This window comes from Dromaius novaehollandiae, chromosome 16 (assembly GCF_036370855.1).
Source record: "Dromaius novaehollandiae isolate bDroNov1 chromosome 16, bDroNov1.hap1, whole genome shotgun sequence".
Classification (NCBI taxonomy): Eukaryota; Metazoa; Chordata; class Aves; order Casuariiformes; family Dromaiidae; genus Dromaius; species Dromaius novaehollandiae.
Genome location: NC_088113.1, coordinates 5,541,258 through 5,824,528, shown reverse-complemented (window position 1 = coordinate 5,824,528; position 283,271 = coordinate 5,541,258). Strand labels below are relative to the sequence as shown.

The window sequence follows — 283,271 nt, the reverse complement described above, 5'->3', positions numbered from 1 at the left end:
CAGGAGCGTGCCTTACCCTGCTCTGCCCACCTCCACGTTGGTCGACTGCTTCTCTTGTGATTCGTTCCCGCATCAGCTCCAGGCAGTCCAGCCCTGGATTGTACGGCAGCTGTCTAGACAAAACCCTTCTGAATTGGCAGAAATTAAGCAAGCCGTATGTGAGACAGGGAGCTTGGACGAAGCATGAAATGGCTATGTCCCTCCCTAGCAGTTAATTTCTAGATTGTCAGAGCTGTTTACAGATGTTTTTATGCTTCAGCCTTTTGGTCAAGGAATATGATAGTAGCCAAAAAAGTGATGAATAATAAAACTGAGGGCTTTTATCCATTAACTGTGTCCGTTGGGCACATGCTCACATAGACAGTACAGCAATCTCATGATACTTGATAGGTAAAAGGCTGCAACATTAGCAAATCTCTGGGTATGTTGACAAGAAGGTGAATCACTAGCTAGACAGATTCAGGCAGACAGCTGCCAGGCAGGCACATGGCTAGATAAACAGAGAAGGAAATAGGTACAGTAGCTGATCAGTAGGTGGAAAAGCATTAGAGATCCTTTCATGGTTCATCTGTAGTGCAATAAATAAGACTCTCACTAAGAGGGAGAGAGCGCATGTCTCTGTGGTCTGCAGGAGGGTGAGTGATGTATCCTTGGCATGATCTGTGTGGAGGGCTGATATAGTCCCTGATTAATAAAGGCAATGTCTTTTGTCTCCTAAGCTTCCAAACCTGATCTTACTGAACTGGGAGCTGAGATGCGCAAAAAATGGAGGATCTCAGCTCTGCAGAGCCAAAAATTTTGGTTGCTGGTACACTGTTTTCTACTTCCAAAATTTCTTTGTTCTTAAAATGGGCCTTTCCCTCAAGATTCACAAAATGGATATTTCCATGCTGAGAACATCCCAAATCACACTTATATTAAAAAAGAATACTTTCCTCAGTAAATAAAAATAGGCCATTTTTAATGAAAATATTTGCAATATTTTGCAAATCTGTTGTGAAAACAGAATGATTCTTGCATTCATAATTGAAGGCTGAGGAGACTGACAGGGAGCATGTCACCATTTCCTTGCATGTTGGTCACTCTTCGAGTAGAAACAAGAGATATATACACATTCAAAAGACAGAAGGGAAAGAAATCTGTAGAAAAAGAGCACTTTGTGGATGGACAGATGAGGGACAGGAGAAGGGAGGAGTGGGATGGAATTTGGGCTAAGTGTATGTAAAAATAATGGTGAACCTGGATAGAGAAGTATGAGGACAGAGGGCAAACTGAGCATCAGCAGAAGTCCTATTTGTTGAACATCTTCATTGCATCTGAGAGTTCATCTTGGTCCATTCTAGGACAGATCACAATCTATCTGCTGTGCCTGACTGCCTCAGTATAGGATGTGTCTCAGAGGTAATAGAAGGTAAGAGAAGCAGGTTTATAGGACTTGCAGAACTTACTCCAAAGAACGCAAGGAGCACATGAGGTCATGCATGGATCATCAGCTGCCTCAGCATAACTGACCACAGGCTTTGGCTGGCAGACTGTATTTGACCACAAATCACCAAACAAGTCAGAAGCTGATGTGGATTTGAAATACCAGCCTTGTCATGTCCCTCCTGGATTTTGCATGGGGTTGGAAGTGAAAGATTTGCAGGCAATCAGGCCATTTGTCTTAAGTGTTTTGCAGAAGGGCAAGCAGAGCTCAGCTCCCTCGTCTGAATTGCACTAGGGGCTGTACAAGCACTCTGCCTCAAAAGCTCTTAATAAGTTTAGAGGCAGATAGGCAACATTTGAACCCAGCCACCACAAAATTCTGCTGACTTTTGATTTTTTTTTTCATATTCAAACTTCCACTTAGGAAACATTTACATTCAAAATTATTTTTGATTGCAAGATCATAATTCTAATTTTCAGTTTTGCATTACTATTTTTATTTTAACATAGTGGTCCAGTATACAGATCACATCATCAAAAGCCACATCACGGTGTGTACAACCACTGCTGATGTATCCTAATAGAATTGTTTTGTAGTGAAATGTTTTGACACTTTGAACAAGATAGGAAGACAAGCACACAGCGTACTAATTAGAGGACCAGCAGTTTTCAATATATTAAATAATGATTTTAAACTAACACAAAGCTATTGTGTCAAAGTATTTCATTAAAACACAAAGAAACACTTTGATATAGAAAATAAGATGTTTTAATCAATGCTAAGTAAAAGCTATTCAGTATGACGTAAAACAAATACAGTAATCTGAATAAAATAATTGAATTGTAGGAATCCTATGCCCCAGTGTGTGTCTGATGCATGTTACACAGTACTGCCGTTGACACATCCTGAATGATGTGAATGTAAAGAAATACAATTTATATCCCTGGGAAAAAACAAGATGAAATTTTGTTTTGAAACACAATTTGCACTTTCATCTTCCAAATTGTATTTGTTCCAGAACTGCCCATTTCAGAGGACAGTTTTCTCTTGAGCTAGGATTAAAGCAGGTTTCAAAATGTGACAATTTCTTATTAAGTGCAGTTTCCAAGTTTTGGCCACTGATCAGTTTGGCTTGTTCGACATTGTTTTACTGTCTCTTGCCTGCCCACAGCTGGAGAAGGCAGCTAGAGACCTTTCTTCCTGCAGCACAGCTCCGGGATCCACAAGTGGAGGCTTTCCTGGCTAGCATGGGGCCATGTTGGTTTTATAAAGCAGACTGACATGATCCTGGAGTGCAGACGCCCTCCTGTCACCCCCCCTCCCAAACTGTTGTAGATGGGCTGAAAAATGTGCTCCCTTCTCTCCATCAAGGTTGATGCTCTGTGCCAGGGTCGCAGGCTTGTAAGGCCAGAGCAGATGCTGGGGACATCTGCCTCCTGCCTCCTCAGACACCTGCCTCCTTGTAGCTGGGAGCGGTGGTCCATACTGCGGCTAGGCAGCTGCTGCCGAGACACAGTGCCTGGGGTGGCAGGATTCTGTAAGGAAAGCTTCAATCCTGTGCAACCTGAGGGTCTCACTAGAGAAAACAACCTCTCTGGGAGTAACACTCAGCCTCTGATTCTCTCATACGGTACTGGAGCCTAATTCTGTTCCTTCAACACACAAGCAGTCTGGCTCCCTCAGGAGGCTTGGTGCTATTCTGAATGCACGCTGGGGTGACTGAGAGCAGATCTGAATCCCTCAGTCTATCATTGCTAACACTGTTATTGTGCTAATTAGCAGAGCCATTTTCCACTCCATGCACCATAGACTGATTGGGGTGAGCTGTGTGGCATTAATTCAGTCTTGGCTGCTCCGGTGGCTCATGAAGACCCAGAGAGTTTCCTCCCTGGGTTATAATGTCACAGCATCACCACAGTTATTTCCTCCCATCCCCAAGCAGCGACTCTGTTATTATTCCCACGCCAAGTGATGCTGCGGACACCAGCTCCCATCCAAAGCCCTGCAGTGCCATCAGGACAGAGGTCTTACTGCTGGGCCGTGCACCCAGCTGTCTGAAGAGAGCTCCCCACAGCAGCCGGGTGTCCCACTGCACAGCCTCCTTGGCCAGGAGGCAAGCCTGACATTTTCTTTTCAGCTGGGTTTTTCACATACATGCTAAGCAGATAATCCTGGCCAGAAGACATAGCCCATTCATCTTGCCTCAGCTTGGGATCCATACATTTCTTTCTCCTATTCTGCAGAGTTGTGCCAGAACTTGCTGGCAGTACCTGGAGTTGGAAAAATGCCAAGATGCTACAAATCTTGTCAGGGGCTCAGCATAAATTTCTTGATTACAAACACAGGTAGGCAGCACGGAGTTTCTCAGACACATGCACAGCCAGCCACATTTGCCTCACACACATGCCAGCCTGAAAGAGGTAGATAGACAGGTTGACCAGACTACTCTTGCCCCTGCTCTAACGCAGGCACGCACCCACTGGACAGTCACATCTGACAGACTGACCTCACATAGGCTTCAGAGCAGAGCACCCAGCTTTTCTGCAGCCCACCTCTGCATGCCAGAGACCAGGAGCTCCAAAAGAGGCTAATGAATGCCATGGTACAAAACCTCAGCAGGGTCCATACAACCGCTTTGGAGCAGGAATGCTCTGTACAACCACTTCCAGTTGCTGCATTTAATATATTAAAATAATGAAGTCACTATTTTCAACCCAGGTGAGAGTTGCTGTGGGATCCACTGTCGCAGTGCATGGATAATTGCCCCTGTGACTGGCAAGAGGATCATTTCTGACTTTAACTGCAGCAGTACAAAAGGTACCCGCCAGAAGCTCCAGATGAACCATCCAGCTAAAGCCACTGCATCACAGCTTGGTCTGGTGGCCTTGGCTCTGAGGAAGTGCTACATAATTGCCTTGGCATCCTCAGAGGACCAAGAAGACTGATTGCTGCAAGCTGCACCCGAGGCCAGTGTCTCATCAAGCGCTGTTCCTGCTTGGATGCCTGGGTGTAGCAGAGTGCTGTTTGGCTCAACCTGTCCCTGAGACGCTGCCTGAGGACACTAAGTACAGGGCAAGGCAAGCCCATGTACAGGGCGTACACCCAGATATAAGCAGCTGTCATGAGGCTACTTTCACAGTCACAAAGGCAAATCCTTCATCTCTCCAAAGGACAGCTCTCCTTCACATCACAGAGCAGCCAGCATGAGCCAGACCTTTCCAAGGAACACAGAGCCCAGGCAGGGCCAGGCTTGGTAGCGAGCTTTGGGGTTACCCAGGCCAGTCTGACCCCTTGCAAAGCCCGGCACCGAGACGGTCCCTACACCGGGAGACTGCATTTGTCCCACCACAGCAAGAGGTGCGTGCTGGCAGCTAATGCCCGCAGGACACTGCCTCTCCAGGGTCACTCCTGCCTTGCTGGTTGACTGGAGGCTTTGATCACACCCCCTGGAACCTCTGGAAGTGTGAGTGGGCTTTGGACCAGGCATTGCTCCTCTGTAAGGAGCTCAGGAGGGGATTTCAGCTGTGATGATGGATTCTGCTGGAGCACAGAACACAGCTGAGCTGCTACCTTTAATCTAGCCAATCCCACAAAGGTAGCAGCAGCTGTCAGGAAATATATAGATTGTCAGTAAAGGGGAAAAATGGCTGTCAGTGAAAAAAATTTATATGTCAGTAAAAATGGCAAGATAATTTAGAAAAATCTGCTTTTCTTTCTTTGGTTTTGGTCTCTGGTTGGTGTCAATGCCTTGAAAACAGAGTGTAGATTTAAGGACTTCGTGTTTTGAAGATTCGAAATGATGCATTTGGTACAAAGGGGAGCGTACCTCTCATGAAGTGGCGCCTGGACTGTTCTCTCCTTGCTGCAGGTCTGTCCCACACATCCCAGTCTATGGGCAGGGCTCTCCCTCTGCGCTTCAAGGGCAAGGCGATGTGGCCAGGACTACCCTAGTGTTCCCTGGTGGTGGCTCAAGCAGGGCTGGGAGCTGCCCAAGCGCTCCCACGCAATTGCTTGCTGCTTACCATATGGAGGTTCCCACGTCCCTCGAGTACCCACCGGGCCTGGGTGCCTATTGTCCATTGGCTCCCTGACAGTCCGTCCCTCTGAGGTATGGGCTGGTGTCTACATTGCCTGTGTTGTTCAAGGGTGAATGGGAGGGTCTGCCTTTTAACAAGTGCCTGGTGTCAGCACCTTTTCTACAGAGAGAGAACAAGATGACTGGCTGCTTCTTTCCTGCTGAATATGGCATTTTGCAGTGGCAGCATGTAGTAGGTATCCCTCAGGCCACATCCTTATTCAGAGATTTACTCTGCAATAATGCACATGTAAGATGTCCCTCCCCATGGCCTGCAGTGTTCATGGCACAGGGCAGGGAGACCTGTTATGCTACCTGTTATGTGTTTGAGGGAGATGCACACGCCATGCTAGGAACCTTCTATCCTTCTACCTGGCCGGCCTCTTGGCCAGCCCAGGGATGCTGGAGACCCCTGCTAACTTCTCCTCCTCAAACAGGTCCAGGGTATCAGTTAGACTCATGGTCCACAGTGACATGAATTCAGTAATCTGCCTTTCTGCCTTCTTTTCCTTCTGCAAGGAAAGCCAAATCAGGGGCTCCCCTGCTGCTTTACTATATGTCTCTTCACATCCCTTTCTCCTCCCTATTCTGCAACTTTTTGCAGAACCAGAGAAGTCTGGCATCAGTGAAGAAAGCACTCCAGCTTGCACCAAACATACCTCACAAAGATCAGTTTGTGCGGGACTAGTCAGCAGTTCCCCCTGTCTGCAGCTGGCCGCCTGCACAGCCCTGGCTGCACAGGACTCCTGCATGCTTAAAATGCAGTCACAAGCAATCTCTGCCATCAGTGCGGGTGTGCACTGGCAAATCAGTTCCTCCTTTGGGAATGGCAGGAGAATCATCTCATCTCTTAAATCCCAGTGAGGGCTGCATGCCACCCTGGAGAGCCCTTCTTGCACCTGAGGCTGCCCTGTTTGCAGGGCATTGAGCAATGCCTGCCAGGGGGAGCAGCTCCCCTTCTCTGCCTGGCTCTTGATGGTGCCAGTCCTCACAGTGCCTTCTGCTGCCCAGGCCCTGGGATTGCTGAAACTCATCTTTGCTCATGCTCTGACAATCCGGCTGTAGAATTTTTGGAGCTGGTGTCTCCATGAATGCCGCTAGGCTGCATCTGCCTGGTCTTCCCACATGGGAGCTGAGCAAAAAGTGTGTACACATGTTAAGTGAATGGGTTCAGTCCTTGCACTCTCCCGTTGGTCAACCCTTTCTAGTCAAAAGACTCTTCTGCTACGTACAGCATTGTCAAGGCTGATACCAGGCTTCGGAGACATCCATTGTACATAGACCTTGAGCTACATTCTGCAGCTGGTGTTCAACAGGTGGGCAAATCACACTGGCTTTGCTGGCCCTTTTCTCCTTAGCCTGACTTCTGTGGGACCAGACGCCTGAAATGGGCACAACTTCACCAACTCCACTGCCTCCTCTGGGTTGCAGCTCCTTCTTAGATATGATTTGCCTTGTGCTTGCCAGCCAGCCAGTTCCATGATCTTTTGCTCCCCACTAGGAGAATGCTGCAGGGTTTGAGTTTGCAGTTGCTCAGGGAAATGGTTCTTCCGCCTTTGTTTTTCACCCACTGGTGCTGCCCAAAACATCCTGCCTAGCCTTTCTCCTGAGTGACCATTCATCTCCAGAGTGCACCAACACCTGTGACATTGTGCCCTCTCCAGCAGGACCAAGTGCACTATGTTTGTGTGCCCACAGAACGAAATGAAGTGTTTGCTGATGTTTTCACTGTTTCTCTTTGCCCCAGCCAAGGAAATGGAGCTGGGGACATCGCCAGGAGAGGCTTGTGGTGCCTCATGTTGCTGTGGCATGGCAGATGGGAGCAGTTAAAGCTAAATCCAGCCTCAAGCCCTTTAACTGCAGGAATCTTGGGGCAGACACTGTAGCTAACGCTGCCCAAAGGCACGGCACTGCCCATGAATGTGAAGTCAAAAAGGCAGTAGTGACCTATGTGCCCAGGCCATGCATCATCTGAAGGAACAGGGAGACCTTCAGCTCCTGAGATATCACAGGCTTCTCTTCATGTTACCATGGTCTTTTTATTTGGTCTCTAAAATGGGCCTTGTGTGCTTTCTGGGTCTTAAAAAAAGGGGGGAAAAAAGTGGCATCTCCACACTGCAGGGAGACAATTAAGACTAATAATGATCCGCGTTGTAAGTGATTTTAAAAACAAAGCACAGCTATTTCTATTTCTATTAGGCTTTTATAAAGCTTTTATAGGCCTTTATGAATCTAAGAGTTGGCTTTCTTAGAGAATTAACTGCTGGCCCGAGGCTAAGGGATGCTGATGTTGCACCTTCAAACCAGCCTTATTCTCCCACCATGCACCAAACAACCCTAGTCAGGAGACATCTCTCCATTCATTTAACAAAATACCTCCTAACATTTTCTGATTTTCCTCCACATTGGTATTAAGCTAATTGCTCTGTGATAGCTCAGTGATCCCACTTGCTGTTGTGCTTGCTGCTTCTCAGTCCCTGAGAATCCTGCTTTACTTGAGGGAACTCATAAATCTGACACATAATCTGGAGGCTGCATTTCTCTTGTCTCAAAGTAAAAGCTAATTCTTTCCACATCTGCATTTTCCCAAGGAAATACCCTGCAAAAGAGGAAGCAAAACTGTTCTTTGTCTTTGCTTTGGCCAGGAATGTCTGATGGTATCTGAAGATGTTAGCAAGGTCAAAAGAGACTGAAGAACAAGAGTGGAGCAAACTCAGGACGTGGCCATAGGAATGTGCTAGAGGTGTGAAGCAGTACCACCTCCCATGCTCTCAGGGCTGTGTGCCAGCCAGCAGGCACTGCCTGCGCAGTGTGGCACAGCAACAGCAAGTGAGAGCACCTCTTGATGGCTTCAGACAGCCTCTGGCAGTGGATGTTTGCATTAGCAGCTTAGTTTGCCTTGGGAGTGCAAATCTCCTGGTCACCACTGCTCGACATTCTGCAGACTAGACCTCTCAGGCCACTGCTTGCTAGTGAGATGCAGCTAATGAAGGAGGTTTCTGCTGATATGCAGCTGCTACATTATTTGTAAAGCAGTTGTGTATTTGAACCAGGAAAAGGGAAGGGATTTTACTCACTCTGTAGTAACTAGGTTTGAACCATTGAGTAGCACTTGGGAGAAAAAAAGGGAGAAAAAATGTTAACCATTGGGTATTTTTGCTTCCCTACTTAAAGTCATTGATTTTATGGCACACACAATAGAATATCCTTAGTCCCTTCAGGAAAAGAAAAGGAGAGATGTAATTTTGGATGTATCTATGAGAAGAAACATCTTCTAGGTAGGTTGCCTACTCCATCCAAAGGAGGCAAAGCCCTTCTTTTAAGAACATCCTTTACAAGGTAACTGGAAAAGTTAAAAGAAAATGTGTTAGGTATGACTTGCCAATCAAATGTCTTATAAGATCAGATGAATATAGCATGAAGAGAAGTAGGGAACATGATGAAAAAGATTAGCCTAGTACTGAGGCCTATTCGTCATGGTAAAACATCCCCAGAATAACGAGAGCCTCTGCCCCAGGCTGTCAGCAGGTGTTCACTGAGTCTCGCTTCCAAATCAAGTTGTCATTCTGCAAACACTGGCTTGGTTAGAGGTGAGAGTGGTGGGAAATGGCTTTACTGTCTCATGACAAGCTTTCAGATTTGGAAAGATTTCTCCAGACTGAACCGGCAAATAAAACCCTGCAGCCATAAACATGGCTGCACATGTCTGCCCACCTTTGCTTTGCTTCATGGATAGCAAAGTTTCATCATTTCTAAGCATTTTGGTTTGATTTCAGTCAGGCTGTAAAAATATTCATTTAATCCCTAGCTCAGACTTCAAAATCAAATGTCAGTTAGAAGCAGAAAAACAGAATTATTCTGTGAGAAAATGCTAAAAAGAGGTTCTTCAAACTTTTGCCCAAAAATAAAACACAATTTCAACTTGGGCAATTTGCTCCTGCAAATTCCTGTGCTCCAGCAGCTCTGTAGCAGCACTGGTTCTGCTCAGGTGGGCCACAACACAATCCAGCGCTGCCGGTGGTGCAGGTCCTTGGAGGTACAGGATGCAGCCCCTGTGACAACCTGGCCTTCCTTCCAGGCTTGCTTTCCTAGGGTCTTTCGAGCATCAGTATACTAAACTGTTTCCTGAGTGCCTTTCTATCACTGTTTCAGCTCAGGATTTTACTGTGACTCTCAGAATAGTTTTTGTTTTTGTCTTCCTTTTGCAGTCTGAGGTCCTAGACTCCTGCTATGGGTGGCAGTCTCGGCACCTTTCCCTCCTTTCCTTTCTCCATGCCTTTTGCATTATTCACATGTAGAGAGAGCTTAAAAATACAAACTCTAAGGGTTTATATACCAGAACACAAATACAAATGCCAACAATTATTATTTTTAACCTCTTCAAATTTGTAATCAAATCACATGGATTTAAAAAACAGTAATTTAATGTATTGTACTTTTCAGTGAGGCTGATTTTTTTTTTCATACTTACACTTCACAACTGAGTTAACTTCTGGTTCTACCAGGGAACTGGTGTCACAGAGGTCTGTTTTTTTGTGTATCCTGCCCAAGCAGCACAAAGAACCAGGCTGGGTGAGAGCAAGGCTACCTTGGGCTTCTCAGCTCATCTTTAAACACAGCTTCATGCTGTTGAAAACATCGGTTCCCATAAGGGAGCCTCATTTTCGGCAATCACTGACCGGTTGCCAGTGCAGGATCCTGGCCCCAGGGGAAGGTACAGACACCCAGGGGAGAGGAGCACTGTCTATCTGGCACTAGGTACAGACTCTGTCTGTGAGCCTGTCAGCTACTCTGTACAGGTGATCCTCAGGCCCAGGCACTGGCATTTACATCTCATGTGAGAGAGTGGCATCATACTGCAATCATTTCTGTGGTTAGCACGCTGGCTTTGCTCCAGTTGTTACGTGCTCCAGTGAAGCCTTTTTCATTTCTATTTTTGGGTCACATGCTCAATCTCCCTTCTTACCGGATTGCATCTATTTTATTAATTGAATGCACTTCTGTTTATGGTGCACATATCTCACCTGCATCCTCCCTGGCAGAAATGTGGCTTGTTTCTGGAAGTTCACATGCTGAGAGCTATTACCATGCCCACTGCAGCTGAGAGCAGTGTATAAAAATACTTGGTTTCAGGGAGGATGTGTGGATTTTGGGTGCATGGTTTTAATTAGAAATTGACATTTCTAAGCCTTTGGCTGCCAAGCAACAAGCGTCTAGAAAATGATCTCAGTTGTGATATGTAGGTACCCAGCGTCCATCCGGTACTTGCTGCTGTATTTAAAGCTTCAGAAAGGGCCACCTCACTGTTCATCACACAGGCAGTCGTCCTTGGTTGTCAGCAATTAAACTGAATGGAAACCGATGCAGAGTGGCTGACCCTAGGCCCTTTCGCCCCACAGTGCTGCTGGAGCAGCAGAGAGTGAATGCAAAATGAAGTGTGGTTGAAATTTGGTCTAAGAGCCAGCAGGATGCTCTCAAACTAGACTTTGAGCCCTGGCTGAATAGAGCTCTGGCTGCTGTCTGTGGGTCAAATCCAGGACTTTCCACACTATAACCCGAGGACTTGGCCGCTTGTTTTGCAGGTAAGCAAGAGCAGGTTGCCACAGCCCAGGAACCCATAAGCACGAAACGCAGTGGGTGCAGAGGGGACACAGGCGGCGTAAAGAGACACCTGCTCTGTACTGCTGCCACTGCCCTCTTGCCTCTCTGGCCTCATCCTTACGGCACAAGCATCTTCCACCTTATCCTTCCTTCTTGGAAGAGATTCTCCCCTCGAATTAGCTAACTGACTGACAGCACTCTTCTCAAAACACTTTTTGTCCTTTCTTGCTTGTACTGCCTCCCCTAGAGCTCTTCAGCCGGGCTGGCAGCAGTGGAGAGCACCAAGAGATAGCCTCTAGGCACAAAGCCCTGCAGAGAAACATCCAGCAATTGGCAGCTCAGCCAGTCCTGCAGGTTGCAGGTGCGGCCAGGCACAGCATGCTTCTACCTGCACAAGCCCTCATACGTATTTGCAGAACTGCCCTTGTGCCTCGTCTTCCCTGTTTGGGTTGGCAGGGGGAAAGGACTGTAACTGCAGCCACTCCAGCTGGAGCTAAATATACCGGTACCTCCCAGGGAGGAGCCACACAGCATCACAAAATGTTTCCTAGTGCCCAAGCCATGGTTTCCTGCTCTAGAAACACACTGGAGCAGACTGATGGTCCATTCTGATCTGGCACTATATCTCCGTGGCTTATGGCAAATGCTCCCAAGAAAGTCATCACACCCTCATAACGTGCTTAATTGTGCAGTCCCAATGTAGGGGAGATTCCACCGATGCTGGCTGGCCAGCAGCTCATGTTCTGCAGCACGAGGTCAGCTATCTCTTGTTCTCTCTCTGGCGTAGTATGACTGCTCCTCTTCTTTGTTAGCGTCTAAGTTTTTTTCTGAATCTTATTAAGTTCTTTCCTTCAGTTTTATCCCATTACTCCTCATCCTTCCTCCCCAGTGTCCCTTCAAATAACTAGATATGGCTTTGCGCTCTCAGCCCTACTGTGCTCATTGCTTGTCTCATCACGTTTTGAATTGAATTTGGTGCATTGCAAAAGTGAGGGTAAGAGTGTGACTGAGTTTAGTTCAGTTAATTATTTCACCTTCTTGGGTTCTCAGTCCTTGATGTGCCCTCTTTTGCATGCTCTTTGAGGTAGGTTCTTTTCCCAGTGGAAAGCTACAGGTCTGTCTGTTGCATCTTGTCTATGTCAGCCATGTCTCTCCTCAGATATGCTGAAGCTCTCTGGCTTGTTCAGGAAGGGTAAGAGACCTATAATCTGGTTGTAGGTGTCCATAAAATAACTCCCCCATCTTTCCTTGGAGAGAATGTGAACTACAAGCATCCACTGATGCCACATTGTGTGGAGGAAAGGACCACTACCTGGTTAGGAGGGGCTTCAGTGAATAACAAAGAGTAGCAGAGGCTTGTTTGATGGACCATTCCTCTTCGATGAAACGGGCTTTGATATGAACAGCAGCTGAAGACCAAGGCAGGGTCAGAAGGAGACACTTCCATGAGCAGGGCCCAGAGGGCACAGAAAGACTGGGGCAGAGATTTTGAGCATACTCTGCATGCTCTGTATAATGCTGCCTTGCTTTCTTTGTAGCTAAGTTAAAAGGACATTCATGTTGGACTTTCCAAAATCCCCAGCTATGAGAGCAGCACTAGTGGATGCTAGTTTCACACTCTCTTATTTTGTTTCCTGTCTCCTAAAAGATAGATATCTGGTTTTACCTGGAGACTCCTCAAATCCAGGCTCCCTTGAGGCTGAGCAATGAGGGGCTGGCCCAGGAGACCTCCTGGACTCATTTCTAGTTTTTGTGTTGTCTTGGTTGATTCTGGCTCTCAGTTTTAGGGATACTGTGGATGGGCTGTTACTCATCAGCCTTTGATTTCAGCAAGGAGCAGGGAGGAGAGGAATTAGCTTCTGAATAGTTCACTGAGCAGAAGGTCAAAGCAAACCAGGCCTGCCTTCTGTCTAGCTGGGAGGTACAGTAGGTGTGCATCATGTGCTTTTGAGCTGTGCATGTGCCTCTGATTTTTTACAGTCTGCTGTAGCTCTCCTGGCCTTGGCTTTTCCTCCTTTTAGCCCTCAGTGGTCACTGAGGTATCAGGAGGTATCTGCACCACGAACGTGCAGGGGGTTGTAGGCTCTCACTGGAAGAGCCACGCTACTCTCCATGAGCCTTGGGGATGCCAAGGCTGTGTTCAGTGCATCTTCCCTCTTCTGTTCTTTCCGTGTGTCTGAGTGTGCTGGGGTCTGGACCCCACATATGAACTGCTGCTTCCCTGCAGTGCCCTTGTCTGGGTTCACTACATCTCTCTTCTTCATTCACCTCAGGTCCTGAGTCAGTCATGATTATTCTCAGGATCCTACAGACTCAACAGCTCCAACATTGCTCAGCACCACATCCATTATTCTACCCTGCCACCTCACTTAATCCTCCTCTGATCTTCTTCTGAGGATGCCCCCAGGTCCCTCCCCAGCCTTGGTTGCTTACCATGCAGAACCAAACTGGGTCATTTCTCCTATTGGCAGTGAATGCTTTTTCCAGTATGACTGAAATGTCCAGTGGCATCTTTGACAAATTATAACCCCCTTGGATACTTGGGTAATACAGTGCCAGAGGAATTGTTTCTGCTTAACAGAAGTGAGTCACAAGCTACATTCAAAACTGCCATGTGGATCACAAAGTAATTTACTATCTGAACTTCTTGGACAGTAAAATCTTAGATAGAAAGACTTTGGTGTGACCAGAATGACCTTCATTCTCACACACTCTATCCTTGGGAAAAGTGCAAGTACCCATTGCTCACACAGTGCCGTGGTGCAAGTCTCAAAAGCAAGTTGACTGCCTCACTCTAAATCGCTTCCCTTTGTCTTTGATTCTGCCTTCTCCTTCACTAAATGACTCTGTTTCTTTTAGTGAATTGACTGTTGCTGCATTGTTGCTGTCTCTATCTTGCTCCTTAGGCTTCTCCCACACAGCAGCTTGCCACTGTCTTCCATAAGGGATGTAAGTGATAGTGACGTGATATCCCTCCTCCTCTTCTGCTGCTCTATGAAGGTACATCCTCTGGTCCTTGGTGGGACTCTCCCTGAATTTCTCTGTTCTTCCTTAGGATCCTGTCCCCTCCTGTGGGGACAGCTTCTCCCCACACCCCCTCTCTATTCTCTGTTCTGCTTTCTCCCTAACCTCTTGCTTTGCTATGGCCCCTCATGCTCACAGTGCAAACATCTCAAAGTCTTAAGAAACCCCCTCAGAGTGCTACACCTTCTCCCTCAGGCCTTGTCCTCCTTCCCCTTGATATTCACCGTGTCTCTGCTCTGCCTTCTGTCTCACTTGCTCAGTACAGATTCCTATGTCCAGATTTCTTATGATGGTTTCAAAGCTGTTCTCCATCCTCATCCTTGATCTTTCTCCTGGTCTCCACACATTCAGCCATGCTGGCTCAGAAAGCTGGTCCTCCTTAGATTCTCTGATGTCCATTCCTGATTTCTGCCTGCCTTTCTCGTCTCTGCATCTCTGCCTCTTCCTCATGTCTGCCTCCCTCTTTCTGCAAGATTCCCACAGCATCCTGTCCTTCAGCCCTTTCTGTTGTCCTTCCACACATTATCTCTGGGTAATCTCCACTACACACTAACTCATACACAATCTCTGTGGTGACCCTCAGATCTACCGTGCTGTGCCAGACTTGTCTCTTCCTTTCCAAACAGAGATCAGACAGCCTGGCTGATGCTTTCTGGTGGAGGTCTCACCCATCAGCCCAACCTCAGCATAGTGAAAACAGAGTTCATCATCTCTCACTGATGCCTTCCTCCATCTCTCCTAAGCAGACAAGACTTCTATTCTGTGTACTGCTCCACTCTGATTTGAGCTCAGCTCCCCCATACATCTTCCATCCCAGCTATGTCTGAGTCCCACACGTTCTCTCTATATAATGCTTTCAGATAAAGCTTTCCTATTAATTCCTCCAGATAAAATACTTGTCTGGCTCTAGCACATTGCAATTTGACTACTACTGCACTCCTTTCTTGGTCTGACAACAGCAGTCTTGTTAATGGATGTTCATCAGACGGGCTCCTATAAAGATTACTTCTCCATTGCCTTGAATGTGTCACCCCTTACTACGCCCCTCTTCATGCTTGCTTCTTTATCATGTCAAATATAAAACATTTGCCTTCATGTGGAAAGGTCTCCATGGCCTTCCATGGCTTTTCTGTCAGTGTCTAAGTCCCCACTTGACTCATACACCTGGGAAGCCAAGCTTTGGGCTGTTTTCCAAACAAACTTCTTCTGCCTCCTCATCTACCCTTCATTCCTCATCTCCCTCCTTATCCTATCATCTCTTTCCTCCACATGGGCTTTGCTGGGTCATTAACTAAAAATGTAACAGGGGAGCATGCCAGCCTGCCATGGCTGCTGTCTGCTACTTTGGGCACTGCATCAGGCTGTAAACTTCTTAGTGCACCAAGTGGCTTTCTTTGGGGAGCAAACATAAACTCATGGTAATACCAGTAATAAATAGCATTACTGAGGCCTTTATCTTCTTTTCCTCTTGGCCAGCTGGGGCTGACATGAGGCTCAGCAGGGTTATAGAATGGGAAGCATGATGGAAAAGACATTGCCTCCACATAGCCAAAAGTTTCAAGATTGACCAGTCCCACTTCTGGATCTGGGAGCCTTCTTGTCTCTGAAGGAGACAAAATGCATTTTGTGTCTGCAGCAGCATGGTGCCTTTTGAAGCAAGCCTCAGCTTCTGCTCTCTTTCATCCCCATGCTTCTGGGCTCCAATTTCCATTATTGACAAATAACATGCCAAATTTGAGTTTAAAAAGAAAAGCCATTTTGAACTGATAGGCATTTAGAGAGGTATTTTGAAAGCACATAGGTAGCTTTCATGCCTGCAAGCACGGCAAAAGGAGTGAGGCCCCCCTGAAGCTTGGAGGAGGAAATTTTTCTGGGTTGGGAAAGTCTTTAGAGGGTGTACAGAGCACTGTGGGGCTCGTTGTTCATTTCTACTTGGTCTTTTCCCCTTAGGGCTGTACTGAATGGTCAATTCTGTATTCAAGTCTGTGAAGACAGCTGCACTTTTGCTGAATTTGCTACAGGAAGGAAAAAAAATCTGTATATTTCCATTTTACTTAGAGAATGAGCCTTTTCCCCAGAAAGCCACGCTCTCCATTTGCAAAAACATTAGGGTGAAGTGATGAGAAAATAACCATGATAGCTGCTCACAGCATCTCGTATTCATGCTATCCCTCAGGCATGACTCTGAAGCCTTTGAGTAGGGAAATTGAGGTGCACAGTGGTTAAGGTGTTAGTTTTCAGACGTGACCACTACTTGGCTCTCTTAACTCCTCAGTTTCACATGGAGCAGCCCAAGTAAAGCCTCCCAAACTGCCAGCACTCCTGAGTTAGCAATCACCGTCAAAAGCACATAGCTATGTGAGTTGCCCAAGGCCAGGATGTGAATCTATCATGTCAGAGGGAAGTGGTCCAAGATGTCTTCCTCTAAGTCCCTCTCTTTAGCACAAGTCAAATTACCCTTAATCTGCCTCAGATCCAGCTCCTCAGTGTATTCAAGAGCTCATTTCTTCTGCAGCTCAAAAGGATCCTATGCACTCTAGGCCAAATGATTGTGTGATCGAAGGGATCCACATGAATCAGGACATTGGCATCAATCTTGGTTTAGGCAGAAAGATGTGTCTGTTCCACACACCCTTGGCTAAAGAGAGATGCTGCTTCCATCCTTGGAGCCTGCAGGAATCATGTCTTTCCTGAAGGTTACCTTCAGCATAAAAAACATTTTGCGGAAGGATCTGCTCTGGCCATTCGGGGAAGGAGCTGCTCTGGCACAGTGAGGAGAGTTTAAGATGACAGGCATGAACATATGAGCACACATCTCAAAGGGACTACACAAGCTTGGGATGTTGTTCCCCCAAACAGGTCTCACTGCAGTCCCTAGAGGAGAGGGCTGCACCTGGAACAGGCAGGCTGGTCGGGGGGAACATATCCCACCTTGTGAGGGGCAAAACACACCTGCAAAGAAGACGGGGGCAGGCAGGCTGGTCAGGGGGAACATGTCCCACTTTGTTAGGGGCAAAGCATACCTGCAAAGAAGACCAGAGAAAATGTGGGGAGCAGGGACTCTTGCCCACAGCCCACGGCCAGCTGCCAAACCTGACAAGGCCACTCCCAGCCTCATGGCAAGCTTATGCCTAGAAAGACACACACACAAAGGAGTCATCAAAGCCACAGGTGAAAGAGGAGAAATAAGTGAGCAGTTGAGCCTAATTTGTGTGAGGTTGTAAATGAAAATCACTGTGGCAGATGGTCAGTGGATTATTTTCCAGAGAGTTAAGCAGGCCACAGATTAGGAAAGACGTAGAAACTTTGATGTAGTATGCAGGACATTGCTCTGGGGCTCCAGACATGCAGACCCCAGTCACCTATGAAGGGTTCCTTGCTCTGTACTAGGGTGGAGAAGCCCTGGTAGAAGATAGCAAAGCTGGGAGTCTGCAAGGGCAGATGCAAGGCCATGCATCCATTCTCCCTAGCTGTCAGCTTACTGGACTGGCAACATGGGCAAAACGGTGCCTCTGAGCTTTACAAGTAGTTAAGCCAAGCTTCTGGCTGGGGTGGCTGGTCACTCCCAACCAATGTCAGCCCTGTCTAAGAGGGGGACATTTCAGTTCTACAGGGAAGCCCCAACACTGGTCTACTCCTGCACAGGCCTACATTCCCCTTCCCCTTTTGCTTGCGCTTGCCACACTCACTGCCAGCAGCCCTTCATGCTGTGCTGGGGTGCTGTTCTGAGCTAGCTAGAGGGGTCTGCGCTGGCCCAGCTCTGCTCTCTGCCCTAATTTCTGTGTGGAAATCCCAGAGTCTTCTTCAGATCCAGCTCTGGTTTTGGGGGCAGCCATCTCTCTCTCTCTCTCTCTCTCTCTCTCTCTCTCTCCCTTTCCTCTTCCCTCCTTCTGCTCTCCTTCCTCCTCCTCTCCCTCCCTCCTCTCCGCACTGTACTCTCCGGGGGCTCTGGGTACCGCTGCAGCATCACTAGCCACCTCCATCCAGGAGGCTGGGAGTGCGGGGCGGAAGGGGAGGGCTGCGGGGGACAAGCTGAATGAATGGGCATCGCCTCGGTGCTGCTGGAGCCTCCGCATAGGGGCGAGGCTGCCGGACCGCGCCGCGGGCAAGGGGGCAGCGCCGGCCGGCCAGCGGCCGGGGCCGGGGCCGGGGCCGGGGCCGGGGCCGGGCCGAGCCGAGCCGGGCCCCCCGCCGGGCCCGCCGCCGCCGGGGCGCTGCGAGGAGCGGGCGCTGCCCCGCCGCGGGACCGCTCCGGCCCGGGCGCTGCGTCCTGCCGCCGCGGATCGAGGTGAGCGGGCGGGCCGGGGGCAGCGGGGCTGGCGGGTGCGAGGCGGCGGCGGCGGCGAGTCCCTGCAGCCCCGGGGGCGGGGGCCGCGGGGTGCGGCGGGTCCGGCCCCGCTCCCGCGGCCCCCCCGGGCTGGCCGCGCTCCCCGGAGCGGCGCCGCCGCCGGCCCGACGGGGCGGGCTGCGGGACCCCGGGCGCTGCGGCCGCCCCGACGCAGCGGGGGGCCGCGGCGTGCGGGGCCGGGGGTGCCGGGGCCGGCCCGACGGGGCGGGGTGCGGAGCCCGGGGGCACTAGGGCCGGCCGGGGGTGCGGGGCGACGGTCTGGCCCAGCGGTGCAGGGTGCGGAGCCTGGTGGTGCGGTGCGGGGCCCGGCTGGGCCGAGCTGGGCTGATCAAAGGCTGGGCTGGACAGGGCAGGGCACAGGGCTGGTCGCTGCTGGGGCCGGGCTGGCCGGTGCGGAGCAGGGCTGGATGGTGCGAGACTAGGCTGGGCTGTGCTGAGGCCAGGCTGGACGGTGCTGGGTTCGGGCAACAAGGAGTTAAGTGGCTGCAGAGCGACTGGTGTCTGTGTGTGTGTGTGTGTGTGTGTGAGAGAACCACTATGCACTCCTGCAGGGGTGCATGGCCCATCACACCCCCAGGACTGTTTGTGTGCCGGATGAGCACAGGGCAGGTGGGAAGCCAGGAGCACAAGGGGTGCTGGGTGCAGCCTGTCAGGGAGCCAAGCTCCATGGCTCTGCAGGGGTGCGTGTGAGAGCCACAGCAAAGCATGTCCCCGTTGCTGTGTCCATGAGAGCCACACTGCGCCTGTGTGTGTGTGAGAACACCCAGACTGAGCGTTTCTGTGTGTGTGTTTGTGTGCGCGTGCACGTGAGATCCACTGCAGAGCCAGCGTGTGTGTTTGTGCATGGGTGTGAGATCCACAACAAGCCTGAATGTGTGTGAGATGCACAGCTGAGCATGTCCCTGTTTCTGCGCGCATGCAAGTCGCATTGAGCCTGTGTGGGGGAGAAGCCCCAGCCAGAGCATTTGTGTGCGTGTGCACACAAGTCGGTGCATGTGTGTGCGTTTGTCTGTTTTTGTGTAGTGTATGGAGGTGCGTGTATTGGTGGGTGATGTCTGCCAGCGTGTGTGTTGAGGAGGGGGTATGCTGTGCAGGGTGCATGTGTGTATTTGTGTCTGGGCGTGTTGGGGGCTGTGGATGTGTGCTGGGGAACACACAAGCATCATGGAGAGAGCAGGGAAAGCAGCGGAGGTGCGTGGAGCCCGAGTGTGTGAGCACCTGTGTGCGAGGGCTGCCTCCTTCCTTGGAGGGCTGGATGGAGGGTGCAGGCAGGGAAGTCGGTGAATGAAGGGAGCTCCTGTTCCGTGCTGATGGGGCTGCCTCCTGGGACCTCTGAGGAAGGGGACTGGTGGCTGAGTTTCTGTCCCCGCATCTTGCCAAGTGGTTGTTGGCATGGAGCTCAGGCCCGAGGCCTGTGTCTGGCTGTGTATTTCTGGAGAAGGACCTCAGCTCCCCCTTCCCTTCCCTCTTGGTCCTGACTGTCCCCCTCTGCTTTTCCTGGGTCTGGGATGGGGCGTGGGCACCTGCCTGCTGTTCTCTGAGAGCTTGTGTGTAGTACCGTCCGGCAAAGCCCTCTCCCCACCATGGCTCAGACACTTCACTGCCCTGCCAACACAGGGTGCCCAGCCTGAACCTAACCCTCAGCTGCGTGATAGGTTTTGCTTGTGTGAGTAAAGGTCCCCCTGCTTTGAATTTCTGCTACCCATGCTAGCTAAAACAGACACCGAGGAGCTTCAGGGAAGCCAACTGCTAGTGAGCAGTGCTGTCCATTCCCATATGCATGTGGCCAGCACACAGACTCCCTGTATTCCTTCAGCTATAGCAATGGTATGCACCAGCCCTGTAGCAGTGGCAAGGTCGTTACGTTATCATTAGCTGTATTTTCAGACAGACAAGGCTCCCCCCACGTGCCAGCCCACTTTGGAGAGAAAGTCCATGGGACTCTTTCTCCTATAGGCCTTCACCGTGATACAGTTAGGAAACCCCAGGATGAGGCTCAGGCAAAAGCAGGAGGAGGCCTTGTTACCATGATTTCAATTGAAGTTTGGCACCAAAATGCCTTCAAGGAGCTGAGCCTTAGTGACTTTTCCAATGCCATGCCACCATCCCGGTGTGTGGCTGGTACATTCCTCACCATGTGCAAATGTGTCCGTTGTGGCGAGCAGGGGCTGGCAGCCATCAGGGAATGCCGTCAGGACCTGGGCATCTTGCATCCTGCAAAATGGACTCTTGGAGGCTTGTGAATCCACCCCCAAACTGCTTCTCCTCCAGTGAAGCAGAAAGCAGAGCCAACACACAGGCTTTCTGCAGGAAGCTAATACCTGGTCTGAGCAGCCACTCCTGCTTCTGAGACATTGGTCTGTTTCTTTCGCTGACAGAAATATGGGTTTTTTCCAAATCTGGGCTCAGCAGCTGGTGTATGCGAGCCCAGTTCTGATCTCCACAGAAGCTCTGCTCCCTTGCTCCTCTTTGTGTACTTGACGTACCTATACAGTCTGAAGCACAGCTTTTTAAGTGGCAAAAGAATAGAGAAATTCAAGAGAAATGTGCCACTCTGCAGCAGGAGACTTTTGCGCCTCCTTACGGTCTCACGCCAGTCCCTTGGTGCTGGGCAGGATTTCACCCTCAGAGAATAAACATCTGGCAAGCCAGAAAGAATATGAATCAAATAAACATCAGTAGTAATTGGAGACCTGTTTTGAAATTGGTTTGATACCTGCATGCCTCCCAGGCAAGCTTTTCTCATGTTAACCATTGTGCATCTTTGCATGAAAAATGAGGCTTTATTTTCAGTCTCGGTAATAGCAGCGCAGCATGGATAAGACTGAACACACTGTGTCCCCTCTAATCTGTCCACAATCAGGCTTCTCCCAAGCACTGGTTTGATACTGCTGTCGTCACAGATGAATAGTACTGGATCCAGATGGCAGGCTGCTTTCCTTGGTGCCCACAACTTCCCTTTGCCATCCACGGAAGAGGGGACAAGCCTGTGAGAGTGTCCCTGGGAGGAACCTTTTCCCACAGCGTGGGGCTGGAGCTGTGTGTGTTTCTGGTTTTACTACCCATGGCCAATGCCAAAGTCATCAGCTTGAGCTTAACAGCAGGCGCAGGCAAGATAGCACCTGTTTTCCAGAAGCCGTACTGACTTTGTTTGCTCTTCGGAGTGATTCAAGGTGCTAATTTTGAGCTCTGAGTTCCACACGTCTTCTTCTAACCATCTTTTAGCCTGGACCTGTAACACCCGTGGTTGAAGCTGCAGCTGGCGGGACTGCTTTGGCCAACTGTGCCTAGGGCTGGAGGCAGTGGGTTGCCCTTTACTCAGGCTCTGTAGCCCTGGGCAGCTTTTTTGGCCTCCTAGACATGTGAGGCTGAATCACGCTTGGCCAGCCTGAGATGTCACCTACCTTTCCTATGCGGAGGCTATTTTTGATGAGATGACCCTAATCTGTGTTCTACTGGAAGCAAAGGGGTTGCAAGCAGACCACAGACTATTGCTGGAGGAAGCTGGGATAATCTTAGGGAGTTATTCTGAGCAGGGTGTCTGCTTGATGATTCTTAATTTTGCAGTGTGTTTTTAGGTTTAGGAACTAATTAAACTGAGGATTTAGCTACTCTGTAAATCACTGTGTAGGGTTGGGAGCGTGGAGGATTCTGGAGAAGTCTTCAGCACAAGCAGTTGTTCAAGGTACTGTATGTTGCTGAAAGGGGGTTATATGATAGTAAAGCTTTGTTGAAACTGCACTCCCCAAGTTGGCTCTGGGAGTGTCTTTCAGTTTGACCAGTTGATCTGTGGGTCCCACTGGCTGTTGCATACAAGTGATAGGTTTTTCAGGACATATCTGCGTTTCACACTTCGTAACTGCTCTCCATGTCTCATTTGGGAACTTAGCTGGGTTCCTCTGTGGACACTCACTCTGGCTACAAGAACCATGCCAGGGTTTCCAGCAGATACCTTATGTGACCTTGCTTTATGGTTTTGTGTGTACAAGCGAAAGTGAAAACCAAGCACTTTCTTGTTTGCCAAGGCATTGCATAGGGAAAGTTCCCATGAGGCCAAACTCTAATGCACCGGCTCTGCCAGCTCAAGCAGGCTCCCGTGGACATCAGCTTTCCCCAGCTCTAAAGGGTGTCTGGTAGGTCTGGACTATGGGCTGTCAGGAAATTTGCCTTTCTTGAGAGTTTCCCTGAATGAGGTCTGGCTCACTGCAGCCCTTTGCAAAGCTTTCCAACTGCTCGGAGGAAGCACATTACAACTTCCAGAGCTGTCATAGTCATCTCAGTGTCTCAGGGTTTCCTAAAGCTTTAGGTCCTCTGGGGACAGAGGTGCTATGTGACAAGTAGCCACAAACCTATGCTCTGCTGGCTCATTTATGCATCTCTCACAAATGTGGCTTTTGCATTCTCTGGAGTATAGGGTCCCTTTGGCACATCTCTTGGTCAGATGAGGTCATATTGAGGAACCAAATTCCCTCAGGCCTTTGGGTTTGATGTCCCCTTTTTTCTCCCATGCTGCCCATAAACAAATTGTTGAGGATTTGAGAGAACGCTCTGATGGAGGGATCCAAGAGCTCTGAAGAACAGTCTTGGCACGCTTGCAAATGGGCAGAGATCTGGCCTGTGAGCAGTGAAGATAGTTAACAGCCCCTTTTCTGTGTATACATAAAAAATGTACAAGTGAAGAGTATTAAAGCTACTTGGTACTGGCTTAACTCTGCCTTCAGGTGGAGTAGTATGAGACCCCTGCTGAGTGTCATGAAAGTCCCCTTACATCAAGTATTTAATATCTAAATCGCTCAGCCATTTGTCTCAATGTGTCTTGGCAGGACAGGGGCCACCCACACAATTTCCTTTGCAAGATGACAAATGCCTGACAGCACTGCTGGCTCCAGTCATTCCCTTCTCTCTGCATAGCTCTGCGATGGTGGTCAGCTCGCATAGCTGGAGTGCCTGGCCCCTCTCCTGACTTGTTCTGCTCCTTTCACAGTCCCACTGAGACATGGCAGGGTAAATTCTCTAGCTGTGTCATCTCAGGGCCTTGCTACAGGAGCCGGCACTGGAGGCTCATTCTTGATTTGTCACATTTGGTGCCCAGGCTGGCCCAGATGATATCGGAGGCTTGGCAGAGAGCAACTTCCTTCTGCACCATGTGGGCTGGGAATAATGTGCGGCAAGTGCCCCAGAATACTTTAGGAGATCTGCTTGTGCCCTGAGGAGCCTTAGGTGGTACACCCTCTCATGTAAGAAATCCCCTGCTCTGTGGCCTGAGGGGTGGACAGGGAAGGATTGAATGTGTTTGTTAGACTGGCTTGGGTCGACCAAAGCCCTTGGCTTCAGAGGTAGGGAGCCTAGCTGTTTGCTTTCAAAACATCCTCTGGTTGCTGATACTTTCCACCATCTTACCTCCATCCTCCCTCTCAGCACAGATCTGGTGCCTCCCTGGGGTTGCACAGCCCATGCCGTCAGCTCTTGGCCTGTTCCTGTTGGCCCACAGTTCCCTTCCACCCCCTAACTCTCCTCTGTGGCTGCATGTGGGATGTTCCCAGCTATGCCTGAGACAGTTGTGCCGTAGCTTCTCCTTCTTTTGGGGGCAGAGCAGAGTAGTCGATGGCTCAGGTGATTGCTGCACGTATCTAGTGGCTTCTTCGCACCCACGGCAGGCACCTGTGATAGGCAAGGGCTAGGCTCTGCTGCTCTATCAGCAGCACCCCACAAGATATTTATAGGCTCAGTAATGTTATTCCCCTGCCAAACTATTACTGAAATAGGATCAGTGTGTGTCATAGGATAGAGGATTTTAATGGCACAGTTTCTTCAGTGCAGGAATGGAGTTGACATTCCCTCACTGTTTCTTTCCTCCGATTAATCTTTCCCGTGGTGGAGAGGCTGTGAGGAGATGGCTGGTCCAGTCTGATCAAGCACTTGTCTGACAGACTGGAGTTCAATTCCTTCTTTTGCCACAGCTGGCTTTTGTGAACGTGGGCAAGTCACTGAGATGGACAAGTCAGGCAGATGTACTCCCTGCCCCATGCCCCCGGGGAGCCACTGGCTGGGCCTCGGGCCCCAAGCAAGGAAGGCCAGCTGCCACCTGACAGGGTTTGGCCTTGTGCCTGGATCAAAAGTGCAGGAGTGATGATTACTCTTGGTGGCTCCTAACAAGAACTTGGGGAGTACCAAGCCTGGCTGGGCACAGCCCCAGGCTCCCTGACCCCCGCCGCACCCCCACTCCTAGGACTGTTCTGCCAAGGTGCAGCTAGGGCCTCCCCATCCAATGTGTCAGGCTTCATATTGGGGTTGAGTGGTAACTGTTTAGGGGAAAAGGTTCCTTTCTGGTGACTTTCATGTTCTTAACAGTAAGGAAAATTTTCAGATGATCAAAAAGGGTCAGTTTGGCATTTTCCAAATAAAATACCCTCCTTTTCTCTCAGCTTCTGTTGGTTTTGGAAGAGGTAGAAGTCAATCATTTTAGCAATGTCACAAGGAAGTGTTTCAGCTGGCTGAAGCAAAAAGGATTTTTCGGCCTGTCAGTTCGCAAGTGTTTCCCTCTCCAGCCGCAGTTTGCTGTTGGTAAAAGTCTCTGGGGTGGGAAAACCATTTCTCTGTCAGGTCTAAGTTTGGGGTCAGGCTTTCTGGGCAGCATTCTGGATGCCTTTGAGACTGAAGGTGGGCAGAAAGACAGATCTGCCACAGCACGGTGGCCAGTGCCTTCTCCCGTAGCTGTAACATGGGAGAATGGCGCCTTCCTTCTCCTGTTGGGAGTCAAGCAGGTTTCAAGGGACCAGTCCCTGTCACCGGTGATGGTGACGCTCACTGAAGATTTACGTGCCCTCCACAATGGGATGTACGGGAGCAGACTCGTCAGGAATAGGGCTGCCGAGTAACACAGGATCCATTGAGCTCATGAGGCATTTCCTGGGACTGCCTGGGTATGGGAATCCTTATACGGCTATCCTGGGCCCAGAAGGTCAGACCGGTCTGACTGTGTAGGGTTTGAGTCCTAAAGGGACTGTGCCGAGGAGAGAGCAGCCTGCTGCAGTGCAGCCCTCCTGCTGCCTAGCAGATCTCCCATGTGTTGTGCTCCAGCACAGGGAGCAGGAGGGGCTGCACCTGCCTTGAGGATGTGGGGTTTGAGCCATGGGGAGACAGTTCCCCCACAGGGACTGTGTGACATTAGGTCTTTCCCCAGCATTGTCCTGGGAATGAGAAGCTGCTGCAAACCATGGCTCCTTGAGGCTTGGAAGCAATCCCCATCTGGGTCACAAAGGATGAAGGAGAGGTGAGGCTTTGGAGCTGCAGCACCAGCTATCTTTGTGGAGCTGCTGACCATGCAGTCCTCCATCCTTGGGATCCTGATCACTCCTGCTCTGCTTGAAGCTAAGAGTTGTGGAAGGGAAACCTTCTCCTCCCCTTGCTGCTTGTCTCTGGCAGCCTCTGGCACTGCCCATGTGTGACACAGCCACCCCTCTGCTCATCGGGCCTCCATACCATCTGCCCACCAGGCGAGCTGGCCAGGGGCTTGCGGCCAGTGGCTCATGGCCAGCAGCTGCTGAGCACTGGGCCTGCTCAACCCTGCCAGTCCTGCAGTGCTGCTGACAAACACAGCAACCAGGCCCTCGGGGAGACAGATTGGAGACTGAGAACCAACATGGTAGAGAAAATGTCCTTCCCACACAGCCCAGCCTGTCTTCCTCCCTCAGCTGGTGCTTCTGTTTGTGAACTGCATGCTGCACACTCAGTGGGAGTGAGCGAAGCCAACAGTGCCACGTGGGGATGGAGACACCCAAGGGCAAGAGTAGGGAGTGTAGATGGAGCTGGTAGCCTTGGGAAAGCTTTCCCTGTGATGCGTTGGATGTCTTCTGGGAGAACATGCCTGTGGGAGCCCTCCCCTCCTGCCTGGAGCTCTGCAGGCTTCCCTTTGCCTCCTGCTGGCTCAGCAAGCTGCGCTTCAGTAGAGGTTTCTGTGGATGGCAGCTGTATGGCCCTGGGGAGAAGGCTGTGCCGCTCCAGGACCTGCAGCTATTGGAGGCAGGGACGTGCAGTTTGTCCATGTTCCACCTCTTCGCTCTGCTTTTTGTGGCCCTCATCTCTGTGGGCTGCATCCCTTCCCACCCTCCTCCTGCTTGCATTTCCTTGGCTTGCACCTTTGCTCCCAGCCCTCCTGTGCAGGCTGCCCAGCCAGCTGGCCCCGTCATCCTTTCATCCTCCAGTTATTTTCCTGACAGTTGTTCCTCTCCCTCTGGCGGCTGCATATCCTGCGATCAAGTGCCGAATGCTCTCCTCCTCCTCCTTGTTGTACTGTCCCTTAGGACAGACCATTCAGCTTGCTCCTCCTCCTCCTTTTCCACTTCATTAATGAGTCTCTTTGCACTAAGAAGTCCTGATAGCTGCCAGGGGATGCAGAAGGACAGCCTGCACTGTGGAGAGCAGTGGGGAGGCCACTGCTACAGTTCAGAGCAGTCCAGGGCTTGGGGTGCTGGGTTCTGTGTTTAGGATACTGCTGAGGTTACCTTGGTGTGGTGGCTGAGCCCCCCTGGGCACTGGGTGTGCAGGGCATGGCCGTCAGGTGTTTTGTACTCCTCACTGGCAGAGGCAGGAAATGGTGAGTCTGGTATCATCTAGCTCTAAGGTGCTCGGCTGTGGTTGGCCCCTCCTCAAGCCAGGTGGGCATCATCTCTGCTGTGCCTAGCTCCCCTTATACTGCTTATCTCACTTCAGGGCTTCTCCTTTAGTGCTCTGCTGGGCAGTGGGTCTGGAGCCCAAGGTGGCCTCCTAACTCCATCCTTCTTGCAAAGCTTTTTGGCACTGAAACTCCTGCAAAGGCCAGTGCATTTTACAGGAGTCTTTCTACTGACCCTGGTGGGCTTTAAATCAAGTGGGCTGTCTGAGGCAGTGAGGGCAGAGAGGGTCTGGGGCAGCCTCTGGCCCTCACCCAGCAGCTGATCCCCTGGCTCAGCATGTGCTGGTTAACATCAGAGGGGTTTAGTGTGGCAGCTACCTGTGGTTTAGAGCCTTACTAATGAAAACTGGATTTTCAGAAAACATTCTGTGGGCACTGCTTTAACTTCCCCATGTCTCAACACTCCCTCAAAGCTGAGAAACTGAGATGGTTTCTTCTTGGCAGGGGGTGGAGGGGACTCTTGTTGTCTCTCTTTCACACATGCATGCACACACACACACTCTGCTTTTTCTCTCTTCCTTCCCACTTTACTCCTCCAAAGGACTCCAAGCACTTTTGAAAACATTATTATTTCCAAAACTGTTGCCTTTATGCAGTGCTCCTCCAGAGCAGCTGGCTTTCACTGGGCTGTGCTCTTGAAATGCATGGTTATAGCCCCTCCACACGTGGCAACGTTAGCGACATCTCTGAGGCTGGTGTGGCTGAGCCTGCAGAAGTGGGGAAGGTGCTTAGGTGGCTGTGCTGGGGATGTCAGCAGGTGTTATGCTGGCCCATGGAGCTAACAGCAAACGTCTCTTTGCTTTAAGTGGAGCTATTCTGCTCTCTTGATGCAATGACAAAATAAAGCAAAACCTCCTGCTGACATCCAGCTTTGCTCACCAGGATACTGTGGAGTCCTGTTCACCAGAAGCACATTTTAGGATCCCTGCAGCCCTGTAGCCACAGGCTGCTGGCTGCAGGCTGCCCTACTTCCTCCAGAAGGGCCTCTCCATGAGTATGCTGTGCTGCTTCCGAGGTGCGGTGGCAGGAGTCCTGCTCTCCCTGCAGAGCCTCGGCAATGCGCTGCCTGTGCAAGTGTCCTGCAAGCAGGACAGGGCCCAGTGACGGGCTGGAGGTGGATCAGAGTTGAAAAACCCTTTGTTGTCTTGTATGAAGGGGACTGACTCATTGCTCTCCCGTGCTGTCATAAGCAGATGGATGATTTAATCACCTAGCAACCAAAATAACGTCAGGTGAGGAGTGCTTCCTCAACCGTTCTCAGCCCACAGCCCCTCTGTCACACTGGTGGCAGGGACCAGGCAGACCCCAAACCATTTCCCAGCTCCTTGGCTGCCCCTCACCACTGCCTGGAATGAAGCTGAGGGGAGGCCCTTTCCTGTCTGCCCCACCTGAAAGCAACATGGGGCTGCCCCATGGCACCACGCATGCATCCAGCAGCCCAACAGAAGAGTTTCCCAGAGCCATGACTGAGGTGGAGTGCACAGTGCCATGCAGGGGGTGAAGAGAATCCCCTGAGGCCAGCTCCTGGGAAGGTCAAAGGGGGCATCTCCAAGCATCTTCGTGGCGTATACAAGGGGGCAAGGGCTCCAGCACAATTTAGGAAGTTTGCTGACCATCTGGAGGACTCAGAGTCTGCTGTGAGAAGAGTGCCCTGTGTCCAGGACCTCCAGAGAGGTGAATCCAGAGGACTTTGTATGGGATCTAACAACCTGCTGGGACCCTCCTCTGTATGCACAGCCACTGTGCCAGCCCTGAGCACCTTCAACTCCTGCCCAGTCCTCTTGCCTGACACCCCTCAGAGGGGTAGAATAACCCCAGGAGTCAGCATTTTCATTCAGTTTCTCCTCCAGTGAAGAAAAAGGTGTTTGCCTCACCTGCCTGTGCTCTTGGTGTGAGAAGAGGGGTGCCAGCCCTTGCCCAGGTGCTGGCACTCTTGTGCTGTCCTTCTGAGACAGCACAGTTGCTTCCTGACTGATCCCCACTGAAACGCTCTCTGACCCCTAAGAGGCAGAAAACCAGGCACAGCCATCCTCCCAAAGGCTGCTGGCGTGGGCCACCACACTATGGCCCATCCCGGCTTAGCCGAGTCTGCAGCAGTGAGTGTCCCTGAAGCAGGGTCTGAGCTGAGAGGGAAAGCAAGCCCCAGGCAGGAAAGGGGCTGCCTCAGCCTAGCCCTCTGGAGCACAGAGTAGGAGTATGTGAGGACAATTTCAGTCAGACCTTGCCTTAAATGTGTGTTGATGCCACCCATGTGGAGCTGTAGTGAGTGGTTCATTACAGACACATGGCTCCTGGCATCAGCATGTGTGCAATGCTGTGCAGTGAGGACACATCTTCCCAGGCCATGAGCTCTGGCTCCCTTGTGCATTCTCACTGCAGGACTGCCGGAGACAGGCCTCTCCTCGCAGAGCGCCCTAGCTGACTGTCAGACCTCTGTTGTGACCTGAAATCACTCCCAACCCTCCTGGCAACATGTGAAGCCCATATTAGCCAGTCCAGGGGCTACAAGCTGGGACAGAGTGAGACTGCTGGACCATGGGGTGCTGACCATGCAACTGCCTTCCTCCCCAAAACTAGCCAGCAAACATCCAGTCCCGGACAGTGGGTTGTGCCTGATGGGCCTCGCTGCTGCCTCTGAAATGCGGAGGTGCAGGTAGTGGGGAGCAACTAGTCCCCTCCTCAGGCCAGTGAGGCTGATGCCAGGCTGTCACGGTATTTGAGTGAGGCACAGGCTGGTGCAAGCACTGCTGCTGAGGCTGTCAGGGATCAGGGAGAAGTGCCATATAAATAGGGCACCCCGTCTCCAAGCTCCTCTTTGTGGGCCGGGAAGCTGATATAATTAGACAATACACTCTGTTCTGTACAGTGCACTGAGAAAGCCTCTGTGCCGCTGTGGCCCGGAGGGAGCAAGGGAGCCCTACTTCAGCTGCCTGCTTGTCCCAGCAAAGGTGAGCGATTTCCAGGCAATGAGCTCCTGGCAGCTCGCTCTCTCATTCCTTGCAACTGCTCCGAGAAGCATGGCAGGACTGGAGGCAAGATGAATGGGGCACACTGGGGGCAAGCACCATGTTCCCAGTGTGACAGGAGGCTAAACAGGCCATGCACATGGTCTTCAAAGCAACATTGCTTTGGGGGAACTGGGCTGGCTGCCACAGAGGCTTCATCCCCAGACAAAGCTGCAGGCAAACATGGCTGCTGCAGGCCTGTCCTCGGAGTTGTGCCAGACAGCAGTTAGCCACCAACCAGCCTACTCCAGCCGTGAAGTAATGGGGATGTGGAGCAAAAGGGGGAGGTTTGTGTACTGGCTGGTCTCCTCACTAGAAGACCATCTCCTCTCTCCTCCACTTTGGGATTCGGTGGTTCTTGTGGACTCTGCTAACTTTCAGGAGAGAGGTTGGTGAAGTGATGCTGGCAGGAACTGAGCAGCAGTTGAGCATCTGCAGCCCTGTGCATCTGTGGAAGAGGGGATCAAGCTCAGTGCTTACAAAAGCAAGTCGAGTGGCCCACTTCGGCCAAAGCAGAAGGACACCAGGCTGCTCTCTGTAAATTGAAGCCCCATGGGCGTTCTGGGAGGTGGGGAGGCCAGCCTCTGAGTCAGACTTATATGTGGATATCCCAAACTGCATCTGTGTTGCCCCTGGAGTGCCTTGCCACTCATAATATCCATCAAAGCATCCCTCTGGGGTGGGTCTAGCAGTGCAGAGGCTCCTGGTAGCGTGCAAGGTCCTAGTACTCCTGGTGGTTTGTGCCGCTCTGGTATCCACGTACAGCTCCCTGGTACTCCTGGTATTGTGCAGCTTCCTGGTGTTCATGGTAGTATGTGGTTTCCGGGGAGAAGGAAAGCCAGGGCCTGCTCTGGCTTGGCCTGGTTCATTTCTGCTCAGTGCCATGACTCTTCTTTAAATGCATTGTGGTTTCTGACTGCTAACATGTCGATTGATTAATGACCACAACCTAGGCACTAAGTGGCCAGGTATTGATTTCTGCCCCGGGGCATTCTGCACATCCCCATTTGGATGAGTTGTCCCTCCTGGTCATGCCAAAAAAGATGATCTTTAGCTATCTGGGAACTCCTCCTTTGAGGTTCTGACTTCCAAGCCATGAAATCCCACTGTTTTTGCCCGCTATCAGCAGCCAGGATGGTGTCTGACTCCCCGTAGCACAGCCACCTTTAATCAGGTCTAGTTCATCCACAGGGTTGGGCTCAAACCAAGCAGATCAGGGTGCCCTCTTACAAAGCTCCCATCCAAGTCTGGTTTGGATCTGTGAGTGCTCCCTGCAGAGTTTAGTCTGGGAGCAGCCCTCATATTAACTGTGACACAGTCTGCTGCAGAAACACACGTTATTTCTAGGAATCAGGCAAATTTTAGAGACAGAAAATGAGAAAACGGTTTTGAACTCTATTTTCACAAAGATGTGTTTACACTGCTCTGGAGATGTACAGCTGCTTTAATCTCCCTTTCTCAGGGAGGTGTATAGGGGTATTTGTGTACTTCAGACTCAGGGCTCAGATCTACAGGCTGTTCTTCCCCAAGAGCCAGGGGAAAGCCCTTCTGAAGAGATATTTATTAATTCACTGGCTCAGAAACTGTACCTCAGCACCCACATGGCACCACTGTGTGCTCCTCTGGCAGGTCAGCCACAGCTCCTGGCTTGTTTAGTTTGGAGCACTTGAGAACTACTACCCTTAACCATCATCCCTCACTCTTGCATACACAGAGAATGTGCTGACCTACAGCGTTCCCATGCAGGACTGCCTTGACATTGTCTGCTGCCTCTGGGGTGCTGGCTTGGAGCTGTGGAAGTATTCAGGGTCTGGGATGGAGACAGTCAGGACCTTGGCTGAGGGTTTGGGAACAGAGTTAGAGACTGACTCTACTCTCTGCAGCCTTTAGCATCCTCCCAGGTGGAAGTGTATTGGCTGTGTTAGGGCTTTTCCTTTGGCAGGATCATAAAGGTCTCTGTCCACACGTGTTCCATATGACTGTGACTGTCTCAAGCAGGGCTTCCTCCCCTCCTTCCCGTAGGATTACCCTTGACTCACTTTGATGTCTTGACTCAGGCCTGGTGGGAGAAAAACAGTACCATCACCAAAAGCCATAGCAGACAAGTCATGGATGATATGGACCACATGCCCATGGTTGCCATGAGGCCCCCTCCAAGGCAGAGGTGACATAATCAACATGAGAGAAGAGGGGTGAAAGAGGCAGCTGCTTTGACATTTCCCACCCTGGACAGGTAAATGACCCCACCATTGGTTATATGGGACTGTGGGCCAGACTGGGACGTTTTCATGCACATGTACATTATACAGGGAACTTTTGGCTAGTGAAAGGAGGAGCCCTGGCTCACCCTGGCCTCTGCCCCTGGGCAGTACCCTGAGGAGTGCAATGCAAACAGGATGCATTGGCTCAGCCAGGTAAGCCAGCCTAGGGGTGCAGGCAGGGGAGACCTTCTGCATCTATGCCAGTATAGGGACATGTCTGAGCATGGCTTGTAGTAGTCCGTGTTGAGGCTCTGGAGTTGGAAGGTCATTAAGAATCCCCCACATTTTCCCCAGTCCCACCAGATGCCAGGCTTGGATAGAGTGGCTGGCAATAGGGAGAGCAAAGCAGGGGTGAGAGCAGGATAGGCTGCTGGCAGCTCCTGTGGCAAGTGGTCTGGGAATGTACTGCCATTGGCAATGCTGATGGAAGATGGCAAGGGCTGGAGGGAGAAGGCCATTTTTGTGGGAAAGCCAAAATGGTTGGGGACTGAACCATTTCTGTAGCTGATGAGGGCTCATCTCTGCTCTGAACCCAGCCTGGGCACCCCCTGAAGGGGGTCCCCATGGCTCTGCAGCACCCAGGCAGCAGCTTTGTGAAGACTAGCCGGGGAGAGCCCTCTGGTCCTGCCCCTCTCCCTGCTGCTCAGTGTACCTGCCAGCCCAGCACAAAACCCCTCAGAGGCCCAACCTCCCTTGCCTAGATGAAAAAGGCTGTCATTTTCCTTGAGACATTTTAATTTTTAGTGCCATTCCTGGTCTTTCCTCTGCTTCACACATGAGGGGGTGGCTTTCTAGTCAGCTTGATATATTTGTTTAGAGTTTGGCCTTTCCTCCATGCTGAGGAGGGCCAACCCAGCCAAGGCATAGCCTGAGTCTCCTGGGAGCCCTGGTGTCCCCCCCGCACCTTGACCCCAGCTGGCTCTGCTCAGAAGGGGGAATTTTGCAGGATCTACAGGGAAGATGGAGGAGAAAGTCCAAAACTGGATTTTAGTGGGATTATCCCAAGTTTGAAGTAGGCTCTGACTCTTCTGGTTACCCCTGATGGGAAAGAACAAGCCTTTTCACTTCTCCCTGGAGCAGGAACCACTGTCCTAGCAGCCATCCAGCCCCAGGGATGTGTGAAGCCTGACTCTTTCAGGTTCACTGGCATTGTCATCCTCTGTCTCAATGATTTCCAGTCACCACAGTGCCCCGGAGGGACCCTCACCAGTGGCCTCACCTCCTCTTTAGCGCCACTCAGCCCTATGCACACTGGACCTTCCTCATCCTTCACTGCTGGGAGAGGCTGTGTGTTTTGATGGAGCCATTCTGCACTGGCTCCTTTGCAGTTAAAGCTGCTGTTCCTCACAGGCAGGCACTGAACTGCACTTGTGGCCAGCTCATGTCTACATGGGGATGCTAAGGATCAATTCACTGCAGGAATTGAAAGTGATCAGTGTTAAGGGCATCATGTCTGAATGGTCTTGCTGTAGCTTTCATGTGGTTTCTCCTAAATTGCTTTGGGAAGGAAACAGTAAATCAAACCCAGGCCACTTGGACCCTCCAAGAATAAGTGGAGACATCAAAGAAATGAACCTCTGCCGACAAAGCAGACAAGGGCCTCCGTACTCTTACCATGGTCAGATGCACTCCTTGGCTGACACACAGAAAGCCCTGAAGCCAGCCAGTCCTCCTTGGTTACTGTTCAAGGACGCTGGGGGCTGGAGACCAGTCAGACACCAGATATGGTAGGGAGGTGCTTCATTCCCTGATCAAATCTGACTGAGATCATCACGACTTCAATGAAAAAGATATGACCTGAAGACTTGGCAAACTATCCCTGCCACACCAAGCAGGAGCAAGGCATGCTCTACCCGGGGCACAGGGCCAGCAGCATGGCAGGACGAGGAACAGCAAAGACACCACCTGCAAGAGAGCATGGCAGGGAGCTGGATGGGGCACAACGGTAGCAAAGCTCTTCATTATTGTGAGAAAAGACAGAGATTAGCTGCCCATGGCAGTGGGGAGGACAAAAGCTAGTGCACCGCCAGTCTGAGCAGGAAAGGATGCTTTGAATCAGGGAAGATATCTCTGAGGAAAGACATATCACCGCGAGGTAGACTTGCTTGGGGATGTGTCCCAAGCGTCCCTGGACTGGAGTGCTCTGCGAGGGCTGGGCAAAGTTAGGCTTTGGAGGGGAGGCCTGGAAGATGCAGGCAGTCTGTGGTCACCCTACAACCCTGCGGGAGTACATGGCTACAATCAAGCTCAGCCAAAGACAACAAGGTTGCAAGTTCCCCAAAAAGCTGTAGCCACGGTCATCAGGAGGGTAGAGTAATGGAGACGAAGCAGATAGGGCTTATGCGAAGGAAGGTGCAGCCAGTGCCCAGAGAGCTTGGCCGAAGGCAATAGTGCCCATGCAGGGAGGACATGGACAGGACAAGCACAGAAACTGGATGGCAAAGCCTTTCCCTGGCCACATGGCACCTTTTTTTCCAACCCAGCTGCTTCTGCAAGAATATTGCCAGCAGACTGGCCTTTAGACACGACATAAAAGAGGAGAGAGGGAGGAGGAGACCCTAGCAGGCCTGATTTTCCTGTGACAATGATTTATATCCTTGTGAAACTCTATTGGATCTGAGGATTTAGTCATCATTTAAATGAGTTGGAAATCAGGCTTTCTGGCTACGTGCACCATCTTTTTCCCAATGTAAAAAAGAGGAATATATTTTTACATAGAAGTTTGGGGGGGGGGTTAACCTTTAGCTTAACAGGAATATGAAACCTTGCCTCCCCTAGAAGTCTATGCAACTGGGGCAAGAGGGCATGCCATTTTTAACAGATATTTCAGGAAGCTGCATTTTTGACAAGGAGTGCTTTTCTCCCAGCTGTTGTGCTGGCATTGCTGTTAAATAGGTGTCTGCAAAACCACATACAAATGTTGTAAAAATGTGTCTGAAAGTCCTTTTCTCTCTTAGATCATGTTTATGGGCATAAAGAGCTTTTATAGACAGATTAGCGTAATTAAAATTGAGAACCCTCATGAATACCACTGTAACTCAATCTAATAATACGTTAAGCTGGCTGGGTTCATCTCTGAAATAAAGCTGCTTCCCTGTGGGTGTCAGAGAAGTAGGGTGGGGGTCTAGGGCAGTGGAGGTTATCTAAAGCACCTCTTGAGCCAGGAACAGGCCTGTGTGAATGCCATTTCACTGTGTTGTTGTTCATGAAATTCTGGTCATAGGATGTCTGTGACCATAGAAATGGCCAGGGGAAAATAAAGGGCCAAGATATGAAATGACAGTGCAAAAAATACACAGAGGGTGGAATGGAGGAGTAAAAAATAGCAATGAAAAATAAAAGGAAGGAAATGAAGCCAGATGTGAAAGAAAAGCCATTTGGGGTCTTATGTGCCCCAGGTAAAGGAAGGGGAAGATGAAATGTATAAATTGCTTTTCCCTCTGCAGCTGTGGGTAACAGTGAGTGACTTGCCCATGGCCAAAAGCGCAAAGGGTGAGAGCACACCAAATCCCTCCATGCTCCCCACGCAGAGCCCAAAATGGCTCTCCACCAGACTGGCCTCTCTTCCTGGCTCATCCAGCCCTGGGATGGTGAGGGAGCGAGACAGAGCCTGAGTGCCTCCGACTGCTGGCAGCAAGAAGATCATCTCAAAGTGCAGGCATGGTCATTCTCTTGCTGGGTTAGGCAGAGGCACGGCTCCAGTGTACGGCTCAGCCTGTCCTATCGTGTCCCTGGGGCTTCCCATTGCCTTGCTCTCCCTTCACATCAAGTCAGTGTTTTTGTGCTGGGTGACACTGGGAACTGGAGCTGTGCCAGAAGGCCGCTCAGTGCTGAGGGTCGGAAGGTAATGCCTGGAGCAGGGAACAGGCTGTGCAAGGCGGGACACACCTTCCCAGGGTACTGCTAGACTGAGCCTGAGGGACGTCAAGTCCCATCCGAGTAGCACTAGGGGCTGAGCACAGTGTTATTTCTGACCTTGTGTGCTGAGCATGTGGCTCCTATACTTTCGAGCCCTGGCTCTTCATTTTGTCCTGCAGAAAGTCTCTGCCTATAGCTTGGAGCATTTCTGGCAGCAGCAGAGTTCCTGGGATTTGCTTACCTGTCAGCAGGCTGGATTTTAGGGAAGGTTGGATGCTGGGAATGGTGCTCAGCATTGCAGGGTACGCAAGCCTTGGGACAACTCTTGGGAAGGCAAAACTTGTAGAGCAGCTCCTGAGATGATCCTAGACCCATCTGATCTGTTTGTTCTGGAGCCAGGTTCTCACCCAGGAGAAAGGAACCCAGTCCCATAATAAGCAACATGGGAAAGGAGGACTGAAAGGAGGCCCTGACTAGGGAAAGCAAGAGTTCACATGGGTCCAAGGCTTGTTCTCCTGTCCTTCCTTGGCTGGGAGCAGCGTCTGGTCTGTGGGCACTGGCTGGAGAGGCACTCAGGGAAGTCTGCACACATCTTTCAGTCTGTGGGTATCACCCAGCACATGTGCATGTGGGCTGCCTACCCCTGTGTCCTGACCGTGTCCTCTGGTCTGGGATTGTTGTTTCTGTTGTGTAGCTGGGCCTGGTCCCTGGCTGCATGCACAGATACCGTGTCACTCTCTAGCTCTGCAGGAGTCCCAGCAAAGTGCACAAGTGCCAGACCGGGCTTTCTTCTTGAAGTCCTTCCCTAACCAGAGCCATGTCCCTGCCATCAAAGGCCATGTGGGGAATGAGGCAAGGGGGGAAGCCCAGAAGGAAATGGCCATGAGGAATCTAGGGCACTTCCTCTGCTGCTGTGTGCAGATGCCAAGTCACCCAGCAGAAATTGCCAGCAGCAGAGAGGGAGGATTCACATCCTCCTAGAGACAGTGCAAGTGGCCTCTAGCCCGGCGCCAGACTACCCTTTTCTGGAAGCAGCACGAAGATTCAATTTGTCTCCCCTGCCTTAGATTGGCCCCACTAAGCAGGTTTTAATTTTGTTAAATAAATATGAAGTAATGGCAGTGGGGATAGGAGCCAAATTGCCTGGAGACATTCTTGAGAGCCAGACCAGCTCTGCAGAAAGGCAAGACTGCCCTGCAAATCTGTCGGCAGCAGGGAACTGCATGAGCTTGGGAGAGTGTCCGGCAGAGCCTCACAGGGAAAGAGGAAGCCGGCAGTGCTGGGGCCAGTGGGGTGGGCCTGGGCTTGCTGGCGTGAAGCAGATGTAGCTCCACGCTGCTGTGTGCTCACAGCACCTCGCTGCCTTCAGAACAATTTCTAAATGGCTGCTAAATATCACTGTCAGAATTGCACTCATCTTCCCTTCCTAATTAGTGGATCAGACAGTAGTTTGTAATCCTTTTGAATAGGAAGATCTTAGTGTCTAGCAGTGGAGACTGAGCAGGTCACAGGAGACAGCAGAATGCAGCAGTGGCCAGGAAGGCTTATAAAGGGGGATAAAGCAGAAGGGCTTTTTGCAGACTCCCTCAGTCTCCACAAGAATTGCTTTGTCCTGTCTCTATATTCCAGTGCACCTTCCTCTTCCCTGTCCAGAGTTTTGGCATTTTTCATTTCTCTTCATGATACCATGTGTAAAATCGTAAGCATGGCAGCCCCTGGCAGCAGGCCAGCTCTCTGACTCTAGTCAGCCTTTGCTTATCACCAAGTCCAGTGCTTGCTGCACGCTCCCGGTGCTGGGCCGCAGGGTGGTATGCCAGGCAGGAGCCGGATACATCTGCACTGATTGTGAACCACCCAGGCATGGTCACTCTGAGGGGCAGAGAACAGCTGGAGGGAGGTTCAGGACCCACAGCTCCCCTGGGCAAACCTGTCTTAGTGTGGGGCAGAAGCAGGTCTGGCCTTTCACAGAATCACAAAATCACAGACTGATTGAGGCTGGAAAGGACCTTTAAAGATCATCTAGTCCAAAACACCTGCTCAAGCACGGTCACCTAGAGCACCTTGCCAAGGACTCTCTTCAGGTGGCTTTTGAATATCTCCAAGGATGGAGACTGCACAGCCTCTCTGGACAACTTGTTTTGGTGCTTAGTCACCCTCACAGTAAAGAAGTTTGTCCTTATGTTCAGATGGAACCTCCTGTGTTTCAGTTTGTGCCCATTGCCTCTCGTCCTGTCACTGGGCACCACTGAGGAGAGTCTGCCCCCATCCTCTCTACACCCTCCCTTCAGATATTTATAAGCATATCCCCCCCCCCCCCGCCCCGAGTCTTCTCCTCTCCAGGCTGAAGAGTCCCAGCTCTCTCAGCCTTTCCTCGTACAAGAGGTGCTCCAGTCCCTTCATCACCTTAGTAGCCCTCCACTGGACTCACTCCAGTAGCTCCATGTCTCTCTTGTATTGGGGAGCCCAGAGCTGGACACAGTGCTCCCGGTGTGACCTCACCAGGGCTGCGTAGAGGGGGACGATCACCTCCCTTGACCTGCTGGCAATGCTCTGCCTCCTAATGCACCCCGGGATACCACTGGCCTTCTTGGCCACAAGGGCCAGAAGGAGGAAAAAAACCAACAAGGTGAAAAATGAAACAGACAGGAGTTGCATTTTCAGGGGCTTGAGAAAGGGAATGAGGGCAGGAGATGCACAGAGGGCAGTGTGGTCAGCCAGGGCCAGGTGGGAGAACACTCCCATGCTGAGCAAACAGGAACAGCAGCAGGAACAAATGCCTGTTAGATGGGCAGGAAGGCAGAAGGCCCTGGCTGGCGTGGAGTTGGGCTGGACTGGGAGTAGGTAAGCACAGTGTATAAAGTAGAGGTTCGGTGTGCTGGCCACAGTTGATCTCCAAGTGCTGGGGCTCCACATTGCCCTTGGACAGAGGGAGTCCTTCTCTAGGGAGCGAGACAGGTTCGACCGGGGTGGGAGGCTCACAGAGGACTTACAGTGGTTCCTGTGCATGCATGAAAGCAGGGGAGAGGAGAGCGTTTGTGGTGGGGAGTGGGGCTGAGACAGGAGAGGGGCAGCAGGCAGAGCTTCAGGCAAAGGGGGATGGCTGGTGAGAGCTCAGTGAGAGCTCAGGAATTATTTAACAGCTCTGACAGGCAGGAACGACACTTTGGCAGACTAAGTGAAGCCAAGAAGTAGTATTAGCATGCTGGGAGGGGGTCATGTAGCCCTGACCATGTTACAGATGGCACTAAGACACACGCTGGCTGGTGTCTTTAGCATCAATTAATCTGGGAAAAGCATATCTGTCCCGCATGCATTAACCTTTATAAATGACTTAACACTAGGTGCAGCCGCAAACCATGGGAAGGCTTGGGGAAGTTTTGTAGACACGGCTCCTGTTGTCACCCAAGGCACAGAGGGCACGAAGAGCCCAGCCCCAGGGTCCACAGCCCTGGGGGAGCGGGTGCCTGCAGGGGCGGGTGAGGGGGAGCAGAGCAGTCTGAGGTCACACAGCAGTGATCTTGATGTAGAGTCAGCTACTACCAGTGACTTCAAGGAACACTACTTTCCTGCTGCATTTCTACAGCCTTTAAATGAAAGTATTTATAATAGCATCAGTGACTCACTGAGATCTCTTTACTCACCAGTTAATGATTGAGCATGGTTCCAGAGCTCTTAGTGACTTTGGCTTAAATAAACTCAACCTTTCTCCCAGCTTCCCATTAATATGGGAGAGTGGTCTGGGTCACTAAGAGAGAGCAGGTGGCAAGCTGCATGGGGAAGGTGGGTATCTTTTTACCCCAGCTTACAGTCTCTTCCCCCACCCCCCACCCCCCAGTCCCCTGACTTCAAGGGTCTGCATTAGAGCTAGAGGAAAAAGGAGAAAGGAAGGGAAATGACAGGAAGGCTGGACAGTCAAGTATGTAAAGGCTGCAGAAATCATATGCTCCATTTCAGGTGCTGCCACTCCTTGCAAACAGGTTCTCCCAGTCCCCCCAGATGTCCCCCATGCAGCTGCACTCAGAGGCAGCTGCCAACATGTCCATAGAAACGGTGATTAGAGCCACCTCCCAGACCCTGCACAGCACATTCCTTCCAGGCAGCAGCCTGGCTAGGACACTGGCTCTGCACAACTTCCTTTGCATTTCCTTTGGAGAAGAACACAGGAACTTTGGAGTAGACATGCAGTTCCTGGAGGAGCTGGGAACACAGTAGAGTGTGTCCTTTGGGCCATGGAAAGGAAGGAGCACTGGGGCTGGAGCAGGGAGCTGGGGAGCACCAGGAGCAGCCTGGCCTTACACAAAGGGATGAGTCTGTATGGTTCAGGCAGCTTTGAAGACAAGCAGGAAGTTCCAGAAAGACTAGTTTTAAGCCAGGCCTGGCTGTTAGTGGCCATTGCCATTAGTGGTTTGCAAGGATCAGGGCACTGGGACAGGGTCACCATGCAAAGTAGGACCCCTGTGCATCAGCAGAGCCTGGATCTGGAGTAGGATGGGCTCTGGCTTTCTGGAAGAGAATGTTTGTCTCCCTGAGATGCCTGAGACCCCTTCACTGGTTGTGCCCCAAAGGAGCTGTTGGCATGGGTAAAATGTGCCTATCACTGTGTGCTAATTGCAGGAGATCCCAGCCTGACCCACAGCCTGGACTGCTGGCGCAGGCCAGTGCCTGATGCTCTCCAAACAGTGGAGCGAGGGGAGAGGAACCTGTCTGCTGAGTCCTGGCCAGCTCACTGCCTGTGAGCTTCTTGGGGATGTGACTGCTGGCTATGGCTTGTCACTAGCCTTGCGCCCACCCGCTCCACCTTGTACTGCTGGGCTCTTGCCCCAGCCTGCTATTCTACTACCAAAGCAGTGAATCATGAAGCTAGGGTAAGCGAATATTTGCAGGTAATTGCAAGACTGTCATCACCATCATAGGCTTCATCCTCCAACCTGCCATCCTTGACATGCTCACCAGAGAGGGCTTGGTTTCCCCAGTTACATGCTGCAGTGGATTGACTGGTTTAGGCAACATAGAGTCAAACCCTCCGTGGATCCTCCAGCTGTAGGGAGCAGGCTTGAGCTGACTCTTTGAGTAGCTCTGAATCAAGCCACTCTACCTGAAAAGCTTTGGCACTGGTTTAGATAAACCATTGCCACATGTTGGTGTTCATAGAATGTAAACACATTTCCTTTGTGTGTCAGCAGCACGTGCAGGTCAGAGGCAGTGCTTAGGGTGTTTGCTAAGGCTTTAGAGGACTTAGGTTCAGATCTCTGCTCTGCGAGAGACTCACTGCGTGACCATGTCCATGCAGGCTTGGACTTGTGTATGAGAACCCTGGGATGGCTGTAAATGTTTTTTTCCCCTGCCAGGCACAACCTTGGAAGGTTGTGAAGCCATTGCAGGCATAGGATATGAAGATGAGAAAGAAACTGATGCTGGAGTGACAGTTAAGCCATCTGTAGGGCTGGGGAGGGGACCCTTGGGAAAGGAGATTGGAAGGTGATCTCTGTCTGCTATGTCTTACAGCCACTGGGCTCTGCCATTCCTTCCTGCACAGCCTTGCTGTGGGGTCTGGAGAGGTGCGGCTGCAGGCTGCTCTGGTTTCTCGGGCTGAAGTGAACTACACAGCCAGGGCCTCCCTGGCAGGCAAGAAGGCTGCGACAGAGCTCTGTTTGGCTTGCCACATTCAGACTGTGCCTCGGCTGCAATTAAATGTGTCCATGCTGGTATAGAGACCAAGGGCCAAGGAGAGGCCCCTGTCTCTGAGAATAAACTTTCTTGTTCTCTAGCACAGAGTGGCTGCTTCCAAAATGCCTCCTGGGAACAGTTCCTGCCCATGCTACCTCCAAAACCATGTTGTGAATCAGGCCAAAGACTATGCTAATGACTGAATGAATCGACATTTGATGCCTGGGGCTGCGGCTGTTTTCCGGAGGGGGAACAGGCTGTGCTCTGGAGAATAATCTGGGGCTGCATGTTGGGCAATGTGTGCTAGGGTGAGGAGCAGAGGCCTAGAGAAAGCTCAGGACTGAGGAAGAGAAAACAGTGGAAAGTTTGTGAGGGCTCTGCAAAACCCTTTGTTCACCTGCTCTGCCACAAGCAGGGAGCCAGAGGAGCATCCAAGTGCCTGCCCTGGGAGATCATCACTGGAAGGGGCCCTGACTGCAAGCTGAGCATTGCTCTTGCTCAGGTCCCTGCTGAGATTCAGCTTGCCTTGGGGAGTGCCATGGTGCCTGGGGATCTAGGGGCTCTGTGGAAGCCAGGTCCGTGGCCCTGGCACACACAGAGCCCAGGGCTTCAAGCGGGTGGACAAGGCATTTCTGCAGAGCCAGTTTCGAAATTGCTTTTGACAAAAGAGTAGGCTGCATTTGAGTTGCTTGTTTTGCTGTAACAAGATAGTTTGTGTGCCTTATAACTTAACCAGGCTGTGAGGTGCTGTGTTCTCGGGGACACAGAGGCCTGCTGGGGGCAGGCCAGGATGTGACCCCCAGATGCTCTGCGGAAGGGATCGACAGGGCATCTCTCCTGCCACAGCAGCCCAGAAAGGAGCTAACTTGTACGTCCCCTGGCTCACCATGGGCCCTGGATGCGCTGGGTTACCTGGCGTATCGGATACCTGCGATGCCAGCGGACTGCTTGGATCTGCCCTGTCCCAAGAGCACGAGGTGGCACAGCCCTGCAGAGCAGGGAGCAGGAGCTGGGTGTGTCTGTGTCTGGATAGGGGAACCCATCCGAAACCATTGCACCAGGAAAGGAACAATCAGAGGTGTTTATAGGATAAATAAATGGATTGAAGAATTCATTTTAAGATTAATTTTTTTCTAGCTTTTCCTTTTTCTCCCTAAATTACAAATCTGGGACAAAGAGCTGGCTGTTTGTATTTGTTACGCGCGCGCACACACACACACACACACACACACAAAATGTTACATCTATACATTATCTTGACATCAAAGGGACTGTGTGTGACATTTCTTTTGCTGTGCAGGCGAGAAAGGACACTGCCTGCTTTTGGGAGAGAAGAGATTATTATCAAAGGGTTACAGACAGCTCCTGGAAAGGAGAATGAGAAATAAGGACAGAGAGTGCAGAACTGGAAATGACAGTGATGAGGTGCAAAAGCAAATCTTCTCCTGGTCTTTTCATCTCCACTCTTTATTAAAGCAGGGTGAGAGAGAACCTCTCATTGCATGGAGTTATTATTTTAAAGAAAAAGAACAAATGTGAGAGTTGGAGAAAGCTGGGGGTTTTGTGTGGTGAGGAGACTAAAGAAAACCTGTCTGCAGACAAAGCTTTACTGCAGTGAGGCTCAAGGTTAAGGCAGTGCAGCTGAGGTACCCCAGCAGGCTGAGCCCAGGATGGTGCTGGAGCTCCTGGATTGCCCTGGTGCTTTCTGCAGGCGGGCTTTGGGCAAGTCACAGAGGCCAACCTGTCCCAGGGTGACTTCAGCATCTGAATGCTTCGTTTCGTCTGATGCCTGAGTTCAGATTCCTGGGCTGGACTTCCCAGGAACCAGCATTCAGAGGCCTGGCTGCTTTCAAACGAAAGAGTAGAAAAATCACCTTAAACCTTTTTCCTGGTTTGGTTCATCTTTTCTGTGAACCTTTTTGAGCTCCATGAAACTTGGACCAAGCTGGACCCATGGCTAAAACTAGACTCTAGGCTCAGCCTCCAAAGGTATTCAAGCATCTCACCCCCCATTGAGCTAAAATGCCTAAATAGGTTGGCAGATACAGACCCTAATAGGGTGCTTGTCTCCGAGGAAGTGTTGCAAGGGCTGATTAGCTGGTGTGTGAAGACAAGGTGCTAATGACAAACACTTACCCAGCTGCAGTGGGGGGGGGACCCAAAAAAACCAGTTTCAGCATAAATCCCGGATGCCATGTGCAGCCATGTGTTTAGTACAGCAAAAATCCCAGCAGGGCTCCCTTGGATTTCTGCTGCTTTCCCCTGGGTACCTGTTACCCAAAGCTCTCCTCTCATCACGCTATTGTTGAGAAGGGCACAAGTATTTAAAAACCAAAAAGCTTTGAATAGGGGGAAAGGGATTCCTGTCAGAGCCAGGACACCAAGCTGAAAGGTGTAAGAGCCAGGAAAAAAGGTCTGGCTGCCACTGCAAAGCACCATATAAGTGGCAGAGTGCTGTGCAAAGCCCAGGCTTGCATATACCTCCCTCAAAGTACTGCTGGTCTCTGCGGAAACCCTCTTTCGGCTGATGGCCAGAGGGAGCCACAAGCTTCTGCCCTATGCTTGGCGGCTGCTGTCGGGTCTGCCTGGCCAGCAGTGAGAGGTGGGGGTCATTTGCATGCTGCCAGTGCCAGGGTGGGGATCTGGCCTGGCACAGGAGGGTTTGGCATGGTGAGCAGGTGCTGGTGGGCTGTGAGCGCTGGTGTGTGGCCTGGGGTGGTGAGGACAAGGTGGACAGGGACTCCCTTTTCCACAGCAGCTCACACTGCTAGGAATGGCTCTAGGTGCTGTTATTTTAAAGTCAAATTAGGCAGTGGAAAAAGTACTGGGGCCCACCAGGCCTGGCTTCTCCTCTGTCCCTGTGTTGCCCACCCACACCTCCGCGTAGCTGTGCACACCAGTGCATGGCCAGTGGCCAGCTGCTGCCAGGGTTGGGGGAGCGGAGCAGCTCCCCAGCCAGCATCACCCTCCTCGCTGCGGGCTGGGAGGAACCATAAGGAAGTACTTTGAAATGTTACAAATCCCATCAGCTGGGGACATGAGCAGTCACTTTAAATTGCATATGAAGGATGGGAGATGTTCCTCTCCTAGGAACAAACTCTCCGTTTCTATGGCAATCCTGGGAGCTTTGATGTGTCAGCTGGAGCCGCGGCGCTTCTTGCGTGTAGGTTTCATGACGGCATGGAAATCCCTGACTTCAGAGGCCCAGGCCAGGCCAGCTCCAGGAATTCACGTGTTTGAGCTGGCCTCGGGGATGGGGCCCTAGTTAAGCTCTGCTTCTGCTGGGGGACCACAGGTGCAAGTGGAGGCAGAGGGACAGCATCCTGCCCAGCACTGCTCACCCCTGCCCCGGGCTGGCCTCATACCGACTGATCTGCGTGTGCACGCACATATGTGTGCATGTGCCCGTGTGTGTGTGAGTCTGGGGAGGTGCATGCATGTGTGTGTGGGCCTGCATGTTTGTGTGACGGGGTGGGGTGTGCAGATCTGTGCTCACGTCGGGGTGTTGAGGCTGCTTCTGTGCGCATGTAAATCTGGGTGGGGGCTGTGTATGTGCACGTCTGTGTATGTGAGGAGGTGTGTCTGTGTGACGGGGGCGTGGGGGTGTATCTGTCTGTCTGTGAGTCTGGGGGGAGCTGTGTGTGTGTGTGTCAAGCAGTGTGTGTGGGGGGGGAGGCTGTGTGTCTATGTGACAGGTGGTGTGTCTTTGTGTGTATGTGTGGGGAGGGGTGTGTGCAAGGCTGTGCATTTGCTTTGCCAAAGCACTGGAGTTAGAAAAAACAAAGTGCAGGCATTCCCTGAAGTCCCACATGAGCTTGTGATGCTACTGAGCCTTTGAGCCTATCCAGTCTACTCTCCATCACCTCCTGCCTTCCTGCCCTGCTCTGGAGGATCTGCTCCTGCCTACCCTCCCTCTGTACTGTCCCGGCTCCACGCATGGGCAGGAGGCCTCTGCCCTCTGCCACTGGTGGGGAGCTGCTGGAGCCTTCCCCACTTTCCTCTCCTCCACCTGTGCGAGCTGCCAACCATCTCGTCCTCTTGCATGCTCCAGCAGCGCCAGTGACTTGCAGCTGAGCCTTCTTCTTGCATGGAGTCGTCCCCTCTGGGGGCCAGCTGGGCAGCCCAGCAGAGCCAGCTGAGCTGCTGCCAGGCAGCTGGGCGGCCAGGAGGGAGCTTGCCATGCCTCCAGCTTCTCAGCTGTTGCCTGGGCAGCCCCCACAGTTTGCCAGATAGCAGCTTTCCTTCCGCCCCAAGGGGTGTCCCAGCCACAGAGCTCCTGGGTCCCAAAGCTCAGGGTTTGTTGGCAGCAACCTGGCTCCCGGGACAAGCTCTGTGCCTGCCAGCTCTGATGGTAAAAGGTAGGATGGTCCCCAACCCCTGCCACTCTTGGTGCTCTCTGCTCTTGGAGCAGCCACCAACGGGAGGACCTTTTCTGAAGCAGTCCCTCTCTCGCATGAGCTATCATTTCTGTTGTGGAGAGCCGAAGACAGCATCTTCTGCTAGGCCTTCTTCTTTCTGCTCCATCTCTCTCCTGGGGCTAGAGACCATGGTTCAGGCACCAGGGAGAAAGCTCTGCATCCACCACACAGCAGGGACAGTGGCAGCAAGGCATCCCAGCCAGTTTTGACTGTGCTGGCTAGATTGTTTCCTGAAGAACTCCAGTTTTAACTCTTGTTCTCCGCTGAAGCTCTTGATACCAAAGCAGCACATCCGAGCTCTCTTCTCCTCCTGTCCACACTCTGTGGGAATTCAGACAAACCATTTTAGGGCTTTCTTGACTTCTGCAATGAAATACCTCCATGAAAAACCCAGGTGGGAAAAGGAGAAAGACTTCCAAGCCTTTGGCTGGGGGTAAGTCCTGGTGGGGCATTTTTGGAAGGGATCAGTCCAAGGGGAGTCCTACTAGAAGGTGACTTGCCCCAGGGCACTGCTACAGCAAGATCAGGGTGGGCCAGCTTCCACTGGCTAGTGGACACATCCAGCCACGTGCCAGAGAGCTGGCAGAGCTGATGTAAAGGAACTCACGACTGGAGAGCAGTAAACCATGAGGACTGGAATTTGTGTACATGTCATTCCTTCCACTGAGGCTTTCTTGTGTGACTCTGAGGATGCCTGAAAGGCAAAAAGGCTCCTGCTCTTCTTGGAGCGGCCAAGGTCATTTCTGGGAGCCAGTACAGATGCCTGCTGCCATGTGGTTCATGCCCATAGCACCTCTGTGTAATTAGCTGAAAAGAAGGTCAAGTGACATGGGAGGTGGACAAAGAAAGGAACGGAAATAGCAAAGCTGTGCCCTGAGGAAGCTGTTCTCTCCAGAGGAGGCTCTCACTGAGCTCCAGTTTTCAGATCCTAGAGAGCTAGGCAGACTTTGTGCAAGTATGTTTGTGGTAAGAGGGATGGGAGCATGTGCTTACTACCAAAACAGTTTCTGGATTCTGCATCAGAGTACTGCAAACTCCCCACGGTCCCCCTGATATGCCCCCAGACATCTTTCCCTGGCCTTCCATGGACAGATTGTGTTTGTTTCAGCTCAGTGTGCTCATTAGATTAAAGTGAAAGAGTCGATCTGATCAAACTTGGAAATACAAAAATAGGCATGCTGGGTTCAGCAGATGGAGGGAACAGCCTGGCAAATCAGGCAAGTAACAGGCAGTGCCCCACAGCCAGTGCTCACAACAGCTGCTTTGCAGCAGCCCTCTTGGACATAACTTGCTCTCTGCTACATGGGGCGCACCTGCCTTGCAGGCATGGCGTTACGGGCACAGCAAGGCTGGGACCTCTCTCTGTTTTGTGGCCTTGGGGATGTGCTATGGAAGATGGGGAGCACACTGGGGGCTGGCTCTGTGCCTGGTGCTCGCATGTGGTTTTTCCCTCCAGCGCTCACAGTCGAGTGTCGTGTGAGACTGTGGCTCAGGCCCTTGTTGTGTCCCTGCTGCTCTCCCACTGCTTTGCTTCCCCCAAGCCTCCATGGCACTGAGCATCAAGAGCTGCTCCCACTGCCTCGGGGCAGCCTGGAATGGGAGGTCCCAAGATTCTCCCAATCAATGGCATTTACTGGGGCTGTGGATTTGCTGGATGCTTCCATTTTAAACCACAGCATTAAGAATGCTCATTCCTCATCTCAAAGGAATGTCTTTGGAATAGAGATGAATGACCCTGTGCACTATAGTATAGCTGCCAGATGAACATTTTACAGGCTGTTTACTTTGCACTGTGATGCTGAAGTACCTCTGGAGTTCGAGCACCACTGAAATACATCTCCCCCGTCTATTCCATCTCATTAACACCCCAAAATCAGCCAGGCCTGTGAAAGGATCAGCAATGCTTCCCTTATGGGGGACCTTATGTCCTCTGCATCAGCAGGGAAAGCCACCCCCACCAAGGGCAGAGAAGTCTTAGGAAAGCCTTGCCCTCGGGCTTTTCCCTTGTCCTTCCCCAGAGGGGCCCTTTCATCTGCAGGTTAGTGGCACTAACAGCCTTCCTCCTCGAGCGCTGAGGGGAGGAAATCTGTGGTTGATCCACGGCGAGCTGGTTCAGCCAGCCAAAAGGAAGCTGATTCTCTCTGCTAGGGACATCTCTAATTTGTCCCTACTCATACATTGCTACTGCTCCTCCAGGTTCTGAGTGTCAGGACTCCTCCCAACACAGCAGGGGCTAGGTATGTTGGACCTTTTCCTTATTTAAATCCCTAATGAGTTTTTTCATTTGTTTTAATTACAAAGCAATGGTAAGTTGAAAAAACCTGGCCAGAGGGAGACTTACATTGATCAGAAGTGCTCTTTGGTGTGCATCCATGATCTTTGTCACTTGTTTCATTTGTTCATGTGGAAGTGAGGGTGAGGTTGTCTCTGCAGGCTGACAAAGGTGCTCTGTGGGACTGACCAGGAAACCCAGGCCAGCCCCATCCAGTAGCAATGTCAGCAATGTCATGCCTTGGGATGTCAACCTGATCCAAACCAAGATGTGAGGGCCTAAACATCTGGCTGGTAGGAAATGTGGAAAGCTTTGCTTTCAAAAGCACTTTCTTTTCTGGTGCAGCCTAGCCTGTGGTCTCCCTCTTGCTCTGCATCTGGCTGAGGGAACAAGCCTTAATGGTGGCATACACTGACATGCACCTGCCCAATAAATAGTGGGAGCCACTGGTGCCTGGGGGAGGATGTGCGGGCACTGGTGACCATGCAGAGTGACTGCTGGGCTGGCTGAGCACAGATAGCCACTTCCATGTTGATGCTTCTGAGTGGGGAGGCTGGTTGGGTACTGATCTGGGGGGCTTCACTGCCGTGTAACTTTGGGTAATAGGGGTAATAGGTATATCTCCTGCTGGGCTTAATGGGAGATGTGCCCCAAGAAAGAAGGAGCTGACTGCTCAGACCCTGGCATGAGAACCCCAGAGTAGAGGTCCTGCTGCACTTGCATGCTACAGGACTGGACCCTGGCATTAATATTTCAGCATGGACCTTAAGTCTTTTGTCTGTGGTTTCAGATATTAGGGGATATATCCTGGCCATAGCAATCCCAGCAGCTCTGCTCAGTGGATGGATCGTGGCATGTTAGTTCTCTGTTGCATGATCCTGCTGCCCAAAATGTGGTGCTGATGAAACATGGTGTTTCTTCAGGGAGATGGTGCTGCACAGACCAGCTTTACCCAGAATTCTCAACCCTCTGAGATGGATGCTCTTGGGGTTGCTCTGAGTCCCAGGCCATTGATTCTCAGTGTGCTGGAAAAGAGGCTATGAGTCTGGGGTATGGGAGATGCAAGCTCCACTCCTGGGTCTTCTATTCGCTCCCTATGATCTCTTGGGCAAGCTCTGTTACCACCCTCTGCCTCATGCTACCTGTCCACAAAACCAACATAGGGCTCATCGGACACATGGCGAAGGTCTCTGTACTGGTGCCTTGCAGTGGTGGGAGCTGAGGCATGGCAGAGCATTTACAGCAAGGGCAATACAACCCCTTTCTGTAGTGTGTGGGGAAACCCTGGGCCAGTCTCATGCCACTGTTTCCATCCCACTGAGAAATGATGGGTCTGGGCTGAATCTTTTTACTCTGGAGAGAAGGGACACTCTTGTACTTCTGTGTCTGTGCAACCTTCTTCTAATGGCAAATACTTCTGGGTTTGAACTGCTCTCAGTGGCTTGCAAATACCTGAGGTTGTCCTGGTCACTGAAACAAACTGATATTTAAAGAAGGCCAAGAGTGCAGGCAGTCCTATGCCTTGCTGTGTAGCAGGTGGCCTGCTTAGGTCCAGGCAATCACCCTTCCTTTCCCTGCCCCAGCAGGATTATAGAATCAGGATAAAACTGACTTGGGAGGGAGCTGGGATGGAAGAGCTCTGGTTAGTGTTTGGTACTGAGGTAGCAAGAATTGAAACCCCTTAGAGACTGTCTTAGTCCTGATGAAAAAAGCAGTGAATAACGGGGAGTCCTGTCTCTGGGCTGTGTCAGGGAGGTGTGAGTAGGTGGTATGGAGGGGGAGCCTGATGCCAGACAGGGATGATAGTATGGCAGTTTGCCCTGTCTGATAGCAAATAACTCCAGTGATGATATAAGGATGTGGAAAGTCGCAGGGGAGGGATGTTGAGTTTGGAAAGGCTGTGACCTCCCCTTGTCTCCTTAGCAGTGTAGGGAGAGCCCCTTGCTCTGTTTGAGAATTCTGACCACTTGTCAGTTTGCCTATGCAGCAATCATTGTACACTGGCTCTTCTGCTGGCTTTTCTGCTCTCCTGGCATCATGGATGTGTCTTACACTGAGGCTCTGGAAGAGCCTGTCTCGTGGTCAGAGCCCCTCGTTTTGCAGGGGTGGCCTATGTTAGCTTGTGGCTTGAGCAAAGAGAGGAATTTTGAACTCTCTTCTGTCTTAAGAACTCGGATTTTTTTCCATCCAAATGTTTTTTCCCCCCTTTATGAAGAAAGCTGCCTGATTAGCAGCAATTAACAAAGCAAACGGCAGTAATAAACTTTATAGTATGTTCTGTGCAGCCTCTCTGAATGCCCTGAAGGAGAATGAGCCAGATGTTTGGGACTTCTGCTCCGCAACACAGAGTCAGGATAGGACAAAGTGCAGCGGGAGGTGTGCAGGAGGGGTTGTGCTGAGCAGGCAATAATGGTCACTGATCTCTCTGGGCCTCATTCTGCTGAACTTCAGCTGGGCAGACTCCCATGTGCAGAGCATCTGCAAGCACTGCTTCTAATGCTGGTCAGAAGACCAGCCCTGGGATGCAGGACCCAGCACCAATTGTAGAGCCTGTCAAGGCTATGCCACTTGGAGCCTAGCAGCTGATATGCTTCTTGCACTGTATTAGACTCTGAAAACTCCTAGCATCCCCTGGCTCACCTAGTTCTTTCAGTCAGTGAGTGGCTTGATCTCAGCTTTCGCTGTCTTGCTGCTGTGCAACAGTGCATCCAGGAGAACACTGGATTCAGGTACTGCTTTCCCATCCATCATCGATAATTCTCTTTTCAGCTGCTTCTTGGGCTTCACCTTTTTAATCCAACTGTCTCCTGATTTATGAATATTCTTTCCTCAATTACTTATACTAAGCTGCAGGGCTGTTTCCATTCATCTCAGGAGCACAATGGGAGTCTGAAGCTGTGCGTTCAGCTGGGGCTTCACAAAATACAGCTGAGTGCACAAGAACTTGCACCAACACAGCCCTTGTTGCCCCATGCAGTGTTAGTCTCCACTTACGCCTAAGGGATTCCGTTGGTATGAGAGGTGGCTTCTCCCTCAAGTTTCACCACTGAGCACATCTCAGATCTGACACATGGGTCCTTCAGGCACAGCTTAGTACGTGAGCAGATCAGCCTCCTCAGACTCCATCAGAGGATGAAGGTTGGTTCTTCTGTCTTATTTCCTCCCTCCCATCTGGTGCAGGTGTGGGGATTACATCTCAAAAGACATGAGGAAAAGGTGCCTGGGTTTCTTAGAACAGTAAGTTTGAGAACAAGCAGCCTCTGTTTGCTCCTGCTGCAGCAGCTGCTGTGCTCCTGTTTGGCCCATGGAGCATAGATTGGGGTTAGAAGAGGTCACCCAGGTGATGATGACTCTCGGTGAATGCCCTTGCAAGGCACAACACTGGAGAGAAGAGCAGAGTCCTCTGCAAAGCAGACCTTACAAGAAGGGAAACCAGTGCTGCCTCTGATTCCACATTCAGAAGGCAAAAGAAGGACTTCCCAGAGTGGATGAATGAAGTCCCAGCCTTGAAATGAAGTGAAATCAGAGCTGGGAGGTGCCAGATCCCCTCACTGGAAAAAGGGGCTACGGGGAGGGTCCTGCGATATGGGGAGAGCCTACCCTGCACCAAGAGCTCACAATGGGAAAAGTGCCATCCTTGTTTAGACCTGGGATTTCAGCCTTCCAGTTTGAAAGATGAGCTTCTGGAGCAATCCTCTCTCTCCTGCAGCCTGCCCTTCCCAGAGCTCCCCCATCTCCTGCACTGAAGGGGCTGCAGGCATAGAAAGATGTGTGATGCTTGCAGGGGCGTGCTGCACTCCTCTCCCAAGACAGAGCACCCCACAGACAGCTCCACTGAGCTGCTTCCCAAGCTAGGAACCAGCTCAGGCTATCCCTGCACCAAGGCTGTTTTATCTCCACTTCTTAATACTCTTATCTTGAAGGCTCCCCTCAGATTAAAGCACAGGCAGGCAGTCCCCTCCCTGGATTTATTGCAATGCAGTTTTCTTCCTCTAATCTGATCAGGATGTAAGCTGCTCTTTTCAAAGAGCACAGGGAGGATGGATGTGCATGACACTGGTGCTGTGAGCTAGGTTGACTGGAAGCAGTGGGAAGTTGTCCTGTTCTCTAGTTTGGCGGCTGCTTTCATGGCTTGAACCTCATTTCTCCTCTGGGCCTCAGGGAACATCTAGGTAAAGTACCAAGTACAGCAACAGTCATAAGGCGAAAGGTTTGCTTTTGGGCAGGATGTGTTGTTCTCCAGCGTACTGGAATCTGTTGGTCTTCCTGGACACACTCATCAAGCTGAAGTCCAGTCTTTGGTCTCTGACAGCCACAGGGACCCCGGAGTCAGAGGAACAGGACTGTCCATCTCAGCAGGACCTTGAGGGTGGAAATCTCAGCAGAGGTTCAGGCAACATCTGAGGATTTGGCCTTTGCACTGTGACTGCCACCCAGCCATAGTGGATTGGTTGTTTCTGGTTAGCTCATGAATCAGTAGTTACACCTGAAGCAGGGCTGGAGAAGCCAGAGATGGTATTGAATCCCTGCCAAGTTCCTTCTTTGCCTCTGTCTCCTGCTCTGCTGAGGGACCAGAGGGCTGAGATTACTTCTCTTTACATGGCTGTATCTCTGCAAGATGTGTCTTGGTCCATCTGATGAATGCCTTATGTGGGCACCCTCAGCGTGGCTATGGAGGACAGAGTGTTAGGTACTAATGCTCTTGGGCAGCCGGGACACTGTGACTTCCTGCTTGATTGGCTGGACTGGCCTTGGATGAAGCACCTTCCCCACCAGCCCTTCTTGCATTGAATTTGCATGGAGCATGAGGGAGGGCAAAACCGGCAGTGACTGTGCCAGGCTGTGGCACTGGGAGGAGTACGAGCAGCAAAGCATATCCCAGTGCCACCACAGCGCAAGCCAACATGATAACCAGTACTTGTGCAGCCCTGCTTGGTGTGTTCTCAGAAACAGCAGTGATATGAGGGCTCATGGAGAACAGTGTCTGTGGGAGATGCAGGGTACACAAGTGTGCTCCAAGCCTGATGGGCAGTGACATATCTGGGATCCACTCCCTCACTGTGTAGGCCTGAAGGGACACAGGGTGGGGAAAGAAGATGATTCTTCTGCAATGGGGGAAGGGACTGAGGTTGTTTTATGTCTCTCTGAACTCACCCTTTTCTTTGCCCTTCTCAGCCCAAGGAGACTGGTGAGCACGGTCACAAGGTCACTGACTGGCCGTGCCCACCCTGCAGCCAGTGCACGGACAAGCAACGTTCCCCAGCTCACGAATGAAAGCAGCGTCCTGGCAAAAGAGGTGCAACCTGCAGAGGAGCATTCAGACTGTGAGTGCTCGGGGCACCGTGGTGGGTGCAGGGCCTGGCGCAGGAGCAGAGGAAGGGGTAGGGGGGTCCCATTCATGCTTCTGGTGGGCTTCTTGGGGTGAAAAGCAAAAGGAACTGGTGGGTCTTGGAAAATTCTCATGTTCTCCTTTCTCGTGTCGCTGTTGCTCTACAAGGCAAAAAGAGAGCCTAAGTGCAGAAGTGGCAGTGAGGGAGGAGAGGTACTGCTGGCAGTGTAGCAGAAGATGAAGGGCACCATTCAGGGATGCATATGAGATGCTGGCACGGCCTCAGTTTCCTGGGGAGGCAGATGGCTTGGGCACAGGGCAGCTTGGAGGCTCTGTTACTGGTGTGTCTGGGAGTCAGAGCGCGCTGCGTTGGTGTGTGATAGTGTCTCCTCTGGGTGATGCCCATTCAGCTGGAGAGTAGGTGGAAAATGCAGCAAGAGCAGTGGAGCCTCCAGGGCTATTTGTAGCCTGGAGGAGGTTCTGCCTGGGACCTTCTGGGCAGAGCCAGCAGAGGCCAGGCTAGTCACTAGTCAAGCGGCAAGTAAACTCGGGAGACCTCTACATCCCCCACATGTAGGCCTGGTGGGAGCTGTGGAGCTGGCCCTCGCTGTAGCAGTGCCATGGTTTGCTTTCTGCTTTCTACTAGATGCTCAACTCTGTTAGCTCTTGTTCTGTTTCCAGCCTATGGCAGTGAGTTCAGCCATACGCAGTGTGACTGACTGTCTGTGGGCCCCAAGATCCAGTCCCCATTTGAAGCATGTCTATCAGAGCTGGGGGACAGAGGGACGTGTGTGGTGGCCTCTGCTAGATGGGCAGGAGGAGTACACAGCCACTTGATCTCCTCCAGTGAGGCAGAGAAGGAGGCTTCTGCAGAATATGGCTAAGATTGCCTCCAAGCCACTGCTTTGCCATCAGGCATATCCTTGGCATGCCTGTGCATGGGACAGATATTGAGTACTGCTGTGTATTTTCCAAGTGGGGTCATCCAATTCTGCGGCCATCTTAAACATGTGGAAAGCCTGTGTTTTTTCCCCCAAAGAGAGGGAAGGTGAACTTCTGTTCACCCAAGGACAGGGCTCTGGATTCAAGAAGTGTTGTCACAGCTGCTAAGGTCCCTGGGGAAGTAACTTGACCTGAAAGTAACAAACACTTGAGAGATGGTAAACAGGCAGGGTAAACCTATGGAAGAAAAATCACATGCTTCCCCCACACCAGGAGTGAGCCCCTGCCATGCCGTGGGATGTACCGCTGGCTCCATCAGCAGCTCAGCCAAGCCCAAACATTCAAAAGGTTTTGATTTGCCCTCCTAAAAGGTGGAAGATGGGCAAAAAATTCAGAAAGCACCAAAGAGCATGTTAGAGGTGTGTCTGGATTTTCTTCCACAGCCCTGGGGACTTGGCTCTGCCACCCAGAATAACAGCAAGCAGCTGGGGAGCCCCAAAGGATGGTGGCGTGGGAGAGAGTGTAGGGTCTGGCATGGGGACCCAGTCTGGGCCCTGCTTCCATTTGTAGGCAAATAACCACTTCTGCCAAAGAGCACAGACTACCTGAGAGCTCATGATCCTCATGGCATGCTGCTTTCTCAACAGTTACAGCAGCTGCTAAAAACTTTCTCTGAGCTGTTTTCACAGGAAAATGTGTGATGTTTTTATAATTTAGTTGGGTTTTTTGCCCATCATCTGAGCCAATAAAAGAGCATCTTTGTAGCCTTCTGCAGTTATTTAGAAAGAAGAGATGCGTGGCTTTCTGGAGACCCAGGGCTGACATACAGGGAAAATTCTTTTTAACGTCAAGTCTCCAGCTGGCAGGGCAGAGATCCGCAAGGAGATTTGGCGATGGGACAGAGACTGTGTGTGTATGTGTGCGCAGAGGGGTGGACTGTGCACCAAGGATGGATGCTGTATTGGATTGAATAACAGGTCATGCACAACCCAAACCTCATCCCCTTCCACCCTCCAGAAAAAACCTTCTCTAACCTTCCTCCAGAACAGCATATACACAAACAAAACACATTCAGCAAACCCTACCAAAACAAACTGAGCATGTGGTTTGGTCATGATTGAGACACAGGAAGCTCTCACACACTATAGCGCTGAGGACAGTGAAGAGGCCAGAAGGAAACAAAATCAGATGGGCTTGGTTTTTTTCTGGCCATTATAGCTGCAGCAAGATGGGTGAGACAGAGCTTGCTGTCTGCTGTGGAAAGGGAACTGGCAAACCCATACTTGTGACAAAGTGACTCTGCACCTGATTCCTGCCAAATTCCCCCTGGTGCTCTATCATGTCCCACACCTTCCAGCCCCTTGGAAGGGACATGGGTCTCTTCTATCTTGTGTGACTTTAAATGGAGGGGAAACACCAATGAAGAAAAAAAGTAAGTCAGTCCCCCAGAGACCTGAGAGCAAAGTGATCACAGTTCCTATGGAACACAAAGGTGGATGGGTACATGGAGGAGAAATATGTTCTTAGGGTAGGAGTAATCACTGAGATCTCCCCTGGATGTGGGGATGCCTCCACACTGTGCACACACATGTGACTGCCCCTCTCCCAAGGGAATCACATGGCACAGTGTGAGCAGCCTTTTGCAGCCAGCCCCAGATCCTCTCGCCATGAGAGTGTTGGACTATGGGAGCAGGGGCCTCACTGGCTGGTTATTCCTGCTTCTCCACTCCCTGGTAATTGCCTATCATCTCTTTCCCTTAATTTCAATTGCTTGATTCCTCTCACTATTTTTTCTTTTTTTTTAATGTAGGTGACACATGTTTGGTTCAAAGCACTTAATTACCTCTTGGGATGCGTTTCATTTATTCATTAAGACCAAAATTGGAGTTGCCAGGTTTGCTTTATTTTGCTTTTTTTAATTTTCCTCTTTTGTTCCCCTTCTCTATTTTGTAAGGGGAGGACAAGGGAAAAAAAAAAAAAACAGATACTTCCATCATGTGCGTGACCAGCCTCTCTCCAGGTCCCACAGTCTGCCATAGCTCCTAAAAGGAGGAGCATTGGTGGGGAGGAATGAGCCTCTCCAGCAGGGCAGGAAAGTGACGGTCTGTTGGCACGCCACAACTCCTTGGGAATTGGAAGGTGAACTGCACTGCTGGTGCCAAGCCCAGCTCCCACACTACTGGCATGGAAGCTGCAGGAAGATGAGAGCCATGTGCCAAATGTTCTGGCTCAGGGCTGAAGTGCTTGAGGGGGAGGCCTGTGCCCTGTCCCTCACCATGCCCAGGACCCTGCAGTCCTTCTTGCAATGGGCTGCCAAGTGGGTAGGGAAGAACAAGCCATACATCATGCTGCCTGGTGCTCTCCACCCCTGCCTGGTGCTTGGGAAGCTGCATCAGGCAGTGGAAGGGGACAGAGACAGGCCTGATTCCTCCTCTCACTGCCCTGGCAGTGTGAGAGAAGAAAAGTCCTGTGGATGTCTTTGCTCATAATGCTGTGAACGTTGAGGGTCAGGGCCAAGGATTTGTGCACAGGACATGTACTCTTTCCTGCCTGGCCTCCTCCTGTATGGCTGGAAGATACTCACTGACTTGGCATGGCAGTGGACCTCCCCTGTGGCATTAGGAGTTGCTGTGGCTTCAAGGCATGTTGGCCTGCTGGTGAAGGTGCTGGCGTAGCAGCCGACGTAGTGGGTGACTTACCAGGAAGCCAGTGAAGTGGACTGAGAACTGTCTGAATGGCAGAGCTCAGAGGGTTGTGACCAGCGGCACAAAGTCTAGTAGGAGGCCTGTAGCTAGCGGTGTCTCCCAGGGGTCAGTGCTGGGTCCAGTATTGTTCAACTTCCTCATCAGTGACCCGGATGAAGGGACAGAGGGCAGGCACCCTCAGCAAGGTTGCTGGTGATACCAAACTGGGAGGAGTGGCTGATAGCCCATGTGCTGCCATTCAGAGAGACCTGGACGGGCTGGAGAGCTGGGCAGAGGGGAAGCTCATGAAGTTCAATAAAGGGAAGTGCAGAGTCTTGCACCTAGGGAGGAATAACCCCAGGCACCAGTACAGGCTGGGGGCTGACCAGCTGCTGGACAGCAGCTCTGCAGAGAAGGACACGGGAGTCCTGGTGGAGAACAAGCTGACCATGAGCCAGGCACATTCCTGTGCCCTTGTGGCCAAGAAGGCCAGTGGTATCCCGGGGTGCATTAGGAGGCAGAGCATTGCCAGCAGGTCAAGGGAGGTGATCCTCCCCCTCTACGCAGCCCTGGTGAGGTCACACCGGGAGCACTGTGTCCAGCTCTGGGCTCCCCAATACAAGAGAGACATGGAGCTACTGGAGTGAGTCCAGTGGAGGGCTACTAAGGCGATGAAGGGACTGGAGCACCTCTCGCACGAGGAAAGGCTGAGAGAGCTGGGACTCTTCAGCCTGAAGGAGAGAAGACTCAGGGGGAATCTTATCAATGCATATAAGTATCTGAAGGGAGGATGTAAAGAGGATGGGGGCAGACTCTCCTCAGTGGTACCCAGTGACAGGATGAGAGGCAATGGGCACAAACTGAAACACAGGAGGTTCCATCTGAACATAAGGACAAACTTCTTTACTGTGAGAGTGACTAAGCACCAAAACAAGTTGTCCAGAGTGGTTGTGCAGTCTTCATCCTTATGGAGATATTCAAAAGTCAGATGGACAGGGCCCTGAACGAGCTACTCTAGGTGACTGTGCTTGAGCAGGTGTTTTGGACCAGATGATCTTGAGAGGTGCCTTCCAACCTCAACCATTCTGTGATTCTGTGACTCTGTGATTAAAGATCCCAAAGCTCTGAAAGGAGAGAACTGAGTCCTTCCTGCTCCTAATGTCTTTCTTTAGTATGTCCAGGAGAAAGACTTAATCTAAGGCTCTGGTGTTGCTGATCAATGTATGCTCCAGACAGAATCAGTAAAGGAGTGCTCTGTTCCTCCACTGACACCAGGGCTTGGTCCAAAGTTAGGATCTGGCCTGTTTGGGACTGAGGGGGATTAAAGGCCTGCAATCCTACAAAGTCTTGCTTCCTTGAATACAGTAGAAGGTGGATGGAAGAGGATAGGATGACATTTATTCACTCCGTTCGGCCCAGCACTTTGCCCAGATATACTCTCTAGATTTCCTCTTGAGAACGGAACATATTTTTTCCTGTGTATGTCTGTAAGCAAGTGTGGTGTGGCTGAGAACCTATGTGTTCCTAGAGGGTTTGGCACAGCCCAGAGCAGTATTATTTCTGTAGTGGTGAGAGCCTGCTGGGGAGGGGGTACTCTGAGCTAGTTTCAGCATGGAGGAATGCCAGCATAGGACAATGTGAATAAAGTGGAGCAGTGAAATCTAGCATCTGACTTGCAGGCTCCAGCCTGAAGTGGGTAATTCTTGTAAAGAAAAGAGGTCTGGGTCCTGGGCTGCTGGTGGAGTCAGTTTCCATATTGTACATTATGAGTTTGTGGAGTTATTTTGTTGTTTGCACTCTGAAGGCCACTGCTTAGAAACATCATTACTTCTTCTGGGACTTCACTTGCTTAAAGACTGCATAAAAGCAAAAGAAGGACTTCAAGGCCTGGTGTCCATTGCCCCAGGCCACGTGTTTTCAAAGCGGTATTGTTGTCTTGTGGCAGTACTCAGCCTAGATGTCTGCACATCCCATCCTCTAGCTGACACAAAAGTGAAGTACACTTTCTTCCCTGTAGAGAAACCAAAAGAAACTTATTGGAAGTGATAAATGGAGATCCTAATAGTTGCCTGTCTGCCTTGCTTGTTACATAGCAGTCCAGACATCTGATGGATTTGGGGTGTATATAGAAAAGGGGAAAAACATGAATGGATAGATGGATGGATGAATGCTTTGTTCTAAAGAGATGAGCCAAAAAAATTATAAGTGAACAGGTAGATGGCTACGATGGGGAGGATGGGACCCAATGGCTGGAGAGGCAGATTTGCATGGCTAGCTTGGCTAAGGAAAAATATATTTTGCAGAGGCTCCAGACCCTCAGTTCATGGTTATACTTCTTGTCAAAAGCCTTTGGTCCAGGACTAGGCCATCAGTTCCCCTTCCTGACAGTGAAGTAATATGCCATTACCAGGGAGCTGAGGAAAGCATCTGCCTTGCATTGGCTACATTTGAAGATAGTATTCTCACTCGGTCTGCTGGCACTACCCCAGTGAGATCCCACAGGGCCACCCTTGAGGTCTCTGCCACAGTGATGGCTTTCTGCTGCCGGGGACTGCTGCCCTGCTTGTTTTCAGAGCTTTCTATTTTTATTCTTTCCTTTCTACTCCTAAGCACTTATCAGCACAGACAGTCCTATTAGGAGACAAGTGGGCTGGACCAAGAATGCAAGCAGTTTAGGTCCTCTGGTGAAAGCCCGCTTGTGAGCACTGCCTCCCTCACTCCACCCCCTTTTCTTGATTTCTAGAGAGGCGGGAGGGAGAAAGAGTCATGTTTTTTGGAGGCAGCATGCCTTCCTTGTGAGGAGGTTCCTGGTCCAAATGGTGTATCTTCGTATAAAACCCTCTGCATATTTACTGAATCTCAGTTCCATAGCACTGCTCTCTCCTTAGTCACCCAGGGGCATACTCTCCACCTTCTCTCCCCTCCCCAACCCCCCCTCAAAAGCTCCTTTCCTGTAAAGGATGGTGCTGGTATTTTTCCTGGACTTCCAGACTCTCTCAGTCCTTGAGCACCTGTGGCAGGGAGCACAAAGGCAATCCCTCTCCCTTGCATAGTGGTGGCAAATGTTGAGTCAAGTGGCTCCCAAAACTTGGTTACGGGAAATTTCTGCACTAGCAAACACAGAGGCACTCCAGATTCCCTGAAGATCTTCACAGCCAGGTAGTGCTGTGTATCCAGCATGGGAATTTGCTGCTGAGTGTGCAATGTGGGTGCTGGGCATTGGAGAAGATGTGCACTTCCATGCATCTGGGTGGGGACTGTAGGTCTGTTCTTTGTTATTCTATGTAATATGAATTGGAATGGCTGGCAACATATGAGCACCAGTCCAATTCCTTCCCAGCTGTGGTCCTCCAACTGGTCTGGCATCGGGGCTGCACAGAATGGGTTGGGGGACACTGCTGCATGCCACCTCTCGGGCCATGCATTTGCATGGCATTAACACCTTCCTGGAAGTACTCTAGGCCATGCTGCAAAGAGGGTGCAGCTACACTCCGTGAGCGTTTTGCCATGTAGCTCCCACTGTTTCTCACATCTCTCACTCTGCTGCCAGTCAGCCTCCGCAGACCTGGAAGTGTTCTCTCTGCCTTCTCCTCCTCTCCTCCTAGTTTCCAAGTTTGAGCAGAGATCCCAGCTGGGGGTCTCTGTGCCAGAAGCAAACACAGGAAAATGGGAATGGATAGTTCCTGATCCCAGACAGGCTGTCTGCTAGGGAAGCTTTAGTATTATCTACAGAGCCAGGCTCTCTTGTTGCCAGTTCCAGGACCTGCATTGGGCAGGAGAAGGTGCTAGTGCTATTCAGGACCTCTTTGCTCTCTGGAGAGGTTGTTTTCCTTCCAAGCAGCACTGCAGTATCAGATCAAATAGGAAGGGATTTGCAATGCAGAGAAAAACCTCCTACCCGCCACTCAGCAGCGTGTGGGCTGAGAGCAGAGCTAGGAGCAGCTGTGCCACTTTGCTTTAGCTGCTTGGGCTCAACAGTCCTCCTGCTTGTGCCCTCTGGGCTCTGCCACATTACAGCATGTTCTGGGTTGGTTCCTGGCTCTGAGACCCTGAGCCTGCCAGGTGGGCTTGTGACTCTCCTTCTGAGGCCCTCTCTGAGGCCCTAGAGGGTCAAGCACTACCCTGAGATGGTGGAGGAGATGATGCTCTGCTCTCAGCTGGTTTGTAGCTTGCTGCTTCTTTGCAACATATTTTATTTTCCTAATCTGCTGAACAGGGGCAATACCACTGGATTCACTTTGTGCCTTTCTTAGAGGCCTGGGCATGAAAAGCAATATAGAAGAGATAGAAGCAAATATTAGACAATAAGATTTTGTCTCCATGATCCAGCAGATCAGTGTGTTACTACTGAAAGAGGGTGGATGCTTTGGCAATGGGAGGCTAGAGAAAGGGCCAGGAGGATTCAGAGAGTTTGCAGGTTAGTCCTGAGTCAGAAGGGAAAGCACCGGTCCTGGTCCGCTCAGGTCTGGGCATGCTTTGTTTTCCTGCTGGGAAAATGAGTTTGGCTCAGTGGATGCTGATGCTGAAGAGACAATGTGTGCTTGGTCTTGGCTGTTCCACACACTGGACTGGCAGAATTTGAGCAGGCCAAGTGGAAGAGGGCCCAGTGACTAGACTTGGAAAAGCCGGTGCTGGCCACACATCCTCTCCTCGGAGGGCCAGCCTGCTCTCTGTCTGCCTTGGGAAGCTTAATTGTTATCTTTTGAGAGAAGGAAACTCCCTGCCAGGGAGCTATTTGTCCCCTTCTCAGTCTCTCAGTGGGACAGGGAAGGTTTGGGTGATCCCAAGAACTTCCCTTCACTGTGTCTGTGATGAGGGATAGCACGGTGGTGCTGCTTTGAATTTTGGGCTGCTTACCCTGTTGGCAGCCTGGACAAAATGGGCAGTAGTGGCTTACATTGCTTTCCCTCAAGATGAGGGTGAACCTGGGGGGGTCATCTGCAGGTAAAGTACTCTAGTTGCTTGGCTCAAGGTGCCCCCAGCCTGGCATCATTCCTGCAGAACTAAATAATGAGCCCTGGGGAGCTGCCCCATCTCTCCTCCTGTTCTATATACCATGTTTCCTGGCTGCATGCAAGGCCTGAATCCCGGCTCTGGGCAGTGGGAACAGCAGAAGCACTTCCCTTCCCCAAGTGGTCCTGCTGCACTGTGATCTCGAAGAGTCAGTGCTTGGCCTTGGGTCCTTTGCAGTCCATGTGCACTGCAAGCAGCTGAGAGCACTAGAAGCCCAGCTGCTGAAGACACTGAAGGAAGCAAGTGGTAGTGTGAAAGCCCAGGGCTTATCTTCCAGGAGCTAAAGGGGCTTTCACTGCTCCTCTCTTGGTTTGTGAGTGACTGCTGAGTTGCTTTTGCCTGTCTCTATCAGGATGCGGTGGATTTCTGGGGGACCTGGGAAGAGGGCAGCTGATGTTCCCCTGCCCAGAGATGCATGGGATGTGGTGGCTCAGCATGCCAGGGTCTGGCACCATGCTGTGAATGGTCGCAGATATGGCCATCACTGGGTACTGTTAGTGGGATGCTGTATGGACCCCAGCAGGGAGATAGTCCCTCCTGGAGGGGGTCTGCCCTGGACAGGCAGGTGTGTCACTGGAGATGAGAGGGGACAGACTGAGATCAGTGCTGCTTTTCACCAGAGTAAAAGAGCAAAGTAAACTCTGCTCACCCTAGGGTAGGTGTCAGAGGAGAAGCAAAGTTCCTCTTTCTTGCAAGGGTAGGCAGGAGACCTCCCCGGCCTCTTGAGAGCTGGGGCCACCTGGGACCTCACTGGAGGGATGTGTTTTCTTGCTCAGGTACACCTGTCAGTGGAAAAGTCTCAGCACAGACTTCAGTGCTCAGAAACATTGTGGGCTGGGACATTCTGGGGAAGATTTTTAGCTGCAGTAAAGAAATTTGGCAGCTTGGAAGTGATCTAATCATCCTCCTCCCATATGCTTGGTTCTATTTAAAAGGGAGCATGTACCCAATTCCTTCCGACCAGCACGGTGACATTTCCAGAGTGCATTTGGAAATAAATTTGGCATCCGCTGTCAAAATCTCAGATTGAGCCCAGCGCGGCTAATTTAGGTTCTGAATGCCTTGCCTCTGCAGAGTACCTTTCCTCATTGACGGATTCTAAACACTGCAATGGCAGGCTTTGCTTCCTGGAGCTGGGGTGCCACGGGTACTGGCCAGGCTTGGAGAACTGAAAGGGACATGCCCTTCCTCCAGGAAGAAGGGCAAAGTTTGCAGCATAGTCCTGGTTCAGGGGGGAAAACACAGTATCTGCAACCACTAGAATCACTTTCTGTGCCTCAGAGGGCTCCTGGATGTGTGCAGAGCTTTCCCCAGCCTGCCTGCATGAAGTCCAAGGTCATCTCAGTTTCAGGAGGATTTAGGGTCTCAGGTGGCTTTCGGACACATAGATACTGTTTTTCATGAAGTCTCCATTGCCTTCCCAAGCAATTTTGTTACTGCCTGATGGCTCAAGGCCCTCTTCAACATCCACTAACGCTGAAGAGGCCTTTCCCTGGATAGGCTCTTGGCTTTCCTGAGCTGCTCTCTTCCTGTCATGGAGGCAGAAGGTGCTGTGGGAGGCACAGGCTCATCCTGCTAGCCTCTCAGGTGTATTTTGTGGGAGACATTAGACAGTCTCCTTCCCTTTGGTCACTGACCCAACACCTGTCCTTCTCCATACTGTCAGGAAACCTTACTGAAAACAGTACTTCCTCCCTCCCTTCCAACTCACTGCCAGCAGAGGTTAACCCTGCATCCATCCCACCTGGTCTTGGCTGTGAGGGAGGCAGACAGAGAGCTGAACTGGGGTGATGGGCCATTCAAGACTTGCATTTGGGGTCTTTCTCACTTACCCTCTCCGATTACACACTGGCCATCTGAAGGTCTGAAATGACAATCTGATAGCAAAGCAGGGGTAAGAGCTATCTTATGCATGGCAGCATTGCCAGCACACTGTGCTAGGTGCTGTACACAGACATAAGGAAGCCCATCTCCAGCTGTCTGCAGTTTAAAACTGGCAGAAAAGCAGAGGCAGCTCATGCCTTGCTTATGGGAAGCATGCCTTGGGTACCCCAGCCACGCTGACTGTGGATTCCTGCTGGGCAAAGCTCTCACATTGCTGCCAGGAGCCAACCATCTCCTCGCATGTTTGTCTCTTCAGGTGGCTGGCTTACAGCAAGGACAGTGCCAGACAGCAGGTGTGACATGGTCCAGCAGGCATGGGCAGCCAACATCCATTTTGTGGCAATAGAAATGATCCCAAAATACCATCATCTTTCTTCCTCCCCGACTCTCTGTGGGGAAGTTCCTTGGGTATCAGTCCTTCCTGATCAGCTTCATGGCAGTTGCCCATCTGCTGTCCACCCAGTAAGAGGGTGCACACAGTGATGGGAAGGGCAGAAGAGGACTGGTGGGTCTGCTGTTACCAGGTGGGAAAAGGGATTTGCAGAGGCTATCTCCTTCCTGCGTCTGTCTCTCTGCAGCTAGGTGTGCTATGATCTTTAGATCCCAGTCTTTGCCCTCTCCCTGCAGCAGGCCCCCTTGCTCTCTTGCCTTTCAGACCATGGGTGAGATGGAGACCAGCTGGTGCTCCCAACGAGATCCTGTTGCTCTGGGGCTGGACTGCACCCCTGATGAGTGTCACTGGTGGGGTACAGCTTACTTACCTGCTGTGCAGGTGACATTAAGGGGCAGTGCTAGACGGGTGGATGCTCAGAGGGGAGTGTTAGTGAGAATACTGCACTCACAGGTTTGGTATCACATTAACCTATCTAAACTATTTAGGTTGGGATAAATGGACTCTATCTAGAAATGAGACTAGATGCCAAAATTTTGACCAGTGGCTCTTACCTCTCAGCTCTGAAAATCTCCATTCAGTTCCCCCATCTGTCCGGCCTGGCCAAGCCCCTGCCCTGCCCGGCTGTTCCCACGGCTCTGGCCCAAACCGCTACTGGCTGATGGTGCACATAGATGCAAGCACGTGCGGCCACCTGTCCATGGGGACAATCTTCCTCTCGCACACTTTTTTCTAGCTGGTTTTCCCCTCTCCCATGCTGCAAAAGGACATTGGGGTGAGGGTAGAAGGGTAAAGCGGGTGGAAAGCATATGGTTGGATTAATGCTTTATCTCTGCCTCCTAGCTATACATGTGTTCCTTCTCTGCCTATGCCATTAGCTTCGTTAGCACCACTGGAGTGGTGGATTAAATCCAGTGAGCTGTGCAATGAACCTCATTGCTTGAGTCAGTTTTAAGGATTATGGCGAATTATGTAGATCAGAATCAGACAGCAATCCTGGCATGGCCTGATGTCTCAAGGGGAGAAAAGGCTGTAACTTTGCCATTCAGGAGGTTTGCTGTGATCTAATTAGATATTCAAACAGAGCCTCCCAGCCACAGCTCTGCAAATGCCTGTCCGTGTTTACCACTCTCCTCTGTGCTCAACTTTGCTCAGCCCCTGTAAACAGCAATGCCTGGGCCAGACTTGGGGACTGAAAGGGGCCAGGATGCGTCAGTGCCCAGCTGGCAGAGGGTCCTGGAGCCAGGGAGAGAGTAAAGGAAAGGAAATAAATTTAGGAAATGAACAAATCCCTATTGGCACTTGGTGGGAAATGGGACCTGATGTCTCCCCCTGCCCAGGCTGAGCAGCACAGGATGGCGGGGATGTGCCTAGGTACAAGCTGCACGCTGGTCTCCACGGTGCAGCCATGCAGCAGGATGGCAGGGATGTGTCACTGCAGATGTGCCAGATCGGCGCCACTCCCACTGCACAGGGGGAAATGCTCCTTGCTTTCTGCTCCCTGATCTCATGATGTAAGCTTGCACTGTCTCAGAGGAGCATCTCAGGGTGAAAAAGGCATGATCCCTCTCTGCAAGGAAGAGGTGGAGCTTGTTCCTTCATCCGGATCTAGATCAACTGACTGGCACAGTCCTTCTGGGCAGTCCTGGTCCAGTTCAGACATGCTGGCTGCTGTCTCTGCATCTCCACATGACTTGTTTCCCACTGATCAACGCAGGATGGTGGGGCAGACAAACATGATATTTTTTCCTTGGCTCTGTCCTCCATCCCTATTTGCCTCCTCCAGTGCTCTGCAGTGATACAAAGTGCTCTGTGTCCTGGCAGCAAAAGCCCAGTAGGAGCCTCACTCCCAGCAGTGACCTGACCAAAGCCCCATGGCTCTGAGGACAGGTGGACATCCTGTGCTGGTCCAAGGGGAAGGCTCTCCTGTGGCCTGCACCCTCTTGCCAGTACCCTCTTGCCATCCCTCCTCGGCATGCTTAGTGGAGAGATAACTTGTGAAGGAGTCCAGAGTGGGCAGGAGCCGATGCTGAAAGGCTCTTCCCAGGGCTGGGGCTGCTATAGGTAACCAGTGCCATTGAGCCACATCCCAGTGAAGGAAGGGAGAATGAGGTTTCTGATCTTGGCCAGCTTTGGATTTCTTCGGCTGCACCTGCCAGGTGAACATCACATGGCCTTCTGCTGCATGCACTGAAGGATTCTTACTTGAAGTGTGCCTCCGGACAGGCTTGAGGGCTGGAGATCAGTTGAAATATTATTGATCCAGGAGATACCTGGGCATAGCCCTGTTTCTCAAGGCTAATTTCTGCTGCGGAAGCCTGGGCAGACTGCCCTGCAGAAGGGATGTTGCTTTGGGCCCCTGGAAGGGGACCTTTGACTGCTTTGGCCCTGCATTGGGTCTAACATCTCTTTTTCCGATCCAAAGGGGATGTGTTTCTGCCTCCACTGTAGTAAAGATCCTCCAAACACCCTGCTGCAGAACCGTCCTACCTCACCACTGACACAACCCCGCCTGCCTGCTGTTGTCCCTGCCCCCTTCGTCTTACAAGGCCTCCAGCTCCTGCCTGTTGTCAGTATGCCTGTTCCACTCCTCACAGCCCGGACTTCCCAGTCTCTGTTCCGGTAGGGCCTCCCTTTCTCAGTACTCCTTTTGCTGGCCTGGCCAGCTGTTGGAAACACAATGCACTCTGCTTATGTGGCCAATCTAGAGACACCCAAAGCCCTTCAGCCCTGCTCCCTGCAGCCTCTGGGACAGAAAAAAGGCTTTGCAGGTCATCTGTAGCCACTCCCCCCCCCTTTTTATTTTAACTGAAAAATCTAAAATCAAAGTAGTGGTGCACGAGTCTGGCAGGAGGTGAGGAATTAAGGACTTGCACAAGGAATTCCCCTCTCCTTGGCACCATGGCATGGCCATGGACCTTCCAGAAGCACTGTAATAGCTTTCCCCAGAGGAGCTCTGCTCTCAGGCTTGGCAGTAAGGACAATAAGTGGAAGCAGTTGCTCAGTCATAAAACCAAAGGTGTCTGAGGATGGCCCAGAGAAACATATACATGTTCATGGCCCACTTTATCCACTGCTTTGTCACAGTAGATATATTAGGATTAAATGAAGAGTGAAACTTTCCCTGGTATCTGTTTGTTGTTACTGTTGTTCTTTTTAGTATTGGAGTATAAATTCTCTTCTTTGCCTGGGCATTGAAATGTTCTCTCCTTTCCCTGACTGCTGGAAATAGAGTCACCCTAAGGCTGCTGTTTAGCAGTACACAGAGTACACTACCTCATAGCATCTCCCATACCAGGGTTTCAAAGGCCATACAGAGATGGGCGGAGTGAGCTTTACAGTCCTCCTGCAACCCAGTTCAGCAGTGCAAAAGGGAAACTGAGGCATACTGAGAAAAATGGGGAGAGCTGAGGGGGACTCAGGTTCACAGAGCAAGGTAGTGGCATAAGCCATGCAAAGGACACTGGCCTTCTAACTCCCACCCCTCAGTGCAGGATACTGGGCTTCCTTTGCCTTGTTAGGTTGCTAATGTTAAAAGATGCCACAAATCCAACCTCTGTATTCCCCAGCAGCATAGTCACTTTCCAGTAAGCGTGTATGTGTGCGCATGTGGACAGCACTGCCAGATCTCAGCCTCCCAAACCTGCTCTTTTCTGTGACTGTGACGACCACACTTGCACCCCAAGCAAACTAATGCTCTGTGAGTGCTGCTCTGTCCTCATGAGAGCAGAAAGCACAGTGCTGGAGAAGTCGAACCCCCTCCCATGCTCTCCTTACTCTGGTTTGTGTCCAAATGACAGGGCCAGGATAGCAAAGAGACCAAGCAATTCTTCTAACTCTATGCCAGAAAATTAGGAGGCTGAATCCTGCAAGGCAGGCCCATAGCAATGAAAAGAGCATTTCCTGAATTGCCAGGGACTCCTGAACTGAGTATCCCTGCTAATCTGTAGCAGCCCTGCCTCTTTGCTTCCCCGGTGATCCCTCATTTCAGTGAGGATCCTGCCAGAGGATCCTGCACCACAGATGTGGCATGGCAGAGGAGGACCTGGTGCTCCTCCCATACAGTGACCATCATATGAACTCTTGAATGGGGGAAGGGATTAGTCTAGCCCAGAAAAACTTTGGTGTCAGCTGCAGCAATGCTGGGCATGAATCCACTCCTGATTATAGCGATGGAAATCCAGAATAGCTGCTGGTGTTAATCAGGATAACTTGAGCATGGGACATCTCTGCTCCTGGGCCAATACCAGCTCCTGCTTCAAGTTCATAAGGGTCAAAATACTTTCCAGGCACAAAGCCCCTGCTCCAGCCCAAGGCTGGAAGGGAGGAGGGCTGGCTCATACAGACCCTAGTGGCTCCAGCCAGCCAGGGTCTCGGTGGCCTGGCCGAGGGCTGCAAAGGGCCTGCCTGGCAGCAGCTCTGGCTGTTGCGGAATAACGCACTTTTCGGCACAAAAGGAAAGAGGGGAGAGCAAAATCTGGGATAGTCACAAACCAAAAAAGAAAAGGTCTCATTAGTCTGGGTTATTTAAAAGGCCTGTGAACAAATGGGTGACAGATGTAGTCTCCATGACAACCCACAGCTGGCTAGGAATTAAAGGGCACTGTGCTTCAGTGGAGTGTCAGGGGCCCAGATTCATCTACTACTAGTAACTTGGGTAACTACAGATGCACTTGAAAATGTGCAGATCCAAACATGTTCTCATTTTAAGCCCTTTGGAGGTAAACAAATACAAGCACAATCACCCAGAAGGCTTATCTTCTGCTAGGGCCCCTACCTCCCTTCATTTTGCCTCCATGGTCACTCCCTTTGCATTTTGAGCAGTGGATGTGAGTGGTGAAACCTCATCTGTATGTTCTTTAACAGGCTTGCTGGAGGAGGAGGAAGTTGCTGGTGCCAGTATGCAGAGCTTTTACGTTTTGCCTTGCGTTGTTTGGTAAACTGGTGGTTTGCAAAGAATGCTCCGGGCTCAGCTCCAAGCAAATTAACTGTAATAGGTAGAGAGCAATTCATGGCAGGTTTAACTGAACACCATCTTACAAAGGCTCTGAGCAATGGCATGGGCCTCCCTCATCTTGAGGACCTGAGTCTGAGGGCTTTTTTATGTTGGAGAAGTATGAATGGCAATGTTTGGCTTTAAACAGTGGCAACTGAGAGCAGAATATGGACCATTTAATATTGTAAATGGACTTTAGCAATGTAAAAATAAACAAATGGAGATCAGCCTCTGCTCTGAAAAATCTTTTGCCTGTTATTACTATAATAAGTCTCGAAGTCATGTGTCTGAAAGGGCTGAAGGGAAAAATCTATTTTTCTCTCTGTTTTTTTAGGCTGCTGCCTGTGTGACAGTGTGTTCTGCAGTTGCTGTTCTGGGTTCTGCGTAGAGGTAGCCAGTTTTTCCTGTTGTTTGTGTGGGTTTTTCACATGGCAACGGCAGAGAGAAATTTTTTTTGAAGAAGAAGCAAATGTGATTGTAAAAAGCAACTCGAATTTGCAGGGAAGACAGGGGAAAGGCGCAGGAACACAGACGTCAATATACCTTAATCCTTTCTCCATTTTGGGAGCACTGTATGGGTTGTGCTCTTTTCAAAAGCCAGGCATGACGGTGCTGTCTGTATCGTTCCCTCCAAGGACATGCGAAAAGAGCCCCCAACCCGAGGCTGCCCAGGTAGAATTTGGGAGGAAGGCTATGGGAGTACTATGCTAGAGGAAGGCTATGGGAGTACTATGCTAGAAAGCATTTTGGGTTTGGGTGCCTTGGTCGTCTGGGATCCTTCAGAAAACTCAGATAACAAAGCAACGGGAAGGGGGCCTGCCCCTGCCTTTCCACAGGGAGCAGTGTGGGAGCTCTGTGCTGCTGAGTGAACCGTAAGGAAAAGTGCCCGCACTAATAAGCCCTGTGCTAACACAGCTCCTGTGTGCTTGGTTGCCAGCTGGTATCTGCAGCAGGGTGGGTAGGCAAACCCCATGCCAGCCCATCTCCTCCCTGCAGCGTGGCCATGCGCATCCCATGGCATAGAGTGCACAGGCCACAAACACTTCACCTCTGCTGCTCGTACCAGGACGGCTGCTCCTTCCCAATCCTCCTTGCTCTGATCCCAGCCACTGCTACTTACCACGTGAGGGCTTCAGGCACACTGCTCTGCTCTCTGCCCACTGGTCTACAACGGCCTGCCATGCTCCGTTGGGAAATTGTTCCCTTCCTCAGTCCATCGCATCACTCCCGCGGCTGGTGCATGCGCCACTTTTTTTCCCCTTCTTCATACGACTGCCCTTTAGATATTTATATAGTGTTATCGTGTTCCCCCTCAGGCATCATCTTTCTAGGCTATACAAATTAAATTCCCTTAGTCTCTGCCCATAAGTCATCCTCTCTAGTCCTTGTATCAATTTGGCTGCTGTACTTGGAATGTTTTCTTACCATTTCTGTGTGTGATGTCTCTCTCTCTCTATAAAAGCCACACTGGGTATTGCAGGGCACATTTACTACCACAGTTTAAAAATAGGATTAGGACCTGTCTTGTCCAGCGAGTGATCCATCTGCACTCACACCTGTGAACAAGTGTTGCCTTTCAGAAGCCTGGCAGCTCAGCACTGCATCCCCATCCAGGCACTTGCAAATCTCCAGTCTTCGATTGCTCTGCAACTAACAGTCCATCCATCTCTCCCCCAACCAGAGACTGTCCACACAGCATATTCTCCTTCCCCGGTCAAAGGATCTTGGTGTAAATGCTTAGTGACAGCTCCTGCAAAAGCGCCTCATTGCCATGTCAAGGGCTGAGCTGACTGAGAGCTAGGGTTGCCCATACCTCTTTGAAAGGGAAATTCTGCCTGGATCTCCCTGGATACCCTCTTGGCTGGAGTGACCACCTATATGCTCCTATGCCCCCTTGGCTTGTGGTAGCTCCTCAGCAGAGCACTCACACCACTCGTGTGCCTAGTGCCCACCACTGCAAGTCGTTTGGCAGTACCCATTGTCCAAACGAGACCTGGTGAACATCCCACACTGGGCAAAGTGGAGGCTTCTTGACTCTGCTGGACACACCCAGCTTGGTGACCAAGGGGGCAATTTGAGGAGACTGGGAGAAGAAGGGCTGATCGGTCCAACAGCTGCAATTTCTGATCAAAGCATAGTAGTCTGCATTCCCTATGGGAACACCTATGTGTGTCAGACAAAGGCCCCTAAATACTGCCCCACGTGCCAGCATTTCCCAAAGTGTGGAGCATTTCTCCCGTATCCCCAGGACTCTTTTCTGAGGGAAGGGAATTGTTGGCTTGTCCCTGGGAGGATGAGGAGAACCCAATGGAGAGAGGGGCATGGAAGACTTTTAAGGTAAGGTGCAGATGCATAGCTGGGGCAGGTGTGCATTTTGAAGGTGTAAAAGAGGGAAGCAATCTGCTTGCAACCACTCAGGGAAGGTGGCTTGCAACAGTTCCCATGGAGACATGACCAAGAGATGCCAAGAGTGCATTGGTTTGTCCTTTGCCTGTAAAAGAATCAGTTACTGAAAATGACTGTGATTAAAATACTTGCACTTTCTACCTTGGACATCTGTAAGCCTTCAGTTACGGTGGCAGGACTTGCTGCTATTTTGTTCTGCTGACACTTGGCTGGTGGCAGAAAAATGGACAGGAAGGAAAACGTATTAACATTGCTTACTCTCTACAGCATGACAGAGGCCACACTGGAGAAATAACAAGTGCTTGACAGAGGATAAACTTATATGCACAGCAGCTACATTCTGTTTTATTCATATTTTCTCCCAGAAAATTAGATTTCATCCCCAGCTGTTGCTGCTTTTTCACATCCAATATAAAGTTAACTTAGTAATGTGTGCTAATGGGGTACCCTGAAGTGGTGCTGGCAGGTTTTTGCACCTGCCTAGTAGAGTCTGACTATCACTGCCTCTTCCAGTCTGCAGTGGTGTCCACAAGAGGCCCCAGGAAGGTCTTTTGGGAGAAATTATTGTAAATTTGGGAGTGTCCATTAACCCAAAGGGTTTCTCTAATGCTTGCTGCCATGTTTAGAGTTTCTCCTTATGTTTCTTTGGACTCCATATTCACCCAGATCTAAAACATGAGCACATGTAAGAAAACAGGGACACACGGGAGAAAAATTGGGCACATGTACACAGATGCACAGGAAATTTGTCCACACAAAGAAACGTGCGTAGCCAGAAGATGGGGAAGTGCCAGTGTTTGGCCTGTGCACATCTGCCAGGGAGTACAGAGATCACAAGGTGTCCATATCCTTACAGAAATGTACATGGCAGGCAGGCAGACACCCTTTCTTTCTCCCTTTCTTTCAGTGCTGTGCAAACACAGCCAAAATGCTGCCCTTCCTCAAACTGCTGTAACACTGAGTAAATTACAGCTGAAGAGGGCTCAGCAACTGAGGAAGGCGAGTGGGCTCAGATGCTACCTGACCTCTCCTTCCACATGCCAGCCTGGGCTTCTCTGTTATAGGCTGTCGCACATGGGATGCCTTCTGGTATGGTGGAGGCCAGGATCTGTGTAAAGACTGGGGAGCATCGCTCCATCCTGTATATCATTCATGCCTCCCTTTATCTGTGTTGTTTACTGGTGATTAAAATCTCCCCTCTGAGGGTGGGTGGGTTATTGATAAGGTATCATAGACCTCCGGCTGTGCCACCTGGACCTGGCACTGGGTGGGTGCTGGAAGCTACAGTCACCCATGTTGCCCAGGGACAGCAAGACAAGACCTGGCTTTAGCATGTGTTGTAGGAGCTGGAAAAATAGTCTTGACTTCACACTTCCCAGCTCTGATTAGGACCCACCTTGATTTTCTGAGGATTCCACAGCTCACACAAGGTAGGGAGGTCTCACCCAGCACTCAGTTCCCATCATGTCTCCCATTTCAGTGCCTCTGCTCTGAAAAGTCTTGTACGGCCAATCTCAAAAACCAGACATCCTGCCTGCATCTCCCTGCCTGCAGCCCAGTGGGGATGTCTGTGGACCATGCACCTGCCCAGAGGAAGGGACTGGTTTCCACAGTCCTGAGCACTGTGCTGAGCCCCTGGCCCTCACAGCCATCCCTCCCCACTGTGCCATGCCCCCTCCAGCCTTTGCCAGCCTGATGGTAATTGCAGGCATTCAAAGAGTGGCTTGAAACACCACCATGTTACAATCTTTTTTTCATCCCTGGCATCTCCATCATCTTGGAAGGCTTGATATTACGAAGTATCTCATGAGACATGATGAGAGCATTATAGAGGTTGAGTTAATAATGCATTTTACTTTGCAGCTTCCCTTTAAGCAAGACTGGCTGGGGTGAGCTGCCTAAACAGGTGGTGAGCCATGAACGACAACATATAGACCAACTTGTATGACTTGTAGAGTTTTTCAGGGCATTAAGGCTAATTAAGTGATAATTAATTGAAACACTCTTGAAGTATCACTGTCATAGCAACCTTGTGTATCAAGGCCTGTCTGATTTATATTCACATAAGTCACATTTTACAGCAAGGCAGCTTGTTTTACGGATACACTTCAGCTTCATGTTGCATATCTATCTTGTGTGTTGGCTGATTATGTTGTATAGGAATATGGCCATGATTCAGGAAGGGAGCTGAGCATGTATTTATAATTTGAACCTTGTATTGCTCTGAATGGAATTTAAGCATGTGTTACTGGAACACGTGGAAGGGGGATGCAAACCCATTTGCCAAACTGATGCCATGGGACAGCCATGTCCCAGGGGAGCCTGCAAGGGTCTATTCCTGGCCACATCAGCTCTCCTCCGAGAGGTAAGTACATCACATCTCCCCTCAGTGTCTCTTGTTTAAGCCAGTACTGACCCTCTGGGGCCAGTAAGAAGCACTGGTGTTTGCTGGTAAAGCAGCTCCAAATGCCTCTGATTGATAGGAAATGTGCAGCAGACATGATCTGGGCAGCGAGTGCCTTGCTGAGGGCCTGTTAGCCACAGAGCTCTACCTTGCGTTTACACTGTGGCATCCTACATTTTCATGACTGCTCGAATCTCTTTGCTTTCATCCTCTTTTCCCTTGAAGGGGAAGATCTCCATGGGATTTGTCCTCTTTTAAATCTGCTGCAGCAGCATCCTGAGTCTCCGCTTTGCCTCAGTGCTTCTCTGAGTTCCACTCGCTGTCTGGTCACATTTAATTTGACAGTTTCTTTTGATGACTCTTTTTAATTCAGTCAGGTGACACCAGAGAGGCTTTTTGCCTGCTGGAAAACAAAGAGTTACCTCTTTAATGTCTGTGGAAGCCTTTGGGAAGAGTGGAGTTGAGGAGATTAATCCTGAAATGAAAAACCTGCTGTTTGCATTGTAAAAGTAGGCTAAAAAAAGGCAACCATTAAATTACTGGAAAGGCAGCCACTCTGTGGAAGGCAGAGTTAGGGTAGCACATGTAGGTCTGTGAACATAAGAGTTAGTGGAGGAGCAGAGAATAGCAAGGAAGAGATATGCTATGTTTTAAAACTCATGGGACTGATTCTGATCTCAATTACATGACTTTTTTTTGGAAGTAAGACTGCTGGGTTATTCCTGACATGCCAGAACTGAATCCAGCCCACTGGACTTCAAGTTTGCAGTTCAACTTGTCTATATTTTTTCCTTGGAAATTGTGAGTTTGCACCCCAGGGATAAGAGCAAAGTGAAATCTTGTTTCACGAGCTATTGCAAAGCTGTCAGCATCGATGGGAAAAGTACAGGGCAAGGGACAGAGGCCAGGAGAGCTCGGTTCATCCCTGTGCTGAGTGCTGAAACATACAAGCAGGGCAAACTGAGCCAAAGATGTCCTCAGAATACAGCCGGGCAAGTAGAACATTAGCAAAACTGCTGCCTGAAGGAAAAAATCCCTGATCAGGACAATTGGTCTCCCCTTTTAATAGCACATTTTCACCATCTTTTGGTTTTACTCGAACATGAAGGATTGCATGAAAAAGGAAGTAAGAGGGAGCATATTGCTAAGCATCCATGAGAGAGAGAACAGATTTTCTGCAAGACTGGCAAAGGATAATTAGCGGTTTAGCCAGTATAATCTGATACATGGCCCTCCCTCCCCCCCCCCCCCCCAGTGTGTATAGTAGCTGTGGGTGAATATCGCTTTTCTCCTTACCATGTATGCACATGCACTGTCCTGATGTGCTTTGTCTTCTAGCTGTCTGGAGGATGGTCTGAAGGGAGAGCTGAGATTCATACCATGGCATGATGATGGGTCCTTCATGGGTCACAGGCACTGTGCAGCATCATGATGCCATAGCTCTGCCGTGGCGCCATTTCCCCCATCCCAGCACAGCCTGCCATGCCAACATCCTGTTCTGAGCACCTTCTAGGAGGGCAGCTTGGGCATAAGGAGTGTGAAGGATAGCCCATGGTACAGACCTTTGCATACCCTGACATGGGACCTTCAGGGATTTACCCTGCAGCACCTGTGCTCTGTATTTATCTTAGTCTCAGCCAGTACCAGCCATGGGCTCAGGAGCTGCAGGGCAGTTTCTGCTCAGTGTCCTTTCTGGCTATACCTCTTCCACCATTCAAAACCTTCCTGTGTTTTTCTGTGACAGCCTATGACACTGTGCCAAAGCAGCAGGAAAAGATGCGGTAGACTGGCCTTGGAAGCGGGGTTGGAAGGGTTGTATGAGGGAAGCTCATCTGTACATATCCACGGGCAGCTTGTTCAAGGACTCCACTAAGGCAAGGGCTGAGCCAGACTCAGACTTGGACAACGACTGGATTTAAGGTGGTAATGGGGACTAGAAGATGGCAGTTTGTTGGCTGTCACAAAGTGAAGGCTGCAAAAAACTCCTTAAATACACCAAGATGAGCAAAAGGAAAAGAAAGAACAGCCCAAGTTGAGAAAGGACAATGTTGGCACTGAAACAGGTGGCTCTTGAGCAACTGTTGGGGATTAGAGGACAGCTATGGAGCAGACCTCCCACTACCAGAGACATGCTGGAGCCAGCCGCAAGTCAGGGCAAAATTTGAACCGCTTTTTGGCTGGATCTTGCTAAACACACTTGGCTCACCGGGCAGAACAAGCCCTCCTATCCTGTGTCCCTGCAAAACTCAGAGAAGTTAGAGGCATCTACCAGGACCAGGTTCTTTCAGAGCTGTGTATTGAGGAGCTGAAGGATCTGCCACATAGATCAAGTGACAGGATCAGAGACAGAGATGGAGTTTGCAGCTAAATCTGAATCCCCGACCTGCTGAAGGCAGACACCAGATCCCAGCATGACCAGTCAATGCTGACCGCCTTCTCCCAAGCAGATCTCTCATCTCCAATACCAGTCCATATCACAGTTTCCAAGTTCTTTAGGACATTGTAAAAGCACTGTTTCTCTACCTGCAACATTGATTGCCTGATCTAAGGTAGTTAGTGCTGGCAGACCTAGGAAGGGAGCCTGGTGGCATAGGGGCACCAACCTGGGTTGGTCCCTGGGCAACACTGAGGACACTGGAAAGAGACAGCTCTCCTAAGGTCAGTCTGGCACTGGTCAGAGAAGCCTTTTCATTTTTCAGAGACACAAACTATCCTATGCTAACACCAATTAAATTTTACAGGCATCTAAAAATTTAATCTGAGTTTAGTCTCCTTTGCCAAAGCCATGAGTCCATGATAAATATTTTATTTCCCTCTAACTAAAGAGGCTTTGGAATAATTAAAGGGAATAACGACTCGTTCACTCCACTTGAGCCCAAGCAGAGGCATGTGCCTTCAGGCCAAGGCTCTCTCCCCCAGCTCTCATGCTCCCCAGTGTGCTGAGCTGCATGTCCAGCCAAACACAGGCCAGCCAGACACTTTCTGCACTCTGTGTGCCTTATTGAGCAATTTGTGGAAACTGCTTCTGTAGATAATGAGAGAGTTTTGCTGGCTGCAACAACATTTGAAGAAGGAAGAGAGAAAGGCATATGAGAAGGTCATTGCTTTCTCTTTGGAGGGTTCATTTTCCCTTGATGAAAGAAGCTACTGCTTTCCTGGTCATTTGGAGATTTTACTTGCTGTATGGCGGCATGCTGTGTTCAGCGTGCTTCATCGACACTTTCTGCTCTCCTCAGAGTGGGGAAATTGTAGAAAGCATTTTTTCCAAAACCCATTACAGTTTATGGGAAATGCAGCAGCAATTAGGGATGCCATAGGTGGGAGTTTAGATAGGGAAAGAACTTCCCACCTTGCTAAGGCACAGAAGAGTTTTCTGTGGATTCATAGCCAGGGCTTCTTACGTGATAAATGAGCAAAAATAGCTCCAGGAAGATGAATGTAAAGGAACTGGGCTTTCAAAAGAGGGTGAGCACAGTTCCATGGTGCCTTTGCTCAATGTAGCTTGGAAGTGTTATAATGGCTTTGTCATGGAGCAAATGGCCTCACAGAGAAATGATGTTGCTGCAAAATCTCAACAGAGGGAGTCCATGAGAGTCTTCTCTGTGTACTGGGAAGCAAAGTGCATGAGCTAGTATAAACCTGCTCACTAGCCAGGAGAGCAAAAGGCTGACAGTGTTTGCGCTGGTGGAGAGCGAGCCAGTAGGAGTCTGGAGGAAATAAGCTGGGCCATTACCTTTTTTTCCAATGAAGTAATTCAACTCGCCTGTGTTTCTGAGGTCTGCTGACTGCCCCGAAGAATCATGTAAGAGTCTACTCCATCATACCCACTGTGGGGGAAACCATTTCCACCAGGACCCTCCAGAGTCAGGCATAGCTGAACTGGAAAGGCACTGTAACTGCTCGGCATAGGGGGACACTTCTGGTGGCAGGCTGGATTGGGGCTCTGCTTATGCACCTGACACATCAGAAGAAAAGGAAATGCCTCGCCCCTTCATCAGGTTGTTTGACAGAGGATGTGAAAGCAGGCAGTTGTGGATGACAGGGAGGGACCTCAAGGAAGTTTCCCTCCATCATCACCTCCCCACTCACCAGCCAAACTCAACAGCATGCAGAGCAAGCAAGGCAGCTTGGTTGGCCTCAACAGGAGCCAAGGGGTGAAACAAACCCCTGCCAACAGTCCCCAACTTGGCAGCATCATTTCTTTCTCCTCACTCCCCATGCATCCAGTTTGCTCCCTTTCTATCTCAAGCCAAATGATGCTCCTAGAGCCTGTGTCATAGCCCAGCTCTCGGTCACGGCAGCAGTGCCAGTATCAGACCTGTGAGATAAAAGGCAGGGTCATTCGTGGGCTGCCATTCTCCCAGATGCTCATGGGTCACACTCCAAGCCAATCCAAGACTCAGTTTCTTAGTTCAACCCATCCACCTGCAGGCGGCAAACCAGCCAGGTAGCGAGGCTTAGTGTAATAGAAATGTCGCCCAGGTCCATAGGCTGTGCAGAGTCAGGTCACTGCAACGCCTGCGCCTGCATCGCTCCACAGCTGAGGCAGGCGACAGTGCATTACTCCCCACTGTGATGCCCTGTGGGGAGGAAAATTGGCAGGTGCATTAAGCTTTGTGCACTGTTATGATATTTTTTTCTTGTAACTCTTATTTTTTGGGTCTCTAGGATGGTGCTTATGAAGACAGCCATAAAGAAGTTAAAAAGCAATGTGCTAGCTCAGAGGAGTCATTCAATATCCTTATTAAAGATCTGCAGTACTGGAGCCATAATAGTACTTGGCACTCAGAGGGCACCTTTCATCTCTTGAGTTCAAGTCACTTTACAAGCACTAATGAATTAAGCTTCGTAACAGCCTTGCATGCAGTCTAGCAAATGAACTATTCATCTGTTCTCGCAATATAAGGATTAAATAATAATAATAAGCTGGTTAATTCTGCCTCTTCTCCAGTGTGGGGATTGTCTCTGAGCTGATATCAATTCCCTAAAATTTATCCAGCGTTAGTGGTCAGTATTTCTAATACTTAGGATCACGCAAGCAGGGTTCTGCAGGCATATTTGATAGTCAGCCTGGGTTTGGGTCAGAGCAGCCATATGCTGGTGTTTCTCCTCTTGACTGGTGATCCACTTCAGCCAAGCGCGGAGACTTGGATCCTGCCAAGGGCCAAGCACTCACCCTGGCCCAGCAGAGCTCTTAACCACAGCCTTAACTAAGTTCATGAGTAGCCTGGTTAACGTCTGGGGAAATGCTAACCTTCCAGCAAATTAAACATGTACTATAAGGTTTTTCCCGTTGGAGATTAAGTTAGCCAGTGCTTCAGAAGATGAATCCAGAAACAGGCAGTAAACACTGTGCTTATGAAGAGATACAGCGGTAATACTGAAATGGTTTAAATGCTTAAAATTAAACACATTCAGAAGGACCCTGTTCAATCAGAGTTTGGATGAGCATTCAGCTGATGGCAGATGTTACCACTGGAAAGTTTCTAAGAAGATTAATGGATGGAAGGGAGGAAAGAGGAGAGAAAGAGCAAAAGAGGGAAGTAGGAAAGGAAGGAAAGAAGAAAGAAGGAAGGGAGAGAGGGACATTTGCTGAATGGGAATCAAACAGGGAAAGGTTAGAAACAGATGAAGATGGGTGCAGGATTTTGTGGGGACTGCCTCATGGATGGGTGGATGACAGGGAGGGACCTCAGGGAAATGTCCCTCCACCATCACCTCCCCACTCACCAGCCAAACTCGACAGCATGCAGAGCAAGCAAGGCAGCTTGCTTGGCCTTGACAGGAGCCAAGGACTGAAAGAAAACCCTGCCAGCAGTCCCCAACTTCTGCAGCAACATTTCCTTCTCCCCACTCCCCATAGTCTTAGGCCAAATGATGCTTCTAGAGCCCGTTTCACAGCCCAACTCTCACATGCTTTCAGCTTAGCCTGAAAGGCTAAGAGGAATTTGGTTTGGTTTGAACCAAAACAGAAAATAGTCAGACTTCCCCCACAAAATCGCAACTAGCTCAACACCCTGCCTGTGCTGGAAACTGCAATGGCCGAGCCACATAGCTGCTCTGGGGGTGGGGGGGGAGTGGGGGGGGGGGTTGCTGGGGCACTCCTTCTTACCTGCCAACATGGGCTGGCCAGGGAGAAGTGCAGAAAACTGCCCTTGTGAAAAGGTGCTCTCAGAGCAGCTCTGGAGAAAGCAGGACATGAACAGGCAATGAGCCAGAGCTGTCTGTGAAGCGACTGAGAGGCAGAGAAGACCTCTCACATCCTGGGCAAGGCTCCAGCTGTCTCCTCAGGGAGTCTCTCGCAGCCCCTGGACAATAAAGACGGATATGCAGGTGTCATTTGGTGAGGGGCTGTGAAGAGCCCTCTCTTGGTACTGCCTGCCTTGTGGGGGCCACAGGGAAATGTCACTGAGCTGTCCCTTCTCTGTCCCTCACTGCCTTGGCCTCAGGGGGTCAGCAAGAAGTGTGGCTGGGGGATGGCAGGTGCACCCCTTGTTTTGATCTCTTGCTTTTGCTGTCCTACCAGGCTCTGTTGACCCCAGAAGTAGTAATGATGACTATATGGGAATGCCACAGGCATGGGCATGCTAGCCCCTTCCTAGAAGGAGTTCACAGCCCATGTTGATGCCTGAACATTATGGGAGAGGCCTTCTGCAGTGCTGGGCTGGGTCCCTATAGCAAACTAGGTCCACATGGTGCTGCCTCTGAGGGCAGTGGAGATATTCCCTCCCATTCATACCTGCAGATCCCTTTTATCCTGGTTTCCATGGTGTTTATTTGGGCAGTAATAAAAGGATGCTGCAGATGAGCTCTTTGCTATGTTCATTTGTCTGAATGCTGAGGTCACCATCTTCACACTAGCAATAATTATTGCAATGAACACATGCTAAAATAAATCTCCAGTTGAAGCCCAAGTCTAAAAGAAAAAAAAACCAAACAGTAGCTGTCTCTCCTGCAAGGATGTGAGATAAAGAGATGCTCATTGCCAAGGAGCTGTCTTGCTACCATTTTCTCCAAGGAGCATACAAGCATCAAATGTGCCCCTGAATGGTGTCCGAGGGGAATGGTACAATGGTTTAAATTAGCCAGGGATTCACACTGCCAAAGTCAGATGGAAAACAGATCTCAGAGGAGGGATGTCAGCCCTGCCTGGAAGTGGGGCGTCATCGGAGAGCAGCCCTGTTGGTGCTGAAAGCTTTGTCTGTGCTGGATGTGCCCAGGCACGCTGCAGAAGTGCTGAGTCATAAAAATAATAGCAACAAGGAGTCAGAGCAAAAAGGCAAGCAGATACGCGAGAGGGGTTATCAATGGCTTCCTGCCTCCAGCTCCTAAAAGCTCTTACTAGGAATCACAGATCTCACTAGATCAGACAACTTCGTCATTTGCCAAATGACCTTGGACAAAGTAATCTTTCTTCTGGCATCTGCTTCCTCACTGGCATCCAGAACAAGGATGGTCCCCCACATTTTTAATCCTCTTCAAGAGATAAAAACCCTCAGAGTTTTTTTTGTCACTGGATGCTGGACTGTCTGCAGGTGTTGGAGTTGAGGTTGGTGGTCTGTTAGGATGGCTATGGGAGGAACGGAACGTGTGCCTTGGTATGGCAAGCTGAAAGACACTTGTGTGCAGTTGTCCACCGTGGGTGTGCAGGTGAGCACCGCGGGCCATGTAAGGCAGCCTGTGCATGGATCAGCATGTTTGGCACGGTGAGACGGGGTGGGCTGCACACCACTCTGCGGGGTTCATCAGTGCTCAAGCTTGGAACTGCTTCTTTCTTTCCTTGACGTGCCAAAGGAGTCCGATGGTCTGGGGCAGCTCAGGCAGAAGGAGATGTCCAAAGAGCCCTGGGGAAGTCAGCAACACCAAGTGCAAGGGCTGGTACCTGCAGCTAGTGTCAAACAGGCTGTGCCAGTCTGACAGGAAGGCTGGATGTGGTGAGGCCAGGTGCACTGGTGGAGCTGCCAAGGTGTTGTAGCCATGAACAGGACAAACACTGTCCCAAAAGTGAGCAGCTGAGGGATTTCTGGGGCAAGAGGGCACTAAGACCTTGAAGCTCTGGCAATCTGTGTTAAGGAAAGATGAAATGATGCTGGAAGAGACAGAGTTAAGGGCAGCAAGGCTGAGCAGGGCAACAGAGGCCGCGATGTGCAGGAAGCATGCAGAAGCGATTGCCTGGGTTAGCCTAGCAAACACAGACTGAGGGGCTGTGATTGCTGGCTATAAATCCTCTGGGAGTAAGCCCCAGGGAGGGCGAGGAGCTGTTAAGCTAACAGACTGTGTTGTCACAAGAATAAACAGCAAGGAATAAATTTAGGCTGGAATTAGGGAGGATGTTCCCAGCCACCAGAGTAGGGGGAGGGTTGGAGGAATGATGCTGGTAGCGGAAAAGCAAACACATTTAAACCAGAGCCAGAGGGACCTCTGAAGGGAGGGAGGTGAGAGGAGGCTTGCACTGGGAAGCGTGTCCCTCCATGTCTGTGTGCAGATGTCTGTGCATGGATGTCTGTGTGAGAGGCAGTGTTTGGCTGCGAGGCAGGCATGCACATGGCTGCAAGGGCATGTGCATGTCAGGGCACTGAGGGGTGTGTGTGAAGGCACAGCAGAGCATGACATGGGGGGGATGTGGGGTGCTGGGGGGTTAGGGGAGGCATGTGAGCATGTGTCTTGGTGTGATGGCAGTGCAAGGCCTCTGGCTGAGGTGGTTGGTGTAAGGTCAGGCATGTTCAAACCAGCTTGTGCATGTGCGGTACTGCACAAGCAATACACTGCTGGCCCGCAGTCACTGCTGGACGGGAAATGGAGGTTGGAGCACCTTTGCTTTGCTCCGTGGAAGCAAAAGGCAGTATTTAAGGAGTGTTGGAGAGCGAAGCCTGTGAATCACAGTTTGATCCTGCCTGATCATTTCCGTGTCAGTGACCAGAAATCAAAATAATTTCTCTATCATTCTGAGTATAAAAAAGCAGATAGGAATTGGGATCTGCATGTCAGCAGAGGGATATGTGTGTGTGAAAATAGCGTAAGATTAATTACAGGAGGAACAACTATGATTGTTGATAAATCAGCTCCAGTTAGCAGAGTACCCGTGGTCCTGTAAGTATCTACCATTCTCAAGCTGAGATGAATGAACTAGCTAATTGTTTGCTGTGCTGAAAAGCAATCTTCAGGGAGCAGCACATTACATTAAATGAGTCAGCTCCATGCTGGCAGGACTATTATCAAATATTATAATATTTAACTGGACGATTTTTACTCAAGCTCAGTGTCGACAGAGAAGAGTGTTGTTTTCGTCAATGTATAAAGAAAGAAAGACATTAGATACTGTTTGTTTCCTGATGATAGGAGATCTGGCAAAAAATGGGATCATTTCACTTATTAGTGCACTTTTGAAATGAGTCATGTGTATTTCAGTGCTGTTCCCAGAAACTTAATTGAAAGTTCTGGTGTCTGTTGTTGTAAGGGGAGAACCATATGCTATGGAAAGACATGACTTGTTTTTTATAGTCCAGAAAGATTATAACAGCATCAAATCCCAACTGTTGTGGCAATGCATTCAGAGAGCAGGAATAAATCTAGGCATTTCTACTGTAAGAAGATCAAAAAACCTGACAACAACAAAAAGGGAGAGACTGTTGATGAAACTGCAGCTTCATTGTGCTGTTCGCTATTGTAGATAATCATCATTGGCTGATCTACTTAGGGGCAAATGGCTGCAGGATTGTCTCCCTCTCCAGCGGAGAACAGGATGTGTGATACGAATCAGTTGTTTGTGAGGTGCTTGTGGTGCTGGCAATCCAGATTTTTGGCCCATCTTTGAAAATCCTGGTTAATCATCCCATGCTATTCCATTCATCCTTTCTTATTTTTATTTGCAAAGCTCTCTTGGCTGGAAAATAGAGTCAATGAATAACATGCTGAGAAACAAATATGCCTCGTGATGCCAATCTCCAGCAGCGTCAGGAGCTGAGCCGTGAATCCGAGGAGCACTGTGGTGAGAACAGTGCTCCTGAGATCCTCATGGAAGAGCTTTCTGGAGAAGCGCTGGAGTCCCTCTGTGACCATCTCATCAAAGACTGCATGCAATTGTACTAAAGAGGGCTTGCTAAGACATCGTCTGCAAAATGATTAAGTGAAAGCAAAAAGCCTGAAACGATAACACTGAGAGTGTAAGTCACATTGTCTAAGGAGAACAAAGTGCGTAGTTGAGGATATTTGTGCGGTTTTATACCAGAGAGGCTAAGCCCTCTTTCATCTGTTCGAGATGTCCACAAGGACATGCTTTGCCAAGCATGAGTGTCACAAGTTAGAAAAAGCTCAATTTATCTGGCAATGAAATTGCAGAGTATTAGCAGTTGGGTTATTGACTTTTGCTCTTTGAGTTTAGTTGGGATTTGTATTTAGATAGATCGTTAGCAGCCCTGTCGTTTACATGCCTCCTCCACCCACTATTTCACATTTAGTCCCTTCCTTCTGCAGGTTGTCTTCAACAAAGCACTTAAACATGTGCGTAATTTTAGGTGAGGCCTTAAATCCCATAGACTTTAATACAAATTGAGTACCTGCTTAAAGTTAAACACATGCTTAGTGTTTTGTGTGCTGGGGATGAAAGGGACTGTTTCCCAAGTAGGGCTGTGTGAGCCAGACTGGCACATCATAGACAGGAATTGGCTGGAGCAGGAATGGCATTTGACATATGTTTGCATCATGTGGCAAAGAAGAGAGTCCTTTCAAGGTCCTGCCATAGGTGGGGCTGCATTAGATACAGTAATGAAATAATAACAGCTCCATCAGAAGTGGTAACATGCAGGAACTCAGCCTTTTCCTAATTCTGCATTTCCCCCATTTATACATATGCTATATGCTACAGTGGCATCTGTAAGAAGATACATTACATGTGGCAGAATAATATATTGTGTATAACTTCAATACAGGCTTCCTATCTTTGATAGATTTCTTCTTTCTTTTTCTTTCTTTCTCTTTCTTTTCCTCCTTTTTGTTTATCGTTTCAAAAAACCTTACTTCCCACAAAAATGGCCAAGAAGCTTGTAGGGCTGTTCACTGAAAATTTATCCAATGATCTATGAAAATGAATAAAATTAAAGATTAAAATGGGGAGACTCAGCTGAAGTATTTCAACTTCAAAATACGATGCTAAAATTGAATCTAAGTTGCTCCTTTTAGTGGGCACAGATGATAGCCTGGAGATATTAACCCAAAGGTAGAAATGTGCAGCCATGCCACTGAGATACTTTATGGTGGGAGGATGTTTCTGATGGCCTCCCAGGCTTGGTTCCTGAAGCAAGGGTACTGAGGTCACTTCAGCCACAGTTAATCCCTCTTCTTAAAGGGTCCCTATGAGACCTAATGGGATCAAAAAGGCTGTTGTTATTTCCAGTGCTCTCATGGGGGACACAACTAAAAGGAAAAAGGGTTTTTTCCACATTTTTTTTCCTCAGGCACAGGAGCAAAAATCACCTACATGACACTGGGTTCCCTGTGCTCAGTGAAGTCAGCGGGGTCTCAGGACCTTCTGAGGTGTACTCAGCAGCTTGAGTGACAATGCAAGTAAAATGAAGGTTCACATAAAGCAACTGAAGCCTAGTCTGACAGGGACAGTGCTGCAATCCAGCAAGCTCCTCTCAAGGCCTCAGAAGTTCAGCTGTCTATTAACCTGTAAATAAAGTGGCTGCTCTAGAATGCAGGTGCTTGCTCATAATGCAGACAACATATGAAGATACCTTAGACGAACTCAGAGAGTGAGGAAGGACATGTCTCAGAGCACTTACCTCCTGGAATGGTGCTAAGCCATAAAAACTATGCTGAAGTCCCACAGTGGTGACCCCAAAACTGTTAATGGCAAGTCAGGTCAGAATGGAGGCTGAGATAACAGGCTGTTGCCCCATCCTGATGCTGATCTGCAAGGCTGTGTCTTGGGGTGGTGATGGGGTGGGGGTGAGACATCACATTCTCTCCTACAGCCAGAGATGGCAGAGGGCCAGGTACCGCAGTGAAAGGTGTGTCGCGTGCATTTGGTCAGCAGGCCTCTGTAGCAATCCTCCCTTTCATCTCACCCAAATCCCCTGCAGCAGCCATCCCTGGAAGTGCCCTGGATACTGAGCTGTCCTCCAGGCTATTAAAGATCTTCAAGAATCCATCATTCTTCTTGGAAATCACACTCTTCTTCCTCCAGTGTTGGCAAAGCAGGGCTGGGAGAGTGCTTCTGCTCCCTGCTGCACACATGAGAGTGGCAGGAGCACTAGCCAACTTGGGGCCATGCAGGAAAAGCAGATTTTGAATGACTTGATGGGTCTTTGATTCCAAATTTATATATAGAAATATATATAGCATCATGAGTCATGACAGTGCTCTGGGAGAGCATCATTATAATAATGCACAGGAGGACAGCAGAAAGTGTCCCTGACCATTAGCTAATTTTAAGATATCCCCTGTGCCAGATGCTCACTGGTGCTGAGACACCACTGACCTAATGGATTTCAGGGATTTTAGGGAACTCAGCAGCTTCCAGGAGTCAGCCTTGTCACTGTACTAATCAAGCAGCAGCTTGAAAAAGTCCCCAAATGCCTCGTCCATGCTAGGCACTAAAGACTGCCCCATTGCCTTCCCTGATAAAGCACCACATCGATTTTAAGCTGCAGATATGGAAAATAACATTTCTGAAATGACCAAGTATCTATTCCCTCCTTATTTTCTCCATAGAAGAAATTTACACATTGCAGGAGGCTCACACAAGGGCCATGTCTCTCTCTCATCTCATGTAAGACCACTTCCTTGTAGAGTTTTGACAAAACAGCAATGGCTGTGGTAACCGTTACTGTGGGCCAACCAGTAGGTATTCCTCGTTCCCCTGTGACTTGAAAGCCCAAACGGCCTGGCAAGGCCAGGACTGGCTGTATTCTTGCACATGTGAATTACAGAAATGTTAGAGAAAATAGACAGGAGGAAGGCACACTGATTTGTGCTCCCCTGGAAACACACAAAGAAGTAGGACCTCTCAAGGAGATGTCTGCAGGTGGCTGAATTTAAACTCCTCGTGACTAGGACAAGCAAACAGATCTTGGGAGGTATGTTTTAGAAACTTCCCTTGTATACAGAGGCAGAGCCAACTGCAAAAAGTGCAAATTGCAAAATTTGCAAAGCCAAATAAGCCAAATTCTGCCTTCAGTTAGACAGGTGTACACCTGGAGTAAGGCTATCTCAGGAGGAGGCAGGTTTAAATCCAAGCCTAAGATGTTGCCCTTTGCCTGCCAAATTTCAGTCCACAGCCAGCTGCTTTAATGGGCCCAAAAGCTGCAACGTGCCACACAGCATGCTGGGAGTGTTGTGAGGCAGGCACAGGAAACTTTGGTTTCCACATGCCACACTGTGTCTCCTCGCTTCTGCCAGCATCTGCAGCAGCTTTCTGGAAATTATTGACAGAACATTTCTTGCAGTGCGGAGGGTTGTTTTCCATCCTGATGGAGACCCTGCCACAGCAGCTGCAGGGCTCAGAGCCACTTGGTACAGTGCAAGGCAGTGTGTGGGGAGATCTGGGGATGCTGATGCCTCTGGGAGCACTCTAGAGGAGGTGCTGATAGCCCCTTTGCTCCCACTGAAGGGCAAAATAGTGAAGTGGCAAAGCTCAGCTGCTCACAGGCTACTGCAGGACAGTGCTCAGCATGGTTAGAAAAAGTAGTTAGAAATGTTTGCTTGAAAAAAACAATTTGCTCATGTTGCCAGGTCTCTTTCTCCCACTTCTCAGTTAGTGCATATGTTTTATATTGTGCAAAAAGGAAGCATGAGGTCAAACTTGTCAAGAAACTGCTGATTAAAAAGGTCTTGTGAAGGTCATAGGTGATGCTTTCCTTTAATATTTACTGGTTGTGTATCTCCCCAAGAGCTTCCAGATGATGCCCTTTTCCTCTGTCTTCTTTCAGGTAGGGAAATGGTCCAAGCAAGCACAAGCCATGATAGCTCCTTTCTCCTTATTCAGTTGTGTCCCTTGCTGCAACTGATATTTACATAGTCCAGGGTGAAGGTTTAGTGGCCCGTTGTAGGAGGATCTATGGCCAGAACGATCCCCAGGTCCCACAGAGGTGATTGCTAGGCAGGTTCCTGTAAGAAACCTGAGGAGGCAAAGTCTCTGGGAAACCACGTGGAAATAAATTACTACCATTAATATATTCCATATAGTGAGATGAAAACAGGGCATTTTCTGACTTGTTGAAACAGGAGTTGATTAGCTGTGTAATATAATGCTGTTTAGTAATCTACAATGGCACACCCCATTTATTCTAACACAGCAGAATATTGTCCTAATGGCAGCAATAACAAATACAGCACACTGCACATTATCCTCACCACCTTCAGCAGGGTAAGCAGACTGCAGTGCCCACAGCACTTTTACCCCAGACACATCTTTGCACTTGAATTCTCAGACATCCAGAAGGCTGAGGTCCATGCACTTCTGGGACCTGGTGCTGTGGGATAAGCTGACTCTTGAAAATAACTGACCCTTGCCCTGCCTCTAGCATAGGAAAGGCCTGACAAAAGGCTCTCCTACATGATAGTTTCCCCTGGTTTGTCTGCGGTGTTATTGCATAGAGCCCAAGGATTGTGCTGTTAGCTGGGGTCTCAAGAGGAAGATCTAGCCAGGGACTGAGAAAAGATTTGGTGTCTCTTACCCATGAGGCACTCCAGGAATGAGCGGTCGGGTGCCAGTCACCGTTATGGAAGAACAGAGGAGGCCCGGTTATTACTAATGGCGTTGACAGGCTGGTCTGTTTCTGCCTTGTTGTCTTGCTAGCTGTTGGCATGAACGTTACCCAAGCTTCCTGGACAGCAGGGGCTAGTGGAGCTTGTATCTTGTACAGGCACTTCAAAGGCGTTTCTTCACAAACAAGACAAGAGGGTTCTGTGAGGACCTCCAGGCTCCACTGCTTAATCTTCATTACTGGGTATTTATACCTGTTTGCCATCTCCTCTTCAGTCCCTTTGATTGTGTAAGCAATTAGCAGGTGTGGCGCTAGGAAAACGTGTTGGGGTATGCACTGTGGGACAGGGGCAGGGATTATTTTTAGGCATGTACAGTTGCAATCGCAGCACCCCTGCACTGCACTGCTACCCAAAACAGCACTCTCCTGCCCAGCAGGATACAGCTCTGTCAACAGGGCAGAGGACCAAGCTGGCAACCCCACAACCACTGAGCCATTCCCTGCTTGCTAGCACCCCTATCATGCCATGCAGCTGAAGTGTCACACACACAGTGCCATGCTCACTTCTTTTTGCACTAAAACTAGTAGGAAGGTGGACTTCTAATGGAACAAGGTCCAATGGAGCAAGGTCACTGGAAAAATGCATGTTCATAGACAAGGCACTGGAAAAATGCATGTTCATAGACAAGGAGCAAGTTGATTTTTTGGTCACAGCTGGGACTATAGAAAAACTACAGCTAAAATAGCTCCTCCCCATTTGCAAAAATAAACAGAATTCTCTGAGCTCCGTGTTGCAAACTCTACGCAGATTTAGACCTCATGCATCTGAGCCCATGGTTCTGAATATCAGTACATGTCCCTGAAGCTGCTCCTGGTGTAGGATCTTTGAAAAGCCTGCCAGCAGCTCTTGCTCCTGAAGCTGCAGAGTGCATGCCTTCTCAGTTCAGTGTGGTCCAATCGTGTCTCAGGAAGGTGAGTCTGAAAATGCCTTGATCCATGGAGCTGGCAGGACGAGTTTGGCATCCTGGGGATGGTTCAGCAAACAGGACCCTCAAGCGTGAAGTTGGATACAGTCCCAAATGCAATCAGGCAGTGTGCTGAAGCTCACAGCTTTCTGCAGGGTCTGGGGAGCAAAGGAACCCCTCAGTCATGCAGAGCAATTGCCATCATCCCCTATGGCTTTGGGAGACTCCCAGAGCAGCTTTGTCAAACTGTGGAAATAATCCACAAGCAATGCCTTGACCTCCCCTCAGGCTGCTATGTGCGATGTGGCATGCTATGTTCTGCTCCCAGGAGCATTTTGACTTAAGCTGCCTTTGCCCTGACCGCTGAAACTCAGGCAGAAAAGGGGAAAAGATAAAACCTGCCTTATAGGGCCGGCTGGAGAGCTCTGAAGATCCAGGACAGAAGTCCCTGTAGGCATAGTGTGAGTCTTTCCAATATCCATGGAGTAGTTATGGTAGAGACAGATGAGCCTTGCTGGGAGCTAGCTCCATCGCTATCTTCCCAATAACCTGGATGCCATCTCTAAACACATGAAGGATAAGAAGGTGATCAGGAGCAGTCAGCATGGATTCACAAAGGGGAAATCATGCTTAACCAACCTGAGAGCCTTCTACGATGGTATAACTGGCTGGGCAGATGAAGGGAGAGCAGTGGACGTTGCCTTCCTTGACTTCAGCAAGGCTTTGACACTGTCTCCCCTAACATCCCCGTAGGCAAGCTGATGGAGTACGGGCTAGATGAGTGGCCAGTGAAGTGGACTGAGAACTGGCTGAATGGCAGAGCTCAGAGGGTTGTGACCAGTGGTGCAAAGTCTAGTAGGAGGCCTGTAGCTAGTGGTGTCTCCCAGGGGTCAGTGCTGGGTCCAGTATTGTTCAACTTCTTCATCAGTGACCCGGATGAAGGGACAGAGGGCAGGCACCCTCAGCAAGGTTGCTGGTGATACCAAACTGGGAGGAGTGGCTGATAGCCCATGTGCTGCCATTCAGAGGGACCTGGACGGGCTGGAGAGCTGGGCAGAGGGGAAGCTCATGAAGTTCATTAAAGGGAAGTGCAGAGTCTTGCACCTAGGGAGGAATAACCCCAGGCACCAGTACAGGCTGGGGGCTGACCAGCTGCTGGACAGCAGCTCTGCAGAGAAGGACACGGGAGTCCTGGTGGAGAACAAGCTGACCATGAGCCAGGCACATTCCTGTGCCCTTGTGGCCAAGAAGGCCAGTGGTATCCCGGGGTGCATTAGGAGGCAGAGCATTGCCAGCAGGTCAAGGGAGGTGATCCTCCCCCTCTACGCAGCCCTGGTGAGGTCACACCGGGAGCACTGTGTCCAGCTCTGGGCTCCCCAATACAAGAGAGACATGGAGCTACTGGAGTGAGTCCAGTGGAGGGCTACTAAGGTGATGAAGGGACTGGAGCACCTCTCACACGAGGAAAGGCTGAGAGAGCTGGGACTCTTCAGCCTGAAGGAGAGAAGACTCAGGGGGAATCTTATCAATATGTGTAAGTATCTGAAGGGAGGATGTAAAGAGGATGGGGGCAGAGTCTTTTCAGTGGTGCTCAGTGACAGGACGAGAGGCAATGGGCACAAACGGAAACACAGGAGGTTCCATCTGAACATGAGGAAAAACTTCTTTACTTGAGGGTGACTGAGCTCTGGAACAGGTTGCCCAGAGCGGTTGTGCAGTCTCCATCCTTATGGAGATATTCAAAACTCGCCTGGACAGGGTTCTGTGCAATGTGCTCTAGGTGACTGTGCTTGATCAGCGGCTTTGGTTTAGATGATCTTGAGAGGTGCCTTCCAACCTCAACTATTCTGTGATTCTGTGAATAAAGAGCAAGAGTGGCCCAAATATTGTAGATTTCCTTTTTCCAGACAGGGAATCAGGTCAGGGGAGACACAGATCACAACCAATATTTATTAGAACACCTTTTATTAATTAAGCTTTTATTGCTAATAGAATCAAGCTGTTGATAGCAGATTACTCTTCACAAAACAGATCCACCAACTCACACACTCACTGTTCCCTGGCAGGAACCGCAGCAGGGAGACTTACTCAGGCTATATACTCCAAAGTAGAGTGTGTAGTGATGTACAAGTGCCTTTTAGGTTCAGAAGGTCATTCAGGGAGTCTCATGTTTCAGCAGATGTGTATATAAACTGTAGTCTTGGTCTGCATTTAGCAGTCACTGCCTTCTTGGATGTGGTCCAAATTATACAACCCGCTGTTGATGGCAATGTGTGCTTTTGCCTTGTAGAGGTTTGGCAGGCTCTTGGCGTCCTGAAGTCAGTTCTTGTGGTTTCAACAACACTGTCAGTCTCTGGACCATATCCCTGTTTGGAAGGCTTTCACATACCTACCTCTCCACATACACTATCCCTTTCTTTGGCCTTCTGTTCTCTGGTATCTATCTCCATCGAAACCCATAGGTGGGAGCTTACATAGAGCCCATTCATGCACACTCACCCCATATGGCACGAAGAGCCATGCTGTGCTCCTTGTGCACTGCTGGCAGCATCCAAAGGGGCAGGGAGACATCCCAAGGTGGCTCTGGCAGCAGCAGGAGGAACAAACCATGAGTTTTTCCTCTGCACAAGTCATCCCAATGCCACCAAGAGACAGGAGGCAGAGGCAGGGAATCAGAAGGTGAGTCTGAGTAAGCAGAGGATGCAAACAATTCAGGCCAGACTCAGTGCAGAGTGACTGGGCCACATGAGCAAAGCCACATTTGACAAGGGAGGAAAGAGTTTCTACTGTAGGACTGTCAGAGATGATGGCCAGAGGCTCCCAAGAGTGGGTTCTTCATCACTGGCAGCAAAGGGATGAACAAAACCTACTACATGGAAGGTTGTTGGGGTGAAGAAACAGTAATCAGGTGGCATGCTCCAAACAAAAGGGATCTGGGCTTGGGGCCTACTGGCCTAGAGGAGAAGGGCGGCAGCATATCTCATAGTGGGTGCCCTGTTCCCACAGGAATACCTAAGGAAGGGAAATGCCTACCTCCTCATGGTCCATTTGCCCTTCAGCACAATGATCCCTCAAGGGTGCCCCAAAGAGGAGGCTGGCAGCTCAGGCTTGGCTTATGGTTGTCATGCTCCAGAGTGGCAGTGCAAGCCACGGTACCTCTCCTACGACCCCGGCCTCACCAGAGACCAAGGACAGCCTGATGTGTCCTGTCAGCCTCCCAACAGGCACAGCTGGAGAGAAATTATGAGCCTTCCTGATCCAGAGGAACCAGAAGTCAGTCCTGGCAGCCTCCGCTCTGTGCCTGCTCCTCTGACAAGATTGATGAGGCTCCTAGAACTTTTGGAGCTGCCTCATAGAAAGCAAGCATGTCGTAATCTTTTGTGGCTCTCACAGTACCTGAGGATGTGGCCGCGCTCTTCCAGCACTCCCTGCTGCAAGTCATATGCCATGAGCTTAATTCCTTCCTCCACACAGGCCTTTGTGTTGCCATCACTATGAGTCATGTGCTACAGCCCTGATACAATTCAGTACAAGGTATGAGACATCTCACACAGCGGTCTTGATGCAGTTAGCATGTCATGTGTGCTGTGTTTAAGTCTACAGACTGTTGCCTTCTAGGTTGCTGAAATCTCCACTTCAGCATGCTATTGCACTGAATTGCTTCTCTGCTCCCAGGGGACTTGAACCCATCCCAAACTTTTGAGCTCTGTCAAATACAAGGTCAAAGTCTGTGAGCACACAGGCAAGCACTCTGCTGATTTGGAGAGGGGGAAATGAGCTGGCTGGCAGGAGTGGTGGTGTTTATAGAGCATCCCAGCACTGCTGCAGGACAGCCTGCACTGTAGTTAGCCTTGTGCTCCAGCAGGCAAAAGAGAAGCTCTGTTGTAGGGAGAGGAAGAAGGAAGTAGGAGGAGGAGGTGAGGCAGCAAACAAGCCTCTTTGGAAGCAGGGCTCCAGCAATCAAAGACAGGCTTAGCAGTTCATCTTCCCCACTGTTGATCCAGTGGCATCAGGGAGTCAGCCTCTCCACAGGTTCATCTGTCTTAGCTCCTAGAGGAATTGTCTGTTCCTGCCTTTATTTACTTATTTAGCCTTGTGTCTTCCAACCCACGGCCCTAGTAGAAGATCTATAGGAGAACAGTGCACCTCTGTGAGCCTGACAGCTCGATTTTCTAAGGCTGAAGGTCAAAGAACAGTTCCAGCTTCCAGGGCTTTGGAGACAGCATGAGAAAGTTGCCAGAGGTGAGCAGGAATAGTCAGGGGAACATGTGAAGAGAGGAAGAAGAAATGGGTTTTGAACACCATCACATAAGCCCTTGTCTCTGGTCCACAAAAGACAGACCCAGCAGAGCTCCAGGGGGAGCTCAGCACCATCAATACAAACCAATCCTGCTCAGTTATGAAGTAAACAGGAGAAGGTTTTGAGCAAAGGACAGTCTCAGGACCAGCTAGGTGGGACTCTGAAAAGAATCATCATCTCTGGGAAAAATCATGGTGGTTCCCAAACCTGCAATGGATCAAACCAGTAGTCTCAGCAAGTAGTTGGAGCTGAGGTGGCTGGAGGCGCTTTTCCTGTATGTTTAATCAGTCCTAGCCTTGCAAAGGTGGTACAGTGAGTATCACCACCCAGCAGAATGACAGCACAGTGGTGCTTGGGTCAGGACTAGGATTCCTACAACCTGTGGTAGCACAGTAGCAGTAGTGATGTTCATTGTACTAGCATTAATGATGAGCTGATGGTGCAGCTTTTGACCTTTTCTGCTAATGATCCCAGAGCAAGGGACTGGGCTGAGCATTACTCCATGGGAGAGCAAGAGCTTATAACTAGCAGGGAAGGAGCAGCAAGCAAGATAAGTGCGATGTTACGGTGATCCTGTGAGCACACGTGATAACCTCCCTCTGCCCTGCCAAGGCACTGTCTCAATGGCAGATCCTGTGAAGCCCAGAGAGTGGGTTGACAATGACAGGATAGTGGGGATCCAGCCCACACGCCGTGGAGGAAGGGGAGGGATCTTGGCACCATGGGCCTCAGGACTGTGACACACACACAGTAGGATCACCAGCATCCTACATGCTCTCTCATCACATCCATGTTTTTATGAATGAGGGATGAGAGGGATTGAGTGAAGGCTGCATGGTCTGCAGAGGTCTGCACCTCTTCTCTCCATTGCCAAGCTGATGGCAAATGCACTGTGCCACACACATGGCAAGCCTCCACGCCACTAAATCCCTCCTCCTCTGTACCCCCACCTCCTTGAGCTGTAGATTAAATGACAGCAGAGGGAAGAATTACCGCTTCATCCAGGTAATTCATCTCAGCCAGAGATCTGTCACCTAGGGACCAACTTTTCTCCTGACTTGCAAGCTGGCTGCCCTGTTCTGAAGAGCTGCTGTTAGCTTTCCCCTTGGCTGGTTTATCTTAGCCTGGGCATTAAACTCCTGTCCACTCCACTCTCTTCCAGGGGTCAGGCAGTTTAACAGGGATCTAGTGACATTTGCTGCCAGAGAAATATTTTCCAAAGAGGCTTTTTTAAGCAAATTAAGAGTGAGAGAGTATTTATCACTAGCAGTGCCCTCAACTGGCCCTGCATGCTGTGGTTCTGTATGAAAGTCCCTTCCCTCCACCCCAGAGCTGGAAGACTGCATGAACAACACTGGGAGAGTACATGGTCTTTGGTCTGCAGCTTTCCATCTCCCCCAGCATTGTCATGCAGGTTGGCTTGCTCCCACCCCACTCTGCCTGCCGATTCCTGGCAGATTGAGGGATCCCGTGTGGTAAGGGTGGAAGCAGACTCTGCTGTCATCCCCTCATGCTGCCTGTGCTCTTTGGGTTGCTGGTTCCTTGTTTCTCTAATGAGGCCAAGGGGTCACCTGCATTGCTAAACTACTAGCTGAACGCCCTGGGCCTGACACTCAGGCCCTTCTGCTGCTGGCAGGCAGACACCTGCCCTGTGCCGTTACGGTGATGGGGCCTCGGCAGCAGACTGAGCCCCGGCCTTTCTCCGCACAGCCAGTGCCAGATGCTCTGTTCACATCAAGCTAGATCAGCCTGCAGTGAGCAACCACGCAGATGCCAGCACTGGGGACACCCCGCACTGGGCTCTGGACCTATCTCCGGCCCCAGTCCCAGCTCCTGAGGGGAGAAGAGGATGGGTGTGCAGTGTGAGGCTAGCTGGGCATTGGGACAAGGGCAATTACAGGCGCTGGGGATCATGGAACAGCTTCCCCTGTGCCAAGCAACCTGGCTCACCCACAAAACTAGCCTGGAGGTGCCAGACTTTGCCTGCAGGGAAACGAACTGCCCTGCCTGGTCCATGCTGGCCATGCTGGAGAGGCTGATGGCAGAGCTGGGGGCTGACAGCATGACCAGGGCTGACAGTAGGGACAGGACTCATGGTAGGTCTGAGGCTGATGGCAGCGGCAGGGCTGATAGCAGGGCTGAGGCTGATGGCAAGGCTGGGGCTGATGGTAGGGGCAGGACTGATGGCAGGAACAAGGCTGGTGGCAGAGCTATGGCTTGGGTTTCGCAGTGGCTGCAGAGAGCCTCCCCTGGGTGTCCATGTGCTCTTTAGGGGGGATAAGGGAACTTATCAATGCCAGTGAGCGCTGCTTCACAAAGGGGCACAGTGCCTGTGCTGTAGCAGGTCACTAGGGAAACAGCAGGGAGTGTGTGTACTGCTTTGATGAAGATAAATGAGTACACTTATGTCAGCACCAGAAAGGCAACATCTGCATGGGGCCTTAATGAAAAGTCAGGTACCTGATAATATAATTACCATCTGGATTGTCAACAGCAAATTAAACTCTGTTTAGGCTGGGTGCTGGCTTCTCCCTGAGGTTATTTTCCCTAGGTAGGAAATCAGCAGGGCTCTCAGGGCTCAGGGCTTTGTTGCTGTTCGGGCAGAGCTTCACTCTCATGGACAAGGTCCCCAAATTTCTTCTCTCCCTGGAACATTCAGTCTCCTGCCTCTCCTGATGCTGCACAGGCACAAGAGGCAAGCTCACCCTCCATGCCCTGTCCTTCAAAGATGCTACTGCAGGAGCAGCCATGACCCTATCTGCAGGATGCCAGATTTGCTGATTCAAACCCTGCTACATATCTAGGCACTTGGTAAACTGCAGGAGAGGCTTTGGGACACATCCTGAGGGATGCTGAGTGCTTCAGCTCCCCATGAGTTCAGAGACTTTGTAAGCAACCAGTACTCTGAGTTTGGGTGCCTAAGCAGAGAGTATCTGCCATTCTCTCCATCACCAGCCACTGCTGTGCAGTGCGGAGAGATCTTGAAGCAAAGAGAGATTTAATGTACCAGTTTGGGTCTCATCAGCTCTTGGGCCACGATGACATGGAGCCTTGTGCAGGCTAATTTTGCCTGAGTCCCAGGTCACTAAGTTAAAGCTAGTGCCAATGTCTCTCTGGAGTGGAAAGGGGCATGAACAGGGACTCAGACGGGCACACAGCCAGCGTTCAGCCCCGTAGCAGGACCATGTGAGCCATGCTGAGCTGTGCTCACTAGCAGAGGCAGTGATGCATGTCCAGAAAAGCTTTCAAAGTGGGGGGAATGTGCTGCAGTGCCTCAGGCAATGGGCTACCTGGCTGAGGCTGAAAGGAAAGGAATAGGAGGGAAGCAACAGTGCGTTCTGTACCCTTGCACTTTTCCATACTCCTTGTTTCCGATTCCTTTTTTTGGCCATGCATGAAATTAACAGCTGTTCTTAGATAATCACAGATGTATAGGAAGCCAAGGTAGCTGAAAGCACAAATGTCCCATCTCTGCCTAGCACCTTTTTGATCCCTTGCCTAATTCTGCACTCCATTCCTCTTTGAGGTGGAGGAGACCAAATGCTGTCACTGTTACCAGGTAGCTGTGATGAGAGTGTGGCCTCCCTGAATGGAAGGTTTCTCTAAAAGCCCCAGCACTGGGAGTCAGGTGAGGATTTCAGTTTTTCCCACTCCTAAAAAAGGACATTATCCTCCTGATGGCACAAAAATGCTTGGAAACATGACTTTCATTGGGAAAACAACAGGCATGAAAAGAAAGTTTGCATTTTTATTTAATGTTATTGGATTTAAGCTGATGTTACTATTTTGAGAGTGCAGCTCACGAGCTGTGGGCTCAGGGGTGCTGCAGTTCTGCTCTAAACAGGGTGGAATGCAGTCATGGTGTGAAATGACAGGTGCACAGCCTGTCCCATGTCCTGGAGATTGGAACATGCATGCCAGCAAGCAATATTAGTGGGGTGCTTGCTCTTTGTGCAGACTGTGTTTGTGCTGTGTGTTTCTGTAGAGCAGTCTCTGTTGGCCACATTTCCCCAGACTGCTACATTAATAAGCATCACAGCCAAAAAAAAAAAAAAAAAAAAAAAAAAAAAGCATTTCTCTGCATATCCCACCACCCTTAGTCCCCTAAGTGCAGCCTGAGAGTTCGCCAGAGGAACACAGGCTGTGGCAGGTCGGAAAAGAGTGAATCCTCATGTGCTGGTATCCCTTCTGCAGGTTTCAGAAGCACTTTGGGATCTGTGGATCAGAAGGGCTCAAAAGACTTTAAACAGTTAGTTGTTTTGTCTTCCTCTACACTATCCATTGCAGGGAAAGGCCAGCTGTGACTGCTGCTGCAAAGTGCATGAGGGCTGACGCAACCACCTGTAAAGTATAACATCCTTTCACCTTCGCTCTGTCACTTTATACTTGGTCAAAAAACCCTTCTGATGCCCAAGCCCTTCTTGGCAGTGGCGGGAGCTGGGGCTAAGCCCCATCCTCCCTTGCTATGCCAGTCTCCAGGTGGCCTGGCCTGCAACAACCCTCAGCTTCACTTGGTCAGGCAGGCACTGTCTGTCCATCTGAGCCCTGTGCCTCCGGCCAGCAGTGTGATCTCCTTGTCTCATGGTAGCCTGCATGCGACAAGTGCTCTGGCTTCTCATGCTGTACACACAAACAGCTGTTCAGAGGCTCGCTTTAAATCATGCTGAGCAGTTGGCAGATGCAAGGTGGCAGGCACAGATGCCCAGAGCCTTACTGAAGGGCTACAGCATGTGGATCAGTGCAGACCAATGCTGCCAGCCTCCTACCCTCTCAGCCTTTCCACATGCTGCCAGGCAGGCAGGGGTCGAAGGAAGCTGTGCTAGCCTCAGCTGATGCTGACCCTGGCAGAGAGCAACTGCAGAAGTTGGAATAAAGAGCTGCACTGAGGTCTGAGGTGGATGAATTTACCTTCCCAGGTTCATCACAGGCTTCCTGCAGGATCTTGAATGAGCCACTTACTGCTAAACCTTTGCCCTGTAAAGCAAGGCTGGAGCATCCCTGTCTCATGGAAGAACTGAGAAAGTAAAATCCTCCAAGGACTCTGGGATGCTCAAATAATGTGGGATGGCCATGTCAGCTCCTAGAGGGATAGCCCTGTGTGCAGAGGCGCAGAGCCTTGGGAGATGGTTACAGCAATGCTCAGAAGCCATTTTAGGCTAGTGGTCCATGACATCCTGATGCTGTCTCATCTCTGAAGGTGTTTCTGATGATAAGTCAGTTCATCCTGGCTTTTTGGCAGTACATTACACTTATGAATCAGCAGCACAAGATGCCCTGATGATAAATAGTTTCAAAGACAGGACTAGGTAGGGCTCAATATATTATCATCTTACTATTAACACATAGGTTCAGGTGCCAAAAATCAGCTTCCCTGGCATGCTTTCAGGGTTGTGATGCCAGACCTGCATCCCAGCTGCAACTTTGACAACAAAGCTCTTGAGCTGTACTTCAGGTGTAACATGCAAATGAACCACACAGCAACCAAGCAATTAATAGGATTCTCAGCCTGTCCTGTGCCAGATGTCATTTCTAAGCACGTCCTTGGCTGGGACTGTTCAGGGTTGTTCAGTCCTGCAGACTGAAGGTCCGAGCAGATTCCTCCCCTCTAAGGCTGGTCAAGATGAGTGGCTGGAGGCAGGAGGACACTGCTTGTCCAGTTACCTGCCGGAAAGCAGACAGCAGGAACAGCCCTATCCTGCTTCTAAGATTTGCTGCTGAGGGCAAGGCGCCTTCATGAGTCTTCTTGTTATCTGGCTCCCAAACCTCCAGTCTCTCTAACTCTAACTCCATCATCTCCTGTCCCTCTCATTGGCTAGACTGGCTTGAAGATCACTGGTGGATCTGGATCACACAGACACACACATACACACGAAAATGCACTCACACAGGAAAATAAGACAGGAAACACTGGTTCCCTGAACCACCCCATAGCAAGTCTTCTATTATCTCAAAATTCTCTGGTTCAATCCCGAAACTTCCCCCAGGCACCCCACAGTACGCCCTATACCATTTGTGCAGCAGTACCCTTAGTTTGCCCAGCTTTCCAGAGAGATGTTTTTCTGCTGAATCACCTTGAAGGGTTTTGCCACAATGGCAATGACTTGATTGCTCAGCTGTGGTGGCTTAGGGGCAGCTGATGCAGAGGGGCCAGGTTGGCTGGGCTCCACATCCTCTCATTTACTCTGGTTACTTTCTGTTTATTTGATTAGCTCTTAGCCAGATATCCCTGGAAGGACAAGCACAGCGAAGCAACAGGAAAAGTGTGAAAGGAGGATGTCCATCAGAGCTTTAAGTGAACATAACTCTCATTTGAGGTGTTGTGCTTCTGCATAGCGCAAATACGTGTGAACGCACAACCACCCTAGCAGCCGTGTCTTTGAAAGATATTTATGACAAGTCCTGACCCCTCAGCAAAGAGTTTGTAGTCAGATAACAGCACAAGATAAAGCAGCATTTGAGAATGCCTAAGCTGAGACCACCATACTTGTTGCCTTGGAATGCAATTCAGAATGATTCAACAGCTTTGAGGAGCACGTGTTATGTCACTTCTGCCATTCCTATCTGTGAGCACAGGAATAAGTAGCCACAGCATCATATTTCTCCTGGCTAGACACAGAACAAATGAGCACGTTAGCTCCTACATAACCAAGGGCCTTGCTGTGTGAGTCAGACACAAATTCACATTAAGAAAGTCTTCCAGACCCAAATGGCTTATGAGCTATCCAGGTAAGACAGACCAAAGAAATGTTATGAGCCTCGCTTTACAGATGGGGAATTGAGGCACCAAAAGGTATATGTGCCTTAACCAGGATTCAGAAAGGATGCTCTCCTGAGCCTGAGTGCTGAAGCATCTTGGAAGAAAGCAGGACCTTTCAATATTCACCACACCAGAAATACTGGGTGGCACACAAACACTGGCATGGCAAAATGGGAGATATCAGCACCTACAGGATTAGCACTTCATGCTGCAGGCCTGGCTCCAGCTTGCCCCCAGCTCCTCCTTGCTGTGAGAGGCCGACAGGCTGGATCCAGGCCGGGGGGACACTGCAGAGCTTGGCGGAGTGCTGTCCCCCCTCCTGCTCCTCTCCTATGGCAAGCACTGCTCCCCCTGCTCCTCCAGGGAGGGTGACCACTAAGGCCTATCAAGCTGGCACATAAGATGAAGGTGACGCTGGCACAGAACTGACACCAAGGTTAGAAAAGTAGGTTACCTACTGTCATTATTGAGGTTCATTAATGCAGCCCATATCACCACATGCAAGCCTCCAGTATCCATTGCATGTGCAAGGACAGCTTTGGAGACTGCAAAGGGAGTTTGTTAGCTTGGAGCTCTTCCTTCAGAGACTGCAAAATCCTACTTCTCCCCAGCCTGCCACTGTCACCTAAGCTCTCTTGGGGTCTTCTCAACAGCTTGCGGAACTGTGCCAGCATCCACCCTGTGTGTGTGCTTGTGCATGTGTATGTGTGTGAGTGTAGGCACACGTGTGTATGTGCATGTGTGTGTGTGTGAGTGTATGTATTTGTATGTGCATGCACGTGTGCATGCACATGCATGCTTGGAAGGGAGAGCAATCCCATAACGTAGATTGTCTAGCATTATATCTTACCAGCACTGCTCTTGAGAGTGACGGGGCTTTGAATGATGCCGTGGGGAGTGTGGGCATGAACGTCCGGAAGCCACCCCCGGGGATCGGTCATGGAGGCACCATAGTTGGGAGTCTAGAGCTAGCCCTAGCTTCCTCCTTCCAAACTGAATCAGGTAGATTTTGTCAGCCCATGGCCTCAGGCTTCCTGTGCTTTGTAAGAGTTTGGAAGGAGGTTTGCAAAAAAGGTATTAATGTGTCTTTAGAAACAATTCATGTTTCCATACAAGGGAGAACAGGACAATCAAGGCCAGATGCTCAGGTGTCATGTGTTCAGCTTTTCAGAAATTAGAGAATTTCAGAAATTCAATAAAATTAGGGGAAAAAAAGCCAGAGATTAGACATTTTGAAAACACTAAATATTGGACTCTCTGATTTTTCAAGCTATTTGGCACACCATTGTACCACTGCAATCAGGAGGACAGAGCTTTGCTGCTTAAAATAAAGAAAATCAAGATGGGTTTTCACGTAAGCCTGTGGTTCCTGGAGCTGCAGTGTTTCAAACCCACACCAAATACTGTGAGCTGCTAAGTTCACATGAGTTGGTCTGGTACTGCTTGTGTTTGTGGATGGAAAAATTGGCTGCTGAACTCTGAGCAGGGGGAAAAGCTTTGGAAATTTCCTGAGGAAGTGTGAAGTGACAGAAAGCCACTGAAGTGCTTAGAGCATTTGCTGGCAGAGAAGCTCTTGGCTTCAGTCAGGGAGAGGGAGACTGTGTAGCCTGCCAAGACTCACAAGGGCTCCTGCAAGCTCAGGTGTGAATTGCTGCGCGGCAAATCAGCCCCACGCTTGCTTTACACCCTCCCCAGGTAAGGTGGGGAGTGTGACTAGGTTGAAGAAGCCCCAAGGCCACTTGTGCCGACAGCGCAGTGTGACCCTCCAGCCGTGGGGAGATAGGTGACTTACCCCTTCACCTCAGACAGCAGCGGCAGGCTTTGATTTGCAAATTAATATTCGCGAAAAAGTATTTCATGTGTTATTTTTTCCTTTTTTTTCCCCTAAAGGAAAGATATAAGCTGCTTTTGCTATAGTGGTGGAAGGAGGGTGCTGGGACAGCACAGAATTTGAGGAATTGCTTATAAGACCAGGTGTATGTAAAGGGGAATGTAAATTGTAGCTGCAAATCCTAGTTCTGCAGATGGTGGGAGCAGAGGGGAGGGGAGGGGAGGGGAGGGGAGGGGAGAGGAGAGGAGAGGAGAGGAGAGGAGAGGTTGGAGGAGGAGAGTCAGATTCTCCTTCAAAGTTTGGGCAAAAGGGCCTTGATGTTTTATAACCCTCTTCCCCTGCAAGGAGTTCATGCCTCTTTTTTTGTCTCAGCAGAATGCATCGGCCCTTGTTCTCAGAGAATCTGGGCTTGCTTATGATAATCCCTTACTGCCTTATTTGTTATCTGAGGTTTTTTGGCAGTAATTGAATGTTTGTCTTCGTGGCACTCCATTAATATTAAATAATATATTCTTTTGAAACTATTCTGTGGTTTGGCTGGGGGCCTCAGTTAATACCTGGCTGCTCTTCTGGCTCAGGGAGATAATTATCAGGTTTGTAGGCATACAGTTCACAATAACATAGTGCTCAGGAACAAACATCTTCTGTCCAAGGAAGAGATGTCAGAAATGCTCTGCACTGGGGTTAATCTGAGCCCCCAGGCACCAGGCAGAGCTTTTGCCTGAGGGAAAGCAGAGATTGCCCAGCAATGAGCTCTTGAGGCAGCAGTGCCCTGGGAGCTGGGGATGCATGCGGGATTTTTAAAGCCAGATGTGGCAAAGGTATGAGTAACAGTACTGCCAAGGAGACTTTCTACCCTGATCCCAAGAGGATGAACCTGAGTTGCAGTCCCAGACTCCAGCTTCCCAGCATTCATGATAGTCACTCTACTGAGAATATTCCCAAGATGAGGAAATGACAGCAGTTAAGATTTCCAGTGTAACTATCACTCTTTCCCTGTTCCCTGAGGGTGCAGTGCCCACACACTGAGAGATGACCTTTTATCACCTACTGTTTCATAGTCAAGCTGGAGCATGGCTGAGCAACCAGCCACGTTGGTAAGACCTGAGAGAACTTGGGTTGGGCCCTCGGAGCCTAGAGAGGAAACCTCTCACTGAACTGCTGGGGACAGGATGTGTGTAAAGGGTTATGTATCCCTATCTGTGATTTACACAGCAAGGGCTTCCTTGGTCTCAGGTGGAGGGCAGGGAGCTGTTCCCAGGACTGCAGTCATCTGCACTGCAGTGTTTGGAGATGGACTGTCCTGTAAGGAGGTGCATGTATGGCAGGACAGCCTCGGTCCCTCCCTTCTCCTGCTCATGCTGTGTGAGCTTTGGCTTGTCCAGGTCTCCTTTGCCCAGTGATAAGGTCAAGTCCTTGTAAGATGCTTTCAGGTTGTTGGGTCTCAGCAACAGGCAGTTGTGTCATCACGTCCATAGCTCCCATCAGGCTGCAGGTCTCAAGGGCATGTCAACTCTCACACGGTTTTAACCCCTGGATAGCTGAGATGGAGAGGGCAGAACAGATATATGTGACGTTCATGCAGGGAGTCAGCTGGTGGCAACTGTGCTGGCCTTGCTCACAGATATCTGCAGGGCAGACAAGTCTAGTGCAGCTGCCTGCCTGTCCTGTCCTGTTTTATGTCTCAGAAACAGGGAAATAAATGACCAGAAATGAGCTTTTTAAAGCTGAAGGGTGATCACGTCAGATGTCATCTTTTTTGAGGCTTTCGTGACATCTGCAGCCCAGAGGGACAGCCTTCCCACAGACACTGCTCCAGCCATACCTGGTGGGAAAGGACGTGCTCTCCCTCCATGGTGTGGTTGTGCCATGCTGGCAGTGGCACCTGCTAGTCTGATTTCCAAACTGGACCAGTGTGCTGGGCTGACTGCCAGCTCCGATTCCCACCTTCTGGTTGGCACAGGCATGGTGTACAGGAAGCACTTGGAGCAGTGGCACCAGAGTGCAGAAGCAGGACAGAGCAACCAGGCTGTCCCACATCTAAACAGCGCGAAGATGGCTGCTGTGCAGGGGCTGGGAACCAGTGCTTATCCAAGGGATGTGATGTTGCCAAAACATGGATGGAGATGTCCACAGTCTGAAGGATCTCGTGATACCAGTCTAAATTGTTCTTGCAGTCTAGCTAGTCCTCTGATCCTTTTCTGTTGTGGAACGCAGAATCACAGAATGGTTGAAGTTGGAAGGCACCTCTCAAGATCATCTAGTCCAAACCCGCTGATCAAGCACAGTCACCTAGAGCACATTGCACAGAACCCTGTCCAGGCGGGTTTTGAATATCTCCATAAGGATGGAGACTGCACAGCCTCTCTGGGCAACCTGTTCCAGAGCTCAGTCACCCTCAAGTAAAGAAGTTTTTCCTTATGTTCAGACAGAACCTCCTGTGTTTCAGTTTGTGCCCATTGCCTCTCATCCTGTCACTGAGCACCACTGAAAAGACTCTGCCCCCATCCTCTTTACATCCTCCCTTCAGATACTTATACGCATTGATAAGATTCCCCCTGAGTCTTCTCTCCTTCAGGCTGAAGAGTCCCGGCTCTCTCAGCCTTTCCTCGTACAAGAGATGCTCCAGTCCCTTCATCACCTTAGTAGCCCTCCACTGGACTCACTCCAGTAGCTCCATGTCTCTCTTGTATTGGGGAGCCCAGAGCTGGACACAGTGCTCCCGGTGTGACCTCACCAGGGCTGCGTAGAGGGGGACGATCACCTCCCTTGACCTGCTGGCAATGCTCTGCCTCCTAATGCACCCCGGGATACCACTGGCCTTCTTGGCCACAAGGGCACAGGAATGTGCCTGGCTCATGGTCAGCTTGTTCTCCACCAGGACTCCCGTGTCCTTCTCTGCAGAGCTGCTGTCCAGCAGCTGGTCAGCCCCCAGCCTGTACTGGTGCCTGGGGTTATTCCTCCCTAGGTGCAAGACTCTGCACTTCCCTTTATTGAACTTCATGAGCTTCCCCTCTGCCCAGCTCTCCAGCCCGTCCAGGTCCCTCTGAATGGCAGCACATGGGCTATCCGCCACTCCTCCCAGTTTGGTATCACCAGCAACCTTGCTGAGGGTGCCTGCCCTCTGTCCCTTCATCCGGGTCACTGATGAGGAAGTTGAACAATACTGGACCCAGCACTGACCCCTGGGAGACACCGCTAGCTACAGGCCTCCTACTAGACTTTGCACCACTGGTCACAACCCTCTGATCTCTGCCATTCAGCCAGTTCTCAGTCCACTTCATTGGCCACTCATCTAGCCCGTACTCCATCAGCTTGCCTATGAGGATGTTAGGGGAGACAGTGTCAAAGCCTTGCTAAAGTCAAGGTAGGCAACGTCCACTGCTCTCCCCTCATCTGCCCAGCCAGTTATGCCATCGTAGAAGGCTCTCAGGTTGGTTAAGCATGATTTCCCCTTTGTGAATCCATGCTGACTGCTCCTGATCATTTGTCCTTCAGATGGCCAGCAGGGCATTTCTCAGTTTCTCACCTTTGCTTCTATCTCTGCTCCATGGGCTTTCTGGAGGCTGCTGGGGAGTGAACAAGGGGGCTCATGCACCCAGTTTTGGTTGACCCCACAATAACTGCATGTTCCAGTGGGAGGTTTCAACAGCATCTTGGTAGACCTATTTTTTCCTTTTTTCTTGCCATATAACAAAAATGAAGCAGAGTTTTCTCAGCTCTTGTGGACGCAGTTGAATTGATCCAACAGGCAGCAGTGATGAGAGAGCTGGTAAGTAGGACAGCTGGTTGCAACCCTGCAAGACACCTCTGTGTGTACTGCTGTGCCTCAGTTTTCCCCTCTGTGAAAAGGGAATGGTTGTTCTTACCTGTTTTTGTGAAGCACTGCTGCCTGTCAAGTACCCAGAGTACAGTGCCTAGGTGCTTTGTGGAGTAGGTTAAATGGGTAGCTTTAGCCACTCAAACTCCTTAGTGAAGATCTCTGAATCACAGGCCACACTGGGAAATGCACTTATCTTTGTGCGTCCCCTTCCAGATGGGATACAGCTGCTGTGGAAGCAGTGGGAAGCACTGGCACACTGCAAGGATTTCCTCCCAAGGCTTTCACAGGGACACCTAGGGAAGATGCAGGGGGTTTATGTTTCTGGCTGGTGGATAAGGACCATGGCTTCAGGTCCACATGCTGCTCACCATTGCAGACATGTGCTTTGTATTAAGAAATGGCAAGATGGGATCAAGCTGCTAAAAGTGACTTATTAAGAAAAAGAAAAGCCCACTGCTCCCTTGATGGGCCTTGGCTGACTGGAGAATGGAGAATGGAACCAACTCCTTTCTGCTTGGGCTTTTTCTTTGAAAACAACCAGCATTTCAGGTCTCTTCACACTCCATTTCAGTGAGGAACTTCTTGGGCTGCAAAGAATTATGGCAGCCAGTTGTTTTGGAAAAGGCTGCCTTGCCACCCCTGTCCATTCTTGGCCTTGTCTTTCCCCCTCTGTACTAGCTTGGGTGGTCCTGCACTGTGCCAGACCATGACGCAGATCTAACCTCATAGGAAAAGTGCAGCACTTTCTGCTAAACTGAGTCCCCAGACCAGCTCCCAAGGGGATTAAATGAGTGCCTGTACACTGTTTGCCTGCACCCAGCAGATTCCTGCTCCTTTCATGGCAGAACAGACCTTGAATTTTTCCAGAGCATTTTTTCCAAGAGTTTGCCAACCACTAAGTTGCAGGACTCCAAGCACAGCCAAACAGGGGGTAAAACACCTACAGAAAAATTTCTCTTATCTCTCCTTGGGCTCTTCCTGTTACTCGTTTTGGAGTTTTTCCCAGGGCCTTCTAACAAGGATGAAACAACAGGAAAGCCTCACGTACAGAAATCTTCAAACTGAATGCAACTCAGTTCAACCAGTGCAACTCAGAAGTGACATCTGGTTAGAGCAAGTGGAGTGTGCTTTCGCAGAAAGGAGTTTCATGGCAGCTTCTGCGTCACCAAATTAAGACACAGGGGTTTGGTAGGCCAGTGTGACCAGCCTTTGCAAAATGGAGCCTTGCAAACCTACTCTAAGACTTTTTCTTTTTTTGACAAGGATAGCGTCACATAACTGTGTGTTTAACCATTGCTGAGGTAGCCTGAGTGTTTTCCTGACTTTCCAGCGACCATGTGGAGGAGGCATGGCAGAATAGGGCCCTAGGGTAGCTAGTTCCTGAGCTTCACGGTGGTCCTGCCAAGCGATGCTCCCATTTCTTGTCACCTGCTGGATATTGCCAGTATGGGTTTGCACGCTCCTCACTGGGAGACACTCACTGCTGGCAGCTCCTGACAGACAGGCCAAAACTGTCGTACACATCTGATGCCTGGAAGCTGGGTATTGTTAGACTGAGATGCAGTGGGGGCCTCCCCACCCTGGAGACTAGAGCTTGGGTGCAGCATGGGGGTATCAGCAAACTCCATCCACCTTTCTGTTTGCTCGGGGTCCTCTGTCTGCCCATGTTGGATCCAGCTTCTCATCACCTGGCAACAGTCCTTCCCTAGCAACAGAGGAGTGAAGCAAGGGGGAGAGACGGAGACGGCTGCAGCTGAGGAAGAGAAAGAGTAGGAGGCTTTAACTGTACTGGCATCAGTGTGGACGCCAAGTTATGTGTGACTGTGGTCAGGCAGCGTGTGTTGTTGTCAATCATCTGGAGGGGAAGCACTCTGCTCTTTCACTTGCATTTCTTGCAGGAGCATACCTGAGATCCCAATGTGCTGACCCTCTTTGTGCAGCAGACCAGACCACCCAGTGCTCCCCCCATGAGGTGCTTCAGGTCACTTCCTAGTAATGCAGAGGAGGGTCAGCTACAATCATGGCCATACTTCACAGGGACTGGTCCTTCGAGCATCCTCTGTCCAGCCAGAGGGACACCAGGGCAAACTAGGGGCAAAGTGCAGTAGCTGGGTGGGCTGATCAGCCCTTGGAGCTGGGTCCACAGATGTGGGAATGCAGAGTGGTATGCAAGGCAAAGGGGCTGCTGGCTCTCTGCCCTAGTGGCAGGCAGTGGACGAGCCTACTGCCAAAACTGGCCAGATAGAGTGACCTGAGTGGCCTCTGGCTCTCGGTCATTCACACAGTTGTGGCCAAATGGTAGGTCTAGGCAGGGCCCCCATGTCAGGCCCAGGCTGCACAGCACTCTGGTTGCTCTGAGGGCAGCAGCAATGATGGCACTCCCCTCCATCAGATGATACCAGGCTCCCCGCACAGCTTGGGGTGGGCGTGGGTAGACATTTGTCAGAGTAAGACATTGACTTTCCCAAGGCATGTCCAGCACCCAGCTGGGCCAGCTCAAGCAGGGTGGAGGCTAGGCTGATGGAGGCTTCCTCTAAGAAAATCCCTCTGACAGCCTACCTTTAGGTTTGCCAAAGCTAAATCACACTTCGTAGTGACCAGTGGTATCAGTTCCCAGCCCCAGTGGGGTCTTCTCCGGGCCACCTCTTGGCCCACATACCAGCTCTCACATCAGCTGGCCAAGCCCAAGCCCCAGTGCCCAGTGCAGAAGAGCTCCCCTCCTGGTTCTTGCCATGGCTTGTCCCTTCAGGGCTGGTTCTTCTCTCTCCTTGGCCCATTTTGTCTTTCCTATCGAGTGTGAATCACAGATCGAACATCTCCTTGACTTGTCTCTGCCCTTGTTATTCTTTTTCTGCTGCTGGCCTATTTTAAGCTGCTTTGCTCTGTACTCCTGGATGCATCGCCTTTGTCTTAGCAGTGGGTGAACCTGTTGAATGCAGACTGGTACACCATGCAGCTGCAGTTTAACCTTAGCCTTTCAGTATTCCCCCACTCTCCAAAACCCTCCCAGAGCACATCCCATCCACCCCATGCCCATTGTGCACCCCATGGGTGCATCTCTTGACCTGAGGAATTTCTGCTCATTGGGAGAAGGAGACTGGGCCCCAATGTCTAATCAAGATCCAGGGCCTGGGTTGTAGTGTGGGAACATTGTGGGCATGATGAGGGCCAGGAAAATCCCTCAGTGGTGTTGGGGGGAACTTTCTGCACCTCTGGAGAGCACAAGGCTCACACTCAGGACAGAGAGCCCTGCTGATGCTTGCACTGGGACATTGCCCCATAGCATTGCCCCAAAGGTTTGCTATAAAGGGTGTCTTCTCAATAGTTCTGGGGTTCCCACCCTTTCTTCCGTACATCACTCCCATGCCTGCCAGGGAATGGGAGAATTTCCCATGGGGCTGCAGACTGCAGACGTTGCCCCATCTCACACTACAGTCAGTTAAACATGTACGGAGAGCTGGATGGAGAGCTGCAGCTCTTGCTGACATGGGTGGCTGATACGCCTCAGAGGCAGGCAGTATGCCACCCTTGGAAGAGTCCTGTGGTAGACATGAAGGCCAGAAATACTTCTTTTTTTTTTTTTCTTTAATAAAAACAGGGTTCACATCACTATAGGGTCTATACTGGGTACTTAGAGTCTTATGCCTAGAGAGTGTAAGTGCCAATGGAAAGGGGAAGAAAACATACCTGGGGATGATATATCTTCAGGTGGGCAGACTGTCCAGGGAGAAGGAGTTAAAATGAAGCAGGTTCCTGCAAGCAAGAGGCAGCTTTAGGCATGGATCTGGTGGTGGATCAGGGCTAAGCCTGCTCATTCCCTATTCTCTCACCCCTTTACCTGTACCTTCTTGCATTGAGAGCTCCATGGAACAAAGGTAGACTGACTGATCGAGGGATGAAGGGCAGCCAGTGCAAGCAAGTTGTATGCAATGTCTAGCAATCACTAGATATTGCTCTAGGTCCATTGCATATCCGGCCAGCATCTCTACTGGGAGGACCCCTGCACTGACTCTTGGTACTTCACATGAGTGTTTGAAGTTGATATGCCTTGCCTTTCCCTGGGCCCTGCAGATTCCTGGCCATGCTCATGTGTGGGATATTCGTCAGACACAGCATACCCCCAGAGACACAAAATCTGAGCCCATACACCCTGTCCATGGGGAGTTTCTTGTCAGAGGTTCTGGTGTCAACTCCACTTGATATGTTTGGTCCAACTCTCTATTCTGAAGACCCTCATATGGAGATTTCCAGGCCTAAAAGGATCTTCCAGGACCCCTGAAATTCCTTCAAGCTCCTTGCCCGTCCCAGGTGAACGGAGTCCTTGTTACACATTACTTTGGTCTTCGGACCTTGGGTTGACTCTGCCTGAAGCAAGGATAGCAGTCAATTTAGCTTTTTAAGAGCAATTTTCCCCCTCCACTGGGGAGTATTCATCCCCTTCTCAACCTCCGAGACTGAGTGACAAAGAGCTGATCTCTGCCACTGGCTTAGTGGAGGCAAAGGCAAGGCAGGGCATTGAGGTCCCATGCCCACAGGTCTCCTCTCCATAGCTGAGCATTTGCACAATGCCCTGGTGGGGCAGAGCTCTACAGACAGGTGTCTGATGACATTCACAGAGCTGGGATCCATCCAACAGAGAGACTGTTGTGAGAAAGACAGCAGGAGAAATAGAGAGGTAACCCTGGGCTTGTGACAGCTGACCTGACACCTTGAAATAGCACAATAGGTGCGGGTCTTCTTGGAGGAACTGGAACAAATTATATGGAAAACTGTCTCTGCACACACCAGAATGAGAAAAAAACATGTTCATCTACCAAGTGCACATGTGTCTGTAAAAGATGAGGGAACTGGTATACTCCAGAAGCACAGCATGCTCTCTAGCAGGATTTCTCCTGCATTGTGCAGGTGAACCTCCCGGAACTAGACCTAGCCATCTCCATAAAAACTCAGAGAGATGTAAAATCTTGTTGAAAGGGACTGTGTCACTCCAGACCTGCGGGCAGACCAGTGGGAAGAGGTTCTCCTCTGTTTTTGACCTTTATATGTTGCTGTGTTTAAAATCTTAGCAGCTGTATTTTCAGGCACAGCAGGCAACACTCTCCATGATAAAACTGCACTGGTCCAGTTGAATCAAGCCCCCATGAAATCAGCAGGACCTTGGCTTGACTTCGGGGATCTCAGACTTTTGCCTTGCAGTAGTTAGCTTAGAGAACCGTAGGAGGGGAGACACAGAGAACACGGAGCAAAACCATCTGTCAGCAGATGGTCCAGTCCCCCATCAGCCCCAGTGGCAAATACCAGGCAGTTACATAGATGGATCTGGATTACTTGGCAAGGAGGGTTCATTGGACCAATATCTTTTCTAACAGATGGCTGCGAGGAGTGCTGAATGCAGGTCATGCTTTACAGGATCAGACAGTGGACTCCTGGCATGCAGTGATCTTGAAAATGATTTAGGGGTCAAGGAAGAGGAAACACTGAATACAAGTTCCCAGTGAGGCCACTCCTAAGAGAGTAAAGTCAACCTGCAGATCTCAAGGGTTCCAGGATTATTCAGACTGTTGAAAGAAAGGGGATGCAACAGTGGTCTACTGCATTCTGTGCATTACTAGGTAAACACTAGAGTAGAGGAGAAGGAGTTCAGCTAAAGGGCACAAGAAATGGTGTAAGATCTGGAGACATCTAAGCTGAAAATTCAGACAAAATCACAAATCAGCAGTGCAGGGAAGTGCCTTGTAGAGGGAGCAGAGCTGTTATACCCAGGGGCTCCTGTACTTCTCTTCTGCAGTGATGTGTAACAGGAATGGAGAGATGGCTCTCTGCCCATGCCAGGCCTCTCAAAATCATTGCTAAAGAGGCTGCTTTTCTGTCTGGGCTCCATCTTTCAGAAAGGACACTAAGAAATTGGAGACTATTCATAAAGAATGAATTGTGACAGAAGTTACCTTCCAGAGAGAGAATTAAAGTACTTGATTTATTTATTATGTCCTGGGCAGTATAAAGGGTCATGATCACAGATTTAAAGTACCTACCCACAGCCAAGATATTTGGTCCAGATAAGCTGGGAGCATTGCCAAGGACTGGCAGTGGATGGGAGTTAGGAGGTGAAGCTAGACATGGTTATAGCTAGGGGTGCAATGGGTTATCCAGATGTTCTCCTGACCTAGCCCAGGCTGTGGGCTTGCTGCAGGTGCAGGTGGGTGATGTCCTCAAGCCCAGGTCTGGTGAGAGCAGGTGTGGAAACAGAAATAGTCCCACTGCTCCCTTCAGGTCTTCAGACCCTCTGAGGCTGAGAAGAACCTGTGGACCTCATTGACACTGCTTATGTTGGGCAATCATTCCGCCTTTTTTATAAAGGAGCAAACAGGTGTACAACAAATAGCCACAGCTGCACTTACATTCGTTCAGATAAATTCCAAGGACTACTAATCCTCTGGCCTAAGGATACAACATGAACACTGACTGCCCTGGAAAGAAATTTCTCTACTTGCCAAACATGGAGTCAGGCAGTAAGATAACAGTGAATGTGTGAAAGCACCTTGGAATGTGCGTGGGTCACCCCTGAGGGCAGAGAGCATGGGATGAGCTGGCTCACTGCCTTCAGGAGGGGCTGCAGAGATTTGGGCATGTGAAACATGCCGTTGAATACCGAGGCCACAGTGTGCTATTCATTCATGAATCTTATACTGCCAGGGTGATTGTGGTCCAGCAATAATAAATTGCAGTGATTAGGAGAGGTAATTACAGTTACAACTATTGTGCTGTAATTAGGATGTTTGCTAGAAAATGGTAGAAGAGGCAGTGCTGACAGCACGAGTAGATTCACTCTTAAGGCCACATGTGACAGAAGAGAGTAGAAGGACCAGGAGATTCTCCTCAGCATTCATCAGGCATGGAAAGGTCTTGAAGATTCAGCCAGTTGCCCAAAACATGCCCAACACCAACAGGCCATAGATACTGGAGAGGCTCAGCCTGTGCTTCCCTGCCCTGTCACTCACTGGTGACTCTGTTTCCCCTTTCCAAACCTTGCTGCTGGCCTCAGGAATGGATGCTGCATATCTTTGTCTCAGCCCAAAGACCCAATGCCAGTCCATGGGCTTGCAAGGGCTGTGGTGCTACGTGTGACCCAGGATTTGCCAGCCAAGGTTCCAGTCACTAGCTTCAGGAAAAGGCAGCAGCTTCTGTAACATTTGCCCACCAGCTCTGCCAAACTGCATTGGCAAGAGATGGATGCCTGTTCCCCTGCCAGCAATGCACTTAAGGACCAGAGCATGGGAATGGGCTCGCTTTCCTTGGCCGTGGCATGTCTGGAGGCCAGCTGTGGGCAGCTTGCTGCCAGATGCTTAGCTTCTCTCTGCTGGGACTCATGTCATCTCTGCAGAACACGATCCAGGGTGGCTGCAGCTCAGTGCAGAGGTAGCGGGGCTGATTTCTGCTCACCTCTCTCTGATGATGCCCCAATACTACATAGCCCCCTCAGGAGGCCTTGCCACCAGGTCAAAGTGGGGCTTAACCACATCTGCTGAGCAGGGTGCCCCACATCGCCAGCTCCCCCCTGTATAGGTGCTTTCCAGGCCCCTGGGGAACAGGAACAGTGTTTTCTCCTTCAGCTTGTCTTTGGGTAAGAACCACTAGCTCATGGCAGCACTGAGGCACTGGTTCCTTTGCTCTTTGTTGGCATAGGCAGCTGTTGGGGTGCTCCAGTATGCCCCATACGTGCCCTGCAGGTATCGGTAGCCTGAGTTCTCTCAGCTGTGTAGGTTGCGGCAGTGGGATGTCTGCTCTACAGAAAGCCTGTGCTGTTACCATATGATTCAGACAGGGACTGAAGGATGCCTCCATGTTGCACCAGGCAGAAGAGCTGTCAGAAGAAAGCTAAACAAAGTAGAATTTTTCAGCTAAAATCTTTTTAAAGATTAAGAACTTCACATTTTGATTTTTTTTGATGAGGTCAGAGCATTTGGGAAACTCACCTGGAGCTGCCAAATTGAACAGATCAAAATTCACTTTTTTTTTTGGAGTCAAAAACACTTTATCTCAATATGTTCCTCCAGGATGCCTCCACAGTTCTGCCAGAATTTCCTTCCATTTTAGTCTAATTTTATGATATTTATAAAATATCCTCAAAGCTGGAAATGAAAACTCTTGCTTGATCTCTCCCCAAATTGCTTTCTGACTTTCCAAGTTGCTGGGAAAAATGTTATTTTTAGTGCTGCTCAGCTCAAAAATTATGTTTTCATGGTTTCTGAATGTGCCTCCATGACCTGCCCCACTTCAGAAAGAGCTGCTGGAGGTGCCAGGCATCCCTGGGGCCTGCTCCTAGAGTGAGGGCATCTTCCCAGCAAACAGCCCAGAGAGACCTTGCATTCGCTGTCATGCAGTGTTGGCCCAGTGCCTTTCAGCAGACATGGAGCATCTATCTATTTTGGTAGTGCATTTTCCCAGGAGAGGACAGAAGTCATTAGAGCGGGATAACTCTGCAAGCCAGGCAGTAGAGACTGAGGAGGAAGGATCTTCTGGTGACAAAGCATCAACTTGTAAGGTCGGTCAGAGCCCGCCGGCTCACTGCTGTACCCTTTCTCCCCAGGGCAGGTCTCAGGGATGACTCGTTGTAGTTAGCAGAAACCACGTGCTCCTGCAGGTCCCTTCCCACCTGTCTCCTCTGCCTTCTCCTAGGGAGGCTGTTGAGCTTCCCGTCTTCCAGAATTTGCCTATAAGGTGGTGTCTGTCTGTCCAAATGATAGGGCCAGTCCTTCTTCTTCCCCTTCTGCTCTGTATTTGCTCTCCTTGGCATGTCATGCACTCCTCTGTTCTGCTCTCCACTCCAGCTCCTCTGGTCCCTGTCCACTCTCCAAAGCATGTGCTCATCAGTTAATTGCCTGAGACACACCCACGGAATCACAAACCCTGCAATATTAAGCAGGAAGAATGGAGTAACTGGCATGACCTGACTGCTTCAGCTGTCTGGTACCTCTTGGCCCATCTATCCTTCATGTTTATAAGACATCTAAAATAAAAGTCATGTTAATATGTCTCTTCCTCCCAGGAGTGTTGGAAAGATTAATTAGTTAATATTTGTACAGTGCTTTGAAGATAAGTGCCAAGCAGGGTGATGGTAGGAGTGGAAATGGATTTTTTCATCTTGTCTCCTTTCTTTTTTCACTTGGGCTAATGCTAACAACCAATGTGCTCTTCCACTGCTAGGCTGCATGGCAGGGATAGTGTTGCCTCATGTTGCAAACCAGGGTGAGGGTATAGTGTGTGAGCAGAAACCAGCAACGGAGGGTGAATAAAAAAAGCAGAGAAGAGATGGCCAGCTGGAGAGGGCACCAGAGTTCAGCTCCCCTTCATTCCTGCTGCACTCACCACCAGGAACAGACACTGAGCAGTGCTCAGAGGGTTTGAATGAGTGCTTAGGGCAGAGTGTGAGGTGCTCGAAGCAGGATGATGTGGCACTGGATTCAGTCTTCACTTGCTTCACAAGGCCTCACGCCCTTCACATCCATGGTGAGAACCTGTACCCTGAAGGGGTATTTTCAAAGATCACTTTGCCCTGCTAACCAGGGACCCTGGTTAGCCCTCCAAGCCCCAAATGCCAGGCAAAGGAGGGAGAGTGATACAAGGGGAGGTATACCCTGAGCATGCTGCTTCCAAGTCTGTCAGCCTCTGTGAACACCTCACTGATCACAGCTTCATCTCTTTCTGCCTCAGTTTACTGGCTGAACTTGCACTGCAAAGGGCTACAGGTGGGTCCTGGTAGGGTCTGGACGGCAAGCTGTCTGCCACAGCCTGGGGAAATGGCACTGGTCTGGGCTAGCTCATGAGCTATGAATTGTGCCCAGGACCTCTCTGGCTCAGGCTGGCAGGGGGACTGCAGCACTCCCAGCTGATACAGAGCTCAGCTCATTGACTGCTGGCAAATTTGCTATCAGCCAGCTCAGTGGAGATATCTACCCTTTGGACACAGAAGAAGCAAGCCCTCCCTAGATGATTCAGGCCAGGCAAGGGGGCGATGTCTTTCTGTAGATGGGCTAGTACAAGGCCTCATATGACTCTGGCCCTCCCAAAACAAACGGAACCTGCCACTATCATCCCTGCAAGGGAACAGGCCATTCTCGTCCCATGGTAAGCGCCCCATCCGACGTGGCTCTGTGTCATTGCTCGTCTCACTAGCCAGGCTGGGGTTTCCGCATCCCAGCCTCCCTGCTCTACAGGTCAGTCTGGTCTCCTGACTTGGCTCCCCACCTCAAGAAGATTTGTTTTCTTTTAAATGTAGCCTTTTCCTAAAACCCATGTAGCTGCTCTGTACAGAGGAGAGAATGAGAAGCTGAAGACAGGCATAACTGAAGGATGGAGCAGGACTTTTCTCCCTGAAGAGGCAGGAATTTGGTGAGGTTTTGGAATCAGGTGCTCAGAGCTAAATAGCCCTGATGAGAAAGCACTTCTGGCTGCCAAAAATTTCTCCCCTGGCTGGTGACCAACACTTTTTGACGGGCACATAAGGAAAGCTGATCCTAGGTATTTCTGCAAAGCAGGCTACATCCCAGGAGCTGGAGATAATGCCCAAAACTCTAGGGAAACATTGATCTCTGGGCTCTCACTCCTGATGGGGTGGTTTGGGTCTGATACAGTGGCAAGGAGGGCTGGAATAAGAGTGGAGCTAGATCCATGGAGCTCTGGCATTGTAATGAAGCAGGTTTTTTCCCTGGTCCATTTACAGGAACACCATTTTGTTTCCCCACAGGAAAACTTTCCACTCAGTGGAGGTTTAGCTGTCACTGGGACAGACATTTGCTGAGCATGGTATGATGCAGGAGAGCACAAAGATCCTACTTGCCTTGTGATTTGACCTTCCCCAGAGTCTGCAGGGCAGCACTGCAGCTGAACCCCACTGCATCGGAGTGGCAAGAGCATGCTCTCAGCTTCATTCCTCCTTCCCCCACCTCAGCTTCACCAAGACCTAAACTATCCCAAAGAGAGGACCCATGCCAGAATAGCACTTATTTTTCCGAACAGCATCTAGGTCCAGGTGCAGGGGAGAGGGAGTGTCCTGATACCTGGGCCCATGCGGCTGCCCAGCTGCGAGCCCAGTCCTGGCGCTGGTCAGACCAGGTTTGCACTGGGCGGTTGGCATCCACCACAAACCAGAGTTGCTGTGACAGCTCATCCTTCACATGAGGGAAGGGGAGGCCCCAGGTATCTGCAGGCTACAGCACCAGGACCCCATTGCCCAAATGCTGCAACCCTGCCTTGCTGGCCAATATTCATGAGGCACTGAGGCTTTGGTAGTTGAGATTTGATGGTTGGGACTTGTAAAAACTGTGTGCTTCTGAAAGAAATGGTAATTTTCCATGGCAATTTCAGGATGTCATTTTCACCAAAACCTCTCTCTGGAATGACCAGCACTCTTCACTTACCAAAACCCACACTTTCTTATGGAAAACTGAGCATGATTTTTTTCATGGAAACATTGAAATTTTTTTGTGCTGAATAGTAGTGCAGGAAAGAGTTTCTCCCACACAGCCCTGTTTTCTTTTTTATTCCATACCATGCAACAAGGAAACAAAGTCCATTTTTTTTCACCAAATTTCATTCCATCATCCCTATCCTTCCTCAAAATACAGCCAGCTCTGGGGTGGAACATAGCAGCTATCCCCATCTGTGTGCAGTTCAAGGGAAGCTGAGGCAGAACTTTCCTGCCTGAGCTGGAGAAAGTCCAGCATGTTGGGGAGCAGGACTGAAATTCCAGGTTAGAGAATTTGCAGGAGCCCCAGCACTGTCTAGTTGTACATCAATAGTGGATGAGCTTTAGCTTTGTCTGAGCTGGTGAATACATGTTTTAGATAGTGATGTTAATTAAGTGGTAACCAGACTGATGGAGATTTATTTTCAGTCTGCTTGCTAGAAACTGGTCATACACAGCTGGGAAATTGAAAATTGACCTCTTGCTCATTTCCTCTCTTCTCCAAAGCAACGGTTAATTATTGTGGTAGCTTGCGGAAGCTGCGGGACAGGCTTCTCCGTGCACTGTACTCACTCAGGGCCACCCAGCCGTGCCTGGCAGTAAGCATTTCCTCAGCACAGCTCTGGAGGCTGTTCCTTGTCTCCCTCCAGCCCAGATCCTGATCTGGGAGTGATCAGCCATACAGCTGGCTAGGAGTGGCCTGGAGTGGTCTCCCAATGTCCCTTCCTTGACTTTTTCTGGCTCCTGAGCCTGCTCAGCCCCAGGCAGAGGGAGGCTGCTCACTGGCATAAAGATCTCACAGCCTGGAAAAGGGGGGACATGGTCAGCACAAGGGGAAGGTAGGGCAGCTCTGGGCTCAGCTCTCTACTTGGGCCGTGCAACGCTGCACGCCTTGCAGCTGTTTCTGCAGTGGGGACCAGAGGAGCAGGCACTGGGCAGAGCTCAGAAGCTCTGGGGTTTGTCCCTTACTCTATAACTGTCCCGTGCTCCAGTTTCCCTTGAAGTTGAGTGTGATGTTTTTTGTGCTGCAGGGTTCAACCTTTCGTTACAAAAGAGGTCAGCAGGACTCACACCAGAGCCAGCAGCTCCAGTTGGTACAGAATGCTCTGTTGTTCCAAACCTGTTCAACATGAACTGCTTCTTGACATGTTTTCCTCCATCTGGCTTTTCACACAATCTTTCTTTCTAGCCATGCTTTATCCAGGAGGCTGGAGCATGGAGCTACTGGAGTCTTGAGACCTGTTTGCCCATGTGGAGCTAAATGAGCTCTGGGCCATCCTGGGAATCTCCCCTCTCTCCTGTGGTGCATGGGCTGAGAGTCCCCAGGGTGGGGGTCAGCCCCATGCCCTGTGCCCTGCAATAAGACGGACAATGCCAAAGGGGTCCAGGCATGGGGCGAAGCAGCAGCTGCCTGGAACAGGACCAAAGGGCTTTACGGCATGTCTGGATTATCGCTGGGGGCTATATGCTCCATCTGCTCCCCGTCTCAGCTAGCAGCTTTGGCCAGCAGCAGAGGGGAGGCCTGCTGGGGGAGTGGGGGGAAAGAGGAGGGACATGGGAACAAGTGTCACTTCGGCTTTTAGGTACTCAACCTTTGAGGTTCAGGTGGTCTGCAAACAAAACCTGCAGCATACACAGAATCTCCTGGCTAGTGCCAAAAACTGGCACAGCAGTCTCCCATAATGCTTTTATAATCTGCTTTCTTTTAATATGACTGTTCCCACAAGAAAGGGAGGGGGAGGCATGATTAATTTTCATTAGCCTTGTAAATAACAAGCTTGTTTCCGCTGGTCTTGCCCTGTAATTAGGGCTGTGGTTCCAGGGCCATGCAGAAGGAAGCGGAGATTTGCTGGTGACTCACCAGAAGCTAGGACAACCTGGTCATAGCTGGGAACCTATGTCCAGCCCTGTCCCCAGCTGGGAAGCTGGGGCAGCCACTGCAAAGTGGCTTTGTCTGTCTCTGGAGGGGAGGGGAAGGGAGCAAAGGATAAAAGTCCTCCGAGAGGAGAGGAAAAAGCCTGTCAAAAGGAAGCATAGACTGAGGTTTGTGCGTCATTATTATTCAAATCAAGAATGAAAGCAAGACTTTTGGTTCAGGGCTGGCAGCATCTGCCCCAAAGAGCTGTAGCTGGATGTTGAATATGGATGTAGTATGATCAAGGGGGAAGTTCAGTGCAATGGAGATGAGATTGGGAAGGTGAACCTGGGTATTTACATTGAATCTGGAGCTGAATAACCTACAGGTGTCAGCACCAAGCACACAACTTGTGTCCAAGAGTACAGTGGAGATCCCACTCCTGAACTACAGAATAAACAAACCTCTAAAGCTGAAGACATCGTTGTGTCTCCTTGAGAGGGTCCACACAATAGACATGTGTGAGTGAGTATGTGGTTTGGAGGGGCTCAAAACTTCAGATAAACAAGAGGGGAATTTTTGGAGCTTTTTTTCTGTTTTGATGTCTGCTAAGCAGAAATATCTCAATTTTTAATCTGAGAATGCTGTTTTGATATATTTTAAAGAAAGAAATATTTAATAACAAAAAGAGTGAACTCTTAAAGAAAAAACAAATGAACGAAAGAAAATATTTTATTTTAGACCAGACAAAATGGTGCCATTCATCTGCAAACCCTTTTCTTACGCCAATTCCCCAAAAAGACAAACAAAAATGTAATTTCAGGATAACGTGAAAGAAGTGCTGTTTTTTTCAAAGTTCAGCCAGATATCAAAAAAATTTCTATTTATGCAGCTGCCCCTGCCCCAGTCTCTGGGACCTGTACCACCTGCAGATTGATCTTATCTGTTGAGAGCGGACTGACTGTTCAGATCTGGCTGGCCACCCCATCCCCAGCTTTATCATAACGTTGCTGTGCCATGATCATAGGGGACGATAGTGACCAAGCACATCAGGACCCCAGCTTCCAGACTTGTTGTCTGCTAGAGACACTTCAGTCCTTCAAGGATGTTCTCTCAGGGTAGGTCATTAAGGGGTTGGTTTGCCATGTCTGCTCCTTGCACAACGGTGACACATGTCCCTGCAGATTCCCACGGCCAAGGCTGTTTCCCAGCTGGGTCCCCCATTTCCTTCCTCATTGCTACTGCAGAGAGGCCAGTTTGACTACAAAGGGCGATGCCAACATCCCCGTCTCAGTACCTCTGTCCCTTTTGTAGTCCACAGGGTGAGATCTGCCAAAGGCAGATGCTAACATGAGTAGATGAGTCACCTGCTAGAAGAGGCAGCTCCTCAGTGTGGTTGTACAGTAGCTGGCCCAGCACCCTGAAGAGGCAAGTGTCCGCGGTGAGCACAGTCGCTTGTATTTCTCCAGATCCTTCACCTCCACATCCTGTTCCTCCCTGTGGAACCTAATCCTGTGGACAAAGTAGCACTCGCCAAAGAAAGGAAGCAGCTGTTCCACAGAATCACGGAATGGTTGAGGTTGGAAGGCACCTCTCAAGATCATCTAGTCCAAAACACCTGCTCAAGCACGGTCTCCTAGAGCACCTTGCCCAGGACCCTGTCCAGGCGGGTTTTGAATATCTGCATAAGGATGGAGACTGCACAGCCTCTCTGGGCAACCTGTTCCAGTGATCAGTCACCCTCACAGGAAAAAAGCTTTCCCTTATGTTCAGACAGACCTTCCTGTGTTTCAGTTTGTGCCCATTGTCTCTCATCCTGTCACTGAGCACCCCTGAAAAGAGTCAGGCCTCATCCTCTTTACACCCACCCTCCAGATATTTAGAAGCATATCCCCCCTGAGTCTTCTTTTCTCCAGGCTGAAGAGTCCCGGCTCTCTCAGCCTCTCCTCATGCAAGAGATGCTCCAGTCCCTTCATCACCTTAGTGGCCCTCTGCTGGACTTGATCCAGTAGCTCCATATCTTTCTCGTACTGTGCAGCCCAGAGCTGGACACAGTGCTCCCGGTGTGGCCTCTCCAGAGCTGAGCAGAGGGTAAAGATCACCTCCGTTGACCTGGCAAGAGCTGGCAATGCTCTTCCTAATGCGGTCCCTAAACTTTTGTGTGCCCCCAAATGCCCACCCACCAGGAAATGTTTGGACACAAGGTTTTGGCTTAGCCTGAGATAGATGTGGTGAGTGATTGATTCTGCCACAGTTCATATCTGTGAATGATTCAGTCCCTTCAGCCAATTTACTGTTATTGCTGGGAGCTCGACCTCATATCTGAGCATTGTGCTTCCCAGTTCTATAGCTCCTCCAGGGGTAGAAGTTGCAGGATATTAGGCCAGAGCAGGGGTGACACAACCACGCTAAAAGATGTGTGCATGAAAGTGCAGTCTGCACTCTGAGAATTTAGTGGCTTTTAGGAAAGAAGTCCCAGTTTTATTGCAAGCAGCTGACGGACAATCACTTCCTGTCATGCAGCAGCACTCAGGTAGAATGTAAGGGGCAGAGGGAGCATCTGTGCAATGCTTTTAGCTGGCTGCAGGGCTATCCTGCCCTGCAGTATGAGATGGTGCTCTGACAAGTCAGCTCAGCAGGGCTGCACAGTGGCAGGAGGCTAACAGCTGAGCAGCAGAAATTGGTCCTGGCCCAAAAAAATCACAGAATCACAGAATAGTTGAAGTTGGAAGGCACCTCTCAAGATCATCTAGTCCAAAGCCGCTGATCAAGCACAGTCACCTAGAGCACATTGCACAGAACCCTGTCCAGGCGAGTTTTGAATATCTCCATAAGGATGGAGACTGCACAGCCTCTCTGGGCAACCTGTTCCAGAGCTCAGTCACCCTCAAGTAAAGAAGTTTTTCCTTATGTTCAGACAGAACCTCCTGTGTTTCAGTTTGTGCCCATTGCCTCTCGTCCTGTCACTGAGCACCACTGAAAAGACTCTGCCCCCATCCTCTTTACATCCTCCCTTCAGATACTTATACGCATTGATAAGATTCCCCCTGAGTCTTCTCTCCTTCAGGCTGAAGAGTCCCAGCTCTCTCAGCCTTTCCTCGTGCGAGAGGTGCTCCAGTCCCTTCATCACCTTAGTAGCCCTCCACTGGACTCACTCCAGTAGCTCCATGTCTCTCTTGTATTGGGGAGCCCAGAGCTGGACACAGTGCTCCCGGTGTGACCTCACCAGGGCTGCGTAGAGGGGGAGGATCACCTCCCTTGACCTGCTGGCAATGCTCTGCCTCCTAATGCACCCCAGGATACCACTGGCCTTCTTGGCCACAAGGGCACAGGAATGTGCCTGGCTCATGGTCAGCTTGTTCTCCACCAGGACTCCCGTGTCCTTCTCTGCAGAGCTGCTGTCCAGCAGCTGGTCAGCCCCCAGCCTGTACTGGTGCCTGGGGTTATTCCTCCCTAGGTGCAAGACTCTGCACTTCCCTTTATTGAACTTCATGAGCTTCCCCTCTGCCCAGCTCTCCAGCCCGTCCAGGTCCCTCTGAATGGCAGCACATGGGCTATCCGCCACTCCTCCCAGTTTGATATCACCAGCAACCTTGCTGAGGGTGCCTGCCCTCTGTCCCTTCATCCGGGTCACTGATGAGGAAGTTGAACAATACTGGACCCAGCACTGACCCCTGGGAGACACCGCTAGCTACAGGCCTCCTACTAGACTTTGTGCCGCTGGTCACAACCCTCTGAGCTCTGCCATTCAGCCAGTTCTCAGTCCACTTCACTGGCCACTCATCTAGCCCGTACTCAGCTTGTCTGTGAGGAGGTTATGGAGACAGTATCAAAAGCCTTACTAAAGTGAAGGTAGACAATATCCACTGCTCTCCCCTCATCTGCCCAGCCAGTCATCCCATCATAGAAGGCTCTCAGGTTGGTTAAGCATGATTTCCTCTTTGTGAATCCATGCTGACTACTCCTGATCACCTTCTGGTCCTTCATGTGCTCAGAAATGGCAACCAGGATGAGCTGCTCCCTCACCTTTCAAGGGATGGAGGTGAGGCTGACTGTCCCTCAGTTCCCTGGGTCCTCCTTCTTGCTCTCTTTGAAGACCGGAGGGACATTTGCTTTCTTCCAGTCCTCAGGCACTTCTCCTGATCGCCATGTCCTTTCAAAGATGATGGAGAGTGGCCTAGCAATAACATCTGCCAGCTCCCCCAGCACTCTTGGGTACATCCCATCAGGACCCCTGGATTTGGAAATTCACATGGAAAGAGATTAGGAAAAAAGTACAGCTGTTTGACTTTGTGAAGAAACAGAGACCCATGGCGCTGAGATCTGGGAACCAGACCATGCCCCAGAGCAGGGAATTCTGCTGCTTTGGTTACTCTTCTCACTAACGCAAGACCAAGGCATCACTTAAAGTGATCAAGGTGGGATCATTTTTTCACAAGGAAAATTCACCCATGGAACTTGCTGCCACAAAATATCACAATTCCAAAGTTGAGGAAGTTTCAAAAGGATAAAAAAGGCTGAAAGAGATATGGATAAAGAGATTGTCTTTGCCTACATTAGGACAAAGCCTGTCTTTGGGACCTCTGGAAAATGCAATTTCCAGGATACCACTGGCATGGGGGCACCCAGGACTACCCCCATCTCAGAAACGTGCACCTTGAACATCAGCTATCAAGAAGGGTCGCTTAATCCCTCCTTGGACCTGCAAGATTCTCTCCCATTCTGTATGCAGTTCAGGATCATCTGAAAGCCTTCCTGTCCAGCTGGGACAGGCCAGGAGTGGACCTGTCTCTGGAGCACTGCAAGGCAAGGCAAGAGCCACCTCAGAAGGGCAGACTTTCTCTAATTTCCAGGCTCAAGGAAATGCCTTCAGCAGGAAACAGCCTGTTTGTGACACTAAACACTGCTGAAGTCAAGGAAATAGTCATCCTGGGTTGAGGTGACTTTTATATTTTACAGGCACACCAAAAGCCTGAGAATAGCAAATGGATTCTCTGCCAAGTGCTCATCCATAATGTGGGCCAAAGTCCCCCTCAGCAAGATTAGGCCATGCTTCATATCTGAGCCCAGTCCTAGCACCACCACAGGAGGAGCCTCCTGCTAAAGCACAGCCCTTCTGGGAACAGTCTTTTCCCAAACTAGCAAATGTAGCAAAAAAAACTCATTGAAAGAGCTGTTCACTAAGGAAAAACAATTGGCAAACACTAATTAAAAATGAGTGATTAATGGACTGAAAGGGAATTACTCATCTTGTTAAAAGCAGGCACCTGCAGAGCTCTTCTTGCTATCAGAGAGGTAGTATCCTCTATAGCCCAGCAAGGATAGCGCTGCTAAGCAGTGGCAGGCACACGGAGCAGTCTCAATCAGCATAGCATGTCCTGTCATCCAGCACAAACTCACATCCACTATCCCAGGGCATCCCAAGGAGCCACACAGCAAACTGATCCGATGCAAAGCAGTACCAGTCAGTGGCTGTCAGTACGACAGCAGGCAGCACAACACAGCACAGCTCTGTGCAGTACACTGCAAAACAGCGAGAGCATTGGGCCAAGCTGACCAAACACAGTGCAATCAGTTCCCAGCAATGTGACCCAAGCAGAACCACATGCAGAGCCATCACCAAGATGCCAGCAGGGAAGTTATGTGCAAACACACAGGCTCTGTCTTTCTGGGCTTGCTGTTCTCTTTTAGCACCAGTGCAGTCTGCTCTCACCTGGTTCTGTCATAGATGGCTTCTCCATGTGCCTGATCTCCCTCCATGCCTTGTAATGACGCAGCTGGTGGCCATTTCAGAGCAGGGCTCAGATGCGAAGCAAAAAGCAGGGAGTTGCCCCCAAGAAGGCCCAAGTGCTTCCTTACTTCTTTGGCACCCTAATAGGAGGTGATGCAGATTATCCCAGCTGTCATGCCAGGAACTCTGCCAGCACTCCTAGGCCTGCTGTGGAACTCTCAGTAGCACAGTGGAGTCCCAGGGCCAGCAACGGAAGAGGGCTAAGGGCTTCTCAGTGGAAATGGCTGCCATGAGCTAAGCAAGCATGGGGCTTTCTAACACAAGGGGTTATGTGGAGGCCTGGTTCAGAGTCTGTTTGCTGGGAGGTGACCTGGGATTTTGAGTAGCCACATCAGGTTGTCACTTACAGTCCAGCTCCAGAGAGAGGTGTTGCTCTTTACCTCTCATTAGCCTGATCAGACAAGCAATAGCAGAGAGAGAGCAAGGAGCAATAGCAAAGACAGGAGAGCACTCAGGTCTTTCTGCAGTAGGAGAGTAGAAGGTCTTCCTCCTATGGGGATCAGGGCAGTGGGGACAGGACATGCACACTTTGCAGCAGGAAACCCCTTCAGACCCCAATCAGGACCAGGCTGCTTGGTTCCCTAGGTGAGGAGAGCAGAGACAACAGACACTGCAGAGCCACAGGCTGGGAGCAGGCTGAGGAGAAGAAGAGATAACTTCAGTCCAGCTCCTCCAGTCTTCTCTTTACCCTGTAGCCACATTTCAGCCCTAGCTGGCTAACCCACCTGTGCATTCAAATCCTGTCTCCTCCTGCTTTCCCTTGTCAGCTGAAGGTTAAAATAGGAATCAGCAGAGACAGTACAGTGATGAGTATGTGCCTGTCCACAGCTGAATGTCAGTGCAGCCATAGACACATGAGAATCTGCTCTAATTTAGCTTTGGGTCGATGCCATGTGTTGTTGAATCACTGTTCTTGCATCTCTGTCCTTCTCTGCAATCATGCACAATCTTCTTGGAAAACTTCTTCCAGGTGTACAGCCACCATTGCAGCCCATACCCTGCCTAGGCTGGAGCTATAGCCAGCAAGCCTGTGGTGTCCTATGGCTGCTCTGCAGCCCCTGAGAGTGTTTCACCTCATCCTCTCACCCCTGGCTCAAGCCTGCTCCTGCTGCACTGGTGTAGATCCCTTTCTCAGCCTTGTCCATCAATGAGAGGCTGCAGGTAGCTGTTTATTTTCCCTGCATGCCTGATGTTACAGCAAGCAGCATTCACACCTTACTTCTAGGTTGGTAAGGCGGTGGCTGGAAAGGAACATGGAGCTTCTTGGAAGAGGTGATGTTTGGGTGCTAGAGCATTACCACTAATGTTTTCACATAAGGCCATACATTCTCTCCCTTGGCTTCTCCTCAAGATTTAGGGTAGGGAAAGAACATGCAGAAAGGGTAGAAGCTATCATGGGAAAGCATTCACTACATGAATGAATCACTGGCCTGTCTCTAGCCAGTGCCAGGCTCCTAGGGGAGAGCCTACAGACTGAGCAAGTGCAGCCTGGTCCTTCTCCTCTCACTCCTTGAGCCAGGCTGTACCTATATCCTTATGATCCTTCACGGATTCCCTCCCATGCTCCTAGCGGCATCTCAGAGCAGGGAGGGCCCCCCCCCCCCCCCCCCCCGGCTGTAGACTTGTGTTACAGAGATTTACAGCTTTTGCAGCAGCTGGAAGGCAGGACATTTCCAAAGCCTGAAGCACTGCTGGAGTGGGCTGACCTCCCCCATAGATCCCAGGAATGACTGGAAGAGACTGAGACCAAAGAGCAGGGGATGCCAACCCTCTCCACAACACCTTGCTGGAGCAAGAGCATTCCCCATTGCATTTCTTGAGAGGCTCTAGCATTTGGCCAATCTTCTCCATAGGACTGAGCAGCACAGTGATGACTTGTCCATTTGATACTGTTCTTCATCTGCGGTACTCACAGTGCTATTTCAAGGAAAAGAAAGAAAAAAAACGTGCTTTTACAATGCCATAAAACTGGGCTGTCTCATGGAAGATGTACCCATGAAAGCAGGAGCCTTAAGCTTGTGTAAGTGTCCCATTTGTCACAATGTAGCAGAAGTACTGCCACTTTTGGAAATGCAGTAGCAAGTGGGGAAGAGATCCCTGAATTAATCTGTCCTTCAGGTCCCAGAACCATGAACTAAACCTCTCAGGAAAAATCTCCCAGGTGACTTGAGCTTTTGTCCATGATGGAGAATGCACTGCCATGCCTGGTGGAGCAGAGGTCCTTTTCATGGCTGATTCTTCTTGTCTGTTAGAAATAAAAACTTTGTTTTCCTGTGGTCTGGACTGGTCCATCTTCAGCTTCCTGCTCCTTGATACTGTTGCTGTTCTGGTTACAGCACTGAAGAGCCCTCTGTTGTCAGCTTTTTAAGGACTTGTGGTCTAGAGTTAAGTCACTCATGTTCCTGGTGTCCCTCAGAGTGAACCACATTGTTCAGTCATCCTCATGGATCTTCTCTAAACTATCTCCAGTTTATCAATGTCCTTCCAGATATTGAGCTGCCAGAAATGGGCCTGCTATTCCACTAAGATATCATCAGTGCCACAAACAGACCCTGCTTCTATTGCGATGTCCATCACTGATCAAAGCAGGTTATCATTCGGACCATCATTTTGCACAGAGATCTTGTGTCCAGCTGTTTAGCCACCATGTCCCTCAAGTCCACCCTGGGCCTTGGGACTACATACCAGTATGTAGCTCTCAGCGCAAATTACTCCAGGCAAGTTCCTCTTAATAAGGCAGCCACTTCATTATGCACATCACACAGATGCTTATAGAGTAGGCTGGCAGGCTCACCAAGATGAGCTGGGTGGGTTGCTGAAAGCCCCATACCTTCCCTGTCTTACACTTTCTCTGCTATGACACAGATCTGCACACATTCATGATCATGTGCTTTAGAGGTAGATGTGACTCAGAAACCAGGCCTCACCCTTTACCAATGCCATGACATTCAATGTCCCTGTTTGTGTCCTCATTCCTCCCTGAAGGTGTTGATTTTAACATTTACTGATTTTAACACTCCAATTATGTGACTCTCCTAGCCAGATTTCAGGAGCACAAGTAGGTCGAATTCGTGTCCATATGTGAGCAGAGTTTATTATCCAGGCTCCCCGGTGTCAGTGTGAAGGCAATTAAAGAATATCTTCTCTTCAAGTCCCTTGCCGTCTGGAACAATCTTATTCTCAACATCTTGATGTCACACTAAATGAAAGATACTCAATTCTCCCTACTTGCCCTTCTCTTTCATTGTTTCATATCCTTTTGGGTACTGTATCTGTCTTGCACCTTCTTTGCTCCCCACCCCCTCAGAGTGAGACCTTTCCCCATGAACAGCATCTCATCCTGGACTGCTGCATCATGTCAGGTTCCACCACCTCACACCCTCACGCTGCCTGCCAGGCACCACTGCGGGAGCTTTCTTCCTGCAGAGGAATGAAGAATTCTCAGCATGGCTGGTAGAGTGGCCCTTCTGCATTCCCTGTCACGTCCCAGGAGCTGTTTCATGTGAGGTGCATTGTTAGTGCAGATGTGCCCGTCACTGAGAGAATCCTTCCCTGCCAATTGCAGGTAACTCAGCCTTGGGGACACACAGTTCCAGGGAGGGAATGTGCCACCTCACTGTTTAGTAGAAACCCTCAGTAAAAGCATCCCTCTTCCTTGATGGGCGTTCTTGTGAGCTTGATTGTGGGCATGCACTGAACAGGCCTCAATTCTGCTTTGTCTCCCAAACCTCCACTGGGAATCTCAGAGCTCTTGTTTCCATGCTAAGAACCTGGTAACTTCCAGGTTCTGTAGAGGGGGTTCTTCCCCCTTCTCTTCTGCCTGGTTCTGCCGGCCTTCCCATGCTTATCTCTAGCCAGGCAGAGCAGACCCCAGCTGTCTGCCTCGGGTGCTTATTTAGTAAAAGGACGGTACCAGAGGGGAGGGTGGTATTCTTTCAGTGAAGCAAACTCAAACACATTCTCTCCTAGGTTTTCTCACTCATGTAATCACAAGCTCCAAGACATGTGTCCAAGTGGCGTGGCCAGGATGAGCTGAGTATAAAAAAAGAAAAAGAAAAGAAACACTGCTGTTGAGACCTCCCTACATTTCTGGAGTTTCTCCTGACTGACCATGATGTACTCATTTTTGTATAGGTCTTCTATATCCTTTAGGAGTCAGCCGTTACTGTCGGAGGACCTTTTACCTCAGCATCTTGCTTACATCAGCTTCCATAAATCTTAGGCAAGGTTAGTGCGCATTGTCTTTTTGTTCTTGTTCAAGGTATCTTCCCGCTGGGAGTGCAGGAAGAGGCATAACAGATGCAATGTTCTGTAACCTTGTTTCCTTGTTCGGTCATGACCTGAATACAGCTCTTCTGCTGACAAGTCATTTGTGCTGGGGCCTTAGCAGAGCACAGGCCTGGGCTCAATGCAAGGAACACATCCCTCACTGATTACCAGGCTGATTGCTGTTCATCGCATCCTTGGTTAACAGTACTCACCATTCTTTCAGCCCTTGCTCTTGTTTCCTCTGGTGTTTCCACACACAGACATTTCCATCCATACTTCTTTCAGACTAATCTTAATATTGGCTACAAATCTCTCCACTTATGAACAGCTGTGCTCTTCACAGTCTCATTTTTTCCTTTCTTGAATCTGAGGCAGTGATAACTCTCAAATCAGGCACCAAGCACCCTTCATACAAAATTTAATTCTTGCTCGGAGACATGAAGCAACTCAATCTCTTTCTTTTATCCAGAGAAATGGTTATGGGATTAGAGGTACAAGAAGACACATATATTTATTTTCATTATTTCTGTTGCTGGAATTATACAGTGAGATGCTATGGCCTGCTTTATGAAGGAGAGCAGCCCAGAGGTTTATAATGATTATACTTGAACTTACAGTCTATAAATCTAAGTATTAGAGAGAACTTGAGTTACAGATGATAGCAGGAAAAAGGGAACACTGCATTTTCAAAAGCTCTTGTTATCAGTGGAAGTTTGGCTGTGTTCTTCACTCATTTCTGACAGCACGTGTGTTGGCACTGTTATTCTCCTCTCTTCCTACAGTATTGAGCTCCCAGGGCCTTCCCTCACAGGGTCACGGCCTTTTCTCACATACCAGAGGGTCTAGATAAGTTCATTCAGATGCTTCCTTCCATTTCTTTGCAGTACAACCGTATCCAGCATGGGGCTGACTGGGAAATTCAGATGCACAGGCAGGTCATTTTGCTGGTTCCCTGACACTAGGACTTCATTTCTTCTCAGGTTTAACAAGAAGCAGAGAGGGGAAGTTTGCTGAGGCTCTTTTGAAATTTGGAAGAGAAGCAGAATATCCTTGCAACAGAAGGTGAGGGAACAGCCAGGGAGGGACCTCCCTTTTTCACACAGATCCAGGCTGAAAAGCTGCTTTTTTAGCCTTTAATGTTTCATAGTATTTTCACTAGCTCAGTAAATCCCAGCACTTCCTGCACCTTCCCAGGAACTACTATGAGTGCTCTCCACGCCTTGCTCTGCTCACGCTGTGGCCACAATAGGGTGGTCCCAGAATGGCTGCCTAGAAGTGAAAGCCCATCCATCCCTTTGCATTGTGCTGCCATGTGCTTTCCACTCCTCAGACATGATTGAAATGCTCATCCCCAGGACTTCATCTAGCGATCCAAACAGACAATGGGATCCCTTGTGGAAAAAGAAGTGCCATCTTCTGCCACTTAGCTGCAGTCATCTCTGAGATGGAAATACCAGGGATCATAAAGGCCAGCCACGAGGCCAGATCAGTTCCTCTTGGAGGACCTCTCCAGGTTACGTTTCAAGGCCATCAGAACTACATGGGCTACAGAACGGTAGGCTGTGTCCACCCTCTCCTTCCAGAGCAAGGCTCAGAGGAGCAGCAATCATGAGCTGATTTTTTATACTCCCCTTCTAAAAGCTTGCAACCATCAACGATGGTCATCCCATCAGCTGGTCACTCACAGCAATTGAAATGATGAGGAAGGCTTTCTGGGGATGGTGCTGCTGTCCCAGGCCTGTGTCCTGCGGTGTGAAAAAGAAAATTTCCCAGCCCTGACCCAGATGGTTTAAAGTACCAGCTGAAGGGAAAGTTGCTTTGGATCTGGGCAAGTGCCAACCTCAGGCTGCAGAGGAACGAGAGGTAAGAGGCTGCAGAGCAATCAGTCTGGACAGCCTTGGAGGGCAGAGCTTCATAACTGGATCCCTTAGAACAATGTTCCCCAAATGTCACGCTGTAGATGATGTGCAGCCCTGAGTCCAAGCAGACTAGTTCCTCTAGTCCCAGCCTTGTTCTGGGTAACTTGGTACCCTGGAACTGTACATCCAGACTCAGGAGGGCTGAGGGCTGATCTCAGGGCTCTAGACAGCAGTACTGCACTTATTAGCACTGTCTTGGTGCCAGCATTGTTGGGGGGGGATGAAGAAGTGGCAGCAGTCCTGGCGTTGCAGGAGGACCATGGCCCTGGAAAGCTCAAAAGGTGACCAGGTTTCTAGAGTGAGATTTGGCTGCAGAACATCTGGGGCCTGAGTCACTGAGGGTGTCTTGAACCATTCAGGAAAGTGAGATCTGTTCATCATGAGGACAGACTTGAGCAAACGACAGCACGGGACCTTACAGAGATGAGCACCCTGGGAGGTCCCCTGGCAGCCTCCTGCAGCACCCAGCATCTTCACTGCCTGGAAGTTCAGGGACCCCTAACCTGCTCCCCCTCAGCCTAGTATCTACTTGACTGAGGTTACACTGCCTCTTGTATCAGTGTGTGTCCTTCCACATATCCCCTTCAATCCCACCCCCTCCATGCAACAGCCATGACGAGCCCAAGCTGCTTTCGAGAATGGGAGAAAAAGGGGGATGATGGAGGTGGATCGCTGGTAGTTAACGTAATGTAATTGTGCTGGTGGCACAATTGTTCATTTGCATTTCCTTGGGGTGTTGATGCTGATATTAATTAAAGGTAATTATAGCACTGCTTTCCTGGTGCAACTATAGCATGCAAAGACAGAAGCAGTATTACAGACAAAAAGGCTCCTTCCTCCACAGTCTCAGTGGCATCTTTTATTTTGAGAAAGCTTCAAGGTAAGTAGAAGCCCGAAGCTCAGGCACTGCTCTTCCTGCCATCAAAGCCACACTGTGCCGAGGGGTCCCAGGTTGGGTACCATTCCTAGAGGGGTCCCTTGGATATTCTGAGAGTGCTGTTGACAGATACTGAGGTTATAGGTGATGGTAGTACTGGGAACAGATCCTTCCAGCAGTAGCAGCTACTGGAGGTGATGAAGGATGCTGGACACTGACAATGGATACTTGGGCACCCGTGAGAGATGCTGAGAGCATTGTAGCAGATGCTGATGACTTTTTTGATGGACTTTAGTGGCTCTAGCAGCATATACTGCTCCCCTTTCATCACAGTGCTGGTGGCATCAGTGAAAGGGGGCAATAGTTTTGCTGCTGGATTGTAGTTACATTGATGCTGATGCTGGATGGCTGTGGGAAGTACTAGCCAGGGATACGGGCTGGGCTAATTAATACTGAAGGCTGTGCATGTCTAGGTTACTGTCTCAATCCTAAATCAAGTCACTAGCAATTGGAAATCACTTGTCATATGGAGAAAGCTGTGAAAAGGTTGGGTGGTGTCAGAGCAATTACTGCTGGATGACTGTCTGCAGCATCCAGGTCCACCATACCTAGTCTTACCACATGGGCATGTGCCTTTCCCAGGGCATGCACCTTTCCTTTAACCTTTTTTTCTGCATTATTGGGGTTCAAACAGTAAAGAACTAGTGGGAAGGAGAAGAGTTTCTGTACTGGATGAGGACAGCAGTCTTCTATTCTGCCCAGGCTTTCCATTCTTCTATTTGCTGGAATATCCATGAGTCTCTGAATGCCTCTTGAACACCAAGTCCTCTTATTCTGCCTGCACAGTAACTGTCTGTCTGTCTAGCTAGTTTTTCCCTCCTTGGTACAGGCTGTAAGGAGGAATGTTGAGCATGTTTGGAAGGAAATGTGGTCCCTCTAGGATAACCCAAGCATGCATTGCACCTGGGATGTCTGTAAAGCCCCAAAGAATGAGCTATCCTGGAGAGAAAACACCTCCTCCTGGGTGGTGACAGGGTGCATCTGTGAGAGAGTAGGATCTCACGTACACTGAGGTACTCAGCCCTTCTTTCTGGGGACAGAGTTCCTGTCTTCTTACTGCCGCTATGGCACTGGGTTGGACTTCCTCTCCTTGATCAAAGATGAAGTCAAACACACCACTCAGATCCAGTTTTCCTAGAAAAATTGTTGAGGTTTGTGTGCTTGTTCCATCCTTCCACCAAGCATCTTGAGCTGCATAAACTACACTACTGCGTAAACCCCTTTCAGCTATGGGAAGGCCTCCTTAAGGCCCGGATAGTCTGTCATACATTCAGCTAGGAAGCAAGAGAAGTACCATCACAGGAAGGGCCGAGTTCTCCCTGTTACCATGCTATTGTTACCACTTGCTTCTCAATGGTGGAAGGCTGAATGCCCCAGATTGTCCCAGACCTGCGCCCGCATCTTGGTTCAGAAGAGAAAACACATGCACACACAAGCCTACCTTGGAAATTAATTAATGCAAACCCCAAATAATATTTAATCTCACTGATAAGAAAACCCAGGCTGCTTTCTCTGCTGTGATGCGTAGGTGTTAGAGGACATTAAGAAACATTGGTATTTTTCCCATATTTATTTACTTCGCTTTCATACAGGGAGTGGGGTTTTTTTCGGTTGGTTACAGTGTCGCTGATGGTGAATGACAATGAGGAAAGCACCACAAAATTTTCACTGCAATACAGTAGCACCTAGCGACCAGCCAGAAGAGATTTACAGTGTGGGCCATTAAAGCAAAAGTTTAATAAGGAGTATTGGTAGGTGAAAGTAAAATGCAGATTTTGCCAGCTGCATAGCTGGAACACACCAAAGGTAACTGGCTGTCAATCTGCCACTCCTGAGAAGTGCTTTATCCCCAAGATTGTCCTCCCTGCCTTTCAAAACTCTTTTCTCACAGGGCACAGAGTGAAGTGGTCAACTCAGAAGAAAAGGTACAGAGAGCTACACAACCATTCCTGCTCAGGACAGTAAGCTGCTGGCACAGCTAAGAAACAAAGATACAACCACTGGCAACAAGGGAGGTTCCTTGTGGACTTGGGTACTTCATGACACAGAAGCAAGGGAAGGAAAGCCAAAGAACACTTTCCCACAAAGGGGCTCACCCCAGCCCTGTGCCCCTGAGCAGGGAGCACTGGCATTTTGCAATATTCTCCTCCTCACCTAGCTGATTTCCAGTCCATTCTTTTAATCGGCATGCAAGAAAAAGGGACATGGGACCCACTTCCCCCACAAGCATTGTCTCTGCCTCCTTACATACGATGCATTCTAGCATTTCCCCTGTGCATTTGCTAGAACTTAATGTAGACAACCTGGGTATAAATTAGACTTCAGTGACTTTATACCATCAGAGTTTTGGCCTGGGACGTTTGGCAGGAAGACACTACAGTGGTCTTTGTGATCTGAGGATGTTTTCTCCTTTCTCTTTGCCTGGCAGGTCTTCATGAGGGACAGCTCTGGAGCCCAGAGAGACCCAAGGTGGACGGAATGTTGAACCTGGCTTAGTCCTAAAACCCAGCAAGCTGTCAGAGGTACAGTATGGCCCAGGGCTGAATGTGGGGCTCTTCAGAGACAGCTAAAGGGATAAGGGGGTGGGGGAAATGACCCAGCTGAGTGCATGTGGTATGAGGGATGGCAGAGAGAGAGGGAGAGGGAGAGAGAGGGAGGCTGGGGGGAATGGGAGCTGAGGAGGGTGTTTCAGTGACAACCTTCCTTCCATCTAGTAGTGAATCCTGCAACACATCCGTCACTAAAATAAAGTTATGAAATCTAACACCGATTGCTATAGCAACATCACGCCTCTGCGCTGACCTAGTTTGAGACAAAGGAAGTGCTCCTGCAGCTTTGAGCATGCAGGAGGCTGCAGCTGAGTTTCACTCTCTTCTCTGGGAAGAATGGTGGAGGAACCTGCCAATTTTTCCCCACCTGCTTTCACTTGCCCCAGGACACTCAGGCAACATGAGCTGCTTTGTCTCAGGCACCAAGCAAATCCTCTGCAAGAGAGTATCTCAGTCCTGCATCCCAGATACAGACAGGTTAACACTTAGCTTCAGCTGGACGTTTAGGCAACAGGAGCATCTGCCTTGGCACTATGCAATATCTTTGCAAAGCTGGAGAGATCGGGTGGCACAACAGCAATGGGCACCACCATTCAGAGCATCCTGTTGCTGCTGTGTCACAAACATTTAGGGCAAGAAGCATGTCCTTGTCCTCTCAACTATCCCCACCTCCCCTTCATCTGCTCTAGTCCCCAGCACCACTGGTCCTCGGGCTGCTTCTGACTTTGGTAACAGTGAGAAAGGAGGATCTGGCCAGCATTTTGAGGTAGGGTGGTAGTATAGGAGGCCACATAAGGCATCCTGTGTTCTTTTGTGTTACAAATTTCTCAGTGTACGTATGGAAAACCTCAATCCCTGAGAATCACAGTATTCTCTGTAGGGTAGAGGATAGGCTCACGTTAAGTGCTTTTCATCTTCTGCCTGCTCCGTGGAGGTCTTTGCTAATGTGCTCAGACCTCCAGGCTTCTTGAGCAACACTGACCAAAACAAATCAGTCTTGCTCCCAAATGGTCTCATTAGCTGCTCTTCCAGACAATCTGGAACATGCACCATGCTGTCGACAACATGTGGCTGGAGTGCCTTGCAAGAGAGCAGAGACTGTAGCTATGGTTCAAAATCCAATGACTTTCACTCATTTCTCTGGCCCTTCCACTCCAGCTCATCAGCTCTCCTGCTTTCTTCCTGAAAACTCTTCCTTTCTTATCTTTTCCTTTGTATTTCCTTTCTCATTTGACCTACTTAATGCCTTGCATTTCCTCCTTCAGAGTAGATCCATCTTCTGGAGAACTTTGAGAAACTTCTATTTAGGGACAATCAAATAGGTTGTATAGTTTCTGGGAGTTTGTTCCTTTGGATTTTGTTATATTACCAGGGACATTTGCATGAAAATAAGTTCTCTCTCTCTCTCAAGAGTTCATCTGCTCCTCCAGCTTATTCAATAACTGAAGTCAAAAGTCTTTGTCATATTTCAGCCACTGATTTTCACAGAAGATGGTTGTGTTGATACAAAAAAAAAAGGGTGGGGGGGAAGAAGTATCTAGATCATATATGGAAGAATGTGATTCTTTTCTTCCTGGTTGGCCCCAGCCCAGACCCAGTCCCTCCCCATCACCACAGGCATCAGGTGGCAGTCCTAGCAGAGATGTCCACCGGACTGAAGGACAGGCAGAGACCCTCCATAGGCCTGCACTGAGGCTCACAGGGCCACTGTGGCACTTTCTAGCTACCATGAGAGCTCTAGGAGTGGTGTGCAGATTCCTTCCTTACACACTTAAATCACATATTCAAACCTGAAGTGAGATGTGAGTAGGTCCCTCCATCAATTATATGGGACCTGGCAGCTTACAGAAATCAATGCTGTGTGCTTTCTTGAGTTCGTACACCAACGTAGCTGTTCTGGGACCTGTTTCATCTAGCATTAGCTGCCTGGAAGTTGGATATGTAGGCAGGCTGACCTAGCCCTTTGGGACACCTTCAGGCAATGGAGATGGACTGACCTTCATAAAGCAATTTACCCATCTCCTAAGGAGGTATCTCAGGTAGATGGGGCAAATCACTCACTGGCAGGTCCTCTCTCTATCATCCCTTGCTGTATGGGGAGTGAGGGGGAAAAGGCTGGTGCACTTTGGTCCTCCTGACAATGCTGTCACACATCTCATGGGCAAGCCCAGGTGACATTAACCCCAAGGGGGGTTCCCTTGGGAGAACTTGGCCTAAGCTCTTCTCAGCATCCCAGGACAGGCAGCACTGCCTGCTGCTTGGACCTACAACTCACTCTGCACCTGGGAGAAAGTTCCCCGGAAGCAGTGGAAAAACTCCCGGGGAGAAAATGAGCAGCAGAGTGAGGCTGGAGGAAGGCCTGTTTTATACCAAATTGTTCTAAGTAGAAGTCTGCTATTTTTATCTCCTGCGATTAGATTCTGAACTCTTTGAATCATCATTAATGCAACACCCTGGAAGCCAGCTGCACCCCCTCCCCCCCCAGCTGAATGCTACATGAAGTGTTCCTGCTAATTCAGGGAACATTTGAAATCATGCGTGTAGGCAGACCGACGTCATATACACCACAGTATACAATTTTTTAAGCTTCTGGCAGTGGGGTGTGGGGAGTCATTTTTCTAGTGCTGGTTGCGAATCATTTATTCCTTATCTAGGTAGTTATTAACACACAGCTTGGTTTCTATATATAAAAGCCACCCATGTGTTTGCAGCCAGCTTGGATGGCTGGGCTGAGGTTACGTGGGAGGTTATGGTATGTGGATCCCTGGGAGAGCTGATCAGCAGAGAGCACAACTAGTCAACTCCAAAGGATGCCTGCAGCCTAGTCAGGATGGGGGTTTTCCGTGTGGAGGACTTGTGCCCAGAGCAGTCCCACGCTACAGGCTGCCTCTTCTCCTGATGTTTCTATCTGCCTCTTCCTTTGACCAACACCTGAATGGCCCCCAGCCCTTCATGGCCAGCCCTGCCTTGGTGATCTACATCCCTCCCCAATCAGTCCTGCACAGGTGCACCCCACTTTGGAGGTTATATAAATGTCAGCAGAGAAGCCTAGTTAGAGAGTCTCTGGCTTCTTGCTGGTGCTAGCTGGACCAGGCCTGGTTGTGTGCCTGGTGTTTTGCACAAGGGCAGTGCATTTGTGGCACTTTATGTTCTTCAGATGGGACATGACAGAGGTTAGAGTGAGAGAGCCAGGCTCTCCTAGGAGCCACGGTGATGGGTTCCTCCATCCATTTAACAAGAACTAAGCCCACCAGGCTAACATGCCAGATGGGGAACAGCTTTGGCTATCCACAGGGAGTAAACTCAGAAGCTGTCAGAAAGCTCTGCTGCCATTTTTCACCACAACTATAAACTAACCTGAGAGAGCAATGGGAACAGCAGGAAAACTACAGCTAAGCTGTGAGGGAGAGGCAGAAAGGCAGAGAAGATACAGAAGCAAGAGAGGTGAGGAATAATGTTTTTAGCTGTGATTCTGGGGAGAAAGAAAATTTCTGCATGTGCCAATTTCTGGATCAGCTCTCAGTCATGGCTGTGTTTACAATGAAGATTGTCCAAGGAAAGGGCATGGACCTTATGGACAGAAGATGTATGCCAAACATATAGTAAAAGGGAAGGAGGCTGGCTGGGCCAGCACAGAGCCAGCACTCATTCCTGGCAGAAAGGAGGTGAAGGACTTTGGGTTGAAACACAGCCACCAGAACATACCTTGCAGCTCACCAGTTTCTACAGGAGCTGAAGCACCCCCAGTGCAGAGTGCTCACACCTGGGTCTCCACCATGCACACCACCAGCAACAGCACACAAACACACACACACAACCTGCAGCCACACAGAGTGTTTGTCTCATCCTGCAGTCCCTACAAGCATGTAACTTCCTATCACAGTGCATCCAACCAGATATTACAAAGCCTCATGCTCCAAACAACACAAGTAACACACACCCTGTTTTCCTCTTCCTCATGCACACACACATATACATACACAAGTACATGCCTTGACAGCCCAACTACACACCTCTTGACTCTGGCTGTCCCCCTCATCCTACATTCACAGCCTTCCCATACCAGTGCTTACAACCCCAGATACACATCTGGAGCACAGCAGCAAATGAGTGAAAGGCTTTCTGCTCTCGGTGCCCTACCAGGCCTGATTGAAAAGGATTAGACCCGACTGGGTGACCCCCAGCACCAGATCACCCTGCCAGACATTTTAAAAGTAAGCACTGGGTAATGACAAAGTGAAAGTGGACCCTGGAAATGGACTGAAGCAGAAAGCAGCTCTGAGAGGCAAGGCTGGCTTTGTTCCTTGGGGCTTGAGCCTGTTCTTAATGGGCAAGTAGTAGCCTCTGTGGAACAGTGGTCCTCTGGCAGGAAAAGCACCTTCTGCTGCCCTCATCACATTAGGGCAATAGAAGAATTATTGTGGGGTGACGGAGATGGACCCATGGCCAAAATAGCCTGGGCAGCTGTCCTCTCAAAGACACAGTGCACAGACTGGTGGGGGCACCTCCAAAACATGCAGTTAGTCTCCAGGAGTGGAAAGGAAGAAGGAGACCTTCTATTCTCCATGTGCGGGATAAACAGGACAGGACATTACAGACTGGAACTGCCACCAGAGAGATCCAGGCTGGATAGCAGGAACTTTAGAGATTTTTCGAGATTGCAAAGACAGACAAATATCTCCAGGATAGCTCACTGGAGTTCTGCCCTGGCTGACTCTTTGGCAGAGTCCTCCTTTGCTCATTCTGCCAGGAGTTACAAACCATTGTTTTAAGGACCCACCTAGCCACAGTAACTCACATAAAATGCATGGCTGCCTGACTGGGCAACTGCTCAGATTGACACCCAGAAGCTGAGTGGGGATGTGAGAGTCAGGACAGAATAGATAGGTAAGAAAATGCTGCTTGCAAGTATCTACACTGTATTGCAGCTGGCTTTTCTTCTCTGTCCAGTGCCTTTCATTTATCCCCTGCACTGCCCAGAGTGCAGGCCAGCCTAACCCCTTTGCTGTTAAAAACAGACTGAAGAACAAATATTTGCACTCAGTGAAGTATCTCTTAGAACAACGGAGGCTTTTCAGCTCACCATGAAGATATGATTCAGTCTTCCGGAAGTGGAGTGAACCATCTCCCTCTAGCTTCAGCAGCCCCCAGACTGGCCCCATCTCCCACTCACAGTAGATGAGTACAGCAGCTGTAGACCCTATAGGAGGGAGATGTTGGCAGCCCTCAGCCAGGGGAGGAGAGGATCCCCTGCTGAGCAGGAAGCTTCTTCAGGCAAGCGCTATCGTCTCCTGCATTATTTGAGATTTCATACATACCATTCAGTCCTTGGAGCTGCAGATGTATTTTGCAGGATGTGCTGTCTGTAAGTCAGTTCAGTGCTGCCTGTCTAAATCTGCAAACAGGCAGCTCCAGCACCTCTGCAGCTGTCCAGTGCTTTCTAAACTGTCTCAGAGAAGAAGCTGACTCCAGCTGTGGCTCACAGTGGACTGGGAGACACAAAACTGCCAGAAATCAGGGCCAGTCATCTGCTGTACCTCGGAAGTCTCTGACCATTAGCAAAGCCACTGGGAAGAGAAAGGGGGACCCAGAAAAACCACAGGCTGAGGGGAAGGAATATCATAGAGCCATGCAGCAAAACCAGACCCTTCCTCTGGACTCAGGGATGCAGCCTTTCCTTCATGGTCTGGCAAGGCCCTATTATTGCCTGAACTCCTCTCAATGCCATTCCCTGTGGGAGGTAGTGATCAGGAGGCAGAGGGGAGGGTTGTGCACCTCCTCCCTGTGCCAACATGACTGGGAGTAGGGGGGACACAGCAAGCAGGGGCACTCTGCAGCTATGCTGGGAGATGGCCCTTGCTCAGTTTGTGAGCTTCAGGGGTCATGGACATGGGAAATCTAATTTCAAGCTTTTTCATCCTTCCAAATTAAAAAAAACGGTGGAGAAGAGGCTTTGGGATTTTTTTCCTCCTCCTCTCCAACCCCACCTCTTGAGGAAGTGACAAGGATTGCAGAAGGGAATTGAAACGTAATGAAAAGTTTAATCCATCTTAAAGGGAAAAACAGCTCGCAGAGAATGCAGCTCATTGGGGTGGGGGACTGAGAGCTGGGGGAGCCCAAAAGGGGCTTTGACCTGCACTGAGCCCCACCAGCACCCCAGGACCCTGCCTCCTGCTGCACCAGCCCTGACCCCACACATTCCCAGCAGCAAGACCAGTGGCGGCATGCTCCACGGTGCAGCTGGTCATCCAACAAAGGAATGTCCGCAGCAAGCAGGGCAGGCAGGAGGATCAGGGCCTGCTGGCAGCCTTGCAAGAGCCTGAAGGAGGAAAAAAGAGGACTAAATTCTCTGCCACATACATAGAAGCAAGCGTCCACTGTTGGCAAGAGCACACCAGCCTGGTAGAGAGTCAGCTCCCCAGCCTCCCCAGCTCCCTAGCTTCCCACCCCTTTTGCTCCCAGCCCTCCAGCCCATGGCACAAGCTTCACTTTTCCTTCATTCCATCTTGTCCTCAGCCATTCCTCCTGCCCCTCTGCTTCCTGAGCCTTCTCCAAGCCAGGCCAGCCCCTGGCCCCACTCTTCCCTTATGAGTAGGATTTCATTTCATTTTTTTCATTTACATTTCATTTCATTTCATTTCTCTATTTATTTTTACTCCTAAGGCAGTTTTACTTCATTGCAGAGCCCAGCACCCAGGGAAGACAAGAGCAGTGATGCTGATGTGCTTTATGGCAAAGCAGTCACTGGACTGAAGTCTCTCAGGACTGCCTTAGAGATTTCTGCCTTAAATATTGATTGCCTTTTGTAGGAAAAGATGTATTTACTATCAATATCCAGAGATATCCCATTAGAATCAAATCAGCAGCTGCATTGTTTCCTTAGGGACTGTCTTGCTCCCTTTGCATAATGTGATGGGAGAAGCACAGTCACCAGCAGAGCTGAGATGGCTGACGGCAGCCGTGCTGGAGCAGAAAGACCTTGCCGGGATTTTGGAGCCAGGGCACTGAAGGCAAAGAAGGGAGAAGGAGGCCACGGAGAGCAGAGGTTAGCCTGGGCAGAGCCTGCCAGGATCTAGGGAGGATTTGGGCTCCCCCATCTGCAGGGCTTCCCCTCTGAGTCGGGCAAGGTTGAGCTTGTCCATTCATGGCAATCTGGAATTTAAAGGATGAGGTAGATGGCTCAGTTTGAACATCCTGTTCTCCTCTTCTGCCCAGAGATCAAATCCCTTCTTGCCCAGAAGTAACAACTGTTTCCTCTGAAAACATCACTTGGGGCTTTTTGTCACAGCTCTTTAGCCACTGAATCGATGCTAGGGTGCACAGAGCAGAAGCAGGGCTGCCTGGCACAAGTGTGAGTCTCTCTTCTGGGGGCACTTCTCCAGCTGGCGTGCACAGCTGCCCCCCCGGTCCAGATGAGTGCCGGTGCTGCCCCTGTGGAAGAGAGACTCCAGAGAGGCTGATGCCCTTATCTGCAGAAGAGCACAAAGGGAGAGAAAAAGGATGGCATCCACAAGAACCGTGAGCAGCAGGACACCAGCCAAGGCTGACATTGCCTTGGATGTTTTGGCAAGAAGGGCTGCTTTGGTATCAAGGTTCCTCCAGCTCAGCCTGGAATAACAGCCATGTTATGACCAAAACATATGGAAACCATCCATGCAAATCCTTCCAAGTGGTGGAGAGGCCTAAAGGCCAAGTCATCTCTCCCACACCACCCAAAGCCCAGGTGAGGTGGCTGGGCACAGGGCTATGATTAAAGGCTGCTGGGCCAGCTGCAGGGCTACTCACTTGGCCAGGGGTGCAGGGTGAAAACCTATTCCACAGCAGCTCTTAGGTCAGCAGTAGTTTGAAAGGATTCACGTCATGGGGCCGTACAGCTTCTCCACATGAGTTTCAGGAGAGGCAGGACAGGAGAAACCCAGCCTTCTGTAGGGCCAAGGGATCCCTTGGGCACAAGAGCAGTGCAGTGCCACAGGTTTGCATTAGCCAGAGCTGCTGGGGGGCAGCTGACATTGCCTACAAGTGCAGTCAGCTGAACTGGGGCAATGGGCAGGACTCCCCACAGAGCATAGTTAGCTGGAAAGAGACAGAGCATAGTTAGCTGGAAAGAGGGAGTGGGAGTCTCTGTGCCAGAGGAGACAGAAAAGCCCAGGCTGGGCTCACTTATTGTCTGTGAACCTCTGCTTTAAAAAGACCCACCCTTTGCCAACCTGCTAGGAGTGACAGGGTTAGACGAAGACTTATAATTATGTTTTCAACCCAAGCAAGCTATGGGATAAATTGCACTTCTGATTTCTTTCCATTTCCAAATAATTATTAAAAATCCCATCTGCTTTCCAGCATGAATACGTTTTTCTCTGTCTGAGCAAGGAAAACAAGCCAGTCAATTCCTATCTTCCTTCAGTGTTTCCTGACTTTGCTCTCCCAGTCAGCTCAGTCCTAGATGCTTTTGCTTACCAGATTGCATACAGGATGACAGGTTCTTCAGAAAGATTAGTGCCAAATCCCCACAGAACAGGGAGAAGAACCCAGGAGTCCTGACGACCAGCCAGATTATCCTTGTACTGGAAGATGGCTTTTCTGCACATACCCCTGCACTCCCAGCTCCCATAGCAGCCCCTTCAGGTTATCCAAGGAGCAGCCATTCAGCTACATGCACACATTTGGGGGCCCTGGATATTCCAAAAGTAGCCTAGGACCCCAGTTCTCAGGTTTTTTATACCCATAGGATGCTTCAGTGTTTGGTAGTTGCCTTCAAGCTACATTTAAATTAAAATGAAAAACAAATGTGTAACCAAACTAAAAGGTAAAAGAACATAAGAATTAGTTTATACACTACACAGTTTAAATAGGTTTTAAGTATGAAAAAAATATGGCCCATTTGGAATTAAATCTGGCAAGGGATGTCAAGGACAACAAGAAGGGCTTCTTCAAATACATCAATAGCAAAAGGAAGACTAGAGAAAATGTGGGCCTGCTGATGATCGGGGTGAGTGCACTGGTGATGAAGGATACGGAGAAGGCAGAGTTACTGAATAACTTCTTTGCTTCAGTTTTTACTGCAAAGGCCAACCCTCAGGAATCCCAGACCCTGGAGACAAGAGAGAAAGTATAGAGAAAGGAAGACTTTCCCTTGGTCAAGGAGGATCAGGTTAGAGATCATTTAGACAAACCTGACACCCACAAATCCATGAGCCCTGGTGGGATGTACCCAAGAGTGCTGGGGGAGCTGGCAGATGTTATTGCTAGGCCACTCTCCATCATCTTTGAAAGGACATGGCGATCAGGAGAAGTGCCTGAGGACTGGAAGAAAGCCAATGTCCCTCCGGTCTTCAAAAAGAGCAAGAAGGAGGACCCAGGGAACTGAGGGACAGTCAGCCTCACCTCCATCCCTTGAAAGGTGAGGGAGCAGCTCATCCTCATGCATTTCTGAGCACATGAAGGACAAGAAGGTGATCAAGAGTAGTCAACATGGATTCACAAAGGGGAAATCATGCTTAACCAACCTGAGAGCCTTCTATGATGGGATGACTGGCTGGGTAGATGAGGGGAGAGCAGTGGATATTGTCTACCTTGACTTCAGCAAGGCTTTTGATACTGTCTCCATAACCTCCTCACAGACAAGCTGAGTACGGGCTAGATGAGTGGCCAGTGAAGTGGACTGAGAACTGGCTGAATGGCAGAGCTCAGAGGGTTGTGACCAGCGGCACAAAGTCTAGTAGGAGGCCTGTAGCTAGCGGTGTCTCCCAGGGGTCAGTGCTGGGTCCAGTATTGTTCAACTTCTTCATCAGTGACCCGGATGAAGGGACAGAGTGCCTCCCCAGCAAGGTTGCTGATGATACCAAACTGGGAGGAGTGGCTGATAGCCCATGTGCTGCCATTCAGAGGGACCTGGACGGGCTGGAGAGCTGGGCAGAGGGGAAGCTCATGAAGTTCAATAAAGGCAAGTGCAGAGTCTTGCACCTAGGGAGGAATAACCCCAGGCACCAGTACAGGCTGGGGGCTGACCAGCTGCTGGACAGCAGCTCTGCAGAGAAGGACACGGGAGTCCTGGTGGAGAACAAGCTGACCATGAGCCAGGCACATTCCTGTGCCCTTGTGGCCAAGAAGGCCAGTGGTATCCTGGGGTGCATTAGGAGGCAGAGCATTGCCAGCAGGTCAAGGGAGGTGATCGTCCCCCTCTACGCAGCCCTGGTGAGGTCACACCGGGAGCACTGTGTCCAGCTCTGGGCTCCCCAATACAAGAGAGACATGGAGCTACTGGAAAGAGTCCAGTGGAGGGCTACTAAGGTGATGAAGGGACTGGAGCACCTCTCGCACGAGGAAAGGCTGAGAGAGCTGGGACTCTTCAGCCTGAAGGAGAGAAGACTCAGGGGGAATCTTATCAATGCGTATAAGTATCTGAAGGGAGGATGTAAAGAGGATGGGGGCAGAGTCTTTTCAGTGGTGCTCAGTGACAGGACGAGAGGCAATGGGCACAAACGGAAACACAGGAGGTTCCATCTGAACATGAGGAAAAAGTTCTTTGCTGCGAGGGTGACTAAGCACTGGAACAGGCTGCCCTGAGAGTCTCCTCAGGGAGGAGTTGTGCAGTCTCCTTTGCAGATATTCAAAACCTGCCTGGACATGATTCTGTGCTCTAGGAGATTGTGTTTGAGCAAGGGGGTTGGGCTAGATGATCTTGAAAGTTGCCTTCCAAACTCAACTATTCTATGATTCTGTGAAAATCAGCCTATATAGTATTGAAGGCAGCTCCAAAAGTGTGTCTTTTTTCCCTGTATAAGCCATTGCAGATGATGATCCCTCCGAGCCAGGCGGGATGGGGTCAGTGCACCCATGAAACCTTCAGTGTGGAGCTCCCCTCTCTTGAAGGGATTAGTCACAGCCAACTCACCAGTGTCTGGCTGTCCTCCTCCGCCATCCCACAGGGATGCCTGTACCCACTGAATGGCCCATTGATGACCAGCTACTCACTGTGGCAGAGGGAGTTCATAGCAGGGGATGGAGAGCCAGGCTTGGAGGGTGTCACAACCCACTCAGGAGTGGTGCAGCAAGGCAGGAAAGATCAGCTGAGCAGCGAATTGCTTCTCAGGTCAGGGTCTGAGTGCTCAGAAACACTTCTCCCTCTCATCATAGGTACTGGAACATTTTCCTCTGAAGTAAAGTACGTCATGAAGCCAGATGCTTGTTGGAGGGGAGACATTTGCCATCATATGCATTAACACAGCTCTATGCAACACACAGAGCAGGGCTGCCAGTCACCTTCTGAGATCCAGTGACCACAGAAACACAAAACATCATGTAGAAGACCAGATGCCCAGCTCCTAATTTCCCTTGGCTCAGACAAGGCCTGCATGCAGTGTTCGACAGCAGGTTTTTCTCCAGCCTCCTGAGCAAATGGGACAGGAGCAGTAATCTGCTGGCAGTATAACCATGCTGGCCCTCATTATGCTGGCTGGGGAAGGGACTCTATAAAATAAACATGTGCAGAGGCCAGGAAAATAAATGCCGCATCCTTATTTAAGCACCTTGTGGTAGAGCACTGGGGCGCACAAGCACTTAAGCTGCAGCTAGAAAGAATGAATCCTTCCCCATCTCCTCTCCTTCTGTATCCTCTGCTCACTGTTCTTCTCCAGTCATTGGTTGTCATGCCCCTTCTTCTCCCTTCCTGCTGTGTGATCTCTCTCCAGTCTCTTAACCTTGGGGATATTTGCTTTTAGAGCTGGGACAGCCCTTGCAGGAGATCCTCTCCCAGTGAGGAGTGGGCTCTCAGAGAGCATCAGTGACAGCTTTCTGGCATGCTCTGAGCATCTCTCCTCTTCCTCCAGGTGCAAAGCAGTCTCTGGAGGAGCAGGGTCAGCACTCGTGCAAAGGCTCTGCCACACCATCCCTGAGCAATGCTCTAGAAAACACCGGGACCATGAAGGGCTTAGGAGATAACAGAAGCCGCCACCTCTCCGATAACCTGGACTCCCCTCAGGATTCTCTTTATGCCCCTCAGGACAGGAACCCTTATCTCCTCAGCCCCACTGACTCCTACACCATGGACCCCCGATTCCCAGCCCAGAATACCCTCCATGGTGACTGCCTCCTTCCACTCAACAACCAGATCTCCAACAGCAGCACTTTCCCCCGCATCCATTACAACTCCCACTTTGAGGTCCCAGACGAGAACCCTTTTCCGAGCCATGCTCAAGCCACTAAGATCAACCGCCTGCCTGCAAACCTCCTTGACCAGTTTGAGAAGCAGCTGCCCATCCACAGAGATGGCTTCAGCACCCTTCAGTTTCAGAGGAGCGATGCAAAGCACCGGAGTGAGAGCCCAGGGCGGATCCGACACCTTGTCCACTCTGTCCAGAAGCTATTTGCCAAATCCCAGTCTCTGGAGGGCCCCACCAAAGGCAATGTGAATGGAAAGAAAGGGGCTGATGATCCCAAGCAGAACCGGAGGAGCAAGAGCAAAGATCGGGCAAAGACCTCTGAGCCCAAGCGTCGAACAAGATCCAACATATCAGGTTGGTGGAGTTCAGATGACAACTTAGACAATGATACCTGCAGTTACCGCAACCCAATGGGCCTCATGACACTGGGCCGGCAGCCAGACCACAGCCAGCCGAAGTACTTCATGCATGCTTACAACACCATCAGCGAGCACATGCTGAAATCCTCCAAGAGCAATAACGACCTCAAGGTCACCCCTTGCACCAATATCCCCATCAACAATGAGTCCAACTACATTAAGAGGGGTTCCTGGTCTACACTGACACTCAGCCATGCCCGGGAAATGTGCCAGAAGGCCTCAGCCACGATCGACAAAGCCTTGCTGAAATCCAAGTCCTGCCATCAAGACTTGGCCTACCACTACCTGCAGGTGTGTGTGTGGGGGGGGTGTCACAGCTTTCTCCATGCAGAGAGAATGTGGGCTTGGGAGGAGGTGGAGGATACCCTCCTTGTGGGCAGGCGATAGGCCCTATCAAACAGCTCATCTGCTCCAGATGTCAGCTGTGTCCTCAAGTTATCCCAGTCCCCACTCGGCACAACCCAAGCCACCCCACAGCCCCCAGTGGCACATTGCCAGGAAAGGGCTGGGGAGGATGAGGAGAGGTTAAATTCTGCCAAGGCCCCAGCTATGCAGAGGGACAGAGTGTCACACCTCCTGTGGGGACACTGGCACTGGTGCTGACAGGGTCTGGCTCCCTCAGCTGCAATGCTGCCCCAGGGTCCCCTTTTAGCCTCTATGCTTGGCCATGGAAGCATGAGGAGGAGCCACTGGGCCCATGGTCCCACATTCCCCACAGCACCATGGCTTCGGCATCCTCTTTTGTGACATCCATTCACTGGGGGAGCCCTGTGCCCTGAGCACACACTCACTGCCCACCCAGATCCTGCAGATGCCGAAGCCAAGGTGAACCCAGCTCTTAGACAGCCTGACTCTTGCCTGCGCGTAGCCATTTCTGCTCCCTGCTTGGGCAGTTAGTTACATATACCAAGGGGCTGTGGCTCTTGTCCCACCCCAACTTGAAGGCTCCCTGGCCTCTGCCCAGGCACTGCAGTGATCCCACCATCCAGAGGACACCAATAATAACTGACGCTTAACCCCTTATATCCACACCTCGCAAGGATGTGTCAGCGTGCCCAGTAAGCCCTGCTCTGCACAGCTTCCCGGGAGTGCTGGTAGGAACAGCAGCTCAGCAGGGCATGGCTCCATTTGCTGGCTCACACCACATGCAGGGAAGTGGCTGTGGGATGAGGAGAGCAACACCGGCCTCCCAGCTTGCATGGCAGAGGCCTGCATGGCTAATGCTGGGGGGGCCACAGGTTTGAATCCCCTGTCCTGATAACATCAGGTCACTTTGGAGCCTGCTGGTTTCAGAAAGTATCACTTGAAGAACATAAACCTGGTTGTGTCCCAGACAGAGGAATGAAGATAAATAAGCCAGGCCTGGATGGGGGGAGGCAGGGGAGTGAATAATCAGATGGACTATGTATGTAAATCTCAAGCATCTTTTTTTAATGCAAAGGTGTCACTGGCTCCCCTGGCTGTGGCCAGTGGGCTTGAAGGCTTCAAAGAGCAATGAATTATTGAAGCACATTCTGCTTCCAATATCTTGCTGGCCCCTTCTGCAAATCAAATTATGGAAGGACTTATTGCATCAGGAAAGTCATCAGAAAAAGGTTCTTGGCCTGGTTTCTTTTTCTTTGCCCTCCTTTCAGTTAAGTGTTAGGAGATTAAAAAGCTGGAAACAAAATCTCCCCCAGTACCATTCCTGCTCTGTGTGGTGGCAGACAGCCCAGCGCAGGTGGCCTCGAGCACGATGACCCCCTGCAGCCCCTCACTCAGTGCTCACACACCTCTCGGGATACGGCCGGACTCAGGGGTACGAGACTGCCCTGCTCATTTATTCTCAACCCATGTAATGAGCCTCCGTTTCTTGACAGCCTGACCGTGGGCTGTGGGCACAGCTGGGTGGCGTGAGCCCGGCCAGCAGCTGGGCAGCCCCACCGTTCGGCTGGGAGGAAACGGGTGCCGCCCTGCTGCAGCCGAGCGAGCTCCCGCCGAGGTGGGAACAGCCTCTCAGCCCTGGGCCAACCGACGCAGGCAGCAGCCAGGTAGGGATCTTATTTTGAGAGGAAGCTTTTGCCCAGTTACGTCCCCTCCCTAACCCTCCTGGGACTGTCAAGCGGGGCTGGCAACCCTGTGCCACAAAACTCAGAGCAGAAACAGTCCAGGTAGGGATCAGCCTGTAGCCTGCTACCTGCATGGCTTGAGGTGAACCTGGGGGATGCCAAAGGGTGTGACTGGTGTCTCGAGGGCCTGGGCCAGCTCCCCTGTCCAGCAGTGCCTCAGCAGCAAAGCCAGAGAAGACCCAGGACTCTGAGTCCAGAAGATGCCCACAAAAGCCGACAGATTGTGGCTGCTCAGGCTGACCTTGCCCCCAAATGCCTAGTGTGAACCCCTGAGGACAGGGCTAGGAGCACCTAGGGCCCTTAGGGCAGAACGAGGCAGTGGCATCCAGATCCATCCTCAGCCTGGGAAAGGGCCTAAGCCAATGATGAAAAAGTCACACACAGAGCCTGGAGTGTGGGAAAAGTCCATTTGCAAGGCCATGTGTCCTTTGCCACCTGCTCCTCTGTCACCCCTTCTCTAGAGTAGGACAGGGCCCCCCCTCGCACCTGTTTGTGCTGTGGCAAGGAACCACATGCCTCTGCACAGCAGAAAAGCTGGGTGCTTGGGAGCACGGGGTGCTCTGCCTTGGTGCTGCCAGGGACTGCTCCAAGGGAGAAATGCCCAGCTGGGCCCAGAGGTGGAAGAATGCCCACTGGACCTGAGGGCAGGTAGGAGAAGTGGGCTGGAGGCAGATTCCCCAAGCCTCCAGGCTGGGGCAAGCTTATTCACTTCCCCTGCTCTATTTGCAGGCTCTGACTAGGCTTGGAGCCCATCAGGGACTGCTGAGAGTCTTTGCGATGTTTCCAGGCCCATTCCCAGACCCATACATTGGAGCTGAGAGTGGGTGATCGCCCAGCTCCACTCCGGGTACAGTTCCATCCCCTTTGTGCGTGGGGTTTCTCCGGAGCAGCCCTCAAGACTACGCCACTGTCCTTAGACAGAGGGCTGGAGAACAGCCCTCGAGGAATGGAGGCCTTGTTCCTTCTTCCCTCTCCTCTCCTCTGCTTCAGGAGGACCCTACGTGTGGCTGGCAGTGACAGGAAAGAGACTGAGAGGGCAGGCTCCCAATATCCAAAAAGCTCCCTGGAGTGAGAGATGCCCGGAGAGAGCAGGACAAGTGCCAAGCAGGGGAAAACAGGAACTGGCAGGGCCCAGCAGCATTTCTGTGTTCTGCACTGACTTCAGACCCACATTGCACGGGCACTGAGATAACATTGAAAGGGTGGACAATACTCTCAGCTCTGGGCAGCCCAGTTTATTTATGAAAGCTGCCTAGCTAGGGAGGGAAAACCCCATGCTACCAAGGCAGTGCTTTTTCTATCAGCACTGCAGGTGTACATGAAGAGATATTGTGGAGTGGTCTGGCCTTGCCCATGGCCAGTGTTATTTGTCTCCCCTAAACACCTCCCAAAATAAGCAGCGAGGCAGTTAGAATCCCAGCTGCTCTGGGCCATATGTCAGGGAGCTGAGTGGCCACGAAGGGCCCTGCCATCAGTGGGACAGCTGTGACTCCCCAGGTGACACCATGAGCACCATTAGCCTGCACCATCACCCAGATTAGCCTTCCAGACCCCTCTTACAGCCAGAGGACACTGAAGCCTCTTTAACCCCCGAGTAGCTCCAAACATACATTCATAAGCCAAGATGGGCAGCCCGTTCCATGCCAGTCACTCCACAGATCCTGGCGGCCCTCACACCAACCCACATAGCTTCTGGGGGCAGGAAAGCTGGCCCAGGTCCTTCCCAGAGGGTCCCCTTCCAAAAGGACAGATGGGGCCGATAGGCTCCCGCTTTCTTCCTTGGAGACATGGCTGAGGCCACCCATAGCTGTCTACGGACACCATGCGAGACCCAGCCCTTAAGAGAGCAGCAGGGTACCCTCATTAAGCTCATTCTCTGTGCATTGGAGCCTGGCTGCATGGCACATACATCCCTGCATGCTGTGTCTAGCTCTGTGTGTGCCTTGACGGCTGCATTCATGTTTGGGTGCATGTCCATGTGTGCTGGGGCTGGGCTGCATGTTGGAGCTGGCACACATGCAAATGGAAACCCTGTTTGTTCTGAAAGTCTCTCTTCTCCCCAGACTCCCCTAAACAATGGGAACAGCACAGCTCTTCCATCCTGGCCCACAGCCCGGGAGGTGAATTTTTCCCCTTCACTGCTTTCTCCCCTCTGTTAAGGATCTGTTTGTCTGAGTAATTAGGGAATGCCCCAGGCAAGCTTAGGGTAGGAAGAACCCTCTGCAGTCACTTCTTTCCTTTCTTCTCCACACTTAGCTCATGATACTGAGGGCAAAAGAGCCAGAAAGCACTGCTTCCCTGCAAAGTGCAGTATTATGTCAGGATGGTGCCAGGGGAGCCCAGTTCCCAGGGATGGATACATGCTTGGATCCCACATGCCTGCACCAAGAGGCACTATGTGGACTAAGACAAGGCAGGAAGTGGAGGGGCGATCTGCACCCTGAAGTCTGGCAGCATACCTCTGCTGTCCATGTCCAGCAGCCACCTGCAAGAGCTTTGCAGATGAGCTCAGGATCTGCTCAAAACCTTCATGAGAGCTCTGTTCCTGGCCTTCCTCTTGTCCCCACCCCTTTAACAACAACAAAACCACCATGTTCAGAATCAAGCCTACATTTGGGAAAGCAGAAGGAAGTGCAGCAAGGCTCCCATGGCCCATAAGGGACATCCTGAGCTTCTCTGTGCATGGTCTACATGCAACATATGGCAGCTCTCATCCCCATTTTGTCCTTTCTCTAATACATGGGCTGGGTTCAGTGTCTCAGCTGCCATGAAAGGTATTGCCATTGAGGTGCTGCCTTGGCTGCTGCTGAGGTCTGTCCCTTGATAGCAGGGTGTGCTCTGGGCTCTTCACCTGCACTGCAGAGCTTTAGAGACTGTGGGATAGGTTTCTCAGGTCCTCAGGTGCCTGAAGAGGCAAAGAAGTACCCAGCAGGATCCTGAAGAGCACCTCAGGAACTGGCACTGCTTTAGAAGTGCTTGTGTCTTCAGGTGCAGCACCTTTGAAACACTGGTCCTGTGCTCTGCACCACAGGGAGCAAGGGCTTTGGGAGTCTCTGTGGGCTCTGTCTGCCAATTGGCAGCTCTACCCAGGATACTGCTCCAAACTGGGGCACCAGATTTAACAGGTTTCCTGCCAAGGATCTTTTTTGCCCTTGATGCTGTTAAGCTGGAATGTGGAACACCTTGAGGGCAACTTTGATTCTGGCATTAGCATCACTGCTTTTCCAAGGTGCAAAGTGGAGGAGAGGTGAGAGAAAGGAGAAGCAAGGCAGCTCAGTTAGGATCAGAGGGCTGTCGCAATGCGACGGGAAAGCTGATGGAGGCTGTTCCTAGGAGAGGGCTTTGCACTGAGTCCATATGGGGCAGGAAATGCTTTGGGATGCTTGGTTCACACTGTTGTAGACAAGCTGCACTATCAGAGATATACTGAAACCACTGGCTTTGGCGATGCTTTGCCCAGAGTTGAGAGTGCTCAAGGCCAGGAGGCAGATGCACAAGCCTAGGTTTTGCTGAGCTGATCTAGCCACAGACCCTACCCTCAAGCAGCAGAATTAGAGTAGCCACAAAAGCCCAAGGTTTTAATGCCACCTCTGTCTTCAGGCACTCTGCAGGAATGGGAAATGCTGGGAGAGGTGGTCTCAGCACCCCACTGCCCCATGAAATAGAACATCTGCCCCTGCAGAGCAGACGGCTGTGTCCCCCTCACCCTTGTTTGGCGTACCTGAATGTCATTCTCACCTCCTCAGCCAAGGTCTGTGGAGTCCAACCCTGTTGCCCCCTCACCCCAGCCCCTTGCTGGCCCAGGAGCCTTGCTGGTGGGAGGCTGGTACTCATTCTGAGAAGGCAAGCAGCAAAATCCAATCTCAAGTCAGACCTGACTCCAAGGTGGCCAGTATAAAAGTGCTTCCAAAGGCTCCTGTTCCCTTCTTTAGCAAAGGTCAGAACCAGCTACCCGATGGACCCATGGGTGATGGAGAGCTCTCCTGTGGCAAGGACTGCACCAGGGAGTGGGCTCAGTTGGAGCCAGCATGGTCCCTTCTGAGTGGCCCATGGGAGACCCTAGCATGCGTAGCTGGGCTGGGGCACAGAGAGGGCTCACACAAGCAAGAGAAAGGGACTCCACTCTTGCTTTGCGGGAGCCTGCAAGATTATACCCAGTAGATCCTGAGCTGGACAGCCTTGCTGCATTGCAAGCAGCCAGCCCAGAGGCCATTGCCAAGCATGAAGCTGCAAGAGGCAGAATGGGAAGAAGCTGGGAAAACCTGCAGCAGCAGGGCAAAGGAGGCCTGGCAAGGTTTGTGTCTCATATGCAGGACTCAATCCACACCAGCAACAGGATGCCCCTGGCTCTGCTCTGTGCCCTCAGTGTACTGATCTTGGCTGAAGGGTGCATGTCATGGTGGGAGCCCCATCACCAAAGTGATCCCACCAGGCTATGTGGTTCTGCTAAGCATAGCACTGGGGTCACCTTTTGTCTTCTGCTGAACAAACAGAGCAAGCAGCAGGCCGGGGGACCATGGGGAAACCCCTGGCTCCCCTGGGCAACAGAAAGCCCTCGTAGTGAGCTAAACTATTGTGCATCGATTGAGCCTGCTTCTGGCACTACCCAGGCCCTCCCTCCTCAGGGCAATGGGAAGCCACTGCTTGCACAGCCGCAGGTCTAGGAAGATGCTGCACCCCAGCAGCAGTAGCACATTGGACCTTCAGCCTGGCTCCATCTCCCACAAAACAGGCCTGCTGCAGAAAAGGAGGGGGGACAGGAAGTAAGCTCTGCTTAACTGCTCTGGCTAATAACAGTTAGCTGCAATATGGCTCTTTGCATTCCCAAAGCACTATATAAACACTGGCTGATTAATCCCACAGCTCCCCGGGGAGCTGGGTAAATCCAATAACTCCATCCGGCAGAGTAGATGTGGACGTTCTTGGCAGCATGAGTTGCTCTCAGCACAAGGCTCTTCACTACTCACAGTGATCCCCAGCCAGCCTACTTCCCACAGCAGAACTGAGGGACTTGGGGCTGTCTTGGTCTGTGCACGTTTATAAGGTAGAGAAGAGATCAGAACTCAATATCCGCAGCTTTCCCTCTCTGTCACTGCCTATTTTGTACTGCAGTACCTGCAGTCAGTGCAGCAGTGACAGGTGTTTTTCCAGGGTGTTGTACATACCAGTAGCCACAGCAGCCCCTGTTTCAGAGAATGCCCTTGCTGCCCAGAGAGACAGGGCAAACAGAGGACAGTAATGTCCAGGCTGGGAATGGAGGCCCAGATGCATGAAGTGGCTTTGCTAGGGCTGTGCAGCAGCTAGTGACCCATTTGCCTGCCCTTCTCTCACAAAGCCAGACAGTGCTATTGCACACCTTGGATGTCAATAGCAGCAGGACAGACCTTTGAGCAGGGAACCTCTTAGGAAACATTAAAAGAGGTTGCTTTTGTCCTGACAAATATCCCTTGCTTCTCCTTCTCCACATTTCTTCATCTCAAGGGTTGGTGTTCAGCTACAAACCAAGTTAGCCACAAGACCAGGACTTGCTCCTGGCCAATTCAGGTTACCTCATCTCTCTCCTGACCTATCTCATACCACATGTGGCTCTGGTCCTGATCAGTCCTGTGTTGATGTCTCGTTCTGCAGATGGCCAGCTGCCTTGACTGTGCCCTTCTGTCAGCTATATAAACCCTTCACAGGTGGGGACAGACTGTGGAATGGTGTTAGTCACTTGAATTGCTCTGTGCTTCACATCTCTAGTGGAAAACACCAGCTTGTGCATCTCTAGTAAGGGAATGGAGACTGTTTCTGCATTAAATTAATGTCAGTCATTGTATAAGTGAAATTAGAAATGCTTTTCTTGTGTGAGGTACTATTCAACACTGTATAGAGATACCAGTGCAAGATGTATGTACCCCAGCTGCTACAGAGGGACTTGTGAGGACCTAGCTTGGCTTCAAGAATGACTTAGAACTGCCAAGAGTCACCTTCAACTCAGACACCTTACAAGGAGATGGACCTAGTGGAGGTCTGGGTTCTGGCTAACTAGCCACAGGTCCTAGTGTGTGACAGCTCATGTTGGCCTTGGCCTGAACAACATGTGCACTTCACATTAAATGAGCATGGGCTTTGCATTAAACAAGAGTGTGCCACTCCTGTCCCAATGCCCAGCAGAAAACTGGCAAGGCCCTTCCCTTCTCACTATGTCTGGCATTGTTCATCTTAAATCAACCATGTAAGCATGGTCCATTTAAAGGTGGCCTGCAGTTGTGGTTGGATTAATGGTTGTGGGTAGATGTGTTAATATTGAGGCAATCAAGCATAAGGCTTTCTGGCATGGGCTGGCAAGGGAGGGTCAGAAAGGAATTGCTTTGCCCATTCCCATTACACTCCAGCTGAGGGTCAGCCTTGTCACCAAGCCCCCGTGGCCCCCCGATCTCAGAGGCGCCATCCCTCATACCTGCTCATGCTCCCCTTGCTCTTGCAGGTGCCTCAGGGGGAATGGAACAACACGCTGTCTCGGGACAAAGACAGCGAGATCCCGTGTCGGCGCATGCGGAGCGGGAGTTACATCAAAGCCATGGGGGATGACGATAGTGAAGACTCAGAAACCAGCCCCAAACCATCCCCGAAAACTGCAGCTCGGAGGCAGAGTTACCTCAAGGCCACCCAACAGTCCCTGAGTGAGCAGAGCACCACCCAAAGGTAACGCTGGAGCTCCTCCAGGAACTCTGCACAGGCTCCCCAGGAGCGACCCCAGAAACGGTCCATGGGGTTTGGCCAGCAGCACCCACATGGGGACCCAACATGGGGATCAGAGCCCAGCAGAGCTCCTGCACACCAACTCAGGCAGGCTGCAGGGCAGGATAGAAGATGAGATGGAGGAATGGAGAGAGCACTCTGACTCTGGTGACTTCAAAACAGCCCTGGTGTTAAAGAGCCTGTTCTAGGTTCCTGTCCCCTCAGCAATGAGGAGTAAAGCCACAGGGCACTTCTTTGGTGAAACTGTGGATTTTCTCTAGCTAAGGATCTGCTCCTCCTAGGGAACAGAGATCCCAGCCCAGTGATGCTATTTAGACAGGGAAGATGCTCAGCCAGCATGGCTGAATGCACTTGATGTGCAGACCACAGGCAGCTGGGACTTTGTGGTATGCTTTGCTCTTCCAGTGCCCCAAGAATTGTGGAACCAGCCAGAAAGTGCCTGATGGGAAGATTAGGCTGAATAGTATCCTGCAGCCAGGAGAGACAAGCTGAAAGGCCCAGAACCAGGTGTTCCAGGAGGAAAACTCAAGCTGGCTTAATGTAGATAGCAGAGCAAAGGGTATACAACAAATGTGTGTTCTGGGCAAGGGGCTGGGTCCTTGCAGCACAGGGTCCATACAAACTACATGAATGAAGGTGATGCTATGCAATATATATAGTAGTAGGTGAACACACAACATAGCCACCTCATCTCCTCGCTGCCCCCCAAGTGCCCTGCTTCGTGGGAGAAGGTAGCGAGGGGCTATAATAGGCTATGACTGAAATGGGAATTGCTGGGGAGCAAGTGAGGGTGTGAAGGACAGCAGGACACAGGAGCAGCTACAGGAAGTGAACTGCTCACAGTTCTGCAAATAGATCCCAAAAGAAGTGAGGGAACAACAGACTACATGGAGACCCCTCATGGTGGCATCAGACTGAAGATGAGATGCCTCTTTCTGATCAGAGGCAAAATTAACTGCAGGGAGCCCTCGAAATGCCTGCTCTTAGTCCATCCCTATTTCTTGCCTTCACACACATTTGAGGGGGAAAGAGTTGGGTCCAGCTTTTCTGGAGTCCCTGGTGTAAAATACTGGGGGCTTAGAGACGCCCAGGTTGGGAGAGTCAGACCATTCCTATCCTGGGCTAGTTGTCAATTCAGGTCATTTCCATCAGGGTGTGAAACCTCTCCTACCTCTGGCCTGCTATGGCATCCAGCTGGAGTTCACGGATATGCAGCTTTGAGGAAAGGGTTGGAGCAGTGGGGTTGAGCAGAGAGGGCAGAGCTAGCTGAGCCCATGGATTAAGTTACTTGGGGAAAGTAATGATTCAGGGAAGCACTGAGGGCTGGCAATGCCCATCTCTGAGAGTGCATGATCTTAGCAAGAGAAGATTTGCTGGAAGGAATGATCTTGTCCCAGGAATGAGAGCGTTCTGCCAGCTCCTGGCGCTGTAACTCTGTGAGTGAAGCCAAATGTCCCAGCTTGCTTGTCCCCCGGGCCTCAGCCCTAGACTGGCGAGGTCTTGCGCTGGGCATGTGCCGAGCATTTTGAGTGTTGTGCCTGGCACAGGACTGATCCCAGTCAGTCCCATGCAGGAGCGTGAGCACGGCTGCCATCTGCCGACCGCCCCCTCAGCTTTCTCACTCCCTCGCATCCCGCCTTGGATGCTGTGGCTGGTTTGGTTGCCGTGAGGCCTGATTGGGGCCCCCCATCACGCTCTCACGCTGGTGGGACAGGCAGCTGGAGACAGGCTGACCGGGAAGCATCGGCAGCACCTTCTACAGTCCTTGCCCCAGCACAGCTCCTGTGCCAGCGCTCGCCAGAGCTCTGCACAAGGCCTGACACGTGAGACTGATTCTCCTCAGCAAGAGCTGCTGGCCACATCTCCAGTCTCCGCCAGCCAAGAGTCACCAGACCCGTAGTTCAGGACAGGAGGGACTTCAAAGAGAAAGAAAGCTGCAGTATTGGCCAGGACCGAGGCACAGAGGAGTGAGACAGGATCCCAGGTCACCGCCAGGTCCCAGCCCTGTGAGAGGATCTCTGCCCTTTCAAATAAATCTGTAACTGCTTTGTGACTCAGTTTCTCCATAGCCAGGCTGTGAGGCTAAATCAGGGGGTGAAGTCCAGCAGGCAAGTATGTGAAGCCCGCCAAGGACACTGCCTGCCCCAGGACATGCCTGACTGGCACCACAGGTGCTCAGCAAGCTCACAGATGAGACTCTCTCAAGCTAAGGGGAATGACACACTAAAAGGATAGTCCAGGGCCTGAGGCACAAAGTGGCCCTTGATGGGTAGCTGAGCTCAGCAGCAGGTCCCTTGGGGGCCGGGTGTCTCCTCCATCACCAGGCACAGAAGAGGCTGCTCCCCACTCTTGTTCATGCCCCAGAAGACACAGGAAGTGCCACAGGGCTTCCTTGGGGTCTGTCCCACTGCACAGGGCTCCTGTCCTGCCCTGGGCACACCTTAGGCTTAGCGCTTCCAGGGCAAGCTGGCTCACTGTCCCTCAAGGTCCCAGCCCTACTGTCCCTTCTGCAGGCCATGGTGCTCCCAGCCCTCTGAAGATCTGTGGCTGTCACTGTAAATAGTAGTGCTCTGGCTGTGCAGGGGGCTGCGGAGGGAGCCCAGCTCTTGGGGAACTGCTGCCATGCTGCCATGCCTGTGTGGCATTGCCAGCACCGGTGACCAGTCGGGCTGTACAAGTTGGGGGTGGATGCACTGGCGAGGGAGTCCCCCAGCACATAGGTCAGCCCAGGCTGATGAAGGACAGACCTCCTGCACCCCATGGCACTTCTGGATGAGGGGGACCGTTCATCCCAACAGTACTCTGTTAGGACCACAAGCGATTCAAAAGGGAGCTCCACAGCAGCTAACCTAGGCTGGCATGGCTAAACATGTCATCTATCATGCACGCAGCATGCCCTGCCACATGCCCAGGAACACAGGCTGTGCCTGCACAGTCCACACCTTTTAGCATGTTCATAAAGGAAAATACTGGGCTAACATGCAGGGTATGTGCTCAGGGTGGCAGGTTGTCACACCCGCCTGATCTGTGTGACACAGGCTCCCTCAGCCACACACAGGGTGTCATGGTGGCATAGAAGAACGAGAGAGTCCCATCCATCCCACATCGCTCCCGTCCTTCCCGCATCACACCCATCCTTCCTGCATCCCACCCGGCCCCTGTGTGCCCAGCTCTCAGCAGGGGCCATAGCTGGGTTGGGCTGGGTGCACGGCTCTGCTATTTTCCTCCTGCTGTAGAGGGTCCCAGTGAACCCCAGGACAGTGGCTCCCTCAGAGTCTGCAGAGAAAGCTGTTCAGAATATACTGAACCGCTCTGCTCCTGCAACACTGCTACTCAGGCTCAATTTGTCTCGACCTTCTTCCAGATAATCTTTTGAGTTTTTCTATACAAGTTAACAAAAAAAAAAAAAAAAATCCTGCAGATGTTTCCAGCTCAAACATCCACAAAAGTATAATTAAAAGCTTTTTCTCACCCCACTCCCCACCCCCTTCCAGCCAGTCTGAGTGGGGAAGAGCTGGCTTCTTCGACTTCAGTGCTCAACATCAGCCTGTGCTGGAGTTAGTCTGCAACCAGGGCATGACCATGAGGATTGGCACAAATCCTGTGTGCTCCCTGGCATTAGGCTGGACTAACCGGGCACGTGCAGTGCATTACTTGCAGTGGGGGCCAAGGTTCTGTCCCCTCTCCTCCTCTTGCACTCCACAAAGCCTTCACCCATGTGCCAGACCAAAGAGTTCAAACCAGGGATTGGCAAGGTGGGAAAGTGCTTCCCTCTATTCCAGGTGCTGCCACCAGGGCCAAGCCATGGACTCAGTGCCCAACACTGGCTTTATGCTGCCATGCACACCCATGCCTGACAGATGGTGCCATGGGGCAGGAGGGTCTGGCTCAACTGGCATGGTGTACAAGAATCAGCAGAGCCCCAGCACTGCCCTCTCTGTGCACATGCTCCCTCACACCCTTCTCTCTCTCCTGGCAGGAGCCTGGACCGCTTGGACTCTGTTGAGATCCTCCTACCTCCAAAGTTCCCAACCTGGGAGGAAGAATACAACCAGATCTCTGACAGCGTCAACGAGTCCAGTTGCATCAGCCAGGTGAGATGCTGGAGAGCTGGACCCAGCTGCACCAGCACACCGACCCCAAAAGACAAAGGAGGCTGGCTAAGGGGAAAGAGGAGCATCTCTCTCCCCCTACAGAATAAGGCTCCAGCTGCACTCCAGTAATGGGAAAACTAGTCTCTGGCACCTTTGCCAAAGCCTCAGGGCCAGCTTCTTAATTCTGATTCATATTAGACCCCTCTTGCTGTAGCTTTTGCCTCCTCTCAGCTCTGCTGGTGCAGCTGAAGTCACACTAGCCATGGCTACAGGTATTGCAGCCTAGAGCCCTGCACAGACCTTCATAGTGATGAGTAAAGCTCAGGGCTGCTCTGTGCACAAGCACGTGCAGCATAACCATGCAGGAGCCTGCACACAGCCTTAGTGAGAGCTACCTGCAAGGCAGCTTCCTCCCACTGCAAGCTCCTTGCACATGCTAGGTGGGCGCAGAGAGGTGACCTGCCCTGCCAGCTTCACTCATCCAAAAGGCACTGTGCAGCCTGGGGCCAGCTGCCAGGAGCTCTACAGAGCTAGAACTAGGGAAAGTAATCCTGCCGTTGCTTTACTCTGAAAGCCTCATCCCTTATGAAGTGGATTGGGCCTAGGAACGAGGTGTCTGTAATCCAGGAGACTGTCCTGCCAGCTAATTGGGAATGTCTTCATTGGATATTCCCACTCCCCATGCATCAGTGAAGGCAAAACACTTAGCTTAGATGGTCTCTAGGCAAAGCCAAGGATTCTAGTGGAGGCACTGTTGGTGGATGGCAAATCCCTTGCCACAGGGTGGGTTCATGTGTTCTGACCCTGGCCTCTGGGAGGCAGTCAGTTCGAACAGGATTTAACTGCCTGTCCCATGCTAAACCTCACCTTGGGACTAAACTGTAGTGGTTAAGGTCTGAGTGGCTATAAACCAGCTGCTTCTCAGGCTTGGAAATAACCTGTGCCAGGATATGGCCTTTGCATAGGTCCCATATGCTTAATCTCAGCCCTGGGACAGGGACTCTTCCTTTTGGTACACAGTCGGAAGTGTCCTGGGGCAGCAATGTCTCCACAAGCCTTGCCCAGCTGTTTTGCTGTCACCCTGAGCCTTTGTCATGTCAAGTCTCTGTTCATCTGAATATACATGGCAATGTGTGCACACATATGCCCCACTCTGAGCTGCCCCAGAGTTTGTCATCCCCACATGCTGCCAGTGTCCAACGACCAAGGAAGGCAGCACAACCCAATGGTTAAAGAAGTGGGCTGGATATCACAAGCCAGAGCATGGAGGAGCTGTGAAATTTGTGCCCTGGCACCCCCATACAGATGCATGGGGCTCTGAGTCCACATTCGTCTCAGCCTGGCCTCTCCAGCTCCACAGGTTGGTTTCTTCTGCTGTTACTCCCAGTAGTGTGGTTGGAGCCACCTGCGGAGAGCTTTGGGGAAGGGTACAGAGCATTGCTCACGGGGTGTACTTGTTCCTTGTGGTCAGTCTCGTTCTTTGTACATCAGCAACAATGTGCTGGGTGTTTCATTGCACAGAGAAAGAGGTCGGACCATCATACTCTTGTGCTTTGCATGTAAACCTGTGTCTGAAGCAAGGCCTCTGCAAGGAGGGGTGAGACAACAGGCCCACTGAATTTGTGCTCTCCCCCCGTCCAAAGTTGCCATTTAGCGGCTGAGCCCAGCACACCCACAAAAGCATCAGGAGGCTCTTGGAGATTAAGGGTCTGAGCCACCTGTGATGTGCTAGGAGCTGCACAGACAAACACCCCTTTCCAGATGTGGAGTGTTAGCCCTGTAATGCAGGTTGTATGCTAGCTGCCCACAGCACTCAGATCACGTGTGGGCTGGTGTCATCATTTGCACTTTGCCTGCCTTCTTCCAGACCAAGGAATCCACTTGCAGCTGGACTGGGATTTAGAGCCCCCTCCCCTCCCCCTCCCCCCCCCCAGATATTGTACATCTGTTGATTCAGGATGGACCTGGTACATCTACCTTGTGCGCTTGTCCTGGTCTGATCTTTTGGAAGCTCTGACCTGTCCTTTCATACTGTGAACGCCAGAGACAGTTCCTCCCCTGCCCTCACTTTTGTGTGACCTCCAACACCTTCTTTGTTTGTCCAGCAAGGCAGACCCTAGAGTCCTCCCAAAAAGGAGCATCTCCAGCTCTGCAAGACAAGTCCACTCCACTTGGTTTCACTTGGTTTTATGCCAATTGAGCTCCACTTCGCAAATCTCTGGAAATCTGGAGTTCTTCTGATGTGCATGTCAGCATCCACCTTTCACAGCAAGGGAACCAGTGGTTTGACAGAGCCAACTGCTGACCCCCAACACTGTACATCCACACTTTGAGCTGCCCCTTTCTGTGGAGGGGCATGACCCAGGCCCCAGACCCAAGTCCCTTCACGTTGGGTACATTTGGAACCTGGATTCTTCCCAAGATGGGTAGCCTCATGTAGTGAAGACCTCATAGGATGAATGTGCTCTGCAGAACTTGAATGGAAGGAACTGCCTGGAGAGGAAGAAAAGGGATTCCTCCCCACAGGCAGCACAGTGTCTGTTGTTATGCCAAGTGTGTGCTGTGGCTTTGCTATGGAAAGAAGGGAGTATCACTTCCATATGGGTTCTTCCTGGACTGGTGAGAGGAGAGGGAGCAGCAAGCTGGCCAGCCCAACGCCACGAAGGGCTAGATGAAGGCCAAGGAAATTTCCCCTGCCGTGGAGCACTCCAGCTGCCCATCCACTCAGGCTCTTCAAGTGTCAGATGCAGGCTGAGGGGGCCCATCACTTCTCCTGGACATGCCACTGAACTCCTGCAGCACTGAAGGGAAGGAACTGAGGTGCTGGCCAGATCAGTACTGGGAGCTTAGCTGGGGTGCTAACTGGGAGTCACACCAGCCCTTGTCCCACAACCACAGACATCGTGCATGTGCCAAGGGGTGCTGTAGCATTGTGTTCCTGCTGTCAGAGTCTAAGTGTGCCCTGTGTATCTATATATTTATATATGGTGCATACAACAGGCTGAATGCATCAATACCTTCTCTCCGGTTTGGCAGCGTCCTGTGGAGCTTTGCCTTGCCATGTCTGTACCACTGTCTGAGGAGCCTGAGTGGTGCCAGGCCACACCAGCATTTTGCTTGGTGTCTTACGAGTTCTGAAGTTTGTACTGAACTGTCAGCAGTGGTGGCCTCACAGAAAGGGCCGTCTGCTCCCATCGTCCTCAGTCCCTGTGCAGTGCCTGTGTGTGTGAGGGGCTCCCCCGTTCTTGGCCTTTAACCTTCTCCAACTCTTTCTTCCAGATCTTTGGACCCCCCTCACTTATCCCTCAGATATTTACCCATGGAGAGCAGGTACCGTCCCACTGGTGTTTCCCTCTTCCTTCCTCACAGAGCTTTCTTGGGTCACCCCGGAACGCTGCCTGGGGTGCGCAGGCAGGCTGTGGGGTCAACCTTCACCCAGCAGCCAGCAGGAAGAGGAGAAGAAAGCTCTCCCCAACCCGAGGCACTCTAGGGCAGCTGGAGAGCTTGGTTTTCCCCAGCCCTGGGGTGGGGGGGTTAGGGAGCATCAGTTTTGGATGGAAGCTGATGAGCTTTTTGAGCCAAACCTTGTGGAAATTGGAGAAAGGCTCCAGATACCAAAGCCAGGCATACTGTTCTTGAGGCCTAAGAAAGGGCCAGGAGAGACGGGAGTGGGCAATGGGTCCAATCTCAGCATCTCTCATCTGTATTTCAAAACACTTTGGTTTAGGCTGGCTGTGGTGTAACCTAGGTGAGCCCCTCCTGAGTTAAAGTTTCATCAGCTGCTGCTAATGGAGAACAGAGCAGGGCAGCGGGGGCATGGTGTGGGAGGGAGAAGCTGGGGGAGCAGCAAAAGCAGGGAACAGAGCTGCTCCTGCTTGGGGCACGCCATGCCTTGGCCCAGTGCTCAGCCATCTCCTGTTCCCTTGCCTTGGACAGGGTTGGGGTTGAATTCCTGATAGCAACACCACAGCACAGGTCCAGGTGGCCCTGGGCTAAGCATGTCCCCCCACCCAGCCCACACTTTCCCACCTTCTCTTTCCGCACTGCACACTGGTGTAGGGCTGTGCCATCTCCCCCAGGTGAAGGAACACACCTGACCTGATGGGGTCCTGCAGATGCATTTTGGGCTCCCCTGGCCATGCCAGTAGGCACTGGGAGACCTTTCAGAGGCTGAACAGGGATTTTAGCCTCACATGCTCTCAGCCTTTCCATCAAAGACTGGGGAGCGTTTTGCAGACACTGTGGTGGTAAGTCTCTCCTGCTTCACAAGCAGGGACCCTCTTGCCTTGGAGGATGCCCCCATCCTCCCTTTCTCGTGACAGAGAACTCAGGAGTCCTGCTCTGCTGCCAGCACTGACCACTACACCTCACAGTCTTGCCTACATATAATTGAAACCCACTTACAAATAGCAGAAGCGCTGGAGGACAGAGACCTCCGGGAAGAGGGAGACTAATTCACAGGGGAAGGAGAAAGGGAAGGGGCCTGGCTCCGAGCAGGGGGTGACTGGCTCTGCCCCTCTTCCTGTGCAGGCGGGAGAGCCAGAGCTGGGGGAGCAGTACGAGGCAGTCTGCGACTCTACCTACAGCGAGGCCGAATCAGCTGCCGTGGAGGTGCTGGACCTGCCGCTGCCCAGCTACTTCCGCTCCCGGAGCCACAGCTACCTCCGCGCCATCCAGGCAGGCTGCTCCCAGGAAGAGGATACGGGCTCTGTCCGCTCGATCTCCCCACCACCGGCAGGCAGCCTCAGCGGCAGCAGGACCCTGCCCAGCAACAGCAGTGAGTGCCAGCGGTGGGCCGCGAGGGGAGGCAGAGGGGAAGCGAGCGGATCAGAAACCAAGGGGTACAGGGCTGGCAGGGCACGGGGGAGGTTGCCACTGAAGGGCAGATTGCCTGGAAGGTGTTGAGTGTGCAAGGTGCTGTCCTCAGGTATCTGTGCGAGGTATCTCCAGCCACAGCTGTCCAGGAGTTCTGTGGCCATCTAGGGAGATCCTGTGTTTCTGAGCTTGTTCTGCGCTGGTGAGGGAGGACAGCAGCTAGTGTATGCGGCCAGGACGGATGGTTCCGGGTCTCTGCATGCAGGGGCTGAAATGGCAGACAAGGTCTGGCCTGCACAGTTAATGCAGCCTGTAGAAGTCCAGGAGAGCTCTCTCTCGGCTCAGCCAGGCCAAAACCAGATCTGAGTACTGCAGCTGGGAGCATCTCGTGGGACATCCACCTTGCCCTGTTGGGGGTCCTGGGAGGATGGGGAGCACTGACTGCTGTCTTTGCCAGCTGGGCTGGGAGTCCTGCAGGGCTGAGGGTGCAGTGGGAATCTTGTACAGGCAAGAAGCCTTTCTTCCACAAGCCTTGGTGCAGGGGCCAAGCAGCTGCTGAGCCAGCTATTGATAGCCACCTTCTTCCTCTTCTTCCTTTTCTCAGCCAGGCATCCAAGTGTCATTCCCCCAGTCTGGGTTACAGCAGACAGGTTTGACCTCTCTCCAGAATCCTTGGGAACAAAAGTGCGTATCAGGGACTCTGCATCATTTCCCCAGGGTCTGAGCATATCCTGATCTCTGCAGCCCCTTCAGTCAGGAGGACAAAGGCATCCGCCCCTGTCCCTCAGTGATGGAGAAGTCACAAGGCATTGGTGTTCACCATGAACTTTGTTGCAGGCTCCTCCAAAAGGCAGGACTCCTGAAACCAGGTCTGGGGGGACCAGATATGGGGCGAAAAGGCTCCTGGTGCGAGTTTGCCCCCTCTAGACTCTCAGGGATTGTAATTTCCCCCAGCAGAGTTACAGACAGGTCTGATCCTGCTGGAGCCAGCAGTCTGAGCAATGGCTGGTGAGGCTTTCTCCTAGCTGAGGATGAGAGGAGCAGGCAGGACTCAGAGGGGAACTGGACTTGAGCAGCACGGCCCACGTGCTGGCACGCCAAGTGTGGGGCTCACCAAGAGGAGTCCTGTGCAAGCCCAGGCATTAGCCCAGCTCCATGCAGAGGCAGTGCAGTGTCATGTGCTGGGCTCACAGTTCTCTCACGGCAGTCCCTTCCCTCCCCAGAGGCCAGGGCTGAAAAGGTAATGGGGCAGACAGCGTCACCCTGGCTGCACCCAGCCCTTGGGCTGCCACCTCCATTACAGCTGCCCGGAGACTAGCGTTCTTTCAAAATCCTCTGACAATGAGACACTAGGAGTTTGTCCTTTGGCTGGACTGGCCCCAGTTCCTCTCTTGGAGACATGCTGAGCTGCAGCAGCCACGCAGATATCTAATGCATCTCATAATATTTGCCCTTCTCCCATCAGGTGTACTCAGACTAGAGGCCCTGATCCAAACATCTGTGATATGGGGTAAAAACAAGTCGTGCTCTAAATTTGAAGGTGCTAGTGAGCCTTTCTGAGCCCCAGAGCCCAGCACCCTGCAGCTTCAGTGCACTATTGTCCCTGAGTGATTAACAATGTTATACTGAGCTCCAGATGCCCTGCCTGCCTCTGCTGACACTGGATGTGGGCATTATTCATTCCAGACAGGCCTTTCTCTTTTGATTAGTAATTACTGTACTGGACAAAAGCCTAGCCTCTCCCTCAGATATGAGTCAGGAGTGACTCCATCCCCTGGAGAACGGGAGAGGCTGAAGGCAGCCTCATCCAGTTGATGTTTCTAATCAGCTGGGCCGTCACTACAAAGAGGCAGTTCCCAGCCTTGCCGGAGAGCAGTCTCTTTGCCAAACGGTTCACAGGAGCTGGAGCTCCTGCTTACTGAGCCCTTTCTTCTCCAAAGGCCCTGTAAAGAAGGGAGCCGCTTTCTCTGCCACCTCTGGGATGAGCCAGGGCTGTTAACGCTCCCCAGCAGAACCACTGTACTCATCGGCAACGCTCCCCGAGGAGGCTCCCAGGACACTGGATATACTCAACGCCTTGGTGGGAAGCAAGGAAAGTGAGTGCTCTGTCTCCAGCTGGAATTTTGCCAGGACATCAGGATTACCAGTCTGAGACAGCTGGAAATGACAAGAGCTGCTTAGATCTTGCACTGGGCATCAGGAAAGCCGGTGAGGGAAGAGATGAAAGCACTGCTTTTCCATCTCATCCAAAAATCAGCTAGTGCTGGCTCCCCAGACTTGAGGGGCAGCACAGCCCTGGCCTGGAGGCCCTGTTTGGTGCAGCCAGGCTCCACTTGTGTTTCTCAAAGCATTGAAGTTCATCAGCCAGCGAGTAAGCCCAGAGTCCACTAAGGATTCCTCAGAGTAGGTGAATAAGAAAAGCAATCTACAGCAGTGCTTAAATACTCGCCAGTGGTCTGTGCCTCTCCTGGAAAACGCATGTGAGGGCTGCAGACAACAGGACCATTACTCTGGAAATGCTTCCTCTGGTAACGAGTCCCAAAGCCCTGAGCAGAGATGACAGGTTCTGCTGTGCAAAACTCTGGTGTCAGGAGCAGCCTTGTTCTCACTACAGACAGCTGGCTTGCAAGGCCCTCGCAGAGCCTACAGGGAGCTGGGAGCAGGCTCTGGGAGAGGAGCTTTCCATGGGAGTTTGCAGGGAGATGGCTGTGCCAACAGCACCCTGCCCAGAAGAGAAAGCCTTCATCTTTCCACATGATGCTGGAAGAGGATCATTGCTTCAAGTCACTACATTTGCATCACTTTTGCATTGATTTCTTCAAAGCATCCTGTGTCCCTTTCAGCTCCTTTGCCAGGCCACGGTGTCCCAGTGGAGAGGCTCGGCTGCTACGCTGAGGCAGGATGTGAGGAGCTAAGGGATTCCATTCCACCTGCCCAGCACACTCATGCTGTCCTTATCTGTTGTATCACAGAGCGTCTAGGATGGCAACAGCAGCACCTTCATCCCCAGTCAGGCTGCACAGAGCTTATGGTTTCTCAGTGTATAAATCCAGCTTGTTGCTTTGGCCACAGAAAATCGCCCTGTCTGTGGCAGGGTGGAGGGTGGTGCGTCAAAAGGAGGCTGTTTAACTCCCAGGACACATTTGGGAACATAGCTTGGAAAAGGTGATTCTCTGATGCTCACAGACGTGACTGTGCCTGGACATTGTGCCTGGCAGATACCAGGGTGGGCAGGAGGAGCAGGAGTCTGGGGTCTTGCCAGGGTTATACGGTATTGCTAGTGAAGCAGGGGCAAACAGCAAGTCCTGTCACCCACAGTGACACCGGGGTCGGGTCCAGCAGGACAGGTTGCTCTTGGCACGAACAGGACACTGGCACTAATCTGCAGAGCTGTGGGGAAATTTCAGACTGGCCTCATCATATCCCACTGGGTGAAGCTGCCAGCACGTGCGCTCCCCAATTCTGGAGTGTGTTTTTGGTAGGAGCCAGGTTGGAGCACTGTGTCAGCAGCGCACAGAGAGCAGGAATGGGAAGGGGGAGTGCTGGCAACCATCATGCCTTTTATGAGCTGCCCCCATACCAGGTCTTCCTGCCCACAGAGACATGCCCATGTGCCACACCTACCCCTGCCCTTGTTCTGTGGGCCAGCACACTGCTCATGGAGCAGGCGTTAATGGTCTGTGCTCTGGAATCATCAGTATGGAAGACCACAGGATGAGGCAGGGCCCTAGAAGAGACCCTCTGGGAGGGAAGGGCTGCTTGCCCAGTCCAGGTCCCTCATTCATACCAGCCCCTCTGCCTTCCTTCTGTCCCATGCTCTTCCCTACCAATTCATCCCACTCCCTACAAAATCAGCTTGCTCCCGCCCCTGCAAGCAGAGCTCCTCACTGACAGGGCAGCCAGTGCTGAGCTCAGTACTGCTGCATATCCAGGCTAACACAACGAAACAGAAGGTGTAGCATAGCACCAGGCATTCAAAATCACTGGTTGCCACCCTGAAGTGGCACCTGTCTCCAGTGTGACCCAGCACAGACTTGCTGATTTCGAGTATCCTCTATCCCTTTGCATTGGCTGCTGGGGCTTTGGTAGGGAACAGATTTGACGTTGGGGGAGGGGGAGTGGAGAGGAGCATCTGTGTTTGTGTGTGCCTGATGGGGAAGGCAGAAGGCATATCTGGACAGCAGTCACACCTTTAATCAGCCACCTGGTCTCAGTTCCTCTTGCATGTGTCCATTGCTGAGGCTTTAATTGGTTGGTTTTCTAATGTACAGCAGGAGCCTCCCAAGGCTCAGACTGGTACTCCTCAGCTGGACTGCATCAGTGTGGCCAGACAAACAGACCTGGGTGCACCAGATCAGGTGGGCATCGTCTGCAGGCCTGATTGTCACTTCTGACCTCTGCTCCACGCTAGTCTATGGAGATAGATGACTGAGGATCCTCACTCCATTCCCTTCTCACAGACACCTTCCTGCACATGCATCCATGCACCAGGCCAGGGGAACTGTTCATGCCATGTGCCCGGACACTGAGAGGAGGACTGCGTTTCTTGTCTGTGGGGAAGTATCCTGAAGAGGCATCAGCAGCAGTAATGATGTGTCTGACACAGAAGATTTCTCACCTCTGAGGAGGACAATGGAGGGTTTCAAATCATAAAGCTAAGCAGTGTCACAGGGATTCAGACACCAGCTGAGGACACATGGCAAGCCCCATTTCATGGAGTGCTGTGAGTTTTGGGGTCCATGCATGGCAAGGAGAAGCTTGATAGCCGTCACACCTCTGATCAGCCACATGGCTCCAGGTCCTCCCACAAATTTGTGTGTCACTTGCACATTACAAGGCAATTAGCTCCCATTTGACAGCCAGCAAGACAGATGATGAGCTGCCCTTGATCAGCCTTAAACAAAGCTTTGTGCCTTGCAAAGCAAGAGATGCAAAAGGCCCAGTGAAACCTATTCGTCTAATTGCCAGGCGTTCTGCTGACAGGCACTTCAAATCCTTTGCATTAACAAAGGGCTTCCCAGCCCCAGTTCCTTATTATTAGAAGCATCACTGGGAATTGCTTGCTTAATAGTCCGCTGAATGACACAGAGCCGTGCTCAAAGAGCCCTGAATATTTTATGACCAGGGGAAAAAAAGGAAAGCAGAGAGGTGAGCAAAGCACGGTAAAATAAGGTGACGGTCCCCAGTGGGGAGATCCCAGCCCAGCCTCTGACCAACACTCCAGTAACAGCAGGAAAAACTCATACCAAGCCAGTTCCTACTCAAGCTCTTGCCAGTCCTCCAGATGCCTTCTGGTAACATCGCCCTTGCTCAGATGGGAGCAGCCTGCCCTGGGATTCAGCAATCTATTCCCAGGAAGCCCAGGTGCCCACGGGATAAGGATCTTGTGTCCAAACCTCTTTCCAAGAGGCCAGGCAATCCAACTCTTGCTACTCCTCCAGGACTGGGCTCTGCCTCTGTTGACCTGTCTTTCAAATGGGCTGCTCTGCCCAAAGGATGTCACTAAGAGAGTGAGCTCTGGAAGGCAGTGACCTTCCAATTCTCCCTTGTTTCTGACCCCAGTGATGGCAGCTCTGGCAGAGAGGTAGCTGCAGGCCCTGAACCTAACCTGGCAAAGGAATTGCAGCACGCAGAGCAGAAACTGCTCGAAAAAGACCAGTCCTTCAGGCAGGCCCAACTTTGAGCCCAGCCAGAGCCAGGCAAGAGGCTTATCCCATATAGCCACCCACAATCCCGTAAGTAGCAGCTTCCAGGGCTGCACATACCTTATGCCCATCTATGTGCCAGAGCTTTGCCAAGCCCGAGCTGGGTTTCCAGAGCAGCACACAGGATACGTACTCCTCAACGGCATCAGAAAACAGTCTGGTCTTCTGCCTTCAGCCTGCTTTTTTGTCTTCTCTATATCATCTTTTTTTAATTCATCACTCTGAATTAGAGGGATGGTTCCCAGGTCCACCACTGCTGTGGTAGTAACCCTGCCCTGGAATGGGAGAAGGCACATCCCAGTCTGGTTTCCTGGCACTGATGGCCCCATGTAGTACCCTGCAGGGAGGGACGCAGCTGGGTTTAATGGGGGAAAGACAAAGTATCTGCACACATCCGTGCAGCATTACAGCACAAAGCAGCACTGTGCAGAGAGTGGGTCCAGCTGACCAAATTCCCAAAGGCTCGCTCACCCATGGAAGGACTTTCCATGGCTTCTGAAAAAGTTACTTAGCTATGGCTTGTGAGGGAAGGGCAGGTACCCCCATCCTCCTCCCCTGTGGATTGTGATTACCTGGTGTCTGTGCCAGAAGGCAAAATCTGCTCCTTTCCTCTCCCAGCTGGCCAGCTGGGGTGGGCTCAGGCCTGCCTGGGTCTGGATCACAGTATTCTCTACTTTGTGGGGAAAATCTAGGGTGAACACTAAGGCAGAAAAACAGAACAGGCCAGGACACATTGTTCAGCCAGTGTGTGAAAGGCTGCGGCTGAGGAGTAAAGTACCACAGAAGCCCCCTTGCTAATCGTATCAACCAGACCTGACCCCATATGGCCTTTGAAGGGAGAGGCTGCTATCGTTCTCCTTCTTTTTGACCTAGATTTCAGGTTCCAGAAATAGCTTTCTCTTACATACCAGCAGGAAAGGGATTAGGGAGTGTGTGCGTACGTGTGTGTGTGTGCCTGAGAGGGCAGATATTTACGTTCCATGATCTATCTATGTGTCTATGGGACACAAAGAAATCTATGACTACTGTTTCTCTCTGTACTTATATGTACATTTTTCATCTCAAGTCCTTTCTTTGTTATTATGGGCTCCAGGAAGTGTTCCCTTTTCCCCAGGAGGTCTTTTAGCCACTGTTCTGTGGCTAAAACCCTGCTCTCAAATCCCACCAACAAAAAAAATCCCTGTCTTCTGCATCAGCAAACCTGAGCTTAGTGCTCCTTGCTGTCAGGTTTCAGCTCTACTACAGGCAGGACCCACTGCAGCAAACTTGCTGTATGTTCATGTCTTTCTGGCACCTCAGAAACATGCTGCAATAGGGTTGGACCCCACAGAAATGTGTCACTTGCTCAGAGTCCCCTGTAAGAGGCAAGCTGCAGCCAACGCATGATGCTACATGCAGACATAAGCAAATGTGGGGAAGGAGGAAGTGGCTGCCCATAGACACAACCTTAACACTGGGAAGTGAGCATGGCTCCAAGATCCTGGACAACAGTCTGTGTTCTCCCAGCAGGGGCTATCTACAAAGAAGTACAAAGAAAAGCAGCAGCTGCCAGCATTATCCTTTGATAGTGTAGTTAGAAAGCTGAGCCCTTCTTGTCACTTGCTTTTATCAGCAACACTAACCCCAAAGAGAGTCAGCAGTACTGTCTTTGTTTGAGAGAAGGAGAAACCAAAGCACCAGGAGATACCTCAGCCTGCTCAAAATCAGGAGAGGAGTAGCACAAAATCCAAGTGTCAGTTCCACCCATGAGGCTACACTCGATGCTGGCTGGAGAGCAACGTGCCCAGTAGAGTGGACATGTAGGCTCTCTTCTTAAGTTGAGGGGGCCCTATAGTGTTAGAGCATGCTGGCACCTTCACCCTTCATGCAAACCGGGTGAGCATGCAGCTGGCTTAATGCCAGGCAATCACAGATGTCTTCTTTGAATCCCTCCTGTTAGTCGTGCTTAGCACCTCTGTGCATCTCCATCCGTGGGCCAGCCAACACAGGGTACAAGCCATCGTTGGAACAGCCCAGCAGCTACACCTAGACGACACTCTTGGCTCAGAGACACACACATGTGCCAGGACAATGGGACTAGACGAATTTTAGCAAGCACATGCATTCAGAGCTCAGCATTTGCGCATTTCCAGACAATGCAGGCGAATGAGGATTTCTTTGTGTGTGTTTCTCTTGTTCTCTTCTCCACACTGCTGCTGGGTTGCTCTTTCTTTCCTGCCTTCACACTTTTGCATTGCTTTTTCCATCTGGTGAGCCACTATGTGAGTATCTCTGAGGATTCAGGAAGACATCAGCTTAGATTTTTACAATGTCACTTAGATCCTGTGTGAACAACGAACTCAGTCAAGTCTCCACTTCCAAGCCTGTGTCTGTCTTCCAGACAGGAAGCAGCTGAATTGTCTGTTTTCTTGTTTTCTTTGGTAGGCAGCAGAGCGGACAGGCCCAGACCTGCAGGTCCCAAGTTTCTATGGCTCAGGGCTGTGTCTGGCTATAGAACAAGGTCTTCCTTTGGCCCTGCTTTACCATTCTGTTTTTTGAGAGCAGAACTAGCACATCCAAACTGATTCCATCACTGAAAGCCGAGACTGAAGAATATCCCAGCCCAACCTGCCCTGAGCAGACAGTCTTTGAGCTGAGCATGGTATCTCACCAAGGCACTTTCTCTGATTTCTCCTTGCTGCAAAAGCCAGACCATCTCTTCTACACAGAGCACAGTGAACTCAGTGAGTCATAAATAAATCAGAGCATCCAACGACTGATCGTGACAGCAAGTTCAGGCAGTATACGTGCTTCCTGTATGAGCCACATGGGGAACACAGCTACCTGCAAAGCCACAAATTCTGCCACAGTCCAAACCCTCCGAAAAAAACTTCATTAGGCAGAGTCCATGCTGCACTGCTTATTGGCAGGACCCCAGTGCCATTACCTCACTTCGGACCATAGCATGGATGTGGCCATTGCCTTGCAGGACTTTCCCCCCTCCACCCTTGCAATCTGAGCAACCCTCACACAGCTCTGCATATCTCAAATGTAGGAGCAAAAGGATAAGGCCTGGCTTAGCTGGGAGCAGATCACAGTGAGGAGGAAGCCACTGCTCTAGCAACCAGCAAGTCTGTTCCCAGGGATGGACAGTTCAGCTCTGCTCCCGGGTGCCAAGCTTGCCTTGGTTTTGATCAGGCAGGCTCTTCCTGCAGCTCGGAAGTGAGTTTTACCAATTTCTTTCCCCTCCACACATCCAGCCTAATTTATTCCTGTCTCAAGGCTGCAGCTTAGAGAATCTCATAGGAGGCAGAAAACTTGGCCATAGAGGACAGTGACAGCACCAACTCAAATGAGACTCAATTCTCTCTGCCCTTGCCCCTATCACAATGGAGCCCCACTGGCAAATTTGTGACCACATGGAAGCATCTACTTCCTCACTGCTTTCTTTTCCATTTATTTGTCTCTCCATTTGGAGAGGGAATTTCCTCCCAGCTAACACTGTTCTCTCTTTCCCTGGAATAATCCTGCAGCAAGCGCATCCCAGTAACACTTCTCTCCCATTAGCTCAGTGCAGCTAAGCCCAGAAATCTGGCCCACAGGCAAGTGGTCTTGGGCCTGGAGTGCTGAATGTGGCCTTAAGGGGAGAGTCACAGAGGGAAGCCCAGACTGAAGACACCTCACACGCCCAACACATTGCCAGCAAGGAGTCCAGTCGCTCCCCGCAAGGGCCTCACTGGAACTGTCTATTGCAAAGTGAGCGGTCCCCTCGGAGCCCATCTTCTGTGCCAAGCTTTGAACTCTCACCAGAAACCTGTGGGGTACGAATGACTTGAGAATGGGGGATGAGAGGAGCTCTCTCAAGCAAAAACCCTTTTGTGTGTGCGTGAGAGTCTCTGGCAGAGAAAGAGTCGTGCTGGGGAAATTGTCGCCATGGCACCCCGCTCATTGTCAGTCGCTGGAGCCGTCAGTCCCGTGTGACGGAGCCCTGCCAGCACCTCCTCTGACAATGAGACAAAGCAGCAGAGCTACGGTGGGAGTGGCACCGTTTTTATTTAGCGGAGTTTTACTCCTCCGCTCCTCCAGCCAGTATGCCACCACCCTCCAACCCCGATTCCCAGTGAGGATGCAGAACCCAGCGGGGAACCAGGAAAGCAGCGCTCCTCCACTGGCTTCCTCACACTGCACAAACCTCCAGCAAGATCCAGGCTTTGTGCTGCTCTCCGGTTCAGTTAGTGCCCTGTTGTCTGGGCAGCTGCTGTTGCTCCCTCCTTTCCCTGCTGGGTTTTCTCCTCTGTCTTTGTGCCTGCACTGCAAGCGTGCTCACCGCTGCATCCGCCAGCACGGCCGGGCTGTAGAATGAGGCAAGGAGAACAAGGCGCTGCAGGGACACAGAAAGGCAAGGTGAAGGTTTGAGGGGACTTCGTGGTGGCCCACTGGTCTGCAGGGCAGCAGCTGCCAATCCAGGAAGAGCCAGCTGCTCGTGTCGCTCCAGTTCACTTCCCTGTTTCCAGCAGACAATAGGTAGGAAGCAGAAATCCTGGTTAACATGATGCAGAACAGATGGGATTGATTGCACTGAGGTGTTAAGCGAGTATCTGACACATGCCTAGTCATCCCGTGTCAGGCAAACAAATGCCACAAGGACGCGATCAGAGACCGGGGGAGGAAAGGGCAGTCCGGCAGCCGGAGCAAACAAAGTGTGCGGAAGGGCTGCCTCGGGCAGCGGAAGGACCGGGGGGAATCACAGGCCCCACCGGGATGAATGAAACCGCAGCCGCTCCCTTGCCATGGGCACCGCTCTGGGCGGGGCGGGGCGGGGCGGGGCGGGTCCCGCTCGCAAGGCCGAGGGCCAGCCCGGGTGCGCGCCGCCGGCCGCTTTGTTCGCTTCCCTCGCCCGGGAGCGCGCGGCGGGGCGCGGGGTGCCGCCCGCTCGGGGCCGCGCGGGGCGCAGGGCTCGCGGTGCAGGGCTCGCCGCCGCCGCCGAGTGGGCGCCGCCCCGCGACCTCCGCCGCTGGGGCCGGGGCCGGGGCCGGGGCCGGGGCCGGGGCGCGGCGCGCCTGCGCGGGGCGGCGGTGACGCGCGGGGCGGGCCCGGCCGGCTTTAAGGCGCGGCCCCCCCCGGCAGCGCGCAGCCGGAGCGGCGGGGCTGGGCGGCGGCGGTGAGTCGGGCCGGGCGGTGTCCGTGCGTCTCGTCCCTTGTTTCTTCCAGCCCAGCCTTCGCCGCGGCGGCAGGAGCAGCGAGCGCGGCCCCGGCCCGCGGCCCGCCCGGCCTCTCCCCGTCTCCCTGCCGCGGCGCGGGGCCCCGCCAGAGGGTGCTCCCGGCCGCGCCGGCCCGTCCTCCCCGCCTCGGCGGAGCGGCCCTCGCCGCCCCCTGCTCGGGCGAGGCAGAGCCGCCCCCGCCTCGCGCTTCCCCGTCTCTCCGGTCCCCTCCGCCCCTCCTTTGTGTCTCCCATGGCTTTGTGTCTGGAGCTCCTCAAGCAGTGTGAGTGCTCGGGGCGCGGCGGGCGGGGGGCCGGGCCGCCTGCATGGCTCCGCGGCGGGGGGAGCGCGGCGCCGCGGCTTCCCTGCCTCGCTGCCTGCCGCCGCTTGCCGCTGCCGCTCCGCGCCGCCGCGGCTCCCGCGACCCGGCGCTGCCGCCGCCCCCTCCGCCGAGCCCCGCGCGGCGGCGCTGGGGCGGGCGCGCCCGGGCTGCCGGCTCCCCCGCGGGCGGCCGCCGCGCTGCTCGGTGCCCGGCGGGCGCGCCCGGGACCGGCGCTGCCGGCAGCGCTCTCTGCGCCCGGGCTCGCTCCCTTCTGCTTCCCCCGCCGCGCCGGGACCCGGCGGAGCCGAAGCAGAAGGGCCTCTGCTGCGCGCTGGATTTCTCGTGGCCCCGCTTTGTCGCCCAGGAAGGTGGGGCCTGCTCGGTCCTTCCTCGTCTGCTGCGCTGAGGTCCCCAGATTTCTTCTGCGGCTGGGGCCAGGGTCCTGGCTGGGAAACCTCAGCTCCCCAGCCCTGGTGCGGCTGCCCCCAGTCAGCTGTGGGCTGGGGAGGCAGGTTGCTGCCTGAGGCGGGCACTGAGACAGCCTAAAATTTCAGGGAGGGTGAAGGTCTCTCTTGCTTCTGGAGCAGAAGAAGCTCTTGTAACCTTGTTCTCACTAGCTGTTCTGTGTTTAACGAAGATGCCTGAGAGCTTATGGTAGAAAGGTAGCTTAAGGTAGTAAAGCCTGGGTAGAGTTGTGCCAGCACCGTGCTCTGATTTCCCCTGTCTCTCCTAAGCCAAGCAGGGTCATGGCAGGTCAGTATCTGAGTGTCCCAGGTCGGTACTTAAGGCCCCTAAAGAGTCCCTAGATGCTGTGGATAATGATACTGTCTTTCATTAGGTCACATTCTTCCCTAAGCCACGCTGTCTCTCTGCTGTTAGGATTTTTCCTCCCCTTGAGAAGAAAAGGGGGTTGGGTATTGCCTGCATGAGGAATAGATGCTGAAGCTTTGAGTGCCTGTGGTTATTAAAGGCTGACACTTAGCAGTACACTAAGCTGGCAAGGTCTGGCCAGAGCAGGTTCTGAGAAGTTTCTTATTATTAGCCCGGGAGCAAAATAGATCATAGCTGAGGCTATGTGGTGTGGCATGCCAGTGCTGAGTGCCCCTACCCAAGTTAAGGGACTTTGCATTTATGGTGAATCCCTGAAATTAAGAGCAGGTGTAGTCAAGTATCAGTGTGTGGTGTTGGGGAGGAGGGGAGTTGCTGGGTTTTTTTGAGCAGTAAGTAAATATAACTCTTAATTCCTATCAGACTCTTAATAAAGAGTTTCAGAGAGGAGAGGATGATTTCCAGGATCCTGTTGACAGGAGTAATACTACTTATTCTGCAAAGGTGCAGACTGTTAAGTAATTTACCCAAGGTCATGTAGAAGTGCATAGTTGAGACAGGAATGGAATTAGGATCTCTTGACTCCTGGGCTGTAACTTGCTACCAAAAAAAAAAAAAAAGACATGTTGCATTAGATCTTAAAATACATTCCAATCATGTGGGATGATAACTGGCCAGATTGCTAGCTTACAGAAACTGGCAGACTTGACTCCAAAGGGTCTACATTACTTAGCTGGTACTTATTCTTTCAGCAGCAGTTTGGTGCTATGAAGTTACAGCTTTTTGGATGTGTGTGGGGAAAGTCAGCATAACTAGTGATCAAATCTACCCTGCTTGTCTTTCAGATTAAGATAACTTGTGAATTTATTCTGCAGTTGTACCTAGGTATTCAGAAAAAGGTTTCCTGCAGAATTTCTGACTGACAGATGTTGCTGTGATGGAAAACCTAGAAGCTCATCCTTTTTGATTAAGATGCCTGTGCCTAACTGCTCTATTTATCTTGCTTCTATAGTTTGTTACTCTTGTTCCACTTCTTCTAGTGGCTGTGTAAGATTTTTTTGTGTGTGTAGTTGACACGTATGTCAGAAGGCCACTGGATTTCTAACTTGGCCCTTAGAGTGTCCGGATAGGACTACCATTCAGCTTGCCACTTTTGAAAGGAACACAAAGGACCTATGAAGGCCATCCCAGATCCTTGTCAGTAAAGGTGACAATGGAAGACTTTGATTTCCATTATATGTGGATTGACCCTCTGGAGAACACTGAAAGTAGCTTGGTAAACAGCTTAGCTCTTGGTAGCTCTTTGAGGTCAACAAGTACCTGTATGGAACTTGACAGGTTGTGGCTGGTGTCTTGGTCCTCTCACTGAAGGGGAAAACTCTTTCAGCTGCTGGGGAGAGCAGCTGGAACAGAGCTGGGTGAGTCAGTAGTTGGATTCCCAATTACCTAATCTGCACATGTAGTTTAGATTTGTGGGTAGTTCTGACTACTTAGCTCAAGGTTATTAATGTGCTGTTCTAACCTAATGTGTAATGCATGGGAGACCTGCTGTTCTGTGAGCTCATTCTTAGCTGTTTGTGCTGCCAGGGCAATATAATTTGAAAAGCTTTTAATGGGTAACTAATAACTGCTAGGCCTTTACCAATAAGTGTATGTCAGTTTGTGTCTTCTGCATAGATTTCCTTCCTGTTGTTTCAGTCCAGCCTTAAATAGGTTGGCACGAACTATTCATTGGGCCCTGTAAAAATCTCTGACATTAATTTTACTATGATATATATGCCTGTCTGCAGAAGTAAGGCTGCAAAGCCATTCTGCAACAGGGCTTGTTTTCATCTCTTCATCTGATACTTTTCTGTACAACCTGCACAACAGCCTCCTATATTTTTTAATAGGTTGAGGAGGCATAATTGGATTCGGTGTAGTGCAAGTTACGGTAGCATATGTGAGCTGGACAGATTGAGGTTGTGCAGGTGGATGGCCTTGTTCAAGAAAAATCCACTTTAATTTCTGCAGTGAAAAGTTGTCAGTATTTCCTATTAGAGCAGATTTTTAAGAGTGGGGAGAGGTACTAAGTATATTTGCAGTTTTCTTGAAAAGCAGATTAGACTTAAGGCTGTCAGGTAAAGTTCTGTGAAGACTGTATTCAGGGCGTGGTGATGAGAATGATGAATTCCAGGTCCTTTCAGAAGAGCTCACTAAAGAATGTGTTTATCCTTGCAGTTTCTCCCAGTCTCTAACTTGTGACCTACATGCTAGCCTGCCACCTGAAAAGAGGGAGAAGTGGGGGAGGCAGTGACAGTGAGGGTACTTGACATAAACAGCCCTTAAAGTAGAAGTTAAACTATTGGCAGCTAGTTAATGAGGAGACTGGATTCTGTCTGTTTCAATTTGTCTTGCAAAACTAATGAATTATTGGCACTTTGCAGGTCAGTGTGTTAAGTAAACCTGTTGTCCTCTGGAGAAGCAGTAGGTGAGGGGAGTAATGGTCCCATGGCTGAAGTCCTGATCTGGGGCTTACCCCTACGGTTCCCTTTTTGGTCTGCCAGGGTATGGCTTGTAAGCCTGAGCTGCATTGCTTTAAAAGCATTTTGAATCTCCACTGAAAATCTTAAGAGTTAAGTGCTGAAATATATCTGTGCATATGAATATTTTTTAATTATGTGAAATGAGGATAATGGACAACAGAAGGTAGGGCAGTGTTAGCATTCACATACTGTAGAGTGTGCATGCTAGTCAGGTAACAAGAGTAGATGACAAGCTGTCCTAGAGGAAGTGACATATTTGCCTCCAGCCATCCTTGATGATACTAAATCAGAAAGGTGGCAGAGAGGCAGGGAAGTCTTTCTCAAGGCACAGTTATAGTGACCTGAAACTCCCAGAGAGGGGACACTGCAGATTCACCCAGTATCCAAGAGTTGTGTATATAACAGTAAGGTAATATAGGAAAGAAGTATAAAGATCAAAGGCAGCATTGCTTTGTTGCTGCAGGCTGAGATGCTGGGGTATACTGAAGTCTGACATCTGAGGAAGTCTCCTTTTGGGCAGGGCCAAGAGGAGAAGGTGCACTTAATCAGGAGAGTCAAGAACCTATAATAGTCCGGGAGGAGACAGGACTGTTGGTCACTGTGTGCCGCCAGCCCTGTTTGTGCAGCATTTGAATAATCCGGAGGAAAATAGCTGAATTCTGATTCTCTCCTGCTTCCCCTGGAATACCTGATTGTAGGCTTGGTCTTGGACAGGGAAATTGCCACTAAAGGAGCAGTGGGGCTGCTGCATGTGCTGGGATGCAAGAAGGGTGTCTTATACCTACATGAGCTGAAGTACTACAGCCTGCCCACTGCTGTTTCCTCTTAGCAGACTGCACACAGGAACTTGATTATCCTCATTACCACACTGGGTCTTCCTGGGTTAAGCTTGTCAGCTCTTCTCACAACCCCAAGACTGGTTGGGGGGAAAAAAAATATTTGTACAATGGAATAATCTGAAACAGGCTATAGCTCGCTGCATCAGACAGCAGTGTTCAAAAGGCAAACAGTGTAAGGATGTATAAATTTGAAAATTTTCCACTAGTATTTACATCAAGGACATGTTGGTGATCAGTGTTGTGCATCTTATTTAGTGCTATTCATTTTAAAAAGTCCAGGTTTCACTGCTGTGCTCTTTTTCCTTAAGCCTAGTTTTAAGAGATCAAAGCTTAAGCTACTGTGTTGTCTCTAGTTTGAAGTTGACCAAGAAAAGTGAGTCGTGACTGTTTCAAAGGTAAATTCTTAATTGTGGTGTGACTGTCAGCTAGGCTGACAAGGTGATACTTGATTAAAGTGACAGGTATTTAAGAGCTGATAAAAGGGAATTTCTAATGCAAGTTGTCATGAGATTAGTCAAATTTCTAAAAGGATTATTTGTTTTGTGTTTTTTATATTCTGGGAGTGGTTGAGGGCCCAATTGTGAACATAGCCCCAGCAGGGTATTTGCTGCTCACAAGAGGTATCTCCAAGCCTGCAACTTCCTACCCAGGGTGGGAATATCTAAAACTGCATTAAACTGAAACTTTAAATTGAGAAATTAAAGCAGAGGTATTGCATCCCTTTTAAGTGTTAAACATAAAGCAACTACTGGTGTCTGAAGCTGGAGGTGTCCCAGGGAGCAGGCAAGTGCAGAATTGTCCCCGTGGGGGTTTATAACTCTTCTAAAAGCACTTGCTACAAGCAACTGACTGTTAGGTTTCCAGGCTAGCTGGAGTGCTGGTGTTGTAGAGAATAGTGTGTGTCAGAACAGCTCATGAGTCAGCACACTATTGTATAGTTGGTGTTTCTTGCCTTCTGTAAGGTCACTTCAACAACTGTCTTGTTACGAAGCCTTCTCTTCCTTGTTTGAACCCTGAGGCTTTCCTCAGTCACTCAGCTTGGCCCAGACGTAGGGTCCTGAGTCATAACAACACTTCTGTCCAGGAACTCTTCCAGGTTTTGGTGCCCTTTTTTTACTGAAAGACTACCATTACTCTCTTGTCTGACCTGCCATTCTAGCAACAATGCTGAGCTGAGAATGTTGGCCTCTTACCACTGCTACTCTGAGCAAAGCAAGCTCCCTGGCAACGCGGAGCTGGTATGATGCCAAGCCCTTTGCAGCTTAGAGTGGGACAGGCTCTCCCAGGGTCAAGCTGGATTTGGAGAGATAGGTACAAATGGAGCTGGAGAACTTCCACCCTGCCCCTTGTGCCTGAACAGCTGTTTGTTCTGATTCCTTAGATGAAAGAGGGTGTTGATAGTGTATGTACCTATTGAGCTCTGGTCCAGGACAAAGTGCCTACTTTGAATCAAAGGTGTTGAGCTTTAGTGACCCTCAAGCTTGCGGTGCTCCAAGAGCAAGCCCTTGAGCAGGAAAAGCCTAGATACCAGAAAGTGGAGATCTACTAAACATCAGCCTGTTGTGTTGGCTGCAGCACTGTTGCTTTGGTTGGGCTTTGCTTTGAACTTGGCAGTGGCTTCTAGTGTCTGCATCTCACTGTCACCCTGCAATCTTTCCAGGCGTTCTGGAGGCTGCCACTAATAGTAATATTATGCTGCACATTAGCTTTTTATCGCTATTCTGTTAACATGCTTACCAGAGATGAGTGCTGCAAAATGCTCCAGGTTGCAAACTCGAGGCTGCCAAAGCAGGCTTTTACAGTCCTGCTTTCTCCACAGAAGTCATTCTTGCTCATTGATTCAAATACTCAATCAGGCTAATTGGGGGGGAAATTATAGCTCTTTGTGGGAGGAGAAACAAAAAGCCAATATGAATACATCTGTCTTCAGTCCTCTACCTGTGAACTGTTGTTGCAAATGCTGTGTCCTGTCAGTTATGCAAAACAAAGGATACTGATGCAGTTGTGTGCTTCTAATGGAAATGTTTGTTGATCAAGAACAGGCCTGTGTTTAAGCCAATCTATCGGATCGCTATGCAACCATTAGATGAAGGGATCCTCTATTTCAGTGCATTGGCTATTTTGGCTGTTGATCAACTTGATGCTTTAATTCATTATCAGGCTGTTTCAAGGATTCAATGTCAATGAAGAAATATGCAAACTTTATAAATAAACATAAGTAGAAGGAAGCTAGTCCATTCTGAGGTATGAACCTCTAGTTTGCTCAAATAGGTGGAGTAGGAGAGACCAAAGGATAGCAATTCTGATAAAATGGAACAGTTTAGGCCTCCAAGAGATAATGGGTTGAAGGCTGGGGTATGCCAAGAACTTTCTTGCACAAAGTGCCACAAAGTGGATTTCTCATAGCACTGAATTGCATAAGTATGAAAAGACAGATTGTTCCTGCTTGTGCTGCCTCTGCAAAAATCTTTGGGCTGACTTGCTAGCAATGCCTTACTGATGATAACGTGCCTTCACCATAACTGCCTCTTCTAGGGGTTTCTATCTTAACCGAGATCATGGTATTGCAGTGCTGGGCTGAATTCCTTCCAGGTGTAGCAGCCTGGCCCTTTGGCGCCTGGCAGTGCGGGGAGGTGGCAGTGATGCCCTTGGGCTCCGAGCTCTGGGGCAGGATGCAGGGGGCTGCCAAGGCCACTCTCGGTGCCCTGCGCCACTGACCCAGGGCTGCGCCTGGAGATGGTACATGAGTGACACCGCAGGGCCTCCGGTGCCCTCATCATCCTCGCTGCAGGGGGAAGCCCTCGCAAGCGCTGTTCCTGGCAAGCCTCTGCTGATGCCCAGTACCGTGGCGGGCGCCTCTATGCCGGGGCCCGCTTCCTGTCGCACTGCCCGCGCTTTGCGGCTGCCCTTTTGCAGCAGGCCGTAAAGCGAGGTAGGCGGCTGGGCCGGTGTGCGGCGGACAGGGCAGCGCGGGGTGGCCGGGCCGCCCTGCTGCGGCAGCCTGCTCCGGCCAGCGGCCCTGGGTGCCCTGAGCCTGCCCTGCTGCAGCCGGCGCTGCGGTGGCCCGGCCCGGGCCTGCTGCCACGCTGCCCTGACTGGCCGCCTGCCTGGCTGTGAAGGCTGACAGGCTCCGCAAATGGCTGTTTTGTTCAGTTATTTGCAAAGAGTTCTGCATATTTGCACTGTGAACTTCCATGAGTTGTGTAGTTTTATGTCAGAGAGAGGGAGATGGCCCCGGACAAAGATGGTATAAAGAGCTAGTGGGGCCCAGCGGTGGGGTCTCCATTCAGATCAACCACCTGTGTGTGCAGAAAGCAGCTTTTGGGGGGCTCAGCATGTGCTGATGTGAATGTAGCATGAGAAGGGGACACCCAGACAAGGGCAAGCCTTGCTTTTTGCGTTGAGTCTTTGAACTGGTGGCTCCAACCCTGTTCAGGCTTGGAAAACTGCATGTGTTTCAGTGAGTTATGCCAATACCACGCGGGGTACATACCACCCCCTCTCCTGTCAGCCTGTGCAGGGGGGGTGGCTAAGCTGGAAAGACAGAGGGCTGTTGAACATGCAAAGAGAACTCCAAATTCTTTCTAACCTGTCATCTTGAGTGTTGAATGAAATAATAGAAAGCTTTAAAAAGCACAGATGAAAGTGAGTGGGGCTTTTTTTTGTCTCTTTAAAGTTCTGCGCTCAGCCCTGTCCAACCACCGATTGACATCCATTCTGTTGAAGTCTCCAGGCAAAGTACTGTGCTCATTAGTTATCCCAGCGTACATGTGGCATGACTCCAGTGAAGTCAGTGGAGTTGCTGTGTGCTTGCTGTGGTAGAGCTAAGCAGAACTCAGACTAATGAGGTCCTGTTCGTGAATCAAAGGACAGAATTGGGCCAACTGTTTAAAATGTTGATGTTGTGACAGCAGCAAACTTTGAAGTAGTCTCTGCTTTCTTCTGGTGCTGCCATTTGTGTGCTTCCCTTTGATTCTTTTTTTAAGGGCTGTGAATATCTAGGGTGTTGGGAGAGGCAGTGCTATAAACTTTGGAGGCTAGTTCTTTCCAACTTATTTTTACTTCTCTTAAGGTTTCTTTCCCTTCTAGATAGTCTTTTTCCCCTAGTGCAAGATTTGGTTCATGCTTAATCATGTTTTCTGCTGTCTTCTGGTTCTTGCTCTATTAGGAAAACTTACTATTGCCCATACTCAAAGCATGTGTTCACACCAGCAGATGGATGTTCTTGCAGCTCTAAATGAACTGGTTCATGTATGATGATACTGAAACCACATTGAATGGATTAAAACCTTTTCAGAAGGGTAAAATAATAGCACATGAAAAGCTAAGACTCTGATATACTGCTGTACAAATGCAAGCATGTAAGTATGTTTCTCAACTGTTTGGACTAGTAGTATTTGCAGGCAGCAGTGGCCTGAGGAAGTTCTTTTGTTCCATGGTGGTTTAGAAGTGTCATAAGATGGTTTGTCTTTAAATGCTGTGTTAATCCTAACAGTAACTCAGGTCACCAATTGCTTTAACTCAAGTCCTGCTGTTGCACATAGAAGTAATTCTATCAGGCTGATGTATGAGCTAGGCTTTTTGTTTTGTTTTTTTTAGTGGTGCATGCCAGGACTCTCATTTTGATGTATTTATGGCTGAGAACTGCTTCTGCTTTTTAGTGGTACCTGTGAATTGTGTTTTATGCTAACTCTTAGAGGGTGATGCTTTTCAGCATTTCTTTTTTAGGCTGAGTCAGTTTGAGGCTTAGCCAACTGTACCTTGTATCACAGAACAGCTGCTAACCTTATTACTGTCTTGCCTCCACATACTGCAAGCTTGCCAGTACTGCTGATCTGTGTGCTGTTTCCCCTGCCCAGGAATGACATGCTGCTTTTCCCCTCAAACTGCAGGAAAAGAACAGAATAAGTCTGCTTACTTCAGCTCTGGAAAGCAATGTTACCCCGACAGCTTAACCACCATTCACAAGTGTGTTCAGTATTGCTGTGCTTGAGCTGCTGTGTTGAGTGCAGCTGTCCTCACTCCAGGTAGCCTGACTTCATACTGTGGTTAGACCTTCAAGTTTACTCTCAGAAAGTGTACCCTTAGCTTATTCATGGCTTGCTGCAGCATTTGAGCTTGCTCAAGAATGAAAAAAGACAATAAAATGTCCTTGAATGCAGCCAATAGTCAGCTGCCTTGTTGAATCTATAGACAAAGTAGAAGTGCCTAAGGCATAAAGCGTGACTGTGGTACACAGTTTAAACAACTGTGCTTAAACAACAGGATGGGGAGTGGAGATCAGTCAGCAAAGATACAGCCAGTGAATCGGATTCGGTTTAAGTTGCTGTGGTGCTTTTTGGGGCATGTTAACTTATGTCAGCAGAGGTTGGTCCTTTATGTCCTGTACTGGTTTGGAGGTTGAAAACAACATGATGTAGCTATCTAGAAGCTCTGGAGCTTGTTCATGCTATCTATGTTTATTTCTTGAAGGTGGAGTCTCAGTTGACAAGAGTCATTGTATGATTTGGTGGCCTTGTATTGGCTTCATCTGTGTGCTTTCTCCCTCTTCCCTTCCCTGTGGCACTTACTGTGGTGAGTTGAAAGCTACTTGGGAAGTTTTGCTTACGGGCAATGAGCTAAGAAGCCTTCTAAGTAAGTCTGTGTGTGTTGAGGGGCAGGGGGACAGCAGTGGCTATGATGGAAAGGAGAACTTGGCTTGAGGGAGGAGAACAAACGGTATCACCTGATCCAGGTCATGTTCAGTGTTCTTTGGATTTGGGGTGGAAGCTAATGATATAATGAATTTGCCATTTTAGAAGGGCTTTTTTTAACACTTAGCCATGCTTTGGGGTTTTTAGGCTCACCTGGCAGACTGAATGCAAGACTCTTACTGCTGGAACAGTGTACTTTCTATAACAGCTTCTCTTATTTCTGTCAATTACTGCCGTTTGTACCACAAAAGAGTGTTCATGCTCTAATTGGCCGCCTCCTGTTCTGATTCAATTGTCTCCATGGTGAGAGTGCAACACAATCCTGATGTCATGAGCTATGGCATCACTAAAAAGTGGATGGGAGGTGGTTAATATTCCACCTTGCACAGTAATCAGTGGCTGGGAAGAGAAGGCCAAGCAGCTGTATAGGGTTCAGGAGGACACAAAGCTCTTAAATGTGCCTGAGCTACAGCTGCAGTTCTAAGGCTGTTGCTTTGGGGAGGGGGAAGAGGTATAATATGACCACTTTCTAGAGACTGCATTCATTGCCATGTTGGTGTTGAGCTCACTTCTTTTTTTAAAAAATAAAAGCAGGAAGCCCCAAATCTTCAGCTATCGCAGTGCTGCTTCACTTGAGCCCTGTTAACAAATGCTTGTGATGCCAAAAACCGAAGTACCCGCTAGGCCGCGTTCCAGTCGCAGCATGACTGGCTTGGTGCTTTTTGTGCCTGGTAAGAGGTATACTGAGCTTGTCCAGCTCTTTCTGACATTGGTCAAAAAAGCTGCTGTATCACTAGGGTGACAGTTTGAGTAAATTTTGGGGGTCTCTTGGTAACTTTTCAACACTTACAAGAGATTGCTTGTTCTGTTGTGGTAATGCTTTAACCACATAATGGAGTAGCTGGGCTTGAGAGCTAGGTGGTGAGATCATGAAGGCCAACAGGATTTGACTTGTACACCCTCACGTATGATGAGCTCAGTGGAGATGGTAATAGAGAAGGGAACTGGACTTTCATGTCTTAACACTGTTCTCTGCCAAAATGCTGGGAGCTCCTCTTAGTTTCTTGATATGCCACAGCTTGCCACTGCTGAGATAATATATGGGGATGTGTCCTGGCTTCTGCAATGTCTCTTCCATGCATTTGTCCTCAGCTTTATCCATTTTTCTGTAAGGTGTCTGACTGGTGGAGAGCATGGCACAGTGTACCAGGTGCTGTGTGTGCTGAGCCATAACAGCCTACTCAAATATTAACTAATCTACTCTGTGTTAATAGGAGCAGGACTCTGTTCTTAGGTGCTTGATCTGGCAAAGAGGTGGCTAATGCTTTTCAATTCTCTTTCCTCCTTTTTTTTGAAGGATTTTTGTCAGACCTATCACAGAACCATGTTGCCTGTAATTGCATGATGTCTGTAACTTTCTTTTTTGTATTAGTGTCTGATATTAGCAGAGACAAATGCAGATTTCCCCTGTATGTGGCTGGAATCTGAAGTGCAAGGGTGAGATGGGGCTCCCCCATGCTGCAGTGTGCTGGCCCCTGCTATTCAGCAGAGGCCCCATACACTGCACCTGCACTATCTGGCTTGGACTGCTCTGGGTTGTAATCTACTGGGGCTGCTGCTTGCTTGGTAAGCATGAGAGTATATCTCTTCCCTGTGCTTCGCTTGTTTTAAGCACCCTTGTAGCCAGAAAAAGGGGAAAACAATTTCATGTAATATGGAAGCTGAAAGAAGATGACTTTTTCAGTGTGAGAGATTAGATTTGTAGCTGTATTCTTGAAAGGGTCAAAAATATTTTCCAGCAGTTGGCTGGCGGACTCTTCTTTGTTTTTCTAATTTACTGGTTTGTGGGTTTGTTCTTTAAGATGAAAGGCTAGAGCAGCTCATAGCATGAAAACAAAGTGTTCTTTACCATGTCTGTTCCCTTATAACCCTTTAAGTGTACTGTTTTTCTCAAGGAAACCTAGGACTTGTGACTGAAGGGCCAATTGCATTCAAATCTCTTTTAATCTGCAGTGCTGTTGATCTTAATGTAGCTAGCTGTCTGGACCAAGATAAAATACCTTGCTAAAATGCCTCAGTGTTGGTAAAAGCTGAGGAGGGTTTTAGTTTTCTCCTGACTTTGGTCACATCTGTCCTATCTGATTGCTGCAATGAATGTAAAGCTACCTAAACTGAGGTTATTTGTCTCTAAGACTTCTAGCCAAATTGTTACTTTGGAGGAGAAAATGCATGTGAAAAGGTCTAAGATTAGATTGTTCAGAATGGCAGTCTGCAAACAAATGTCATTCAGGAATAGTTAATAGCTCATCTATAATTATGCATGACTTGCAAGCTTATATATTTTTCAAGCATGTCTTCAATTTTCTGTATGTGCAGATTACTACCTCATCTCTGGGAGGGTAAGATGCTGTTTCCCTTATGTACAGCAAAACAGCAAATTCCAGAGTATTTGGAGGTTTCCATTAAAGGCTATTCATAGACTGCTTACTAGAAGGAAACTAGTCCTTCTGTCTCAACTCATGGGCTTGTCCAAGTAGAGAATTATCCCCAACAAATTCCTTTATTATAGGAGTGAGTTGCTTTGAAATGGCTGTTCTTGCAGAATAAGAGTGTCTGTGCATGCATAGTGTTTCTTATTTGCCTAACTTGTTTATGTGCCCATGGGAGTTAATTGGGGATAATTCTGTGGATGAATCCTTGATCTGGTGTTCTAAGTTGTTTTGTTCTTATGCCAGTGATGATTTTGGCAAACTTGAATGCCAGGTATATAGCAGATTACCTGATGGTCAGATTATCTCCACAAGCAGGTTCTCAATAATCCATTAGATGTAGTAAATTTGTCAGAAGATGCTGTACAGGCTGCTTCTGTACTCCTATTTCAAAAATGAAGCATTTGACAGAATTCAGTCCTCTGGAGGAGCCTGGAAGCTGTTCTCTTGCTTCTCCCTATCAAATCCAACAGGTGATTCCTGACAGTGAGGAATGGATTCTTCCAACCCTGGAATGGGCTGATTGGGAGCAATTCTTATGAGTGATGGTTCAGTGATTAGTATTTGATGCTGCTGTGACTTGCTTTCTGCTGAGTTCTTCCCTGGCTGCTGTTACACAGCCAAAAGACAACTAGGTCAGTGTTGTGCTGCATTGGAGAGCAACAGGTTAGCAGGAGAGGTAGTCACCTCTTCCTCTGTCGCAGTTATGTGAATGCCAGTGCTTCAGATTTCCTTATTCATGGCTTGCAGCCTCTTATCTGTTTTCACCTGAAGGACTATGCCAACCACCTTGGGCTTTGTGGCTGCTCTAACCTTGCAGTTTGCTGGTAGTGTGTTATCTTCTTCCACCACAACCCCCTTTCCTCAGTGCTTGCAGGATTCTCAATGAATGTAGTCCCTCAGACTGGTTTGACTGACATTTTTAAGTAGTGATGTAGTGCAGAAAGAAGAACTGAAAAGGTAGCCAAGGTGGGCTGAGCATTTGAGGAGAGGGACAGAAACACAAAAAGCAATATCCTGCAAATCAATGTGGTGTTCAACAGAGTCCTCACGTTTAGACATAAGGACACACATCTGCCAAGTTCCAAAAGATATACTTGGCTAAAGATGTTCACCTACAGAATAGAAGCAGTATCCAAACTTAAAAGGCAAGTGTTCTACTGACCGCTTACCCAGAGTGACCCTGTGAAATGTATCTGAGATATTAAGGGAAGTGGCATTCCTGCATGAGAGAGAGCATACCAATAAGTTGCTACCAGTTTGTCTAGGCACCTTTACAGTACTGAAGTTCAGGCATTCTTTCATCAATAGTTATTTAAGAGTTGTGACACAAGTACGTGTTGAGATTTCAAGTCAACAGATTGTGTGCTGCAAGACAGGGCCTGGAGCTGAAAATCAAGTTGTCTCATGTGATCTCTGATAAAGACTGAAACTAGAGCTGTCTGATCCTGTAGCAGCAATGGCCATGTATGCTCGTTTAAAGGTAAGCAGAGCTCCTGCAAACATTGCCCTGAGTTGGAGGATAGCAAGTTACAGATCTGTGCTGAAAGCAAACCATTGTACAGAAATGTAGATGACCTGTAAAACCATCAGGTGCTCTTAAGTAGATAACTAAAATAGGTGAAGTCACCAGAGAACATCTGGAAGCCTCTGAATGTTTGGTCCTGATGCAGTAGGTGAAATTTTTGTAAGTGTCTCTTCACTTCCTAATAACTGTTGGTCAGTGATTGTCAAGAGGTAATAGAATCCTTCTGTGTTTTTTGTTTTTCTTCTCCATATTTGTTCTTTGATAAGCCTTCTTGTCCATTCTCTTCCAATTCCTCCCCAAAAGGAAAGCTACTTACTGAATCAGGTCTGCACTTGCCTGGATTCTTTCCAATCGTACTGAGCACCACTTCCTAATACAGTGTCGTATGGAAGGGGAGGACCAAGTGTACAAGGGTGGCACTTGACTGCTTTTAGTCTTACAGATCTCCTTGGTTAGCTAGTGGTGACACTTCAAGGAGGTGAATCATTTCTGTGCCAATAGTATTTGTATATTTTAGGGCAATAAGCTGGTCTGTGTGCAGCACAGGGAAAACTTAGAATGCAGACACTCTCCAAATAGGAGATCTAACTTTTCTAGTATTGTTGAATACTCCCAGAAAATGCAGGGAGAGTTATGCTTCTTTATAAAGAAAAAAGGAAACGCAGTTTCCCTGTGGAAGTTGTAACTTCTGTTGTCTTGCTCCTAGGTTAGGTTTGTCATCTTTCCTTTCTTTGGCACTTTCAGGGAGCCAACAGGTTAACCTCCCTATCTGCTGAGGGCCTGAATATTCAGAATAACAGTGGAACATAGTAGCATGGAGCTTGGTTGTCATAGGTGGCAAGTTCAACTTGAAGCTAGCTTTAAAACTGTAGATGCTGTTATTGCTCCCTCCCATTGCTCCCTGCGCTGTAGTGCCCTCACAAACCTGATAGAAACTGAGTGTTGTGATACTAATGCATGGTAGGTATGCGCTGTATATGTGAAATATAAAGGAAATGTCAAATAACTAATCCTTTGAACCTTCTTTCATCTAATGTGCAAGAGCCACATTTCAAGGCAAATTTGCTCATTCTGGCAGGGGTTGCTGCATTAAACTATAAAGCAGTTCTCTGGTTCCGATAGCATCCTGGACTCAGGAACTACAAGGTCATGTGTGTAGCCAACTCCATCTCTAAATGCTGCAATCCTCCTGTCTCTTCTGTGTATTCAGAGAAGATTGTTACAAGTAGTAGTAAGGGTGGTTACTCCTAAGAATTTGGCTGGGCAGGAAAAGGACAGAACATCCATAATGTAGCTTAATGAAACAAGTAATAATTTGGAAGAATGAGGCTTCCAGTGACTGCAGATTGACATTGTGTTGAAATTTCCCTTAAATTGTGCTCTCACTTCATAGTAACTGCAGAGGCAAACAAAGAGAAAGATCAGGTTGAAGTCTGTAGATAAGAAATTTAAGGTTTTTAGGTTGGTTGATGGTGCTTGACAATGAAGTCCTAACTACCAAATGCCTTCCTGAAATTGTGTGTGTACACATCTGTGAAACTTGGTGTGGTGCTGCTTTTTTGTGCAGGTGCAGAGTTTACTGATTAAGACTCCCTACAGATTTATCTCCTCATTCAAAACACCTGAAATGGTTGTTTCTAGACCCTTCCTCCAACATTGCTGTAGTATATGAACCCCTGCCCCACTCCAGTTCTGAACAGGGAGCACCTTTAAAGCTATTACCCAAACCAAATAGTTCTGGGGGAGACTGAGCTGTCCTAGAGACATATATGTCCTATAGCACAGCAGTTTTGAGGTGTGCGTGCTGTATTTCTGTTAGATAGTCCTGGCTGTCAGGAAAAGTACTTAATTTAATGGAATACTGAGATTTGTGCTGTGAGTTTTCCAACCTAGAGAAATGACAGATCATGTGAGTCTTCTCCTGTCTGCTGCTGCTTCTGAACTTGAATGTTAATAGACTTCAACTTCTACAGCTGTTGCCCTTCTAGGTAGGCTGCCAGCTTCGCTGTGCTTTGCACTGCTGCATGACTACATGTCAACAACAGAAGTTGTGGGCTGTTCAGCACTGAGCATCATGGGAAATAGAGATAGGTGAACAGTTTTTAAGGAGAAAGCAGAAGGAAAAGGATCAGAATGGCTTTCACTACCTGGCCTGCTTATACAACCCTGTTTTTAATTTTTCCAGTTCTGGCTGCTCTCTTTCAGGCCTGCAGTTTTAACAATCCCATTGCAATAGAGAACCTAAGTACGGTTTGGCTGAGTTAATATTCTGTATTCTATTGCCTATCCAGTATGGTGTGTCTGTAGAAAGCACTTCCTTTGATCTCACAGGTGTGGGTTGTGGTCCTCTGTTCATGGAGCTTGTACTTACTAGTGCTTGCTGTGTTAACCTGTATGAAACACTTGACTTTTAATGTTGCTTGTATTTCTTATTTTCCTGCCTTGCTTTCTTGGTGCCTGAATGAGTTGTACACAGCTTTTTAAGGTCTTCTAAATAATGACTTCTGTGTATGAAGCCTACTACAGTAGGCAAATCATATTGAAATCAGTAGACTGTCTTGGAATAAATTCCCTAAAAGTGAGAGCTTGCTAGGTGTATAAGGTGATTCATTTCTCTTGTTACATTCTTTCCCCAAGGACAAGGCATCCCTCCTATGGGGAACAGCTGGGAAAACTGGCCCAGGTTGTACCAGGCTCTATAGCAGTTGTCAGATGTTTTGTCCATTAATGTAATTAAGTTACTTGTAGAAAATCTCCTCTAAACAATTCTGTGGCTGGAACCTACAGTAGTGGTTAGAGTAGGAGGGGGACAGTCCTGCGGTACCCAAAGGAAACAGAAGAATTTGAAGTGCCGAGTGTCTTGCAGCATGAGCTGCTGGTGTCGCAGACTGATGAAAATTTACTGATGGAGATGATGCAAGCAGATGAAAGCTTGTAGTTAAATAACCCTAGGAGTACTCTGCTCCCTGTCACAGCCTCTCATGTTAATGTTCCCATGGTTAGATCACTGGCCATGCATCTGTTTACAAAACAGTCTCCAAAATAACTCGTTACTGTTTTGTTTCCTCAACTGTACTTTGTGTCTTGGTTACAGCTAGAAAAATAGCAGAAATGAATGTCTCCTGTTGAAAGGAGGTGAGACTTTTTCCTATCAGTGCTTTAATGTTAAATTCCAAGACTACAAAACCAATTTTGGTTTGTTAATATGAAGTTTCTTCTGTCATCTCATGGGCATCTTATGTATTCCAGAAGTCTGAACCAGTAATGGAACTAGAGTAGCCTTATATCACTGTCTAAAAATTGGATTCATTCTTGGTCTGACTAGTTCTAGCAATATAAAAATGTGTTTACCTGATCCCTGTGGGAATGGGCATTTAGGAGATGGTCATTTGTGTAAGACAGGCTGCCTTGGCCACTACTTACCTTCCTGAAAATAAGCCAGAGGATAATCCTTTTGCATCCTGCTTTCTTTCAGCCTTGTATTCAAACTGGAACAGGCCATGTCTCCTCATGACGTGTCCTGATGGAAAGCCCTGCCTTTGCTGGCAGCAGGACTTCCAGGCGGTAGCAGCAGCCGAGCAGGCAGCTGTGGGACAGGAGCAGGAGGAAGTCAGTGCCGAGGCAGCCTAGTATGTGGGTTGCTGCGAGGCAGAGGCCCTTTGGGTCCTGCCTGTTTCCAGGAATGTGCCAGCCCCTTAGGCTGACTGGGTATTAATGTACAGTTGGAGCTAGGCCCAAACAGGAGAGCTTTCAGTGCTTCACCAGGCTTGTGTGATTGGAAGGCAGTAGAAATTAGTCACTCGAAGTTAAAGGCATTTGAGGTTTCCCACCTCTTCGCTTGCCATAGAACTATTAATTTATCTTCGAAAGTATATTTGGCTTGGCCTCTGAAAGACTGTCAGTGAGTAAAGGATGTTTTTCACAGGCTGCAGTACAGTGACAGCTGAAAGCATGCAGTGGTTTCTTCAGATATATTGAAGAGAAAATGAAGTTCTGCAGTGCGCACTCCAGGTCTCCATTCACCTGTGCTGTAATGGGAGTAGTTTTCAGCATTTCCCTTTTTCAGCTTCTTGACAGCACTCATCTCTTCCGTTATCATTTGCTTATGGACAATAAGTTCATGCTGTTCCTTTGCCTGACAGACGCAAGCCATGTGGAGGAGACTTCTGATAGTCGTCCCTTTCTCATTGACTTTTATCTAAACCTTGGCTGAGACTTCAGAACAGCTTTCTTCTCCTCAGGGATGGAGTTGTGTGGTGTTTAGTTGTTTGTTATTATGAAGTATCTTTAATCAGTATCTAGTAAATCTGTCTTAACTCTTCTGGCATGGCATGCAAGACACTAGACTGGTACATTTTCCTCTGAGTGTGGTTCTGGTACTCAAACAACTTGAATGTTTTCTTGAAAGTGCTTTATAGGAAAGCTGCAAGAGACAGGATTGGATTGGTTTGTCCCTAGTTTGATATTGCAGATATCAGGAATGACCCTGAGCAAATCAATTGCACTGTTCCCCTTATGGATGATGTCACAGATCCTGTACTAATTAGGACAGGAAACCACCGCAGCATGTATGTGCTAGAAGCCTGTCTTGGATTCTCTTGTGTCCCAGAGCTTATTGTGCTCCACAACTTGCAGCACACTGCTCTAGGTCTGTGGCTACATGATTAAGGCTTGATTATTTGTGTAGTGTTTCTGTTTTGCAGGGACACTTAAGGTGAAATCACTTGCTGGAGTAACCTGACAATAGCTGATACAATGCAAACTGGTATTGGAGCTTACTTCATAGTAACTAGTATAGCTATGTCCTGAGTGATCCCTTTGAGGCAAACAAGGCAAAGCCTGAGTTGATCGTTGCCCTGGGAAGTACTGCATCAAAAGACTGGCATTTTATTTGGAACACTAAACTGCTGTTACTCTGAATTTTATCCTAAAATCAGTCTTGGTGTTGGACGTTTGGCGTGACGAGAAGTGGCTGCTTGAAAGTAGTGATTCTCTCCAAGCCGGCAATTGTTACCTGGCCAAGTGTGGAGAAATGACAAAGTGGAGAAACACCTCCATCCTTGGGTGATCTTCAAAGTATCTGGTTTGGCTGAGACTTTTCAAAGAAATTCAGAGGCAGGCATTTCCCAAAGTGCGAAGTGCTGGCCAAAGCATGTTCCTCTTGGTGTCTGTGTGGGAGCAAGGTTAGGCCATCACCAAACACTTCTAGGTGTTATGAGCTGAGCTTGCGGGAGCTATTTGGAAAATTCCGGCTGGTTTCCCCTACCTGGTTTGGGTAGGGGATGAGGGGGACTGGGAAGAGACAGGCAGTGACATAGTGAGCAACAGTCCCAACACCTGGTTGCTGAAATCTCTGATCATGTCCTCCAAAGAACTACTGACAGCTATGTTGCCAGGACTGCAGCTCTGAAGATCACTAGGAAAAAGCCCCATCCCCTCCCTTCCAGAACTTCGGACTTGTGACTGATCTGAGCAACTGGCTCGTTCTCACTGTAGCTTTTACATTGGTTTTGATATTTGACTTGTGTCAAACTAAGTCTGACAGATTCTGCATTTTGCTGTGGAACCACTTCTGTTACTGTGTTTAGGCTTACTCTAGAACTGACAAAAGGCTTCTGTTCTTGATTGGAGCAGGGGCTTTGCAACCAAAAAACCCTACTGATCTGTGTTGTCTGTTATGGAAGCAGATGTCTGAGACAGCCCTGTGAAACTGTTGTACATGCTAGAAAGGGAAGCTAAAGATGGATAGGAGAAGGCACCATTATGGGTAGGCCTGTCTGGAGGTCTTTTTTTGCTTCTAAACAAGTAGCCATGGGAAGCCTGCTGATGACCCATGTTTACAACCCTTTGGACTAAAGAGTAGCTTGGGAGGAAGGTGGTCTTTTAGCAGTGTTTTCTGAAGGCTTGTCCAGCCCTGGGAGATCAAGTGAACAGTTTTCTTCCAGGTCAGAGAGCTGTGCTTGAGTGGGGAGTAGCTTATTCTGAGAACCTCTGGCAAACTGTCTTTTGTTGGAATAACTTCAAAATAGTCTGACTCCAGATCACTCTCGCTGCCTTAAGTCACAAGAAGTCAATGTTTGTTACCTCCTTCCCACCTAATCAGACTAACTTCCTCCACTTAGTGCTGTGGAACAGATCAGGAGAAGCAGAAGTGACAGCCTTGGAAGTTCTGATCCATCTGCTTGTTGGTATTTAGAGTTTACAGATGCAGTCCTGGGAGCAAGTTTGTAGCGTATGCTGCAGGACAACCTTGGGATTTCTGTGAGTTTGATTTGGATGCCCTTTATTTTCTAGTTGGATCTATGCAACTGGTAAGTTCAAAGGAGCTGAGGGACAGCAGTGATTTGGCAACTGGAATAAATACAAGCGAGATGGGGAATGAAACCAAGAAGGTTTCCAGCACGTAGCTTTCAAAGCAGGGAAATAGAGCAGTCTGTGCTGCAGAAATGAGCAGGTTCCTGGAAGCAGCATGTGATGCTCTAGTGAGTTTTAGTATTTCTGCTGGAGACTGGGATTTATTGTTAATACTCCTGGGAAGGCCAGGGAGTCAACATGCCAAATACCAACTTCAAGACTGCAAAAGAGAAAAGAGCAGGTCCTGAGAATGCTGTGACAGACAGAAAATGGCATGAGAAACAGCTTAACAAGAAAGCTCCTTCCAGTTTTGTTGCCTAGTAACTCTATCTGTTAAATGGATGTGGTAGGATTAATTATTAGTCTCTTCTTGGTGTCCCTTTTCTATTTATAGTCCTAGTTCTTCAAAGTACCTTTACAGCAGGTTCTGCAAGCTGGAGGACCAGGTTAACATGGGTGTAGGTAAACAGGTACTGCATGCATGAATCCAGATCTTACTCAGCTACCCTTATTTGTTGCAGAAAAGTGGAGTTCTGTGTTCTCAGCCTCAGAAGTTACAGGGACTCTTCAAATTGTGAACCCGTAACTGGCATTTTTGGAACATCTAATAAAAGCAGGCTGAGCTGTAAAGATGAAGACTCATGTCTGTCCTGAAGCTATTCTGGTCAGAGATACTAGAGCCTCAGATGTGCTTGGAGAAAAGACTCAATTCATGCCTGGGATTTGTTATCTTTCACTTGTGAGCTTGGGCCTACAGACTCTTTGTCAAACTGACTCTTTCATTCCCTAAAACGAAGAATTCCAGAAAGTGCTCTGGATGCCCTCCCCTTTGGGAGGGTGGAAGAAAGGACCTCTGTTCTAGAAGCATTTGTGATGTTTGAAATTCTTTAGAAGTCAAAGCTTGGGGACTCTAGACCTCTGGGAGAACAGCATAAAGTTACTGGAATGTATGCTGCAGTTTCTCTAGGCACCTCCTTTGTGCCTAGCTATTAGGAAGGAAGGAAGGGCTATTACAAATGAAGTCAGCTTGCTGTACATGTAAGGTTAGTTCATATAGCAGCATTCAGAAATTCAAGCAATGGTAACAGCTATGCTTTCAAAAGCTTTTTAATGCCTTATCCAAAGGGGTTAGATTGGGATATTTGCCTAACTCCCTGTCCTGACTGTAAGGAGTTGCATTGCCTCTTCAGATTGTATGAGAGGTTTGCAGTGTTGCCAGCTAACAGCTAACCACTGTCAAATGTAATGCTAATTGAGAGGGAGCAACTTGAGAAGAGAACCTGCTAGAGCCTTTTTTGTGTTTGCTCATGAGACTTTTTTAATCTTATAACTAATGCCATGTTAGATTGCAAACTAGAATATGGAATAGTGTTCTTTAACATGCAAAATTATACTATGCCTCAGCAAACAGAAGTTTCCCAGCAATTTTGACTTTGATTTTTCAGTATTAGCATAATGTTGCCATGTCTTGGTTTGTACATATTTAAGGGGGGAAATAGCTTTAATGGAAGCTACATATTAAAACCCCTTGATGATAGTGGCTTTGAAGATGTAAATCTTGGGTGTTGGCTGCCTGACAGAAAATGTCCAGTGGAAAAAGACTGTCTTGACTGATGCTTAAAACTTTCATAGGGTGGCTAAGTGCAGGGAGGAGAGAAGTATATTCAGCCTGATGCATTTCCCCTTCTTGCTTGCACAGAGGCTCCGCTGCATTGTCTCGTCTGCTGACACATCTTTTCTGTGGCCCTGTGGGTACAGGGTGTGGTTTGTTTTTTAGCTCACAAAGAATTTTTAGTTGTCTGGGTGTGGGGATAATGTTCTGGCAAAAGCACCACTGCTGCTCCTCCTGGCATAACTGAATGTTTCCCCTCGCTTAGAGCAGCTGGAATCCTGTCCTCTGAGCAAGTGAGAATTCCAGATACCAGCAATTCCCCATTTGGGATGGAGTTTGGGATACAACAACAGAATGATACAATGAAAATCTCGGGGGTGAATAAAATGAGAGAGGAATTTTCTTTTCTCCTGCCTTGTTTTTCTTCAGTGATGATGACCAAAGCTAGCTCTTCTAGCCAAGGTAGGCTGGAGAATTGCTGGCTGCTTTTGTTCCTTGGAATGAAGCAATTCTCTAGAAACCCCATTTTTACTAAGGGCAATGTTAACAAGAACTCGGCTGTTGCTGACACCAGTGCAGTTCTGTTCCTGTTATCATGGAGTCTGTGTTGACTGGCTGCTGGCTGCCATCAGTATTTTCAGCACCCTCTTGGCTAGCTCTTTTATGAATAGTGTTTAAATGGTACACTTAAAATAAAATAATGGTAACCCAGGTACACTGCTTCTAAGACTTCCTCGGTTGGTGGAAGAAAGCCAATATTGCCTCAGCAACTGTGCAGTTTTGCAAGATCTCCCCACTGTTCCCCAGGCTCCACAGACAAACTAGTGTCAACCTGCTTGGTTACCCAAAAGCTTTAGGTGTGATTCCTCTATCCTGGCGAAGGCCCTGGGAAGAAAAGCAAGGTAGACTATTGGCAGGCTTTGATTACAATCAGTGAGGTGGAAGGTACTACAAAATAACTGTGCTACTTGTAACATGTTGAATAGACAAATTCTACTTTCTTAGAGGGTAGGTAGTTGGGTTGTTGCATGTATTTTGTGCTCAGGATGCAGCTTGTTGCCTGTACTTTGAAAGCTTGCAGTAAAGCTTCTTTGACATGTGAACAAATTCTAGGGAATGACCTGATTTTTTTGTCCTTTAGAGGTTAACAAATCCTAGAATAATACATTTGATCTGTCAAATGTTGATGTAGGCAAGAACAGACTTGGTTTACCAAGTAGTCCTCCATTGGTTTTTAGCCATGTGCTTTTTTGACTGGGTGTGATGTTCCAAGGAGTTATATTGAGATTATCTAAATTTCCATAGTGAAATGAAAGCCATCTACATATTCAATCCTGAAAATAAGTATGGTGCTGTGGAAAGGAAAGTGATGGTAAATGGAAAGAATATTTCATATGATGTGTAATTAGCCTATGGAACTTCTGCAGGATATTCTTGAAACTGATAGCTTGGAGGAAAAATTAATAAGACCTGTCTAATTAAACTAGCTTTCTTAAACACTTTAATGCTATACCCTTGATGCACTTAGTCTTTGGCTATACTAGTGGCTAAGCTGAGGATTCTCACTCATTCTTTATTTTAGAATAGTGTCTGTGCAGATTAGTGCTCCCTTTGCTGCCTCTCTGTGTTAGCGGTGGTCTCAGAGGTCCTGCACAGTCCTTGCCCTTCACAAGGTCTTCCTTATATTGAGACTCAGGGCTGCTGATCCAAAACTGGCTCAGACAAGAAGTTTCAGTATGCAGTCTTCAGTGAAAGACTCACTGGCTTCTTGGTGAAGAAAAACTTATTTCTAGACCACCACAGAATGTACTTAAAAGCAAGGAGGAATGGGACCTGCAGTAAGTACTCTTCCTGGAAATACTCTATGGAATGAAAATCTCTGGTGGATGCATGTCTTCAGTCACTTTCCTATCTTTCCTGTTCTGCTAGGAGCTCCATCTTTCTAATCTCTTGGCTGTGCTGGTAGTGCTAACACTGCCTTGAGTGCACACTTTCTGTTGTCAGCACCTTTTGCAGTGTAGCTTATTTCACTGTCTGAGGAGCTTTTGGCTGATGATGGTGGTCACTAAGCTGTGGTCCCCAGGACCTAGCGAAGCGATCTGCCTATCTCCTGGAGCTCTGTGAGCTGGCAGTGCCCTGAGCTGCTCTGCAGCCTCTGGCTGGCTGTGTCTGAGGGGGAGGCAGTGGCCCTCCAGCTGGCAGTGCTCCTTGGTGGGCTCTGCAAGGCAGTGTCTGCTCCCATCCGTCATCAGTGTCACCTTCTCAATTGAGAATGCGAGATCTGGCACAGGCTGCAGTGAAGGCTGTGTGGCCTGTCCTGTCTGGCAACTGTCTGAGGGGCAGGCGTATCTCTTCTGCAGAAATCTTTTGTCTCCATAGTACAAGTGGTTCAGAGCTCAGCCCCTCACTGATGACCTGTTCTGGAGAGGATGAGCTGCAGTTATCTGCAGGGCTTTCCTGCCTCCTCCAGGGGCAGGAGAAGCAGCAGCGTGGGTTCCCTGTGAATATTGCTGTATGCACAGAAATGCTTCAGACTCCTCCCCAGCCAGCCCCTTTCCTCAGGAGCCTTGCTGCCAAGGCAGCCAAAGGAGTCACTTCCTCCCCCTGGGCCTGCGGTGACTCACGCCTGGGTCAGAGCCAGCGCGTTGCTGCTCTGAATGAAAGGATCCCATTAGGGTGTATGCAGGAGGCAAGGAGGGGGCCGGGGGAGCCGTCTGTGCAGCCAGGTAGTAAACAGGCTGCCAGTCTCCTCAGCGATGCAATGAATCCTGCCATGTCAATGGTGCTGCTCTTAAAGGACTGCTGTCAGCCCGGTACGTAAAGGACTCTCATCACCATTGAGGCCTCTGCTTGCGCTGGCTCTCCTGCCAGTTCTGTGTTCCCCTGGACAACAGTAAATGGGGGAAAATGGCATATCTGAATGTGGCTTTTGAGCAAAGCTGAACTTCTGTCACTGCAAATTCCCCACACTTTTGTCAGCCTCCCTCCCCCAAACTGCTGTGGGCCTAGGATTGCACTGTCACTTTGACAGTTGCTGCTGTGTCTGCTCCGCTTTAGGGGTCCTGCACAGCAGGGAATTTGGCTCTGAAACAGTTGTGCTGTGGTCAATGGGGAGGAGGCAGTCTATTTTTAAGACTGCTCATGTACCTTTGGAGGGGGACTTACCTGGTTTGGAGGCTCTGCAGCCCTAGCTGTGCTGACTTAGCCATGTCGACAGAGCTCAGTGGTGTCAAGATGATATACAGTGCTAAAAAGAATCTGTTGGTGTCTCCATCACTACCCAACCTGTGTAAAACAAGCTGGCCGGCGGAGGCATTTGGTGAACTTTGTGCATCTGCCCAAGAGGGTGCTGATACAGGTTGGTGACTCTTGCTATGTTGACTAAACTCCTGGAGCATGGCTCTGGCCTAAGATCCTGATCTTGGTAGATACTGTGGAAGAGTAAATGGTGAGCAGACAGCTCTGGGAACTTGTGAAGAAACCCATCTACAGGGAACACATCTCTTGGCTTATTAAGCTTTAGCTGCCTTTAGGGGATGTTCAGGGGGGATAAGCACTGCCTGACTCCTTGTGTGGATCAATGGCACACCAAAACATGGTCGCTTATCCTCCCCATCACTCCTCTTGTGAATAACCTGTGTGCTAACACTAAATGGGCAATGAGCTAACACCTGAGATGCAGGAGGCCCTGTCCCTTTGGGAGCAGACGCCCAACTGTGTCAAAGTTGGAATACTGCTTTTCCTTCTAGCATTGCACTCATGACACCCTTCCCAGTGATTTCTAGAGGAAGGATTGTGGGTGTTTTGCATCTTGGTGAAATCTTGGCGCTTATTAACAGCTTGAGAGGGAAAAAAAAATGCTCACATATGCTAAGGCCCAGTGCTAGTTGAATTGGAGACCTGCCTGAATCCCAAAATGAGGATCCACATCCAGCAAGCTGTCTATCTGTGGAGCAGGGTGGAGTTGTGTATCACTGCTGCGACTTGCCTCAAGCCTGTACTGAAAATTACTTTGAGGGTGTGGAGAAATTACAATGTCACTTTTAATACAAATGAAAGCCCCTGTAATAGTTACTGCAGATGGGTTTAGGAGTGTCTGGTTGGCTTTCTATGTATAGCACTCACTGATGCATGCTGAAAGGAGATGACCAAATCAGCCAGAATCCCAACAGTTTAAGATACCACTCTTTAAAATCCCAGCTTTCTTGGGTGATGTAATCTGATGCTTCATGTCTCTTGAATTTGTGACCTCTTGCAAGTTGTTTCTTGTTTATTTGGAGTTTTTTTTGAAAGGGGAGGGAGGGAAGGTTCCCCACCCTCCAGGAGAATAAATGTGCTTATTGTTCGTATTTGGAATTTGTAGCAATATTCAAGCAGAGAAGTTGCATCTCAAGAAACCCTGAAACTCTATGTTGAAAAGGCCCCTCGTATAAAGAGAACACAGCCCTCTTAGCCTTTCATTCACTGCTTAAACATTTCTGCATCTCCCCCCCCCCCCCCCCCCCCCAGGACTGGGCATCTAATTGGAAATGGCAGTTGAAAATCCTGTGCAGTCCTGAGAAACAGAATGATGTTATTCCCACCCTTTCCTCCTGCTTGCCTTGCTTTAGTTGACATACCCCAGGTAGTTCCTAATCCATCCAGCGTAGTTGCTCCCTGCTGTTAACTAATGCTGCCATTCACCCCAAAGGCATTTTGGTCATGGATGAACAGAGAATACAAATTGTTCTGTAAGGTATTTTGTGGTGCATTTCTGGATGAAAGCTGTATTGTTAGTCTAAAAATAAACTGCTGATATTTGGGGGAAGCCTTTTGCTTCTGTATTTGTAGTTGGGAGAAAAAGCTCTCATCTTGATTGTGGCATTTGAAAGGTGCTCCTTTGAGTTTGAGGTCCTTTTTCTTCAGATAAGTCCAGTTCTTTTGTTTTGGTGATATCCGGGAGCTTATTGTACTTGGCACTGGTCAAGTAAATGCAGGGCAGTCCCTTGTTTGTTAACAACAGGTAACAAATGAATAAATAGGCTAAAAATATTATCCAGCTAGGGTAGCCTTAAAGATCTATGGGAGTGCTGTGAGCAAGGTAGGAACTGAACCTGAACAAGGAGGAGCGGGCAACACAGATCTCTCAACACACCTCTGCTTTTTTTGACCAGCGCTTGCAAGTGGCTTCCCATCTGAGAAACCAAGACCTAGTTACGTGTTGCAACTCTTGTTTAATGCTGTAGCCCTCTAAAATGTGGAAGCGCTTGCTACTTGTAATGGTGAGGAGGAGGCAACTGAGGCTTTGCTGCATTGACTTCTCTGGCTGTCTTTTTGTATGTGGGTTGTGAGGATGTAGGTGTTTCTCTTGCCTTAAAGCAAAGAAATGATTTCTTTTCCTCTTTCTACAAAGAACGGCAAGGTAGCTGAAATATAGTCTAGAAACCTGATACAGGCCATAGCAACAGGGAGATAGAATATGGGTCAGCTGGTAGGCAGATGTGACTTTGGGTGCTCCCAGAGGAAACCAGTGTGCCTGTGTGGGAAAAATATCACTTATTACTAATAGGGCACCTCCCTTTCTAATGTATGCTTATTTCAAAGGTTGGTTAAGGCTGTTCATTTAAAGTGGAAATAGCAACTTGCTATGGCTGTTTGGATCAGGAAAACTGACTTAGGTATGGATCTAAGCAAGGTTCTGTTGTCTTCCAAAGCTGCTATTAGTAAAGCCTGCTGCTTGGTGTTTTTTTCAGGGAATCACCTCCAACTTATGTTGTCAGAGAGTGGGTGGGAGAGACAAGACTGTTCCCCCTCATCTCTCCTTGATCTCAGCTGCAGACCCACGTCCCTTGTTGATTCTGGTTATGCTCCCATGCTGACATACTGGTGTTTTGCTTTTGAGGCTAGGCTTGTGAGGGCATAATGTCCTATTGCCTGTATAGAGGGATGAGGGGCAGAATGCACCAGCCCAGGACCTCATTTTTATCTGTCCTTGAGACAGCTATCTGTCTCGGCTGGTTGTATAGGTGGCAGAAGAAGCAACTTGCACCACGAGTCACAGGCAGTCATGAGGCAGTGACCTCCTTGCCTTGGCTGTGACTCCAGCAGTGTGCAAGCAGGCTGCTGGGCCTCTTGCTCTGGCTGCTGAACTGTGCTATGACTATGTTGCCCTCACATTGCCCTAAGCTTAAATTTTTCCAGTGAGGTCTTCAAAAACTGTGCTAGGTTGTCTGGATTAAGCAAGGGCCATAGTGTGAGTCTGGGCAGAAGTGGTAGTGCTTTCTCCCAAGCTTCAGCTGTGGACATACTCTTTCCTTGAGCTCTCTGGGAGGTTAATTGGTAACAAGCATTACCTGGAGAGTACTTTGTAATTTGACTTGAAAGCACAGTCAGGTTTGTGTATTATCTCTAGGCAATTAGAAGGAAACAGCAGTTACAGTAAGCAAAAGCTGAGGGCTGTTGGGAGCTGGTTAGATACTATAGAGGCTGCTCTTGAGTGTCAGTGAGGGCTTCAGAAGAGCTTTGCAGGGCTGGTCACTCTGTAGGTCACTACAGGCATGTCCTGTTTCCATGGAAACAGGACAGTTTCATTGACTGAAATGTGGGTAAGTGTCTCACCAGTGATACAGCTCATGGATGTATCCATTAATGGAGAGTTAGGCTGTACTTCAGTGGTGTAGGTAGACTGCAAGAGAGCTCCAGAATCCCCCCCTGACTCTCCTGCTGGTTTATTGACCGTGAGCATCTTACTTCCCTGGCAGGCTTCTATTTTCCTGTGTAGTGTGGAGAAGAGTAGGGATTTTTTTCCTTGTTCTCCAAAGATGAGTATTGCTAAGATTTACAAATGGAAAACACTGAGGGAGTAGGTATTTATAGCACTTCAGTAAACTGTCTTTAAATGAACTCAATCATTTAGCTTTGCTTTCCAGGAGTGTGGTTTTGCTTAACTAGTGTAAGGTATCTTTAGATTTTTTTGCCTGCCTTCTAAAAATAGCCATTCCTTCGAAGCACGAGATGGTTTGAGCATGTTTTTCTGGGTGTCTCCACGAATTGAGCTAAATCCCCTTGCCTACCCCCATCCAAGGAGCTCTAAGGTAGCTTGTTGCAGGAACTTAATCTCTCTAGAGACGTCTATTTGGTTTGGCATGAACGCTTTTGAGCTTGCACCTGAACCTGAGGCTTGTGCAGTTTTTAACCAGAATCTCTCTGCTTGCTGTATCTGGCTGTGCTGTTGTGCTTGCTGCCCTCCGCTGACAAGTTCCTCTGTGCTATGAAAATGATGTTTGGGGTGTTAAGTGTATGCACTGCAATACTGAACCCTTCTTGCAGCTGAGAGGGCACCAGAAATTCAAACTGTAGCAGCAGTGCCTCTTATTCTTCACGCAAAGATCCCCCTTGCATCTAGATGGAAATGCTTTCCTGTTCAGTAATAAAATGTAGGTAATACTTCTCTCCTGTGCCTTTAACTGATGCAGGAATCTTGGCCCTCAAACTACAAAATACTGAAACAGCTTTTATACGGGCCAAATACAGATGCAAGTAGGCCTGAGTGCTGTTAACCTCCATGGCCATAAGGGCTAGAAACAATAATTTTGAATATAAAAATAAGGTCTGAGGAGGTTGCTGTGAACCACACAATAATAAAAACCCTGTGTCTTCAGTGGCTGCTGGGAATCATTTTTACTTGGACTCTCTACAAATAAAACATCCCATAGTTCATTGTAGTCTCAGCCTTGGAGTGTTCTGGAAGTTCATGGAAAATCAGAAGTCAAACTGGAATGTGGCTATCCCAGTTTCATTTCCCATTTGAAAACTACCTCTAAATGTAACTCCTAGTCTGAGACCTTGTTGGAAACAAGTCCAAAGAAACATGCCCAAAGTCTGAGGGGATAATGCCATTGGTGGCTATTCTAGTTTGCTGGAAGATCGTTAGTGTTTCATTTAAGAGACAAATGAGCTTATCTTGTAGTAGGAAGGACTATTTCAGAATATATTGCTTTATGCACAAGGAAATGTGATTATTCTGTCATCTTCTAATGGAGAAGGGCCCCATAGAGCAGGAAAGTGATAGCAATTAGTCCTGCTAATATGTTTGAGGGAAGTCTGACTTGACTTTACGAATGTTAATGATTTGGGGCTTTTGAGAGAATTTAAAAAATGAGGATGACTTAAACAGATCCTTGAAATCACTGAGAGATTAAAAATACCACCAGGCTGTATTGAATCAGCAGTAACAAAATAACTGTGCATGTCATGCCAGATGCACACCTGACAGCAATTATGATACTTAAATCTGAAACCAAATACCTTTGCTGTGCTGCCAGGTACTGAGCAGGTAAGCACAGCCTGGTGGTGTTTGACCAGGGGCCTCTTAAGGTAGTACTGTATTTAACTTTCTTTTGTCACCTACACTTCAGTGTTTCAAGAAGCAATTGCCTGATTCTCCAGAAAGTAAAGGGAGAGAAGTGCAGAGAATATGTCCAACAGGCTTGGGGGTCAGGAGGTCTCTCCAGCCTAAGACTTGGGGGGGGGCACTCTCCTGCAGGAGGCCAAGTTGGTGATTATTGCCCAAGCTCCAGAAAGCAGCGGGTAAAGTCACGTGGAAGGTGCTGTTCTGAAATGTGTTGCTTTCTAAAAATATGTGAGGAAAGCTATAAAGTCATTGCGCCCCCCCCCCCCCCCCCAAAAAAAAAAAATCAATCATCCACAGCACAATTGTGGATCCCAAGAGCTTGCTTAGATAAGTCTTGGGAGCGCAGCCACTTCGGGTCCTTTGGACAGGAAGAGGCTGCTGCAGAACTGGAAGCTTAAGCAATGCTTCCACATCCTCTTCAGCACCTTCTTGGAGTGTTGGCTGATGTTCACAAGCAAATTCAGCTGATGGTGCTGCACCCAAGGGACAAACAGCAGAATGAAATGACCCACTGATGGGCCATCAGGGGTGCTGCCTGCTTGGTTGTTCCAGTAGTAGCACTTTGTACCTGCGAAAACATTGGGATATTCTTAGCTTCTTTGTTTCTTGCCTCTTCCCACAGATGCAAAACACTGTAATCTAGCTCACATTTGTGTGTCGAGGAAGAAGGGCAGATCATGTTCTAGGTGGGTTTACACTGACTTTGGCTTTCTAAGCTCGTTCTAGGTCAAGTGTGGTTTCTGGGTCTGCTGCACAATTGAAGTCCCTGTTTTATGGTCACAGAAGGCTTGAGAGGGATTAATTTTTAATTGCACTAGTCTCCTAAGCATCCTCAGTTGTTCAAGGCTCTTGATCTTTTTGTGTTCCTCATCTGTATTAGCTGTTGGAGCCATAGCCTTGTTTTTGTGGCTCACCTAGTCCCCCACACTTATGTTAATGGAAGCATTTTGCTGCTGGTACTATGGGATTCCCTTTTAGCAAAATCCATGATGCCCTTCAGCTGAGCAGGATGTAATGACAGGATCACTGGGAACAAGACAAGAGGGGAAGCTGCAACTTCCCCCTTTATAAGGCACCACAAACCATGTTCCTACTGCCTGTTTGGTAGATGGCAGGCTAGATTTGGAGTTTAGTTTTGTAACCCCCAAACACCCTTGATCTTCCCCCAGGAAATTCTGCTGCCTTTTCCTGTCTGTGCTGAAATGGTGACTGCTTAGGCAGAACTCTGCTGCTGTCCTCTTGTTTTGCCTAGATGCAGTGTTCGATATCAGGAGAGCAATTGATTTACTTTGCTAATTACAGTACCGCACTCTGGGTGTAAACAGCAGCTGGGAAACCTGAGCTGCGCTGCTTGTAAACATGCCAGCAGAAGTGAAACACAAACTCTTCCTGTTCATGCTGCTGCAACCTGGGCAATGTCACAGAGGCTCCTTGTTGGGGTGGCAGGGGATGTCACAGCAGTTCCTGGCACATCTGCTGCTCCAGGGCTGTGCACTGCTACATGGAGAAGACCAGAGAGGCCATGCAAGAGGGTAAAAAAAGGTATTTAATTGGAGGGTCATATGGATGGGCTTTCTTCACCTACCATTTGGGTGGCTTGTGCTTGTCCTTGGTAAGAGCCAGTGTAGCCTTCTGGTACAGTAATGCTTGGCAGGATGAACTTTCTGCTTTCTGGTAGTATGGCCCTAGCTTACGAAGGGGTGCTTCTGCTATTGCTTTGCTTAAGTTGCTCCTACACACCTCTTAGTATGAGCTGTACAGGCAAGGTTTCAGACTTGGCTTAGCAACTGCCATGACAGTTTAAGTTGCTGCTCTTCCATTGGACAGCATTGGCAAAATGATTGCATGGGCACTTCTCCTCCTCATCTGTGGAGTGCTCAGTGGCCTCCTTCTCTCTTGCCGTCATAGCTAGCTGGGCTCTGACCTCCTGAAGCTCCAGCAGCGTCTGCCAGCTCTGCTGTGCTGTTCTGCTCCAGCAGGCAGTTATGAGTGAAAATTTATTTCTGAAATCTTTTTTTCCTTCAGATTGCCAGAGTAGCCTTCAGAGGTGTTTTCTGGGCAAGTAGGTGCCTATGGCAGCTGAGTTATTTCAGCACACACCAAGAGGTTGTTTAGCAGTAGAACTGGGTGTGGGGGGGAGGGGGGCCTCTGTTAAGGGACAGGACTGTTTCAGCTGTACTTGCATGAGGAATGCTTTACTAGTGTAGTAGGCTATGTTCTGTGACTGGGTAGGTGTAGCCAAGGGCAGGACAGGCAAAACATCTGTAACAAAGTTTTACTCTGGCCACATCTGTGTTACACCTAGGGAAGCTTTGGGGGATGTCCAGCAGGGAACCTGGGGGAAGAGGGGAGGCAGTCATGCAGTAACTGTGCTGCCTTAGCACTTCCCTGCCTTATGCTGTGCTGGCAGTTTGTGCAGTTGCATGCTGAACCAAATGCTGTAAAGTAACTTCAGGTAGAGGTCAACTCTGTGGTGCAGTTCAGCATGTGGTTGTGCAAGTGCTTTTGCCAAAGAAGGGTCAGGGACCATGTAATCTGGTACCACTGCCAGAAGAAGCACTCTGATCCTCTCGGATTGCTTAGAGGAGCAAGACAGTTCTGAGCTGGTGCTGCTCCAGTGTCTGCAGCAAAGGCAGCTGCTGGCCTGAATGCACGGGGTTCTGCTCTGCAAAGAAAAGGGAGTGATTTGGCACTGACCGGTAGGAAGTAAAATGCTGGTGCCCTTTTAGTCCTCCATTAGTAGTGAGCTTCTAGTACCAGTTGCATTCTGGTTATGTGATTGAGTGACATATTGGCTAAATACCTATGTTTGGACATGTAAATGTGACAGCCTGGAGCACTTGCATCTGACCTCTTAGGAAATTATGATGGATGGTTTTTACATTGCATAATATGCTCCTGTTCTGGCTGGACATCCAGCAGTTGTGGGCTCAGACTGGCCTAAGCAGTTTACTCTGCTTTTGGCAGCACTATGAATAGCATCAGGAACTGATCAAGCTGAAAAATAACCCAGTCCCCAAACAAAGTAGCTTGTTCTGGTTATTTTTCAGCTATGTGGTTCCCTACTGCAAGTCCATCTTGCAGTCATGCAGAGCATGCAGCAGCAAGTGGTGTAAGGGCTGGGATGAGAGGTCAGGGATTGGGCCTGCTCCTGTGGCAACCATGACACTGCTCAGCTTGTGCTGGACTTAGTGTACCTGGGGCAGGAGGTAACTGGTGTTACTCTTGTGCCTTTGAGATCCTGCCCGGATTCATGCCATGAAAGGCAGTCTGGTTAACAGCCTAAATGTAGGGTCAGTAGTTTGTTTAACATGACTTAGTTCCATGTTAGCAGCTTCTCATGTTCCTCCATCTTTCAGTGCCTAATCAGAGCACATTGGTTATGGATACAAATTCTGTGGGAGTGTTTTTGCCTCTCACACTGCCTCTTCCCATCTGTCCCCTCCCTATTGACATGGACTTAGCTATGCTAGCAAGAGGCCTGGTCCTTCTTGCTTGTCTTGGGACAATTGATCTTTAAAAAGAAAAAGTTCAGTCAAGGCTTAATTCCTGCAAGTGTACTGATACTTGTACTGCTCATGCCTTAATACCTGTGGCATTAAAGTTGGAGCTTGTGGCTTTATGCAGGTAAGAGGGGGGGGAAAAAATCTTTTCCTGGTGAGGGTGGTCAAACACTGGGATACCGATCCAGAGAGATGGTGGGATCTCCATCCTCAGTCTTCAGAACTGAAATGGACAAAGCCCTGAGCAATCTGATCTAAGTTGCTTTGAGCTGGGGGTAAGATGAAGTGATGTCCAGAGGTCCCTTCCATCCTCCAGTGTTCTAGGATTTTGTGCTTCTATTCCAGTGGGTCCTGGAAGGCACAAGTGTGTCTCTCTCTTGCATGGTCTGTTCAAAGATCACAGTTCTGGCTTGATGTGATCTGTTCTGGCAACAGTTTTGGTAGAGTGGGATTTCTGATGTGTTCCTAGTAACTGTCCTTGTGACAAGATTGGAATGCTGTTTCCTGCCTGGGTGTTGCAGTTAAGTTTGGACTATTTGGGACTGAAATCCTAGAGATGATGTTCATGGTCCTTTTCAGACCCACCTCATCCCAAAAGCTCACCTGCCTGACTAATCCTGTCTTCTGAGCAGAGATGCATGTGGAGGGAAGGGCTAGATACAGTGTTTCCTGCTTCCTGAGTAAAAACTGCAAAAGACTGTCATTCAGGCAAAAGAATTTGCCACTGCCCTGTGAAGGTGCCTAAGCACCCGGTAAGACTGTTGCAGTGCTGCTTGGCACCTCTGGGCATATGAATGGAAATGTGGCAGCTAGATTCTTAAAGTACTTCAGGCATGCATTCCTAAAATCAGCATCTAACAGACTTTATGGCTTCTTTCCATTTTTGTAGGAAAAAACACCAGCCTGGTCCAGACACTGAAACTTGTCAACTGATGGGAGCAAAGAGCTGAGACACTTGGCTGTTCTAGGACACTAAAACATAGGGTTTAACCAGAGTTCCCCCCACGTGGAGGCTTGCACCTGCCAAACCTTGTAGCATTCTTGGGAGGCTTTTCTATACCTCCTTTCCATTTCCAGCCTTTCACACATCATAGCATTTCTTCTGACTTTTGTTGCAAGCTAGCTCTGGCTCTGCCTTCTGCTTCCCCTTATGCTTTGATTTGGGTTATCCAGTGTGAGCTGCTGGCTGTAGACTGTGTTTCTGTATTTCTGCCTCAAGCTTCTGCTTGGAGGGTGTCTCTGGAATGTTATAACTGACCTGCTTTTTCTTTCTCTCACTGTCACTGTCTCCGATCTGTCTCTTGCATTCTCTGTTCTTCCCACCTCCATTACTGCAGGTTCATCATGCCTAGTGGCATATAAAAAGACTCCACCTCCTGTCCCACCTCGGACCACATCAAAGCCGTTCATCTCTGTCACTGTGCAGAGCAGCACTGAATCGGCGCAAGACACCTACCTGGATAGCCAAGACCACAAGAGCGAGGTGACCAGCCAGTCAGGACTGAGCAATTCTTCAGACAGCTTGGACAGTACCAGGACACCCAGCGTGACAAGAGGCAGTGTTGTGACTCCAGCTAGAGAGACTCCAGAGTTACCCCAGAAAAATGCAACTTTGAAAAGTGACAAAGGGACTCTGACTAGTGAAGAGCCTAAAGTGGAGAACATCCCCAAAAGAAAGCTGTCGTCCATAGGAATACAAGTATGGAATAGTTTGTTCTCCTTTATGTTCTAAGGAATGTCCTTAACCCATGCGTTTAGTGTGTGCATTGTGTAGCCAAATGTGCATCTGAACCCACCCAAAATACCAAAAGAAATTAAATGGCTTGTAGAACCAACTTACCATGTAGCCAGAGGGGAAATCAGAAATGAATAAGTTATTTTAGTACAAAATTTAAAAGTATCTTATAACGCAGTTGGAAACCTGTTAACTGGGTGAGTCTCTTTCTTTAAAGAGGCTTTTTGCTGCAAATATCCATGTGCTGATACTGTGGTCTTTACTATGTATTATTTAAAGTCAACTTGCTCTTTCTCCACCATGGTTCTAGAGACAATTTTCTTCTGAGGCAGACCCTTCTACTTAAGATCTATGTGTATTTAGGGCTTAAGTAGTGTGAAATGGTTTAAAAGGCTGTAGGCAGGAAGAAGTGTTCCCTCAGTGTCCACCATTCCCCTGTGTTGGCTGTCTGTGCCAACAGGTTGCTGCTTCTCTTGCCAGAAGTTAACTCTGCAAATCAGTGTGAAAGAGCTGTTGATTGTGCACTCAAATGAGAGGCAGTTCGGGAGTAGTGCAAACCCATGCTTTAATTGGCAGACTCTTAAGTCATCTGCAATTGTCCCTCTTGTGTGGACAGATTTCTCAGATATAGGTGGCTAACTACTGTAAGCATTGGCTCTGTCCCAAAGTCCTCATTCAATGCTGCAGGTTACAACCTGCAAATAGGAACTTCAGCACTTTGGCAAGTCTGAATGCAGAATGTGTGCTTTGTGGCCACCATTGTGACAGCACTGCATCAGTGCACACACGACACCCCTTCAGCTGTTGTGTCCCCGTTTTCATAACTCTCGCCCTCAGGCTTGTACACTTGCTACAGTTGGTTTAAAATCTTCTGTGCTCAAGCTGGGGTCAGTCCAGAGTCTCCCATCCTGTCTGTAGTTGAGTGTAGTGAGTGTTGTATGTGCTGGGAGCTCAGCCAGCACTCATTGTCCCTCCTTGATGATGCTGAAGCTCTGTATTAGGTTCTCCTTGGCTTTGCAGCAAGGCTGGCTGGCCAGTTAGGTGCATGTTGCACAACTAGTGGAGTACAACACACACTGAAGGGCAGGCAAAAGAACTCTTATTACAGAGGCTGGCTAACTTGGGCCCCTTCCCCCCCCCCCCCCCCCAGACTGTTTCTAAGCCATCTGCCTCACTGCCTGGATTTCCTTCCTAAAACCTCCTTAACCCTCTTATCCAGGGCTGTGGAGGGTGTCAGTCCCCAAGAGAAAGGAGACTGGGCTTTGCTGTCTGTCTTAATCAGATTGCTGCCCTCTCTTGAAGCTCTTAGTCTTTGCCTGTGGTGTATGCCACACACAGAGCTGCTCCCTCAGGAATACACAGCCCTTCCTAGCATGTTCCTGCCATGCAAACAGTGGCAGATGGCAGAGCTTGATAGTCTTCAGAGCAGATGCCTGGTAGGAGCCAGGCCGAATACAGTTCTGATACAGGGAGGCTGACTTGAGCAGTAGCCTTGTGCCTCTCCTAAAACGGCTCTGCACTTGGCATGTAGTGTCAGCATGCTGTGTGTTTGTGCAGTGCTGCTCCTGGTCGACTAATGTGAATTCCGGCAGCAAGTTCTTGTGTCTGTTTTTGTCTGTATCTTTTTGTTTAATAAGGTTGACTGCCTTCAGCCAGTGGCAAAAGAGGAGCCTCCTCCGCCAGCCACCAAATTCCAGTCCATCGGGGTACAGGTAGAGGACGAGTGGCGGTAAGTGAAAGACGCAGGCTTTTGTAATTCCTGCTCCTTTCTTTTGAAGTGCGCTTCCCACGCTTAGACCTTCTCTGCATCTTTGTTTCAATACGAATGGTGATGAATGGGGGGGGTCTATTGAGTGGTGTTCTCCGCAGCACATACCCACTGCAAAAAGTACTTATTCTGTAAACAGCCAAATCAATGGGAGTTTGAAGTAAAAGGGGGAAAAAAAGTCCAAGATATAATTATAGATGTGCGTCAGTCCTCTTGTCTGAATGGCCTATTGCAGTAAGCAGGCAACCTTATTTTGTCTGTCTGAATGTGTGGTGTGTTTGTGTGAGAGGAGGGGGAGGTTGTGGGGATGAGGTTCAGCTGCAGACATCATAAACAAATGCATTTTATTGTCACGTGTGAAGCCAACCAGGTTGAGTTCTGCCATCTAATGTTTGCTTTTCATTTCTTTAGAAACAGCCACTCTCGCAGTATGTCCTCCAAACAGGACACAGACTCTGACACACAAGAACCTAATAACTCTAGCTGTAAATCATCTGAGAGAAGCCTTGCTGAGTGCCCCCAACACAACAACTCTGTTAGTGTTGATGCCAGTACCAGGCAACCAGCCAAGCCCTCACAGATTAAGAGAAACCTCTCCTATGGAGATAACAGCGACCCAGCCCTGGAGCCTTCCTCTCTCCCTCCTCCTGACCCTTGGCTTGAGACTTCCTCCACCTCACCATCAGAACCAACGCAGCCAGGAGCCTGCCGGCGGGATGGGTACTGGTTTCTGAAGCTGCTGCAGGCAGAAACAGAGCGATTAGAAGGGTGGTGCCGTCAGATGGACCAGGAGACCAAAGAGAACAATCTCTCTGAAGAAGGTAGGTGTTGCCAACTTCTGGACACCAGGCTGGAACAGCCTAGCAGCTCCTCCTTTAAGAAGGAGTTGAAGCTGAATATTGGGATCAGCTTTCTGCAGTTAAACTGCTGGTAACCTGCAGGGTAGAGTAGAACATGAAGGTGAGTATGCAGCAAGGAACAATTTGTCCCTGAAAAGGACAGGAAGGGCCAGAAGGCATAGAACATGTCCCCAGCTTTTTCTTGCAGCTGGAGTAGGAAATAATACTAAGATGCAGCAGGAAAGACTTTAGGGGTGATGACAGCTTCTGACTGGTCAAGACATCTAAACACTTGAAGAGATTGCTTTCAGGGAGGCAATGGGATCTCTCTTCGTGCCTATCCTGTTATGTTCAAGCTGGCTTTTGAAAGTCTATTTGGCAGTGAGGCAGAGGGAACTACAACTTCTGAACCTGTTTGATCTGTTGAATCTGTGGACTTGTCCTCACAGCAAAGAGGCTTCTTCATATAGGCTACCTTCATTTAATTCATGCTAAATACACCAATACATGTGTGGTGAAGACAAGGCCATCTAATTGCGTAGGGTTCAGTCCCTGGGATGGTATGTTCTTTTATTTTCAAATGAGTAAACAAAACTCTGCTTCTTGTGGTGAAGAGAATGCATATGGTGTACACAGTGAAAATTTAGGTACTCAGTTGCAGAGGGCCTGATCTTTATTTTGGGCCTGTTTCAATTTTTTTTTGTTTGTTTTTGTTTTGTTTGGTGAAATGATGGTGAAACTCAGTTGTAGCTCACTGTTGCCAGGAGGTGGGAGCAGCTAATCTCAAACTCTGTTGCACTAAGATGCTGTACTGGCTGCAAAGTTGGATAGGCAGTGCTGGGGCTCTGCCTGCTTCAGGGCACAGGATATATGAGATTGTCCTTTTCCTGCCTGTGGCAAGAGTGCTGTCTTGCACACTGGGACTAGCATGGCATCATCTGTAGCATTAAGAGCAATCTGCTAGTAAATTATGTAATGAGAATTTAGAGGGTGTGGAGGGAGCCTGGCTTACACTTGCCAAATTATGTGCAGACCTTCAGACATTCAAAATTGATTCACTAGATGTGGCAGCAGGCCAGGGAGGGGGAAGGGCATCGGTTCATCTCTGTTCATGGAGCATTTGCATGCATTGTGGGTCTCCCAGTGCTCCTTTGGAAGGGAAAGGCTCATATGGCATTGTTTTCCATTAATGAGCAGAGGAATGTAGCCATATCCAGAGGCTCCTTGGATAGATACCCCCCTGAGAACAGCATAAAGTCCTGGATTTTAAGTGTCATGATTAAAAGCCATAGCCTGTTGATACTCGAATTCCTTCTGGGAAATGAAGGCTGGAGATTGATCTCCTACCTTTGCCACCTTTACCTCATATGTGAGTGGAAGAGCAGGTTATGATCTGTGAGCATGTGCCTGTAGATCAGGTCACTGAAGTTGTGCTGGTGGCTCGTCTGATAGTACTTTGAACAGCCTTCAGCCTTTCTTCCAGCTCTAATGTAATGATCTCGGTGCAGTTGGTCTGCTTTTGGACTGCCCTAGAAGGAGCAATAGTAGATGGCAGAGAAAGCCACTGACTGCAGTTTGAATAAAGCTTTCCCTGACAGCAGTTAGTTCTGCAGGGATCTCTGAAACGCCTTTTCTAATGAAACAGAAGAAGGAAGGTGTTTAAAAATCTCCAAGAATTCCTCAACTTAGCACTTCCTCAGCCAACTTTCTTCCAAACAGAAAATGTTGTTGTCTGCCACCCAAAATGGTTTCAGCTCTCCTGGTGACTGGTGGCAGAAGGACAAGGGGAAATCATTAAGTTGAGACAAGGGAGTAGCTCATCATTTATCATAGTAGGCTATCATCAGTGTGACTGTCCTAAAAGCGTGAAGAGGACAACTTTATTCACAGGACAAATGTAATTCCAATTAAACAATTGTTAGGAGACATCTTGCTGCATTTAACAATCTGTTTAACAAAGACTTTCTTTTTCTCCCACAGTCTTAGGAAAAGTCCTCAGTGCAGTGGGCAGTGCACAGTTACTAATGTCACAGAAGTTCCAGCAATTCCATGGACTCTGTGAACAAAACTTGGTGAGTCCAGATCTTTCTCCTGATTTGGGGGAGGGGGCTGCATTTGTCTAACCAGCACTGTAGGAATATAAGTGGTTATTAAGACTGCTGTCAGTGCAACAGTGCTGTACAGCGAAGCCAAAGCAGCTGTCTCCTGCAACCTGACAATCATGCCATGATGGATGAAAGCTGTTTTTGCACAGCAGCTGGGCAGTGGGAGGCTGACATCTTCAGTGTCTATTCTGAACGTGCAATTTTAGGCTGTCATTTGCTCAGGGTTGAGTGTTTACAATTCCTTTTGGTGCTCATGTGAGCACAGGGGAATCTCCCCTGAACTGCTGATCAGGGCACGCTAAATACACTGTCTGAGACTGAGTCTGAATCCTTACCTAGCCGTACTGCTGTGTGTCCTGGAAACAACCTCTTTATTCTTACTTTTAAAGGGCTTTTCAAGCTGAATCACAGAGGTTTTCCCCAAATAGGGAGGTGTCTGAAAAGCCTGCAGTCCCCCTCAAAATATGCTTGCTTTGCATGTGGATTATGTAGATGGCTTAATCATCTCCACAGGACTGTCCCTAGATGCTTGTAAAGCACTGCTTGAATTTGATTTCTTCAAATGTAATGCAAGGGTTTGCTCTTGCTGAGAACACAACGGGGCAACTTGGAGATGGGCGTGAGTCTGTGTAGGGTTTTGTGGGGAGAACAGGAGGCGGGTTCAAGTTTTTACTGTGTTACGGATTTTTGCTAACTTTCTCAGAGGTGAATTCCCCTTTACTTGAAAGAAACTTAGAGAAACTCAGGAAGAAGAGGAGGGGGTGAAGTGCTGAACATCTGCTTGCTGATCTCTGGCTGATCATAGCTGAGAGATTAGCAGCAACAAAAGTAGCAGCCAGGCTTTCAAGGCTCTCTGAGGTCCTCCTTCGACAGTTCATGTACTGACTTACCTCTGATCCCTTGTTTCTCTGAGACAATCCAGGGCTGCAATGGCAGTTCAGATGCCTCAGAATTGGGGAAATTCTGTTTGTATTTGGCAGAAATTTACTTTAGTACTTAATTTTTCAACCTAACTTGAAAATTACTGATACACTTCCAGATTGTTTTGCTGGGGAACGTAGCAGAATCACTTTGCTTGTGACCAGTTATATTTCTGTATAGTGGCGCAAGTTCTCCAGATGTTACAGCTGTGATGCACATTGCGTGCTGTCCAGCTCCTGGTTCGGTTATTACTCTGCCTGAATTCAGGATGTCTAAACAAGAAACTAAGTGTTCTAGCTCTGAAGCATATTCTGGGGGCCTTCACTTGGATGTGGCTGTGGGGTTAGTACTAGCCAGTGAAGCCTTTGGAAGAATGGAGCTATTGCTTTCTGCTATCAGGGTGCCTTTTCAGGATTCTTCTTTGGGCTCCTGTAAGAAAAATACCATCTATATCTTTAGACAAAGAAGTATTTGGCTGTGAATAATGGCCTTGTCTCTGTGCATTTAAGGCTGGTGTATTCTATGGGATCTGAAGTTTTAGTTATCAGGAGGGTAGAATTATAAAAGGTGAATTTGTAAGCTTCCCAGACTGCTCTAGTTGGCAGGGGGGGGTGTATTCTGTAATAAGCCTTTTTATGCTTTTTCCATGTAGAACCCTAATGCCAATCCCAGACCCACAGCTCAGGACCTAGCTGGGTTTTGGGATCTCCTGCAGTTGTCCATTGAAGACATCAGCATGAAATTTGATGAGCTGTACCACCTGAAAGCTAACAGCTGGCAGTTGGCAGAGACACCAGAGAGAAAGGTGAGTGTGGGGCAGTTCAGAGTGGCCAGAACACTTTACAGATGTTTGAGGTGTCAGAGGTCCTTCTGCTATTTCTGTCTGCAAACAAAAAAAATCTGTAAAATCTCTGCTGTCTCCCACTTGTGCCATGTAATCCCTCCATAATGTGTCTGCCTTTCATGATGCTTTTAACACTTGGTCAGGTAAGCAATTGCAGTGTTCATCAGCCATCCTCCCCATGCATGCAGGCACAATTTGCAGTGCATTAAGAACGTTCCCCTTGAGTAATAAGGGAAACAATTTTGTACAAGGGGGGAAAAAGTGTTACAGTGGGGAGATGACTGAGATGAGTAGTATATCCTTAGAGCAGTAATACAGAGGCCTCTAGTGTTAAGCACTGTATAAAAAAGTTGCAACTGTTCTGTCCTGAGTAGTGTAAAAAGCATCTGCTGGAACCTTTTGAAAATGCAGTGTGGGCTGCATTCATGGGCCAGGTTTTATGACCAGACTTCTGGGAGGAAAGTACTATGACTCTGGGTATATATTAAAATTTTGCGATTCCAGCATGAAGTCTGGTCTTCATGCTGTGTGTGCTAAGCTCTGATCCACAGCTGGGCCACAGAAGTAGGCTGTAAACCCCAGTCCGCTTAACAGAAGACCTCTGCACCACTAAATGCACAATGATCCACTTCTAGAAATTAGGAAACTGATTATATGATGAGTGCCTTGCTCAAGAACTGCTCCTGCTTGTTTCACCTGTCGCTCAGTCCTGTTGCTTAGCACTGCAGACTGAGAATCCCCACTGTAGAGTGTAACCTTCTGTATGTGCATTTTTATTTTATGTTTGGGTTTTTCCTTACTGTCTCCCTAAAGGAAGAGAAGAAACCACCCCCTCCAGTGCCAAAGAAGCCAGCCAAGTCCAAAACCCAGCTGAACCGGGACAAAGCCTCTGATTCAGACAAGCAACGCCAGGAAGCTCGCAAGCGTCTCATGGCAGCCAAGCGGGCTGCCTCTGTCCGGCAGAACTCGGCCACAGAGAGTGCAGACAGCATCGAGATCTACGTCCCCGAGGCACAGACCCGCCTTTGAGCAGAGGGGCAGAGGAAGGAACCGCGTGGCTTTTATAAGTCATTAAAAAGGAAAAAAGGTTCTCGCTAAACTAGTGTGATTTATTCAGTCTAGAGACAATGAGCCATCCTTGAAAAGGGCTCCTGAGTTGGCTTTTTTCTCTCAGCTTTAAGTAATGAAGATTTTAAAAAAACAAACAAAAAAAAAACCAACAAAAAAAGAAAATTCCCCTCTCGTTTTCTCTCACTGGCTGTGGTGTTGCTGAATGGACTGAACAGACTCCTGGAAACTCCAGCCCCTCAACTTGGAACTTCAGTCTTTTTACTTGTTCTATCTAATGAGAATTATTAGCTTGTTTACAAGAAGAGGACAACAAAACATGAAGCCTTGAGCACTTGCAATGCTGTGTTCTTCCTCCTCCTCACCTCTGTTCTTCCTTCTCATCCTTTAATTTTTTCCTCCTTCTGCTCCCTTTCTCCCACCTTTTGCATGGCTTCGTTTACTGTGTTAGAAATAACCTCTCTTCCACAGAGCTCCTGAAGAGAACACCTATTCAGTGTGTACTACTGTTGCACTCTGCTAGCAAGCAGCCTTTCTTGATTTTTTTTTTCCTTTTGATGGGGATGGTGGGTGGGGGGAGGATGGGTGGGCAGGGACAGGGTGGCGGGTTTGTGTTCCTCTATTTTATTGAAGTGAGAAGATGAGAGGATCTGTAGAATGTAATGCAGAGGTGTTGAAATGCAGCCCAGAAACAAACGTGCAATAAGCTGGCAAAGGGGGAAGGGGCAGTGTTTGGTCAGCTGATCCCAAGAGGAAAAATGTACCCTACTCCCAGCACAGGAGGGGAGCTGGAAGGACCGTGGAGAAAGTATGGGCATGAGCCACACACACTTTGCTTTCATTTTTTCTCCCCTTCCCTTAATTATTTCCCTTGAATTGCTTGTTGAGAAAGAAGCTGCTACACTGGGGGACCTGTTTCAAAGTGGGCTGGGGCAGGGGGGGGTGTAATGGTGTTACAGGGTGGGAGGACTGGGTTTTTGTACAAAGAGGAAGGTAAGGGTGGCTGATGGTAGGCTGCCTGCCTGTATGTATGTGTACATATGCACATATACACTTAGTACCTGTACATTTAATTCATACACACGTATACATGCCCATACACACAGTGCAGATGGTGTATTAAAAGCACCTTGGTGAGAATGGGCGCATGTATAGCATATATTTTTACATGTACTATATCTAGATGTGTGTAAAAGTGTGTGTAAAAATATATACCCTGTGTGTAATCAGATGACTATTTTTTCCTTATCTCCCTGCTCTTTGGGTAGAGGAAGGATTGCTAAATATTTTTTAGCCCATTTTCCCCTTTATAGGCCTCCTTTTCAGTCTGGTTTCTTGAAGCCAGGACTGCTGCCACTGAATTCTTTGCCGCCCCCTCAAAAATAAGCATTTGGCCCCATGCTGGGTGATCTCACTGGGAATTTTTTTCGTTCATTTGCTTGAACGAGTTGGGAGATCTTGTGCTGGGGGGGTGGGGGAGGAATCCCAAAGAAGTTTCAACCAGGGTATTGGTGATGCAGAAGGCAAAAAATAAATAAAACTAAAACTCTGAATGATGTCTGAGTGAACATTGTATATTGTCTGTGCATATGTGCTATTAGAGACTTCTGCCCACCTACCATAAATCTCATAACATGAAATTAGATCCCCTCAAAGTTTTGGCCATAAATAATGTGACTCAAATTCAGCATTGGTCTTAATCTTTGTGGGTAGAGATACTGACTTGCTGGGTTGCACTGTATGTTTTTTTTTTTTTTGGGGAGGGGGGGGGTTGTAAGGCTTTTGCAGGTTTAGAGATCTCTAGTGCTTAAATTGGGAACACCATGGAAATGTGAGTCATTTTTTACTTATGCTTCCAAAAGTAGCCAGACTGCCAGGTTGACTGGTCCAGAAAATTGCTTTTTCCTGGGCCGGTAGTCTGTGGGCAGTAGCCCATCTTCTGAGTTGTCAAATGATCTGCTCTTATCCCAGGGGCAGAGATCACTTTTCCTGCTGTTCATCATCCTAGGTGAGTTGCACTGAGAGCTCGGGGTGTATTTCCCAGGGTCTAGCCAGGATGGGTGAAGCGGGATGTCGATGCTGACTGCACTGCATTGCTAATCTCCTGAGCGAGCCTGGATATCTGGAAGCAAGTGTGTGTGTCTGCCTGACTTCCATTCTGTTTCCTTGCCACCTTGGAGGACCAGAAACTACAGCAGCAAGGACAGCTGGCTGACTTACCATAAAAAAATAAACAAATACAGTCTCAATTCATAGCTGTCTGCAGTTTTTCCTCCCTCGGCATGCTTGTTTGGTTTTTAATGGGTTTCTTCCCCTTCTAGGGCAAACTGAAAACTTTCAAATGGTTAAAGTGGTGTCTATGGTTGATGGCTGGAGATTGAAGCAAGATTGTTGGTGTTCTGGAGGGATGTGATGTCTGCTCCAACCGCGTGCCTGTTGCGGGTTGGCAGTGCTATTTCTTAGGTAAGCCGGTTCCCCTGTTGCTCTGGCACTCTGGTGGCATCCAGAGATGGGGCTGTGTGTGCAGCTTAGATCCTGCCCCTGCTTAGGGTGACAGAGCAACGGCTGATGCCTCAGCTTGCAGAGAGGTGCCCATTTCCCCCACCTGCTCTTGAGTCTTGGCAGTAGGCAGGGAGGAAAGGTCTCTAAATTGCTGAAGCAGAGGATGCGAACTTCATGCTTCAAGCTTTGTGCTTATCTCAAGCCAGAGGTCCACCTGGCCTTGAGGATGTGGACACCAGAATTGTCATCCCATTAGTGCAGCAGTGTGGTGTGGAGAAGAAACGAGATCATGTGTTCCTCATCTGATTAAACTTGCTGATCCATTTGGGTTCCAGTGGTTGAAAGAGATGTCTTGAGATATTCTTAAGAATGTTGCTGTAATTAAAAGGACTGAAGTACATTAAATCTGTCAGGGCTACACCAACACTCTTCAGTCTAAAAAACCCCTCCTTGAAGCTACTTAATAGAGGTTTATCCCCAATTAAGACAATTTGGAATTTTTAATCTCAAACTGAGCTTTTCTGATAGTGCAGTTATGCTGTTGAACCTCACATTCCTGGCTAAAGAAACTCAGCATCTGAGGAGTCCTTTTCTCAGATGCCCTCCCCCCAGCACTCTGTAAATGTCAATTTAATTCCTCAGGAAGCCTTGGGGAAATGAAGCCTTGTGTTTAAGCCGATGTCTTTTGCTAATGGAAATATCACTCAAAGGAAAACAGTCTTTCTGGTGCCTGCCTACCTCCTTCAGTTTGTACTGGGAGCTGCCCAGGAGCCCTGTAGGGGGGAGTTTGTACCAAGCTCCAAATAGAAGCTGGTGCTTCAAGGTCTGGAACGAGGGTCCCAGACCAAGCTCCTGTGATTTTTGAGAGCTAGGATTTGTGCTCAGTTAGATGTGGGTATGGTGGATGGTGTAGCCAGGAGCCTTTGCTGTAAGCAAGCATGGCTTGGGGTGAGTTGTCCCTGGTGAAGTGCTCCAGCTCAGCTGACACTGAGCAGCAGCGGCCAACGCAGTTGAGAGCTGAGCCTGCACCTCCATTCCCTGACCTGGGTGCTGGGAAAGAGCCAGGGAGAAGCACCTGGCTGTTTGGGCCCAAAGACCGGTTATGCTACATCTTGTCTTTATATTGGGTTTATTTCCAGGCCTGACTGCTGCAGTTGGTATGAGTTTCCCCAACTATTGCTTTCAAATAAGAGCTGCTTTTGTCTTGGCTGTGTTTTTAATGTAACTTGTTTGGAAACAACTGTCTGCCCTGTGATGTAGATGTTCCTGGGAGTAGCATGTTCTGCTGGACTGTCTCTGGGAGCCCCTTAACACCATCTCAGCACCCTCTGCCCCATCCAAGTATCCTACGCAGCACCAAAAATTGGGACTGGCATGAAACCAAGCTTGTGCTGAGCAGGCCTCTTTGCAACAGGAGCCTAAAAAAGTGGTGGGGGAAATTCTCCCTGGATTATTCAATTCAGCAGGTAAGAGGAGCATGACAGGAAATCAGAGTGTGAGAAAGATAATTGTTCATCCCACCCCTGGCAAGCAGGTCCTCGGGGGGGGGGGGGCGGGGCCAGGACCCTTGTGACCCATAACTTTGTTTCTCTCTTTCACAAAGTGGCTCAGCCTAGGGGTGTAGTTTGCCGGAGCGCCTGCATGACACCATGTGCTCACTGCTCACATCGGTAATGGGGGATGCGTCTGGCTGTGAGGGTCTCCCTAAGCCTTATACCCCCCCCCATGTGTGTATTTTTTATGGGAAGTGTTGGCTCTGTCACGAAAAGTATGAAAACTCTGTGTTAACGAGGCTTTTTTGAACTAGAAGCAAACGTGAGCATGTGCTAGACAACTGGATGGGGATAGCAGGAACAGGACTTTGCTGCTTCCTGGGACCTCCTCCTCGCTGAGGAGCGTGAGCCCCAGCTGCCGCCCAAGCAGAAGAGAGAGCAAGTGACGGTTAGTGCCATCTCTGCTGTGGCTCTCAGCCATCATGTTCATGGCCTATCACTGGGCAGGTATCGTGTTCCTGATCTCGCTGCAGATGTGCGGTCACTGCTTTGAAGGTACTGTGCATGCGTGCTCAGCTTGCTGGCTGCCTAAACTCCTCCAAGGCCTTGACAGAAGCTGGGGGAGAGGAGACATCCCTATATTTGGGTTTAAGCAGTGCTGATGAGGCAGGATGACATGAAGGCACCTGCTGCCCCATCAGCCGTCTCAGAGCCCTGTCGGGACCTGGTTTCCCATTGCCCCTTCTTGGGGCAGGTGGCAGCATGGGGGTGCTGCCAGCCCCTTTGTCAGGGGCCTCGGTGAGGCTCTGCCCAAAGCCTGCCCCAGGCCCTGTGCTTGCAAAGCCAAGTGAGGATCCCCAGGGGATGGCCGGGAGAGGGCAGAATCAGCTCTGCAAATGTTCCTTAAGGCTGCTGGAGCTCTGGCACATGTGCTAGTTCTCATTTGGGCTGCAGAAAGCCCGAGCCCAGAGCCTGTCCGGGGGGGTGGTGTTGGCACAGAGGTGCAGGTCTGGGCACACAGAGGGAGAACTCGGGGCCGGAGGGAAGAGCACCAAGCCCCGCATTTGCTGGGTGATCCATGCATCCTCGTGTGGCAGGAGCTGTGTGCCAGGGCTTGGCTCTGCGGGGACTGTGGTACAAGGTGTTGGTGGGGGAGAAGATGCTAACAAACAGATGAAATGGGGGCAGGCCTGCTGGCTGCTAGCCCTGTGCCCAGGTGAGCACTGGAGCAGGCGCAGAAGCTCAGGGCCCAGCCTTGCCATGGTGCTAACGCTGGCCCTGCAACAGCGTTTTGTGCTGCGATAGGTGCAAGCACCATGTCCCTGCTGCTCAGAGTGGTGAGGCTGGCTGCAGCTGCATGCCAGCTGTTCAAGGGATGGCATGGCTCTGGCCCTTACAGCACAGCCAGGGGGTCCTGCAGGGCCATTACCCCCCCCCCCCAGCTGCCTCTCTTTGGGGTCATGCACCCCAGCAGGTACCCCCATGTCCCCTGTACTGCTGAGGCAGCCTTGCACAGCCCCTGTGCCCATCCAGGCTGAGGGATGCTGCAGTCCCATTGCATGCTCCAGCCTGGGGCTGGGGCAGGACTAAGCCCAGGGCCCTGGAGCTGCTGCAGCAACTGCTGCCCATTCCCTGCTGCCTACCTGGGCTCAGGACTTGATGGAGAACTGGGGCCTGCTGCAGCCTGCTCTGCCCTGGGCTCAAGCTGGCACAGCCGGTCACCTCACACCATGTGCTTTTTCCAGCCCAGGAACCTCCATGTGCAGCAGAGACCTCTGGAAATTTTAACTTCTTGGCTGAGGGACAGGCAGTGATGCTAACTCACATCCCCAGCGCTGGCAAGGAGGGAGAGAAAATGCATTGCTCCTCCACTGCCAACAGATGCTGCTCCCAGTGCCTGGGACCAGGGCAAACATGGTGGGAACATATAATGGTTGGCAGGCCAAAGGAAGGTGGAGTAGATGCAGACCAGTGCCAAGTGCTGGCCCCCTTCTCCTCACACAGAAATGCTCCTTAGCCCTTTTAAACCGCTTTGGCAGGAGCTGCTAGCTAGGCCTGGAGCACTTCAGCACTCAGCATTAACAACAAAGGAGCAGGACACCAGCCATTCACCCAAGAATGACTCAGTTCATCCCAGGGCTGAGGCCTTGTATTTAAAAATAAACAAACAGAAGAAAAACTGAAAAACTTTTATTTGACAACAGAACAAACAAGAAGTTATTTACAGTAGTTTTCTGCTCCATAAGTTTTGATCTGGTACTTCCCCCCACCCCATCTCCTTCCATCCTGTCCTCTAGGGCAGCTCCTGTGCCTGGTGCAGCACAGGACCTCCCCAGTCCTGCTCTGCTTTGACTGGGGCAGAAAAGGGGAGATGAGGGAAAAGTATCCCGTTCCCACCCGCACAGATGAGACAGCACTGGAGGATGGTGGGAAGAAAGGGCTACTCAGCTCCAGGGTTTGCCCCAGAATGGAGGCAGAGGGCAAAGGCCATAGTCCTGCCACCGTGGGAGACGAGGACGCACTGTGGCCATCAGCCCAGGGCAGCGCTGCCCTCCTGCATCCTTCCCAGCCGGGGAGCAGTGGTGCCCCGCGCTGCACAGGGGTGCTCAGCCAACGTGACGCGTCGCCATCAAACCTTTCCACGGCCCATGCCGGCGCCTGAGAACTCACTCTGGTCTCCCCCTGTGCCTCCTCTGCTGTCGCCTTTCCTCAGAACAAGAACGGGGGGGGGGGGGGGGGGGGGGGGGGGGAAAACACACGCACACACTCTCCAACCAGTGCTTTTCCCTGCCAGGCCCGCTCAGCCCACAGCCCCCTTGCTCCATCCTGGTGCCGCTGGCTCCAGCCACCGTGCTCGAGGGGAGCATCAGGTCCTGAGGACATTAATATCTCTATTCATGCAACTTAATAATCAGGCTAATAACCTAGGATTAGTGTTTCTTGGGATAGATAATATAGGTGTGTACATATCGCTATTTAACTTACATTTTACAGTGAAACAGCAATATCTCCGCCCCAGGACCTCTGCAGCACCTAGGGCCCTGGCTCCCACTCGCCCCCGGCACTGGTGGGCAATGCCCAGCAGGGAACTGCCCTGGGTCCCCAAATCCCCCCCAGCCAGGGCAAGCAGGGCTGGGGCATGGGGGGGGGGAAACCAGTCCAGCACCCAGCAGACACCAGCTTGTCATTAGAGGTCCCCAGCACGGCCAGGCATAACTGCACACAGCCCTCAAGAGGGAAGCGATGTGAGGACTTGAAGCATCCTGTATTTCACAGGCAGCTCATCAGCACTGCCCTGGCTAAAGACAACTCTGCTTCCCGGGACTGCCGTCTGCAGGCTGCGAGCGTCACGCTTGCAAAACACCCAGACTGCCCCTGCTCAGAACAGGCCTCTTTCCAAACATAAAAAAAAAAAAAAAAAAAAAAAAAAGTTGGGTACAAAAATTTCACAGTCTCAGATTTGCATCCCCCCCACCCTGCAGCTGCCCGTGGTCAGCGTTTCCCAGGCTCTGCATGGTGCGCTCTGTTCCAGGACACAACGTGCACATCTTCAGCAGGACCTCAAGAGAAACATAGGGAAGCTGTGGAAATGCTTGTTTAAAAAAAAAAAAAAAATTATATAGTAAATCACAATTAAAGGGAAAATGTTTCAAAACAAACTTGCTAAACAGCACCATGGAGATTTCTACTGGCAGCATCTGTAACACCCTAAGACAGAAGAGGAGGGTCTCACTTTTTTCCATGCGAGAAAATGCCACAGACTTCAGGTTTCCAGTTCATTTGATCTTTGTCCTTCCCCAAGCAACGCAGCCAGCACGAGGTACCAAAAAGGCCCTTCACAGAAAAGGGGAAGAAGGTAGGAAAAACCCAGGAGGAGATCAGAGAGCTTTGGGAGAAAAGCTTTTCATCCATAATCCTTAAAAAACAACGACATGAACTAGGAATAGAAAAAAGTTTCTCTCTGTCATGCCCTGAAGAAACAGTTTTGGCTGGACCCTTGTTTAGAGGAAAGAAAACGAAGAAAGTCAGCAGGTTTTCCGAGGGGGCTCCACAGCCTGACACAGTAATGGACAGTTGTGGCAATGAGAGGTCAGTTATCTGCAAAGGTCCTTTCACAACGGCTAAACTGCTGTGGCTGCATCCCTCCGGCACCTCCCGAGGCACCGTCCTCGCCGCGGCTGGTGTGGAAGGGGCCTCTGAGGGAAGCTGGCTATCTCCCGAGCACGTGGGCACCCAAAGGATGACACGGTAGGACGATCCTCCCTCTCCCCGGGCCGACGGAGATGCCGGAGCCCCTCGGGATGCAGAAGTCCGCTTTTGAGATGCGCCGGTTGGGGAGGTGCAGGCCCCTGCCAGGGGAACCCCCGGCCTGGCCGGAGGAGAGGGACCCGCAGCCGGGAGGGGCCGGGTGGCCCCGAGGCAGGGCAGCCCGGCGGGAACCGGCCTGGGGGCGTTATTTGGAGACAGAGACTCCCGGGGGCTCAGTCTGCGGCGGAAGGGGCAGCTGCCCGCTCTGCCTCTGCGACTCCAGCTCGGCCGCTTTCTGCAGCGCCACCTCCACCAGGAGCTGGAAGCTGCTGAAGTCATCGCCGAAGAGCTCGGGGGGCGTCGGGGGCGGCGTGTTGAAGAGTCCGCTCGTGGGGCTGGCTGCGTCGGCCCGGGCCAGCAAGGCCATGGTGCTGCCGGCGGCGCCCAGCTGCGGCTTGGGGTGAGGGTCCGGCTCCGCTCGCTGCGGGCCGGGCTGCTTCTCCCTGTCGGGGCTGCGGGCGCTCACCACCGTGAGGTTGCTGCCCAGCGCCTGCGCGGGGTGGCACAGTACCTGCGGGCACACGGACATCGACAGCATCTTGGAGGCCCCTGCGGCCGCGGCCGTCACGGGAGGTACCACCAGCACGCCGGAGCCCGCGGCAGCCCCTCGCGGCAGGGCCACGTCGCCGGCTTTGCCCCCTCGGCGCGAGATGGTGAACTGGTTGGGGTCCTTCCCGTCCTTGCGCAGCATGTCGGGGAGCAGCCGTCTCCTGGCGTTGATGAACCAGTTGCAGATCTGGGAGGGAAGAGAGGAGCGCAGCGCGGTCAGGCCGGGGGCCGCTGCCACGGGACACGCCGGAGAGCTGCGAAAGCAGGTTGCGGCAGCGACGCGCCGAGCCAGCAGCGGCCTCGCAGGAGCGGGCGAGCCCAGAGCTCCTTCCCCGTGGTACCTCCTTCCCCTGAGCTCCGGCGAGGCAGAGCTGCTCCCGGCTGGGGCTACCCGGGCCGCTCACGGAAACCACAGCGCCAGCTGCTTCCTGCCTGCCACCTTCTCTCGGGCAGGCTGGGCTTCCCTTTCCTCAAGGCACAACCCGTTGCTGGCACGCAGACCCAAAGGGTGCCACGCTCCTGCCACAGCCCTGCCATCGCGCAGCCCCCCTGCAGCAGCAGCTTGCGGCTCTCCTCCGGGAGGGACGGCTGCCCGGCGCACGCGGCAGACGAGTGCTGGCCCATCCACGGCGTGGCCAGCACCTCCTCACCCTGCGGTGCGCTGAACAAACGGTGCCCAGCTCAGCTTAGGGGCTGAGCCGCTCTGCGAACCCAAACTAGGCTACACAAAGCCCATGGGGACACAGCAGCTCTTGGACAGAGGCTGCCCAAGCCGCAGGAGAAGATGGGCACAGCAACCCCCCCAGCGTGGCCCCACAACCCTGGAGACTCTGACAGTGCCCTGCAGCGCGCAGCCAAAGCAGGGCAAAACTCACAGCATCCTCCCAGTACTCCCAACGCCCCCCTGACCGGAGGAGATGGGATTTGCACAGAACCAGCTCAGACATCAACGGACTCCAGAAACTCTCCGGTCCGAGTCCAGAGGGAGTTTTCCTCCTTTTGGTTGACCAGGTCCCTGCTCTGAGAACGTCAGCATGCACAACACACACTGACATACATCAGCAGTGCCCCGACCACACGTACCGGTGCCAAAACGCAGCCAGCTCTGGAGGGGAGAACTGAGGCTGCGAAGAGCAGACTGACTGCTAGGCAGCTGCCTGGATGGGAAACCCTAAATCCCAAACTGTCAACTCGTAGAGCTGTGGCCCCTCACACCCTAATTGGGTGGCAGGGATTATAAAAGTATGTTAACACATTTCCAGGCCTCCTACCAGCTAGTAAAGCTATAGTGAACTTTTTAAAGGGACTTCCAAACATCTGTACACCAAAGATGCAGAGCTCTGTGGCTACACCTCTGGAAGCCCCTCTGAAATGCAGCTGCCATGTATTCAGTCTCTGCTACGTATTGTTTCAGGGACTTTATATTAAAAAGTTACATTAAAATAACTGACTTCTTCCTAGAAAACAATTAGAAGAAAATAAATCAGGCAAAAAAAAAAAAAAAAGACTGACCTTTCCCAAATCAACAACCATGTAAAGTATTTCCCCTGGGGAGAGAGAACTTACCACAGCTTCAATCACAGCAAGATCTCAGTTGTCTTTTTTTTTTTGTCTTTAGGACAATATTTGGCATTTAACACCCTCAAATACACCAGTGTCACCTCCTTTTCCCTTCCAAACATGCTCTCTTACAAGCCTTAGCTGAGCACCCTTGACGTGATCTTGCAATCCCATGGCCATCAACAGCTATAAATTGCCAACCAGACGACTGGACTCTCTGAACAAAAAGCCCAACCAACTCTATGCAGCTTCAAGGGCAGCTTCCAAAAATCCTGCGGGATTCCCCCATCCATGCTTGTTCTTTCCAGCATTTAACTTCATTTGGAGAATGTGACCAAAGAGATGGACACAGGCAAACACCCAGGTGAAACCCAGGGCATCGTGTGGCATCACTCACACCAGGGAGCTGGGATCTGCCTCGGCAGCTCTCCTCCAAGGCAAGAGGGCTTATTTTTTAACATAGCCGTTGCTCTGCCCCACCACCAACCAGCACATGGTGAACCATCACTTTAGACCGCCTCTGTCCCCACCAACGTCATGAGAGCAGCATATCCCGCAGGGCCCACAGCAATCTCAGGGAGGTAAAGGCCTGGGCCCCACTGCATAGCCCCCTCTCTCAAAAGCACAAGAGCATATGCAGAGGAGCCTCCTGGCTACAGGAGCTTGACAGGCTGCAAAGCTTTTGTCTGGGCAGCCTTCCCGGGAGCAGGCACAGCATTCTTATCTCCAAACTTTTTGCAATGGAGATACGTGGCTTCCCGGTTTCCCTGGAGACCCAGGGCTGCCGTGCTCGTACTCCCTGGCTCCAGTTCCAAACGACAGTTGGACCGGGGAGGGGGGATACATAAATAAGTGGAAGCCATAGGCCCCTGCTCAGTCAGCAGCTGCAATATAACATTGCTCTCGAGAGGCTCCTGCCAAGCCTAGGCAACTGGCAGGGGTCGGATCAGCCGCACAGTGGTACTGCCGGATCAAACCTTCCCCACAGGCTGCCCTCAGCCCGGAGAGAGGAGGAAAACCCTACAGTCACTCCAGATCGGGCACTTCAGTTCCCATCCCAGCCCCTGTTTCCCCAGTCAGAGGTTTCCCAGCTGTCTCCTGTTTGTACCAGTTGGGCTGCACACTTAAGATGGCCCAGTTAAAGCACAGTGGATGGCCACACACAACTGGGGAGCAAGAGAAAGCTGCCCCACTCCTCCTCCTGCCTTTGGAAGGACCAGCGCCAAGGGATGCAAAAGCACATCTGCAGCGGCACCACCTGGGAAACAGCTGCTGGAGCTGGAGGGGAGGAACCATGCTGTAGGAAGTCCCACACCTCCACCCCAAGAGGTTTCTCCTCCTAAAACAGAGGGCAACCGAGCAGTCTCATGCCAAGTTATACCACCCCCGCAGCCAGATTTTCCACCCCTGCCTCAGAGCAGCGGGCAGGAGCAGACACGAGGCCCAGCTCCCGAGCAGCCCATGCCCACAGCTGCACGCGCACACCCAGTGCGCAGCCTGGTACCCATCCCTCAGCCAGGAGAGGACTCACAGGCCTGTCCTTCCTCAGCAGGGAGCAAGAGGATCAGGGGAGCACATCCTGGCTGAGCTGTGTCTGAGCAGGCAGCGCTTTCCCAAGGGCCAGCACTGCTCCAAGGTCTCTGTGCTACCGTAGATGTCACCTTAGACTTACAGAGAAAACCAGTGATAGCCCCTTGCTGGGACTGGGAAGCACCGCAGGGCTGAGATTCCCCCTCCCGGGAAGGGCATAGGTGCAACCTCTTCACCAGGCAGCTGTACAAGGTAAACAGCTCGCTCAGTATAAGAAATCCCACCTATACTCTCCTGCCTCTCTAAGCAAGAGATCGGCACCTTCTCACTGCTCCCTACACTGCAATGGGGCAGCGTCTCCCCACTGTCAAAGGCTGCCATGTTTCAGCCCAGAGGTGGCTGCGTTTTGGCAGCAGGAACGCCAACAGCACACACTGGCTGCAAGGGTATCCCACACGCACCAGCAGCTGGTGCGGAGCAAGGCCACCAAACCTCAACACAGCGCCAGGCACCCACTGACACCTTGCTCCTGCGTGACTTGGTGCCTAAGAGCTCACGGCAAGGAGAGCTGGGCACCTGCCAGGTCTCACTGCAGCACATCACTGCCATGAACTCTCGGGCGTGACTGCAGCCCACCTGCAGAGCCAACGCACGCGTCCTGCCCAGCAAGGTAAATCCCAACGTGGCCGAGAATCCCAGCACACCAGACACCCGCTGCGCCATCCATGAACAACCTTCCCCACCGCACAGGGCCACAGTCCAGGACAATCCAGCTTTGCTGGGCCCCAAGGCCATCACAGTCCCACCCAGGCGATCCAGCTCAAGCCATCCTAGGACCACCAACCTTCCCTCAGAGCAGTGCCCCAGTGCCTGGCCAGAGATGAATCTGTCACGCAGCCAGCATCTAAATAAATAAAAATTAAAAAGAAAGTTTGCCTTGCTGGTCAGGGAGAGGGAAACCAGACAGACTGTCACAGCCCACACACCAGTGTCTGGGCCACAGCTTGGATTGCAGGCCAGGGCTGCACTGAGCAGCAGGGAAAGGAGAAGCACGGTGCAGAGGAAGCCCCAAGGAGAGGAGCTCAGCCACAAATCCACTGGCGGTTGCCTGCTCCCCGCTACACAAGAGCCATTTCCTACACTGCACTGCTCCAGGAACCAGAAGAAAGAGCAAAAGCCCAGTTGCTCTCTGCTCCCGGCAGACTGGGAGAGGAGCCACATGGCCCTGGGCAGGCAGGATCCCCCCTGCCTGGGGGTTCCTGGCCTTCCCACGGCTCAAAGCGATGCACAGCTGCAGGTGAGCCAGCCCCAATCCTGCCCTCCACGGTAGAGTCAGGTCCTCCTCACCACCCTGACACAGCAGGACAGGCAACACCGCAGCCACAGCCTGGCCAAGGCTTGAAGGAAAAGCACTCTTGGCCTCCACCATTACCCAGGGCTCCCCAGCCAGGCTGGGCACCTTGCACAGGCACTCAGCACCACAATGAGACCACCAGTGCTAACAAGCAGCATGGCAGGGCAGCCCTCCTACATGGGAGCCCTGCAGCTGGGTTGTGTTCCCCTTAATGCAGCCAATTTACTGGAGACAGGTGGGCAAGCTGCTGCTGAGTGCTGCTGGTGGTCCACCTGAGGTCAAAGCCCATCTCACCCCCAGCCCTGGATGGCTCTCACTCTCCTGGAGCAGTTTTCTCCTGTCCAGAGTTTTTCCAAAGCTCTGACCTGGCAAGTGGAGAGGGGGCTGCACTGGCCCCTTTGCTGGGGGCTGCCTGGGGAAACAGGATAAAGCAGCACTGGCTAGAAAGCCCCATGAAAGCCCTCACCCACAGCAGCTTTTACCACGGGGTATAGCTTAGTTTGTCCCTGCCTGAGTCACTCCATCTTCCATCCAGCCAAAAAGCTCTGCTCCATCTCTGCCATAAAACAGGTCCCTGGTACACACACCTCTTCCAAAAAGGGGCTGCCCACGTAAAGGTATTTTTGCTTCCATGCCATTCCCTGCCTCCCTTCTGCCAAACAGGTCACAAGGACCAGCAGAAGCAACAGTTCGAGCCTGCCAAGTCCTTCGGGATCTTCATAAAAGTTCTCTGAGGCCTGTCCCAAGCGCTGCCACAGTGTCCTGCTGAGTGGCCCCAGCCCGTCACCCTAACCCCACAGGCAGCGCCAGGACGTGTGTGTGTTGCGGCTGGGCTGCAGGGACCGATTCTTACCTGCAGCACAGAGAGGCTGGTCTGTCCAGAGAGGCTGAGCTTCTCCTGTTCGGAGGGGTAGGCATTGAAGCGGTGCTCGTACAGCCAGTCCCGAAGGATCTTCACGGACTCCTTGGGCAGATTTCCCCTTCTTTTCCTCTTATTTGACTGAGACAGGTCCAGAGATGTGGCGCTGTCGTCCTCCCCGAGGTCACTATCCGACATGGTGGAGCTGCCTGCAGATCTTTCCTGGCTAAAGCCTAGTAAGGTGGAAACCAAACAGCACACATCACGTGGTGTCCCAGCTAGGGAGTGGGGAAACGGGGGTAAGGACATAGCAGTACAGTGCCCCTCACCACCTCAAAGGCGTGAGGGGGGGGTCAGCCTGCCCCACTCCTAACCGGGGGTAGGAATAATCCAGGCACATTCACAGGGTAACATCTCCAGAGGCCAACCCCCCCCTCCCAGGAGAAGAGAAGCTACAGGCACTTGTAGAGACAACGATCCACCCCACGTCACATTAGTTCGCCTGAACAGAGCCCCTGGAGGTCTGCAGAGACTTCATGGGCCGAAGTGAAGCGCACGCAACTTGAGTTGAACAGGAGCTACTCGCAGCAGGCAAAAAAAAAAAAATAATCAAGCATTTGGGTGGAAAAACCCCTGCAGAAGAGAGAGGCCTGAGCTGGAAAGTCATAGCCATCGAGGAGAGAAAAATCCACGCAAAACGGTGTTCTCGGTTGCCGCTCAGCAGCATGCAGGCTCTCTACTGCCTGTGCAAGGGGCCATTGAGGCGGATGACGGGGACCAGCAGAGGCAACTTCTCATAACTGCTGTCATTTGAAAGACAGCTCTGGAGCCCTGCCAAGAGAGGGGGGGCCCTGAGGGCCCCTTCCCCAGGCTGCCTCAGCGTGGGGACCCTGGCAGAGCCAGTCCAGCACGGGCAGGGTCTTGCTGAGCAGCCGCAGCCCCTCCGCCTCCCGTCCGCCCTGCAACAGGTAGCGCCCCACTCGGCAGGCTGGTGGGCGGGCGGGCGGCTTCCCCCTGCCCCTCCGCAGACACAAAGCGGAGGCCAAGGCACCAACTCGAGAAAATGGCAAACCCTTCTCCCCGCTTGAAAAAAGCGAGGAGAAGAAGAAGAAAAAAGACGCCCCCCCCCCAAGAAAAATCAAAAACAAAACAAAAAACACAAAAGCGAAAAAAAAAAAACAAACCGCCCCCAAAAAATCAAAAAGAAACTCGAAAGCAAAAAAAGGAAGGGAAGGGGAGGAAAAAAAAAAAAAAGAAAGGCAAAAAACCCCCCTAAACACACCAACCCAGGACTTGCAGAAACTTTTCTCGCCGCCCGGGCCGGGGGGCGGCTCCCGGCCCGCACAAAGGGAGCGGGGAGCCGCGCTCCGCCGCCGCGCCGGGGGCCGCGCCGCGCCGGGCGGCCGCGCTCCGCCGGGCAGCGCCGAGCTGCGGCCCCGGAGCCGCCGCGCCCCCGGCCCGGCCCGGCCCGGCCCGGCCCGCCGCGCCCCCGGCCCGGCCGGGACTCCATGTTTTCGCCCGCTCCGGCTGCGCTCTTACCGCCGGGCCGCCGCCGCCGCCGCCTCGGCCCTTGCATGGGTGGCGCCGCCGCCGCTCCGGGGCCGCGGGTGAGGGCCGGGGCCCTGCCCGCAGCGGCGGGGCCGGGCGGCGAGCGGCCGAGGCGCACGGAAAAGTTTGCGGGCCGCGGCGGTGACAGATGCCGAGACAGAGTTCCCTTTGTTCCCAAGGAGGCAGGAACTTGGGCCGGGCCCCCCGCCCCCGGCCCGCCCGCCCGCCCCCGGCTGTCACCGCCGCGGCCCCGCCGCGGGGCGGGCGAGGCGCGGGGCGCCGCAGCGGGGCAGCGCCGCGCCCGAACAAAAGAGCCGGGCGCCGCCGGCCGCGCTGCCCCGCGCGGCTCCCGCAAACTTTGCCCGGGCCCTCGCGCGGCGGCGGCGCCGCTCCTTTGTGCGGCTCGGCCCGGTACCTGGCGGCCCCGCCGCCTCCCGGCCTGACGTCAGCCCCGCACCGGGGCGGCCCCGCGCCCCCCCCGCCGCCCGGCCCGGCCCGGCCGCCGCCGCGGGGCCGCGGACATCTTAGGGCGCCGCTGGAAGGGAGCCATCTCGCCCCGACGCCCGGGCTGCGCCCACGAGGCCGCCGGAGCCCCTGAGAGCCCGCGGCGGCCGAGCGCTGCGCGGGAGCACCTGCGCCGAGCTCCTCGGCCCGGCGAAGGCCGCGTCCCGGCACTGAAACCGGAGGAGGCTGCTGGCGTCTGCGGGCGGACGGGAGGCGCTCGCTGCGGCACCAGGGCTGCCCTCGCCTCCAGGGACGGGGCCTCTGCGGGCAGACGTGGGCGACAGCTCCAGGGTTCCCCAGCTGCGCCTGGGTTTAGAGAGCAGCAAACGGAGCACAACTTGTGCTTGGTTTTATGGCTTCTTAACTCGTAAAATGAGAAAGCAGAAACTCTTGACAAATCACTGCACCCCATAAAAATGGAAGGCATTGCGGAGCAAGGGACGCTGAGCAGGAAACCACCAGACGCGACATTTGCCATGGCCCTTGCTCAGAGGCCAGCACACGTCCTCCCGGCCTGCACCTGCCGGTCGTCACTGCAAGCCCCTGTCCTGGGGTCAGCACCGGCGCGGCGGCCTCATGCCCAGCCATGAGGGCCGTGTTTTCCCGGGGCCCTGCAAGCTGGACCAAGCCTTTGGAGGCTGGCCGCCGGTTCCCTGGGCCTCTGCTGGAACAGCAGACCCAGGAGGACCTCTTGCATTCTGGAGACCAAATTGCTCTGTTTGCACGTGGTGACGCTGCCGATCCCAGATGCGGTTCCCGAAGGCTTTGCTGCACCACGTGCAATGCAGGGCCGGGTTACACGTGGCGACGCTGCCGATCCCGGATGCGGTTCCTGCAGGATCCCCCTCCCAGGGGCTCTGGTTTACACTCCGGTGATGCTGGCCGCATGCTGCTGGGTCGCCCGGGGCGGGGGTTGTTTCTCGGAGCGCGAGCACCCGTTTTGTTCAGGCGTGAGCCAGAGCCTCCCCCATCAATCCCAGCCGCCTTTGCTGCCCGCGGCAAGTGTGAAATAGCCACGGTGCCAGTGCCAGGCACACCTTCGCCCGTTCTGCCAGGCTCCATCTCACACTAAAGGCAGTCGGGGCAAGCATGTGAGAGGCACCCTGGACGGGGACGTGTTCCCCGTTTCCCGTTTCTCCTCCCAGGGTGGCGCGTTTCGTCAGCGTGAGCGTGCTTTCCGCAGAACAGTGCTGCGGTCGGAAAGCCGCAGGTGGGAAACCATGGTGAGAAGAGGCACTCCAAGCAGCGCTGGCGCATCCAGCACGCCAAGCGCTCTCGGGGCAGGTTTGGGGCAGCCGGGTTGGACCGGGGAGAGTTTGGGGCAGCCAGTGGGAAGGAGTGAGGCAGTGCTTCCAGAGTCTGACCTAGCAGGCAGACGTGGAACGTGCAGCCTCTTCGCTTCCCTAGGTGGCCCAGGGGAGTTTTAGCAGAGTAATCCCCTCTCATGGGGAAGCTGTGGATGTCTACGGCTCATATTTGCCAAAGTAAGCGTGGCCTCGCAGGGCGTGCCTGTGTGCGAACCCCCCAGGGAACCGCAGGGCAGGGAGTCGCCAAGTCCCACCGAGTCTCTTTTCGCCCAGAGCTTGTTTGCGCTGGGTGTTTGATCCTACCCCGGCGCACAAGCTGGCCTTCGGAGCGGCGCTCCCCTTCCCATGCTCGCCTGCCGTCTTTGGGGCTGTGCTGCGGCTCCCCTCGCTCCCTTGCCCGCGAGCAGACAGGCAGTCTCCGTGGTGGCCTGTGTTCCTGTCGTTCCCAGGTCCTTTCCTCAGCAATCAGAGAAAAAGGTGTGTATCAACCGGGACAGTGAGAAAGGGTGAAAAAGCCTTCTTTTATGGCAGTTTTCTTTTTGCTACCAAAACAGATCTGCAGCAGAGAGACTGTCGCACTCTGCAGGTACCATGAAAGCCCCGGAGGCCTCGGCAGCCCCAGGCTGAGTGACCCGTCCGCCGTTAACCCCACTTCTCAGCCAGAGGGGACAGCCCTGCTCCTTGGCACTGTGCTGAGCCCGTCAGCACTCCCCAGCCTGAGCTGAGCTGACCCTCTCCTTCCCCAGCCCAGAGCCGGGGGGGGGGGGATCAAGCTCTGTAGGGAGACGGGAGCTTTGGAGGAGGAGGATATTTTCAAGTGGCCCTGGCTGATTCAAGCCCATTCACCCCCCTGAAGGCCAATTCTGGGCTGCTGGGGGAGATGACTTGGCTTTCAATGGGAACAGGCTCCGGGCTCTTTGCCTGGAATTGTCCACACCAAATGTGTGAATTGAGCTGATTATGCTGATTGGGAGGCCAGGGTACGGGAGAGGTGCTTGAGGTCTCAGGTCTGAAAGGGGAACAAGCTGGAGAGAGAGGGAGCCCATCTCCAGGGACAGCAGAGCCTAGCTGCTGCCTCTAGTTACCAGAGGAGCTAAGAGGGGAAACGCGCAGGCCTCGAGAGGCTGTTTGACATGGCTGCAAGGCCAGACTTGGGCTCCAAACTTCTGTGTAACTCTAATTTGCAGCATTCCCGAGGGGCAGGTGCTGGCAGCAGAGCTGTAGATCTGAATGAAGCAGGTTTCATGGTGCAATAAAGGACTAAATAGCAAAATAGGGAGAGCTTCTTAAAGCATTTGTTTAGTTGCCAATAAATCTTCAATGTCCTGAGTGAGATTGTGCCTCCAAACTGCTGTTGCTCAGTGAATGCACACGCAGTGTGGGCTGGTGAACCAAGAGCGAGGTGGGAGCCATCCCTGGGTGCCAATACTGTGTGCTGCAAGCTTGCCTATCCCAGCTTCTGATGGGTCCCCAGCGAGTCCTCTCGCACTGGGATCACTCCTGCCTGGGAAGTGGGGCCATTCCCAGCCCCCCCAGGGCAGGGGCAGAGTGTGTTTATCCAGCCTGCTCTTCTCCCCGCTCTGGGTGCCCCTATAGAGGCAGAACAGTCCTATTTCTCGCACAGACGCTCCTTGCTAGAGTGTCCTGAGCCTGTGTCAGCCGTTGTGCCCTATGCGGGACTGTCTTTCAAAACAGCCTGCTTTCTGCTCAGACCCCATGCGAAAGACCTGATTAGTCTCTTGCCTAATTGGGACAAGCAGGCAATGGTCCCCGAGCTCAAAGCATGGCAGCTACTGCCCACGGTGGTTTTGGGGGGCTGTGGGCCTTCCCATGCTCCCCCAGGTCCTAGGTGCAGATACAGGCAGTGAAGCAGCAGCACTGAAAAAATCCAGCTGGGTGCCTGACTGCAGCATTTGGGGTGCCTAAATCCTAGGCAAATCCAGCCTGGACCAGGAGCTGGGAAGCTCTCATGTGTCCCAGCTGACGGTGGGAGCAGGAGACTTGTGGGGCAAGGGACCAGGCTGAGGAGAGCTGGGTATCTGGCAGGAGCTGCAGAGAAGCCTCACACCCTCCTGGCTGCTCTCACCCAGGGCTTTTGCAGGCAGAGTTGCCCAGCTAAGCACTGCCACCTCCCTGCAGCCTGCACTGCAAAGTCTGGCCAGGCCCATTGACATGATAATGCTGTTAAACTTCAGCAATTGGAAAAACAATCAGCCAGCAAGAGCCCGAAGGGGAGTGCTGGAAACACCGGGCAGCCTGGGCAGGTTTGGTACCTCCCAAAGGAGCAGGGACCACGAGCTAAGACGGGCTGTGACACTGACCCGCTCTGCAACCTTGGCCCAGTCAGGACTCCTCAGGCCTTTTGCCCACCCACTGCTGTTTAATCTGTATGTTTTGCAAGGAGAAGACTTCTGGTCAGCTCCACTGGCTGTTGGTTACAGCCCTCTGCTTGGGTCCTGGCTCCGGTCCTGGCTCCGGCTCTTCCAGCTGTGGGGGATGCTGACCCCTGCTCTGGCTTTTCCAGATGAAAGGGATCGCAGTCCCTTTTTCGGGTGTTGGCTATCAAATGTCTTCAGTGCTCGGTGCCACAGGACCTCCCCCCCCGCCCCCCCCCCCCCCACAGGCTGGGATTCCCCCATTAGGACTGTTCATTAGCAGTGTTAACAGGGCATTTTTACCGGTTAACAATCTGCCTTCACTCTGCACAGGCGTTTGCCAAAGCTGCTGGAGTTATGTTGGTATTAATTACGAGGAAATGATAATGTTCCCAGGGCTGGCCCAGCCTTCACAGCAGCTGGGTTCGTTATTTCCCTGCTGATGGATTTAGTGGGAGCCTCAGGCTAGTGTTCTCCTTCACCCAGCTCCACTAGAGCTTTAAAGGCAGATTTAAAAGTGATCAGTCCCTGCTCTGATTGGAGACTGTTGGTTGCTTTAGAGTGCCTGTAAAGGTCTGTGCATGCCAGCTGAGTAATGATTAGGATCAAGCAGCATGGTGAAAACACCCAGTCTCTAACTGTTTCTGCTGCAACCCTCCGGAGTGCTGTGTTCAGCCTGACGTCAGCCTTGGCACGTGCTCCAGGAGCACCTCCACCACCTCCAGAGGAGCCTTGCTGCTCTGCCCAGCTCCATCATGGAGAGTCCCAGGCTGAGCGTTGTGACTCTGATGACCCTATAACCCCTGCATCATTGGAAACATCCTGGCCTCCCACTGCCTGTCTTCAGATACCCCTGTTCTGGCTTTCTCCTGCTTCCTGCTTTCCTTCTCCATTCATGCTGCAACAAAATAGACTTCTGTCTGGGCTCCCTTGCCCACAGCCAGCTCTCCTGTGGTTTCTGGGCCCCAGAGATGCTCTCTGCAGTCAGTGTGCAATGTCTACATGCTCTGGGGCTGTGGCAGTTGGGCAGTAAACACACCCTTTTCCAAGCTTTGAATTCATCAGTCTGGAAGGAGAAAGCACTTTTGGGTGCCCTGTTGGTTTGGAGACACGTGGAGCTATGAATGGAGGAACAGAACTAAACAGCTGGAGAGCTGTGATTTACAAGGAAGGTCCAAAAACCAGTTGCCCTAAACACAAATGGAGAAATGCCTCTTCTAAACTGAAACAAACTGCAGGAGCCTGATCACTGGCTAGCGCCGTGAGCCAAAATCAGGGCAAATCTGCTGGTGTCGGGAAGGAAAAGGGGGATTGGTGGACATAAATGAAGTCACAGAGGTGTTGGTGGACCTAAAAAAAAAGATCAGAATCACTTTTTTTTAAAGAGAGGAGGCTGATGATTCTGTAACCAGACAAGAGACATCACCTGGAAGGTTTCTGGGAGAGGCAGGAGATGCTGTGCAGACTCCAAAGGGCTCAGAGAGACTGAGGACCCCAGCCTCGAGACCCCCAGTCAGATGACTTGTGGCAGGAAGAAAGCTGCTTGGGCCCGGAGGAGAGCAGGGAGCCCCTGCCCCAGCAGGGATCTGTACAGACCTGGACACAGAGCTCTGCAAAGAGCAGACCTTTGGGGACAGCATGGGACTGGCAGAAAAGGAAAAATCAGCTGTCTTAGACTGACCCAAAAGAACAGGGTTATTTTCTTAACTTGGGGCAACATCTCCCAAGCAAACACTTGCTCTGAAATTAAATGTCTGTTTTTACTGTGGGGCTGTTTAATGCCTTTGGAACAATGGAGTCAGGGTTTTTAAAAGAGAACATCCCCCAGAAATAAAACCTGGGAACCTCTGACAAGGAAATAAACAGTTTTTGGTTTTGCTGATGTTTCTTTCTCCCTCTTTGGATGAAGCAGCTTTACCAAAGTGGCTGAAAGGTGTTTGAGGAAGGCACAGTCCACAGCAAACAAGAGGAATTGCCCCGTCTGCTTGTGTTGCTGGCATGCCAGTGGCTGTTGAGGCCTCCCAGCAGCATTGGCCAATGGACCAATGTCAGCAAGCTCTGCAGCACTCTGGCTTCCCTTCATTGTGCTCCACCTACAAGTCCATGATGTCCTCAGAGGCTGTGGCATTGGCCTCCACGCTCAAACCACTCCATGTCCCAAGCAGAGAAGCTGCTACTGTGCAAGGAAAGATGCTGAGCCACGGGAATGCTTCTAACATGAGTTGATGTGGATGATCGGAAAGGCCGTCCTCCAAGCATCTCTGCATGACTGAAAAAGCAGAGAAGCCAAGAGCTGAGCAACATCAGCGGAAGGTGCTCAGTTAATAACAGGACTGTGAAAAGATAACAAAGTATATAAAGGGCTCTGAGCATTGCAAGTGGCTAATAGAAACACGTCTGCCAGCTCAAGAGATGTAGTTGGAGGGGAAAAGGTTCCGGTACCCACAAGGACAGCTGGACAGGTCAGCCCAAAGTCTCTCTAGCTGAATGTCCTGTGCCCAGCAGAAACCACAGCAGGTGCTGGGGGAAGGCCCAGCATTTCTGCATATGGCTCACCTCTGAAAGGTTGAAGTTCAGCTCCGATCAAATTCATGGGTAGCTGGAGCTCGGTGCACTAAGGATTTCTGGAAGGGAGATTCCCAAACTGCCGGACCAACCTCAGACAGAAACTGTGCCTGAGAATCGACCCCTCTACTCTGTAGGATGGGACCCCCCCCCCCCCCAAGACCATATCAAGTTTAAAACTGGGCTTCAGCAATTTGAAGAAGAAGGTGACAGAGCCAAATGCCACGCAACCATGTGATTCACTGGGATTTGGTTGTGACTAAGTGAGCTGAATGCTGAGAGCCATCTGTGGCAATTCCCTTGGAGGATGTGGTTTGCATGAAGCTGCAGATTTGGATGCAACTGGTTTACAGTTGCCTGCCTCCAGGAGCAGATACGGTAGCCTAGAAAGCCTAGAAAGCTGGGAGCTGTGGAGAACAGAAGCCCTGCTTTGGCTTTGGCGAGACTGTTGCTGCTTGAGGCCCTGCGGATCTGCAGGAGAGGATCCTTGCTTGGTTGTTGAGTGACATGTTGGGAACAGAATCGGGAGATATGGGAAGTGCTGGCATGGGAGCAACGCGCAGGGGCCAAGGGGAAGAGGAGCTCTCACTTTCTGTGGGACATGTTCCAGCATGACTCGGTGTAGCTCAGTGGGGCAGCAGGGCAGGTGAGGGGACCTGCTGCGGAGGACTGGGACAGGAGCTCCCCATCCAACAATGGTACAGTTCTTCTGCACTGGACAAACATAAGAGAAAAAACAGACTCTGGCCCATTACAAATGCTTTGGCATTAATTGGCAAAGGAGAAAAGGGGCTTTGCTAAAGGGCTGGAAATGAAGAGCGGAGGAGAAAATTGAGCCATCCCCCTGGCTTTGTGCCATAGTTTTTGGTATATGACAGAAAAAAGATGACTGCCCCTGGTTACAGAAGACTTCAGAAGACAAGGAGCAGCCCTCTGCAGTTCCGTATTCCCATGCAGGGGGGGACACAGCCATGGAGCAAGTTCAGTCTGGCTTTCCACACCAGGTTGTAATGTGGATATCAGCTAACAGAGGTGGTCCTTTCCCCCTGGTGTCTGATGATAGCCAGTCTTTTGATGTCTGAATGGACACAGCAATGACAGGGACATGGGTCTGCAGAGAGAGGCTGAAGCTGCAGAGGCCCAGCTCCCCAGCCAGCTCCCAGCATCCCTTGGCCTCTCCTCCTGTCTGGGCGTCTCTCAGAGGGGTGGCAGCCCAGTTTTACATCAAAGTTCTGTATTTTACAGACACGGGGAGTGGTTTTGGTTGCTGTTTAAATCAGGGCTGGGTGCAGATGACAGCTTGTCCTCTGAGCCCTGGAGGATGCTGGTCCGCCCCCTCAGCAGCCCTTGCTGGCTCATGGGGCCCTGGCAGCTGGCAGAGGCCGGTTCTCAGTTTGCAAGGCTCCCGTGAGCTGCCCAGCATGGCACGATGCTGCTGCCACAGCAGCAGGCACACTGGCAGCCCGGCCACCAGCAAAGGGCAGCCCCCAGCCTTCACACTGCAGCTTCAGTTCCCGGGGCGCATTGCAGGATGAGGGTGATGATTTGAGTGGATGAAGCAATTTCCTGATCTGTTTTCCACTTCCCATCATGCTCAAATGGAGAATGCACCAGACATGAAACTGGTAAGAACAGATCCTATGCTTCCTCGCAGGCAAAGGGCTAGGCGGCCCCGTAGTCTGAGCCGCTACCTCTGTTCTTGCATTTAATTCAGACCTCAAGGCCAGTTTGCCTCAAACCCTGTCCTCTATTCATCTCCTGTTGCCTCGTCCTGGTTTAATGCATTGAGGTGGGGAAAACTGAGCCGGCTTGGGACACAGGGCACCCTGTCAGGAGCCAGGAGGCAAAGGTCTGGCACTAGTAACACAAAACAGTGTTTGCAAAGAGCCATAAAAGCAGGTTGTTTCACTTCCAGGAATGTGTGACCTTCTCACCCTTTTGCTCTCTTTTCATTTTGGATTGGGAGCTCTTTAGTGAGGAGAATTTTTCAAAGACTGTTCACCTAAAATTAAACTTTTTAATTTTTCCCTTGTCTATAAAATCAAATAATAATGATATTAAAAAAAATCTAGGGAGAAGAGGATGACAAAGAAACTTCAGGAATTTTTAGCCTTCTCTAAAACATTTTTAGTTTTATGTTTTGATGGGTTCTGAAAGGAAAAAGTCCAAATGTTATGTTTAAGTAAATGTTTTGAGTTTCCCTTTTGGGGCCTTTTTTCCCTTCTCCTACATCCATTCTTTTCCTACATGTCCTAACTAAACTTTTCAGTGAATAGATTTTTGCATAGAAAAAAACAATGCCTGTCTCTGCTCTTGGGACTATTCTGTTAGACCACGATCCTCTGTAGCTCCAAACAAGGTGAACAGGAGCCTAAGATTGGCTCGTATATTTTATTACCAGCTTAAGCCAGCTGTTTCACAGCTGGTTGTACTCTAGGGACTGCTCACCTTTTTTCTGAATCACCTCAGTGTGTGAACATGGTGGTTTTCACAAACAGCTCAGCAACATTAGAATATTTTTAATATTCGTAGAATAAACAGGTAATTTTCCTCCATTTCTTACCCCTCTCTCCTGGTTTTGTTGATCTGTGTGGTTTTAAAAGCAATTGCTTGCAGACACTCTTCCGATGTTTTATGGACCGGTGATGGCCAGAGAGGAGAGCCAGAGAACTGGCAGGTTGCCTGGCCCAGCCCTGTAAGAGAAAACTGGCCATCCAGAGACTGTTACCAATAAAGCCCCAGGTGGCTGTGGTGCTTTCCAGGGCCCCTTTTCTCCAAGAACTTGCGAGCTGGCAGGAGAGCGGTGTTCACCTGCATTTCACAGGCACAGGATGGGGAAGGGGAGCCCAGCCTGGCTAAAGCTCTGAGCAACCCGGTCTGACCTCATGGCTGGCCCCTGCTTCGGGCAGGAGGTTGATCTGGAGTCCTGCTGAGGTCCCTTCCACACTGTGTTGTCCCATGGTCCTGCACCTGGTGAGGAGGCGCAGCCCCCCGGTCGGGGCCTTGGTGGCCAATTGCACAGAGCATGACCTACACGATGGCACCAGGAGCATGTGGCCTTGTCCCTGCTCAGCAGGTCAGGGGCTCTCCACCAATGGGGTAAATCCGGTTCAGTCAAGCTCATTCTGCATTGCTGTGCTTGACCAGCAGAGCCCCTTTATGTGCATGCCCTTAGGTCCATTTTCCCCTGGCTTAAATCAGTTGACTTTAGCAAATTGAGCTGCACTGACTGGAAAGTGCAGGTGCAAAGTGGCTTAAGCATGAGCCCATGGGGGAGGAGGGGGTTGCACTGATGAGGCTGAAGTTACTGTAAACTTGGTGTTGCTTTGGAGTGTTGGCAAGGTCCATCTGGAGTGGAGCGTGGCTTTCCTTTTCCAAGAGAAAGGAAGGGGTAAAGCAGTCCTGGTTTAGCAGAGCAGTGGAGTGCTACGCTGGGGTGGATGAGCACCTCTCCCAGTGTCCTGTCTCCCACTGTGGTTAGAAGCAGGTGCCTAAAGAAGAGTATGAGAGCAGAGCAAGAGTGAACAGTCCTTCTCCCAGCCCCCTAATTTCCTGAGCCAGACATGGCTTCTGCATGCTCAGTGACCTTCAGGAGCTTTCCCTTCTGCAAACTTATTCAGTCTCCCTGGAAGTCCCGTAGACTTTTAGCATCCATGCTATTTCCGACAGCAAACACCAGTTTCATCACACACGGGTGAAGGACTGTTTATTTGTTTGGTACTTGGCAGCTCCGTGTGATGGCCCACAGTGCTTGTCCTGGAAGAGGCAGGAAGCAGCACTGTCCCCATGTTGCCTGCAGCTCTGCAGACCTCTGCCGTCCTCCTCACCCATCTCCTTTCCAGGCCGAAGAGTTCAGCCTGCTCAGTATTTCCTTGGATGGAGGCTGTTCCTTGCTGCCAGTCCTCCTCGTTGCTCTTCGCTGAGCACTTCCAATTCAACTGTATCTTTTTTGAGCTGGGAAGGGACCAGAACTGCAGCCCATATACAAGGTGTGGGTGATCTAGGGACTCAGGCAATGACAGAACAGTGATCTCTATTTTAGTATCCTCTCTTCTCCTAGTAATACTTAGCATGCGATTTTCTTTTTTCCTTTGTTCCTTTTTTTTTTTTTTTTTTTTTTTTTTCTGACAGCTACTAACCTCTGACTTTTCCATGGGGCCATCTCTCAAGTCTTGCTCCTCAGCAGTGATGGACTTGGACCCTGTTGTTTTGTCTGTGAAGTCAGGGCTGATTTTCCCCATATGCTTCACTTTACATCAGTCCACCTAGGACTTCCCCTGCATTTCAGTCCTTCTCACTCAGTCTCTTAAGGTCCCTCTGAAGTCCTTCAAGGCAGCCCCATCTTTGTTACTCAAATAACTTTACATGGATTGCCCCATTGGTCCTTCACAGCTCTCCTTCTTCTCACAGATTATTTGATTAGTAGTCTCCTGTGACCTCACTCCTGGAACTGACCATTTATTGCTGAGCTGTGTTGCCTGTCGTAACTACTTATCTCTGAAACGACCTTCCCTTTTATGCAGTGACTCCTTAGGATCCTTTAAAACCCTTGGTGAGGAATCTTGTCAGAAGCCTTTTGGAAGTCCAGTAAGATGGTGTCTCCTGGCTCACCTCGTTCCACCTGCTCAGTGACCTTCAAGACCTCCAGCAGGCTGTGAAGGCAGGACCCCCCCCATTGCAAAAGCCATATTTGTTCCCATATTCACCCAAGTGTCCACTAACAGCTTCTCCTATTTTGCTGGTATCAGGGTCGAAGGATATCCTCCCCTCAGAATCCTTCCACCAAAATTGTCTCCAGTTCATGCCCCCTCTGCCACCCACTCCCCAGGTGGGCTTGGGCATGAGGTTACGCAGATCGGTGTTGGTGCAGTGTTGTGTTTCCATCAAACAGCCCAGTTCCCTGGGTTTAAAGGCGTCTGAGGCCATAATCTGCACATGCCCCTGAATGCTGGTGGACTGTGACTGCCCTGGTGCAACTCATCATTGCAGCCTGCAGTCTAGATTGCATCTGGGCCTACGAATAGGGCAACTGAGGAATGGGGACTTCTGTAGCTGCTTGGAGACAACCCTTCTGAATGCCTGATGCGTGAGCCTCTGACAAATGTCTTCTGTGGGCTCAACTGTGACAGAATAGTGCCTGTTGCTTGCTGCTGAAGATGGCCAACCAACACATCCATCAAACTCCCGACATGAATATTTCCTTGGGAGAACCTGGGCAGCGTTCACACATGCTGATCTGTTGGGAGGTCAGTAAGACTGAGTATTCCTCCCTGACACAGCTGTATCCAGAAGACAGCTTGCCCACAGCATGGCAGAGACCTTGGAAAAGTTGGTGGCTCTTTCCCACACCACTTGGTTCATCTCCAGGATCAGACCTGTACCTGGATGGAGTCATCTGCCTCAACGATGTCTGTGAGATATTCACTTCGGTGTGCATCCCAGTGAAGAGGTTGTTTCACAAAGCATCCTGCCCTTCAACAGCCTTCAGACCTGGGAATTTGCTCAGAAAGCCAAAGAACTGCATGGTTTTTTTCCTGGTAGGTGGCTGGAATTAGGGAACGAGCAAGGCTTCCTGCTCTGATTTGCAAGCACAGAGCTAGGCTTGTTTGGGGCTAGCTGTTGCTGCAGAGCTCTAGGCAAGGCACCAGGATTAGTTTGGAGATCTGAGGAACATGTCCTAGCAGCTTTCCCTGGACACCACATGTTTATCCTTTCACTTCTGTGTGTCCCTGAAAATTTAGTTCATGTCCTTATGTCAGTGGTACCTGGAAGACAGAATCTCTGAGAACTGAGGATAAGCTTTTAAACCACGGGCTGGTATTTCCCAGGTAGGAGCGTGCCTCAACAGGGACTGGCAGGTTCCTGATGCACAGCCTAGGGAGATAGAGTCTGGGAAGTGAGACCTCTTCCATTTCCAGCAACACGTGCTCGAAAGAGCTCCCTTGGACCTAGTCTGAGTCTTCCCAGTGAGCTGGGAGGACTTCAGGTATGAAGTGTGCCATGGGGAGTCACCTTGGCAGTTTATGTGGTTTTGTGATTGCCTTTTCCCATGTCTTAAATAAAGACATTACTCTCTGTGGGGAAAACTTGTCCTTTGAGAGGATGGAAATTGGCTAACTTCAAGCAGGAACCCCCTGCTCCCTCTGCACTCATATCAGGATTATCAAATATTAATTTGATAATTAATCAAACCAAGGAGACAACACAATGAAGCTGACAGCAGAGGAAGGGCTGGCAGTGCAGGGAACGCACTGCCCTAACAGCTTGGCAGCCCAGGAGATCTGCAGGGACAGATGCAGCACAAGTTTAAATGGGGGTATTGGCAGTGACCATGGGAATATGTGACACAGTGGTGGGCATTTATGGGGAGGAGAGGCAGAAGCATCACCTGGAATCTCCTTGCATACATCCACAGTATTTTTATCATTGTAGAAGGATCAGGTCGGGTCAGCCAAAGGAGGCTGGGCCAGGGCCATGCTGTTCTGTGCTGCATGTGGGAATGGTCCCCAAGAAAGCACGCTTGTGCTCAGCCACAGCTCTGCACCTCTGGGCATGAGGAACGGAGCACCAGCCCAGCTGCAAGGCCAGCACTATCAGTGGGTTATCTAACGGCAGTCAGCCATGCCTCAAATGGCTGAAGGGTAGTGAGAGTGGCACTGGCAGCAACAGGGCCAACCTGCGTTGTGCAGGGCTGCCTCCACCCTGGGCTGCCAGTTCGCACTGTGCCCATGCATTGCAGAGCCTGGGCTATGCTGGCAGTGAGAGGGTCAATCCAACGGGGCTGGAGACAGCCCTAGTTTCTGGTCTTCCTCAGGCTTGAGGTTGAGATCTCACTGTGAGGACCTCTAGGCATAAAGCAGCATTTGTCCGTTGAAGGTTTACAACCCCAGGGATGAGTTACTGGGGGCTGTACCTCCCTCTTGCCCACACGCTCTGTGCCATGTGTTGTGCCAGGCCTGGAGAGGTGGAGGTGGCCAGCAAGGGATGATGTGTGATGCAAGACCCAGGCTCTACCAGGGCTGTGGCCTTCCTGCAACCACCTCTTGCTGCATAGGAGGCAAAAATCTCTGCCTGAGCACTCACGAGCTATGGTGTGGCCTCTCGGAAGGGCAGCTGCGCACTGTGAAAGCCCATCTGCTGTGCTGAGCAACAGGGTTAACCTCCTCCGTGTTTGCATTGCCCCATCTCCCCACTTCTGCTATGCCATGCCCTGACTGTTTCCCACAGCACTGCCAGCTCAGGGCCACACAAAAAGGGTGTCTGAACTTCTGGCACCCCAAACCAGGTGATTCTGGGAGTCTCAGCCCTGCTCCCTGGGCTCCCCCAGGGCTCAGAGGACCCAAGCACCACCATTTGATACACATGAGCATCTTCTAATCGCAAGGAAGAGGTAAGGATTTGGGCCAGCTACTTCATAGACACCTGGTTTCCAGGCACCTCCATCACATCACTCAGTCTGCAGAGCCCATGTTGACCTACTAATGCCAAGACTTCAGCAGCTCTGAAACCAGAGCGAGAGATGTCAGCTGGCACTTTTTCAAATGACTTCCCTGTATTTCAAAGCATTTTTCTGCATGCTCCAAAGCAGGGGGTGGCAGAGCAAGCCTTCTTCCATCAGCAAAGACTGAAAATGTTTAAGCTGCGAGAGACTATATAGGCAGAGGGCTTTGGTGGAGACAGGTTGGGAGGGATTTGGCTTCAAAACAGGCTGCCCTGATGGAAAGAGCTGGCATTCGCCCTGCCAGAAGGGATCCTACCTCGTAAAGGCAGCGAGTCAGGGAAAGCCAGTGTAGGAGAGACAGAGGATTTCATGGCACTCAGAGAGAGCAGGGCTTCAAGCCCCGAACTCACCAGCACACACCGGCAGTGCAGCACAGCACCAGGGCTGCTCTGAAATGAGGGAGCCATACACAGCATGCCTTTGTATTACACTCGTCAGACTTTATACGTGGCTTCAGCTTTCTGAATCCCTTAAATCACAGGCTCTCAAGCCATAAAACAACCATAGAAGAGGAAACAAAGTGTTCTTTTTTTTTCCTTTCATAAAGGAAGAGAGTGTGAGAGGAAAGGCGAGAGCCTCTTTCTTTCTGTGTTGTGTCCCTCATGACTGGGATTGCACTGGTTTAAACCAGCCAAAATCCCAACAGGCTAGCACTCACCTGCGATGCTCCTTCCCACACCAGCTCCGTGCCTGGGGAGCAGACCTCCCACTTACTTGCCCCGGAAGCCTGAGTGCTAGGCTACACAGTTGCTTCAAGGGGGCAAACGGCTGTTTGGTGGGGTCCATGCCTGGCTGGGGTTCCTGGGGCTGAAAAGCACAAGGAAAGCAGGAGAAGCCAGCACGGCAACCACAGGTCCTCTGGTCCTGCCACCTGCACCCCATGATGGGCCTGTAATGTGTGTTGCTAGACCCCACCCACCGTGAGGCCAAGGGACGAGGTGGCTGAGGCATGGCAGGGAGATGCTGGCTGACACTGTCAAAGGGAACAGTGGGAGAGCAGTGGATCAGGGCAGATGGGAAGGAAAAACCCTTCTATCGTTCTCCTGTCCACACACCCACACCCTCAGACCTGGCACAGCAGTCAGCATGGCAGGGTAGGCTGTGGATGCCAAGGAGTCAGCACACCGGGCTCATCTCTGCTGAAAGATGCCATCCAAATGCAAAGTGGGGCTGTGCAGCAGAGCCAGGGACTGTAAAAAGGGGGGGGGTTGCAGCAGGCTGTGAAGAGCACCTGTGGCAAGGTCCTCCAGGTAAGGACCACCTGGGACACAGCACGAGGGAGAAGCTGTGATGTTGAGGTGCTCCCCCAGGAGCCTGTGCACAGGATGGGCACATGGCCAGGTTTCAGGACAGTGGGGCAGGTGAGTGCGCAGCACCCCATTGACTCAGAAATCAAATTATCCAAGTAGGATCTTCAGGCAAAATTTGTCAAAGGAGATGGTGGACGATGAGCTGATTGTTCTCCCTGGACAGGGGCCAAAGACAAAGGCAAACCTTCTCTCCCCTGTCAGACAGATAGGTCAGGGAGAGAGAGTGTCTTTTGCAAGGCCTGGATATGGACAAGGCATCCCTAGAAAGGCCTTGGTGTGGGCACCAAGACGTTGCACAGCATCTCTGGGGCCGGGAGGTGGGAGCCTCTGGGTGGGAGAAGAGATGGGAGAGGAGGTCTAGGACCGGTGGATGGGCACACGGGGATACTGGTGGAAGCACTTCCTCTAGAAAGGGTGCAAGGTCATGTGGCAACATAAGTGTAACCTAGAGAAGGGTCAAGTCCTGGAAGATATTTCCCATGGTGTTAGCCTGCTGTGGGGCTAGGCAGCAAGGGGAATGGAGGGAATAGGGGCAGGAGGTGTGTGCAGGAGGAGGCAGAGGCAGTGTAGCAGCTCTAGGCGCTAATCATCTTTGTCCTTGGCCCCATGCTTCAGGATGCGGGTGAACTCCACGTAGTTGAAGTTGCCCTTCTTGTCGATGGGAGCCTCCCGGTACATCTCATCCACCTCCTCATCTGTGAACCTGTCTCCCATGGTGGTCAGTAGCTCACGCAGATGGTCCTCATGAATGAAGCCTGTGGGGATGGCGGAGGAGGTGGAGTTTATGCAGGGCATGGGAGTGCAGGAAAGCAGTGGCTGCGCAGGACACGGTGGGAGGGCTGGGCAGAGGGCTGAGCGGCAGGGCCTTCCTACCCCTCCTACATACTTCCTGCACCCCCACCTTGTTATTCCACTCCCCCAAACTCTGTGCACACTCCCCTTGGACAGGGCCTTCATCACACAGATGTGTGACATGAGGGGGGAGCAGGGAGAGCTAGTGGCCTGCTCAGGAGCTGCTGTGCTTGTGGACTCTTCCCGAGGGTTTGCCTGGTGGCACACACTGGCCGAGCCCCCAGCCTTCATCCTAGCTGGCTCAGCCACCCCTCCGTGTGCAAGAGGGTCCCCAGGTAGGCACCGCTGCCCACCACGGAGCTGGGAAGGCATTGCCCGTACCTGTCGCATCCTCATCAAAGCAGGCAAAGGCGTTGCGGATGACATCTTCTGGGTCGGTACCGTTCAGCTTCTCCCCGAACATGGTGAGGAACATGGTGAAGTTGATGGGCCCCGGCGCCTCACTCATCATGCCTTCCAGGTACTCGTCAGTGGGGTTCTTCCCTGCCAGACACAACCAGCAGGTGTGGGTGCTTCGCCCTCACTCCCCTCCCTGGGAGCACCCATCCTGCCTGTCAAGCCCCAGGACCCATTGGGACAGCAGCCAGCCTCATGCCTCTGCTCTCAGGAAGAAATTCAGCAGTGAGACACCCCTGTGGACCCTTCCATTTTGAGGCATAGCCTGCCTGAACTGTGTCTAAACTTGCCCGCATCCACCTCAGGGTGCACTCCGGATATGCCTGATGGTCCCCAAATGTTTCCTCCTCTATCCATCTCACTTTAGTTTGGGCTGAGAGAGAATAAGCAAGTGATCCTTCCCCCTCAAGTACCTGCAGTTCTGTTTTCAACATTGCACTGGGCAGCAGCCTCCCTTCCCCAGGGAAGCAGCAGGGCCAAGGTTCCAAAGCCACTTAGACCCAGCTCCCCAAAAGATAAATCCCACTGACTTCTGTGGCCACCAGTCTTTAGTGCCCTCCTGTCCCCTGCTAGGTGGGAATGAAGAGTGGTACGTGCCAACAGGAATTTTAAAATAATTTTGATGGGGCCTGTTCACTCACCCCAGAAACAAGGAAATGGGGTTTCCCCAGGGCCCAGCCCCACCACCTCTCCCCGCGGCCTGTCCTGTGGCTGTCCTGACCCCTCACTACATTTTCTGTGCTGGAGGCAAATGGGAACTAGGTGGTTTCCCAACACTGGTAGGCCCAGCCTTGCGGGAGATGCAGGAATTCATCTGGGGCTTACCGAGAGCTAAAAAGGTGGGGGGTTTTCACATTTCCTTGACAGCTGATACCCAGCATCCACCCAAGGAGAGGGGCAGCACTGTCCCAACATGAACCTCATGTTGTTGATATCCCAAACAGTGCTTCTATCATGAATGCAACAGGGACAGTTTAACCTCCTCTGCTGAGCGCAGCCTTGATGTACAAATCTCCCTCAATGCCCAGCCCCTCTCTTCTGAGAGCTGTAGTTTATGGGGAGGAGATTCCCTCCCAACTGGACAGGGCCTTCAGAACAGGTTTGGTTGCCGGGTCAATAATTGACAGACCTCCCAAAGAGCCACAGAGGTAGCACAGGGAACAGAGAGGGAAAATTGAGCCATGGCCTGCAGCTAAGAAGAAAGGGCTCTGGGTGGGGAGGGAGGCCAGATAAGCAAGTCTCAACGGGCCGAGGTATCGAGCTTTTCACCTATCCACAGAGATTCTTTGTGCTGGGTGACCTATTGAACAAGACTGGGCAGAGCTAGCCAAGAATGCCATTTGGAAACCTGTGCTTTCCCAAGGCTTCTGCCTGGATCTGTGGGCTCCGTCTGTGTCCAGAGTTATCCCAGTTCCGACGGGGGCCCATCTGACAACACTGGTCTGCTGCAGCTCCCTGTCAGCACTGACACAAACCTTATGCCTGGCCAGTTGGACCACATGGCCTCCTTGAACTGCCATTATAGATGGAGATGAAAAGATTTGGGACAGCAGAGCTGGGCAGAAGTCTGCACACTGATAAGACACCTGCTGTGAAGGTATCCTGTTGTAGAGGGGATGTTGTTATGTGGACTGGCTCTGGCAAAATGGCTTGGTAAGGACTGGTACAGGCTGCAGGAGCTGACGAGGACACTGATCCCTGCCACCCTCTTGCCACTCTGCCACGGCATCTGCTGCTGGTAGCTGATGTGGGCAGCGTCCCCTCTACTTAGCTGACTGACCAGGCTCCTGCCCTTAAACGTCCCCATGAACATGCTTTCAAAGGTCTACCAGAGCCAGCAGAGATGGCTTCCCAGTCTTCAACACCCGCATCAAACTGGCCCAAAGCAGGAGGTCTTTGCGTCAGTACAATCCTACTAGAGTGGGTTTTCAACACAGGCACGCTGTAGGAGTGTGACAGCAACTCCCTGTCATGCAAGGCACGACTGCACCCAGGCAGCTCTCTTCCTTTGCAGAGGAGGCATAAGGACAGAGCTCTTTAATGCAGAGGGGCTGACTGCTGCACGGAGGGAGAGGGGAAAGGTTTCCTCACCTAGAGAAGCCAGCATGTCATGCAGATCCTCCTTGTCAATGAATCCATCGCGGTTCTGGTCAATCATGTTGAAGGCTTCCTTGAACTCCTGGATCTGTGACTGGTCGAACATAGCAAAGACATTGGAGGTGGCGCGCTGAGGGCGCTTCTTGGTGGTCTTGGCTTTGGCGCGCTTGCTGGACATCTTGGCGGCTGGTGTGGAACCTATGAGCAGGGCAAGGAAAGCAGGCAGGAAGGTCAGGAGGGAGGGAAGGCAGAGTCCAGAGGACTGAAGCAGGGCACCAGGTGGACAAGGGCAGCGCAAGGAGTCAAGACTCCTGGATTCCCTTTCTGGACATGCAAACAGCCGCCTACTAGTCCCATGCCTCAGTTTCCCTGGCTGACAAACAGTTTGACATTAGTAAGATAATTTGGTCGCAATGTCAGGCATGGGGATAGGTGAGGCTAAGGCTAGGAAGTCACATATTCCTTCAATATGCACACAAGACTGCTGGAAAGGTGTCACTGCTCCCATGGGCTTTGTTTCCTTTGAAGAAAATTCAAAGGACTCTGAAGCCCCAGCTCCAGTCCTCCCAGCCTCCTGCTCTTCATGGCTTTGCAGGGGCACCACAAGACAGCTGAAACGTGACTCCCACGGAGGAGCATGCAGCTTCCCAGCAATGGCAAAAGCCCTCATGGTAGACAGGCCCCAAGGCTGTCCCAAGGTGCGCGGGGCAGACGGGGCTCCAAGGCTGGCCCTGTTTGCTCTGAGCATGGTTAATGAAAGCGCTTTTTTGCTGGGTATTTCTTGTCGGTGCCCTGCAGATGCTGGGAGAGTGGCAGAACCTACCTAGTGACAGGACTTGCACTGGTGTTTCCTTTGCTGACTTGTAGCATCAGCTCCTACTGCAGCAAAAGCCGGGGGGAGTGAGCAGAGCACACTGTCTGCTCCACGAGCTCCTCCAAACCCGTTCTGCGGGCCTTTCCCTTTGCACCCCGTGAGCAGGGAGAGGCACCGAGCGCAGCACCCCATGGCTCCCCCACCAGGATCAGTCTCCCGGGCGGGATGAGATGCCACCCTGGCTTTTTGGGCATAAGAATTTACTGCTGCCTTGCACGTGCAAGGGGCCAGATTCTGCCTTTGTTGACACAGCATGGACTTTGTGCAACTTGCCTGCGTGCGTGCCTGAAAGCAGAACTGCCTAAGCCTTTCCTAGAAGAGCATCTCCAGGAGTTGGGCCCTGTGGAGCGAGGAGGCACCGCTGACCGTGGCGCCGGTGGCGGCAGCACAAAGCCCCGGCCCTGCGAAGCAAGCCCTCCTCATCCCCGCGTCATGGCGTGCATCCCTCCATCTCACTGCGCGCACGCAAACCCCGGGCTCTCCCCGCAGAGGCCCACCGGCCGCCGGCAGCTCTCCCCTGCCGGCCGCGGTGATCTGCTTTCCTCGCCCCGCTGGCACGCACAAAGGGAGGCTCACCAGCGGCTGCTTCCCAGCGCCCAGCACCCAGCAGGAAGAGGGTTATCTGCTCTGGGCACATTCCTCACATACCACTGCCTTCCCTTCCCCCTCTTTGTTTAGGCAGCCGGAGCCAGAGGCTCTCAGCTCTCCATCCCTCCCACCACCGTCGCTTCTCCGGGTCCCTGCACAGCAAGTCAGGCCAAAGGCCACCCATCCGGGAAGCCGGCGAGCACCCCACCGGGGCCAGAGCCCTCCCCCAGGGTCTTACGCCCGGCGCTGGCGCCGGCCCTGCAATCAGCGCGCCCCATGCACTGGGAGAGCGCGGGATGGGCCTCCGAAAGGGGGGCAGGGGGAGGGAAGGCAGGGCCGGCAAGCTCTGCGAAACCTCAAAGCCAGGCCACTCTTTGGGCTTGGGCCAGGTCACTGGACGGCGCTTTTATATGGACTCCACAGCTTTGGGGGTTGTTTTAGAGCAGCAGCTCCCAAAGGCCTGAAGCACACAGCTTTTAGGAGGAAAGAGGCTGCTCAGCACCAGTCAGTGGAGGAGAGAAGCTGAGCAGAGCAGCGAACACGGGGTGCAGAGACCCGATGCTCTCATTGCAGATAACTAAACTCACAGGAGAAGGTAACAGCCTGGAAGGGCAAAGAGGGAGTTAGCAGTGAGCTCCTCTGCCCTCGCGGATCTGTGACGGGGTGACAGGTCTGGAGCGGCAGCGGGTGGCCAGCCTGGGTCGTCATGCTGCAGCGCTCTGCAGGAGTCGGGCTGCAGCGGCCGTGGCCTGCTGCATAACGGGACATCAAGCCTCCGGGGGACTCAGGGCATTACCACCCCATGGCAGGCTGGCCATGGCATGGACGCCAAGCCCTGCCGCTGCCCAAGGTGAAGGCGTGCAAGGACACCTGCAAGGAACCACGAAGGAATTTGCTAAGGAGAAAAGTGGCTTGGGGTCCTCACCTGCCCTGCTATGAGCCCTCTGCCTGCTCTAGGCTCCGGGATTTCTTGCTGGGGTAAACACGAGCAGCTTCCAGCAGTGCCAGGGACAGGTATTGCAAGGCTATGGCTGAGCCCCAGCTTCTCCTGACAACGGCACATGGTGGATTCTCAACTCGGGCAATACGTGCCCCACTGGGAACAGCCCCATGCCACTGAGCAGACAAGGAGCGCGTGTGGGCAAGGCATAAACCCATCAGTCACCACTGCCTCAGGGAAGCCCTTTCTGGGGTGAGAGACCTTTCACTCCTGCGGGGTTTCTCTCATCTTGCCCTACCCAAAGCAGTGGCATGTTGTGTCCAAGCACCTGACAAGGACAGGGACCAAGGATGCCCACAGCCCAGGGCACCAGGGCAGAGGAGCACTATGTGCGCCCCAAACGCAACCAAAGCAGGAGTAGCCGTGCACAGCCCGACAACGTAGCGCAGAAACCGATTTTTCGAAGCAGGTTTCCTCCTTGCTGAAAGGTGGAGGCAAGGCACAGCCGCGGCAGGGGAAAGGAGTCTCCCTGCTTACTGCAGCACGCCCTGCCCCATGCAGGCTGCAGCGCTCACAGCCCAGACAGGGAGCACAGCCACCTTCCCGGAGGGGCTGCTCAGCCCAGCCCAGAGCACCCGTTCAAGGCCACGGACCATCCCCTGCACCTGTAGGCTGGAGCTCCCTCCCAAGGCAACCACGCCAGGCAGGAGCAGCCAGTGCAGGGCCCACCTGCTTCCTTTCCAGCCACCCCTCACGAGAAAAGTTAACCGGTTTGGAGCTAAGAGCTAATTACAGCTAACAAGGAGCCCCAGTAAATGGTACCTGAGCCCTCCCAACATCTGTGCTAAGCATGGCCAATGGACACAATAAGTATTTAAAACAGTCTGTACCGAGGGTGCTGGGGGTCCAAACCTTATCTTTAGGGAGTGTGATGCACCCATGGCTACCACTGACGTTACCTGGGAAAAAGGTGCTCAGATCTCTCCTAGTCAAGCCTCTGAAGATATCCTGACAACTGTAATTCAACAAGGCACCAGGAAAGACAGGCTTGGCAAAGGGGGGTTTCTCGGCTCTCCCCTAGGACCACGTCGGCTGCCAGCTCCCCATGGCCCAGTGAGAAAGTCTGAGGTTAGGTAAGGCCAAGATAGAGATGCTGTTCAGAGCCTCCACATTTTGAAAGCCGTCATTTCTCCCTCACGTGCACCCCCGTGCCTCAGTTTCCCCATTGAGGGCAGGGAGTATGGGCCTGCTGCATTGGGGAACAGGCTGGGGGAAGCTATGATAAATTAATGGACTCTGAATGGGTTCCTTGGGTGGAAGAGCAGGGTATTATGATAATTGCTGTGTGCCCCCCTGCCTTGGTGAGGAGTAGGTCTCCTGGGTTCCCGGTTTATCTGGCAGGGGAAACAAAGCAGCCGAGGAGCCATGTCACATTACATTAAGCAGCACAAAGCAACAATGCCACCGAGTGCTGTGTGCCAGATACTGTACCTGGCTGTTCCGGCCACCTTGCATGTGCTGCTCTAGGAAACGCTTTCGAGCTGCACCCTTAATGCTGACATACCGTGGGGACTACAGGGTCTTCAGGAGCCTCCCACCCAGCTGGGATCCCAGTGCTGGCAAGGACTTGCTCCGACTAGGGCAGAGCAAGCAATCGGGACTGCTCTCGCTGCCCCCCTGCGGCACCCTTCTCGTGCGTCCGCACAGCTCCTGCCAGCCTTCTCCAATCTGTAGCCTCTTTCCTGTTCTTTCCTTGCCTCATTCTATCTTTTTTCTAGTTCCCCCGCTTTCTTCTCCTCCTGCCTGCTATTCACCTCTCAACAAGGCTGCAAAGGTGGGAGCTGAGTGGCCACCAGCCTGCTTCCCAGCCCTGCCATGGTTCCCAGGCTCCCCTAGCTGGGCTGTGCTGGAAGGACAACCCCAGGGGGCTGGACGAGGCCTGCAGAAAGTACAAAATCCCTAGCTATTGTGTCAGCAGGGCTTCCCGGCACCTCTCTTACCGCACAGCACCCAGCTGTAGCTCAGAGATTCAGAAATGGCCGGAGGCTGTCTCACAGCCTGCTGGCTCCCCGTGCCCCAGTGCCTGCTCCCACCCTGACCGACGGCAGCAGTGCTGCTGAGCACCACGTGCAGCCCGGGCAGGGAGAACCTGGCAGCACCCAGCCGAGCCAAAGCTGTGCCCTTCATCTGCAGGGGACAAGCCCAGTGTCCCATGGGAGACAGCCCTCCCTCACTCCCCAGGGCCCACAGCAGCTGCAGGCACTGGCATGAAGACCACGCTGCCCTCAGCCCACCCTCCCCAGCATCACTCCCCTCTTGCAGCACCGTATGCTCCTCTGGCTGGGACCCACCAGCTAATGTCCATGGTGAGGTACGCAGAATAGATTCAGGCCAGTCACCAAATTGCCCTGTCATCCCCCTTTCCCAGTGCCCACATGAAAAGAGGTGCTTGAGACCAGCCAGCTAAGGAAAACAGCATAACCGAAAAGCCAAGACATGCCCATTGCTAGTGTGGGCAGGCGACCTCACCCTTCTCAGCCCACCACTTGCCTGCCAATTCCTCCACCACGTCTGGTCTGTAAAGCTCTTTGCAACAGGACAATATCTTCCTGTGTGTCCTGTTAAATACCAGCACATGCTCCCTCTCCATAACAATAATCAGGGGTCCCGACAACAGTGTGGGTATCAGTCTACAAGGGGAAATTCAGTTGAACAGCACGAATCACCCCAACTTTGCTATGCCTGGTCAGAGCCGGCAATAAAAACTCTGCTGCCTGCCATCACGCTGCGCTGCAGATCAGGCCAGCACTGAGCTTTCAGAACACACACAATAATTAGCAGAATTATTAGCAGAAGACAAGAGAAACAAGCAGGAGTTTTACTCTCACCACATGAACTAATATTATCCAAATATTTACCTTGCCCTGGCTGTGACCAGAGAGCACAAGAGTGGCTTGGCACATTCTCCCAGAGAGATGGTTCTTGTTAGGTGGATTAAGCGGGATTTTGACAGCACATGGTTTTGTTGTTTGATTCTGCTGTTTGATTTTAAAAAATCTCTGGAAAGATGCTTGGTTCCCAGATCCAGCCTGACTTGGTCATGTCCTAACTGTTTTACTTCTGCTTTCAGCAGAATCCCTTGGGGCTGGCTGGGACGTGCAAAGACACTTTTTTTAGGTTGCTGGAGGGAAAGGGGACATCAGCCATCCCTGTTTCAAGAGGCAAGTGGTTTCAGTCAGGTCTGATTTGAGACAGGCAATCTGTGCTGTGCTAAAGGGCTTGACGGCTGCTCTCCTTTGGTCTTCAAGCCCTGCCGAAAGCTGCCCGTGCAGCTCTGGGCTCTGGCCACAGGACGGTGGCTGACCGAGGGCTTTCAGCCAACAAACCTGAGGGCCAGACCATTTCAGGTAATGCCCGGTCACAACGCCCTGCCAACCCGGATGGACTCAAGCAGGCTGAGCAAACTGATGCAGCCTCAGAACCTCTGACTTCCCACCAGCCAGAAGAAAACCCACGGAGGCTGATCTTGCTCCTATCAAACCTAGGTAAAAGCCTTATCCCAATGGCTGCTCCCACCCAGGACCTCCTCAGACAACGGTGATGGGTGAGCTTAGCTGATGGTTAAATCCCAGCTAGCCCAGCATGTAAGCCATTTGCCAGCAGACCATTGCTGAGCAGTATCAAGCCGACCAGGTCCTTCCCAGATGAAGCACCACCTGCCCTGTCATGGGCTGCCCTTATTTCCTTGACCTTCTGTCACCTCTCCTGCCAAGATAGTGTCCCTTCCTCCTGCACTGCTAGGCTTGTGCCTTCCCCCCTTGAGAGTCAGACCTAAGCAGCCATGGGGCTGGCTTAAGAAGATCATAAATTATTTAAGAATACAGTTACAGTTTTAAAGGGTAAGAGCAAAGGCTCACGGTTACTATATGGATCAACCAACATATTTCCTTATTGGTAAAAACCAGCCAAGTAACTTCATCTCTACGCTGTTTTGTGATGGTTGTGCTAAGGGAGGGTGGGATAAGCCAAATGGACATCTTGCTGCTATCCAGGGAGAGAGGTCCAGTCCTATTTCCATCTTCCTCCCAGCTGCTCACTTCCACCCTTACCTACACCTGATCTTCTCATGAGCCACTTCAACTCACTAGCCCAGCTGAAAAATGAAACAGCAGAGAGCTTCTGCTGGGTCAGTGAGCTGAACTGGCTTGTGGAAGGTCTGACTAGCATGAAGGAGAGAAGCGCATGGCCAGGGTAGGGGGAGAGCTCTCCTTTGCAGTGCCAGCAGGCTCTTACACCAGCTCAGCTGCTTGTGAAACTTGGAGACCATGCTGTGTCATGGGCTATGCAAACACAATGCTGTCTAACCAAATACGAGTGGGGCAGAGGAAACAGATATGGAAACACCAGAAATACAGGGAAATAAGGCTAACGTTTACAGAGAGCAAGTTAAGTCCTCAACATCAGAGTTAACACATTACCAAGGCAAGCAAGTCCACATCTCTGGCAGCTACTGTGGTGGTAGACCTGGCCAGAGACCATGCAAGGCCAAAGGCAGTCATGTTCCATGGGGATATGTGCCATCGAGCTGCACCTATCCCTCCACACATGCCCACATGCAGAGGCACAGGGGAGGGGCTGTATGCCCTTTGCTCCCATCACTCCCAATAAATCCCCCTCCCACCCCATACTGCACTCTCCCTGTTCCCAGGGCGTTCCTACAAGGTGCCCTGCTCCTCAATCATTCCTCCCACACTCATTGTGGGAAGAAGGAAACTCTCTGAGGCTGGACCCAAACACAGCTCTTTGGAAAAGAGACCTTTCAGAAAAGCTACCCTCATGTTTCCTGGGTGTTGGTAGCCTCTGGCAGCCTGGGGCAAGTGGCCCAGGTCCTGCTTCATGTCAGTGGTGAGTGCACTGCCATTCCAGGGCCCAGGGCAGGTTTGGACAGCATGGGTAATGAGCTCGCCTCAGCTGCTGGGGAGCTCCTCCCTGCTCTGTCCAAAGCAAAACTGCAAGGACAGCAAAAGGGCAAAGTTGACAGCACGGATACAGCTTTGAGGGTCTCTCTACTGCAAACGGGCCAGATGATAGCGATCACAAGCCATGCTCTTGGGTTGCATTCACTAGCTCCCTGGGCAGCAAGGAGCACAGAAGAAAGAAGGTGGCATCAGGATTATCTCTAGTGTGGAGAGGCAGCTGTGCTGTTGGATGTATTCTGCAGGGCCCTTGGAAATGGGCCATGGTATTCAGAAGTCATTAGTCACCTGGAGTATGCCACCAAAGGGTACCCGAAGGACCCAGTTTCTCCAGCATGGCTCCTCCAAGGCTGGGCTTGCAACTACAGCAGTCATTTCTAGAAATCCTGACAGGACTTCAGCATTGCACTGGGCTCACACATGGTCTCTAGCATGTCCCAAGAGCCTGAGAACCCTTCTGCACTGCAGAGAGTGCCTCTCCACCATGAGACTCCAGGAGCCAGACAAACACGTGATGTGCATCTGCTGGATGCTTTTGGTCAGGCTTCATGGGGGGGGAAGGGTGATTCAAACAGCCTGGACTGTCCCAGAGGACATCCCTGCCATCCATGTCAGAAAAAACTTTGAGAAACTGTGATTAAATCTCTGCCCAAAGTCTCTTCCCCAGATTGGCTGCTAGTACCACCAAACCAGACCACCGGTGCACTTGCTGCAGGGTGAGCTCCAGGTCTCCCTAACCCAGGGCCAGCCACAGCTCAGTGCAGCACGGCAGTGCAAGCAGAGTAGTCCAGCACAGGCAGCAGTACTCAGTCCCCTTCCCAGGGTGGCATGAGGGCCAGCTTGGGTGATGCTTTGAAGTGTCCTGCACTGGCACGGGAGGTCACAGGGTAGTGGCACAGACAGTGCTTCCTTTCACCCATAAAGCCGTGCTGACTGCGAGGCTCCTCTCCCAGAACCGGGGCTGCCCGTGAGAGTCGGAGCAGATATCCTGTCCCCAGAGGCAGCAGAAGAAATGCATCTTGTTTTCCCAGCAGCTTCTAGCTGTCAGATGTTGGAGGAGTGAGCAGTAAGCAGCCTTTACTCCCTGCCCAATCTGTTGTTAAAGCAGCCGTTTTCTCCAGTATAGCTCTGCTCACAATACCAGCTAACCTTGGGATGTGGCATTGCCCAGCTACATCCTCACCGCAGAGCTGTCTAGGGGAGCCGGTGCCGGGGCTAGCCACACCACCAGCCAGAGGCACCCACAGCTGCTGGAGGAGCAACCCACACTGCTCGGCACTGCAGGAACAGCGATGGGCTACTGTACTGTCCCTTTTTGGCCTCATTAGAGTAGAGACAGATGCAGAAAAGGCAGATTGGAGGCTAAGGGAAAGCAGAACCAGGGCCCTGAGCTGTCCCCATATGCATACCAGAGTCACCAGAACTAAAGCCAGTGAGTGGGTTTCGCATGTGGATAGGAAATGTCAGGTCTTAAGGACAGTGCTTAAGAGCCAGTGACAACGTCTCTGCAGTGACTTGACAGGAAGCAGAGGCTTCCTGGGCTGCACAGCAGCTGGGGAAGAGCATTGCAGCATGTAGCTGGAGCTTGGGAGAGGCTCTCCCCCCACCCCATACTCCTCTCCTCTCCCCCAGTCCAGTAAGCCTAGAAATGGCTCGATTCCCTCCTAGCGAGCAGGAGGAACTGGAGAAGGTTTCTGTGGCTCTCCAACAATATTAAGGCAATGAAGAGTAATTCAGCTAAGCCAATGTGTCCCAGCTGCCAGCACCACGTGGCAGAGCTGAGAGCCATACAACGGAGTGGACAATAAACTAACACTTGGGCCAAGGTGCAGGAGTGGTTCGTTACTGATCCAGGCACCCTGCCCCTTCGAAGAGCCAGTGAGTAGCTGCAGGATGTCTCAGGCTATTCCACATCCTCAGACATACAGAAACTCATGATGTATAACAGTGCCAGCTTCCCCACCACATCACAGCCAGCCTTACCAGGGGCCCTCCAAGTGAGAGAGCTCATCCCTTTCCTCCCCTTCTGCCCTCCCACCGGGATACTAGGTGGCAGGCCCAGAGCATGGCTGGGTGGGCTCTGATGACAGGCCTGCAGGCTCAAGCAGTCAGCAGGGCAAATGGATTCTGGGCCAGTTCCTGCCCTTTGGGCTTAGAAGAAAAGGACCTTTCCATGCCCACACGGCGCACACAAAACCTGCTCCAGCAGAACTCCTGGGGCCACCACAAGAAGACTCAGCACAGCCCAGGGGCAATTCTGCACACAAATGCTGTCAGCAAATGAACGACCTGCTACCAAGCATCCTTCTGAGGCCCTGAGAGGCATCTCGTGAGGGGGTATCAAGGGAGCATGCAGAGGAAAAATCTGCTGGCCCTTGGCCAGCAGCATACTGGAGCCTGGACTGGGTTTGATATTTTCCCAGAAGAATTAAGGGGCTCACCCCAGAGGGGCAATCTGGCCCTAACACGTCAGAGAGGGAGGTGACCATAAACTCCTCCTATCAGCAACACAGAGCCTGCCAGTGACGAGAGGAAAAAATGCAAGTGACTGAAGAAACCAACCATCTTTGGTAAGCAGCGGTGGTTGTTGATATGTAGGGATGTTCCACTCCAAAGAAAGCTGCTCCTGCCTCCTTTTTTCTGCTGCCCATCCATGTTTAAGAGCCTTCCCGACTGTTTTATCGCATTCATAACATTTCATAATAGATGGGCATGCAGCTGAGCACAGGAAGCCAAAAGAACCTCAAGTTTTCATAGCCAAGGCTAAACAAGACACAAAGTTCCTCTGTGTTTAACTCTGAGGGAAAGGAGCTAAATAAAGCTTTTCTTCTTTACAACAATTTTTTGCCTCAAGTTGCTCACTGGTCACTTGGGACATCTCTGGAGCATCACACAAGCATCAGGATCTTGGCTCTGGCCATCAGTAGAAAGACTTGGAAAAAGCAGATGTTCCAGACAAAAATAGCTCTCACAAAACAAGATGTAGGTGAAGACATGGACATAAGTACAATCTGCTCTTGCAACATTGCCCTCCTGGTGAAGCCAGGCAGCACAGGAAAGGGGTCCTGGCTTCAGGTCATTGCAGAGAGCCACAGAGAGCTTCGCTCAAGACCCATCCTCACCTCTCCTAGCCAGGAGCTCCCCCACAGGAGCCCCGGAGAAAGGCTCCCCTCATCCTCCCCGGGGGGGTGCAGAGCTGCACCTGGCTGCACCAGGGCTTCCCCTGCCGCTGCGCCTCCCTGTCCCCAAGGGCTGAGCCCGGCTCCGCCGCCGCGGCAGTGATGAGGCAGCGCCCGGCCACCCCCTCCCGCTCCGGCTGCTTCCCTCCCGCCCCGTCGGGGGGCTGCCCCCGGCTCCCTCCCGCCCGGTCCCGCCGCCCCGTCGGGGGGCTGCCCCCGGCTCCCTCCCGCCCCGTCGGGGCTGCCCCGCGGGCAGGGACGTCGGCGGAGGGCAGAGGCGGCGCCTCACCTGGGCCGGAGCGGGCGAGCTGCGGGGCCGGAGCGGGCGAGCTGCGGGGACGTCGGCGCTGCTCTGGCGCGGCGCAGCCCTAGGCGCGGCCCTAGGCGCGGGCGGGCGGGGCGGTGTCGGCCCGGGTCGGCCCATACAAGGCAGAAGAATGCGGCGGGGCCGGAGCCGCCGGGCCGGGTCGGTGGACGGTGCTCCCGGCCTTTTATAGACGAAACGGCCCCGCGCGGCCGGCCGCGGCGAGGGGAGCTCCGCGGGGGCTGGCTGGGGGTCCGGGGTCCGGGCCCGGTGAGCCCCCCGTCGAGGGGAGCGCTGGGCAGCGCCCGGGGCTCGGAGACCCGGCTGAGCGCAAGCCCAGCCGGACGCCAAGGCTGGGCGCCGCACCAGCTTCAGCAAGGTGGGGCATCCCTGCACCTCGGGCCCCCGGTGACAGAGGGGACACTGCTCTCTTAAGGCCCAGTGGCACCGGGAGACCTGGCTGGGGCAAGGTGGCTGCACTGCAGAGGGTGGCCAGCCACTGCTGCTGACAAGGGACCCCAAGCAAGCTGTCCTGTGCGCAATGTTTCATCCCGCCCAACTTTCAAGCATGGTACCAGCCCTGGCACTGTTTGCCCCAGTTAGTCCTGTGCAGGCGTAGCTAAGGATCTCCATGACATGACATGCAGCCCCAGTCCAACACCCTGGTTCCCGCTCTCCTTAGCCCTTTTCCAAACCCTGGCAGCACCCCACACCTTCTCAACAGCCCAGTCCTGTGCTGCTTGGGGCAGCTGGAGTGGGGCTGCCTGACCTGCTCGTAGCTGGGGTGTGGGACATGGTCCATTTGGAGTTACATGAGGAAGTCTTCAGGGCATCCAAAGGTGAGAACTGAGGCTTGGCTGAAAGTCCCAATTAACGGTACAACCAGTGGGGCCCAGCCTGCAAGGGAAAACGGGCCACAGAGATCAGCGTGCTGGCTCCTGCTCAGCACTGACCCTCACCTCTCTCTTGGCTGCGAGTCTGCCAAAGGACCTAGTTAAACAGCCCTAGGAGATCATGTGGAAAGTGCCCTGGAATGGGGAAAAGTTGGGGCCGTGGGGTGCCACCCTACTCACAAAGTTGGGGCCCCAAGCCCAGAGGTGAGGGGATTGGGAGCACCCCATAGCAGAGTGAGGAACCAGTCCTAGGGATGCCTCTTGGGGTGGCAGCAGGTCTTGCACACCTTTAAGGGAGCTACTGGCCAGTCAGCCTCACCTCCATTCCTGGAAAGGTGATGGAACAGCTAATTCTGAATACCATTTCCCTATTTTCCCCCTTTCCATGAGGAAAAACTTCTTTGCTGTGAGGATGACTGAGCATTGGAACAAATTGCCCAGAGAGGCTGTGGAGTCTCCATCCTTATGGAGATATTCAAAAGCCATCTGGACAGGGTCCTGTGCAACGTGCTCTGAGTGACCTTGCTTGAGCAGGGGCAGTCAGACTAGATGACCTCCAGAGGTGCCTTCCAACCTCAACCATTCTGTGATCCTGTGATTCTGTGATTCCAGTCATGTGGGGCACAAACAGGGGCTCCCAGTCCTGCATGCTCTCAGTTTGGAGGGTGATGCTCTCCCAGTAATCCTCCAACGGAGGTTCTGCCTTTGGTTTGGAGGCAGCCATGTGCTGCCCATGACACTGGAGCCAGAATTCAGCCTGGGGAGAAACAGGCAAGTGCCTGAAGAACAAACTGGGAACCTTTCTGAGAGGGATTCACATGCCCCCAATGCTGGACCAGGCAACTGGAAGCAGGGCTGTCCACCTGGGCACTGCTGGTGGCTCAGTCACTGCCTGTGGACAGGCTGGAGCTCAAGGATGAAGGACCGTATCTTCTTGTGACCCTAGGCATTTCTCATCATGGTAGGGCTGTGCTGAGGGGACAGTGTGGGGCACATGGCCTGGAACTACAGCAACACAGCTGGAGAGAGGAAATGAGCTGTGACATAAATTAATAGCGAGTTACTGTCCTCCTGTGGGTCATTACTTTTATTATTATACTGAACAACACTTGATTTTAAAAAGCCCTGGCCTCTGTTTCATTGCTGGAACAAAAGAAACAGCCGTGTCCTCCAGCAGCCTGATGTGACTCTGCCCAGGGCACTGGTTGTGTACCCGCTGACTCAGAAGGCTAATGACCTGCTCTACCCACTGCCTGCCAAATTCGGGGGACTCTCGGTGGCGACCATGCCCTTTCGCTGCTTCGAAGAAATCTGTCAGGGCTACTGCCTCCTCTGGGCAGTCAGAAATCTGCTGAGTTTATTCAGTCACAGCAGTGTAGAAGTGCCACTATTGAAAAGGTTTTGTTGGAGGCAAGACAGTGTCTGCCGGTTCAACAGGTGAAAAGTCATCTCCAAAGGATGGGCTGTGGCTTCAGACTGACCGTGCCAGAGAAGAGGGCGAGCTTGGGAGAGCACGAGACTGATGCAAGGAGCTCATAGTGTTACTTCTACCTGCTGCTGCCCTGCGTGGCAACTCTGGGACCCGGGAGCCAGCGTTTATGCCTTGCCATGCAGAGCCTTTGCTATGCTTGAGCTCTGTCCGGAGGTTTCCCAAGGAAAGAAGGAAAGAGGGTCAGTAGTAAGAGTGCACGAGCTGCCACCTCGTGGCTGTTACCGGGTTTTTCTGTGCATGTGCTGGAGAAAAGCCCCAAACTCAGCTCTGTCAGTGAATTTTTCCTCAGAGAGGTTTGCAAGAGGAAGGCTCTGTAACGAACCGTTTCTTGCCTGGTCTTTGAGGAGCCACTGCTCCTTGCTGTGCCTCTGTTTCCCCACCTTCGAGCAGACATCATGCCAAGCCCTGCGTGAATGACTGATGAAGAGTGGCAATATTGGACCTGGGAGATCACGGAATCACAGAATCACAGACGGGTCAAGGTTGGAAGGCACCTCCGGATATCCTCTAGTCCAACCCCCCTGCTCAGGCAGGGTCACCTAGAGCACATTGCCCAGGACTCTGTCCAGACAGCTTTTGAATACCTCCAAGGATGGAGACTCCACAATCTCTCTGGGCAATTTGTTTCAGTGCTCAGTCACCCTCATAGCAAAGAAGTTTTTCCTCATGTTCAGGTGGAACTTCCTGTGTTTCAGTTTGTGCCCATTGCCTCTTGCCCGTCACTGGGCACCACTGAAAATAGTCTGGCCCCATCCTCTTTACATCCTCCCTTAAGATATTTGTATACATTGATAAGATCCTCCCTGAGTCTTCTCTTCTCCAGGCTGAAAATTCCCAGCTCTCTCAGCCTTTCCTCATAGGAGAGGTGCTCCAGTCCCCTAATCATCTTCATAGCCCTATGCTGGACTCTTTCCAGTAGTTTCATGTCTCTCTTGTACTGGGGAACCCAGAATTGCACACAATTCTGCAAAGCATCCACACGTACTTTGCAGCCTGTGCAGCTGTACACACATAATTTGCTATTGCTGGGACTTCCTGTGCAATTCCTCAGGCTCTCCTTCCTCCCAGAATTTATAGCCCCTCTCAAGTCCCATTCAGCCTTTCCCAGGTTCCCGTTTCTCTCTGTACCCAGGGCCCCTTGGGTACTCCTTTTCCTCTACTTCCATGTGCCTGCCAACATGCATCCCTTCCTGGGGTCCCCTTTGTACCTGCATGCCTTCCTTTGTCCCCGGCCTCCTTCTTATCTTGTTCTTTCAAGCCGTGATTTCACTTGCTTTTCTCTTTGGGCAGTGAATCATGAAATGGAGATGGAGTAAAACAAGATAGCTTTTTAGCATATGAGTTTTAGATCACTTCTCTCATCCACTGTGTCTCATAGTCATGCAAACGCTTCTGGCCCTGTGAAGCAGCATGGTGCAGGATCATGGACCTGGGGACAATGAGATTGCTTATGTGCCCTGAACACTGCACAAAGACCTGGAAGAGATCCACCCTGGTCACCCTCTGATATCACCTCTCCTGTGTGCTTGGTGACTCTGTCTATCACAAAGTGGAGGACACAGAGCAGGAAGGGGGCTGCTGCGCCTCAAGCATCTGAGGAGCTCCAGGGGAGTGAGGCCAGAGCCAGCTATACATGTGTGCCTGTGAGACCTGGCCCCTCTCTGAAGGGCTGTGTCACAGTGGGGATATCAGATGCAAAACTCCCTGTGTGAGATACAGCAATGACCCTGTTGTGTGTCATCCTCCTGCTAATGCACCATGGGTCCATTGACTTGGACCAGCTTCTTGGGCCTGTGGCAAATGCCACAAATACCTAGGAGCATGGCCCTGATAGCTGGGATGGCACTGATCTGGGGGAGGCCCACAAGTACCTTGCAAAATCTGTATTTAAATGATATCGACAAAGTTGGAAGTGATCAGGGGTCTGGGACAAGGACTCATCTGTCTACTCCCATCTGTGTTAATCACACACAACCCAGAGAGGTTCAATCTATCCCTTGAGATGCCCAGCTCCTGCTAAAATCAATAGCGAAGTTGCTGCTACTGAAGTATTTAGTGATGCAAGTAGAAAGCAATTAAGCTCCTGAGAGGCTTAGCAAGTTTGTGTATGTGCATTTGCTGGTCTGTGTAAGAGAATGAAATGCAGGACTGTGGACCTATGGTTTGTAAATTGGAAATAAAACAGTGAACCTCATCATGCATCGATGTGTGAGCAGGGAAGTGCATAGACAAGCAAATAAGGAATGGTTCCATATGAAATACCTGTGTAAGACTCAGGCCTCACTGACACCTGCAAGTTTAATTGCAGCACTGACACCGACAAGGTCAAAGTCTTCCAGCAATGTCTTTAGTGACCCAAGCGCTGCTGAACTGAATTGATCCTCATGCTGACCACCAGAAGGAGGTATCCAGACTCACATCCATGCATATGTAGGATATAGGATCATATATTGTCACAGACCTTCACTCGGGTGTCCATCTGTGCATGTGTTCCTTTATACTCCTGAGACAAAATCAGCCAGATAAGCTAGAATCATTAATTAAAACCAGTGAAGGTAGCCTCTCCATTATCGCTGGAGCACATTAGGGACTGCCTCTGAACTCTTGGTGCCTGACAGGAGAGTCACCAAGCCAAATGGGGAGCAATGCCTGAGCCCAAACAGGGCTACCTGAGCCCGTCCACTGTCTAAATTTGCTACACCTCTTTATCTGCCATTCTACCAGGTCTGTTTATGCCCACCTGTACAAACAAAGCACATCCTGAGGATGATACGGTAGTGAATCAATCACAATTGAACAGAAAGCAGGGACTAATACCCTGCCCACCCTTTCGATAGGGATGCTGAAGAAGTAATTCCCAACATATTTTCTCATGAGGAATGCAACTGACGTGGATTTCATGCTGTTGCTCTTGTAAGGCAAGAATATTGGAAAGCAGTGGTCAAATCTTTAGGACCCCACACATATGCCAGTTAGTGTTTTATTTGCAGATACTTCCACTAGCATAATTTCTGCAGACAGAGTATGTTTGGCTTGCCATAATGGCTTATATATATGTCCACCTGAATAAACATACAGCTATAGCTCTTAGCCCAACTACTTCTCATTTTCAAGGCTATCCCACTTTAAATGCCTCAGGTCTTGCAGTTTGTATCCAAGAAGGAGCTACTGAGAGTCTTGAAGGCACAGATTTTGAGCAGACAATATGGCACGATGGAAGTGTGCCATCAAACTGTACAGCATGGGAGGGAAGCTGTCCTCAAGGAATCTGTTTATCTGCTCACGGCTGTCTTATCTGCATGCCTCAGTATGGAATGGATTTCAGCTTTGCAAGCATCCAAGAGCGGCCAGCAAAGGGCTATTCCCCTTTTACGCTGAGTGTGCAAGGACAGATAGGAAGGCTGTCCTAGGGCAGTCACTGGCTTGCTTTACTGCTCAGAAGCAGCTCTGCAAGGTGGTCTTCATGGGGTCATTGACTTCCTAAGACAAATGCTGGGCCCTTTCTGTGCTGGAAGCAGCATCTGCACACAGCAATGCCCTTCGTGGCGTGTTAATGGCATGGGTGTGTTTTACATTGAGCGGGGCTGCCAGCCAAAGCACCATACCCAGCGTTGGCTCCTGGACGTGCATGTCTCTCTTTGTAAAGCTCTGGAGCAGGCGACTGCCCTGTCATGGGGTACCCACGCTGGTGGCCCCAGGCCACTCAGGCATAGGCCACCGCTCTGCCCAGGTGCAGGGGACTGGCCAGGCACTCAGCAACTTGTGGGCTGACAGGGGGGCCCAGCGGGGGAACCCTGCCAAGGAGCCGTGCTGCAGGCTGGGCTGGGCTTCGCCCCGCTGCGGGCCTTGGAGGGCCTCCTTGGCTGCTCCCTGCCTCAGCCTCCCCTTGTGGGAGGCAGGAGCAAGGCTGCGGGGCAAGGCCATGCGCTGCCAGGGCTTGCCTGGGTGGAGGGGTAGGACCCTGTCCCCCATGCAGCACGGCGGTGTGAGAGGGGCCATGGAGGCCATGGGGGCCGTGCAGGACGGTGGTGTGAGGTGGGACTGTGGGGCCATGGGGGCCGTGCAGCACGGCGGTGTGAGGGGGGCCGTGGAGGCCATGGGGGGCCGTGCAGGACGGCGGTGTGAGGGGGGGCCGTGGGGGCTGTGCAGCACGGCGGTGTGAGGGGGGGCCGTGGAAGCCATAGGGGCCGTGGGGGCCATGGGGGACTGTGGAGGCCATGGGGGGCCGTGCAGGATGGCGGTGTGAGGGGGGCCGTGGAGGCCATGGGGGGCCATGCAGGACGGTGGTGTGAGGTGGGACTGTGGAGGCCATGGGGGCTGTGCAGCACAGCGGTGTGAGGGGGGCCGTGGGGGCCGTGCAGCGCGGCGGTGTGAGATGGGACTGTGGAGGCCATGGGGGCTGTGCAGCACAGCGGTGTGAGGGGGGGCCATGGGGGCCGTGCAGCGCGGCAGTGTGAGATGGGACTGTGGGGCCATGGGGGCCATGCAGCGCAGCGGTGTGAGGGGGGGGCCGTGGAGGCCATGGGGGGCCGTGCAGCACAGCGGTGTGAGGGGGTCCGTGGGGGCCATGGGGGTCCGTGGAGCCGGGGGGGCCGTGCAGGACGGCGGTGTGAGGGGGGCCACCCCCACATGCGTCGCCGCACCCGGACTCCGCCCATGCCGCCTAAGCCGCCCCGAGCCCCAGCGAGCAGCGCGTTTCAGAGTGGTCCCGCTCGCGGTCCGTAGTGGGAGAGGGCGGGGTGGTGTCGTCACGTGCGAGGGGAGGCCGCGCCGCGATTGGCGGGCCGCGGGCGCCTGCGGATGACGCGCTGGAGCGGCCGCCTCCTGGCCAGTGTCGGCGGCGGGCTGGGGCGCGGGGCGGCTGGCGGCGCGCGGGAGGATGAGCGGCGCGCGGCGCAGGGAGGAGCCGCCGCCGCACGCGCAGCAGCACGCGGTGGCCAACGGCGGTGCGGCGCTGCGCGGCTCCGTGTGGAGCAAGGCGCTGCGCAGCGACTCGGCCTGGCAGGACAAGGTGGGGGCGGCGGCGCCGAGCGCCCCCCCGGCACCGCGCGCCTGTGGGCAGGGCCTGCCGCGGGGCGGGCGGGGCCCCGGCGTGGGGTGCCCGGAGCGGGAGGAAGGGGGCCGCGGCATGGCGTGGCGTCAGCGGGGAGGGGGTCGGGGACGCTGGGGAGTGTTACCGGCAGGGAGGGTGGGTGCCCGGGGTGGTGTGACCAGGCGAGTGGGGGCCCGGGGGGAAGGCGAGTGGCCCCTGGGTGGCAGGACCGGGTGCAGGCTTCCTTCCTGGGGTGGCGTGACTGGGGGGACGGGGACCCTGCACGTTCCTCCCGGGTGGCGTGACCAGGGGCAGGACCCGGCGGGGTCTTTCCTGGGGTGGCATTACTGAGGAGGGCGTAGATGCTTGTTGGGGCGCCAGTGGCAGGCGGAGCCACCCTGGAGCTTGGGGTGCTCTCTGCTTTTGCCCCTCATCGTGCCTTCAGGCCTGCCTCAGCTGGGGAAGTGGGCTGGGCTGCTCTGGCTTGGCAGTGCTGGGGGAGACTGCTTGCCCCTGAGCGGAGTGTGGCTAGTGCTGCTGTGCCACAATGGGAGAAACTACAGCCTGCTTGCCTGGGCCCGGGTGCCTCCCGTGGCCCCGGGCATATGGCTGGGCTGGCCCCAGGCTTCAGGCTGTCCCAGATGAGTTAGGGTGCAGTTGTGCTGACACAGAGACTAGCCTAAAAGGTGAAGGAAACCGACTTTCAGAGCATTGCAGGAATAAGGAATTGCCAGCTGAGCAAAACTGTGTAGACCCGCGTTGCATCTGAAAGAAAAGGGTAGCAACAAGAACAAGCTTGTGAGACTTTGTCCGTTACAATGTCACGGCATCTTTACATTCCTAAAAAAAACCAAAAAACAAAAAAACCCATAGCAGTTGTCCAGCCATCTCTGGTGTGCTTTACTGTCCCCTTAGCTAGTCCAGCTCGTGTGCAGAAAAAGATCTGGTTTCTACAAAAATCTATGTATATGCTAAACTTGTATGTTTTGACAGTGTTTCTAAATGTTTGCAACAGCAGTAAATCTTCTGAGTATGCACAAGTGTTTGTCTTCCATAGACTTTTGGGGAGAATGTGCAAGTCAAAGTCTGCAAGTGCTAAGAGGACTGACTGAATTCTTTTCTGCTGTTGTTCACAGAACTTGTAGGAATACTGTGTACTTGAATTCATGCTTCTTGAACAAATCTGGCAGGAACAGGATGAAGTATTCAAAGTTGGAGGGGGGCAGGCAGGTAGCAGCGTATGATGGGCTGGACCATACCTGGGCAATCCTGCCTTTGGGAATGTTAGAGAAAGGAGCAAAAATGAATTTTATTTAAAGCATGAGTCAGCAAGATCCAGCTGCAATGTTTGCAGTTGCTCTGTGGGAGAACAGGAATGACCACTGCACTGTTGCTGTGAAAGAAGATGCAGTTGTAGTAAGCCGAAGACAGTATGGAGTTCGCATGAGCACTGGCTACTGGCAGCACTCATTTTTGGGTAGAGGAGCACGAAAGGTGGCTATAACAGTCTTAAAAGTATAATATATATATATATGAACATAGTTTAAGTTTAAAGAATATAATTTATGCTTTGTTCCAATGAGTTTTTATGGAATTGAATCTTTATTCATCAAAGGGACTACATACTTGTTTTTTCCTGCAGTTAGCCCATCAAAGGACAAAGCTGGGTATTTAATTTGAGAACAGAAATGTCCAAGGTACATGATGTCATAAGCTTCTTTTGTCTGCTCTGAATACAATAGCTTAATATAACTTTAAAAAAAGTGCTCAGAGTGTTACTTATCACTTGTTAAGTGTATGATGCCTTTAAAAAAAGAAAATGCAGTAAATGCCAAAATGTTTTTTGTGCTTTGTCTCCCCAGGACGAGTTTTTAGATGTGATCTACTGGTTCCGGCAGATCATTGCAGTTATTTTGGGAATCATCTGGGGAGTAGTTCCACTGAAGGGATTCGTGGGAATAGCAATGTAAGGTTTATTTCCTTCTCTATTTTTTGTATTTTCCCACATTTATTTTTTTCTTGTCTGTTTTAAAGTTGCATTATAAACAGTGGACTGGCCAAATGCAATGTCTTTCTGCTGTGCTTCTGAAATCCAGCATTGCATTCCAGACTGTTACTTGTCATGAACTGTCTTTCATACAAATCAGCCTCTTCCTACCCCTTTGACCTGACTAATGCTTTTATTATTATTATTATTATTATTATTATTATTATTATTATTATTTTTATTTTATTAAAGGGGGAAGGGGTGGAAGAAAGGAATAAAAGGTTTGATTAACTTGTGAAGTAGGTTGTTCCTGCCTGTGTGAATAGGGTCTATGAGTATGGTGCCTAGTAGAGTCTTTGAGGAAGTAAGGATACACACAGGGAAAGGCGAGGTAGACCTTATCTTTGAGTCGGGAGCCCTCCTTGGAGAGGAGGTTGTATTAGTATACAAGAGAGGGCAGCTTCTCTTTAAAAAGAAAAGCTTTCTTCAAGACATCAAAGAGGGTAAGTAACAAACAGGCAAAGTGGCATCCTTGGTTGCAGAGCTTCTGCAGCTCTGCCAGCTTGCTGAAGTTATTGTTCTTTCAAGCCATGATGTGGGGGAAAGGCAAGGCCTAGAAGACTGCATACGCATCCACCTCTCGGATCCCCACAGAATCATGGGATTCATGTCACCTCCCACCAGGTGTCTGAAAGCTGCAGTGAGTGTTCTAAGTTATGGAGTGACAGCTTATGTGTGGCAGGGGCCAAACCTGTGGGCCTGTGGAGGGACAGCAGAGATGGGGCTCGTGGGAAAGCATGGCTCTTCTCTCTGACCTTTGGCGGTGGGAAGATGCTCTGTATGCTCTGGGGAGTCTCTGTTTGCAGATGTCTTTGCCTAGTCAAGGTCTCCTTACCAACAGCTCACAATCTTAGTGTCATGATTCACCTGTGCCTTGGTTTGTTTGGCTTTCAAACTTAAAGGTCAATGTACTGTGCAAATCAGACATTACTTCATGAGCTCATTAGGTAGAAGTCCCTCTCCTATAGGTTAGCCTAATTCATTAATTTACTAATCTGTTAATTTGTGTGCTCATGAGCAAAACAGTTAGCCAATGGTGAGAGTGCTCAGCCTTCCTCCTCTGTCACGACATGGGTGTTCCCTGAATCACACCAGGAAGCATGAGATTCTCAGCAGACTGGCTGCTGGTGGATCTGCTTCCGTGGGTAAGCTGATGTATTTGTACCTTCCACCCTGGAAGTTTGGTCTGTGTAGGTCCTGTTGATCATTTCAGTTACTAGGCCAGAGCTTGCTTATTCTAAGAGTTTTGGTCTTCTTGGGAACTAGCAGTTTTGCAAGTAACTGTGCAAGGTTAGCAGACCCTGTTCTTTTCTGTCCTTGGGTATCTGGTGTTCCCAGCACACGTCAGGCCTTAGCATGAGCCAAGTATTAGGCCCAAAGTTTGACTGGGAGTTGAGTGAGCAGCCACGGTCCACCTCGTGGTATAGACCAAACGTCTAGCAAACTCAGTACGTTGGTCAGTGGAGGTACTGTTGCTCCTCTTGTCTCGCAGGGCTTGAAGGTAGGGGAAAGATGTGAGCACTTTTGTTCAAGCGTAGCTTTACCCTTTATTATTAGGTAATAACTGATGATTTGTGCTGATAATGGATGATAAGCAATAGCTTTTTCATATGTGGTGATTAAAGTTTTCAGTTCTCCAATCTGAGAATATCCTGTGTTTCATATCAGTCTTAAGAGTGCCGTCCAAGTCATAGGCCAGTATTTCACCAGCATTGATGTGAGATTAGGTTTATGATTCCTATAAAGTCTTCTGCAGGTTTCTAGTGCTGATGTTGCACTGGCATTCTCACGCAGGACTGATTGTTTTATTCCTGTCATTCCACAGGGCATCACAAAGAGGAAACAACGTATGTACAACCTGGTTTTCTCTTAAGTACAGCGGTGTGATTAACATACACTGAGTCTAAATAGCAGGTACTGGAGGTTAGATTACTCAGATAAGGGTCTTATTACTAAACGTTTGGGGCAGTACAACTCATGGTTTCTCCATTGTTCACATCCATGAGCATCAATTAGATAGATTACCTTTTGTTATGCATGCGTTTGCTTCCTTGAACTGGAGCCTCTATTCTATTAGCTGCAATAACAGGGAGTGGGGTGTACTGGTAAATTGGTTTGTATGGTGCAGTAATGAATGGATCCACTTTACAGACTGCTCCTGCTTCCTACCCCCGAGTATACAATTTCGGTAAAACAAGTTTTACATTTCTGACACAAAAATGATAATAAGGTCCCTAACACAGCAGGATTTCCACTATGGATGCAATTGGCATATTGTTTGCATTCGTTTATGCCAAAAGGTTGCATGGTAACACAAGCAATGGCACTGCTGGTATTAGAAGCAAAATTGTGAACATCAGCATACATCCCCTTCAGAATCTCTTGGAGCTTTTCCCAAGGGCTTAGGCTAATAGTCAGGATGCTAGTGGTTGTATCTGTTCCCTTTACTATCCATAGTCTGACCAATTCTAGCTTGTTTGCTTAATTGTCCTAGCCTAGATGCTTTAATGATATCTAAGTCCGTGGAATTCAACCCTCCTATTCCTAATCCATCGGCTCCAAATCTGGTGGAAATGTCCCTAATTGCGTGGGTTTTCCAATGGGACTTACGTCACTGATCATACATGGGTACTGTCCACTATGAGCAATTTGAATATACTTTACTAATATTAACATTGTTCCACCAAATCTTAACATGAAATTCATGTGCTTCAGAGGTGAAATTCACAAACTTCTGGGGAAGTCCTTGGACAGCTATTACTGGTATTGCAGTATTGGTAGTGGAAACTGGGGAAATTTTAAACTGCACGTTGCTCATCTTAGTGCACGAGCCATGAGCTCGATGGTTAATTGGCATACAAACCTCCATAATGAGTCCTAATGGTTCTGTTCCTTGTGGGCATTGCCACCCCTAGTCAAGGCCATCTAATAGATTCACACGTGTATTGTTAACACTCCGTGATGATGACACAGCAACATCAAAACTAATGGTGTAACAAGTAACAAAATGGGATAATGCTATTTGTAGTTCTGAGGCTGGACCGTAGTTTTCACTGCAGACTTCATCCCTACATGACAGTTAGCATACTTGCTGTATGGATGCTTTCTGTAGTAGGCAGATTGAACGATGGCTTCTATTCATTTGTCCAGGAGGCCAGCAGTCCCTGGGGAGGGAACAAGCTGACTTGGGTTTTGTTTGGTATCCAAGCCTCAGTAATAATTAATTCCACTCCCATAGTACCTACAGTTTCACACAGTCCTTTCTGTCAAAAGCGTTTCAAAGTAACCCAGCGTTTTCTGAGCAATGAATGCTGACTCCTTACCTGCTCTCCAGGATGCCTACTGAGGTGTCCAAGTTACCCTGCTGGTATTGGTTCAGCACAAGGGTTGTTCAGAGCTTTTGTATAGCAGACTACCAGTAGGTCTCTGCTGGGAGTTTAAGGCTCGTGCATCTTCCCATAAGTTTCTTCCCCAGTTGGTGCCACTGTTACGCCATTTGAGTTCTTTTTAATGGACCCGTTCCATCTTTCTACTCTACCATTACTCTGGGGTCAGTAGGGTAAGTGGAAAGTCCACTTGACTCCATGCTTGAGACATCATTCATGTACTATTTTATTTTTAAGATGCGATCAGTTATTTGACTATCTGTTGTGGCATTGGGTTTGTAGCAAACCATCAGTGTAATCCTGTTACTATTACCAATCTGGATGTGGTGTGTGTGAGGTAAACATTACTCAAACCACTCACTACTTTCAACTCCAGTCATAATAAAACACGAGGAGTTCTGTCTGAACATGAAGAAAAACTTCTTTACTGTGAGGGTGACTGAGCACTGGAACAAATTGCCTGGAGAGGTTGTGGAGTCTCCATCCTTGGAGATATTCAGAAGCCGTCTGGACAGAGTCCTGGGCAACATGCTCTAGGTGACCCTGCTTGAGCAGGGGGTTTGGACTAGATCTCCAGAGGTGCCTTCCAACCTCAACCATTCTGTGATTCTGTGGCAGCCTGTTTCTCTGTCTTGGAGAGAACCCTTTGTCTAAACATATCTTCCACAACCTCTTATGTTTTATAGTGACTGAGGGTGTTCCCCAGTTTCTCCATTTTGCTTTCCCCTTTTGCACAGAGACAGGCTGGCTCTTTTCCCTATGTTTCCTTTAGCTGGTGTTCTCCCTTGGTTTTTATCTTTTGTGGTGTAAATCTACTAGCTTGTGTTGGGGGATCTCTTGGAAGGTATTGCTATTTAAGCATGTCTTAATGGCTAAAGCTAATGATTTCAATGCTACCTCTGCTTCCTTTGCTGTGGGATGGAGGTGTTCTGGTTCACAAATAATGGTCCGGGGATTCAATTCTGCAGAGGGGAGTTGTCCAGCACTTGGGGCAACATGGACTGGTCCCTCCAATTCAACTAAAATAGTGGTTTTCAGCAAGGCAGCTTGTAGGGTAGCTGCTGAGTTCCAAGGCCACATGCCTTTTACACTTTATTTTGCGGATGAAATTTATATCCTACTGACCATGGTGGAAGTCCATAATAGACTTGTGATACTGGGCCCTGCAATATCTAACAATATTCCTGGGCCTAATGCTAATGATCAGACTTTGTCTGGGGTAAGATGGCTCTGGCTGTCCAGATTTGCACCAGCCATTCCACAGGTGTTTTTCCTAGGTTGGCTTGGTATCTCCTCTCCAAATCTCTTAATTCGAAGGCAGTAAACATTCTAGTAGTCATTATAAGGGCAGGTGGGTTTTGTGCCCCCACTGGTGCACTCTGTTGTTTGGTCTTGATTACTGGTGGCTAGAGGGGTGGGGTGAGTCATCCAGTTCATCATCTGGCCCTGAGGAGAGAGGGGTCAGGTTCCAAAAGACCCCAGATATCCTTATCCCAATTATTGTCATACATGGCATGGTGGACTTTTACTGGGTCTACCGTAGTGGCTTCCAGCAACCTTCTCCTGCACTCTTCAGCTTTTGCAGTTGTCTGGGGCTGGAGTTTTGACTCGAGCAATTCATTTTGCATTCCTAATGGTTTATACTTTACTTCCTAAGCGTTCTTTCCATTTTTCTCCTCCTCATTCTCCTTTTTCAATCATGTATTCTCCCCCTTCAACTTACCAATCTTGTATCTGTTGATGCTCTAAAAAATGAAGTTTGAAACTTGTAGAAATGGAGATCTAAACACATCACCCTCCAGCAGTGGCTGAATAGCTATGTGCAAACAGTTAAATCTAAAATGCTCTCAGTAATAGATATGGAATAGTTGAGAAGCATTGTTCTTACTTAGTCATCCATTAGTTCACAAGGCACCTTCAGGCACATGAGTCAATTCCTGTGCTGAATGTTAATAGGAAATAAAAATGATTTGGTGTACAACAGAAAAACTAAAAGCTTCTAAAAGTGTACGTGGTTGGTTTCTTTGACTGTGCTACGCATTCGAGCTGCTGTTTGCGACTTGCTGCCAATCAGTGACCTTACGTATATGGGAGTCTTTTGCAGCATCACCCTTCTTAAACAGACTTCTTTCCAGGAAACATACTCTTTGCTTTGCAGACTGTCCCAGCCCTAAGTTGGGGTTGGGAGCAAGGCCAAACCAGCCTGAGGACAGAAAGGAGGTCACGTATATCCTTTGTTGGCACAGACTAGAGAGCACGGCACAGACTAAAGAGCACTGCGACTTGCCTCAAGTTGAACCCCAGTGCTGTGGCTCTGAGGGGCTCTATCAAGTCACTGCATTTGGTCAAAGGACACTAACACAGGGGGTCTAACACTGAGCATGGAGTGTCTTCCCTTTTAGCAGCCTCAAAATCCAGTAATGTGCACAAGCAAATTGGATTCTGTGTTGAGCAGAATAAGTGGTGCTCATCTGCAGTAGATGAAAACTTGCAGGGCCCCTTTCCAGGTGATGTGAAAGATGCTGATACTGCATCAGCCTTGCAATTGTAGACATCCTGCTGCTAATGCTTCCAGCTTTTGACTGCTTGTTGTTGAGTTTTAATAGGAGTAAGCTGTGCCTGGGGAAGGTGAACTTCACCCAAACCTAGTATGCTATATCAAGCTGACCTGGAGGTGCTCTTTTAAGGAGATCACTGAGGAACGTGGGGAATGTTGCAGAAATACTGTTCCTTTTTGCTTCCACTCTGCTGAGGAGGAGAAGTGATTCACAGCTATGATGCTGTGTGGCAGATTGGATACCTGCACTCTTATTGTGGAAATTACAGTTCATAATCTCTTTTTTTTCCAGATTCTGCCTGATCAATGCCGGTGTTCTGTACCTCTACTTCAGTAGCTTCCAGCAGATAGATGAGGAGGAATATGGTGGAACATGGGAGTTGACAAAGGAAGGATTCATGACATCATTTGCACTCTTTTTGGTAATACTTCTTGTTCCCTTTAAGTTGATTTGTGAATTGGATTGGTATACTTTCTGCAGTAAAAATCCTGGGAAGAAAAGCAGGTGATCCGTCACGTAGATAGAAGAGAGAGATGTTAACGTAATCTAATAAATGGGCTTGATCAGCAAAGAGAAGCCTGATATCTGATGGCTACTGGCTGTGAAGTAATACAGTATTAGTGACTGGCATTTCCCTGTGGGGAAGGAGGTAGGAACAGGCAGACATATTTTTGCATCCACCACTTAACTTTTATGCCTTCCTATCCTCTGTCACAGATGCACTGCTCCCCAACTCTAGTGGAGCTTCATGCAGAGCTATTTATACCCAAACTGAGCTCATGTTTGAGTGTCTTTACATTTTCTCCCTTACTCACCTTCCCTCCCCCAAGCCTCTGAATACACTCATGACTTGATTTGGTGGTGCCTCTAAAACAATATAGATACTTTGACAGAATTTTAGTACAGAGATGTTAATTACCCTGGAAACTGAGCAAATTGAGTGCCACAGGTTGTGGTGCATGGTGATCCTAACATCTCTCTGAGACAGTGTCTCTTGAGAGCTAGGCATGAGGTTTGTTTTCAGTGTTTGAAGCCTCTCTAGAGGTATCAGAATAACCTCAGCTTCCTTTCCTCTCCACAGGTTGTTTGGATAATCTTCTATACTGCCATCCACTATGATTGACACAGTCGGCAGCCCTTGCCTGTTAAATCAGTCTTCAGTAAATCAAGAAGGTTTTAATAAATCATAGTCTCTAGTGGACTGGTGGGAAGGTGGGGGAAGTCAAATCAACTCCCTTCTGTACCAGTGGTCTGATTAGCCTGGAAGAACCCCAACTGTTCTGCTGGAGAAGCTAGTCCATCTCAGTTTTATATACCCGTTATTCATTGGAACTTTTAAAAAAGCCATTGAAATTTTCAAAAGTGGTTCAAGACTGTTCAACTTTCGAACTCTTCCTGTGACTGTAGCCAGTAACTGTGTCGAACTTCTGTATGCTGAAGGTTGAATCTGATAATTTAATGTGTGTATGCCCTCTGTTTGAGATCTGTCATTAAATCCTGACTTGTCTTCCATTGTTGTCCTTCAGACAAACAGTTTTTTTTTTTTTTTTTAAAAAAAAAAAAAAAAGAAAAGCAGCTGTAAGGTACTTGGAAGGATGGCACTGCAGCATGCAGGGTATGAGTTCAGTGGCTGTCCTCAACATGTTTGGAAGTGATCAGGTCTGACTTGATTAAACAGACTGTTGTCACCATTTCTAATAGTTTTTCTGTTTTACTTGCAAATTGCTTTCTCACCAGAATTTTCAAATGGTCTTTGATGAAGACAGTTTTTAAGTAACTTTGTTGGAAATAATTATGATTAATTGGTTAATGAATGTTTAACTTGAGAGCAGTATTCAGGAGACTTAGAAACTCCACTGCATTCTGCTAGCCTGACTATTCACTTGCTGGAGCTTACCCCAGAGTTCAGTAGTCCTAATGGACAGTCATTCTGGAGGTATCCTTTTAAAGGTTAAGCA

The 283,271-nt window shown here is 50.7% G+C and overlaps 4 protein-coding genes and 1 long non-coding RNA gene across 6 annotated transcripts in view; 3 read left to right on the top strand and 2 right to left on the bottom strand.

The window, feature by feature from the left end:
- The first annotated feature begins 53,820 nt into the window (after nt 1-53,820).
- On the top strand, nt 53,821-222,687 carry DLGAP4 (DLG associated protein 4). Of its 2 annotated transcripts, XM_026100077.2 has the most exons (13): nt 53,821-53,953; nt 135,726-135,819; nt 147,672-148,714; nt 157,001-157,218; nt 161,255-161,369; nt 164,649-164,699; nt 165,900-166,146; nt 212,492-212,853; nt 214,527-214,618; nt 215,069-215,478; nt 217,477-217,568; nt 219,175-219,327; nt 220,180-222,687. In XM_026100077.2, the coding sequence occupies exons 3-13, from the start codon at nt 147,764-147,766 to the stop codon at nt 220,393-220,395; spliced, it is 2,907 nt and encodes a 968-aa protein (XP_025955862.1). In that variant the 5' UTR covers nt 53,821-53,953; nt 135,726-135,819; nt 147,672-147,763; the 3' UTR covers nt 220,396-222,687. The 2 variants fall into 2 exon arrangements, with proteins under 2 accessions (XP_025955862.1, XP_064377442.1); XM_064521372.1 differs by lacking the exon at nt 164,649-164,699 and having other exon boundaries at nt 53,822-53,953.
- Nucleotides 176,911-212,196, top strand: LOC135330096 (uncharacterized). The gene is made up of 2 exons (XR_010391858.1): nt 176,911-177,029; nt 212,044-212,196. It is a non-coding gene; the product is annotated as an uncharacterized LOC135330096 (long non-coding RNA).
- Nucleotides 222,688-226,603: 3,916 nt separating the features above from the next.
- TGIF2 (TGFB induced factor homeobox 2) lies at nt 226,604-236,561 on the bottom strand. Its single transcript, XM_064521371.1, has 3 exons — nt 236,129-236,561; nt 234,584-234,822; nt 226,604-229,473 (listed from the first exon to the last, which is right to left on the bottom strand). The coding sequence occupies exons 1-3, from the start codon at nt 236,163-236,165 to the stop codon at nt 228,883-228,885; spliced, it is 867 nt and encodes a 288-aa protein (XP_064377441.1). The 5' UTR covers nt 236,166-236,561; the 3' UTR covers nt 226,604-228,882.
- A 14,243-nt stretch (nt 236,562-250,804) lies between these two features.
- MYL9 (myosin light chain 9) lies at nt 250,805-266,045 on the bottom strand. The gene is made up of 4 exons (XM_026100138.2): nt 265,891-266,045; nt 255,039-255,242; nt 252,873-253,034; nt 250,805-252,454 (listed from the first exon to the last, which is right to left on the bottom strand). The coding sequence occupies exons 2-4, from the start codon at nt 255,220-255,222 to the stop codon at nt 252,282-252,284; spliced, it is 519 nt and encodes a 172-aa protein (XP_025955923.1). The 5' UTR covers nt 255,223-255,242; nt 265,891-266,045; the 3' UTR covers nt 250,805-252,281.
- Nucleotides 266,046-273,063: 7,018 nt separating this feature from the next.
- RAB5IF (RAB5 interacting factor) overlaps nt 273,064-283,271 on the top strand; it is an 11,166-nt gene continuing 958 nt past the window's right edge. The window contains exons 1-4 of the mRNA XM_026100135.2: nt 273,064-273,301; nt 275,185-275,288; nt 281,605-281,734; nt 282,395-283,271. The exon at nt 282,395-283,271 is cut by the window's right edge and continues 958 nt beyond it. Coding sequence (XP_025955920.1) covers nt 273,170-273,301; nt 275,185-275,288; nt 281,605-281,734; nt 282,395-282,436 — 408 coding nt within the window. The 5' untranslated portion in view covers nt 273,064-273,169 and the 3' untranslated portion in view covers nt 282,437-283,271. The remainder of the gene's footprint in view (nt 273,302-275,184; nt 275,289-281,604; nt 281,735-282,394) is intronic.

Excerpts from the sequence above, each read along its gene's own strand:
- DLGAP4 (XM_026100077.2), top strand. The coding sequence starts at position 147,764 with ATGAAGGGCTTAGGAGATAACAGAAGCCGCCACCTCTCCGATAACCTG. Across the intron at positions 161,370-164,648 it reads AGTCCAGTTGCATCAGCCAG|ATCTTTGGACCCCCCTCACT; the intron begins GTGAGATGCTGG and ends TCTTTCTTCCAG. Across the intron at positions 212,854-214,526 it reads TGTCGTCCATAGGAATACAA|GTTGACTGCCTTCAGCCAGT; the intron begins GTATGGAATAGT and ends TTGTTTAATAAG.
- TGIF2 (XM_064521371.1), bottom strand. The coding sequence starts at position 236,165 with ATGCAAGGGCCGAGGCGGCGGCGGCGGCGGCCCGGCG. Across the intron at positions 234,823-236,128 it reads GCGGCGGCGGCGGCCCGGCG|GCTTTAGCCAGGAAAGATCT; the intron begins GTAAGAGCGCAG and ends CCACCTTACTAG. Across the intron at positions 229,474-234,583 it reads CCAGCCTCTCTGTGCTGCAG|ATCTGCAACTGGTTCATCAA; the intron begins GTAAGAATCGGT and ends CTTCCCTCCCAG.
- MYL9 (XM_026100138.2), bottom strand. The coding sequence starts at position 255,222 with ATGTCCAGCAAGCGCGCCAAAGCCAAGACCACCAAGAAGCGCCCTCAG. Across the intron at positions 253,035-255,038 it reads TGACATGCTGGCTTCTCTAG|GGAAGAACCCCACTGACGAG; the intron begins GTGAGGAAACCT and ends TGTGTCTGGCAG. Across the intron at positions 252,455-252,872 it reads CTTTGATGAGGATGCGACAG|GCTTCATTCATGAGGACCAT; the intron begins GTACGGGCAATG and ends CCATCCCCACAG.